Consider the following 245,575-nt stretch of genomic DNA (forward strand, 5'->3'; position numbering starts at 1 on the left):
GTTCCCTGTATCTTTGTATGTCTCATCTTTTTTGGCAAATGTAGACATTTTAAATAATGTATTGTCACAGGTCTGGTATCTTTAGTTGTTGTTTCCTTGATTTGTTTTTTTAGTTGTTGTTTTGTTTCTTTGATTTAGCAGTTTTCTTTGGCTAATTTTGTCCCGCCTGTTCTCTGTAGTTTGCAGCCTCTTAAGTTTTACAGTAGCTTTTTTTTTAAGTTCTTGTTTTTATTTTTTAGCTTGGTTTCCTGGGGGTTACTCATGGGTCATTGTAAATTGGTGATAAGTCAATGATTGCTTAGAAGATTTCTTTAAATGCCTTGCCTATATTTCTTCTACCCTTTGCAAAGGAAATCTATGTGAGAAAGCTGACCTTAAAACTTTAGGCAACTTATATTACAGTCTTAGCATGCACTTTATGATTTCACAGGACCTCAAAGTTAGGCAAATATGAATGATTGGGCTTTTTAAAAAATATATTTTTATTGATTTCTGAGAGGAAGGAAGAGGGAGAGAGAGGTAGAAACATCCATGATGAGAGAGAATCATGAATCGGCTGCCTCCTGCAAGTCCGCCACTGGGGATTGAGCCTATAACCAGGGCATGTGCCCTTGACTGGAATTGAACCTGGGACCTTTCAGTTCGCAGGCCAACGCTCTATCCACAGCCAAACCAGGTAGGGCTGGTTGGGCTTTTTATATTCCTAGGAACCTGTTGGACATTTTTAGAGTTTTCTGTGGTCACCTAGTTCTTAAGATTTCCTTCCAGATTCCCCTCTAGTTATTGGTTGCCCCAACTGAAATTAGAGCCTTAGTTAGCTCCTGTGTTGCCATTGCTTGCTATTGTTTTCAGTAATGCTGTAGGATAGAACTTCCCATCCCTCCACTCTCCCATCCTAGTTGAGCCCTGATTCAAATTAAATAGTAACAACAACTTGGGAATCTATTTTCCAGAGAGCTATAAGTTCTGAAAAAATATGGGATGGATTGTGGTGCTTTTAATGGGACTCCAGAAGAGATCAGACTTCTCCATTGGCTGCAAATCGGCTAGCAGCTGTGTCAGTGAGCTGGTGAAAGGGGAAATTGGAATAGCCCCACAATTTTAAATTAAAATATCAGATCCTAATTATCTCCCCAAGTTTGCTTATTTGTTTCTTTGCAGTCTTTTTATTGTTTTTGTAGGAAAAAGTAAGTTTACCAAGGTTCCCACTCTGAAATCAATCTCCTGTCTTCTGTTTTGCATTTAGAGTTATCTATTGGTCAACATTCAACAATTTCTTATTGCTTATACAACAGTGAAAAAAGTGAAAGGCCCCGTCTCATGGAGTTTATTGTACTTCTAGTGGGGAAAAATGGACAAAGTAGATACATATGTAATGTTATTTAAATAACAGTACATTTTGAAGAAAAAAAAATCTTACTTCATTTAAGTTAGAGAATGGTGAGAGGTGATTCTGTAATATTGGATTGTGTTGGGGATGGTCCTCTGAAGAAATAATATTGGAGCCAGGGGCGACCTGAAAGCAGGGAGAAAATGAGATGTCTGAAGATGCAGCAGGGAGGGAGGATCAAGGGAGAGAGAACAATAAGCACAAAAGCTCTGGAGAGAAAATGGGCTTCGTGAATGGAGTATCAGCAAGAAGCCAGTATATGAGTTAAGATATAGTTTTGTTGTGTGTTACAGACATCCAGATTACAGTAGTTTTGACCCATAAAATTTCATTTTACTCTTGTACCAGTTTGTAAGTTGAGGATTCAGAGCTATAGGAGCTCATTTCTACCCCACCTCAGGTTCTAGTAATGAAGATGTGGCCTTCATCTATCTAGTGCATGAGGGGTCATCACAAGATTCAACTATAAGATTGTTTTCCCCAATATTTAAAGTAACATCATCTTCTGACATCTGATGTCTGGAATATGGGGGTTCATGGTCTAATTTTTTTTTTTATTGTTTTTATTGTTTGAAAATCTTCATAATAATGCCAGGTAAATAGTTACATGGCATATGATGAAAGTGCACTATAAAAAATAGAGTAAGAGTGATGAGGGTTCTATTTTATAAAGAGTAATCTCATAAGTTGCCATTTGATTAGAGGTCAGAATGAAGTAATTGAATAAGTCATATTGATATCTTAGGGAAGATATTTCCAGGCAGAGATTCTGAAGCAGGGGTGTGTTTGGCAAGTTTGAAGAACATCTCATTGGTCAAGAGCAAGAGCAGAGTCAGCTAAAGGGAGGAGATAGGCAATGAGGTCAGAAAGAGGTAATGCAAAAATTCAGGGAAGACACTGTAGACCACATAAAAACTTTTATTTTTACTCTTCCTGAGGAAGAAATTCAGTGGAGGTTTTTGAGCAGAAGAATGATATAATTTATCTTAACAAGGATACGCTAGTTATTGTATTGGGCATGAAATATTAGGAAGGCAACAGTGAAAGTAGGGAGACCCATTATGATAGTACTAGAGGCCTGGTGCATGAAATTCATGCATTGCGGGGGGGGGGGGGCTCAGCGCAACTTGTACCCTCTCACAATCTGGGACCCATGGCTCCTAACAGCTCACTTGCCTGCCTGATCACCCCTAACCACCTCTGCCTGCCTGCCTGATCGCCCCTAACCACTCTGCCTGCCTGTCTGTTGCTCCTAACTGCTCACCTGCCTGCCTGATTGTCCCTAACTGTTTGCTTGCCTACCTGATCACCTCTAACCACTCACCTGCCTGCCTGATCGACCCTAACCTCCTCTGCCTGCCTGCCTGATTGCCCCTAACCGTCTCTGCCTTGGCCCCCGCCACCGCAGCTTCATCCAGAAGGACATCCGGAATGACATCTGGAAGGTTGTTCAGCTAGCCTGTCTAATTAGCATATTATACTTTTAATATTATAGATTTTAATCTTAGTATGGTTGGACAGGTGGTAAAGATACTGATAGAAGTAGTCATAATCTGGATATATTTTGAGGCTAGAAATGGGAGGACTTGCTGTTAGTTGTAATGTCCTACTCCTTTAGATTCTTGTTTAGTTGATCTTAGACGGTTCCTCGACATTGTATTTTACAAGTTCCTCAGCTGATTCAGCTTCTCACCAGAGGTGAAGAACCATTTTTTTAAATTAAAAAAATCTTTATTGTTGAAAGTATTACAGATGTCCCTTTTTTATCCCCATTGACACCCTCCACCCTACCCCCAGATCTACCACCTCCTATGTCCATGGGTTATGCATATAATTTCTTTGGTTAATCTGTATGTCCTCTTTGGAGAATATTTGACAGGAATGGAGTAAGGAATGGAGTAAAGACAGTCTCTTCAATAAATGTTTTGGGATAAATGGACAGGTACATGCAAAAAAAATGAAACTAGACCACCAACTTACACCATACACAAAAATAAACTAAAAATAGATAAAAGACTTAAATGTAAGTCTGAAACCATAAAAATCCTAGAGAAAACCATAGGTAGCAAAATTTCAGACATCTCTTATAGCAATACTAGAGGCCCAATGCACGAAATTCGTGCAAGGGGCTCGGCTCTTGCAGCCATGGCAGCTGCCCTCAGCCCATAGCCCTGGCTTCATCCAAAAGGTCATTTGGCTGTCCAGTCTAATTAGCATAGATGTTATTATTATAGATGTTTGCCAATACATTTCCTAGGGCAAGGGAAACAAAGGAAAATGTAAACAAATGGGACTACATCAAAATAAAAAGCTTCTGCACAGTAAAAAAAACCAATAACAAAATGAAAAGGGATCCCACTATATGGGTGAGCATATATATCAATGATACATCTGACAAGAGGTTAATTTCCAAAATATATAAAGAACTCATACAACTTAACAAAAGGAAGACAGGCAATTCAATTTAAAAAATGGGTGAAGGACCTAAATAGACACTTCTCCAAAGAACTACTACTTCTGTAAGTCCACCTCATTTTCTCTATTCTCATTTTCCCCTGCCCCTTGTTTTTTTTTTTTAATTGCAAAGCAATCTTAAGAGCTATTTATTTGCTATTTTTAGCTTGTAATTTCTACCTTAGAAAAGCTTTCCTTTTTCCTGCAATAAAAAATACCTCCTATTTTCTTGTTATCTTACAGATTGGGAGTCCAGAAGAGAAACCAAGAATTTGTCTCCAAAGGAGGGCAGTTATGAAATTAAATCGTTGCAACCAAAGATAACAAAAAGACCGATAAGTTCTAACCTAGTGTGCACTAGGGTCAAAGATAATAGTGAAATCAAATGCTACTTGGAGAAACAACAGGATGGACATTTCAGACCAGTGGTAATGACCTCTGAAGAAAGGTCTGCTTCTATTCAGTGTACAGTCAATAGACTTCCTCAGATAATTCATACTGGAGTGAAATGTGAATGCAAGAAATGTAAGGAAGCTTTCAATTACCAAGCATACCACCTCCAACATGAAAGCAGTCATAAGGAAAAAAGCTCTAAATGTGGAGACTATGGTAAAGCCTTTAATAGCAGATCAGACTTGATTAAACATCAAAGAATTCATGAAAGAAAGAAAAGTAATGAACATGAGAAATGTGCCTTTATTCATGACTCTGAAATTACTAAACCTCAGAGCATTAATACTGGTGAGAAAGCTCATAAATGTAAAGAATGTGGGAAAGCCTTTCATTCTAGCTCACAACTTACAAAACATCAAAGGATTCATATTGGTGAGAAACCCTATAAATGTAAGGAGTGTGAGAAGGCATTTCCATCTACCTCACAACTTAATTTACATCAGAGAATTCATACAGATGAGAAATACTATGAATGTAAGGAATGTGGAAAAGCCTTCACCCGTCCCTCACACCTTTTTCGACATCAGAGAATCCATACAGGTGAGAAACCCCATAAATGTAAGGAATGTGGCAAAGCTTTTCGTTATGATACACAGCTTAGTCTTCATCAAATAATTCATACTGGTGAAAGACGCTATGAATGTAAAGAATGTGGAAAGGCATATAGTTGTGCCTCACAACTGAATCTGCATCAAAGAATTCATACTGGTGAGAAACCTCATAAATGTAAGGAGTGTGGGAAAGCTTTTATCTCTGATTCACATCTTATTCGACATCAGAGTGTTCATACTGGTGAGAAACCATATAAATGTAAGGAATGTGGGAAGTCCTTTCGCCGTGGCTCAGAACTTACTCGACATCAGAGAGCTCACAGTGGTGAGAAACCCTATAAATGTAAGGAATGTGGAATGGCCTTTACTTGTAGCACAGAACTTATTCGACATAAAAAAATTCACACTGGTGAGAGACCCCATAAATGTAAGGAATGTGAGAAAGCTTTTATTAGAAGGTCAGAACTTATTCATCACCAGAGAAGTCATACTGGTGAAAAACCATATGAGTGTAAGGAATGTGGGAAGGCCTTTGGTCGCAGCTCAGAACTTAATCGACACCAGAAAATTCACACTGGTGAGAAACCTTATGAATGTAAGCAATGTGGAAAAGCCTTTATTCGTGGCTCACACCTTAGTCAACATCAAAAAATTCATGCAGCATAAAGGAATGAATGAAGACATGAGGGAAGGTTCAGAATTTAATTGTAATCTGAAGTTCATATTAGTAAAATAGAAACAAACAAAACCCCCTGTGATTATAAGGAAATGTGGGAAAGCATTTGAGGATAATAATTTAATAACAGAGTTTGTACTGTGGATATAAAGTCTTTATTTAAGGGCCAGAATTTATCGAGCATTTGTTACTGATGAGAAACCTTGTAAGTGTTAGGAATTGAAAGCGTTTATTTGTGTTTTAAAATCCATTTGATATCAGAGTTCAATTGGTGCAAGAGCAAAAACCTTCATGAAGGTAAGGAAAGTGTGAAGGCAGCAAATATGTTAGAGACATTAATCATTTAAATCTTTCTCAACATCAGGGTCATTAACCTTTAGGGAAATAAAAGATTTATAATCTAAATGGCATATATATGGGACACCAATTTGCTTTAGCTAACAAGTTATTTATCTCATAGTGACACTTAATGAAGGCTACATTAATATTAAAATTGTAGAAAATTAGTTTACCCTGCCCAAATCTTGTTCAGATTTGCAAACTCATTTTCTAAAATTAACTTGAACTGAATCAGAGTGGGAAAGGATTTAACCAATATTTAGTCTTTATTTGCCATCACCACTATATCTTATATTTTATAGAGCAAATTATTTAACTATGTCTAAGTTTTCTCATTTATAAATTGGTAATATTAGCACCATATTTTTAGTAGCATTGTGAAGATTAAATAATTACATTATATCCCATAGAACAGTGTCTGTATTGTATTGAGAGTCTGCTAGATAAGAGTTGCCTTTATTATTAATAAGCATTTTTATTTTCATAAGTGTGTATTACTGGAGATTATACAAGAGGAAAGCCTCTGGGGTTCAGTGACTATATGAACATCTTAATTCATGCCTTTATTGAAGAATGGTAAGTAATTCCTTCTGGAGAAAAATTTAAAAACAAACTTTTGTCATACCTTACATTGTTGTCCCATCAGAAGATTCATAATGTAAAGAACCCCAGTAGAATAAAAGTGGGTAGCTCTGAGGTCAGGGTGAAGTCCTGGATGATATATTAAGACATTAAAAAAAATTACATAGAGCACACCATATGGCTTCTGTTCTGGATAATTAGAAAATAACAAAGCCTTAGTCTAAATGCATTTTTTTCTATATGGAAATTTAAAAGATAACTAAATATTTTTATATTAAAAGGCAAATTATCATTAGTAATGAATGACAAAGAGAAGACTACATGTTGAAATTTGCAGGATACAGCAATGCAATACTTGAGGAAAATTTACTTCTTTCAATATGTATAGGAAACAGGAAAAATTAAGGCCAGGATTCTTTCCCACTTACCTATACTTGGTACACTGCCCATTCCCTATTCCTGGTAGGTTCCCAGTAAACATTGTTGATCAAAGGAATAAGAGAGTGAATGAATAAGCATTTGACCCTCATATGTTGAAAAGTTCTAACAAAGTAAGTATAGAGCCACAAAAGAAAGAAAAAAACTTGAAAACATTTTTTTAAATAAAAAACACTATCCTATAAAGAAAAAAACAATTCATGAATAAGAGAGGGTATATAATTACAAAAGTGGAGGATATTTAAAGGAATAAGACAATATTATTGTGGCTGATACTGTTGGTTGCCTATTCATTGGTATTAACTATTCTTCCTTTGCCAGGGTTACCTGCCACCCACTTAAGTCTAAATGCGAGATGCTTGCTCACCTTGCTTGCTTTGCATCTTGGCATATGTATACCAGTCCTGGCCATAGGAGAATTGAGCAAAAGTCTGCAAGTGAGCTTCAGTTAAGTTTTCTTTCCAGGAAATGGTCTTCTTTTATACAGAATGCATGTCTATATGTCTGTGTGATATCTGGAATTATGGCCATTTTGCAACCGGAGGGGTAAGAGACAGATTGGCATGGGATAGGTGGGAATTACCTTTGTCCTTAACATTGTTGAGCTGATGAAACAATTCAGAACTGCCCTATTCCTAGACTTGTGTGAAAAAGAAACTCCATCCTATCTGTTATAAGTTTATACTCAACTTTTTATAATATATCTGAGTCTCAGGAAAAAATATTTTTATAAATATATATACACACACATTTATTCAACTTTAGTAAGATGGGACATTGTTTATATTAATCTTTTTATAGTATAACAAATTGTGGGAAAGCATTACTTTCTTAAACATTAATACCTTGGACATATTTCAGGTATGATTTCAGAGCACTACAATATATTGAATATGGAATTAAAGTGAGTCATGATCCTTTTGCTTTTGGAGAGTCTTGCCTTCAATTTGTAAAAAAAAAAGGCAACATCTGTAACATGCAATAAAGCAAACCACAATATGCCTATATGTGTATATGCACATTCAATTATGTTTTTTTTTCTTTTCATTTTTTTATTAAGGTATTATATGTGTACATATCTTACCATTGCCCGCCCCCTCCACCCCACTCCCAAACATGCCCTCACCCCCCGGAGTTTTGTGTCCATTGATTATGCTTATATATATGCATACAAGTCCTTCGGTTGATCTCTTATCTCCCCCACCTCTCCCTAACCTTCCCGCTGTAATTTGACAGTCTGTTTGATGCTTTACTGTCTCTGTATCTATCTTTTTGTTCATCAGTTTATAGTGTTCTTTATTATCCATAAATGAGTGAGATCATGTGGTATTTTTCTTTCATTGACTGGCTTATTTCACTTAGCATAATGTTCTCCAATTCCATCCAGGTTGCTGTGAATGGTAAGAATTCCTTCTTTTTTTATGGCAGCATAGTATTCCATTGTGTAGATGTACCATAGTTTTCTGATCCAGTCATCTGCTGACGGGCACCTAGGCTGTTTCCAAATCTTAGCTATTGTAAATTGTGCTATGCACATTCAATTGTGATTTGGTAATTCATAGGAAATGTGTGTTTAGAGTATTTTGCAGTGTGCCTATCTATATTCAGCTTTTTACAGTTGTCTGAAATCCTAGAAAAGTACTATTTTCCTGAATAAAGTAAGAATCAAGAAAAAAAACTAAAGAACTACACCACGTTATTCCTCTATTACCAGAGAATCTTACACATAAAATCTTCTAAGTGTTCAGTATAACAAAGCCATAGTTACAAGGCTAGCATAACCCGTTGACCAAATTTGAGTAAGGAAAGTATCCAAATCCAAATCAGCTATAAAAAATAGTATATTGTATTCATCGTATATGAATATTCTAATTAGAATACCAAGTCAAATCTAGCAGTCTAATAGAAAAGCAATAGGATTTTTTTAATCCAGAATAAAGTGACCTGACCTGTCCAATTGTTTGAAAGTGTAATGTGTAAAGAGAACCAAGATAGTGGTGTAGGTGAGTGTCAGTACACACCACTCCTATAACCACATCAAAATTTCAACTAAAATATAGAACAACCATTACTTAGAACCACTGAAAGCGTCTTTACTTCTCTAGTTCTACAACTAGAAAAGTAAAGAAGTAAGCACATTGAGATTGTGCAGGAGGGTCACAGGCATGGAATGGGCTGGTCCAACACCCGTGTGCCCTTTTATTAACTGGGAGGGAGATGGTTGCTGAGGAGGCTGCCCGTCAGGAGCAAGGGGTCCCAGCCCAGGGTTCCAGAGCTGGGAAGAGAAGTCCCAAACCTACAGGCTATAAAAACCAATGGGGATTGGAGCTGCATGATATAGAGGTTGCTAGAGACTCAGGTGTTCCTTTTAAAGGGCCAGTGCACAAACTTACTCAGACTCAATCCCTCTGACCTCCAGTATTGGCAGGTTTAGGGGACCCAGACACATATTGGAACTGGATTATCTGGCATCAGGGCAGGAATTTAGGGCCAGTTTAATCCCAGATGCGGGTGCTTGCAGGGGTCATTGTTCCTGTGCTGGGACTTCCCCTGTTGCAGAGCTGAGTGGCAGGGTCCATATCTGTGTCTCCATCAGCCTGGCTTAAACTGTTTGCCCTGATGATTTCCTGAGATCCCATCCAATTTGCAGCCCCACCCAAGCTGTTTGCAGCTGTTTTTCAATATGAATGTCCTGTCCTGGTTCAAGCTTCAGACTTTGCTAAAATCTCTCAAAAAGCTGCAGATGTTACCAGCATGCTCCAAACCTATTAATAAAAGGACAAGACCTGGCACTAGCACCAGTCTGCTTTGCTTCACAGCTGGGCCTCACCTGGGCACTTCCAAGCCCAATACAAATAGCATCATTTGCAGATCTCATCCTGCTAAGTGGCCCAAGGCAGTGGCTGACTGACCCTCCCTGAAGGCCTTAGAGCCAGTGCACCTGGTGGACAGCTTCAGATCATACCAGAATACAACTCTACACATCCATAAGTGACACACTCAAGGAGCAGACACAGTGAGCACCAAAGCCCCCTGAAGCACGTCCTATGCTATAGAGGTGTTTTCTGCACGTCAGCTTTTTCATTTTAGTCACAGCTTGTCCTCACAGCCAACTGGCCTGGGGATCCGCCCCAGGCTTTAGGCTTGGGAAGGAGTTCCCCACCCGCACCTCTGATCGCAGGCTCGGCCCTTTCCCAAGCCTAAAGCCTCCGCCCCAGGCTTTAGGCTTGGGAAGGGGTTCCACACCCCCCACCCCCCACCCCGCACCTCTGATTGTAGGCTTGGCCCCTTCCTAAGCCTAAAGCCTCCGTCCCAGCTTTAGGCTTGGGAAGGGGTCTCCCATCCCCCAGAACCTCCGATCACAGGCTTAGCACCTCCCCAAGCTTAAAGCCTCCGCCCCAGGTTTAGGCTTGGGAAGGGGTTCCCCCCAGCTCTTCCCCAAGTCTAAAGCCTCCACCCCTGGCTTTAGGCTTGGGAAGGGGTTTCCCCCAGCACCTCTGATCATAGGCTTGGCCTCTTACCACGCCTAAAGCCTAAAGCACCAGACTGAAGCAACCCCCAGCTCTCTGCGATTGATTGCAGGTGGTCTGCTCCGGCACCAGGCCGAAAACCTCCACCAGAGGTCTGCTCAGGGCACCTATGTATGCAAGTTAACTTCCATCTTGGTTGGGTTAATTTGCATACTCTCCCTGATTGGCTACTGGGTGTGGCTTGGGCATAGCGAAGGTGCGGTCAATTTGCATATTATGCTTTTATTAGGTAGGATATTCATTTCTTCCTGAATAGAACTTTGGTGATATCTGACAAGTTTACATATTCGGGCATTTCATTAACAATAATTTCTAAGTAGTCTATAATTTTAGTTTTGATATTAAATATTTTTATTAAAACCTTAAAAAACAAACAGTAGAAATATTATTATGAACCCCCATAAATGAACCATTCCACTTCATTAATTATCAACATTTTGTCAATCTACTTTCCAGTTCTCTTTCATTCTTTTTCTATTGCTGGAGTATTTTAATGTAAATCTGGATATCTTATCCTATCTAATAAAGAGGGAATATGCTAATTGACCCTCACACTGTCACAAAGATGGCAGCACCAACAGCCAATAAGGAGGGAATATGCTAATTGACTGCCATGCTCTCAAAGATGGTGGTGCCCACTGACACAAGATAGTGGTGCCCAGTCCCCTCAGCCCCTCAGCTGCCCAGGGCCGGCCCAAGGCACAGGCAAGCCTCAGATGGCGGGTGCCCAGCCATCCAGGGCCACCTGAGGCTCAGGTAACCAGGGCCAGCCGAGGCTTGCGCTGCCGGCAGTGGCAACAGCAGAGGTGTGATGGGGCATCGTCTTCCTCTGATAGCCGGGTCACCTCCTGCCCCTGAGGGCTCCTGGACTGTGAGAGGGGGCAGGCCGGGCTGAGTGACCCCCCCCTCCAGTGCATGAATTTTCATGCACTGGGCCTCTAGTCATTTCATAAACATATAAGCATGTATCTCTAACACACAGGAGCACTTATATTTCTTAACCACATTGACATGATCATCCTTAACAAAATTATTTCTAAATATCATCTAATTAACTCGGTGCATGTCCACATTTCCCCCAGTCTCCAAAATCTTTTTACATTTTGTTCAAAATAAGTCCAAGTAATGCCCACACATTAAATTTAGTTGATATGTTTCTTGTGTCTTTTAATCTAACAGTTACCCTTCCTTTTTTTTTTTTTCATGCCACTCATTATTTGAAGAAAGTAGGTTATTTTGTAGAATTTTACACATTCTGGATCTGTTTGGCTGCTTGGTTGTGTTGCCACTTATTTTATTCATCTATTCCACTAATTCTTGGTTTAAAATAATTTGATGTAAAGATTTAATTCCTTCAGTTCATGATGTTGGAAATAAGGTTTTATAAGTAGTGGTGCATACTTCCTATTGCATTCTTTCAGGAGGTGAATAGTCTGATAGTCCCACTTTTATAGAGGCTAAAATTGATGAACAGATTCAGAGGTGGTCAGCTTGCCAAGTCTATTCTAGCATTCTCACTATAAAATATTTCACTTAATAGTTGTAATATTTACTGATTATCTTCTGGACCCATTATTCCATTAGAAAACTAGAGAGTAGTGATTTTTTCTAATCTTATGAATCACTGTATTTTCTAGATTTAAAAATTATTCTAATTTGATGAGCTTTCGTTGGTTATGAAACTTTTTCAAAAGGGAAAAACAAAATAAATTATTTAACCCTTGCCAATTTTCAGGATGAGTCGGTGCCTAGGCACCATCCATAGCTGACGAATTGTATAGCCATAACCAAGTAAACTAACTATTAAGGGGGTCATTTCAAAAGACCCAACTTCCACTGGTTGAAGATGGGACAATTTGAGCATCAAAAGTTATACTGACTGTAAAAAAAAAATGTTTTCTTTTATACAAGTGTTTTATGCACACAAACACATGCATGCATGTGCAGATACAATATTAAATTTCCAAATGATTTATTTCCTTTTTGCCATCTTTTTGATAGTTTCTAATTAATTTTGAATAGAGATAATAAATCTTCACTTTCAGGAATTTATTATGGGAAAATAATTTCATCTTTCTCTTTGAGTTTTCAATAGTTGTACTCTTAACAACATCATATTCATGAAATTCTTAAGGCTTTCTTTTCAGCATGAAATTTCTGATGCAGCTTAAATGATGAACTTTTCACATTCAATATAACATTCTAGGTTTTATCCAGAATAAATTAAATACATCCTGAGCAGAAATAGGAGGCATTTCTCAATTTTTTACTCCCATAGGAAATTCCTTTCACATGAATTTACTAATACTAATGATAACAATTACAGAAAATATATACAGTAAACATGCTATGTGGCTGCTATTTTTCCAAGTATTAACTACTTAATACTTATAATTCTATTACAGTGTACACAGGCTTTCTCTAAACTGGCCCCAGTGGTCCCTACCTCCTGGTCTTCACACTCATGGAATCCTCTTCCCTTGAGTGTAGGCAACCTAGAAACTTGCTTCTAGCCAGTAGAAGACACAAAGTGATGAAATATTCCTTCAGTGATTCGACTACACAAGATTATAAATTTTATGATTCTAGCAGACTATTTGTTGATGAAGCAGCCATGTTGAAGAGGCCTATGTGGCAAGGAACTGAGGTCAGCCTTTTGTCAACAGTCAGAAACTTAGGACCTCAGTGCAGTAGCCCTCAAGAAAATAAATTCAGCCAACAACCATATGAGGTTGGAAGTAGATCCCTTTCCCAGTTAAGCCTTCAGATCAGACCCAGCCTTAGCTAAAATCTTGATTTTAGCCTCCTGGGAAATTCTGAAGCAGAAGACCCAACTAAGTTACACCCAGACACCCAATCCATAGAAATTATAAAATAATATATATGTATTATTTTAACCTATTAATTAAGTTGTAATTTATTATACAGCAATAAATAATATACATATTATCACCTTTTTACAAGTGAACAAGATGAGGCACAGACGTTTAAGAACCTTGTCCAGTAACAAAGTTGTAATAAAGTAGTGAAATGGAGACAATGATAAAGAAAGCTAGCCGAAACCAGTTTGGCTCAGTGGATAGAGCGTCGGCCTGCGGACTGAAAGGTCCCAGGTTCGATTCCGGTCAAGGGCATGTACCTTGGTTGCGGGCACATCCCCAGTAGGGGGTGTGCAAGAGGCAGCTGATTGATGTTACTCTATCATGGATGTTTCTAACTCTCTATCCCTCTCTCTTCCTCTCTGTAATAAAATCAATAAAATAAAAAAAAAGAAAGCTAAAGCTTTTCTTATATTAATTGTATTATTCTCTGACATACATTTGCCAGAGGCGATATTTGAATGGTGAAGGAAGGCTTTTAAAGCAATTTTTTTTTCTGTAGCATGAAAACAATTCTCAAAAATGAATTTTGTGATATTCTGTAACATAATGTACATATCAAGGCTTTCTTGTATTAAATTCCATTATGAATTTTCTGATGTTGAGTAAGGTGTGAATGCTGTCTAAAGGCCTTCTTACATTCCTTACATTTGTAGGGTTTCTCCCCTGTATGAATTCTCTGATGTTGAGTAAGAAATGAATAAAGTCTAAAAGCCTTACCACACTCCTTACATTCATAAGGTTTCTCACCAGTATGAATACTCTGATGTTGAGTAAGTTGCGAGAGTAGTCTAAAGGGTTTCCTACACTCCTTACATTCATAGGGTTTCTCACCAGTATGAATACTCTGATGTTGAGTAAGTTGAGAAAGCAGTCTAAAGGCCTTCCCACATTCTTCACATTCATAAGGTTTCTCACCAATATGAATGCTCTGATGTGAAATAAGTTGTGAGTAACTACTAAAGGTCTTCCAGCATTCCATACATTCATAGGGTTTCTCATGAGTATGAATTCTCTGGTGACGAACAAGTTGTTGTCTTAATCTAAAGGTCTTCCCACACTCCTTACATTCATAGGGTTTCTCACCAGTGTGAATACTCTGATGGACAGTAAGTTGTTGGCATATTCTAAAAGTCTTTCCACATGCCTTACATTCATAGGGCTTCTCACCAAAATGAATTTTCTGATGTACTCGAAGGTCTGGGCTACACACGAAGGCTTTCCCACACTGCTTACATTCATAGAGCTTCTCAGCAATATGAAGTCTCTGGTGCCGAGAAAGGTGTGTACACTGTCTAAAGGTCTTCCCACACACCTTACATTCGTAGGGTTTCTCACCGGTGTGAATTCTCTGATGTCGAGCAAGTTGCTGATGTACCCTAAAGGCCTTCCCACATTCTTTACATTCATAGGGCTTTTCACCAGTGTGGAGTCTCTGATGTTGAGTGAGTTCTTGGAGCACTGTAAAGGCCTTCCCGCATTCCTTACATTGATAGGGTTTCTCACCGGTATGAAGTTTGTGATGTCGAATAAGGTGTGCACGCTGTCTAAAAGCTTGCCCACATTCCTTACATTTATAAGGTTTCTCACCAGTATGAATTCTCAGGTGCTGACTAAGTGTTGAGCGACGAATAAAGGTCTTCCTACATTCCTTGCATTCATATAACTTTTCCCTATTATGAACTCTCTGATATTCAGCAAGAAAATTATGCTTTTTGTAAGTGGTCATTTTTTCAGAAGTAATTTTCACTTGCCCCAAACATCCTTCTTGTGGTTCTATTTGCCCCTCAATCTTCCTTTTGCATTCCCAATCATTTCTAAAAATAGAGTTCTGAAGGCAATAGCTTTTAATTTTTTCCATTACTTCCAATTGGAATGAATATATTTCACAAATATCCTTTTCTGAAGATAAAGTATTAGTCCTGTATCTGGACTCCAAATCTGAAAGAAAAGAAGAAAGCAAACACATGCTGTTTTTCTGTTCCAGTAGGAAGAAAACTTTGACAGAGAAATAAAGGGAACCTAAAATAATGCCTATTACAAGTGAATGAATTAGACATCTCTAGAACATAGGCATTTGTGCTACAAAACTACATGTATACCTATAAAAACTAACTCCTGCAAAATTGCACACCAAAAACTAGAGTTTATGAAGAAAGTAGGGCTGGAGAAGAACACTCAGGTCTATGCAACTGTATTAGCAGAGCACTAACTACTAGTAATATAATAGGGACCTCAAGGGAACCCAAAAAGCAGCTCAGTATGGCTGAAGGCCATTTTGTGGGTATTAAAGTGCATAAAAATTGCCCCACTAGCATGGCTCAGTGGTTGAGCATTGACCTATGAACCAGGAGATCATAGTTCGGTTCCCAGTCAGGGCACATCCCTGGTTGTGGGCTCAATCCCCAGTAGGGAGCATGCAGGAAGCAGCCGATTAATGATTTTCTCTCATCGTTGATGTTTCTATATCCCTCTCCCTTCCCCTCTGAAATCAATAAAAAATTTAAAACGCAGAAAAATTAAGTGGAAATGCTGAACTTCAGGTGCTGAAATGTTGTACATAAAATAAAGCCCTGGGCCAGTGAGGCTAACATTAAGGTGGGAATCAGGAGAAGTGCAAGGTATTTAGCTAGAAGCTATGCAAGTGATTGTATATGTCTCTGAGGAGGGAGCCCTGGATGTAAGTATTTATTATTAATTTTCTTAATATAGGGGTGGAAGGGCTCATATCAACACATCAAACTGAAGTCTTTTGCCTTTCCTTCTGAATGTTATAAATATACTAATATTCTGGCTCCATTCAACTAAGAATATTGCCTGTGAACCAACTAACTTCAACATTATACTGATATCATTCCCTATTTCATAGCACTATTAAGCTAATTTGTATTATGGAGTATTAGTTATATTATGAAACAGACTGTATTCTCAAACATTAAAAAGGGGCCAAAGAAAAAAGAACAAGGAAAGTCCAGGAAAGGAAGGGAACCCCATGATTAAAGAAAGAAGTTAAATCAGTGAAGACCTGATTTAAGTGTAGATAAGAATCACCTGATTTGTTAAAATTATACAGGGTATTTATTTTCTGATTCAGGCACTTTAAAGATAATAGTATACTTATTACTTCAGATAAAATGATAGTATACATATGGGAAATCCCTTAAAATTCAATCATCTACTACTTTTGCATTGAATGTTAACCAAAAAAAAACCTCTAGACACCTGAAAGCCCCACTTCTAGGAATATATCTTAAGAAACTTGAAACACTAATCAGAAAGAATATATGCACCTCTGTGCTCATAGCAGCACAACTTACAATAGCTAAGATCTGGAAACCGCCCAAGTGCCCATCAGCAGATGAGTGGATAAAAAAATGGTAGCACATTTATATAATGGAATACTATGTTGCCATAAAAAAGAAAGAACCATTTGCAACAGCATGGATGGAGCTGGAGAGTATTATGCTAAGTGAAATAAGTCAGTCAGAGAAAGATAAGTATCACATGATCTAACTCATATGTGAAATCTAATGAACCAAATAAATTGATGAAAAATAGACCCAGCCATATCTGGTTTGGCTCAATGGATAGAGCATCGGCCTGCAGGGTCCCAGGTTTGATTCCAATCAAGGCAACATGCCTGGTTGTGGGCTCGATCCCCAATGTGGTGCATGCAGCAAGCAGCCGATCAATGATTCTCTCTCATTATTGATGTTTCTATCTCTCTCTACCTCTCTGGAATCAATAAAAATATATTTTAAAAAAATAGACCCAGAGACATAGAAGCATAAACAAGAGACTATTGGAATCTCAGAGGGAAGGCAGGGGAGGGTTGGTGGGAAGAGATCAACCAAAGAACTTGTATGCAAATCCATGGACACACACATTGGGGTGCTGAGGGCTGCCTTCTGCATGTCCCCCATTATGGATCGAGCCTGCAACCTGGGCATGTGCCCTACTGGGAATTGAACCGTGACCTCCTGGTTCATAGGCCGATGCTTAACCACTGAGCAACACTGGCAGGGTTAAACACCATATTTTAAGTACATTTGAATAGTTGGCTTTTTAAGTATGTGTTTTAAAAGTTTAGGAAGATATTTTTCTTTCAGGTTTTCCAGACACAAATATATACAGCTACCAATGATAAGATTTAGTAGCTGATACCCTAAATCTAGATCAGCTCTCATGAGACTTCCCAATCCCTATTTATTAGGGTAACACCAGTTGCCTCCATAATACAGAAGGTCTGGAGGACATCTCAGCAGGACAATCAAAGAGATTGCAGTTAAGGTTAAATAAAGTCATAAGAATAAAGTCCTAATCAGATAGGATTGGTGGCCTTAATAAGAGGAAGAGAGAATTACACTGATTAATTTTTTAATGTTAAACCAAGCTTGTATTCCTAGAAAACACCCTACTTGATCATCATCTTTATATCTGCTGAATTTGCTTTGCTTTTTTTGTGTGTAATATCTTTGTCAGGTCATAGTATAAGAGTTATATGGTCTCATAAAATGAATTGGAACATTTTCTACAGAAATGTGTGTAATTCTGCTTTAATTTCTTAAATATTTCATAGAATTAACCAGTGAAACCATCTGGGCCTGACATTTTTTGTGTGGAAATATTTCTGATAATTCAATTACTTTAATAGATATAAGATTATTCATATTTTCTTTTTATCTTCTGTCAGTTCTGGTAAGTTATATTATTCAAGGAATTTTCCAAATACATTTAAATTGTCAAATTGTCTAGCATAAAGTTATTCATGACATTCTCTTATTATTCTTTTAATGGCCATAAAATGTGAACTGAAAACCTCCCTTCCAATCCTGACAGTAATTTATGTTGCCTTTTCCTCTTCATTAGTCAAGTTTACTGTTTACCAACTTTGTTGATCTTTCCAAGAAATTAACTTTTGGCTCTATTAATTTTCTCTAGATTTTTCCTATTTTGTTAATTTCACCTTTTATATATATCTTTTTATTTTCTTCTGAGAACAGATCCTCTCTTTGAAATGCTAGAGAAATATGAGAGGTGTAACAAGGTCAATAGAAAGTTCCTTTGTTAGTCTAGGCTTAAAATATTTTAATTTGCTTCCCGGGTCTCAGGCCTTTCCTCCACCCTCCACAAGCCTTGGGCTTTTGAAGAGATAGCCTCAACAAAACCTAAAGTTTGTGCCTTTACCCTAACCAGCTTAGCTATTCCTGCAGTAATGACTTTCCCATGCCTGCTAAGCCTCACTCACCAGGGCAGTGTCTTCTTATCCTTTCCCTCATAAGCATCCAGGGCTCCTTCCCTTCATCCAATAATGTCATCACATCTGGTTTAGAAATGGAAGGTCCTGCTTAATAGAAAAATGTGACATGAAATAATAAGCCAAAAAGTCCTTAGATTCAGATTTGTTCAAATTTATAAAGAACTCTAGACCAAAATGTTATTTTATAAAGTCTAAGAGCAAAGAAATGCAAGGAGTTGAAGAACACTCATATTATGGTAACCTCAGGATCACAAGGAATAGACACCAGATAGTTAAGAATTGGCCTTAGCATAATTTAAACTCACACAAGGCCTGTTGAGAGGCAGTCTTGCGTAATGGTTAAGAAAAATAAATTCTGGATCCAGACTGCCTGCATTCAAATACTGCCTTTGTTGCTGTGTTTACCTCTTGTGCCAAAGTTTTCTCATTTGAAATGAGAAAAATAATATATTTCTCATAGAGTTGTTGTGAGGATTAACTAGTAATGTGCAATATTTAGACTAGTTATATACTAGTTATATATGGCCTGACCAGTGTGGTCAGTGGTTGAGCGTCGACCTATGAATCAGGAAGTCATGGTTTGATTCCCAGTAGGGCACATGTCTGGGTTGGGGGCATGCAGGGGGCAGGAAATCAATGATTCTCTCTCATCACTGATGTTTCAATCTCTCTCTTCCTCTCCCTTCCTCTATGAAATCAATAAAAATTTATTTTAAAAAAGAATAGTTATATATGTACATATACACATAATATATGTATACTAGTATTAACTTTTATTATAATTTTGCTTCCTGTGACATTCTCATATCCTTTCTAGAATATTCATTCAATGTTACAAGAAAAAGTCCTTAGAATTTTAAATTTCAACTACAAAGTAGGTAGAATTAATTATCTGTTATAGGAAACAGAATACATTTAAACATTTAACTGAGTTTTAACTTTTTTTTTTTATTGTTGTTATTCCTCACCTGAGGACATTTTTCCATTGATTTTTTTGAGAGAATAGAAGGAAGGGGGAGAGACAGAGAGAGAAACATTGATGTGAGAGGGACACATCAATTGGTTGCCTTCCGCACTTGCCTGGACAAGGACTGGGAATTGAGCCTGCAACTGAGGTACACACCATTGCTGGGATCAAAGCTGGGACCCTTCTGTCCGAGGCCGATGCTCTATCCACTGAGTCAAACTGGCTAGGGCCATTTAACTGAGTTTAAAATAAACTGTATGGATCCATCCCTTTTTATACAAGTTCTATAGGCTCTGATTTTTAGAGAGACTCAGAACTCCTGTATCTAGGTATTCTCCTTGCAGCTGGATTAGAAATGAATGTTAAGCATCTACATCAATTCTGAGCTCAAATACAATGTGAAATCTGGTTTCTTGGACAATGCTTCTGTTGTAAGCAACCCAGAATTCAAATACTGCCCCTTGGATATTAAGGGAGGTTCAGAGCCTGAAGAAAGTCTGAAGGACCTCACAGGATGGGAGTGACAACGTGTGAGATGGAGGGGCCTACTTCCAAACTAACAACACGTGACCAATTCCTTTGGAATAGAGAGGCAACATTTATCTAGTTTCTCAAAACAGAGTCATGAAATTGACAGTAGAGAAAGCCAATATAATTTGGAATAAGTAGCCTTACCCAGAGAGATGAAGTTTCTATAATTCTCCCACATCACATCCCTATATAAGTCCCTCTGAGCTGAGTCCAGGAATTGCCATTCTTCCGGAGAAAAGTCTATGGCCACATCCCTGAATGTCACTGAACCCTGAAAAACAAACCAGTAAATGAAATATTTTTTAAATGGAAAAAAGGTCAAAGACTGCACTGCCGAGAATGAGCCACATCGCAGCAGACAGCGTGGGGCTGGAAACATGTGGCATGCTTAAGGGACAGTAAGGAAGTTAGTAACCCTGAAGCAGGGTGCCGCACCTCTTGAATAGTCCTGTGGCTGCAGATAAGAGTAAATTTTACCCACACATATCTTGAAATGAATAAAATAACCCCCAAAAGTCCCAATAAAATGAAATAGTGCACACAGCCTTCTGTTAGCTGTATCTCCACCACAAATTCTTAAGAAATATAAGGTTCTCTACCTTCTTTTTCTTTGAATGATCATAAAAACATATTGATAACAATTTCTCTTTAATATACTATAAAATCTCTAAGAAAACAGACTCAAGTTCACCATAAAGTCAGATCCTATATAATAAAAGGCTAATGTGCAAATAGACCAACCAGCAGTACAAACGAACAACGGGTCGCTATGACGTGTGCTGACCACCAGGGGGCGTGCGCAGGACATGGTGGGCATTGGCAGAAGGTGGCAGAGCACGGAACATGGTGGGCATTGGCCATGGTGGGATAGTGGAGCAGGTGAGTGGGGGTGCCAGAACCAGGCGGGGCATCAGTCGCTGTAATCAGGACGAGACTCTGGTGGTTACTGAAAATTCTTTGCTTCTGCGCACCGCAGTCTCATCTGGTGCTTGTACCCGCTGCCAGTGCCTGGTGCCGGCCCCAATCGCTCAGCGCCGTCAGCAGGTGCAAGCAGGCAGGTGCAAGCAGTGGCGGCCGGCCCCGATCGCCCTTCAGGGCTTCACCACCTCCCCTTGCTCCTGAGGGGCAATGGGGCCAGCAGCCGCCTTTCGTACCTGCTGCTGGCGACGGCCCCGCTTGTACCCGCAGCCAGCGCTGAAGCCGCTGCTCGCAACTGCTGCCAGTGCCCGGCACCTGTCCCAATTGCTCTGTGCCATCAGCGGGTGCGAGTGGGGCCAGCACCATCAGCCATGGGTGTGGCAGAGGTGGGAGGGGCTGGGTAGGGGCACGGAGGATGGGCCAAGATCCACCCCTGTGCCCACCGCAGCCTCGCGGCCCACAGTTCCTTTCTAGGTGCACGAATTCATGCACTGGGCCCCTAGTTTTATTATAAACATTTCCCTTGTTATTACCAATATTTTAATAAATTTTCAAAACTTTGCTACATGGTAGTCTACATTTTAAATATGTGATATTCAATCTTTTTTTCTCTAGTTAGATGTTTTAATTCAAAAGTCTTCCTCAAATCTCACAGTCTGTATTATCTACTACTTATTTATGCATCTGGATGACCTTCTTACTCTTTATTATCCATTACCCATCACTGACCATCTTTCTGCATTCCTAAGTCAGAGGATACTGAATTGGGAAGATATCATTCTGAACCAGTGATTTTCAATTAGGAGTGACTTTACTCCTCAGAAGACAACTGTCTAGAGACAATTTTGATTATCACAAGTTGGAGGAGGAGGTGTGTTACAGGCATCTAACTGGTGGAAGTCAGGGATACCTTTAGACATCCTAAATGCAGAGGACAATCCCCCACAGTAAAAGATTTTGTGGCTCAAAATATGAGTAGTTCCAAGGTTGAGAAACCCTGCTCTAGACCAGCACATCCCATAAAACTACACAATGGATTGTTCCTGGCATTCTCTCAGGATTTCCCAGATGGCTGTTAATATTTCTATTTGCAGTCTTGTTCTGATCACCTCCTATTCATTCATTACATGGAGGATTCCCTCACCCTACATAGCATGAGAGGCTGAATACCTGACACTAGATAGCTGAGATTGCCAGTAGTTTATTGGTCATATACACTCACAGCCCAGCTAAGGAGGACTCCAAACGTCATGCAGGGCCACACAGGGGTTGCCCTCAGGAATAGAGTGAATAAGCAGGGTCTGTGAGAGGCAGGCTGGGTAGTAACAAGAGGGTGAGGTGTTCCCTGGTTCCCACAGGAGGATGTGACGGGGCTTGAGTAATTCTGCAGGCTGGCAGGGGAGTAAAAGCAATACATTAAGAATCAGAAGGGCTGCTGCTGTGGCTGATAGGGGAACTAACCACATGGGGAGTCTTTCCTGCTGGCTGACAAGCATATCTGATGAGAGCAGGAGAAATGGTTAAGCCTAAAATTTTATGTTCTGCTTTTAGGCCTTGTAACATAAGGCCCTAATCACATCCCTACCTAATCCACCCAACTGTAAAAGCCTTACATATAATAAGACCTCAACACACACAGAGACGGAGACCAGCCAATAATAATCTCATGTGGAGAAGTTTGGAATTTTCCCTATAGCAGTCAAATAGGATAAGATTTTCTCTCTCATCAAACTATAGATCTTCAAGGAAAGTTCAAAACTGGGGTCTCCCACTTATTATCAATAATCCATTCCCCCAAGTCAGGCATTCTGTCACTACATTATTGACTAATTTACCTATTTTCCCAACATTTTAAATCAAAGATTTATATTGCATTATACATCAATTTCAACCCCTCAACAGTTTCATATTCCTCCCCCGTATAGAATTATAGTACACAGGGGTTAGTGCAGATGTACTTTGGCTTTAGTATTTTCTTTCTTTTTTTTTTTTCTTATATATATTTTATTGATTTTTTACAGAGAGGAAGAGAGAGGGATAGAGAGCCAGAAACATCGATGAGAGAGAAACACCGATCAGCCGCCTCCTGCACACCCCCCACCGGGGACGCGCCTGCAACCAAGGCACATGCCCTTGACCGGAATCGAACCCGGGACCCCTGAGTCCGCAGGCCGACGCTCTATCTACTGAGCCAAACCGGTTTCGGCGGCTTTAGTATTTTCATTGTGTGTGTATGTTTTTTTTGTGTGTGTGTTTTTTGTTTTGTTTGTTTTTTTACTGAACTCTTATTTCTCACTTGAATTGTTTCTTTCTCCACAGTTTCTTCCAACTTTTTCCAACTTTTTAGGAACTCATTTTATACTAGGCACAAACAAAGGCTACATATGAAATATACTATGAAAATGCATTTCTAACAAAAACATAATGGCAGGAATGGCTCACATTCAGTATGATGGTCTAATGTCTCCTTTATAAATCAGCAGCACCAGATATACATATCCCCTTTAAGATTGCATGTATTTCAAAACATCTGCAGATGGTTCTGATGGTCTATCACTTGCATTTGGAATAAAATAAGACTCTTGCTGCACATTGTTTTTTGTTTTAAAATGTTGCATTGAACTATACGATTTCACTTACCAAGTTCTAAAAATAGGCAAAATTAATTTATGGTATATGGCAGTGGTCGGCAAACTGTGGCTCGCAAGCCACGGTTTGCCGCTCTGTTGACTAATGAGCTTGCCGACCACTGACCTAGACTCTCGATTCCAATAATTACAGGCTGTTGTTGTTCTTTGTGATTAAGCCCCTATGGCATCAGAATAGAGGTTACATTTGGACTGGGTGGGTAGGGAGTGGCTAAGAGGGGACATCTGAAGTGCTAGTGATATTCTTTCTTGACCTGAGGACTGGCGGCATACATGCATTCAATTTATAAAAACTCATTTAGCTGTATACTTAGGACTTGTGCACTTTTCTCTTATATACACTATATGTCAATTAAGAAGTTAAAAAAAAAAAAAAAAGAAGTTCAAAAAGCACCCTAGCTGGTTTGGCTCGGTGGACAGAGTCAGCCTGTGGACCGAAGGTTCCTGGGTTCAATTCCAGTCAAGGGCTTGTACCTCAGTTGCAAGCCCCTCCTCAACCTGGGCCCTGGTTGGGGTGTGTGCAGGAGGCAACCAATCGATGTTACTCTCACATCGATGTCTCTCTCTGTCTTTCCTTCTCTCTAAAAAAAAATCAATGGAAAATATCTTCGAGTGAGGATTAAAAAATAAAAATAAATAAAAGCAAACAAATAAATAGTTCAAAAACTTTTTTAAAGTGTCAAATTGTGTGTTGGGGATATAAATTTTTCCTTCATAAAACTAGACTAAAACTCATTGTACTCAGAGACCTATAGTCTCTCTGAAGTTTAGTATTAAAATCAAAAGCTTGTTCTGTTGGAAAAAGTGAATAGGTGGAATATTCTGCAGAGAATACTTGCTTTTTTATCAAGGTTTTATACCCTCATAGATCTTGACAGATTTTGTAGATAGGAGATAGTCCACATTAGTGGGGGGAGAAGAGGGAGAGAAAGAGTACATGAAGAGGATCCTGGACTATTTGTTCCCAGTTCTCATGGGAATGAGAAAAACTACAGCAGGTTCGTGAATGGGATTCTGTTAAACAGGAAATTTCAGGATAAGAAATGAGTATGTCTGCATGACCTAGAAATTGACAATATTCTAAAAACATCAACTTACAAAGGCCATGGTTTTGAACTGGTCAGTGCTTCTCAAGATTTCTGCTGGAAAACTGCAAAATCCATATAAACCAGATCTGGAAGAAGAAAAAGAAGCCAGGAAATCAGATGTGCCTCAGAGCTCCCAAAATTACTTATGTTAATATGAGCTTTTTTTTTTTTTCTTCCCCTCCTGTTTCCTATCTATTTTGCACCACTATACCCACACTGATCCCATACCCCCACAAACTGGAGGAGATTTTAGGGTGTCTGAAGAAATCCAAGCCCTGAAGAAACCCAGTGAACAATACTGGACTTGGTGTAGAAGAACAGATATTTCTGCAGGAATTCTGACTAGCTCACCATCTGACAATGTGGTCCTGACAGATTATTCAAACATGTCCTGAGCAATTCCTCCTGCTTCTAGGACAACTTTTCAGGGCCAAGAAAGGACCACACCAACGAAGATGCACAGATTCGTGTGCAGGGCTACTAGTGTTTTATAAATGTCAATTAAATTAATCTGATCCAGTGTGTCCTTTAGGGCCATTGTTTCCTTGTTAATATTTTGTCTGAAAGATGCATTCACAGAAGTCAGTGGGGTGTTAAAGTCTCCTGCTAAGTTTGTATTGTTGTTGATCTCTTGCTAGAAGCAAGTATCTAGGATTTATTTATCTTCTATAATTGAAAGTTTGTAGCCTTGAGCAGAGGCCAGGGCCGGCCAGCGGGCAGGAAGCTTGGCTTCTTCCATCACTGGGGGCAACCCAAGCCTCCTGCTCTCTCCAGCTCTGTGGCTGCTACCATTTTTGTTGGGATTTATTTATCTTCTATAATTGATACTTTGTAGCCTTGAGCGGAGGCCAGGGCTGGCCAGGAAGCTTGGCTTCCTCCATTGCAAGGGGCAACCCAAGCCTCCTGCTTGCTCCAGCTCCGTGGCCGGCCGCCATCTTGGTTAGGTTAATTTGCATACTCGCTCCTGAATGGCTGGTGGACATGGCTTGGCATAGCGGAGTGATGGTTAATTTGCATGTTTCTCTTTTATTAGTGTAAATGACTGGGTTACCAATGAGATCAAGAAAGAAATAAAAAACTTCCTGGAAAAAATGAAAATGAATAAACAACAACCCAAAATCTCTGGAACACAGCAAAAGCAGTCTTCAGAGTGAAGTCCAGAGCACTACAGACCTACCTCAAACAAACAAACAAAAAAAAACAACCCTATTTAAACCTACAACTCAAAGAATTAGACAGAAAACCCCAGCGAAAGGAGAAGGAAGGAAATAATAAGGATTAGAGCAGAAATAAATGACATAGAGACTAAAACAAAAGAATATAAAACATCAATGAAACCAAGAGCTGGTTCTTTAAAAAAATAAATATGATTGATGAACCTTTAGCCAAATTCACCAAGAAACAAAGAGAGAGAGGACCCCCAACTAAATAAAATCAGAAACGAAAGTGGAGAAGTAACAATTGGCACCACAGAAATACAAAGGACTGTAAGAAAATACTATGAACAACTATATGCCAACAAGCTGGACAATGAGGATGAAATGGACAAATTCCTTGAAAAACACAATCTCCCAAAACTGACAGAAAGAATCAACCTGAATAGGCCAATAACAATTGATGAAATAGAAGCAGTAATCACAAAACTCCCAGCACACAAAAGCACGGGTCCAGACAGTTTCACAAGGGAGTTTTACAAAACATTCAAAGAAGAACTAACACCTATACTCCTCAAACTATTCCTAAAAAAAAAAAAAAAAAAAAAAGAGGAAGAAACACTTCCAAGCTCTTTTTCTGAGGCCAACATTATCCTAATTCCAAGACCAGATAAAGACAATACAAAGAAAATGAATTACAGGCCAATATCTCTGATGAGCATAGATGCTAAAATCCTCAACAAAATATTAGCAAATTGGATCCACCAATATGTTAAAAAGATTATACACCATGACCAATAGATTATTCCAGGGATGCAAGGCTGGCACAATATTCGTAAATCAATAAGCATGATACATCAAAAATACAAATTGAAAGACAAAAATCACATGATCATATCAATAGATGCAGAAAAAGCATTCAACAAAATCCAGCATCCATTTTTGATAAAAACTCTCAGCAAAGTGGGAATAGAGGAAGCATATCTCAACATGATAAAGGCCATATATGAAAAACCTACAGTGAACATCACACTCAACAGGCAAAAACTAAAACCATTTCCCCAAAGAACAGGAATAAGACAGGGATGTCCACGTTCACCATTCTTATTCAAATAGTACTGAAAGTCCTAGCCACAGCAATCAGACAAGAAGAAATAAAAGGCATCCAAATTAGAAAGGAAAAAGTAAAACTCTCATTATTTGCAGATGACATGATATTGTACATAGATAACCCTTGAAGACTCCATAAAAAATACTATATTTAATAAATGAATTTGGCAACATAGCAGGATATAAATTCAACACAAAAATCTATGGCTTTTTTATATATCAATAATGAATCTCAGAATGAGACACTAAAAAAAAATCCCATTTACCATTGCAACAACAACAAAAAATTAAGATACTTAGGAATAAATTTAACCAAGGAGGTAAAAGTCTTGTCCTTGTTGAAAAAAGAGATAGAGGAAGTAATAAAAAAAAGTGGAGGAATATACCGTTTTCATGGATTAGTAGAATTAACATCATTAAAATGTCCATACTACTCAAGGCAATCTACAGATTCAATGCAATCCCTATTAAAATACCAATAGCATGTTTCATCCAGCACAAATACTCCAAAAATGTATATGTTACCCAAAAGAGACCACAAATAGCTGCAGCAATCTTGAGAAAGAAGAACAAAGTGGAGGAATCATAATACCAGATATCAAATTATACTACAAAGCCACTGTAATCAAAATAGCCAGTTACTGGCACAAGAATAGGCATATAGATCAATGGAACAGAACAGAGACCCCAGAAATAGACCCAAGCCATTATGCTCAATTAATATTTGACAAAGGAGACAAGAGCATACAATGGAGTAGAGACAGTCTCTTCAATAAACGGTGTTGGGAAAATTGGACAGATAGATTAAAAAAAGTGAAACTAGATCACCAACCTATACCTTACACAAGAATAAATTCAAAATGGATAAGACTTAAATGCAAATCTGGAAACCATAAAAATCCTAGAAGAAACCATAAGCATCAAAATCTCAGACATCTCTCATAGCAATATGTTTACTGATATGTCTCCTAAGGCAAAGAAAACTAAGGAAAAATAAACAAATGCAACTACATCAAAATAAAACACTTCTTCACAGCAAAAGAAACCATCAATAAAACGAAAAGGGAGCCCACTATATGGGAAAACATATTTGGCAATGATATATCTGATAAAGACTTAATATCCAACATATATAAGGAATTCATACCACTTAACAAAAGGAAATTAAAAAATGGGCAAAGGACCTAAATAGACACTTCTCCAAAGTGGACATACAGATGTCCAAGAGATATATAAAAAATGCTCAAAGTCACTGATCATCAGAGATGCAAATTAAAATGATCATGAGGTATCACCTCACACCAGTCAGAATGGCTACCATCAACAAATCCATAAACAACAAGAGCTGGCGAGGATGTGGAGAAAAGGAAACCCTAGTACACCACTGGGGGGTGGGGGTGGGGAAGGGGGATTCAGACTGGTGCAGCCATTGTGGAAAACAATATGGAGTTTCCTAAAACAATTAAATATGGAACTGCCATTTGTTCTAGTGATCCCACTTCTAGGAATACATCCTAAGAAACCTGAAATACTGGTCAGAAAGAATGTATGCTCTCTTATATGTTCATAGCAGCACAATTTACAATAACTAAGATCTGGAAACAGCCCAAATGCTCATCAGTAGATGAGTGAATAAAAAATCTCAGGCACATTTATACCATGGAATACTATGCAGCAGTAAAAAAAAAAGAAGAAGAAGGATCTCTTACCCTTTGAGACAGAAGGGTCCTGGAAAGTATTATGATAAGCAAAATAAGTCAGTCAGAGAAAGATAAGCATCACATGATCTCACTCATATGTGGAATTTAATGAACAAAATAAACGGATGAACAAAATGAATCCAGAGACATAGAAGCAAGGAAAAGACTTCAGAATTTCAGAGGGAAAGCATGGGTGGGAAGAGATCAACCAAAGAACTTGTTTGCATATATGCATGACCCATGGACACAGACAATAGGGTGGTGAAGGCCTTGGGCGGGGGTTGGGGTGAGCTAGAGGGGGCCAGTGGGGGGGAAAAGGTGACATATGTACTTCTTTCAACAATAAAAATATTAAAAAAAAGATATTTGCGGAGTTATGCTGACAGATAAGGCTTATAATGAATCCAAGCTGAAAATAATCTAATTGGAAAAATGGTTATATATTTGAAAACCATGCAAATATTAAAAAGTGATAATGTTGCCAGTTTTGATGTAATGGGTTAAGCTGCTGTGTTAAAAAAACAAACAAAACGTGTATGGTATTAAACTATTTTGACAGAAAAAAAAAAAAAATTACATGTATGCCTAGAAGGACCAGTTAAAATGTTTACAGTGACAGCCAGTGAGACTCATCACCATATTACAGTGTGAACTAAAGGATACAAATACTCCCAAGAAGTTCAACATTTTCTTCATATCTTCTGTTAAACTAAGAGCTTAGAACACTAAAAAAACAAACAAACAAACAAAAACCCTGTTATTTTTCCTGAGTGACTTTTAAATTTCAGTTTCTAATTCGTGAACCAACTCTATGATTTAATTTGCTCATGTATGTTGGAGCACAATCTAGAAAAGAATGGTACAAAGTCCCTGACTGATGTCTTCGAAGCACTGATTGAAGTCTCATGCTGCCTCCTTCACATCTTGCTGACAAATGAGTTTATTTTGCTTCTGAACCAACCCTTTGAAGCACTATAACAGATGCTGGACTTTGTTTTTTGAATCTCATTTTGCATAGAATATTACTAAAATGAAAATTGTTAGGCACAGATCTAACTGTAGGAAATACATTTCCCTTCACAGAGCCTCAGGAAAACCTGGACATTGCTTGCTGGCATCATATTAATATCACCTCCCTCCTTTATGATGGATTACTTAGGCAGGAAGAATTTTTAAGTATAATGATGAGACTTTGTATACTTTTGTAATTACTAATATAGGCTTTGCTGTCAGTTTTCTAGGATATAAATTTCAGCTCTGATAGTTATTACCCATATGATCTTGGACATGTTACTTAATTTTTCAGCCTTAGTTTCTTCCTATGTAAAATGGTGATAATTCCAGTTCTCAATCAAAGGGTTATTATGAGGATTAAAGAAGATACTACATATGAAGCACTTAAAAGAGCAAATAGAAATTTAATGAAACACAACTATAGATGAAAAATCCTATATGTTCTTCTTCCCATAATTATTAAAGAAAATTCTCCTTGAAAGATAAATATCACATGACCTCACTCATTTGTGGAATATAATGAACAACATAAACTGATGAACAAAAGCAGATCCAAAGACAGAGAAGCATCCATCAGATGCTCAAACCTCAGAGGGAAAGTAGGGGAGGGTGGGGTTAAGGGGGAAGAGATCAAACAAAGGACTTGTATGCATGCATGTAAGCATAACTAATGGACACAGACACCAGGGGGGGTGGGTGAGGGAATGAGTGGGAAGGGGAGGGGGGCAAATGGAGGGATAATGACACATATGCAATACCTTAATCAATAAAGAAAGAAATAAAAAAGAAAATTCCCTTTTTTCCATAAAAATGAGCTTCTCAGCCCTGCTCTTTCTTATAATACTATTAAGTTTCAAACCTTCCTGTTGACAAGCAATTCCTCCTGATTATCAACAATTTACAAAAGGGGGAGCTATGTGAATGGATGAAGTAAAAGTAGCAAAATCCTCACAATTGTTGGATTTGGGTAATAGGAAAAAACATGAAATTACAACATAATAATAACAACTAAATCTACTAAGCACTTATGTGTCCAAAGCATTATCTAAGAACTTTACATATATTTTTTCATCTATTGATAACAATCCTATATAGTAGGTTTTATCATATCCTCCCTTTACAAATGAAGGAACTGTGGCAAAAAGAGATGAAATAAATTGTCCCAAGTTCACCCAATTCTAAGTGATAGGTTTAGGATTAGAACCCTGGTAATTTAGTTCCAAAGCCCATACTGTTGCCACTATACTAAACTGCCTCCCTTAAAACCACATAAATATTTTGCCTGAAACAAACGCATGCTGACCAAAGCTTCAAACCTCTTCTCAAATTTCTACTAATGTCTTTGCTTCTCTTCTACTAAGAATCCCTGAAATATGGTAGCAACCATACTTAGGTAAAAACTGCTGTTTAAATTTTAACCCTGCTATTCTGGCGCCTGCACGCACTTACTTGCTTAAACAATAGGGTAGTTAACTCAGCCCCCAGATTGAGACCTGGAAGCTCACGTTAATCCATCCCACATCACAAAGGTCATTTCCTGTGCCCGTGGACCAGAACCACAGGAGATGGATTCCCACTGACTCAGTGGCTCCAGGAGTTGACTACCTTTAGAGATTATTAACCCTGCTCAGTCCTGCTTTTGTACAACCTGCTTTCACAAGATAAGTCCGCATTCCAATGTCTAGAATTTAGAATTTAGCATTCAGAACAAAGGGAAATTCTTGTGGTTTGGACCTTTAAAAGGACTGCCTACACCTGGGACGGCGCGGTCGTGAGGGTGGCCACCTGCGTGTGGTGCCCTGCGGCCGTCCTGGCCAGTTTCAATAAATCCTTGCCTGCTTTTTTAATCAACTAGCAGCCTCCGGTGGTCTTATTTTTGACTGCAGGGTTCGACCCCACAACAATCCCTTCTCTTGTTAACACAGATCTCCATGTTAAAGCCCTACCAAATTACCACTCCTTAAAAGCCTCAAAAGCAGATGACCTATCTTTCTCTGCTTTGACCTTAGGGCAGTGGAGAAAACCAAAGGCATCTAGTATGAGTCCAACTAAACTAGTCTCAACAAATCACAGCCTAAAATAAAGCTCTGCTGTTAGCTTTCCTTGCAAACCATGCAAGGATTTAGAAAGAAGCAGCTCATAGGAGAAATTAAATGACTGCCAAACGTTCATGTAATACCCAGTAAGGAGGGGCAGGATGCCTACCTACATCAGTGGTCGGCAAACTGCGGCCCGCGAGCCACATGCGCCTCTTGGGCCCCTGGAGTGTGGCTCTTCCACAAAATACCACGTGCGGGCACGCACGTACAGTGCGATTGAAACTTCGTGGCCCATGCGCAGAAGTCGGTTTTCGGCTCTCAAAAGAAATTTCAATCGTTGTACTGTTGATATTTGGCTCTGTTGACTAATGAGTTTGCCGACCACTGACCTACATCATCTCCATCATTCACTGAGAAGGAAGAACAAAGATCCAGATCAATAGGTAGTTTAGGTATTAAAGCCTTACTAGCTAAAGACTACATGAAACACACCTATAGAGTCAGATTTATTTACTCAAGACAGGGAGAAGTTCCACAGGAAGGGTTGGAATGTAATGGGTGAGAGAGAGAGAGAGAGAGACAGAGACAGAGAGAGACAGAGAGAGAGAGAGAGAGAAGCTCTTGTGTAAAGGTTTGAGTACCAACTAAAGGATGCAGAGGAAGGGGAGAACAATTCTGGAATGTTTGCTGTTTCTGAGGTGAGAACAGGAGGCAGGGATTAATTAGAGGTTGAGTACTACTATACAGTGAGAGCAGTTTAGCAATTGGGTATCCCCAGTAATAAAATAAAAATAGCAAAGTGGGTCTGGAGCACTTTCTTGGTAAGAAAGCTGTAATCTCTCAAAGAGAAAATCGTTATGGCCTTTTACAATTGCTGCATGACCTGAGTATGTGGTAGGCAGTTAGACACATGAGCAGAGGAAAACAACGGGCCAGGTGCAGAAGGTTAGCAAGGCAGAAGGCCCCAGGTGCCTAGCCACGGGCAAAACTGGGAAAACAAGAACCTCACTCACCCCCAGGGTAACCTTTCCTCCCCTAGCATGTAACTGGGTCATGAAGTTTAGACCCCCTGACCTTTCCTCCCCCCGGCATGTTGCTAGTCATGTGGATTAGAACCCCTTAGGGCAGCAGTCACCAACCGGTGGCCCGCAAGGTCCGAAAGGTTGGCTACCGCTGCCTTAGAGGGAAAACTCACAACGGGGCCCTTAAGCATGAAGCACACAGGAGAATGAGGCTCTGACCCACATCAGATACATCTAGGCTTCCGTTGTGTTTCAGCTCCAGGCCCAGAAAAGCAACAAAACCAGACAAGCAATGCCATGGCTGACCTCAGGACCACAACAATATTTGCATCGACAAATAACCCCGGTCCTGACAACAACCAATCCTAGAGACCATGACCCTGGAAAGACACACCTGTAAAACTGATCAATATTCTATTGGGACTTTCCCCTCAGGCCTCCAGATAAATACCCTCAAGCGGGAGGACCCAGTGTGGCTTTCTCTATTGAGCACACACTGGCCTTTCCCCACCCCTTCCCCCAGCAGCACTTTAGGGCCCTCTGATGCCTCTGTAACTTGCTTCCTGAGCCCATTTCTTCTACACTTCTCTTCTTCTACCTCGGGGACTTCCTAAATAAACTTTCTCTTATAGTTTTGAGTCGTAGCTCTGAATTCTTTCTTAGCCAGAACTCAGGTACTGAGGTTGCTGAACCAAGGTCAGGTCTGACTCCACGGGTCTAACATCTGGTGTTCTTTCTCCCAACAAGGAGAAACAATGTTTTCTAATTTTGCAGCTTGATCTGCCTCTTCTCTCCCAGCCTGATTAGTAACAGCACTGCTTTTTTCTCTTTTAAGTCCGAGCGGATTTTCCCTCTTTTACAGAAGCAAATATTCCCATGTCTGGAAAAATAAAAATAACATTTCATGGAACAAAGGGGAAACAGAAACGCATCTTATTATCTATTAACCTACACTAGTATAGGGTGTTCTCCAAAAATGTATACTCACACTTTGAATAATTATAAAAGCAGTGTTTATTAAATTATATTTCATTTTAAAAATTGAATTTATCAGCCGTTACAACTGTATACATTTTTTGGGACTCCCTGCATATCGATAGATTACATTACATATAAATTTATATGTATCTCCCTTTCTCCCTCCTTTCCTAAAGATCAGCAGGTTTGGAGGAGGAGACAGGAATCGTGGGACACTGAGCTGGCTAACGCAGGTCACAGCCTCATGCCCACACAGCACACACACACCAGAGGGAAATCTGGGAGCCTGGGGTAAACGCGCACCCCTTCCCGCTATCACACCGAAAGGCCAGCGTAGAACGACCAGGGCTGGAATGTGTCTCCAAGTTCACGTCACTTTCCTCCGGAGGGTGCAATGGTTCAGCTGTGGTTTTGTGATCCAGAGTTTTTCTCAGGGCTCCCTCTTTTTGTTGACGGCCTTCACTCTGGGGTTCATACATTGAACTCAGAGCCATTCTGGGCCGCCGGATCCGTGCGGCCCTGGAGCGGAAGGGCAGAGGGCACAGGGCACCCAGAGCCCAATTACCGTCCCCAACTCCATAGTCACAGCAACTGAGTTCACACTTAGGCCCGCGCCGCCCCCGCGCCGCCCCCGCGCCCGTCTCCTCAATGTCTGCAACCTACTCACCTCTGGAGGCGACACCAGCAAGGAAGCCCTGACAAAACTACGCGCAGAGGCCTGTGGGAAATGTAGTCTGCGGCAGGAAGGCCTGGTGTCCGCCCCAAAGGGTTGCCGGGAGTGCGCAAAGGCGGGGCGTGCCGCTGGGCTTGAGAAAGGGCTGGTTGGGGCGGGGTTTCAAGGCTGCCCCGGTCAGGATTGTGTGCATTGCAGAGGAATCTCTATCAGGGTTTAGAAAGAAGTGTTGGCTTCAGCAGGCAGCTGATAGATGATTTGTGTTAGGCACACAGACCTGAAACGTAAACCAAAACTAACTCAAAATGGATCATAGCCCTAAATATGTAACACAAAATTATAAAACTTCTGGAGAAAATCTGTGTGACCTTAGGTTTGTGAATAAGTTTTTATTTTATTATTATTTTTAATCCTCACCTGAGGATATGTTTTTATTGATTTGAGAGAGAAGAGAGAGAGAAAGAGAGAGAGAGAGATGTGCTTCCCCAAGAGGATGGAAGCTGCAATTTAGGTATGTGCCTTGACCGGAAGTGAACTGAAACTTTTTGGTGTATGGTGGTCACTCCAACCAACTGAGCCATCGTCCAGGGCTGTGAATGAGTTTTTAGATACAACACCAAAAGTATGATTTGGGGGGGGGGGGGGGGGGGGGGGAGTCAAATTTTATTAAAACTGAACTTTTGCTGTGTAAAAGACACTGCTAAGAGGAATGAAAAGACAAGCCATAGACTAGAAGAAAATATTTGCAAATACGTATCTATATAATGATTTGAATCCAGAATATATAAAGAACTCTTAAAATTCAAATAAGAAAATAAACCATTTGAAAAATGGGCTAAAGCTTTGAGCACACACCTCACCAAAGAAAATATACAGATGACAAATAAGTGTATGAAAATATGCTCAAAATAACTTGTCATTAGGGAATTGCAAATCAAAATGACATTGATATATCACTATCTTAGTTTGGGCTGCTATAACAAATTATCGTAAACTGCATAATGTAAACAACATTTATTTCTCACAGTTCTGGAGGCTTGTCAACAAATCAAGATCAAGACAATTGGCAGATTCAGTGTCTGGTGAAGGATTTCCTTCCTGGTTTTCAGGTGATCATCTTCTTGTTTCACCTTCATTGGTAAGAGCGGAGGGCAGAGGGAGCTGAAGCATTCTCTCCTGTTTCTTCTTATAAGGGCAATGATTCCATTCATGGCAGCTACTAATTAAGGTGATGTGTGTTAAAGCAACCAAAAAAAACAACAACACCACCTTTTTATAGTCACTGAATTAGGACTAAAAGACTATCACCAGTTTCAAAGGCTGAAATAACCCTTATGACCTAATTACTTCCCAAAGTCCCCTCCTCCTAATAGCATTACATTAGCTTTCAACATATGAATTTTGTGGGAAAATAAACATTCAGTTCATAACAAATCACCTAATAGAATTACTAAAATAAAAATATATATAATATTAATTGCTAGTAAGGATACAAAGCATCGGGAATGAATCTCATTTATTTCTAAAGGGAATGCAAAATAAGCACAGCTTCTTTGAAAGATAATTTAGTAATTTCTTATAGAGCTAAGCATAGTTGTACCATATGATCCAGCAATTAAATAGCAAGTCTTAAAGAAGTAATATGCACAAATGAATATTGCTAAGTGAAAGAATATAATTTGGAAAGTCTATATGATTCATTATATAAAATTCTGTAAAAGGCAAACAATAGAGAAATAAAATAGTTTACTGATTGCCAGAGGTTTAAGGATTTTGGAGAGTTGAAAATGGTGAAGCATAGGGGAATATTTTAGATTGATGAAACTATTCTGTATGTTACTATAGTAGTGGATATATGACACTATGCATTTGCCCAAATCCATAGACAATCACAGCAGAAATAGTGAATCTTAATGCATACACATTTTTAAAAAAATCAATTAGAAGGTTGATCCGAAAGATCCCAGGATGGAGGGAACACCTGAGTAACTTTGGAAATGAATAGAAACTGCAAGTCTAGAGACAAATGTATATCAACTCTGTACTCTAATAAAGTTGTTTAAAAGTTGTATGGGTAAATAATTCTGAAATCACTGTACATGTGTACTAGTATTGAACAAATAAATAAATGGATGGCAGACAGCAGAAGCCAGGTTTCTCTGTCTTGGAATAGGAGGTTCCAGAACAGTAAGGGGGGAAAACTAGAATGAACTATGTGTTAGAAGGGAGAGGGATAGAGAGTTAGAAACATCGATGAGAGAGAAACATCGATCAGCTGCCTCCTGCACCCCCCCCCCCACTGGGGATGTGCCCGCAGTCTGACTGGAGCTGCAGTTTATTTGGTTAAGCTGCCACAGGGCAGGCCATTTATATGCAAAAGCCGCTGTGTGGAGCCTGGGCGGGTTTGTAGAATGTACGGGGTGGGGTCTCAGGGCGGAGCGGGGTCTCAGGGTGTCACTAGGCTAGGGCGTGGCAAACAGGGATGGCTGCCAGCCAGACTTCTCTGCCTTTCCACGTTTCCAAGTCCCCGCGTCCCGCGCTCCAGTGCAGTAAACAATGATTGGTGGGCACACCTCTGCGAAAAAGTCACTCTCACTTTCCGACCCGATGGCCAAGAGTCCAGCTTCTCCCTGTAGGTGTCTGGGTCCCCTGCGTGTCCCCAGAAATTGGATTTCAGTGTGATCAGGAGCTTGTTTCCCTTCAGGTTGAAAAAAAGCCGCGCACCCAGTCGCCTGCCACCAGCACGATTTGCGTGCTCCATACCTCAGCTTTTCAGTGTTTGTGCTCCTTTCTCTTTTCTTCTAGCTGTAAAACTTCCACTCAGCCAGCTTTCCCATGATTCTGGGTGATAGACGTTTTGTCTTTTAGTTGTAATTTTGAAATTGTTGTGCGAGGCGGCAGTTTAGTTGTTTACCTTTGCCACCATCTTGGTTTCCTCTGTCTGAAGTTAAATTATTTACAGGGATTTTTTTCTATCTTAGCCTGAAGGAATATGGTCACATTGTCTTCACAAATTACCTCTGTTAGTTCTTTTTTTTTTCTCCTTTGGTGTGGAAAAAATTTTTGCTTTTGCTTATTCTCCAGTTTAAGGCCTCTCCCTTATTTGTTGACTTTTTAAATATGTATTACATTAACATGATCCCCAAAGTAAAAAGTAAACAAAAAGGTATAATCAGAAAAGTGTCACTTCTTTTATTCCTAGTACTAAAATTTCCTGTATATTTGGACTTTCTGCTCTCTTCCCCTAGTCTCTTCATGCACAAGTGCCACATCATTTTGATGAACAGATATTTTAGTATTTTAAAATATCTGGTAGGTCTAGTATCCCTATGTGCCTTTTCTTTTTTAGTGTTAGCCTGGCTATTCCTGTGTAAAACATATACTGTTGCCCTTCCAGTTTGGCTCAGTGGTTAGAGTGTCAGCTTGTGGACCAAAGGGTTGTGGGTTCAATTCCTGGTCAAGGGCACATACCTCAGTTGCAGGTTTGATTCCTGGTTCCAGTCAGGGTGTATATGGGAGGCAACCAATTGATGTGTCTCTCTCATGTTGGTCTCTCTCTCTTCCTCTCCTTCCTCCATTACACTGTCTGAAAAAAAAATTAATGGAAAAATATCCTCAGATGAAAATTTAAACCCACAAAAACCTGTACTCTTAACACTATTAATGAAACAGCTAAATTGTTCCCTTCCTGACATCTTTTCTCCTCATGGCTCTTATCAGTATCTGAAGTTTTCATAGTTAGGTACCCACTGGTTGTCTGATATACAGATGTTCCTGGAGATTGGGATCTTTAATGTTCAGTTGCATATTGTTGAAGGCTAGAGCTCTCTGTGACACACTGTAGCTATGCATTAAGCACCAGCCCTTTGTGTACATTTTTTTTTTCATTAATTATTCTGATGGGTGTTTAGTCATATCACATTGTGGTTTTAATTTTTCTATTTTTTATAATTAATGAACTTGTGCATCTTTTGACATATTTATTGGCCACTTGAATATCTTTTTTAAGTGGTTATTTGAGAACTTTCAAAATGGTGGCAGAGTAGGTGGATCTTATATTCACCTTCTCCCAGGACCAACTTGGAAATACAACTAAATAAAAAAAAATCACCCTAAGTAACTAACTAAACTGCTGGAAACTACCCATTGTCTACACTATCATGAAAGTGCAGCAGGGAACACAGAAGGCTGATGGACCTTGGGCTTTAGCAATGGCTAAAAGCTATGCACCAGTTGTTCTGTCAAGACAATAGTGGCTCAAGGCAACCCCCTAACCTGATAATCTTTTACTGTTTACCAAACTTTACTTTTGATATGCTCATTTGCTTTGCTAACGGGCAAATGTGTATTCTAGTAAATAAAAGCAAAGGGGATGGAAAATTCAGAGAGCTTCGCCACTAGAGTGAAGTCTCTGCCTGGCTCCCCCCATGCCTTCTAAATTCATATTTCTTGTCTAGTGTATTCATTTATGCACAGCCCCTTCTCCAGATCCTGAATCCTCACTGCAAAAGGTTTCTGCATTAAACACTGGCTGAAGAGGAGTCTTATAACCAAGGATTTACAGAAGCCACATCAAGACTGGTAAGGAGGGCAGAGACATGAAAAGGGCTGGTCCTGCTCCCAAGGTCAGTGGCTGGGGTTCCAAAGGGCTATCTCAGCTGTGGTGGTTTCCCCCTGAGAAGTGTGGAGCCTCAACCTCAGTTGGACCCCATAGCTCAGAACACCAGAGCTGGGAAGAGGTGCCCACATAACATCCAGCTACAAAAAGCAGAAGGGTTTCTGTCTTCCAAGGAGATGGAATCTGCTGGAGACAAAGGGTAAAAACTGAAATTTTTGTTCACATCCACTCACCCTGGGCTCTGGCATAGGGAGAGCAGCGTAGACTTGTCTTCTGAGGAGAGTCTGGGGTCTGAGGCACTGAGGAGAAGGCTGGGGAACAGCTGCCAGGATCTCTGAATTGAGTCATTTTCCAATACTGCAGTCACCATCCTTCTTGGACAAGGCAATCCCTTCTGAGAGGCATCAGCCACGGGGAATAAAATTACTCCAATTTCTATAATCCTTCTCATGCTACCCTGCATATTTTAAGCTCTATTGAGGAATCAGAGGCATAGGCCAGGGTGTAGAAGTCTAGACAGACTCAGGGGGTGTTAGTGACTGGCTTTGGGGTGGGACCATTTCCTCCACTTTCCTGTGAACTTGAATGGCAATTCCCCTTCATGGAAGACCCAATAGAACCACCCTCCTGGCTTCCAGCAGACCCACCCTCTGGGCTCCAGCGGCCCAACCCACCTTACTAGAGGCTCCACTCTACCGAGGTCAGACTAAAATCCAGGATAGACAGTCATGGGGCTCTGGGATGGGGAAAAACACCCACCATTTTCCCTGAAGGCTCACAAGAGATCCACTAGCCCCTCCCTCCCATTTTTCCCAGAGGCTCTTGTCAGTGATTGAGTCTAATAGAAAAGCAGGAAGTGGAGGAGGATCCCAGGGTGCCGTGGCACATTTACTGACCCACCCCCATGCCCAGTACTGGTAAAAGGCAGTCTTGGAGTACAGATTGGCTTTTCCCATGCACAGCTAAACCTAGCAGAGAAAGACATAAACTGTGGGTTACATGTAGCTTCAAACAAGTTGCAGAGGGGCAGGCACAGCCAGCACCTCACATTCGTCTGCACTAGAGTCCTTCCCAAAGGCTCAGAACCAAACACACAAAGTGGCCACCTTCAAATAACACCAAAGCAGGATCCAACAAACTTCAAAAACAGCATATACAAAGGGAGATTGCAGCAGCAACTATATTTTGGTAAGGCAAATTCAATTATTTTGTTATTTTTAATTAATTTATTTATTTTCTATTTATTTTTTCTTATTTTCTTTATTTTTCTTATTTATTTTTATTTTTTCTTCCCCTTTTCTCATCTCATTCTTTTTTCCATTTATTTCATTTTTTCATTTTCTTATTCTTTTTTTGTTTCTTATTTTTTTCCTCCTCCTTTTTTTTTCTGTCAGCACCTGTACAACAGCTTTCATGGTATGGTCGGGGTTTAGCCCCACAGTCAGCCAGCCTAAGGTTTCATCCCATGCACAAAGGAGCCAATAGCAATGAAGCCCCAATTACAACAGGAAAACCCACATAACACACACAAGGGACATTCCTAGAACATCCAGCTCAGGAGATAAAAGAGATTGACCACTGGGTCCCACAGGACATCTACTATATAATGCCACCCCACAAAGACTGTGATTCATAGATCAATCTAATACATAGAAACAAAAACAAAGATACAGCCAATATGGGGAAATAAAGAAATGACCCAAATGAGAAAATGGGAGTAATCTCCAGAAAAAGCTAAATGAAATGAAGGCAAGCAATTTATCAGATAAAGAGTTTAAAGTAATGGCTATAAGGATTTTCAAGGAACTTAGTATAAGCTACAACAGCATGAAAAAGAACATAAAAACCATGTAAAATAAACAGTCAGAAATTAAGAATACCATCTCTAACATCAACAATACACTGGAAAGAATAAAAAGTAGGTTGGATGTAGCAGAGGATCGAATCAGAGCAGCACAAAAAATAATTGAAATAATTAAATGTAATGTATACAGTCTAAGGGAACTTTGTGATAATATGAAGTGCAACAACATCTGCTTCATAGAACTACCAGAAAGAAAAGAGAGTGAGCAAAATATTGAGAACCTATTTTAAGGAATATTTATTGAAACTTTCCTAACCTACTGAAGGAAAGACATATAAGTCTAGAAAGTGCAGAGAGTCCCAAACAAGAAGAACCCAAAGAGGCCCACATCAAGGCAGATCATCATTGAAATGGTAATGACAAAGTGACAATATTTAAAGCAGCAAAAGAAAGCAGTTAATTACCTACAAAAGAACTTCCATAACACTGTTAGCTGATTTCTCAACAGAAACATTTCAGGCCAGAGGGGACTAACATAAAATATTCAAAGTGATGAAAAGCAACTACTACAACCAAGACTACTTTACCCAGCAAGGCTATCATATAAAATTGAGGGAGAAATAAAGAACTTCCCAGACAAGAAAAAGCTAAATGATTTGGCTATCACCAAACCAGTATTGCAAGAAATGTTAAATGGCCTGCTTAAATAAGAGGAGGAGGAGGAGGAGGAAGAGGAAGAAGAGGAGGAGTAGGAAAAGGCGGTGGAGGAGGAGGGACAAAAAAAGAACAGTTAAAAGAATAAAATGGCAATAACATGTACCCGCCAATGATCACTTTAAATGTAAATGGATTAAATGATCTGATCAAAAGACATAGGGTAGCTGAATGGATAAGAAAGCAAGACCCATGTATATCCTGTCTTACCAGAGACCCACCTCAGAACAAAAGATACACACACTAAAAGTAAAGGGATAGAAAAAGATATTTCATGCAGATGGAAAGGAAAAGTAAAGCTGAATAGCAAAGCTTATAAAGGACAAAATAGACTTTAAAACAAAGGCTAAAGAGCCAAAGGAGGACACTACATAATGATAAAAGGAGCAATCCAACAAGAGTATATAAATCTGTTAAACATTTTTACACCCAACATAGGAGCACCTAAATATGTAAAGCAAATCTTGATGGACATTAAAGGAAAGATAAACAGAAACACAGTGATAGTAGGGGATTTTAATACCCCATTGACACCAATGGGTAGATCACAAAATCAACAAGGAAATGGTAGCATTATATAAAAAACTAGATCAGATGGATTTGATTTCTTCAGAATATTTCACCCCAAATTAGCAGAATATACATTATTTTCAAGTGCACATGGAACATGGATAGACCACATGTTAGGAAACAAAAAGATTCTTAATAAATTTAAGAAGATTGAAATGACATCAAGCATTTTCTCTGACCATAATGGTATGAACCTAGCAAAATACACAAAGTCGTGGAGGCTGAATAACATGTTACCTTGAAACAAATGAAAATGAGACCACAACAACAAAAAATCTGTAGGAAATAGCAAAGCAGTTCTAAGAGGGAAATTCATAGCATTAAAGTCCTCCTTCAAGAAAGAAGAAAAAACTCAAATAAGCAATCAAACTTAAAATAAATGGTAAGGAAAAAAGCCCCAAAATGAATAGAAGGAAATAATAAAGATCAGAGTAGAAATAAATAAAATAGAGTAAAAAAAATACCAAAAATCAATAAAAGCAAGAGCTGGTTCTTTGAGAGGATAAACCTTAAACCACACTCATCAAGTGAAAAAGAAAGAAGACCCAAATAAATAAAATCAGAAATGAAAGAAATAACAACTGACACTGAATAAATACAAAGAATTATAAGAAAATACTATCAATAACTATATGCCAAAAAATTGCACAATCTTGAAGAAATGGATAAATTCTTAGAAACATACAATCTTCCAAAAGTGAATCAGGAAAAATCAGAAAATAGGAACAGACAAATACAACCAGTACAATTGAAGTACTTAAATAAAAAAGCCTCCTGACAAATAAAAGTCCTTAACTGGATGGCATCACAAGTGAATTTTATCAAACATTCAAAAAATAACTAACACCCATCCTTCTCAAACTATTCCAAAAAATTCAAGAGGGAAAACTCCAAGCTCATTTTACAAAGCCAACATTATCCAATTCCAAATCCAGATAAAGATACTACAAAGAAAAAAAATATAGGCCAATATTCCTGATGAACATAGATGCTAAAATCTTCAACAAAACATTTCATAAACCAGATCCAGCAATACACTAATGATATACCACCCAGCTGATGTTGCTCAGTAGTTGAGCACTGAGCTATGAACCAGGAGGTATGGATTGATTCTTGGTCAGGGCACATTCCCAGGTTGCTGGCTCAATCATTGATGTTTCTCTCTCTCTCTCGCTCTCCCTTCCTCTCTGAAATCAATAAAAAAAAATATTTTAAAAAAGATGACACACCATGATCAAGTGGGATTTATTCTGGGAATGTAAGGTTGGTACAACATCCACAAATCAATAAATATTATATATGACATAAGCAAAATAAAGGATAAAAACCACATGATATCAATAGATTCAAACATGTATTTGACATAATCTAGCACCCATTTATGATAAAAACTCTCAGGAATTTGAGAATAGAGGGAACATACCTCATTCATAATGAAGGCCATATATGACAAACCCACAGCCAACATCATACTCAATGGACAAAAACTAAAAATGTTTCCCTTAAGATCAGGAACAAGACAGGGATGTCCGCTTTCACCACTTTTATTCAAAATAATACTCTAAATCAGAGCCACAGCCATCAGACAAGAAGAGATAAAAGGCATCCAAACTGTAAAGAAGGAAGTAAAACTGTCATTCACAGATGACATAATATTGTATATAAAAAACCCTAAATATTTCACAAAAAAATGTTAGAGCTAATCAATGAATTCAGCAAAGTAGCAGGATACAAAATTAATATCCAGATATTGGTGACATTTCCATACACCAATAATGAGTTATCAGAAATAGAAACAAAGAAAAAAATACCAAGCCAACAACAAAAAAATTAAGTACCTAGGAATAAATTTAACCAAGATGATAAATGACCTGTATTTGAAAAATTAGAGGACACTGAAGAAAAAGAGGAAGATACAAATAAGTGGAAGCATATACCATGTTCATGGATTGGAAGAATTAGCATAATTAAAATGTCCATACCATCCAAAAAAATCTATAGATTCAATGCAATTTCCATTAAAATACCAATGGCATATTTCACAGATCTAGAACAAATATTTCAAAAATTTATATGGAACAAAAAAACACCCCAAGTAGGCTCAGCTATCTTGAGAAAGAAAAGTTGGAGGTATCATAATACCAGAAATCAAACTTTATTACAATGCCATCATGATCAAAACAACCTGGTACTAGCATAAGAGCAGGCAGATAGATCAATGGAATAGAACAGAGATCCCAGAAATCAACCCATGCCTACATGATCAATTAACATTTGACAAAGGAGGTAAGAATATACACTGGGATAAAGACAGTCTCATCAACGGTGTTGGAAAAATTGGACAGGTACATGCAAAAAAATGAAACAAGAATAAACTCAAAATGATAAAAGACTTAAATTTAAGTCACAAAACCATAAAAATCCTAGGAAAAAAACATAGGCAGTAAAATCTCAGAAATCTCTCAGAGCAATATCTTGGTCGACATGTCTCCTCAGACAAAGGAAATATAGGGGGAAAAAATAAATGGGACTACATCAAACTAAAAAGCTTATACATAGCAAAAGAAACAATCAACAGAATGAAAAGAGAACCCATTGTATGAGAAAACATATTTTCCAATGATATATGTGGCAAGACGTTAGTTAATCTCCACATTATATAAAGAATGTATACAACTCAACACCAGGAAGACAAACAATCCATTTTAAAAATGGGCAAAGGACCTGAATAGACACTTCTCCAATAGGGACATACAGATGGCCAATAGACATATGAAAAATTACTCAAGGTCACTAACCATCAGAGGGATGCAAATTAAAACCACAATGAGATATTACCTGACACCTGTCAGCATGGCTACAATCAATAAATAGCAAGTGCTAGCAAGTATGTGGAGAAAGGGAACCCTAGCACACAACCTGGGCATGTGCCCTGACCAGGAATCAAACCCTGACCTCCTAGTTCATAGGTCAATGCTCAACCATTGAGTCATGCCAACCGAGCTATTGTTTATCCCTTTTTTAAAACTAATGAAGATAAACAAGAATGAGAAACAATTTATGATAGCAGAACTGAGTCATGTCACTTTTTCCAATATTGTTACATTGCTCAGGTTAGAAAACCTAAATCTGGATACCTAATTAAATCACAACAGATCAAGTCCCTGGATATTTCTGGTAGATCATTTTATGTTTTATAATCATTTTAATAAACTACTAAGTTCAATTTACTAAAATCTATTTGAAATGCTTACAGATACCTTAATTGATACTGATCTAGATTTTACATTTTAGGGGCTATCCTCATCTATTAAAATAGTGCATTATAGAATGATCTGGCAAAACTTTGTTAAAGTTATTTATTATTTCTTGTTGACTGCAAAACTATTGATTCTGGTTTAAAAAAAACAAGATCATAATTAAATTTAAATGTTTTCCTTTTTTGATAGATCTGTACAGGTTTTTTTTTATAGTATCTTAAGTCAACTTTGATTATTTAGGCTTAAGCCAACAACCATTTTATTAATCTCATGATTTTGTGGGTCAGGAATTTGGGCAGGGGCTCAGTTGATCAATTTTTCTGTTCTATATAGCAATAACTGAGGTCACTCAATGCTGGTGGCTGATCTGAAGGATCCAAAACTATTTCACTCAACTGTCTGGTATCCTGGTGGGCACTTCTCTTTCTCAATGTATTCTCAGGACTTTTCCATGTGGTCTCTTCAACAGAAGTAGCCAAACTTTTTAACAGTTCAGGGTCTGAACTTGAGAGAGTATGCCAATATTAGTAAATAAAATAAAATGTACCAGTAAGTCTGGGTCCAGAAACTGGGACTTCCACTATATTCTTCTGGTCAAAGTCAAGGTCTGATAAGATTAAAGAGGAAAGGTTGTAAATTCCACCTCTTGAAGGGAGGAATATCAATGAATTTACAGTAATATTACTCTGCCACAGTATTATATTACCATAGAGTCCCAATGCACAAAATTCATGCAAGACTAGGCCATCCTTCCCCTGGCTGCCAGCACCAGCTTCCCTCTGGCACCCAGAACCTGGCAGGCACCTGGGACCCGGGCTTCCCTCATAGCCTCAGCTTAATTGGGGAGATCGTCTGGAAGAACATCCAGTGTAATTAGCGTATTATTCTTTTATTGTTATAGATTTTACAAATCTAAATTGTAACACAGAGCAGTTAACAGCATATTGTTCAATATAATACAAGTAGGTAAGTGATGGGATAGAGGTAAGTGTCTTTCCCACATTTTTTATATTAAGATCAGTTTTAAGAATGAAGGTGAAGTTTATCAGATTTGAGTAATGGTAGAATACATTAAATGACATTTTAAATAATGTTTTTCATTATTGATTAAGGTATTACATATGTGTCCTTATTGCCCCATTGGCGCCTCTCCCCCAAACACACACACTCATGCCCTCACTCCCCTATTGTCTGTGTCCATTGGTTAGAACTATTTGCTTGCATACAAGTCCTTTGGTTGACCTCTCCACCTTACCCCCACCCTCTCCTACCTTCCCTCTGAGGTTTGACGGACTGATTGATGCTTCTGTTTCTGGATCTGTTTTTGTTCATCAGTTTATGTTGTTCATTATATTCCATAAATGAGTGAGATCATGTGATATTTATCTTTCTCTGACAGGCTTATTTCACTTAGTATAATGCTCTCCAGTTCCATCCATGCTGTTGCAAATGGTAAGAATTCCTTCTTTTTTACTGCAGCATAGTATAGATGTGTATATGTACCACCGTTATTTAATCCACTCATCTGCTGATGGGCACTTACACTGTTTCCAAATCTTAGCTATGGTAAATTGTGCTGCCATGAACATAGGGGTGCATATATCCTTTCTGATCAGTTTCTTGTTTCTTTGGATATATTCCTAGAAGTGGGATCACTGGGTCAAATGGGAGTTCTATTTTTAATTTTTTGAGGAAACTCCATACTCCATACTGTCTTCCACAGTGGCTGCACCAGTCTGCATTCCTTTTTCTTCATGAGGGTTCCTTTTTCTACACATCCTCACAAGCACTTCTTGTTTGTTGATGATAGCCATTCTGACAAGTGTGAGATGGTACTGCATTGTTCTCTTGATTTGTCTCTCAAATGATTAGTGACTTTGAGCATGTTTTCATATGTCTCTTGGCCTTCCTATGTCTTCTTTCAAAAGTATTTAGGTCCATTGCCCATTTTTTGATTGGGTTATCTTTCTTTTGTTATATTGTATGAGTTCCCTGTAAATGTTGGGGAGATAAAACCAATATGTGTAATAATATTGGCAAACATATTATCCCATGCAATGGGCTTTCTGGTTTTCTTGATGGTTTCTTTTGCTGTACAAAAGATTTTGATTTTGATGTAGTCCCATTTGTTTATTTTCCCTCTATTTTCCATTGCCCTAGGAGCTGTAACAGTGAAGAAATTGCTTCGGCCTAAGTCTGAGATTTTGCTGCCTCTGTATTCCTCTAGTATTTTTATGGTTTCCCATCTTATGTTGAAGTTCTTTATCCATTTTGAGTTTATTTATGTTGAAGTTCTTTATCCATTTTGAGTTTATTTTTCTTTCCATTATCTTCCACTGGACTAAGTTTATTTCATTAATGTCATTTTTTGGTCTGTGATACTCATTTCCCCTTCAATTTTGAATGATAGCCTTGCTGGATATTCTTGGATTCAGTCCCTTGCTTTGCATCAATTTATAAATTTCCTTCTATTCTTTTCTGGCCTAATGTATTTCTGTTGGGAAATAATTTGATAATCTAATGCGAGATCCCTTGTACATAACTTTCTCTCTCTTGCAACCTTAAGATTCTCTTTGCCCTGAACATTTGCCATCGTAATTATGATGTGTCTTGGTGTGGGTATTTTTGGGTTCATCTTGTTTGGTACTCTCTGTGCTTACGTGACTTTTTTCTTCCCCACATCAGGGAACTTTTCTGATATTATTTATTCTAATAGATTTTCTAACCCATGTTTCTCTTTCTGTTGTTCAGGTACCCCTATTATTCATATGTTGCTTCATTTCATGTTGTCCCAAAGCTCCCTTAGGTTCTCCTCTTGTCTTTTAATTTTTTTCTTTCATTGTAGTTCAGTTTGGTTGTGTTTTGTTTCCCTGTTTTCTAATTCGCTAATTCAGTCCTCCACTGTTTTTTATTGCATGCCTCCATTTCACTTAGCTTCTTTTTTAGAGATTCCTCCTTTTCTTTCCTTTGGGGGTTTGTCTACTTGTTTTTGTTCTCACTGAAGCATCTAGGTGTCAAGTTGTGCAGGGGCTGCTCCTTGGGTGGCAGTCGCTCCTTGGGCAGCAGCTGCTTCTCAGGCAGTCACAGCAGCAGCTACTCCTCAGTTGGCAGTGGCTCCTCTGGTGGGCACTGTTCGCAGCAGTGGTAGTTCCTCTGGTTCGTGGGGGGGAGGCTGCTTGTGAAGGTGCTGCTCCTCGGACAGGGGTAGGCTGCTCATGAAGCTGCTGCTCCTCAGACTGGGGTGGGCTGTGAGCAGCTTCTGCTCCTCAGATGGGGGTGGGCTGCATGGCCACTGCTTTTTGGACAGGGGCAGGCTGCTCATGGGGCCAGAGCTCTTCGGACAAGGGCGGGCTGCATGTAACTGCTTCTCCTCAGATGGAGGCAGGCTGCTCATGCAGCTGCTGCTTCTGGACAGGGGCAGTCTTCTCACAAGCTGCTGCTCCTCGGATGGGGGTGGGCTGGTTGCAGGGACTGCCAGTCCTCGGATGGGTGAAGGCTGTGTGTAGCTGTTTCTCTCCAGACAGAGGCGGGCTGCATGCGGCTGCTTTGCCTTGGTCTGGGGTGGGCTACTCATGCAGCTGCTGCTCCTTGGACAGGGGCAGGCTGTTTGAGCAGCTACTGCTCCTCAGATGGGGGTGGTTTGCTCAAGCGGCTACTGCTCCTAGGATGGGTGTGGGCCGCTCACATGGCTGCTGCTCCTTGGACAGGTGAGGGTGGCTGCTTGCGTGGCTGCTGCTCCTTGGACCAGGGTGAACTGCTCGGGCGAGCTGCGGCTCCTTTAATGGGGGCGGGCTGCTCACATGGCTCCTGCTCTTCAGACTGGGGTGGGCCACTCATGCAGCTACTGCTCACATGGCTGCTACTCCTCGAATGGGGGCAGGCTTCTCACACAGCTCCTGCTCCTTGGACAGGGGCAGGCTGCTTGCACAGCTGCTTCTCCTCAGACAGGGTGGGCTACACTGGGCTGCCACTCCTCGGTCATGGGCAGGCTGCTCGTGCGGCTACTGCTCCTTGGGAAGGGGCAGGCTGCTCCTTGGATTGGGGTGGGCTGCTCACACAACTGTTGCTACTCGAACGGGGTGGGCTGCATACACGGCTGCTGCTCCTCAGACAGAGGAGTGGGCCACTCGCACAGCTGTTGCTACTTGGACGGGGCAGGCTGCATGAGGCTGACGCTCCTCGGCCTGGAGCGGGCTGCTTGTGGGGCTGCTGCTCATGTGGTTGCAGTGTCCTGGACTAAAGCATTGGGCCGGTCAGAGGGGAGCGTGCTTCAGAACTCACAGGAGCCTGTGCCCAGGGTGGCTGTAGTCTCGGTGACAGTGGGGCCACAGCCAAGGTAGCAGGTCCTTGGTGCAGGTGGCTGTAGAGTCCCGGGTGTTATCTGAGGGCACCCTGGGTGGAGGTGAGGCTGGACTCCCAGTCACAGCAGCTCTCCCCTTCAAAAAGGTGAGGAGGAAAAGCCAGCTGCTCCAGGACTGTTTGCAATGGTAGCAGAGGCTGCCTGGTTAGGCAAGCCCAGTTAGCCTGCCCCTGAAGGTCCTGCAGGCTCTAAATGTGACACACACACACCACTCCTCTTTTGCTCCTTCACTCACTAACTCTCTCTCCCTCACTGCCGCCTTCTTACTGCCTCTGTAGTTGGGTCTGGAGTATTATTGACCTGTTTGTGGATGGGGTCTCCTCTCCATGTGTCTGGTTATGTGGCTTGCTCTCTAGCACATTGGCCAAACAGGATAAAATAAACCTTGACAAGACACGACATAAAAGGAACAAAACATGAATGTACACACGACACCAATAACCCCAATATAAGTGACCACCAGAGAAAAGAGAATTAGGGGAGAAAAAAGAGAGCACAAATGATATTGAAGAGAGAAAAAATGGTATGAGGGATGAGAAAAAGAAGAAAAGGATTAAAAAGGAATACACACACACACACACACACACACACACACACACACACAGAGGTCTCGCAGTTCTCCCCAGCCCAGGTTTCTGATTTTACCATTCTCCAGGTGTCCTCTGCCCTTCACGGCTGTGAACTGTCTCACCAGCTGTGTCTACTTCGCCAATTTGGGGTGGATGTTATTTGATTTAGTTACTCATTCTATCTGCTCTGGGACAAGGCTCAGGACACATACATCTATTCTGCTGCCATTTTCAGAGATTTTTTTTCTAAATTACCATATTTTAAAAATTCTATAAAACTGCATATGCCACGATGATTGCATGTATGAAGCAAAAGGAATTACTACATTCATAAGGTTTCTACAACAGGGACTGAGACTTCCTTATAGTTTTACATTATGAATTTTCAGATGATGGGTTAGGTGTGAATGCTGTCTAAAGGCCTTCTTACATTCCTTGCACTCATAGGGTTTCTCCCCAGAATGAATTCTCAGATGTTGAATAAGTGATGAATTAAGTCTAAAGGCCTTTCTACATTCCTTACATTCAAAGGGTTTCTCCCCAGTATGAATGCTCTGATGTAAAGTGAGTTTTTGGCGCAATCTAAAGGACTTCCCGCACTCCTTACACTTATAGGGTTTCTCACCAATATGAATACTCTGATGTTGTGTAAGTTGTGAGAGTAGTCTAAAGGTCTTCCCACATTCCTTACAGTCATAGGGCTTAACACCAATATGAATGCTCTGATGTGAAATAAGTTGTGAATAACGACTAAACGCCTTCCAACATTCTTTACATTCATAAGGTTTCTCCCCCGTATGAATTCTGTGATGAAGAATAAGATGATAACCACGACTAAAGGTCTTTCCACATTCCTTACATTCATAGGGTTTCTCACCAGTATGAATTCTCTGGTGGAGTGTTAGTTGTTGTCGCACTCTAAAAGCCTTCCCACATTCCTTACATTCATAAGGTTTCTCACCAGTATGAAGTTTGTGATGTATTCTAAGGCCAGAGCCACACAAAAAGGCCTTCCCACATTCTTTACATTCATAGAGTTTGTCAGCAGTATTAAGCTTCTGATGTCGAGTAAGATGGGCATACTGTCTAAAGGCCTTTCCACATTCTGTACATACATAGGGTTTCTCACCAGTATGAATCCTCTGATGAAGAGTAAGTTGTCCACGCACTCTGAAAGCCTTCCCACATTCCTTACAATCATATGGCTTCTGACCAGTATGAATTTTCTGATGTACTCTAAGGTCTGGGCCAGACATGAAAGATTCTCCACATTCCTTACATTCATAGAGTTTTTCAACAGTATGAAGTCTCTGATGTCGATTAAGGTGGGCAGTCTGTCTAAAGGCCATCCCACATTCCTTACATTCATAGGGCTTTTCACCAGTGTGAATTCTGTGATGAAAAGTAAGTTGTTGGCGTACTCTAAAGGCCTTCCCACATTCTTTACATTCATAGGGTTTCTCAACAAAATGAATTCTCTGATATGGAGTAAGAGATGTATGTTTCTGGTAAGAGGACACTTTTTGAGATGTTATTTTCACTTCTCCAAAATATCCCTCTTGTCCTTTAAAATTTTTTTTTGACTCACAATTATATTTTAAAATTAGGTTCTTAAAGCCATGTGTGTTAATTCTTTCCATTATCTTCCACTGGACTAAGTTTATTTCATTAATGTCATTTTCTGAAAATAGCCTCTTGGTTTCATATCTGGTCTCCAAATCTGAAAGAAAACAAGAGAACAAACATGTAGTTCCTTTTTCTGAAAGTAGTAAAATTTCTACAGAAAAAAAAGATAACAAAGTAATGCCCAATGAAATTCTAAAACTATTATAAAATTTGAGGAGGAAAAAACATAAGGGAACACCAGAAAAAAATAAGAATTCATGTAAGATTGGGTATTAGTTATAGGCATGCCTCATTTTATTGTACATCACATTATTGTGCTTCACAGATACTATGTTCTTTACAAATTGGAGGCTTGTGGCAACCCTACATTAACCAAGTCTATCAGCACCATTGTCCCAAAAGCATTTGTTCACTTCATGTCTCTGTGTTCTATTCTGGTTATTAATTCTTGCAATATTTCAAACTTTTTTGTTATTATTATATTTGTTATGATGATCTATGATCAGTGATCTTTGATGTTACTCTCCACCAGCAAAAAGATTATGATATACTCAATGTTCAGATAATGGTTTACATGTTTTAGCAATAAATAATTTTAAATTAATTTATGCATATTGTTCTTTTAGACATAATGCTATTGCATGCTAGAGACTAGGAACAGTAGTTAGCATAATAAATACAGGAAGTCCATCAAAAGGTTAATGGACAGTTTCAGCAGAGCTGAAGACTTGCATTATTATTGCCTACTGCCAGACAGCTGAGGGCAGTTTCCCCAATCTGATGATCCTTTATTGTTTACCAGGTCTTACCTTTGATATGTATATCTGCTTTGCTTTAGGGCAATTTGTGTTAATAAAAACTAGGGGTCCAGAGATTCAGAGAACTTAGGTACTAAAACCAAGTTTCCATCTGGTTTGCCTTACAGTCACAGGGTAAGGTGCCTCCAATATGCCTTCTAAATTTATATTTCATGTCTTTATTCATTTATGCGCAGCCCCTTTTCCAGATTCCCTGAACCCTTCTAGATGCTGAGAAACATCCCAGCAATTGCACACTTAATAGACTGCAGTATGGTGTACACATAACTGAATAGTCTCTAGAAAACAACAAAAAAATTGTGTGAATTTCTTTAAGGTGAATATTTGCTTTATTGCAGTGGTCTGAAACCAAATCCACAATATCTCTGAGACATGCCTGTAAACATTTTAAGTCAGTGGTTCTCAAATTGAGATATAGATTAGAATCACTAGGGTACTTATTACAAATGTTCAGGTTTAGATACAACCTAAATCTCTTGCATAGGATTCTACAGAATATTTCAACATTCTCCATATGATTCGGGTGAAGATAAAAGAAAAATTCATACTTAACTTTTTTTCAACAAATTTTCCTTATTCTTAGACTAAAATCAAACCCACTGTGATTAAAATGCCTTTGCTTATAACACATTATCTCAGCACTGTCCTCTTCACTGCTACTTGTAGAGACCTATTGAGATCGTAGAGCATGTCCCAACTTACTTTTCATCTTTTAGGACTTTTCAGTTTGCTATATCTCCCACAATTCTTCTGATTTGGGCTTTTTGTATGATAGCTCCTTCTCATCCTGAGCTCTTAGATTAAAAGTCACTTACTTTAAGCCTAACTCTACTGACCGTAGTTAAATTGATGTTTTGGGTGGGTTGGGTTTTTGTTTGTTACATATCTGTCTTATTATATATGTATATATATTTTAAATCTCTATATTGAAATGATATAGTTATTAATTTTTCCAATTGTTATTCTGCTTATTTTCTTACCCTTAAACCTCTTTTTTTTTTTTTTACCCTTAAACCTCTTTAAGGGCAAAAAACACAATCTCTACTTTACTCTTCATTAAAAAATAAATTCAGCCCTAGCAATTTGGCTCAGTGGATAGAGCGTCAGCCTGTGGACTGAAGGGTCCTGAGTTCAATTCTGGTCAAGGGCACTTACCTCAGTGGCAGGCTCCTCCCTGGCCCTGGCCCTGGTCAGAGCTCATGGAGGAGGCAACCAATCGATGTGTCTCTCTCACATCAGTGTTTTTCTCTGTCTCTCCCTCTCCCTTCCACTCTCTCTAAAAATCAATGGAAAAAATATCCTTGGGTGAGGATTAAAAAGATAAAATAAAAATAAATTCATAGCACATAATAGGTTTCACTCATTTAATTCCCATATAGTTCTCTGTCTCTAATCTGGCTTTAGTATATTTACTATACTAGAGGCCCAGTGCATGAAATTAGTGCACTCGGGGGGTCCCCGAGCCCGGCCTGAGCTTGCTTGCAGTCCAAGAGCCTTCAGGGACTGTCAGTCAGACATCCTTAGCACTCACCAGCCATGAGCCCAGCTTCTGCTGAGCAGCACTCCCTCTGTGGGAGCGCAATGACCAGCAGGGGGCAGCTCCTGCATTGAGCGTCTACCCCTGGTGGTCAGTGCACGTCATAGCGACTGGTTGTTCCACCGTTCAGTCAATTTGCATATTAGCCTTTTATTACATAGGATATCTTACCATAATGATTAAGTATTTCTTTTATTCATTCAAACTAATCCAGTTAAACATATAAATGGAAAATGGTGATTGTATACTCTTATGCATACTATCACTGCATATATACCCTTAACTATGCAGTATTCTCTATAATGCTCATTCCTTCCTTCACATAACTATGAGTTACTTTTCTTTGTCTCCACATACAAAAACAGTACTGATGATTTATACTTATTTAATCTTCCTTTAGGCCTATTCTATTAATCATGCATTTTACAAAGGCTCAACTCATTTTATTCTTTTATCCCCAAGCTATGGGTTACTTTTTCTTTGTCTCCACATATTAAAAAGATTCTGAGGAGTTCTACTTATTTAATCTTCCCTTAAGCCTATTCTATTACTCATCCATTTTACAAATGCTCAACTGGTTCTGTTCCTTTATCCCCTTGCTCAGGTCTTCTGCCTTCCATTCCCTCAGAGGAAAGGCCATTCATGTATTTCCTAGAAATGTGTACCAATGATTTTTCATACAGAGGTAAATATTTATACCTTACTGAAGTTCTCATGAAATCCTTAGCAAAAGAAAAAAAAGAATAGATGTTGGGAACTCACTAATAGGGACAAAGGGTCCTGCTGTTTCTGGAGTGTAAAATACTTGCTAACAAAGGTCACATTAAATACAGACCAGTAAATGCCTAGCCAAGAGGAGAAAAAAACCATAGGAAAATTTAAGTACTGAATGAGTTGTGTATGAGAGAAAAAGGATGACTTTTTCAATTATGATAATACTAGAGCCCTGGTGCACAAAATTCGTGCACAGGACGGGGGTCCCTCAGCCTGGTCTGCACCTCTCACAATCCGGGACACCTCAGGGGATGTCAGACTGCTGGTTTAGGTCTGATCCTGCACCAGCAGTTGGACTTCCCTTTCTCAATCTGGGACCACTAGCTCCTAACTGCTCACCTGCCTGCCTGCCTGATTGCCCCTAACCACTCTTCCTGCCTGCCTGATCACTCCTAACCACTCACCTGCCTGCCTGATCACCCCTAACTGCCTCTGCTTCAGCCCACACATCGGGGATCCAGGCTTCCCTCCTCTGGCCAGCCACAGGCAACTGGGACCCAGGCTTCCCTCCCTCTGGCTGGCCACAGGCACTCGGAACCCAGGCTTCCTTCCCTCTGGCTGGCTGCAGGTACCTGGGAAGGACATCCAGAATGATGTCTAGAATGATATCTGAAAGACATCTGGTCTATCTGTTCTAATTAGCATATTACCCTTTTATTAGTATAGATGGTCTATATAAAAAAGTTGAAATCATATAGACTTTTTTACTAAAACTAGAAATAACAGAATTTTAAAAGTAAATCCACTTGAAATTTTAGAAGTCTATATTAAATAACTCTTAGATCAACACGAAAATAAAATCCAAAATAGTATTTTTATATTTAAAAAATAATAATAATTTTTAAAAACCTACAATAACTTTGTATCTATAATTTTAACTACAATGCATGTAAGGGAATTAAAACACACCAATAAAATTTTAAAAATAATTTAAAATCCTCAAAAAATTAGGAAAATAATAAATGAATGCAAAGCACAAAAGACATTAACTGTATAAAAGCAGAATTAGGTTAGAAAAAACTAATACATAAAGCAAAAAAAATATCAGAAAATAAGATAAACCATTAGTTCACATAATGAAAACAGAAAGAAAGCACAGACACTGAAATAAGAAATGGCAGTTAAAATAATCTTGAATATAGACAAAGAATACTTGAAAAGGGGTTATCTCACCAATAAATTTTAAAACATAGCTAAAATAATATTTCTTTTTTAATATATTTTATTGATTTTTTACAGAGAGGAAGGGAGAGGGATAGAGAGTTAGAAACATCGATGAGAGAGAAACATTGATCAGCTGCCTCCTGTACACGTCCTACTGGGAACGTGCCTGCAACCAAGGTACATGCCCTTGACCGAAATCGAACCTGGGACCCTTCAGTCCACAGGCTGACGCTCTATCCACTGAGCCAACCAGTTAGGGCTAAAATAATATTTCTAAAAATATATAATTTACCAAATTGAACACAGAAGAGATACAATGTTAAAACAGATTAATTTCCATAAAGCATGGAATGTGGTCAGACTTACCATGTCCTTTTCCTATGAAAACAGCATTAAAAAGGTTACTAAAGCCTCAAAAATAGGTCATCCAAATTCTACTTATGAGAATTAAAAAAGAAAAGGACTTCTAAACTATTTTCATGAAAGTGATACTACACTAAATAAAGACTATTCATGAAAAGGAAACTACATTCCAACTTTCTGAAAACTAATGTAAAAATTCTAAACATTTAATAAAAGAGCACACTGAAAGACCCAGTGCATTAAATTTAATGCACCGGGCCTCTAGTATGCTAATGATATACTAAGGCTGCTCAATCGCTTGCTATGACATGCACTGACCACCAGGGAGCAGTCAACTGGCCAGCCAGTCACTATGATGTGCACTGACCACCAGGGGGCAGACGCTCTGACCAGTAGGTTAGCTTGCTGCTGGGGTCCAGGCGATCAGGACTGAGCAAGACGGGCTAGACATGCCCTAAAGCCCTCCCACTGTCCCTCCCCAGCTGGCCAACCTCCCGTGTCCCTCCCCAGTCCTGATCGTGCACCAGTGGAGTTCCTCAGCCTGGCCTGCACCCTCTTGCAATCCGGGACCCCTCAGGGGATGTTGGAGAGCTGGTTTCAACCCGATTCCACAGGCCAGGCCGATGGACCCCAGTGGTGCACGAATTCATGCACCAGGCCTCTAGTGTACAAATAAAATAAAATAGAGTCTAAAAACCAAGTACTGGGGGTGTGGAGGGTGTAGTGATGGGGAGGGAGGAGCTTCTCTTGTCCACCTGGAACCTTGGATCCCTGACAGTTTTGCAGAACACTGATATCCATGGACTCTCACATGGACTTCATTTAATAAAAATACAAAGACCATCAATGGACAAAAACATGAGTCATTTTGTATTGTGGCATTCAAATCCTAGAACTTTGGGGAAGCAACAAATATAAGTTTTTGAAGACCCTGAGGCCTACCATCATTACTCTGCTTTCACAATTATGCTTTCTCTACTGCATGAATTTCCCCCACCTATAGAATCATTCCCACAAGCACACAAACATATTCTAAATTTCCTACCATAAATTACACAACTTATAACCCATATTTCCCAGCTTCCCTTCATAAATAATTCCTCCAGAGAGTTGTCCTATATTCATTCTTATCACTTCCTCAGTTATACTTCTTACATTAGTCATTCCAATCACATTTGTCACCCTGACTCCACTAAAATCACTCTTGATAAGGTCACCAGCATTCTCCATCTTGCCAGAACCTGCGGTCAATTCTCAGTCCTCATTTTCTATTTTTCAAATTTTGAAACATTTTCTTTTGTTTTTATTTTATATCAGGGGCTGTTCCTTTTTCATCTCCTTTGCTGCCCCTCTTTCAAAAATCTAAATGTTGGAGTGCTCCATGAATCAATCCTCAGGCCACTTCTTATCTGCTTTCTTCTATCAGCATGCATTCCTTAGGTTATCACATTCAGACCCATGAATTTAAAATCCAATAATAAAGTAAAAACACCCAGTTCAACTCTCCCTGAGCTCCAGGTATACATATTCAGTTGCCTACTCAACATCTCAAACTGGAAGAATAATAGACATTTCAAACTTAAAATATCCAAACAGAAACTCTTTTTTTAAAAAATATATATATTATTGATTTTTTACAGAGAGGAAGGAAGAGAGATAGAGAGTTAGAAACATCGATGAGAGAGAAACATCGATCAGCTGCCTCTTGCACACCCCCCCACTGGGGATGTACCCAACCAAGGTATATGCCCTTGACCAGAATCGAACCTGGGACCTTTCAGTCCGCAGGCTGACGCTCTATCCCCTGAGCCAAACCGGTTTCGGCCAAACAGAAACTCTTAATGTCTATCTTCCAATTTGCTTTTCCTATCTTCCCCACATAGTTATTTAAGTTAACACCCTTAGTTGCTCCTTTGATATCACTCCATTTATAATCCCGTTACTAAGTTCTTTTTTGGTGCCACCTTCATATGTATATTAGACTAACAGCTTTTTTTTTTTTATGTCATCTGCATATTGTATTGTGTGTTTACCACCCCATGTCAAGTCTCCTTTCATCACCATCTCTAATAGCTTCTTACTACTTCCTATCATTGCCTTTCTTTTCCTAACTACCATTACTTCTAGTCTAAACAGCTAAAATTGCCTCTACAATGGTCCTTCCAGTTTTGTACTCAACCAAAGGGATCATTTTATTTTATTTTTCATTTTTTATTAAGGTATTATATGTGTACATATCTTACCTTTGCCCCCCCACCACACTCCCATACATGCCCTCACCCCCCAGTGTTTTGCATCCATTGGTTATGCTTATATGCATGCACACAAATCCTTCCGTTGATCTCTTATCTCCCCCACCTCTCCCTAACCTTCCCACTGTAATTTGACAGTCTGTTTGATGCTTTACTGCCTCTGTATCTATCTTTTTGTTCAACAGTTTATAGTGTTCTTTATTATCCATAAATGAGTGAGATCATGTGGTATTTTTCTTTCATTGACTGGCTTATTTCACTTAGCATAATGTTTTCCAGTTTCATCCAGGTTGCTGCAAATGGTAAGAATTCCTTCTTTTTTATGGCAGCATAGTATTCCATTGTGTATATGTGCCATAGTATTCTGATCCAGTCATCTGTTGGTGGGCACCTAGGCTGTTTCCAAATCTTAGCTATTGTAAATTGTGCTGCTATGAACATAGGGGTGTATATATCCTTTCTGATTGGTGTTTCCAGTTTCTTAGGATATATTCCTAGGAGTGGGATTACTGGGTCAAATGGGAGTTCCGTTTTTAGTTTTTTTTGAGGAAACTCCATACTGTTTTCCACAGTGGCTGCACCAGTCTCCATTCCCACCAGCAGTGCACGAGGGTTCCTTTTTCTCCGCATCCTCGCCAACACTTGTCGTTTGTTGATTTGTTAATAGCCATTCTGACAGGTGTGAGATGGTACCGCATTGTCATTTTGATTTGCATCTCTCCGATTATTAGGGACTTTGAGCATGTTTTCATGTGTCTCTTAGCCTTCCTTCTGTCTTCTTTCGAAAATATTCTATTTAGGTCCATTGACCATTTTTTTTATTGGATCTTTTATCTTCCTTTTATTAAGTTGTATAAGTTGCCTGTAGATGTTGGAGTTTAAACCTTTATCAGTGATAACATTTGCAAATATGTTCTCCCATACAGTGGGCTTTCTTATTGTTTTGTTGATGGTTTCTTTTGCTGTGAGAAAGCTTTTTATTTTTATGTAGTCCCATTTGTTTATTTTCTCTTTAGCTTCCATTGCCCTAGGGACAGTGTCAGTGAAGAAGTTCTTTTGGCATATGTCTGAGATTTTGTTGCCTGTGGATTCCTCTAGTATTTTTATGGTTTCCCGTCTTATGTTTAAGTCCTGTATCCATTTTGAGTTTATTTTTGTGCATGGTGTAAGTTGGTGATCTAGTTTCATTTTTTGCATGTATCTGTCCAATTTTCCCAACACCATTTATTGAAGAGACTGTCTTGACTCCATTGTATGTTCATGCCTCCTTACTCAAATGTTAATTGAGCATAGTGGTTTGGGTCGATATCTGGATTCTCAATTTTATTCCATTGGTCTATATGTCTGTTCTTTTGCCAGTACCAGGCTGTTTTGAGAACAGTGGCTTTGTAATACAGCTTGAAATCTGGTATTGAGATCCCTCCTACTTTATTCTTCTTTCTCAGGATTGCTGTGGCTATTTGGGGGTCTTTTTTTTTATTCCAGATGAATTTTTGTAGAGTTCTTTCTAGGTCTGTGAAATATGCCATTGGTATTTTAATGGGGAGTGCATTGAATCTATAAATTGCTTTGGGTAGTATGGACATTTTAATGATGTTGATTCTACCAATCCATGAACATGGTATGTTCTTCCATCTGTTTACATCTTCCTCTATCTTTTTTCAGTGTCCTGTAGTTTTCCGCGTACAGGTCTTTTACCTCCTTAGTTAAGTTTATTCCTAGGTATCTTAATTTTTTTGGTGCAATGGTAAATGGGATTGCTTTTTTAGTCTCTCTTTCTGTAAGTTCACTATTGGTGTATAGAAATGCCATAGATTTCTTGGCATTAATTTTGTATCCAAAGGGATCATTTTAGAATACAAAGCACACTATAGCTTCCAATTTATCTTAATGATTATGTTATATGGCCCTTGCCTAACTCTGATCTCATCTCTTATTACTTTCCTTTCCTTTTCCACCTGTTTTAGCCAGAATAGCTTTCTTGTTAGTACTCAAACATGTAAAGCTAATTTCTTCCTTAGGCCTTCTCTATCTGCTTTGAATGTTCTCTTAGAGAGTCACATGGCTTCAGTCTTACTTCATGTCTATCTTTATATATTACCTCCTCAAAAAAGCCTTTCCCCATTTGTCCACCTTTCTGTATGCATTTCATATTTCAATAAAACTTACTTAAAGGAAGAAAGAAACAAAAGAAGAGAAAAAATTATCTTGTTTAAGATGTCTAACAATGAGTCAGCAATTGTTATTTTGGCTAAATGTTTCCTAACTAAACTGATATTATCTTATTCACTTGGAACCTCTGTGTTTTATTGTTTTTTTTTTAATAGTATTAATAGTTGTAAGTGTCATTTAATTACCTAAATATGAATAAGAAAACAAGTTGAAATTGGGGGGAAAAAACAAAACAAAACAAAACATGTTTTTCTTTCCTTTGGTAGAAAGTAAACCATAAGATATACTATTATAAATAGGGCACTTAAATGGCCCTATTGTTATAAAATATTAACTTTTAGCCTAAAATGAGTCTCCTCAGCTAGAGACCTGAATATATGAAGGGCAAAATACAAAATGATAACATATGTATGTCTTTATTTAAAGGAATTTAAGAATATTTTTTAAACAAGAGGTTCAAAGGAGATGAAAATAGAGGTAGAAGCTATACCATAGAATCATTCTCCCTATACAGTCTATCAAATTCATGTTTCTTCCTTATATGAAGGTATATAGGATGGCTATCAACAGAAAACAAAGAGAGCACCTCTCTATCCCTCATCCCCTTTTCAAAGGGGAGGAAAACTGGAGGGAAAAAAAGAATAGTAAATGAGATAAAGTAGTTCTATTAGTATCCCCAGCTAAGACCTTAATAAGGTCTCAGATCTTCTTTCTTCAGGCCATGAACTTTTAAAGAGGACTTTCTAAACATCAGAAGGGTGTGCCTCTTCCCTAAGTAGTTGAGCAGTTTTCTCTAGTAATGGGTTCTCCTACCCAATTGGTTCTTACTCACCTGAATGTAATATTCTTCCTTTCCTCACAACTTTCCAGGGCTCTTTTCCTTGCTCCAATAAGGAAATCACATCTGGTTTAGAAATGATGCTTCCTGGTTAGAAGAAAAAATATGTAAAGTGATACCATATAAGAAAAACAAATTCAAAATTACTTTGATTTACCCTCGATTAAATTTGTCTACAAGTCAAATGGCAAGTAATGAAGCCTATAAGACAAAGAATGGCAAGATGGTTTAAAAACATTTATATTGGGGGAATTCCAAGATGGCTGCTCAGTAGCCAGAGGCTGTCTGCTTGTTTGTAACATCAAATGGGACTTACAGCTAAACTGCAGAGCAATTGGCTTGAACAACCAGTTAAAGTGTAGCTGACCTGAAATATTGAGAGCAGGGTGCGCGAGGAGACACCGAGAGGGTGAGCCAACTCCCACTGCTCAGGAGGAATTTTGCAGCAGCAGAGCCCCTTTCCCTGGGAGCCTGGGATCTCAGCCCCACTCAGAGATCCCCAATCCAGAGCATCAGGCAGTGGGAATCAGTTAGGATTAGTCCAACGGGGAGACTCAGCCCCTACCATCCCAGGGAAAGAACAATTTCTTTGGTACAACACCAGCCTGGGAAGTTCACTCTGATCTTTATCTGCAGGAGGGGCCACACAGAAGCCCAGGGCTAGCGAAGGGGTCTGATCAGTACACCCAGAAATAACTCTGAGGGATCCTCTATGAAATGGAAGAACTTTGGGCAGAGAGCCAGATGGGGGCTGAACAGTGTGGCTTGGGAAAGAGGATTGGTCTTGCCCACCTTGAGTGCACAGGCAATGCCCCTCCCCACACCTGCAGAACTGCTGAGTCTGCCCTGTCCTGATGTGATCTAAAACAAAGGGGAGCAGCGCTAGGATAGAAGTCTGCACCTGTAATGCTCAGTCTGACCATGCGGAAGATTCAAACATTTGGTCCATTTGGAATCTGGGTGGAGGCCTCATCCCATGGAGGCTAGCCATGCAGAGAGACTGGAATGCCAAGAAAGGCTGCTTTTTAAAATTTATATTTTACCCCCTCCTACTTGGTGGGGCAGCAAGGTGGAGCCAGGGAATCAGGCAGAACGGAGGCATTAATATCGGGTCTCTGGGGTGGGCTTCTGTTCAAGAGATAAGCGGACATATGCTGGGCCCTTCGGCTGCATTACAGAGAACCAGAACCAAACTCCCCATTGAGGTCAGCCAGATCAACCTTGGGAAGGAGGTCGAACTCTCCCCTTCTCCCTTCTCCCCGCCCAAGTCACAGGCACTACCCCTAACACGAGTCTGTTAAACCAACCCAGCCAGGTCCTGAATAAACCCACTCACTGCAATTCCGAGGGGGAGGGAGAGCGGCTCAGAGCAGGAACATTCAAGGTACAAAACCAAGACAGAGGCCCTGCACACCAAACTTCTTGGGGCTCCACCCTATTGAGTTTCAGTCACATTGCCAAGGGCCAGGCAACAACAGTGACATTGGCAGCACCAGAAAACCTCCCGGGGGACCAGGACCAGCACAACAAGTGGCCAAATTTGGACAACATTGGAGCAAAATCCAGTGAGCTCCTCAAATAGCAGATCTAAAGGGTGATTACAGCAGGCACAAAAATCTAAGGAGGCAAACTCCATTATTTTTCTTTAACCTTTTCTACATTTTTTTTGTTATATTTCATTTATAATTCTTTTTCCTTTCTTCTTTCTTTCGTATCTCTTACTAGAGGCCCAGTGCACAAAATTTGTGCACGGGAGGTAGGGGAGAATCTCCCTCAGCCTGGCCTGCACCCTCTCCAATCTGGGATCCCTGTGGGATCAGGCCTAAACTGGCAGTCGAACATCCCTCTCACAATCTGGGACTACTGGCTCCTAACTGCTCCCCTGCCTGCCTGCCTGATTGTCCCTTAACCTCTCCCCTGTCGGCCAGATTGACGACTAACTGCTCCCCTGCCGGCCCGATCACCCACAACTGCCCTCTCCTGTAGGCCCAATTGCCCCCAACTTCCCTCCCCTGCCGGCCCAATCACCCCCAACTACCCTCCCATGCTGGCCAATCACCCCCAACTCCCCTCCCCTGCCATCCCGATTGCCCCTAACTGCCCTCTCCTGCTGGCCATCTTGTGGCAGCCATCTTGTGGTGGCCATCTTGTGACTACATGAGGATAGCCATCTTGTGATGACGTGAGGGCTTCACATGAGGGTGCAAGGACCACCTAGGCTTTTATTAGTATAAATTTCTCTCCTTCTTATTTTTTTCCATTTTTCTTTTCTATTCAATATTTTTATTCATTATTACCTTTTTAAATTTTATTATTTCATTTATTATTTGTTCATTTCTTATTTATTCTTATTCATTTTCTTTTCTCTTCCTTTTTTCTTTCATATACTCTTATTTTATTTATTTCTTCCTTCTCTAATCTTTTTATGTTTTTAAATTGATCTGAGAGAGAAAGGAGGGAGAAAAACATCAATGTGAGAAACATGGATCAGTTGCCTCCCATTCACATCCCAACTTGGAATCAAACCTGCAACGTAGGTATGTTTCCTTACTGGGAATCAAACCCTCTACCTTTTGGTGCACATGATGATGCTCCAAACAACTGAGAAGCCTGGCCAGGTCCTCTTCTCTAGTTTTCTGGTCTCTTGTATTTTAATATTATTTTTTCTTATATTATTTTTTGTTGTTTTGGTTGCTTTGTTTTTTTCCATGTTGTTTTCAGTTTGCTCTTGTTTTATCTTATTTTATTCTATCAGCATCTGTGTAACAGTTGGCATGAAGTGCTCAGCACTGAGCCTCAAATTCAGCCAGCCTGAGGGCTGAGCCCACCCGTGAAAGGGACAACAGCAATCAAGACTCAATTATAACATGTGATCCCACATAACCTGCACAAGGGACATTCCTAGAGCATTTAGCTCTGAAGATAAAGGAGAGTACACCATTGGGTACCACAAGACACCCACTACAGAAGCCCACTCCACCAACACTGGGAGTGATAGCAGCCCTATCCAATACATGGAAATACAAAGAAACAGCCAAATGAGAAGATAAAGGAACAGGTCCCAAATAAAAGACAGGAGGAATTGCCACAAAAAGAGCTAAATGAAATGGAGGCAAGCAATTTATCAAAAAGCAGAGTATAAAGTAATAATTTTAAGAATATTCAACATCATGAAAAAAAAAACATAAAAAAAAAACATGAAAAAACAACCAGTTGGAAAAGAAAGATGAAATCTGAAATAAAAAATACATTGGAAGGAATAAATAGTATATCAGAGTAAGCAAAGGATTAAGTCAGCAAATTAGAAGACAGATAGAAAATAATCACTCCATCAGAGCACCAAAAACAAAACAAAACAAAACAAAATCATATGGATAGTTTAAGGGAACTCAGGACAACATGAAACATAAAAACATCCACATCATAGGGGTAATAGAGGGAGAAGAATGTGAGCAAGGGATAGAGAACCAGTTTGAAGAAATAATGATAGAAAACTTTTCTAACCTGGTGAAGGATAAAATAATGCCAATTTAGGAAGCACAGAAAGTCCCAATAAAGATGAACCTAAAGACCCCCACAAAGACACATCACAATTAAAATGGCAAATGTTAAAAACAAAGAGAGAAACTTAAAAGCCTCAAGAGAAAGGCAGTCAGTTACATACAAGGGAGTTCCTATAAGGCTATCAGTGGATTTCTCAATAGAAACACTACAGGCCAGAAGGAAATGGTACAATTTATACAAAGTAATGAAAAGCAAGGATCTGAAACCAAGACTACTCTATCTAGCAAGGCTATCATTGAAAATTGAAGGTGAAGTAAACAGCTTCCCAGGCAAAAAAAGGCTAAAGGAGTTTATTACCACCAAACCACTATTGTTACGAAATGTTAAAGGGACTGCCTGGAAGAAAAAAAAGAGAGAGGAACAAAGGCATTAAAAAAGGCAATAAGTAAGTACCTATCAGTAATAACCTTAAATATAAATGGATTAAATATTCCAATCAAAAGAGGTAGGGTAGGCAAGTGAATAATAAAACAGGACCCATATATATATGCTATCTGTAAGAGACCCAGCTCAGAACAAAAGACTCACAGGATGGATTCTGAATCAGGAAGGAGCACTTCAGAACATGAAAATAAGGGCTTGCAGTGAGGAGCCATGGTGGACTGTGCCTGAAAATTACTACCTTCCATTGGTATTTGACATGAAAGAGGAGCAGGAAGAGCATATTCTAGGATATCTCGATGCAGACCTTCATTGCATAGAAGTGCACAGCCACACCTTGTCATTCAGTTGGAGAGGTGGTTTACAGCCATAGGCCAGACTCACGTCACTGTAGTCAGATCATCCCAGGCCAAGCAGTGACTGTACCTCAAAACTGGGAGCTTGGCGAGTGGGGACTCTGACTAGTAGGCACGAGACCTTGAGATACTGTAGCATGTCCTAAGCCAACCGCTGATAGAGGATGAATGGCAGCCATCTCTAGCAATCAGCTGCACCCCTCAGCCCTGACTTTGCCAGTCAGGATGACAAGCTCCAGGTCCAGAAAAGCAGCGAAACCACACCCATGACCCCAAGGCTGACCTTAGGACTAGCTATATTGCATAATGACCCCTTGCCCTGGTGGCAGCCAATCAATCAGTGGAGACCACAACTCTGAAAGAACACACCTGGAAAACTGCTGAATGTTCTACTGAGATCTTCTCCTGGGACCTTCTCTATAAACTCCACCCTTAAACCCTTAGGATGGAAAAGCCAGTGTGCTCTTCCTGCTGGAAGCACACCCGTGCCTTTCCCTTTCCCCTTCTCCTTTCCCTCTCCCTGCCCCAGGTAGGTTACCATTAGTTTCCTCACTCCCATACTCCTAGGGCCCCTAAACCTCTATAACTTGTTTCCTAAACCCATTTCTTCTAGGAATTATCCTATCTAATAAAGGGTAATATGCAAATTGATCATCACTCCAACACACAAGATGGCCACCCCATGTGATCAAAGATGGCTGCTCCCATATGGACACAAGATGGCCTGCAGGGGAGAGCAGTTGTGGGCAATCAGGCCAGCAGGAGAGGGCAGTTAGGGGTGACCACCTGCAGGGGAGGGCAGTTGTGGGTGATCAGGCCAGCAGAGGAGAGCAGTTAGGGGTGACCAGGCCTGCAAGGGAGGGCAGTTGTGGGTGATCAGGCCAGCAGGGGAGGTATCCTGCCTGCAGGGGAAGGCAATTAGGGGCAACCAGGCTGGCAAGGGAGGGCAGTTAGGTGTGACCAGGCTGGCAGGGGAGAGCAATTAGGGGTGACCAGGCCAGCAGGGGAGGGCAATTAGGGGCAATCAGGCCAGCAGGGGAGCAGTTAGGGGTTGATCAGGCTGGCAGGGGAGTGATTAGGGGGTGATCAGCCTGGCAGGCAGAAGCAGTTAGGGGCAAACAGGCAGGCAGGCAAGTGGTTGGGAGCCAGCAGTCCTGGATTGTGAGAGGGATGTTCCAGATTGGAGAGGGTGCAGGCTGGGCTGAGGGACACATACAACCGCCCCCCTCCTATGCAAGAATTTCATGCATCGGGCCTCTAGTTTTTTATTTTTTATTTTTTTAAAATATATTTTATTGATTTATTACAGAGAGGAAGGGAGAAGGAGAGAGAGTTAAACATCGATGAGAGAGAAACATCAATCAGCTGCCTCCCGCACACCCCCTCCTGGGGATGTGCCCGCAACCAAGGTACATGCCCTTGACCAGAATCGAACCCGGGACCCTTGAGTCCAAAGGCCGACGCTCTATCCACTGAGCCAAACCGGTCAGGGCGGCCTCTAGTTTTTTATAATAATTAATCTGTGATTAATCAAATAAATGTTCTCTTATTAAAAAGAAAAGACTCAGGATGAAAGTGAAGGGAGAGAGAAAAATATTCCATGCAAATGGAAACCAACAAACAAAAAAGCTGTCGTAGTAATACTAGTATATCTGAAAAAATAGACTCCAAAACAAAGACCATAGCAAGAGACATAATATTAAAGGGATCAATGCAACAAGCAGATGTAAACATATATACACCTAATATAGGAGTACTTAAAAAAAAATCTTGGAGGACTTTAAGGGAGAGATCGACAGCAATACAATAATAGTAGGGGACTTTAACACCCCATTGACATCACTGGATAGAACAAGGAAACAGTGACCTTAAATGACATACTAGATCAGATGGATTTAATTGATATTTACAGAACATTTCATGCCAATGCTGCAGAATATATATTATTCTCAAGAGCACATGGAACATTCTCAAACAAAGACCACATGTTAGGACACAAAAGAAGTCTTAAGAAGTTAAAGAAGACTGAAATCATATCAAACATCTTCTCATGTCACAATAGCATTAACTAGAAATCACCTACAATAAAAAAACCAAAAAACTCAACATTCAAATATATGGGAACTAAAAAGCATGTTATTAAATAGTGAATGGGTTACCAAAAAGATCAAGGAATAAGTGGAAAACTGTCTGAAAACAAATGAAAATGAACACATAGCAACCTAAAAGCAAAAGCAGTCCAGAGAGGAAAGTTCATTGCACTACAGACCTATCTCAAGAAACAAGAAAAATCTCAAATAAACAACTGAATTCTACAAGAAACAAAAACTAGAAAAAGAACAAGAAAAGCCTTAAGTAAGTAGAAGGAAATAAATAATAAAGATAACAGAAAAGGAAAAACCAAGATGGTGGCATAGGTAGACACCTAAACTGCTGCCTCGCACAATTTCAAAACTACAACTAAAAGACAAAACGGACACCATCCAGAACCACAGGAAAGCTGGCTGAGTGTAAATTCTACAACTAGAAGGAAAGAGAAAAGCACATTGAGACTCAGAGGAGCTGCAAAAGGCTGAGGTATGGAGACATGGGCGCACGGAGAGGACTGGCAGCTGAGTGCGTGGCTGGCTTTCTCAAGCAGGAGGGAGATGGAAGCTCCCAACTACGCTGAACTCCAGATCCAGGCGAGACTCTGGGAACCCAGACTCATTCGGGGGGAATCTGGACTGTCAGGAAAAGAGAAAAGCACACTGAGACTCAGGGGAGCTGTGGAAGGCAGAGGTCCGAAGGCACGCACGCGCAGAGAGGACTGACTGCAGAGTGCATGGCTGGCTTTCTCAAGAGGGAGGGAGACGGAAGCTCCCAACTGCGCTGAACTCCAGTTCCAGGCGAGACTCTAGGAACCCAGACTCATTCGGGGAGAAACTGGACTATCTGGCAGCAGGCAAAACTCGAAGGTGGCTTTTTCTCAGAGGTGCTTGCAGTGATCACCAAGGGACACTGAGACCCAGACGCCTCAAAGGGCAGGGCTGACAGGAAGCCAAGGCTGTCTGCTACGTCCTGAGATTCTGCCCCATCCAAGCTGAGCACAGAGGCTTTTGCAATTTTGCAAGTCTTGTCTCATAAAGGTGTCTCCAGCACAGAAGTTCTCACACATAGACACAGCTGATTCTCACAGCCAATTGGCCTGGAGGTTAATTCCTCCCAGTGATACCAACAACAATCAAGACTTAACTACAACAAGGCTTTGAACACAGTCCACAAAGGGGTGCACCAAGAGTGTCCACCTCAGGTAACTGGGGAGGCTGAGCCACTGGGCCCTATAGGACACCTAGCACACAAAGCTACTCTACCAACTCAGGGAAGCAGCGAAAATGCAGAGACAAAGAAACAGATCACAAATGAAAGAAATGGAGGAAAGCAAACAACTGGATATAGAGTTCAAAACCACGGTTATAAGGTTTTTCAAGAATTTCCTAGAAAAGTCTGATAAATTTAGTGAGACCCTCGAGGATATGAAAAAGGACCAACTAGAAATTAAACATACACTGACTGAAATAAAAAATATTATACAGAGACCTAACAGCAGACTAGAGGAACGCAAGAATCAAGTCAAAGATTTGAAATACAAAGAGGCAAAGGACACTCCTCCAGAGAAGCAAGAAGAGAAGAGAATCCAGAAAGTTGAAGATAGTGTAAGAAACCTCTGGGATAATTTCAAGCGTACCAACATCAGAATTATGGGGGTGCCAGAAGAAGAGAGCAAAACGCTGAAAACCTATTTGAAGAAATAATGACCGAAAACTTCTCCCACCTGGTGAAAGAAATAGACTTACAAGTCCAGGAAGCACACAGAACCCCAAACAAAAGGAATCCAAAGAGGACCACACCAAGACACATCATAATTAAAATGCCAAGAGCAAAAGACAAAGAGAGAATATTAAAAGCAGCAAGAGAAAAACAGTTGATTACCTACAAGGGAACACCCATAGGACTGTCAGCTGATTTCTCAACAGAAATGATGCAAGCCTGACAGGAGTGGCAAGAAATATTCAAAGTGATGAATAGCAAGAACCTACAACCAAGATTACTCTACCCAGCAAAGCTATCATTCAGAATGGAAGGTCAGATAAAGAGCTTCACAGATAAGAAAAAGCTAAAGGAGTTCATCACCACCAAACCAGTATTATATGAAAAGCTGAAAGGTATTCTTTAAGAAGAGGAAGAAGAAGAGAAAGGTAAAGATAAAAATTATGAACAACAAATACATATCTATCAACAAGTGAATCTAAAAATCAAGTGAATAAAAAAATCTGATGAACAGAATAAACTAGTGAATATAATAGAATCAGAGACATAGAAAGGGAGTGGACTGACAATTCTTGGGGGGAAAAGGGTGTGTGGTCTGGGAAGAGACTGGACAAAAATCATACACCTATATGAGGACAGTGTGGGGGGGTAAGGGCAGAGGATGTGGTGGGAACTGGGTGGAGGGGAGCTACAGGGAAAAAAAGAGGAACAATTGTAATAATCTGAACAATAAAGATTTATTAAATTAAAAATAAATAAAAATAACAGATAAAATAAATGACATAGATACCAAAAATCAATATGAAAGATCAATGGAACCAAGAGCTGTTTTTTTGGGAAAAAAAAACAAAAACAAAAAAACAAGATTAATTTGAACCTTTAGCCAGACTCAAGACACAAAGAGGACCAAATAAACAAAATCAGAAATGAAAGAGGCAAAGTAACAACTGATCCCACAGAAATACAAAGGATTATGAAAAAATACTATAAACAATTGTATTCCAACAGATATACTCAATTACTATTTGACAAAGGAGGCAAGAGCATACAATGGAGTCAAGACAGTCTCAGTCTCTTCAATAAGTGGTACTGGGAAATTTGGTCAGATACATGCAAAAAAAATGAAACTAGATCACCAACTTACACCATACACAAAAACTCAAATGGCTAATGGACTTAAATGTAAGATGGGAAACCATAAAATTCCTACAAGACTCCATAGCCAGCAAATAGCAGACATATGTTGTAGCAATAACTTTACCGACATAGCTCCTAGGGCAATGGAGACTAAGGAGGAAATAAACAAATGGGACTACATCAAAATAAAAAGCTTCTGCACAGCAAAAGAAACCATCAGCAAAACAACAAGAAAGCCCACTGCATGGGAGAACATATTTGCCAATGCTATTTTATATAAGGGTTTAATCTCCAAAATTTACAGAGAACTCATACAACTTAACAAAAGGACGATAAACAATCCAATAAAAAAAAAATGGGCAATGGACCTAAATACTTTTCAAAAGAGAACATACAGAAGGCCGAGAGACATGAAAACATGCTCAAAGTGACTAATTATTTGAAAGATGCAAATCAAAACAACAATGAGGTACCATCTCACACCTGTCAGAATGACAATCATCAACAAACAACAAGTGCTGGCGAGGATGTGGAGAAAAAGGAACTCTCCTGCACTGCTGGTGGGAATGCAGACTGGTGCAACCACTGTGCAAAACAATATGGAGTTTCCTCAAAAAAAGTTAAAAATGAAATTCCCATTTGACCCAGTAATCCCACATCTAGGAATATATCCTAAGAAATCAGAAACACCAATCAGAAAAGATATATGAACCCCTATGTTCATTGCAGCACAATTTACAAAAGCTAAGATTTATAAACAACCTAAATGCCCATCAGCAGATGAGTGGATTGAAAAACTGTGGTAGATCTACACAATGGAATGCTACGCTGCTATAAAAAAGAAGGAGCTTTTACCATTTGCAACAGCATGGATGGACCTGGAGAGCATTATGTTAAGTGAAATAAGCCAGTGCCTGGGTTGTGGGCTCGATCCCCAGTAGGGGTTGTGCAGGTGGCAACTAATCAATGATTCTCTCTCATCACTGATGTTTCTATCTCTCCTTCTCCCTTCCTCTCTGAAATCAATAAAAAAAAAAGATTCCACCAAAGAACTACTAGATTTAAGAAATTAATTAGGCAAAGTAGCAAGGTACAAAATTAATATCCAGAAATTGATGGTATTTTAAACACCAATAATGAACTCTGAGAAAGAGAAACTAAACTAACTAACTAAATAAATAAATAATCCTGTTTACCATTGCAACAATAACAAAAATAAAGTATGTAATCTACACAATGGAATACTATGCTGCGGTAAAAAAGAAGGAATTTTTACCATTTGCAACAGCATGAATGGAACTGGAGAGCATTATGCTAAGCAAAATACGCCTGCCAAAGAAAGATAAATATCACATGATCTCACTCATTTAGGGAATATAATGAACAACATAAACTGATGAACAAAAACAGATCCAGAGACAGAGAAGCATCAATCAGACTGTCAAACCTCAGAGGGAAGGGGGGGATAAGGGGAGAGACCAACCAAAGGCTTGTATGCATGCATAAAAGCCTAACCAAAGGACACAGACAACAGGGGGGTGAGGGAATGGGGGGGGGGGCAATGGGGCAATAAGGACACATATGTAATACCTTAATAAAGAAAAAAACTGTAAAGTAAATAAGTAAATAAAAGTTTAATATGTTTTTCACTAAATAAATAAAAAAATAAAGTACCTAGAAATAAACCAAGGAGGTAAAACACCTGTACTAGGAAAACTATAGGACACTGAAAAAATAAGCAGAAGTTACAAACAAGTGGAAGCATATACTGTGTTCATAGATTAGAAGAATTAACATCATTAAAATGTTCAAACAAATCAAAACAATCAATAGATTCAACACAATTCCTATTGAAATAGCAATGGTATATTTCACAGAAGTAGAACAAATAATCCAAAAATTTATACAGAATACAAAAAGACCACAAATAGCCTCAGCAGTCTTGACAAAGAAAAGTAGGAGGTATCACAACACAGGATATCAAACCATCCTATCTAATAAAAGAGTAATATGCAAATTGACCGTACCTCCACTATACCCACAGGCCACACCCACCAGCCAATCAGGAGCAAGTATGCACATTAACCCAACCAAGATGGCTATGGCCACAGAGAGAGCAGGAGGCTTGGGTTTCCCCAGGCAATGGAGGAACCCAAGCTTTCCGCCTGCCCTGGCTGGCTTAGGCCTCCACTCAAGGCTACAAAGTTTTAATTATAGAAGATAAATAAATCCCAACAAAAATGGCAGCAGCCACAGAGCTGGAGAGAGAAGGAGGCTTGAGTTGCCCCCAGCAATGGAAGAAGCCAAGTTTTGGTCTCCACTTAAGGCTACAAAGTTTCAATTATAGAAGATAAATAAATCCCAACAAAAATGGCTGTGGCCACGGAGCAAGCAGGAGGCACCACTGAAATCCTGAATGATGTACAGCTGATTAAGACTGGAGACAAAGTGGGAGACAGCGAAGCCACACTGCTGAACATGCTGAACATCTCCCCCTTCTCCTTTGGGCTGATCATCCAGCAGGTGTTTGACAATGGCAGCATGCATCTACAACCCGGAAGTGCTTGACATCACAGAGGAAACTCTGCATTCCCGCTTCCTAGAGGGTGTCCGCAATGTTGCCAGCGTATGCCTTCAGATTGGTTACCCAACTGTTGCATCAGTACCCCATTCTATCATCATTGGGTACAAGCGAGTTCTGACTTTGTCTGTGGAGTCTGATTACACCTTCCCACTTGCTGAAAAGGTCAAGGCCTTCTTGGCTGATCCATCTGCTTTTGTGGCTGCTGCCCCTGTGGCCACCACCACCACCGCTGCTGCTGCTGCTGCTACAGCCCCAGCCACGGTTGAAGCAAAGGAAGAGTCTGAGGAGTCGGACGAGGATATGGGATTTGGCATTTTTGATTAATTACCAAAAAGCAACCAGCTCAGCCAGCTCTATTTGAGAAACAAGGAAATAAAGGTTTACATCTCTTAAAAAAAAAAAAAAAAGAAAATGAGGGAAGAAGTGAGAAAGAAAAGGAAGGGCGAGCAACACAAAAGGAAGATTGGAAGGAACCTGTAAACCTACTGTCACTTAAATAGGGAATATAGTCAATAGGGTTGTAATGACGGTATGATGCCAGGTGGGTACTGGAAATATCAGGGAACACTTTGTAAAGTATATGATTGTCTAACCACTATTCTGTAACTAATATAAAACCTGAAACCAATAAAAAATAATATTGAATGTAAAGAAATGAAAATAGGAGTGAAATTTTTATAAATTTCAAAGGCTGTAAAGGAAGGAAGGGGGAGAATACAAACAGTGTTTTTCATTTTACCACCTTATTGTCTTTTCAGTACATGAAAAAGACAGTTGTCTTTATATGGTGTTTTTATACTTTTCTAAGTCATTACCTCATTTGATGTTCAGGGCAACTTAAAGACAAGATAATTATTCCCCCAACTATTCAAAGAAAGGGATAATAAAAGCCTTGGGGGCAATCAGGCCAGCAGGGGAAGGCAGTTGGGAGTGATCAGGCTGGCAGGGGAGCAGTTAGGCATCAATCAGACTGGCAGGGGAGCAGTTAGAGGGCGATCAGGCTGGCAGGCAGAAGTGGTTAGGGGCAATCAGGCAGGCAGGCAGGCGAGCAGTTAGGAGCCCGTGGTCCCGGATTTTGAGAGGGATGTCCGACTGTCAGACATCCCCCGAGGGGTCCAAGATTGGAGAGGGTGCAGGCCGGGCTGAGGGACACCCCCCCCCCCCCCCCGCCCGCCCCGTGCATGAACTTCATGCACTGGGCAACTAATACTAGTATAAAGCCAATATAATCAAAACAGCTGGTACAAGAACAGGCATATAGACCAATGGAACAGAAAAGAGACCCCAGAAATCAACCCACACCATTATGGTCAATTAATATTAGATAAAGGAGACAAGAGCATACAATGGAGTAAAGACAATCTCTTCAATAAATGGTGCTGGGAAAATTGAACAGGTACCTGCAAAAAATATTTTTTTTAAACTAGACCACAAACTTACACCAAAATCAAGAAAAAACTCAAAATGGATAAAAGATTTAAATGTAAGTCGAGAAACCATAAAATCCTAGAAGAAAACATAGGCAGTAATATCTCAGACATCTTTAGAAGCAATATTTTTGCCTAAACATCTGTTAGGGCAAGGAAAACATAGGGGAGAAAATAAAAAATTAGACTACATCGAATTAAAAAGCTACTGCACAGTGAAAGACACCATTACCAAAAAAAAAAAAAAAAAAGGAACTCACGGTATGGGGAGAACATATTCGCCAATAATACATCTGATAAGGTGTTAATATCCAAAACATATAAAGAACTTATACAACTCAACACCCGGAAGACACACAATCCAATTTTTAAAAAATGGGCAAAGGCATGTGTTGGGGGGCAGAAGTGGTCAGGGAGAGGTCAATGGGGGGAAAAGGAAACATACAGTATGTAATACTTTCAACAATAAAGAATATAACTTTTTTTTTTTTAAATATATTTTATTGATTTTTTACAGAGAGGAAGAGAGAGGGACAGAGAGCCAGAAACATTGATGAGAGAGAAACATCGACCAGCTGCCTCCTGCACACCCCCCACTGGGGATGTGCCCGCAACCAAGGTACATGCCCCTGACCGGAATCGAACCTGGGACCCTTGAGTCTGCAGGCCGACGCTCTATCCACTGAGCCAAACCGGTCTCGGCTATAACTTTTTTTAAAAGGGCAAAGGACCTGAATAGACACTTCTCCAATGGGGACATAGAGATGGCCAACAGACATAAAAAAAATTGCTCAAAGTCACTAATTATCAGAGAGATGCAAATTAAAATTACAATGAGGTATCACTACACACCTGCCAGAATGGCTACCAGCAATACATCCACAAACAAGTGCTGGATAGGAAGTGAAGAAAAGGGATTCCTCATACACTGCTGGTGGGAATGTAGACTGGTGTAGCCACTGTGGAAAACATTATGGAGTTCCTCAAAAAATTAAAAATAGAACAGCTGTTTGACTCAGCAATCCCACTCTGGAATGTATCCTAAGAGTCCCCAAACACCAATCAGAAAGAATATATGCACCCCTATGTTAATACCAGCCTTATTTACAATAGTAAAGATCTGGAAACAGCCCAATTGCCCATCAGTACATGAATGAATAAAAAAGATGTGGTAGCCCTCACTGGATTGGCTCAGTGGATAGAGTGCCAGCCTGTGGACTAAAGGATCCCAGGTTTGATTCCAGTCAAGGGCACATGCCCAGGTTGTGGGCTCGATCCCCAGTAGGGGGTATGCAGGAGGCAGCCAGTCAATGATTCTCTCTCTTCATTGATGTTTCTATCTCTCTCCCCCTCTCCCTTTCTCTCTGAAATCAACAACAAATATATATATATATATATATATATAGATGTGTAGTACATTTATACAATGGAATACTATGTGGCTGCAAAAAGGAAGGATCTCTTACCCTTTGCAACAGCATGGATGAACCTAAAGATTATGCTAAGTGAAAAAACCCAGATAGAGAAAGGCAAATATCATAGGATCTCACTTACATGTGGAATCCAATGAACGAAATAAACTGATGAACAAAATAGTTCCAGAGGCATGGATGCATGGAACAGACTGACAGATGGCAGAGGGGAGGGGAGTGGCAGGAACAGGAAGAAATCTACCAATGAACATATATGCATAACCCATGAACACAGACAATAATGTGTGAAGACCTGGGGTGGGGCAGGGGCTGGATGGAGGGGAGCAATGTGGAGGGAAATGGGAAACATATATAATACTGTCAACAATAAAAATAAATAAGTAAATAAATAAAAACATTCATATTAAATTACAAAATAAAATGAAAGGCCTTATTTTAATTTATATTTCATACAAGTACTTCTTCTTGAGAGTCTATAGTACTTGAGAGAATAGAATGCCTGGGTTCATATTCCGCCTTTGCCACATCCCATTTGTGTGGTCTTGGACAAGTACCCTGCTTTTTTTTCATCTATAAAATAAGGATAATAACAGTGTCTGTCTTACACAATTGTTGTGAAGGCTATTAATTTATATTTATAAATAAACTTTGCCTACAATATACGTACTAAGCACTACATATATTTCATTAGCTACTATTTATTGTTATTTTGTTGATAGAAAAACAAGAAGCTTCCTGAGACATTTATTGTTATTAGGATATTCATACAATATTAAGTGCAAAGTTCTTGGATATTTAACTTTCAGTCATAAAAGTAGGTAAAAATGAATATGTTTGTTTAATAACAAAAGGAATGCATTCTTCTGAATTGTAAATAACTGTAAATTGATCCAACTTACCACTACAAAAATTATGTATTCTTTTGATAGCCAGAGGAAAAAAAACAAGAATCAAAGTGTAGCTATTTTCCTGATAAGTATATCAACAAATAACAAAATACATATAGCAATTCTAAGTTCAAATACAAAGTAAAACCTGATTTCTTTTACACTGATAAGGCTCTAAGACACGCAGATTTCAAATCTAGTCCCCTCATCATTAAGGAAGACCTGAGGGCCACTTAAGTATGGGAAAGATGAATATACTTAATGAAGGTGCTACCTTCCAAACAAGTAAAACAAGCATGTCAAACTCAAAGGCTAAGACGGGCCAAATTAACAAGGTTTAAGTTTATGTGGGCCACAAAACAACAAAAATTTTAGGTCTATTTCGATAGAGACATGCTGAATACAAAGGGCTGAAATAAATGAGTAATCATTAACATTAAATAATAGAACATTTTAATAAAAAGTAATATTTTTTCTTGAACATTAACTTATCAGACACTGAATAGCTGCACAAATTAGTAAGTGTAATGCAAATAAACCTATTTTTCTTGTTCTCTGAAAGAAAATATTTCCTGTTGTGCACAACAAACAATTCAGTACAAGACTAAATGACATGGCAATCAGCTGCTAAAATATTCACTGCTACTATTAGTGGAGAGAAATGGTGCACCTACGTGTAAGGTGCATAAGGGAAATGAATGCAACATGATTATAGTAATCAGTCATTAGCGAACATTGTTGTTCGTTATTAATAATTATGTATAACAGGATACTGTAAAAATTAAGTTATGAAATTGTTATTAAAACATTTCTTACATACCATTATGTTGGCTGGGCCACAAAAATATTCATTGTGGGCCACATGCGGCCTGCAGGCCACGAGTTTGACATGCTTGAAGTAAAAGGTCAAACCATTCCCTTGACAACAGGGAACAGAAATTGAGATAATTTCTTGAAAGATATTGCTTAAATTTCCAAAAAAGAAAGCTGGCATTACAGAGAACAGAGTCTGTATTACTGGAGGCAGATAGCCTTACCCAATGAGACTAAATTGCTGTAGTTCTCCAACATCACATCTCTGTACAAGTCCCTCTGTTGCAAGTCCAGGTATTCCCACTCCTCCTGAGAGAAGACTATGGACACATCACTGAATATCACTGATCCCTGAAATGACAAACCATGTAAAATAATTAAAATTAAAGAAATTTTATTTAAAGATGGAAGGAGAAAAGATGGAAGATATACTGCAGGAAATGGACCAAGCAAACAAATAGGCGTGGCTGGAAGCCTGTGAGATAATGAGTCAGAAAATGATTGTGCCTGAAGCAGCATGGCTGTGTTCTTGAAGGATTCTGTTGCTACAGCTATAACTTCTTATATACTCTGGCATACCTTAATTATTGAGACGTGTCTGGGAAAGAAAAAACAAACAATCAGTTTTCCAATTAAATGAAAGATTGTATATAAGCCTACACCTGCTATGTGCATATCTTAATTATTCAAACATGTCTGGGAAAGAAAAAATCAGTTTTCCAATTAAATGAAATATTGTATATAAGCCTTCTGCCTGCTGTATGTCCCATTCATGAATTCTCAAGAAATGTGAGTCCTTCTACCTTTCCTCCTTAAGAGAAGACTTTTAAAAAAATGTTCCTCTATAATATCTGTTAGAAAAGATCTAAATACAATTAAAGAATTTCTTCCAAGTTCATTGTTTAACCCAATCATAAGTGTTTTGCTATTAATGACGATTCTTTAATAAACTTAAAATTGATTGTGCAATAGTTTATGCAATGGATATATGAGACTTAATCTTCTTCCATACTTAAATATCTACACAAAATAGTCAAGGTCCTCCTTAACACGATCTTCTTAGCTGCTATCATTTTTCCATCCCTCACTGTATGCATTCTTTGTTCCTGAGTTAGAAGATACCAGTTACTGATGTAGAATCTGGATACTGGTGATCCAGATTCACAAAGACGTGCTTTCTAGACAAGCACATCCTGTTCAAGTACAAATGGAATTCTGCTCCTTGTGTACAACTCTTAAGAGATTCCCAGAGAAGATTCGTTATCTCTGCATGCAAGACCCAACCACATTACTAGCCAGTCCTAAAAGCCTCACAAAGTATGAGATCTCATGATATACTGAGGCTGAGGCCAACCAATAGCAAATCTCATATACTTGGAAAACTGAAGTATGGAAAAGGCCAGTTTTCCCAAGAGTAGTCAAATGTGCCCATCCTCTCTTGTCATCTCACTGGAGATGGTCAAACATCTCCCTCAAAGGATTTCATTTCTGCTCCATAGCATCTCTTAGCAGGAGAATGAGCACATATAGGTGATGCTGAATGATTTGTTCAATGAATACATAAACAATAACTGGAAAAAAGAGGACTCATGGGATAGGCATTACACTATTTAGCCTTATCCCTCACTGATTTTAGAGGAAATGAAAGAAGGTTCTTAAGTAGGCAGTTTCTGGATAAATATATGTTCATAGGATCTTAATATGACAGTATTTCCAGAAAGAGAAAGAAAAAGAAACTTACATGAGCCATAGTTTAGAAATTCAAGAACTGGACAGTATTCCTTTGGGTTTACTTGCCTGGAGAACCAGAGTTCACAGAAACCAGAGCTAGGAGGAGGAAAAGGCGGCCATGAGATCAGATAAGTCTCAGAAATCCCCCTTTAACCTCCCCAACACAAACACACATACTGTACACACAGGGAGATTTGAGGGAGTCTGGACTAATCTAATCCCTAGTCATAAATTCCAGGGCTGATAATGGGCCACTTCCTCTAAAGCGGAATCTCTTTCAAAGCCTTACAGGCCTGCTTGGATTCATTTGGTACAAAGAGACATTCATAAGGACCAACCCTGGCAGGCATTACCACTATCAAACTGCTGTACTGGCAGCCTTGCCTGCCTGCTGCCAGAACTTCCAGAATCTTCTAGACTCCTCAATATTTTCAATCAGAAGCATCCACATTGCTTTCCTGAATGACTTCATCTCTTTCTTACAACAAAGGTAAAAAAGTTATGGATTCATGCTCCCAGCAGGTAGATAATAGCTATCTATTTATCAAGACTTTCGTGTGATTGGTTTTTTTTATATATATTAGCTATCCTCAGGATTACTATGCAATATAATAATTATCCTATCTATGCAGTGGATCAGAAAATTCACACTAGAAGAAGTAAAATCACTTGTAGAAATTCAGTTAGCAAAGTTTATTTTTCTAAGCACAAAATCAGTTCTCATTCAATGGTAGCTCTTGCCTCAGAACTGCTAGTTCCAATTAGAGAAAGATGAGCATGTATGACTCACTAAAAAGTAGGAATACATCAAATCACCAAAAGATATTAAATATCACTTTAAGAGAATTGATGCTCATATCAGCAAGTTTGTGGTGAAATGAACATTCTAACCGACAAGGATGTAAATTTAAAAGCATGTACAAGAAATATTTAAACCATGCAAACTCTCAGAAACTCTATTTTGAGGATTGAAGGAAATAATTATATAGGGTGTCCCCCAAAAATGTATATACACTTTGAGTAATTATAAAGGCAGTGTTCATTACAATACACTTTATTTTCAAAATTGAGCTATCAGCTGTTAAAGTGTGTATACATTTTTTGGGGACACCCTGTACATGTACACAAATATGCAAAACTGTTGACAAACATTATTCATAAAGCATCCATTAGGTGAAAAAACTTGCCACTTAAAAATGATGGTGTAGGTCTTTAATTGGAAAGATGAAAATGTTTACTACTTATTGCAGAGTGAAGAATGCTGGTAACAACAGTTGTAGGTAGTGTGATCCTGTATGGCAGAACACACACACACACACACATATCAAATTATCTCTGGTTAAAAATTCCCTTTCTAGACCATTTGAGCATCTCATTTTTTTAAAAACTAGAAAATGTCCAACAAATTTAGCTTGATATTTTCATTTTTCCTGATCTATTGGAGTGGATAGGGAACTGCCCCAAATGATGACATAACAACAAATGGCAGATGTTTCTTGTGTACTTATGAAATATCAGGCACTGTTCTAAGAGTTTTACAAAGAGTTATAAAAAGAAAATTAATGGCAATTATCTGCCAAATGAATATGTGCATATTATAGGCACTAGGGAGGGAGCAGAGGTATCAATTCAATGGACATTTAAAAAGGAAGTAAATATTCCCATGTCCTAACAAAAACACATTTTACAGAACAAGAGGAAATACCCAATAGCCTTGACCTTGAATTTTAAATTCCTCCTCTATCTCCTCAGAGCCCTTTTCTTAGAATTGATAGGACTGGGGAAGTAGGTAATCTTAAAACAGGCTTTTCTTGGATCCCAGCCCAGTCTGGCTAAGTCAGGGCAAGTCACCACCACACCGGTCCCCACCGTCCACACAAATTCAGAGGGAAGCAAGCGGGCGGGTACTGTTGACACTTAAGAGAAAGGCCAGGCCAGGGATGGAAACTGCACAGCAGTTTCCTGGAGGGAGCTCCGTGGTTCTCAAACCTGCAGGTGGGTGCTCCGAGCTGTAAGTGTGGGAGTGTGTGCACGCGCACGCGCGCTCCTGGGGATGAAGTGCGGTGGGATCGCGCCCAGGGTCAGCCTGAGGGGCACGTTCACGTCCAGCATCCCGATCCCAAGATCGGGTCTTTCTGCTGGAAATCTTTCCACGGCGCTCAGGGATCTGACTGGGGCACTGTCTCTGCACCTGGTCTCGGGCAGCTCGAGGGCAGGGATTCAGATCTGGCTTTAAGGACCTGCAGTCACACCGCCCACGGCCATCTCCGTCCGTCACACAAGAAACTTCACCCAATTCGGCCACGCAAACACCATCGCCCACTAGTGGCGGACTCACTACCGCACACCGTCCTGGTGCCACGCCTGGCCCCGCGCCCCCACCCACCCACAGTCACGCCGCCGCGGTTCTCACGCACACTCGGCCGAGCGTGCGGAGCTCCCAACGCTCTGCGGTGAGGTCACGCCTTTCCGACCCTCCTCCGCGGGCGGCAGCGCCTTCCCCACGGACGGCCAGAGCTGACGCTCCCGCCGGGACTGCTCACCTGGGCTCCGAACCGTTTTCCCTGGGATGCCCTCCAGACGCGAGGGCGGGACAGCCCCGAGGCACCACAGGCCGCGCGCAGGGGTTGCTGGGAACTTCTGCTCAGCACCAAATGCGCAGGCGTGACCAGCCCCAGGGGGTGGGTTAAGTGAGCGGAGATCCCTTCGCGCGGGCGGGGGCGGGGGTCCTGGCTCTTTGCTAAGTTGCCGCAGGCTCCTTCGAGGGCGGGGATAGCGCGTAGTGGGGGCAGCGGAGGAGTTCTGTGAGTGATGAGGCCGGCGCTGTGTGTGTCTCTGCGGTGGTTCTGGGTGCGGTTTTTTTTTTTATTTTCACAGATGTAGCTGGTATGTGTTTGAGAGGTTGCGATGGCGGGATCGGAATGTGGTTTGTGAAGATTTCATGTCTGAAATTGTGTGGGGGGCGGTGTAGAACCGAATGCTGGGGTGGGGGCAGGAGGGCCTCTGAGATAACGGGATTGAGCACAGGGGATTGTGTGTTGGTGAACGTGTGACTGACTCTGAACATTTATGTGGCGCCGTTTTGGTAGGTTTGTTTTCCTCCGCAGACCAAGGTGTGTGTGTGTGTGTGTGTGTGTGTGTGTGTGTGTGTGTGTGTGTGTGTGTCTGAGACACAGCCCACCTGATTGTGTGTGTGTGTGTGTGTGTGTGTGTGTGTGTGTGTGTCTGAGACACAGCCCACCTGATTGTGTGGCGAGTATGTGCGTTTCTGATGTAATCTTGCAGAACTGTGGCAGGATGGCTATCGGGATGGTGGATGTGACCCAGAGCCTCACTCTCCACAAATAGAGAAAAGAATGTTGCATCTAGAAGCATAAACTTCACTGATGGATTTAGTGTGTGTGTGTGGGGTGGGGGGGGGGGGGACCCCTGGTATTTCTGGATAATTATGTATTTGTTTTACATTTAATTATAGGTTCATCATGGGGAAGAATGTGAGTAAGCATAACTTTAAAAATAAGTTTTCAAAGGAAATTCCTGCTATGCAGTAGTTGATTTTCTTCTGCCCCAGATTCCCATGAGTGGGTGTTCCCTCTTTCTTAGTACTAAGGGGATTTTGTTGGGAAGATTTAAGAAGCCCTAAACTAAGTTTGTTTGTTTTTTAACACACACACACACACACACACACACACACACACACACACACTGAGTGGCCAGATTATTATGATCTCTGAACACACAATAATCTGGCCACTCAGTGTATATCCTATATAATAAAAGGCTAACATGCAAATTGTCCTCTGGACCAGTAGTTCGACCAGCAGGCAGGCCAGCCAACTGCCCATGTCCCCTCCCCCTGGCCAGGCTGGCCGGACCCTACCCATGCACGAATTCATGCACCGGGCTTCTAATATATATATTCACACACATATACACACTGAGTGGCCAGATTATTATGCGTTCCGAGATCATAATCTGGCCACTCAGTGTGTGTGTGTGCGTGTATGCCTAATATGCTAATTATCCATTCTACCCTTTGACCAGTTGCTGTGACATGCACTGACCACTAACTGCAGACGCTCCAACTGGTAGGGTCTGGCGGATCAGGACTGGGTGAGGATAACCAGACATGCCCTGGAACCCTCCCCGGGTTTTCTCCTGTTAGAAATGCTCTCAATGTCGCAGGAATGAGACAAACACTCAAAACTGGATCATCAAGGCACATTTACTTCTGCGCAGAAGGGTGCTCCTGTCAGCTGCAAATCATGGGCAAAAGCATACTGAATGGGAAGTCCATTTGGGTTTTATTTCCTGACGTGGGGTCTGCCCTGCCCCTCACTCTGAACTCTGACCTGATTGGTCAGGGTTCAGAGCTCGGATTCCCATTATTGTGCGATTGGCTAATTCAGAGGAAGGGGAAGGTAAGGCAGAGCCTAAAATGGCAGCCCCCTGAAAGCCTGATGGTCCTATCAAAATGGCGGGACCTAAGATGGCAGTGAACTCCTTTCTTTGACAGAAAAGATTGCTGGTTCATTCTCACACTCCCCAGCCCCCAGTGGGGTCCCTCTGCCTGGCCTGTGCCCTCTCGCAATCCGGGACCCTCAGGGAATGTTGGAGAGTCAGTTTCGGCCCGATCCCCATAGGCCAGGCCAAGGGACCCCACCAGTGCACGAATCTGTGCACTAGGCCTCTAGTATTTTATAAAGTTGTTGTGAACACTGAAGTAGTGAGCCATTGCACTTAGGGAAACAGTTTCCTGCAAGCATCTGGTCACAACATTTTCATCAATCAATACATAACCTGTTTTGTGTGTTTCTTTTACACACTCTTCTCATAGATTTTTTTATTTATTTAACATTGAACTCATGACCAACAGCACTATAACTCATGCCTGAATGAAGCTTACCTGACATATTTTCTCTGTAAGGCATATCACAGCCTTCTTGTGCTTAGGAGCATTAGACATCACTTTACCTCTATGCTTGGAGCATTTTAAACAGCAGAACTGCCCTAACCAGTTTGGCTCAGTGGATAGAGCAGCGGCCTGCGGACTGAAGGGTCCCAGGTTCGATTCTGGTCAAGGGCATGTATCTTGCTTGCAGGCACATCCCCAGTAGGGGGTGTGCAGGAGGCAGCTGATCGATGTTTCTCTCTCATCTATGTTTCTAACTCTCTATCCCTCTCTCTCCCTTCCTCTCTGTAAAAAAAAAATCAATAAAATATATTTAAAAATAAAAAATAAACAGCAGAATCACCAATAAAAGGCACAGAAGTGAGAAAATGTGGTACTAAATACACTGAAAAAAGACACTTGTTTATACTATAAGAGCCTAAATAAGGCAGAGGGTTGCTCGTTTGAGTTCAGCTGAGAAATGTGGGTCAGGGGACTCATTTTTCATCACTCCATGAATGACCACAAAAGTGCTGTGAGTATTGACTTTGAGATTACAAATAAATGTTAGCAAGTGGGTAAGTCTATAAATATGGAAATCCACAAATTATGAGGTTTGACTGTATTTATTATCTGGTCCTTCACAGAAAAAGTTTGCCAGTCCCTATTTTAGAGTAGATCCCTTCTAATTATACAATTAGAGTGTTTAAAAACTACTTGAAATAATTATTTTCCCTCATCAGTAATTTATGAAATTGATTAAAACCCATTAAATAAATAAAAATCCATAAATAAGAGAAAAGGGAATAAAAAAGGAAAGCTCTTTTTTCATGGAATGCCAGCTATTTAGTTTGATTTTACACAGCCTTGTGAACTCTGCTTCAAATACACTTAGTATTATATTTTATTTTGATGAGGATTTTGTACAGTATGGTGTTTTCCTTTAAGTTCAACGTCATTTCTATCATCTCCTCTCATGCCAGCTATCACCTGGAGTTCAGTAAGAGCGACATTGTTTGAATGGCTATATCTTCATGGCATGAAGGCTAGCGATGGTGCAATAAAATAACACAATTTATAAGGCAATACTGAGTTTTCTTTGAAGTCAGTCTCCATCTAATTTCTTCCAGTGTTTCATGTTTGACTTGCCTGCTAATGACCAGCTCTTCTGCTTCTTTCTAAATTCTTGACACTCACAGTGCCACTCTCATTGGTGGAAACAATGTGCCTGGGAAATAGCTTTTCCAAACCTGGTAAATAGCTGGGCAAATGAATTCTAATTATGGAAGCAGTGCTGGTAGCTTGTGTGCATCCTCAAGTGCATTACTACTGGAGTGCTGGCTTAAGTCTATGTGGTTGCTGATTCCCTGTTCAGGGAGGGAGGGTGCTGCTGCATTGGTCATTCCTTAGATATAGATTGCCTGAACTAAACCTCTATTTACTTATTAAAGGGTTCTGCACACAATTCCCATATTCTTTGGGGAGCAGGGTTTCTACACACCAACAAGCAATTCTCAGACACTAACTTGTTATCATACAATTCAATTCAATTCTAACACTATCTACCTGGAGATAGTGTCAAATCCCACAGGTTAAGGGATCAGTCCTATAAGAGTGCCCCCACCCAACACACACACTTCAACGTCACATGCCAGTTGCTGTGCTTTTGACAAACCAGCTGTAGATTGGAGGTTCCAACAAATCCCTCTCTGGTTTTGATTGATTTGCTAGAGCAGGTCACACAATTCACAGAAACATTTGTTAAAAAGAAACAACAGCCCTGGCCAGTGTGACTCCATGGGTTGGAGGGTCATCCCACACACTGAAGGGTTGTGGTTCAATTCCCGGTCAGGGCACATATGCAGGTTGTGGGTTTGATACCTGGGCGTGTACAGGAGGCAACCAATTGATGCTTCTTCTCTGTCCCTCTCCCTTCCTCGCCCTCTAACATCAATAAAATAATATTTTTTATTGACTTCAGAGAGGAAGGGAGAGGGAGAGAGAGAAACATCAATGATGAGAGAGAATCATTGATAGGCTGCTTCCTGCATGCCCCCTACTGGGGCTCTAGCCTGCAACCCAGGCATGTACCCCTGACCAGAATCAAACCTGGGACCCTTCAGTCTGCAGGCTGGGGCTCTATCCACTGAGCCAAACCAGTTAGGGAAATAAAATAAAATGTTTTTAAAAAGGTGACTTGTGGGCTTTAGAGAAACAAGAGTGAGGAAGGAAGGAAGGAAGGAAGCAAGGAAGGAAGAAAAGGAAGGAAGAAGGGAAGGAAAAGGAAGGAAGGAAAAAGAAAAGAAAAGAAAGTATTAGAGCATTGGACCATGCACCAGACCGTCAGCAGTTTGATGCCTGGCCAAAGGCATGTACTTGGTTGTAGATTTGATCTCTGGTCCGGTCGAGGCGTGTATGGGAGGCAAACAATCAATGAATTGATGTTTCTCTCTCTTGCTCCCTCTCCCCTCCTCCCATCTTCCCTCCCACTCTCTCTAAAAACCAATAGAAAAAGTATCCTCATGTGAAGATTAACAGCAACAACAAAAAGAAACAACAGGACCTTGGCTTAGTTGGTTGAGCCTCATCCCATGCATCAAAAGGTTGACAGTTTTGGCCCTCACCAATTTTCTCAGTGGTTAGAGTATCAGCCTGTGGACCCAAGGATCCCTGTACCATTCCTGGTAAAGAGCACGTACCTTGGTTGCAGGCTCCATCCCCAGCCCAGATCAGGATGTGTTTGGGAGGCAACATCAATATTTCTCTCTCTCTCTCTCTCTCTCTCTCTCTCTCTCTCTCTCTCTCTCTCTCTCTCTCTCTCTCTCTCTCTCTCCCGCTCCCTCCTTTACATTTTCTCTCTCTCTAAAAAAAAAAAAAAAAAAATCAATGTGAAAACATCCTCTGGTGAGGATCTAAAAAAAAGGTCTATGGTTTTTATTCCTGGTCAGGGCGCATATCCAAATACAGGCTCCGTGTTCTAAATTAAAATTACAGTGGCTGGAGAATGAGAGAACAGTTAGCCATGTTCTGTGGAACCCCAGAACCCTAGGAGCCCTGACTTCTTATTTACACACTAGAGGCCCACTTTGGGGGTGGGGGTGTTCCCCAGTCTGGCCTGTGCCCTCTCACAGTCTGGGAGCCCTGCAATCAATTGCCCCAAAGGGGTAGGTCCCACCCACCCACCACAGCACCGCAGCGGGGTAGCCTGGGTCTCCCTCTTTGGGGCAATTGTGGAGTCCCCCCAATTGATCACCCCACTGGGCAGTGGTCTAGGCCTCCCTCTGCAGGGCAATCATGCGATCGATTGCGCCCAACAGAGGGAGGCCCCGCCCACCACCGCAGCCTGCTGGTCGGTGGCCTGGGCTTCCCTCTTTAGGGCAATCATGGAGCCCCCCAATTGATCAATCGCCCCACTGGCCGGTGGCCTGGGCCTCCCTTTGCAGGGTGATGATGGGGCGATGGCCAGGCCCCGACCAATCACATCACACCCGCCTTGGCTGGCCTGGCACCAGTGGGTATCATAATGTGGTCATCTGAAAGGTCGTCTGGACGGTCATTCTATTGTTTAGTCATTTGGTCAATTTGCATATTACACTTTCATTATTATAGAGGTCCGGTGCATGAAAATTTGTACACTCGGGGGGGGGGGGGGGTCCCTCAGCCCGTCCTGCACCCTCTCACAATCCAGGACCCCTCAGATAAGGTCCCTAGGCCTAGCCTGAGATCAGGGCCTATTGGGACTTTCCTTCCCTGAGCTGCAGGCAACTGGGCCCACCCCTGCCACTGCCACTGCTTGCCATCTGTGCAGCGCTGTCCCCCCTCCCCCGCCACCTGTGGCCTTCCTCTGCAAGCGATAGGCTGGGGTACAATGGCTGGGCTGGCCTGGGCCTCCCTCTTTCTTTGATGGGGGTGGGGCCAGCCCTGCAAGGGGCCGTCTGCCTACCTGATTGCCCCTAACCACTCTGGCTGCCTGCCTGATTGCCCCTAACTGCTTCTGCCTGCCAGCCTGATCACCCCTAACCACTCCCCTGCCAGCCTGATTGATGCCTAACTGCTCCCCTGCCAGCCCAATTGCCCCAAACTGCCCTCCCCTGCTGGCCTGGTCACCCCTAACTGCCTTCCCCTGCAGGCCTGGTCCCCCCAACTGCCCTTCCTTATAGGCCTGGTCCCCCCGCAACTGACCTCCTCTGCTGTCCCAGTCACCCCTAACTGCCCTCCCCTGCAGGCCTGATCGCCCCCAACTGCCCTCCCTTGCAGGCCTGGTCCTTCCCAACTGCCCTCCCCTGCTGGCCTGATCACCCACAACTGCCCTCCCCTGCTGGCCATCTTGTGGAGGCCAACTTGTGTCCACATGGAGGCGGCCATCTTTGACCACATGGGGGCATCAAGAGTGATGGCCAATTTGCATATTAGGCTTTTATTATATAGCATATAACTTAGAAAGAGCCACATGGAAGAGATGCATAGGGAAAGGCATGAGGAAAGCTCCATGCCACTCTCTGTGAATCTCCACATATTCACCAACCCAGAAGCTCTCGGAGCCTTGTCCTTTTGGGTTTTTATGAAGGTTTCATTTCTTAGGCATGATTGGCCAAATCATTGGTCATTAGCAATTGAACCAACCTTCTACTCTTCTCTCCTCTTTGAAGGTCAGTCAGGTGGGACTGAAAGTGCCAACCTTCTAATCACATGGTTGATTTTCCTGGCAACCAGCCCCCATCCTTAAGTGTTCCAGTAGTCATCTCATTAAAATAGTATGAGAAACCATGATCACTCTCATTGTAGGAAAGTCCAAGGGTTTTAGAAACTCTGTGTCAGAAATAGTAGGGAAGACCAAACATAATCCTACCTAATGAAATAGTAATATGCAAATTGACCCTAATTCTGCTACACCACAAGCCATGCCCACAAGCCACACCCACCATCCAATCAGGAGCAGATATGCAAATAAACCCAACCAAGATGGCTACAGCCACAGAGAGCAAGGTTTCCAGGCAATGGAGGAAGCCAAGCTTTCCACCTGCCCTGGCTGGCCTAGGCCTCCACTCCAGGCTACAAAGTTTCAATTATAGAAGGTGAATTAACCCCAACGGAAATGGCTGCTGCCATGCAGCAAGCAGAAGTCTTGGCTCCGCTCCAGGCTACAAAGTTTCAATTGTAGAAGGTAAATAAACCCGATACCAGGGCCTCCACTTGGGTCGCCAGGGGGTGTGGCTGGCCTGCAAACCACCACAGGCCCCTTGCTCAGGCTGCCCCACGCTCCAAGGGAACCCTCATCCTGACCTGGGACACCCTTCAGGGCAAACCAGCTGGCCCCCACCCCTGCACCAGGCCTCTATCCTGACCACCACTCCAACACACAGTATGGCTGCCCCCATGTGGTCACAAGATGGCCAGCAGGGGAGGGCGGTTGGGAGGCACCAGGCCTATAAGGGAGGGCAGTTGAGAGAGACCAGGCCTGCAAGGGAGGGCAGTTGGAGGCGATCAACCCTGCAGGGGAGGGCAGTTAGGGGTGACCAGGACGGTAGAGGAGGGAAGTTGGGGGCAAACAGGCTGGCAGGGGAGCAGTTAGGCATCAATCAGGCTGGCAGTGGAGTGGTTAGGGGGTGATAAGGCTGGCAGGCAGAAGCGGTTAGGGGCAATCAGGAAGGCAGGCAGGCAAGCAGTTGGGAGCCAGCAGTCCTGGATTGTGAGAGGGATGTCCTACTGCCTGTTTAGGCCCGATCCCACCAGACATCCCTCGAGGGGTCCCAGATTGGAGATGGTACAGGCTGGGCTGAGGGACACCCCCTCCCCCCCGTGCACGAATTTCATGCACTGGGCCTCTAGTCCTATATAATAAAGAGCTAATATGCTAATTATATCAAACAGCAGAATGACCATTCGGAAGACCTTCTGGATGAAGCCGGGTTGTGAGGTCCACCCAAGGCTGCGAGGGCTGAGCACCATGCACGAATTTCGTGCATCAGACCTCTAGTTTTCATTATAAATCACAATGTCACCCTCTCCATCATTATTACTGCCATGAGTAGGCTTCTGAGTATGAAGTGCTCTTTAGGACTGCCAGGTCAAGGCATTCTCTTAGTTACTTCATAGACTATTGGAAAGTGCAACTATATTTATTTGTATCTTTACACAATGTATTCATATATTATTTAATGCAATGAAAGAAAGCAATACAAACCAGTTGAACATAGCAATGTTAAAAGGATATGAATAGGCAGTTAATAAAAGAAACATGTATTGCTAATAAACATACCAACTTAAATTAATGAGAAGAAATATCTCAAAGGTGTCAGTTAAAATAAATCCTTTTAAATTAGGCAGAGAAATTTTTAGAAGATGAATAACACCAGGGTAGGCATGTGTCAAATGTTCAAAAATAACAGAAGTCACTGAGGTATTAATTAGTAAAAGTTTATTGTGTACATACCTAAAAGACAGTTTGCAAACCAAAACATAGATTGAGGCTCAGTGGTATCTATATATATAAAAGCCTAAGTGATCGTTGCAACCAAAACAACCATATGGATGACCGAACAGGCTGTGTGGGGTGACCAGGTCGGCAGGAGGGTTAGTGAAGAGTGACCAAATGACTGAACAGAGTGCTGTGTGGGGCAATCAGGCCAGCAGGGGGAGCAGTTGATAGCGACCAGGCCGGGGGGGGGGGGCAGTGAGGGGTGACCAGGTCAGCAGAGGGGGTTAGTGAGGGACAACCAGGCTGGCAGAGGGGGCAGTAAGGGGCGACCATGCCAGTGTGGGGACAGTTAGCGGTGACCAGGCTGGTGGGGGGGGGTAATTGGGAGTGACTGGGACAGCAGGGGGGGGGCAGTTAGGGGTGATCAGGCAGGCAGGCAGGTGAGCAGTTAGGAGCCTGTTGTCCCGGATTGTGAGAGGGATGTCGAACTACCAGTTTAGGACCCATCCTGGGGATCGGGCCTAAACTGGCAGTCGGACATCTCCTGAGGGGCCCTGGATTGGAGAGGGTCCAGGCTGGGCAGGGGGACCTGTCCCCCCATGCATGAATTTCATGCACCAGGCCTCTAGTATTGTTATAAAGCAATTGAAATAGTGAGAAAGCAAGGAGAAGCCAAGATGGCAGCATAGGTAAACACCTGAACTGCTGCCTTATACAACAATTTCAAAACTACAACTAAAAGACAAAACAGACATCATCCAGAACCACAGGAAGGCTGGCTGAGTGGAAATTCTACAACTAGAAGGAAAGAGAAAAGCACACTGAGACTCACAGGAGCTGTGGAAATGCAGAGATATGGAGCCGCGCATGTGGAGAGGGCTGGCAACAGATTACGCAGCTGGCTTTCTCAATTGGGAGGGAGACAAAAGCTCCTGAATGCTCTGAATTCCAGTTCTGGGCAAGACTCTGGGGACCCAGACTCATACAGGGAGAAACTGGACTGTCTGGCAGCAGGCGAAACTCAAGGACGGCTTTCTCTCAGAGGTTCTTGCAGCGGTCACCACGGGACACTGAGACTCAGGGGCCTCTTAGGGCAGGGCTGACAGGAAGCCATTGCTGTTTTCTCTGCCCTGAGATCCTGCCCCACAAAGCCATTGCTGTTTGCTCCGCCCTGAGACTCTGCCACATACAAGCTGAGCACAGAGGCTTTTGTATATGAATGGCCTGGTCCTTTGAATTCTAAACATACCTAACAAACTGCAGCTGAGTCATTGAGATGCAGAACATCCAAAAGAAGGCTCAAGGCCCCACAGCAGCTTGCATTGCTTCACAGCTGGGCCTCATCTGTGCACCTCCAAAACCCAAACAAAGAAGAGGAATCTGCAGATCTCTCTGTAGCTCCTGCTAGGTGGCCTCAGGCAGAGACTAAATTAGCACCTCCTTGGAGATCCAAGAGCCAGTGTACCCAAGGGTCAGAATAGGACCATCCAGATTACAACTCCTCAGATCCATAAGGGACACACTCAGGGGGAAGACTCAGTGAGCACCAAAGCCCCACTGAAGCAAGTCTTGTCTCATAAGGGTGTCTCCAGCACAGAAGTTCTCCCATTGTAGATACAGCTGATCCTCACAGCCAACTGGCCTGGAGGTCAATTCCTCCCAGTGATACCAACAATAATCAAGGCTTAACTACAACAAGAGTGTACACACAGCCCACAAAGGGTGCACCAAGAGTGTCCACCTCAGGTAACTGGGGAGGCTGAGCCACTGGGCCCTATAGGACACCTAGCACACAAAGCTACTCTATCAACTCAGGGAAGCAGCCAAAATGCAGAGACAAACAAAGAGGTCACAAATGAAAGAAATGGAGGAAAGCAAATACTGGATATAGAGTTCAAAACCACTTTATAAGGTTTTTCAAGAATTTTCTAGAAAAGGCCAATAAATTTAGTGAGACCCTCAAGGATATGAAAAAGGACCAACTAGAAATTAAACATACACTGACTGAAATAAAAAATAATATACAGAGCTCCAATAGCAGACTAGAGGATTGCAAGAATCATGTCAAAGATTTGAAATACAAAGAAGCAAAAAACACCCAACCGGAAAAGCAAAAGGAAAAAAGAATCCAAAAATATGAAGATAGTGTAAGGAGCCTCTGGGACCACTTCAAGCGTACCAACATCCGAATTATGGGGGTGCAAGAAGAAGAGAGAGAGCAAGATACTGAAAACCTATTTGAAGAAATAATGACTGAAAACTTCCCCCACCTGGTGAAAAAAATAGACTTACAATTCCAGGAAGTGCAGAGAACTCCAAACAAGAGGAATCCAAAGAGGACCACACCAAGACACATCATCATTAAAATGCCAAGAGCAAAAGACAAAGAGAATATTAAAGGCAGCAAGAGAAAAACAGTTAGTTACCTATAAGGGAACACCCATACGACTATAGCTGATTTTTCAACAGAAACTATTCAGGCCAGACGGGAGTGGCAAGAAATATTCAAAGTGATGAATAGCAATAACCTACAACCAAGATTACTCTATCCAGCAAAGCTATCATTCAGAATGGAAGGTCAGATAAAGAGCTTCACAGATAAAAAAAAGCTAAAGGAGTTCATCACCGCCAAACCAGTATTATATGAAATGCTGAAAGGTATTCTTTAAGAAGAGGAAGAAGAAAAAGGTAAAGAAAAAAATTATGAACAACAAATACATATCTATCAACAAGTGAACCTAAAAATCAAGTGAATTAAAAATCTGAGGAACAGAATAAACTGGTGAATATAATAGAATCAGGGGCATAGAAAGGGATTGGACCTATAATCCTCGGGGGGAAAGGGGTGTGAGGGGTGCGGGAAGAGACTGGACAAAAATCATACACCTATGGATGAGGACAGTGGGGGGTGGGGTGGGAACCGGGTGGAGGGGAGCTATGGGGGGAAAAAAGAGGAACAACTGTAATAATCTGAATAATAAAGATTTTTTTAAAAAGGACAAAAAAACAAACAAAAATAAAATAAAATGAGTAGTAGTCAAAATATAATCCCAAGGAGTCTTTTATTGGAAATGGGTAAAATAATTTTTTTTTTTTTTTTTTAAATATATTTTATTGATTTTTTTACAGAGAGGAAGAGAGAGGGATAGAGAGTTAGAAACATCGATGAGAGAAACATTGATCAGCCGCCTCCTGCACACCCCCCACTGGGGACGTGCCCGCAACCAAGGTACATGCCCTTGACCGGAATCGAACCTGGGACCCTTGAGTCCGCAGGCCGACGCTCTATCCACTGAGCCAAACCGGTTTCGGCGGGTAAAATAATTTTAAAATTCTAATGAAGACACATTTGTTTTTATTTACAAATCTGTAAATTAATAACATAGCTCTTTATTTCCAAATAATGTTACTGAATATTGTAATTCAAAGATTGCTGGAAAAAAAGAGCATAGAACTAGGTCTGAAGATGAGCATTTAATATATGATAAATAATATTTTAACTCAGAAGATGAATAGCTTAATAATTGGTTCTGAGATAATTGGCTTTATTTATGAATATAAAGCTGTATATGTTCCTGTGTCAGACCATATACAATAATTAATTCCAGATGGATTAAAATGTTAAGTCTATATGTGTGTATACACACCCACCTAAGCACCCACATAAAACTACACATTTTTCCTTTATCCACTTGCCCTCTAAAACTTTCTATAAGCAAGGCCTTCCTAAGAAACAGAAAACTCTAGAAGTGGTTTGGGAGACTTATTTTATAAAAATAAAAAAGACAAAAATATAAGAACGTTTATTGCAGCACTACTTTTAAATTACAAACAGGAAGCAAACTGAAATATCATAATTGGGGAAAAGAATAGGTTCAAGCATACAGTGAAATATACTGTAATCATCAAGTCATCAATTGCCTTGAAGGAAAATCCAAAATACATAGGTGAATGTTAAAAAAGTAAATTATAGATAAATGTATAACATATCACTTTTTGCAAAAATATATTAAAGTAATTTGCTTGTTAATGTTTAAGTTCAAAGAAATATATGGGGGATATACACAAGGTTTAGACATTACTCAAAGGAAATGCACAGAGGGAAAGAGAGTGAAGAATGGAGAGGATGGAGATATTTATTTTTTAAATTGTATTGTCATTATTTCATTGGTTTGGGTGCAAATGCATTACCTCTGTAATTTTAGATGAGGAACTTAATAAATGACTTAAAATATACTAACAAAGAATATGAAATTTCATGTCAAAATTCTCATTTTGGTAGTAATGTAAAACTTTAGAAAAAGTAGTGTCTAATAATTCTCCCATTTGCAGATATATTTCTCCACTTTTCTCAAATTGATTATAAGATATGTCTGCAAATAAAGTAACTCAATATTAAAACAAATAAAACCCTTTAATATGGTATCTAAGGAAAGAGGTAGCAGGGAATGAAAGGACAGACTTATAACTTTGGGTATGTGGTTTTCCTTTCACAGAATGATATCCATACAATGTAGGAAACTGCTTGATGAGCATGAAAATTGAGGCGCAGGAAAGATAGGTCCAACTCAAAACACTAAGTTAAATCTAAACAAAACTAACATATGGGATATTTTTAATTTCAGTGGTTCACAACAGCTAAAATGTATACTATCTGGCCCTTTATGGAAAGTTTGCTGATCCTTGGTCTACAACACAATACATAATTCCAGTGACACATTTGTTGCTAGTGCAAAATTGTGATGGTCTGGCTATTTTTTATCTTGAGAGTTTATCTCTTTGTGTTTTTTTTTTCAGTTGTGTGTGTATACATATATAACTTAGAAAAGGTATATAAAACATAAAATAATGATGTTTCAGTCAACAACTGACTGTATATACAACAGTGGTATGCCATGTAGCCAGATGTGTGGTATGCAATACCATTCAGGTTTGTGTAAGTAGAACTTATGATATTTGCATAACAATAAAGTTATCTAACAATATATTTCTAAGAACACATCCCTGTCAGTTAAGTGGCACATGAGTGTATATTCTATGTAACTGACATAATGCTTAGAATAAAATTTTAAAATGTGGAAAATATTGAGGCTGATGCAGTTTTTTAAAAAGAATTTACACTCAGAGGTTAGCTACTTTATCTGTGTATTTTTAACCACTGTTCACATCTAAGAAATTCCAGGTAAATTATCTTAGTTGTACTCCCCCCTTATATTTCCTTGGTGGCAAGTCATTTAAAAGCTCCTCTTTCAAGCCTTTAGCACACTCACTGCTCTAGTGCCCAGAAAAGTAACCCATGGACCACTTGCAGAGTTTATACTGGTATATCTTTGTTGGTCCCATGGTTTATTTTATTTTAAATCTGAGCTGCCATTTAAAAATCAAGAGCCATCACACACTTAAAAATATGTAGATCTGGGTGCTCTTGAAGTCAGAAGAGCTGGCAAATGGGGCCTGATTTTCCTCACAGCATTTATTAGCTGGAACTGGTCACTGGGCATCCTTCTTAACTACTGCCCCAATCAGGTTCATTTGTTATTCTTTTGATACACAGTTTGCTAATTTCTTTAGAATGCATGCAACAACTTCATGGGTGATACTGGAAAATGAGGCTTCCTTTTTTGTATCCTTCTAATGCACTTCTAATATCAAGATTGTTAACGTTTTTATGACATGTCTACTTCTATATAAAAATTCCTTGACCACTTGGTAACGTTTTGCCTGGAAAAATAATTGGGTTTGGTGCTTTGTCAATTAATAGCTACTGTATTCAGATAAAATTTCCATTTTCCTGTGTTTGTAAGAGAGTCTTCCAAGAGTTCTGATTTTCTGAGTCAACACTGGTAATTTTTATTTTCCTACAAAATAATTTTGTTTAGGTTTTTCAAATGTATTAGAAAGCAGCATAGTATTCAGTACAGCATTTTAAATCAGTAACTCTAATGTGTCTCTACCTATATGCATATATAGTTAGTCCTTTTTTTCAAACTTAATGCTGTTTGTCTTTTCATACTTTTTCTTCAAAAGTGTTTTGTCTATATCCTATTGAAGCATGGTAGCAACCATGCTTGGGTAAAAATTGCTTTTTAATATTTCAACCCTGCTGATTTGGCTTCTGTAATTATTTGCTTGCTAAATTAATAGAAAAGTTATTTTGATTTTCTGAACTTATATGTTATCCCATTCAATTGAATACTCCATTGATTGTGGTTTGAATATCCCATTGATTGTGATCTTACTGGTCTTTCAAAACACATTCCTCTGCACCTGGAGTCCAGGACAGCACAATTAGTCTAAATTGCCTCAGTGGCTCCAGATAATGAATTTCTGTTGACTGAGTGGTTCCAAGACCCAAAACTAAAATTAATCTTTGTAAATAACTTGCTCAATTTAGCTTATGTAACTGCTTTTTGCAAACCAGGTTCCTCATTCCAAACCTCGAGATGTAATCAATACCTTTGTGATACTTGCCTATATAAGTCTGATGTTTTGGCCAAGGGAGCACTACGAGATTTGGAGAGTTTGCCCCCTCATAGTCGCCGGCTTATGAAATGTGGTTCCTTGATTCGACTTCTTGAGGCGTCCTTGTGTGATTCATGGGTACATTACAACACTATTTTAATATTAGATATTGTAAGTAGTTAAAAGGATACCTGTCTGAATAAGGTCCTCCCTGCACATTACACACACTACTTTCCCCACCAAATCCCAAGATTATTTTATGTTCCCTAAGAAGTAAATGATAGAAAATTTTCTTAATTCATTACTCTCAACTTCAATTACATATCTTGCCCGATGTTGAGTAAGGTCTTCAGAAATAGCTGCCTTTCAACAAATAATACTAATGACAACAATGAGCATAACAATGACTAACGTCAGTATTTATGACATGCATTCTTTTAAACACTTTGTCTTATTTGACCCTTACACAAAATTATGAGGTAGGTATTACAATTATCCCCATTTTATAATTTCTATGGAGATATACATGTATAAAATAGAAAAATTCTCAGGAAGGATAAATACTAAACAGATAACAACTATCCTTTGGGAAGGACAATGGGTATAAGGATAGTGGTGAAGGTTCTTATTTGTAATGTTTAAATCTTTATAAAAATATTTTTTATTGATTTCAGAGAGAGGGAGAGATAGAAACATCAATGATGAGAAGGAATCATTGATTGGTTACCTCCTGCACGCGCCCAACCAAGGATCGAGCCTAAAACTTGGGCATGTGCCCTTGTCCAGAATTGAACCTGAGACTCTTCAGTCCACAGGCTAATGCTCTATCTACTGGGCCAAATGAGCTAGGGCTAAATCTTTATAAGGAAAATATATTCATGCATTATTTCTGCAATTAAATAAAAGATATGATAAAAATATATACCAAGGGATAATGTCCATCAGGGCACTGTGTATGATGGCAAAAACTCTGGAAGAAATGATAATGTCTATTAATAGGGGCTTAATAAAATGGCATTAGAGCAACACAAGGAAACACCAGGAAGCCATTAAAGGATCTCTATTTACTAAATGCAAAATTGTTCGTGGATGTTTTTACAATAAGAAAGCCTTAATTTTGTAAAAAGCAAAATGTAAGTCATCTTCAAAAATAAAGAGGCCACTTCTCTGCTATTAAAGGTATTTTAAAAATAAAGGTATTTTACAAACCATGACATAAACAGACGGACTTTACAGTCATATAAATTTAAGATGAATTAAGATCAAGAATATAATAACTATAGACAAATTAGGGAGGAATATGAAAATCACAGGATTACATTTCAGCACAAATCTCTGATGTTTAAGGTTATAAAGGTGTCAAAAGCTCTGTCATTTTCAATACATGCTGGGTTGAATTATCTGATGTCAAGAGAAATACAAATTTTATTAAAGAGCTTCCAAAATCTACTCTACTTAGGGATGTTTTTCCTTCATTTTTCTTGGGATAAATAAGCTGTAGTCAACAAATAACATGTTTATACATTACCCTATTTAGAAGGACTATTATCAAGATTAATTCTCTGATGTTGAATAGTTTTGAGCTATAATTAAAAGCCTTCACACAATTCATATATTCTGTGGTTTTTCACCAGTACAAATTTTGATGTTGAATAAGTTGTGAGCCATAATTAAAGGTCTTTCCACATTCCCTGTATTCATAGGGTTTCTCACCAGTATGAATTCTCTGATGAATAATAAGTTGTGAACTCTGAGAATAGGCTTTCCCACATATCTTACATTCATAGGGTTTCTCACCAGTATGAATTCTCTGGTGTCGAGTAAGGTCTGAACCAGAACGAAAAGCCTTTTCACATTCCTTACATTCATAGGGTTTCTCACCTGTATGGATTCTCTGATGTTTAATAAGTTGTGAACTCTGACTAAAGGCATTGCCACATTCCTTACATTCATAGGGTTTCTCCCCTGTGTGAATTCTCTGATGTTGAGTAAAGTTTGAGCCACTACTAAAGGCCTTCCCACATTCTTTACATTCATAGGGCTTCTCACCAGTGTGAATTCTCTGATGTCTAGTGAAGTTCGAGCCACTACTAAAGGCCTTCCCACATTCTTTACATGCATAGGGCTTCTCACCAGTGTGAATTCTCTGATGTCGAGTAAGGTCTGAGCCATAAATAAAGGTTTTTCCACATTCTTGACATTCAAAGGGTTTCTTGCCAGTATAAATTTTCTGATGATGGCGGAGTCTTGAGGGATGTCTGAAGGCCTTTCCACATTCTTTACATTCATAGGGTTTCTCAATGGTATGAATAATCTGATGTGTAGTAAGCTGTGAGTCATGTCTAAAGGTTTTCCTATATTCTTTAGTGGCACAGTATTTCTCTTTATTATGAATGATTTGCTGTAATATAAAGGATGGATGCTGATTAAAAGTGGGCATGCTTTCATGGGTATATATTGGTTGATTAAAATTTCCCTCCTGAGAGCCATGTTGTTTCTCAAACTGGTCATTACATTCCCAATTATCTCTGAAACTAGAGCACTGAAGGTCATGTCTTGTAAGTCTTCCCATTATCTCCCACTGGGCTGATTCTATTTCATTAATTTCCTTCTTCAGAAATAATTTCTTGGTTTCACATCTTGATCCCAGGACTGAAAGAAAATATGAAAGCAATCACTCACAGTTTTCTTGTTTGGGAGAAATAAAACTTCAATTAAAATGGAAGAATTAAATCATATTTTTAAAAAATGGACTAGAAGAGTGAAAAGAGATCACATAGTAAGATGAAGGCAGAAAGTAGGCCATTGGTTTGCAAGCATTGCCATAGATAGGAATTACAAAGGGGAGCTTGCTAAATATACACATAACTTAGTCTTCTCTCCTTTGTTATAAGATGACTCTAATCACACACACACACACACACACACACACACACTCATACACATGTTCTGTATACATACAGTATAAGAGCATTACACAGCATAAAGTATAAAGTATGGGAAATATTCATACTTAAGTACAGTTGACAGGATTAAGTTAACATGTCAAAGGAAAAATTCTAAGGGGTAGGCGAACTATACCCGCAGCACTGCAACAATTCTTATAAGTAAAGTTTTATTGGAACATAGCCAGAGTTATTTATTTATATAATGTATATGGCTACTTTTTAAGCTACAATGGCAGAAGTGAGTAGTTGCAACAGAGACCACCTTGTCTACAACCCGAATACTTACAATCTGAACCTTTATTTTTTAAAATATGGTTTTATTGATTTCAGAGAGAGGAAGGGAGAAGGAGAAAGAGAAACATCAGTGATGATAGAGAATCACTGGCTGGCTGTCTCCTGCATGCCCCCTCTTGGGAATGGAGCCCACAACTCAGGTATGAGTCCTGAACGGGAATCAAACTGTGACCTACTCGTCAATCTGACCCATTAAGAAAAAGTTTGCTAGCCCTTGGTTAGATCTGTGTTGTCCATTACAGTACCCACTAACATCATCTGTTTAAATTAAACTTAATTAAAATTAAATAAAAATTCAAATTCAGTTGGCACTATTCACATTTCCAGTGTTCAATAGCTAACTGTGGCTAGTGGCTACCATGCTGAAAATCACAAATATAGAACATTTCCATCATTGCTTAAAGTTCTATTTGACAGCACTTTTCTAGATTCAGTAACTAGAGGCCCAGGGTCTCTTTAACAAGTGATAAAGAAATAGAGTGCATCAATTCAGATGAGAGAATAGCTTTAAAAAAGTCAAATGTTGAGTGAATCTAGCATGAGTGGTAGATAGGAAGGATTCTTTGGGGGTTAGATAATATGTTTGGGATTTGATAAAAATACTATTTGCCTTGGAATTCTCTGATGCTGATCTTAGAAGAAAGGAACTGAAACTTGCACAAGCACTATAGTGATGCTGACCAACTGACAGGAAGGGAATTTGTAGGTTCAAAGAGAAGAAAAGAGAATATAATGAAAGATAGTATATTGCTATTGAAAGATCAGAGTATAAGAATCAATTATATGAGTTCTTTATCTTAAACTGCATCCTACCTAATAAAATGGTAATATGTAAATTACCATCACTCTGCTACGCCCACGATTGGGCCAGCGGGAGGCGCAGGGGGCGGGACTCGGGGTGGCCGGGGTAGCCGATTGGGCCGGCAGGACGCTGAGCTCGCGTCGCCAGTGGCGGTGCGAGCTCAGCGTCTGCGCCATGGCTGTGCTGCGGAACAGAAGGGGCCTCTGGGGCTGTGAGCTCACGTCCCGCCGCGGACCATCAAAAGCGGGGGAGCTGGGTGCCTGTCTGCTCCGGCACCAGGCCTTTCAGAAGCCTCCGCAGAGCCGGAGGCTTCTGAAAGGCCTGGTGCACCAGCGGACAAGCACCCGGCTCCCCCGCGATCAAAAGCGAAAGCGTGTAGGGGACCCTACACGTGCATGATTCAATCATGCACTGGGCCTCTAGTTAATTATAAGCACTGTTGTTCTTCTTTTTTTTTTTTTAAATATATTTTATTGATTTTTCACAGAGAGGAAGGGAGAGGGATAGAGAGCTAGAAACATCGATGAGAGAGAGACATCGACCAGCTGCCTCCTGCACACCCCCCACCAGGGGATGTGCCTGCAACCAATGTACATGCCCTTGACCGGAATCGAACCTGGGACCCTCCAGTCCGCAGACCGACGCTCTATCCACTGAGCCAAACCGGTTTCGGCAAGCACTGTTGTTCTTGACAAATTAGTTCGTCTTTCTGAGCCTCCAACTCTCTGTCTATAACATAGGAATGATAGCTAATGCTTACAATCACTGTGAGGACTGGAAATAATATATGAAATGTATTTAGTATAAAATAACTGTTTTGTACTTGAGAGATAATATTATGAACAAATTTCTATACAAACATGGGAATATTCTGCAAGTGAAGTCTTTTCAAGAGCATACTATGGACCAGGAGGGAAACCTCAAGCCAAAGAGGTGAAAATCATTCTAGTACCATCATCTTCCTCTCCCTCTCATATAAGAATTCCGCAAATACTGTTCAATCTTGTCCCTAAATATAGCTAGAAACTTTTCCCTCTGTCTTTACTATCTAATATGAAATCTCTCTCCCTTGGACTACTAGAATACCTTCCTACCTAGTTTTCCCACTTGAGATTTATAATTTTGAATCAACATCACTACAATGGCATTGTTTGTCACTGCTCTGCTTAAAATCCTTCAGTAGATCCCCTGGATATTGCTTTTACAATAAAAACCAAGCTCCTGAACATGGTCTACAAAGCTCTGAAGGATCTGGTTCCTTCCTGTCATTTCAACCAAATCTTAGTGTGTGCTCCCTTTTGGTCTCTAAACTTCATCCACACTGGCCTTATTTTACAGTTCTTTGAATACTCCTAGCTCCTAGTCCCTTTTAAGGCCTTTTAAGGTACTGTTCCTTATGTCTAGAACATGTTTCCTTTCACTCTTAGCTTTGATCACTATTGCTCATTTTTCAAATCTTTACTTTTAAAGGTCATACTTTTCTTAGGTCTTCCCTGATCCCAATGCCAAATTATACCCTCCCTGTAATTACCATCTTATCACTTTGTTCTCTTCCTGAAAAGGATTTTCACAATTTGTAATTACATATTTCTTTAGGTTCCTCTTATATCTGTTTCCCTAAATAGGTCTTAAGTTTTGTAAGTCAAGCCGAAACCGGTTTGGCTCAGTGGATAGAGCGTCAGCCTGCGGACTCAAGGGTCCCAGGTTTGATTCCGGTCAAGGGCATGTACCTTGGTTGCGGGCACATCCCCAGTAGGGGGTGTGCAAGAGGCAGCTGATCGATGTTTCTCTCTCATCGATGTTTCTAACTCTCTATCCCTCTCTCTTCCTCTCTGTAAAAAATCAATAAAATATATTTAAAAAAAAGTTTTGTAAGTCAAGAAAAATGTCTAATGTCTTCATCAATGTGTATTCAATGTTGAGCACAGGATCTTGCACATATTGGAAGATCAACAAATATTTATTGACTGGCTTGATTAGCATATATACTCCTTATTAATAAAAACTCTAAAAATTCCTCTAGAAAAAAAAAAGCATTATCATTTCAAACATGGCACATTGAATACATGCATTGTATTACTACTCCTTCATGAAATACCACTAAGTGAGAGTAATGAGATTAAATGAAAGAAGAAAGCCCATTAGGACAAAGAGAATGGGAGAGGAAGGAGGAGCAAGAAGATTTTAGAAGTTAGAAAATAGATAGAATAGCAATAAATGATATAACAACCATAAAAAAAAAAAAAAAAACCTGACAGCAAGGTTGCAGACTGGACCTATTGTAGAATCCCAGATATTTTCAAGAACTGCAATTATTAGGTACCTTTGAAAAGTTGGGTGCATGAGGGGCTGCAAGCAGGAAAGGTACTTGAAAATCTAAACGAAACAGGCAGACCTCAAATTCTCAAACTAACCTCATACAGCAGGCTGATTCCCCAGCTTACTATATCTAGTAAACTGGAGGCCCGGTGCACGAAATTCGTGCACGGGGGGGGGGGGGGTAAATGTCAGGCCTAAACGGGCAGTCAGACATCCCTCTCACAATCCAGGGCTGTTGGCTCCCAACCTCTCACCTGCTTGCCTGCCTGATTGCCCCTAACTGCTTCTGCCTGCCAGCCTGATCATCCCCTAACCACTCCCCTGCCAGTCTGATCAACACTTAACTGCTTCCCTGCCAGTCTGATTGTGCTTAACTGCACTCCCCTGCTAGCCTGGTCACCCTAACTGTCCTCCCCTGCAGGCCTGGTCGCCCCCAACTGCCCTCCCTTGCTGGCCTGGTCACCCCTAACTGTCCTCCCCTGCAGGCCTGGTTGCCCCCAACTGCCCTCCCTTGCTGGCCTGGTCACCCCTGTCTGTCCTCCCCTGCAGTGGTATTACTCTCACTTAGTGGTATTTCATGAAGGAGTAGTAATACAATGCATGTATTCAATGTGCCATGTTTGAAATGATAGTGCTATTTTTTTCTAGAGGAATTTTTAGAGTTTTTATTAATAAGGAGTATATATGCTGGTCACCCCTAACTTCCCTCCCCTGCTGGCCTGGTCGCCCCTAACTGTCCTCCCCTGCAGGCCTGGTCACCCCTAACTGTCCTCCCCTGCAGGCCTGGTTGCCCCCACTGCCCTCCCCTGCTGGCCATCCTTGTGGCAGCCATCTTGTGGCAGCCATATTGTGTCTACATGGGGGCAGCCATCTTATGTGTTGCAGTGATGGTCACTTTGCATATTACTTCTTTATTATACAGGACTCCCAGAATCTAGCAGCCACGTTTATTTTATTACAGTAAACCCTTGATTTTTCAGACCTTGATTTAACCGACTTTGGATTTAATGGACAACATTTCTGGTCTGTATGTCATATGTGAAAATTAACACCCTGTTAATTTTAAAATGCTTTTAACCAAGATTTGCTTATAATTAAATTAACAGGTTATATATTTTTAATTAGTTCACTGTTATTTTTACCAAATTTTAGTGAATAGGCCACATATTGGAAAAAATTGTAGCAATTTTGCCAACTTAAATAAATATTACATATCTATAACTTAGGCTACATATTCACATCCAAGAGTCACCACTCATAAACAATGTTCAGCGAATGATTAGCATGCGATCACACTGTATCGTGAGCAGTAATTGTTAATTGGTTCTGTTGTTATGTGGTGTGACTTTCTGTAGCAGGTTTTTAAATATATATATATTTTTTATTGATTTCAGAGAGGAAGTGAGAGGGAGAGACAGAAACATCAATGAGAGAGACACATTGATTAGCTGCCTCCTGCACACCCCCTAGTGGGGATCGAGCCCAAAACCCGGGCATGTGCCCTGACCAGGAATCAAACCCAGGACCTCTTGGTCCATGGGATGATGCTCAATCCATTAGCCACACTAGATGGGTATCTGTAGCAGTTTTAATGCAAGCTGGTCGATGTTCTAATGTGTGCTAAGCCATGCCCTAGCCATGTAGGTTTGTTTATTCTCAGTGATTGGTGAATGTACTCATTTACTAGACCTATTCAGTATAAATTTAAAATCACAGTAATACACATAGAAAACTTTTCTGTGAAATTAAACTTTTCATGCATATTTAATTTTAATTACACAAACATGCCTATATAAGTAAAAACAGGTAAACTAACTAATTTGTCAATTTTTTTTAACATACACATTCAGAAAACCTACTTTATTATACAATGTATTTTTGGCTTAAACAGAAATGCCCTCTCCTGAATTAGTCTGTTATATTGAGGTTTTACTGTAATTCCCTGAAAGAAAGTAGAGGATTTCATTCTGGAGAAAGCCAGCCCAAGAGAAAAGACCTGATAAGTGGTCTAAACCAATAAATGACTCTAGGCAGGTCACTTCCAATAAATCTACACAACCTTAGACAACAACAAGCTCTAATCAGCTTAATGCCACAACGTTTTATATGCAGATAGCCTTGAGTCTACTAGCTATTTCAGAAACATCTTAAACATGAGAGATTAAAATAAATAAAGAGGAAAAAAGAACTCAGGAAAGAGAAACAACAGAGAATTTTTTTTTAATTCATAAGAAGAATGCTTCTAGGGGGGAAAAAATATAGTATAACAATCCTACAAGAAAAATATTCAAAAAAAGAAATATTCAAAGAAGAAAAATGTTTTTTATAAAAATTCAAGGATTAGAACTTAATAAAATCCCACAGAAAGTACAACATAAAAAGAGATATGGAAAAAAATTCCAGGGCTAAGATAAGAAATTTATGATTTGAATTATCAGTGTTCAAACATATAAAAATTTAATGAGCTCTTCCTATGTATCAGAAATGGTACCAGGCACTGGTTATACACTGAGTGTCCAGATTATTATGATCTCTGAATGCATAATAATCTGGCCACTCAGTGTATGCTATCTAATAAAAGAGTAATATGCAGATTGACCATCACTCCAACACACAATATGGCTGCCCCCATGTGGTCAAAGATCCTGCCCCCATGTGGACACAAGATTGGGGGGGACCAGGCCTGCAAGGGAGGGCAGTTGAGAGGGACCAGAAATGCAAGGGAAGGCAGTTGGAGGTGATCAACCCTGCAGGGGAGGGAAGTTAGGGGTGACCAGGTTGGCAGAGGAGGAAAGTTGGGGACAAACAGGCTGGCAGGGGAGCAGTTAGGCATCAATCAGGCTGGCAGCGGAATGGTTAGGGGTGATCAGGCTGGCAGGCAGAAGCAGTTAGGGGCAATCAGGAGGGCAGGCAGGCAAGCAGTTGGGAGCCAGCAGTCCTGGATTGGAGGGGGTGCAGGCTGGGCTGAGGGACACCCCCCTCCGTGCATGAATTTTGTGCACCGGGCCTCTAGTATCCTATATAAAAGGCTAATATGAACCAGGAGTTCAACCAGCAGGCAGGCCAGCCAACCGCCCATGTCTCCTCCCCCTGGCCAGGCTAAACGGACTCCACCCATGACAAATTCATGCACCGGGTCTCTAATATATATATGTACACACACACACACACACACACACACACACACACACACACACACTGAGTGGCCAGCATAATAATCTGGCCACTCAATGTAAAAAGTATCAAAGCTTGAAACAGAGAGAACCGAGAAAAGGATGGAACAACTGATCAAGAAAATGTCAATTATTTAACGTTTCTAGAGTCGGCCAGTGCTTGAGCGTCAATCTGTAGGCCAGGAGGTCATGGTTTGACTTCTAGTCAGGGCACATGCCTGGGTTATAGGCTTGATTCCCAGTGTGGGATGTGCAGGAGGCAATGATGATTCTCTCTCATCATTGATGTTCCTATCTCTTTCCCTCTCCCTTCCTCTCTAAAATCAATGAAAAATATATATTTTTAAAGTTTCTAGAATAAAATGTTTCCGTGTGTGCTAAGCCAAATGAAATCAACAGCATGATATCTCAACATGAAATATTAGAACATCATAAATAAAGAATAAATTCTCAAAGCTTCCACTCAAAGAGATTAAAGTCACATAAAAGGACTAAAAACTTAAGTAGGTTTTGGACTTCTCAAAAACACTAGATGTTAGAAAAGTTTAGAAATCCATGGAACAATGTCATATAAATTTTTATTATTTTTTGCCATCAAAATTTTGAAGGGCAAGTTTTTCAATGTAAAGTTATATCTCCAGTCAAAGTATCAATAAAAAAATGGGAGTGAAATGAAAACATTTTCAGACATGGAACGATTCACAAAATACATTTTCTATTTACTTCTCTTGCATACTTTCCTTGGTTGCTTTTGGAAGATGTGCTTTAATATAATGAGGGAATAAACCAAAAAAGAAGGTATGAGATCCAGCAGTCAAGATATATTAAAAAAATACAGAAGAGAGTCAAAAGGAATTCAAAGGAGAATGGTAAAGGGAATCAATAGGATGATGCTAAGGAAATTCATAGAATGATAATGAAGGGAAATTCTAAAATGACAGCTATGTAACATTCTTAACTGGGGCAGACAAACAGAGCATTCTAGGGATGTCTCAGTTTAAAAATACACCAGTTATCTAATGTGTCAGAAGAGTTAGGTTAATAACAGATGAGAAAGCTAAGGACTTCTCAATGAAGATAAGGATTAACAGCATGAAAATTAACAAAGTTGAGCAATGAAAACCATTTACCTAGTCATCAAGTGAACTATATAATGACTTAATTTTAAAACTGTGATAAAATTATATTTGAAAGATGAAGAAAGGTGTTAAGTAAGCTATTATCTTCAAATTCCATAATGAAAAGTCAATCACCACTAAAACTACAATTTTAAAAAAATCCTCAGAAAGGGTGACCAAAAAAAAAAAAAGAGTGACAGAGTCCTGAGGAAGGAAAATTATCCTACCTAATAAAATGGTAATATGCAAATTACCATCACTCTACTACGCCCACGATTGAGCCAGCGGGAGGCACAGGGGGCGGGACTCGGGGTAGCCGGGGTAGCTGATTGGGCCAGCAGGACGCTGAGCTTGCGTCGCCAGTGGCTGCGCGAGCTCAGCGTCTGCACCATGGCTGTGCTGCGGCACAGAAGGGGCCTCTGGGGCAGCGAGCTCACGTCCCGCCACGGACCATCAAAAGCTGGGGGGAGCTGGGTGCCTGTCCGCTGGTGCACCAAGCCTCCGCTGTGCCGGAGGCTTCTGAAAGGCCTGGTGCCGGAGCAGACAGGCACCCAGCTCCCCCGCAATCGAAAGCGGAAGCGTGTAGGGGACCCTACAGTGCATGATTGAATCCGTGCCTCTAGTATAGAAAATAAATGAAAATCTGAAGGAGAATACACAGAACCAAAAGTAAGAGATTTCCTGAGCTGAAGAAAACTCTTAGTAATTAGATGGTTCCCTTCTGTGTTGAGCAGAATTTATGAAGAAAGATTTTAACTATATATATCTTGGTAAAATTTCTGAGGTTCAAAGAAAACTCTATAGAACTTAAAACCTAGATTAATCAGGTTATATCCAATTCATGTTTGTGTTTAGCATTGCCCCAACATTTTCTAAAGGTTTGAATAGTTGCCAGCCTTGAGATACCAGGAGATTTAATAGAGAAATCTGGATTTCCTTAAAACATTGGATTATCTGGCATTACTGGGCCTGCATTCTTACATGACAGCTATCTCCTGAACTTAACAAGTGCTTACCCCTTTGAGAGAGGGTATATATAGACTCTCTCTCATTAGCCACTGTCCCTACTACCACATGAATCCTCAGGCCAGAGTCAGTTGCCATATACATCTGCAATATTGATTTCCTTGTTTTCACCTTCATTCTGAGAGTTTTTTCTGGATATAGACTTCAGAGTTGACAGTTTTTCTGCACAATAAAATATTATCCCACATTTTTTCTGGCCTACATGGTTGATGAAGCAAAATCTATTCATTCGAATCAGTTTCCCTACAAGTAATGAATTATTTTTCTATAGTTCTTTTAATATTTTTTTTGGGCATCCATTTTCAGTAATTTGATTATGATATGTCTGGGCATGGATTCTCTTGGATTAATAATGTTTGAGGTGGTTGAGTTTCTTGAATTGATGTATCTCTCACCAATTTTGGTAAACAATTTTTCAAGTAGTTTTTTTTTTCAATCCTGAACTTTCTCCTTTCCTTCTGGGACTTTAATAGCAAAGCTGTTAAACCTTTGTTATTGTCACACATGTCCCTGAAGTTGCTTTTTTTTTTTTAAATTCCCAATAGATTTTTCCTATTATTCACATTGGCTAATTCTGCCCTGCTCCTAGTTCACTAATTTCCCTCCATTATATCCATTATCCTGTACAGTCTATCTAGTGAGTGTTTTTTTTATTTTTTATTTTGGCCATTGTACTTTTCAGTTCTAAAGTTTCCATTTGTTTTCTTTTTCTTTTTCTTTTTTTTTTACTATCTCTAATATTTTATTTTTTTAATTTTTATTTATTATTTTATTTTTATTGTTTGAAGTATTACAAATAGTGGTACATATGTCTCCTTTTTTCCCCCATTGACCTCCCCCCAGCCTTCCCTACCCCCCAGTACATGCCCTCACCTGCCCTCCCTCCCCACAGTGTCTTGTATCCATTGGTTACGCTTATATGCATGCATACAAGTACTTCGGTTGATCTCTTACAGCCCTCCCACCCAACCTCCCCTGCCTTCCTGCTGTAGTTTGGCAGTCTGTTCAATGCTTCTTTGCCTCTGTATCTATTTTTTCCCTATTTCTTTCCTTTAAAAAATCTTGCCTCTGCAGACTAGAAATAAACATAATAACAAAAAATGTTTGATTTCTATGTCTTCTTTTAATTGTATTGTTTGGTTTTCTGCTATTAATTTATATGGGTTCTGTATATAGTTTTTTAGATATTACACCCTTATCAGATACTAGAGGCCCAGTGCATGAAATTCGTGCACTGAGCGGGGAGGGGGAGGGGGAAAGGAGGCCCTCAGCTTGGCCTGTGCCCTTTGCAGTCCGGGACCCCTTGGGAGATGTCCAACTGCCAGCTTAGGCCTAATCCCCCAGGGATCTAGGATCCCTCTCGCAGTCCGCAGTTCGGGATCCTTCTTGCAGTCCAGGACCCCTCACTCCTTACCGCCCGCCTGCTCACTGCTCCTTACTACTCGGCTCGCTGCTCCTTAGCGCTGCCAGCCATGAGCCTGGCCTCTGGCTGAGCAGCACTCTCCCTGTGGGAGCACAATGACCACCACAGGGCAGCTCCTACATTGAGTGTCTGGCCCCTGGTGGTCAGTGCACATCATAGTGACCAGTCATTCTGCCAGTTGTTCTGCTGTTTGGTCAATTTGAATATTAGGATTTTATTATATAGGATATGATTTGCAAACATTTTCTCCTATTCCATATGTTATCTTTTTATTTTCTTCCTTTGCTGTGCAGAAGCTTTTTAGTTTGCTTTTTAGTCCCACTTGTCCATTTTTGATTTAGTTGTCTTTGCTTTGATGTCAAATCCAAAAAATCCAAGGCTGTCAAGAGCCCACACCTATGTTTTCTTTTAGGAGTTTTATGGTTTCAGGTCTTTTGTTCAAGCATCTAATCCATTTTGAGTCCATTTTCTATGATGGAAGATAGTAGTCAAGTCATGTTAGTCAAGTTTTCCCAATACCACTTATTAAGGAAACTGTCCTTTCCCCATTTTATATTCTTGGCTCCTTTTAATCTGTGTGTGTTTTTATGCCATTACTATAGCTTTGTAATATACAGATGACTCCTGAACAACACAGGGGTTAGGGATGCTGACCACCAAAAAAGTTAAAAATCTGCCAAGTATTTAAGTCAACCTTTATCTACGTGAATTCCCAACCATGGTTCAGAAATACTGTTGAACCTTGAACAATGTGGGTTTGAACTGCATGGGTGCACTTAAATGTTTAAGTGGACCCACACAGTACAAACCCATTGTCAAAAGTCCACTCTAACTTAAAATCAGGAAGTAAGATACCCCCAGATGCCTCCTTCTTTCTCAACACTGCTTTGGCTAGTCAGGGTCTTTTGAGGTTCCATATAAATTTTAGGATTGTTTCTATTATTTTTGTTGTTGTTGTTAATCCTTAAGAATATTTTTCCATGGATTTTTAGAGAGTAGAAGGGAGGGGGAGAGACAGAAAGAGAGAAGCAGTGATGTGACACATGGATTGCCTCCCGCACATGCCCCCACCAGAGCTGGGGATCAAGCCTGCAAATGAGGTATGTGCCCTTGATTAGAATCAAACCTGCAACCCTTCAGTCCATGGGCTGATACTCTAACCACTGAGCAAACCAGTGAGGGCAGGATTGTTTCTATTTCTATCAAAGTTGCCATTGGAATTCTGATAGGGATTGCACTGAATCTGTAGATTGCTTTGGGTAGTATGGACATTTTAACAATACTAATTCTTCCAATCCATGAGCATGGGATCTTTCCATTTCTTTGTGTCTTCTTCTTCATTTCATCAGTGTCTTACAGTTTTCAGTAGTTATATTTATTCCTAGATTTTTTATTATTTTTGGTGCAATTGAAAATGAAATTGTTTTGAAATTTCTGAGTGTTCATTGTAAGTGTATAGAAACACAACTGATTTTTGAATATTGATTTTGTATCTTGCTATTTTGTTGAACTCATTTATTACTTTTAACAATTTGGTGTGTTTTGGCAGGGATCTTTAGGGTTTTCTATATACAATATCATGCCATCAGCAGCCAATAGAAACAGTTTTACTTCTTTCTTTTCAATGTGGATGTCTTTCATTTCTTTTTCTTGCCTAATTGCTCTGGCTAAGACTTCCAGTACTATGTTAAATAAAATTGGCAGAATATTTGTCTTGTTCTTGATCTTAGAGAAAAAGCTTTCAGCTTTTGCTATTGAGTATAATGTTAGCTGTTGGCTTGCCATATATGGCTTTTATTATGTTGAGGTATATTCCCTGTACCCCCCCTTTTTTGAGAAATTTTATCATGAGTGGATGTTTTAAAATTTCAACACTTTAAATGAAACTTTAATGTAATATGTAATTTTAAAGTATTAATAGAAGACCAGAAAGAAAAGTATAATACATACTTCTGAAGAAAAAGGTGGAGGGATCTATGCTACAGAGATCAGAATGTTTTATAAAAGCAAGAGTAGCCTGGCCAACGTGGTTCAGTGGTTGGGCATCAATCTGTGGGCCAGGAGGCCATGGTTTGATTCCTGGTTAGGGCACATGCCTGACTTGCAGGCTCGATCCCCAGTGTAGGGAGTGCAGGAGGCAGCCGATTAATGATTCTCTCTCTCATTAATGTTTCTATCTCCCTTTCCCTCTCCCTTCCTCTATGAAATAAATAAAAACATATTTAAAAAATTAAAAGCAAAAATAATTAGGATGGAAATAGATAAAAAGCCAATAGAATAAGAGAGAACTATGTAAACAAACTTTTAATATATGATAGAAGAAACATTGTGGATCAGTGGAAAACAGACTTTTATTGATTGAGGCATAATTTGCTTTCTATATGGGAAACAATTACAACTGATCTCTATTTCATACCTTTCATAAAAATCAATTCTAGTTACATTAACGGGACTTTAATACCCAAGCCAAAACAAAAAACAGGACAAAATTGGGCTAGGGAAAGGTTTCTTTTTCTTTCTTTCTTTTATTTTTTTTTAAGATTAACACTCAACCACTGAACCATGCTGGCTGGGCGGGAAAGGTTTCTTATGACCCCCAAAGATGTGATGCATACAAGAAAAAAGAATTTTTATTTATTTATTTATTTTTTTATTTTTTAAAAATATATTTTATTGATTTTTTTACAGAGAGGAAGGGAGAGGGATAGAAAGCTAGAAACATCGACCAGCTGCCTCCTGCACACCCCCTACCGGGGATGTGCCCGCAACCAAGGTACATGCCTTTGACCGGAATCGAACCTGGGACCTTTCAGTCCACAGACCGACGCTCTATCCACTGAGCCAAACCGGTTTTGGCAAAAAGTATAATTTTTAAATAAACTATATATAATTAAACTACTAAATATGTAATTTAAGCATACTAACACAGGGAATTACTATTAATCAAAAGATATAATAAAGAAAGTAAATAAAGAAGCTACAACTGGAAAATATATCTATAAAACATATTACTGACCAAAAATTAGTATCTACAAAATATATAAGAAATTCCTACAAATCATTTAACATAGTGAAATAAGATTTTATACTCATCAAATTGCTAAGAAAATGAAAAAAAAATCTTATAATATCAATTATAGGGAGTGAAAGTGATACAAACACTTGAAAAATAGCTTGGTTTTACCTAGTAAAGCTGAATAAGTATGTATGTCAAGAGCCAGAAATTATATCTAGAGATTTACATGTTATCTTATAATTTTATGTTAATTGTGTTATTATACCCCATTGTATATATAAGTACATTTTACAAATAACTATACTATTTTTTTAAGTAAAAAACTTAATGGGAAGGTTGAAGAGCCAAAAGCTCATAGCTAACAATTATACTAGTGAATCAACACAAATCAAGCCATTAAATTCTATGTTAAAACAGTATAAATATAAAAATAGATGAAGAGTTAAAAACATTATAGATGATCCAGATGTTCTAATGTCCATTTAACAAGAGCTTTAGAGAGAAAAGAGGAAACGGTAGCAAGGTAATATTTGAAGAGATGACAGCCAAGGACTTCCTATCACCAAAAAAAGATGAGTCCTTAGATTCAAAATACACCAGAAGTACTGCTGTACTTCTTCAGGTCTCCACATAAATGTCACCTTAATGGAAAATGTTTATTTTATCATGTCACATAAAATAGCACCCTCTATCCCCTTTCTCCACTTTTCTTTTTAGTACCTGATATATATTTATTTATTGTGTATCTATCCCTTCATTGGAGGGTAAGCTCTGAGAATAAAGTTTTTTCATGTTCTATTCACTACTGTAACATCAGAGTTAAGAATAGTTCTCGATAAACATATACTGATGATGTGCTGTCCTGTTTTCCTCCTTCATATCAAAACTCTTTATCTTTGCCAGCTCTAAGTTCTCAATGGAGGCACAAACCCTTTATTTGCAATATTCTATTTAAAGTCAATGACATGTATGCTTAAATCTCCTTCTATGGCCCAGCCAGTGTGGCTCAGTGGTTGAATATTGACCAAGAGGTCATGGGTTCATTTCCCAGTCAAGGGCACATGCCTAGGTTGCAGGCTTGATCCCTAGTAGGGGGCGTGCAGGAGGCAGGCAGCTGATGGATGATGTTTCTCTCTCATCAATGTTTCCATGTCTCAATCCCACTCCCTTACTCTCTCTCTCTAAAAAAAATCAAAGAAAAAAAATCAATAAAAACATTACAAAAAATATGGAAAAACTTTAAAAAAATACATCCTTCTATGACTTGTATGTGTATCAACTCTTCTACATTTTTAACCCTCACTTTCTGCTGAGCTCCCTTTTTAACCGCTCTTATGGTGGTTCTACTTTGTAGAAGTCACATGTAAACATGTTTTAGTACCCTTACTAAGTTATAAATTTTATAACTTCTTATTCCTTTTTTAATTATCTTCAGCACCTACAAGAGTAAATTAGAAAATCAATAAATGGTCACTAAAAGTATGACTGAATCAAAGAGTACAGGAACTACTATATCTAAAAAATTCTAAAGAAAATAAGTCTTTGGCAATGTAGAAAAGAATATATTTCAGGAAACAGTGATGCTTTTTTTAAGGCTAATAAATGAGGAGATGAGGAGATGATAAGAAACTAGATCCAAATATGGGTAGGAAGGAATATCATTAGAGAAGGTAGAAGAGGTCAACAGCTGGTTAAAATTAGGAGAGAAGTATAAGAGGAAAAGAACAGGCAATGTGTTAAGAAAGGGGAAAAGGTAAGGTCACTTAAAAGTCATACTGAAAAGGCTTACTTTTGCATAGCAGGCTTAAAGCTTTTATGGGAAACTTCCCAGAGAGCATCTCAAAGGTGTAGCCTCTCCATTGAATAACTGGGTCATTACTGTCATGCCTCACTTACCTGGATATTGGCTTCCTGTTATTTCTCTGTCAACCAACCAGGGTTCCTTCCCCTGCTCCAAGAAGGAGATCACATCTGGTTTAGAAATAGAATGTCCTGCTTATAAAAGAAGTAATGAGACATGTTTATAAGAATGTCCCAGAATTCAAATCCAGTTCCTTCATTAAGAAAGAGTTAAAGACCCTGGCCAGTGTGGCTCAGTGGTTGAGCACTGACCTTTGAACCAGGAGGTCATGGTTCAATTCCCAGTCCAGGCATATGCCCAGGTTGTGGGCTCGGTCCCCAGTGTGGGGCATGTGGGAGGCAGACAGTTAATGATTCTTTCTCATCATTGATGTTTCTCTCTCTCTTCCTCTCTGAAAGCAATGAAAACATATTTAAAATAAAAATAAAAACATTCCTCTAGGAACTGGATTAGAAATCTAACTGGTTACTTGAAAGGTAGGTAAATATTTCACCCTGGAGGAAGCAGACCTTCTGAGGGCAGAATCTGAATTAATATGGACAGAAGTCCTTACCCACTGAAATCAGGTTGTTGTAATTCTCCAACATCACATCTCTGTATAAATCTCTCTGATCATCATTCAGGCATTCCCACTCTTCCTGAGAGAAGTTTATGGACACATCACTGAACATCACTGACTCCTAGAACAACAATCATGCATATGACTTGATTAACTTAAAAAATGTTTTTGTGAAGGCAAGAGAAGAAAATAAATAAAGGTAGAAGTGAAAAATAGCAAGCATATAGAGAAGGGGTGAATGTCTGGGATGCAAGTAGAGGATTGTAAACAAATAAGCATGACTTAACCAATGAGTTTCCATGTCATTATGTTTCCTCCAGACAAAACTGCCCGAGTATACTGGGATACTTCCACTATCTACATAAGTCTGAGAAGGTACGGTCAACTAAGAGAAGTTTCCTGATTAAATGAATTGGTATGTACAAATGCCTAACACAATACTCGTCATACAATACAAATGTGCTTCTTTTTCTCTCCTCTTTTTTCAAATGCTGAAAGTAAAATTTCAGAAGAAGGGAGAAAGAGAAGACATTAAAAGCATCCAGAGAAGAGTAGATCATATAAAAGACATCAAGAATCAGAGAGGCAATGGGTTCTTTACAACACTATCTATATATATTTAAAAACCGAATATGCAAAGTGTCCTCTTGGGAGTTTGACCAGGAGACTGGGAGTTTGATCACTCGCAATGACATGCGCTGACCACAAGGGGGCAGAACAGAATGAAGGAAGGTCCTAGCCAGCAGCTGGAAGGAAGGCCCCAATCAGCCCTGATCACTGGCCAGGCCTAGGGACCTTACCCATGCACGAATTTCATGCACCGGGCCTCTGTTAAAAATAAAAAAAAAGTCTTCAATATTCTTATGGAAGAAAGAAATTCTGACCAATAATTCTATAATAGAACTATTCTAGTGTAAGGGCTGAAAAAACAACATTCCTAGACATAAAAGGACACAAGCACAATTTCTTAGGAAACTATCAGATGATGTGCTCCACCAAAATGGGGAAGTAAACCAAAAAAGAGGAAGACATAAGATTCAAGAAAATAGGTAAATTAGCACAGGAAAACATTGAAGGAAATCCCAGGAAACAGAAGAAAAAAGGGAAGTCTTGAGGAAACTGCAGCAGGCCTAGAGAGTAACCAGACTAGATAGGAGCAGGATTAAAAAGGAAATGGAGATGAAAGTCTCCACATTCAAAAGGAATGATGTGTTTGATCAAATGAAAAACATATTAATTAGCATGTGACAGTGATTCTGGAGACAGTGGATAAAAATACATTTATAGCCCTAGCTGTTTTGGCTCAGTGGATAGAATGTTGGCCTGCAGACTGAAGTGTCCATGGTTCGATTCTGGCCAAGGGCACATGCCCAGGTTGTGGGCTCAATCTCCAGTGGGGGATGTGCAGGGGGCAGCCAATCAATGATTCTCTTTCATCATTGATGTTTCTCTCTCCTCCTTTCCTCTCTGAAATCAACAAAAAAAAAAAATAAAAATTTAAATACATGGATAATTAAGCAAATGTGAGAAAAAAATTAACCTCAGGAAAAATAAAAAGTTGTAATAGAATAAAGCTGAGCTAGCTCAGCAGTGAGTGATATTTACAGACTAATATCCCATACACTATTGATGTAACCAAAAATTGTAATATAATTAATTACAGAATCAGAGGAAATTAAGGGAGCAATATGGGAATACAATGTCCCTTCCACTCTGCAGTAAGTCAAGAGATAATGAGTAAAATGGATTCATAAAAAAATAGCAATTCAACCATATTCAAGAGTTGAAGGGGAAAGGAAGTTGGGGGACTAAGTGAAAAAGATGAAGGGATTAAGAAGTACAAATTGGCAATTACAAAAGTCATGGTGATGTAAAATACAGTATAGAGAATATAGTCAATCCTATATAATAAAAAGGTAATACGCAAACTGACCATCACTCACACAACATGGCTGCCCCCAGGTGGTCACAAGATGGCTGCCATGGGAGGGTAGTGGGGGGGGGGGCAGGCCTGCAGGTGAGGGCAGTTGGGGGGGACCAGGCCTGCAGGGGAGGGCAGTTGGGGGCAATCGGGCCAGCAGGGGAGGGCAGTTGAGGGCGATCAGGCTGGAAGGGGAGCAGTTAGGCGTCGATCAGGCTGAGAGGGGAGTGGTTAGGGGGTGATCAGGCTGGCTGGCAGGCAGAAGCAGTTAGGGGCAAGCAGGCAGGCAGGCAGGCAGGCAGGAGAGTGGTTGGGAGCCAGCAGTCCCGAACTGTGAGAGGGATCAGGCCTAAACTGGCAGTCGGACACCCCCCAAGAGGTCCCAGATTGGAGAGGGTGCCGGTTGGGCTGAGGGACACCCCCTCCAGTGCACGAATTTCATGCACTGGGCCTCTAGTAATCTACACTAATAAAAGAGAAACATGCAAATTAACCATCACTCCACTACACCCACCAGCCAATCAGGAGTGAGTATTCAAATTAACCCAACAAACATGGTGACGGCCACGGAGCTCGAGCAAGCAGGAGGCTTGGGTTGACCCTGGCGAAGGAGGAAGCCAAACTTGCTGCCCGCCCTGGCCCCCACTCAAGGCTACAAAGATTCAATTATAAAAGATAAATAAATCTCAGATACCTGCTTCCAGCAGGCCCTGGCCTCCGCTCAAGGAGGCGCTGAAAGAAAAAAAAAAAGGAGGGGCTGGGAGCTTGGGTTGCCTGGGGGCATGGCCAGCCTGAAAACGGCCATCAGCCCCTCACCCAGGCTGGCCAGGCACCCCAGAGGGACCCTCCCCCCCAACCTGAAGGGGCTGTGGCCAGCCTGAAAACAGCCCTCAGCCCCTCACCCAGGCTGGCCATACTCCCATGGAGTGAGGGTAACAGCTGGGGGGCTTCACCAGCCTGCAAACAGCCATCAGCCCCTCACCCAGGCTGGCCATGCCCCCCGTGCAGGGACCCCCACCCTGAAGGGGATGTGGCCAGCCTGAAAATGTCCCTCAGCCCCTCGTCCAGGCTGGCCAGGCACCTCAGCGGGACCCCCATCCTGATCCAGGACACCCTTCAGGGCAAATCAGCCAGCCCCCACCCGTGCACCAGGCCTCTATCTATAATAATAAGAGGGTAATATGCTAATTAGACTGGGAGACCTTCCAGACATTCTTCTGGACAAAGCCATGGTGGTGGGGCCGAGGTAGAGGTGGTTAGAGGCCAAGAGGGGAGGGCAGTTGTGGGTGATCAGGCCAGGATGGGATGGCAGTTGTGGGTGATGAGGCTGGTGGGTGGTGGGGCCATTGGGGTTAAGCAGACCATCAGGGGGGCCAGTTGGGGGCAAGCAGGCCCTCAGTGGGGGTCAGTTAGAGGTGATCAGGACAGTGGGGGGCAGTTTGGAGTGAGCAGGCCAGCAGGGGACAGTTGTGGGCAAACAGGCCAGTGGGGAGGGGAGGTGGGGGTGAGCAGGCCAACAGGGGGGGTAGTTGGGGCGAGCACACTGGCACAGGGGGCAGTTGGGGGTGATCAGGCTGGTGGGGGGCAAGCAGGCTGGCGGCAGGGGTCAGTTGGGAGCAAGCAGGCCAGCAGGCAGAGTGGTTAGGGGCAATCAGGCAGGCAGGTGAGCAGTTAGGAGCCAGCAGTCCCGGATTGCAAGAGGGATGTCTGACTGCCAGTTTAGGCCAGATCCCTGCAAACCAGCAATAGAACATCCTTCGAGGGGTCCCAAATTGGAGAGGGTGCAGGCTGGGCTGAGGGACACACCCCCCGTGCATGAATTTCATGCACCGGGCCTATAGTTATATAATAAGAGCTATTCCTTGTTATAAAAAATTCTCTTCATAAGCATGTTTTTCACTGAATAATATTCTATTATCCTATCTAATAAAAGAATTATATGCAAATTGACCATCACTCCAACATACAAGATGGCTGCACCCATGTGGACACAAGATGGTCACCACAAGATGGCCAGAAGAGAGGGACCAGGTCTGCAAGGAAGGGCAGTTGTGGGCGATCAGGCCAGCAGGGGAGGACAATTGGGAGGGACCAGGCCTGCAAGGGAGGGCAGTTGGGGGCGATCAAGCCTGCAGGGGAGGGCAGTTAGGGGTGACCATACTGGCAGAGGAGCGAAGGTGGGGGCGACCGGGCCTGCAGGGAAAGGCAATTGGGGGAACCCAGGACTGCAGGGGAGAGCAGTTGCAGGGGGGACCAGGCCTGCAGGGGAGGGCAGTTAGGGGTGACCAGGCCTGCAGGGGAGGGGAAGGCAGTTAGGGGCAATCAGGCTGGCAGGGGAGCAGTTAGGCATCAATCAGGCTGGCAGGGGAGTAGTTAGGGACAATCAGCAAGGCAGACAGGTGAGCTGTTAGGAGCCAGCAGTCCTGGATTGTGAGAGGAATGTCAGAGTGCCCGTTTAGGCCCGATCCTACCAAGATCGGGCCTAAATGGGAAGTTGGACATCCCTGGAGGGGCCCCAGATTGGAGAGGGTGCATGCTGGGCTGAGGGACACTCCCTCTCCCCCCCCCGCCTCCCCCGTGCACGAATTTACGGGCCTCTAGTATGGATATAAATGATAACTTTTCTTTTGCTTTCAGATATTGAGGCTACAGGTGATCTTTAGAGATCTTCCCAACATTAGACCAATCTTACTTATAACCACACCCATTGTTCAACTGGAAATTCCCTTTATTCCTGAGCTACACAAAACAGATGGAGGAGAACATTCCATTATTAAGACTGAAATCAAAGAAACGCTTATTCCACATATTTCCTCATTGGAAAACCTAGGTCTGCGGAAATGTTCAGGACTTTCCCCTTTGAGGTGTCCTTAATTATTTCATCCTATCAAATCACTAAGAAAATTAGATTCATTAACAAATTAATCTAGATTTCTGGTATATGTCTAAGATAGAAGATACTGAAGTACTTACAAAATGAATCTGTAAACATTGTTTAAAACAAGGAAGGCCCTAGCTGGTTTGGCTCAATGAATAGAATGTTGACCTACAGACTATAGAAACCCTGGGTTCGATTCTAGACAAGGGCATGTGCCTGGGTTGCAGGCTTGATCCCCAGTGGGGGGCGTGCAGGAGGCAGCCAATCAATAATTCTCTATTATCAATGATGTTTCTTTCTATCTTTCCCTCTCCCTTCCTCTCTGAAATCAATAAAAATGTATTTTAAAAAATACAAATTAAAAAAATAAGGAAGAACTGGTTGTGTGTAGGTAGGGCCACTGGGCTGTTTAGGAGAAAATTGGCGTCAGTTTCCTGAAGAGGGACTATGTTAACCAGTGCAAAATTTTATTTTCCAAACTTGGTCTCAGTCAGACCATTTTTCATTTTGTAATTCACAATCTCTTTGTGCAAACAAATAATGCCTCTTAATGAATTCCTGGTAAGTTTTAGCCTGATTGACACCTCTTCAGAGAAACTTGTTATCCAACCACTTGACCCTCTAACAGTAATCTGCAAGCTACGAGTGTAAAGAAAGATCTTTAACCAGACATTCTTTTCTTTTTTCCAAAAATGACTATTGAAACACTTCTTTTTTCTATAACTATCTCCACAAACAGAAAAAATATTTGAATTGGCTTATTAGAGACCTTTTTCTTCAAAGTAAAGGTAAGAGAATTTGTAATTGCTTATAACTAAACTGTATGAAAGTTCTTTGGTTTTGTTTTTAAACCATCAGAAAACATCATGATGAGGAAAGCAAATGTTTACATATACTAGGGATAAAAATGGCTCCATTTGAGCAAACAAAACAAAACAAAAAAAACCCCACACAAACAAACAAACAAAAAACCCACATAGCATCTCACCTGAGCCATGGCTTTGATATTTGCAGAAAAGGACCAGTTGTCCTCTGAACTCCTCTTTTGGAAAAAGACACAGCTGGGGGAAGCAAAAGAAGCTACATAAGATCTTACTTGCCTTATAGCTCCAAAAATGATCATTGCCCCTCTGTTCACTCCACACAAACTCTTGAGGGGTTATTAATGAGAAGAACAGGAAAGTATTTCATTATCCCCAACTCTAGAAACCTCAGGCTTTTGACTAGACCAGGATAGATTTGAACAACCTGATATGGTTTGGAGAATATATGTATATCTACACCCAAAGATGTAATTTTTTTTACATAAATTGTAGCATATTGTACATACTGTTATACATATTTGCTATTTAATTTAGTGTATTTTGGATTGGATCCCAACTAGTACATACAGAGTTGCATCTTAGCTAAATTATACATCATTAAATGTATATATTTTACTTAACCAATCTGCTGCTGATGATAATTTGGGTTATTTCCAGTCTTTCATTATAACAATGTTATACATATCATTCATTGTACATATCATTTTACCATCATATAATTTTGAATGATTAATTCATCAAAGTTGATTACAATTATTTTGGTTTGGATATACATTGGTCAAACCAGGTTTCAATGATCCTGGATTATACAATCAGGTCCCAAATCTTGAGCAAGAAACGATTGATTGATAAATCAGATCCTCTAATTCTGCCTTAAGTCTTGCCTTAAGATAACTAAAAACCAGAAAAGCAAACAAAGCAATATTATTGAAACTTTAGCAAGATGTTAAAATTAGCATAGCAATAAGAAAGAATTACAAGTATAGAAATTATGTAGAAATTGACTATATAACTGATGCTTTAGAATAGCTTTTGACATTACATGAATGAAGTAATAATTTTTAAAATCACATATATTTTATGTACTTAACATGTTTAAAATGTCCAAAAGAATAGTTATACTAGCCAGATCAGTGTGGCACATTGGTTGAGTGTCGACACATAAACCAGGAGGTTACAGTTCCATTCCCAGTCAGGGCACCTGCTGGGGTTGCAGGCTCGATCCCCAGTGCAGGAGGCAACCAGTCAATGATTCTCTCTCATCATTTATGTTTCTATCCCCCTCTCTCCCTCTCTGAAATCAATCAAATATATTGTTAGAAAAGAATAGTTTTACAAATAGAAGGCTAAATTATTTAGGAAGAGTAACTTCTTTGTGTTTAAACTTTGAAGAAAAAAACTTTTTTGCTTATTAGATATAGGAAAATAAACTGAGCATTATAAAGCTACTAGTGGCCCGGTGCACACAATTTGTGCACATTAAACGAGGATTAATTAGAGGAAATATTTTAATATTGCTATTTGTCCTTTCTCTATAATAGAAATGTCAGAGATGAAAGAAAATTAGTAAAATGTGTATGAAAATCTTCCTCCTGTCAGAGTCTGGGGTGTACCATGGAACCCAGAGTCAAGTCCCCGCCCACCCACGTGCGCCTCAAAATCACACGAGACCCAGACCCGGCCGCCCCCGCCCCGCCCCCATTAGGCTAGATCCAGACCCGGCCGGTCTCACCCTTGTCAAGCCCTGCCAGGCAGGGGAGGGGGGCACAGCATCAGGTCCCCTGGCCCAGTGCTGGGGCGGGGGACATGGCCTGAGGTCCCCCAGCCCAGGCCAGGGCGGGGGGTGTGCCTTGAGGTCCCACGTCAACCCCCGCCAGGTGGGGGACGTGGCCTGAGATTCCCTGGCAAGCCCTGCCGAGTGGGGAGCATGGCCTGAGGTCCCCCACCAAGCCCTGCCGGGCCGATGGCACACCTTGTGGTTTCCCGTCAAGCCCCACTGGGCACAGGTTGCAGCCTCAGGTACCCTGTCAAGCCCCAATGGGAGGGGGGACACAGCCTCAGGTCCCCCGTCAAGCCCTGCTGGGCGGGGGGCATGGCCTGAGGTCCTCTGGCCCAGCCCTGGGGCGGGGGGGCCACCTTGAGGTCCCCGTGAAGCCCTGCTGGGTATGGGGTGTGACCTGAGGTCCCCAGCCTAGTGCCAAGGCAGGGGGCGTGGCCTGAGGCCCCCAAGCCTGGCGCCAGGGTGGGGGCATGGTCTGAGGTCCCCTGTCAAACCCCACAGGGGCGGGAGGGGTGCAGCCTCAAGTCCCTGCTGATTGCTCGATTAAGGCTCGTTATGGGAACTCAGCCTCTGCTGTGGACTCAGCCATCTTGTGTTATGGAAACCCCCGCCTCCACTGTGGGCGCTGCCATCTTTGTGGCGGTGTGATGGTCAATTTGCATATTCCCTCTATAGGATAAAGGGCAGAGAGCATTCCTTTCTGCACAAAGCTCCTTGATCATTAAACAATTCATCAACAATTTCAAGTAAAACTACACACCCAGGAAGTAGCAACATGTTATCAATTATTTAATGGCTACTCACTATATTCCCCCAGGTGCATATATATTCCAAGAAATTAAAACCAAAATGATTCATACATCTCTTCCTTAAAATGTGAAAGCACTCCTTTTAATATTACCCTATATAATAAAAGCCTAGGTGGCATCACACCCTCACACAACACCCTCGTGAGACATCAGGGGTATCCTCACACACCAAGTTCTTGCATCTGGGGGATGTGTCCCTCCTTTTTAAAGCCAAACATCTCTATGGCCAAGACTATATATAGTATGCTTGCAAAATAACCACACCTGGGGCATACAGCATTGCAAAAATATACCACTACAGAGAAGAAAGTCCTTTAAAATGGAGTAACTTACATTTTTTAGTATTTTACACTTTTATAAATAATAAACCTATTCTATATAATAAAAGGCTAATACGCAAATTGTTCCCTTGACTGGGAGTTCAACCAGGACTTCGACCAGGGGGCAGGGTCTGCCAGCTAACAGCCCACGTCCCTGATTATCCCCCATCACCCCGATCAGGGGCAGGGCCAGCCGGCCAACCTCCCGCATCCCCTCGCCCTGGCTGGCCTGGCCCAATAGGCCCTGCTTGGGGCTGGCCGGCCAGACCCCACCCATGCACGAATTCATGCACTGGGCCTCTCATTTTTTAATAAAAAAGATTATTATTTCACTTACAGTATGGTTTAAATTACTTCTACCATTATCCTGAAAATTTCCCATATAATAGGAATTATATCTGTCTGTTAGTAACAGAACCTGAAAAGCAGTTAAGTTTTTCTTTTATAATGAGAAAGTTAGAAGTAGATAGTGGCTGGCCTTGACACCCCACCCCCAGTTGTTTTAGATACAATATCTATCATACAATTAAAAATGCAAGATTAAAAACAGAAAATAGGAGCAGAACCACAGACAATTCAGACATTGGACCTGGCAAACAAACCATTTAAAATAGCTACAATTAAATGTTAAAGACAATCAAGGAAAAATGATAGGCAAATGTGTGAGAAGATGAAGAAAATAGAATTTAAATTTATAAAAAAGATTAAGATAGATGATTTAGATCAGCAAGTTAAGGAATTAAAAAGTCATTGCAGCCGAAACCGGTTTGGCTCAGTGGATAGAACGTCAGCCTTCGAACTGGGAGGTCCCGGGTTCGATTCCGGTCAAGGGCATGTACATTGGTTGCGGGCACATCCCCAGTGGGGAGTGTGCAGGAGGCAGCTGATCGATGTTTCTCTCTCATCGATGTTTCTAACTCTCTATCCCTCTCTCTTCCTCTCTGTAAAAATTCAATAAAATATTTTAAAAAAAGTCATTGCAGTGTTAACATGAAACCAGACATGTAAAAGATAGAATTACTGAACTAAAAAACAAGTAAAAAATATATTTACATAAAGTGCAGACAAGAAAGAAAAAGAACAAAAAGAACATAAGTTAATATAAAAGACACAAGACACAGTCAAAAGAGCTCCCACAAATGTAAATGGCATCTCAGAAGGAGAAAAGAGATTGGATAGGAATTAATAGTAAAAACATGAACTAATCAAAAGCTTCAACAAGAGTTTCAAGAAGCTCAGAAAATCTGAAGGAAGTAAAACAAAGACACAAAATAAAGAGCAAAACCACAACCAAATATAGCCAAATTGTTAAAAACCAAAGAGGAAACAAAAACATCTTGAAAGTAAACAAAGGAAGAAAAAAACATTACCAAGAGCACTGATTAAAAAAAAGAGGGTAACTATACAAATGAACAATATAAGGAACGAAAAGGTAACATCATTACAGGTTCCATAGACACTAAAAAGATAAAAAGAGAATACTAATAAGTTTATGTTCATAAGTGTGAAAGCTTAGATAAAATAGACAAATTCCTTAAAAAACATTCCCAAACTGACAAACAAAAACAATATAACATCTAACATCTAAAGAGTTAAATTGACTCCATAATTTAAAATCTTCCTATCAAGAAAATTTTAGGCCCAAATTGCTTCACCAGTAACTCAGTAACTTCTTCCAAATTTAAGAGACAACTTTATTCTTACTTGTTGTGAATAGCAAAACACGAAATTCTTCCCAACTCATTTTTGAGGCTAATAGAAGCCTGACACCAAAACTTAACAGACATTAGAATAAAATATGGGCTATTATTTCTCATGAGCATATAAAACAGAAATTCTACATTAGCAAATTTAACCCAATAAAATTATTTTCTTAAAGGGTTTATTAAGACCAAGCAGGGTTTACTTCAGGAAGGAAAGGTTGGTTTGACATTTGAAAATCAACATAATTTACCACAATGATATCCTATCTAATAAAAGAGTAATAATCTAATAAAAGAGTAATATGCAAATTAACCACCACTCCACTACACCAGCAAGCCACGCCCACAAAGCCAATCAGGAGTGAATATGCAAATAAACCCAACCAAGATGGCTTTGGCCACAGAGAGCAGGAGGGAGACTTGGGTTTCCCCAGCAATGGAGGAAGCCAAGCTTTCTGCACACCCTGGCTGGCCTAGGCCTCCACTCAAGCTACAAAGTTTCAATGGTAGAAGATACATAAATCCAAACAGAAATGGCAGCAGCCACAGAGCTGGAAAGAGCAGGAGACTAGGGATGCCCCCGGCAATGGAGGAAGCCAAGCTTTCCACACACCCTGGCCTGCCAGGCCTCCGCTTAAGGCTACAAAGTTTCAATTATAGAAGATACATAAATCCCAACAGAAATGGCTGCGGCTACGAAGCAAGCAGAAGGCTTGGCTCCACTCCAGGCTACAAAGTTTCAATTATAGAAGATAAATAAACTCCAGATACCAGGGCTTCCACTTGGGTCGCCAGGGGGCGTGGCCAGCCTGCAAACCACCACAGGCTCCTCGCCCAGGCTGCCCCATGCCCCAAGGGAACCCCTACCCTGATCCGGGACATCCTTCAGGGCAAACCAGCTGGCCTCCACCCATGTACCAGGCCTCTATCCTATCTAATAAAAGAGTAATATGCAGATTGACCATCACTCCAATACACAAGATGGCTGCCCCCATGAGGTCAAAGATCCTGCCCCCATGTGGACACAAGATGGCCACCACAAGATGGCCAGCAGGGGAGAGCAGTTGGGAGGGACCAGGCCTGCAAGGGAAGGCAGTTGTGGGGGATCAGGCCAACAGAGGAGGGCAGTTGGAAGGGATCAGGCCTGCAAGGTAGGGCAGTTGGGGGCAATCAAGCCTGCAGGGGAGGGCAGTTAGGGGTGACCAGGCTGGCAGAGGAGGGAAGTTGGGGGCAACTGGGCCTGCAGGGAAGGGCAGTTTGGGGGGACCCAGGCCTGCAGGGGAGAGCAGTTGGGGGGACTGGGTTGGCAGGGGAGGGCAGTTAGGGGTGACCAGGCCTAAAGGGGAGGGCAGTTAGGGGCAATCAGGCTGGCAGGGGAGCAGTTAGGCATCAATCAGGCTGGCAGGGGAGTGGTTAGGGGGTGATCAGGCTGGCAGGCAGAAGCGGTTAGGGGCAATCAGGCAGAGGCAGGTGAGCAGTTGGGAGCCAGCAGTCCTGGATTGTGAGAGTGATGTCCAACTGCCCGTTTAGGCCCGATCCAACTGGGATCAGGCCTAAACGGGCAGTCGGACATCCCTCAAGGGGTTCCAGATTGGAGAGGGTGCAGGCTGGGCTGAGGGACACCCCCCACCCCGTGCACGAATTTCATGCACTGGGCCTCTAGTAAATAAAAGAAAAATCATATGATCCTCTTGATAGACACAGAAAATGCATTTGTCTAAATGCACCCCTCATTAATGCAAAAAAGTCTTAACTAATGAAAAAGAGAATATTCTCAACTTCATAATTAGCATCTACAGTAGGTTTTTTTTGCAAATGCTAGCTATAAGGACAATATACAAAAAGCAACAATACTTCCAGCAATAAACAATTGTGACCATGTGCTGTAGAATGCGTGTGGGGGGACCTGTGAATACTGCCTGGTTTTATCTGTAGTTAGTGTGATTGTGCAACCACATACAGGTATGTGATGCTTGTGACTGTTTATTACAGTCTCAATAATAAACATCAAATACTTAGGTACAAAGCTAACAGATGTGCACTGAAAATTGCAAATTGTTCAGAGAAATTAGACCTTAACAAATATAAGTGCATATTACATTGGGTGTCCCCAAAAATGTTTACACACTTTGAATAATTAATAATTATTAATTCCAATGGGTTAAATATAAAAAGAAACATCAATTGAGCTATATTTATTTGTTGAAAGATTAAATATTGATAAAATGTCAGTTATTCCCTAATTAATATATAGATTCACAAACAAAATCCCAGCAATGACTTTTCTTTTTTTGTGAGCATTAGCAAGTTGATTCAAACATAGGAAATTGAAAGGGCATACAATAGCCAAGACAGTCTTGAAAAAGTAGGAAAAAAGTTGGAGAATACTGAAGATTTCAAAACAGTGGCACTGACAAAAAGAATAATAAAATAGAATACAGTTCAGAAAGAACCACATCCTATCTAATAAAGAGGGAATATGATAATTGACCATCACTTGGTCACAAAGAATGGCTGCACCCACAGCTGAAGCCAAATACCCACAAGGAGCCTTAGCTAGCAATCAGCAGGGACCTGAAGCTACGCCCTCCCCCGCCCCCATAGGGCTTTGACAGGAGACCTCAAGCCGCGGCTTCTGCCCTGGCATCAGGCTGGGGGACCTCAGGCCATGCCCCCTGCCCTGGCACCAGGCCAGGGGACCTGAGGTCATGCCCCCCACTGGGCGGGGCTTGATGGGGACCTCAAGGTGAGCTTCCCATCCTGGTGGTGGGCTAGGGGACCTCAGGCTGCTCCCCCCTGCCCCAGCGCCAGGCTGGGGGACCTCAGGCCATGCCCCCCACTAGGTGGGGCTTGACAGGGGACTTCAAGCTGCGACCCCCACCCCGGCACCAGGCCTGGGTACCTCAGGCCACACACCCCGCCCCAGCACCAGGCCAGGGGTCCTGAGGCTGCACCCCCTGCCTGGCGGGGCTTGACAGGGGACCTCAGGCCATGCTCCTCACCCAGCGGGGCTTGACAGGGGACCTCAAGGTGCACTCCCAGTGCTGGGTTGTGGGAACTCAGGCCTCGTCCCATGCCCAGGGGGGCTAGATGGGAGACCTGAGGTTGCACCTACCTGCTGGTGGGGCTTGACGGGGGACCTGAGGCTGTGCCCCCCTCCCGGTGCCGGGCCGAGGGACCTGAGGCTGCAACCCCCACATAACAAGGCTTGACGGGGACCTCAGGCCATGCCCCCCAACCAGCAGGGCTTGACAGGGGATCTCAGGCCATGTCCCCAACCTGGCGGGGATTGATGGGGGGAACCTCAAGGCATGCCCCCCATCCTGGTCTGGGCTGGGGGACCTCAGGCCACGCCCCCCATCCTGGCACCAGGCCCGGGGACCTGAAGCTATGTTCCCTGCCCGACCAGGCTTGATGAGGGTGGGACTGGCCAGGTCTGGATCTAGGCCAATGGGACAGGGGGCCAGCCGGGTCTGGGTCTCATGCAATTTTGAGGCACATGTGGGTGGGCGGGGACTTGACTCTGGGTCCCATGGTGCGCCCCAGACTCTGACAGGAGGAAGGTTTTCATACACATTTTACTAATTTTCTTTCATCTCTGACATTTCTATTTTATAGAGAAAGGGCAAATAGCAATATTAAATTATTTCCTTTAATTAATCCCCTTTTAATGTGCACGAATTTCATGCACCGGGCCACTTGTCTATAATAAAAGAGTGGTTGGAAGGAACCAAGATGGCGACATAGGTAAAAACACCTGAACGTGCTGTCTCGCATAACCACATCAAAACTACAACTAAAAGAAAAAACGGGTATCATCTAGAACCATGGGAAGGCTGGCTGAGAGGAAGTTCTACGGAAGAGTGAAGATATGGAGGCATGCGGAAACAGGCTGGCAACTGAGTACGCTGTGGTCTTTTTCAATCTGAAGGGAGATACAAACTCCCGACTGCTTTGAATTCCTGTACCAGGTGAGACTCTGGGGACCCAGGCTCATACAGGGAGAAACTGGACTGTCTGGCATCAGGCCGGAACACAAGGGTGGCTTTCTCTCAGAGGTGGTCTCAGCATTCATTGTTCCTGCACGGGGCTGCGGGACACAGAGAACCAAGGACCTATCCGAGGCAGAGCAGACTGGCAGCCATTGCAGTTTGCTCTGCCCAGTGATTCCCTGAGACCACGCCCAACCGAATTCCCTGAGACCACGCCCCACCCAAGCAGTACCCAGATGCATTTGCATATGAATGGCCTGGCCTTTTGCAACCTAACCTTATAAACTGCAGCAGGTTCAAAGAACCCCAGAGCTTCCAAAAGAAGACCTAAGGCTCATCAGCAGCCTGCATTGCTTCACAGCTGCACCTCACCTAGGCACCCCCAAACCCCAAACTAAGAGGAGGAAACTGCAGATCTCTCTGTAGCTTCTGCTGGGTGGCCTCAGGCAGGGGTTGACTTAGTACCTCCTTGGAGATCCAAGAGCCAGTGCACCCAGGGGTCAAAGTGAGACCACACCAGATTACAACTCTTCAGATACATAAGACACACTCAAGGGGCAGACTCAGTGAGTGCCAAAGCCCACTGAAGCAAGTCCTTCCCCATAAGGGTGTCTCCAACACAGCAGTTCTCCCATTGTAGACACAACTGGCCCTCACAGCTAATTGGTCTGGAGGTCAATTCCGCCCAGTAATACCAACAGCAATCAAGGCTTAACTACAAGACTGTACACACAACCCACAAAGAGGTGCACCAAGAGCGTCCGCCTCAGGTGACTGGGGAAGCTGAGCCACTGGGCCCTATAGGACACATAGCACACAAAGCCACCCTATCAACACAGGGAAGCAGCCAAAATGTAGAGACAATGAAACATGTCACAAATGAAAGAAGTGGAGGAAAGCAAACTACAGGATATAGAGTTCAAAACCACAGTTATAAGTTACTCAAGGATCTTCTAGAAACCTCCAAGAAATTTAGTGAAACCCTCAAGGATATGAAAAAGGACCTATTAGAAATTAAGCATACACTGACTGAAATAAAGAATAAGAGATCCAACAGCAGACTAGAGAATCCCAAGAATAAGTCAAACATTTGAAATACAAAGAAGCAAAAAGCCGAAACCGGTTTGGCTCAGTGGATAGAGCGTCGGCCTGCGGACTCAAGGGTCCCAGGTTCAATTCCGGTCAAGGGCATGTACCTTGGTTGCGGGCACATCCCCAGTAGGGGGTGTGCAAGAGGCAGCTGATTGATGTTTCTAACTCTCTATCCCTCTCTCTTCCTCTCTGTAAAAAATCAATAAATATATATATATATTAAATAAAAATAAGCAAAAAACACTCAACCGGAAAAACAAAAAGAAAAAAGAATACAAAAATTTGAAGATAGTGTAAGGAGCCTCTGGGACAACTTCAAGTGTACCAACATCCAAATTATGGGGGTGCCAGAAGAAGAGAGAGAGCAAGATATTAAAACCCTATTTGAAGAAATAGTGACAGAAAACTTACCCCACCTGGTGAAAGAAATAGACTTACAAGTCCAGGAAGCACAGAGAACCCCAAACAAGAGGAAACCAAAGAGGACCACACCAAGACACATCATAATTAAAATGCCAATGGCAAAAGACAAAGAGAGGGCCTCCTGGTGCTTACCACAGGCTGTGTGCTTACACTGTACAGAAATAGGAGGCATAGTAAACCTACCCCATATACACCTCAGCTCAGGCTCTTTGTCTGGTCTGAATTGTGAATGGGGAGACATTGAAAAATAAAAAACACAAAGAGAGAATATTAAAAGCATCAAGAGAAAAACAGTTACCTACAAGAAAATACCCATATGACTGTCAGCTGATTTCTCAACAGAAACTATGCAGGCCAGATGGGAGTGGCAAGAAATATTCAAAGTGATGAATAGCAAGAACCTACAACCAAGATTACTCTACCCAGCAAAGCTATCATTTAGAACTGAAGGTCTGATAAAGAGCTTCACAGACAAGAAAAAGCTAAAGGAGTTCATCACTGCCAAACCAGTATTATATGAAACTAGGGGCCCGGTGCACGAAATTCGTGCACTGGGGTTGGGGGTCCCTCAGCCCAACCTGCCCCCTCTCACATACTGGGTGCCCTCAGGGGATGTCCTACTGATGGCTTAGGCCCGCTCCCCACACTCCTTTGTGGGAGGCAACCGGGCTGATCAGGGGAAGGCACCAGCCCCATCACCCTGCTACTGCAGCCACTGCCAGTCACCACAGCCACCAAGGTGTCTTCATCAACACGGACTCCAGTCCCTTCACCAAGAAAAAATGGCAACTTTCTTTAGGCATTTTCAAGATGTGTCTTTCAGAGGATATGCATTTCTTTTTTTTTAATCCTCACCTGAGGGTATGTTCCCATTGATTTTTAGAGAGTGTGGAAGAGAGAGGGAGAGACAGAGAGAAACATAAATGTGAGAGGGACACTTTGATTGGTTGCCTCCTGTATGAGCCCTGACCATGGGCACCAGGCTGGGGGGCATGCAGGGACCCCTGGGCCGCACGCAGCGGTGGCCGCTGGGGGTCTCCACACACCCCAGAGGCCAGCAGCTAGCCCCCCATCATGTGCGCCAGGCTGGGGGCATGGACCCAAACTGCCTCTTGGTGCTGGAGCATTCCCAAGCGGCTGGGGGCACTATGGTGACACGGGATGTTCCCGCCCCGCCCCCAGCCCCTTGGTGCCTGCACCTATAGGCTCAAAGTGGCCAGGGGGCGTTCTGGGACCCCTGCCACTCAGGACCTAAGCAAGGGGTCTACAGGCTCGGACTGGCCTGGGTCCTGAGGATGTTTGCGGGACCCAGCCCCTTGGTGCCTGCACCCTTAGGCTCCAAGTGGCCAGGGGGCATTCTGGGCCCCTGCCGCTCAGGACCTAAGCTCGGGCCTACAGGCTCTGAGCAGCTTGGGTCTGGAGGATGTTTCCCAGACCCCAGACCTCTGCAAGTGTTTGGGGGTGGGAACATTCCGCGGGAATGCTCCCACCCCGCCAAGGCTCCCAGTGGCCAGGGGGCGTTCTGGGGCCCCTGCCGCTCAGGACCTAAACGCGGGCCTACAGGCTCTGAGCGGCCTGGGTCCAGAGGATGTTTCGGGACCCAGGCCGCTCAGCACCCGCATATGCAAATTAACCGCCATCTTGTTCGCTCTGATTGGCTGTGGGCGTAGCGGAGGTGCGGTCAATTTGCATGTTTGTCTATTATTAGGTTAGATGCTGAAAGGTATTCTTTAAGAAGAGGAAGAAGAAGAAAAAGGTAAAGATAAAAATTATGAACAACAAAGTGACAACAAATACATACCTATCAACAATCAAAGTGACAACAAATAAATACTTATTAACAATCAAGTGAATCTAAAGATCAAGTGAAAAAATATCTGATGAAGAGAATAAATTGGTGAATATAATAGAATCAGGGGCATAGAAAGGGAGTGGACTGATAATTCTTGCGGGGGAAGGGGGTGTGGGGAGAGACTGGACAAAAATCGTACACCTATGGTTGAGGACAATGGGGGAAGGAGGGGAAGGGCATTGGGGGTGTGGAAACCGGGTGTAGGCAAGCTATGGGGAAAAAAAAGGAACAACTGTAATAATCTGAACTATAAAGACTTATTTTTTTAAAAAGTGAAAAAAAATTAATTTTACAAAAAAAGAGTGGTTGAATAAACTATGATAAATCTATATACTGAAATATTTATTATGCAACTATATAAACAAAAGCTATGAATATCTCTTTGAATTGTGATGGAGTAATATCCAGTATACGGTATATCATTAAGTGAAATAAGCAATGTTCAAAACAGTATGCTATTTTTTCTATTTTATTTTTCTTTATTTTTATTGTTGACACTATTACAGATATCCCCATTCCCTCTTCTCTCCCCCCGCCCACCCCCCCCCCCCGCACCCAGCCCCTGCTCCTCCTTTCCTCTGGCCATCACTGTGGTCTGTGTCTATGGGTTACGCATGTACTATATGTTCTTTGGCTAATCCCTTCACCTTCTTTCATCCCTCCCTCTCCCCTCTGACAGCTATCAGTCTATTCCAGAGGTATCCATGCCTCTGTTTCTATTTTGTTCCTCAGTTTATTTTGTTCATTAGATTCCACATATAAGTGAGATCATATGGTATTTGTCTTTCTCTGAGTGGCTTATTTTACTTATCATAATAATCTTCAGGTCAATTGCAAAAAAGAGGTCATTTGAAAAAATACATGTTCCTATTCATTTGTGCAAAATAAAAAGCATAAGGACAAAGCAGAAACTAATGAGATTGATTATTTATAGGGAGTAGACAGGAACCCCATTTTTTCATACTCAAAATACTGTGACATGCAACAATCAACCAGGATGTGGGCGAACCCAAAGTGTACACACAAAAAGCTAAACATATAAAAAATGAGTTAAAAAAACTACACTGAAGAGGAAGGCAAAGAAAAGAATAAAATTGGAAACAGTTTTTGATCATATACTGTAAGGTTAAAGAAAAATTGCACAGAAATACTTTACTGTAGTTAGTAAATTTGTTGTTTTTTAAAAAATGTATTTTTTATTGATTTCACAGAAGAAGGGAGGGGAAGATAGAAACATCAATGATGAAAGAGAATTATTGATCGCCTGCTTCCTACATGCTCCCTACTTGGGGTTAATCCTACAACCAATTCTGCTCTAACCTGGAATAGAACCACGACTTCCTAGTTCATAGGTCGATGTCAACCACATAGCCACACAGGCCGGGGTAATTTTGTGGTTTTTCTAATATGAGTTAGCAATTCTGAAACTACTTTACACATATTCTAGAGTATGAGTAAAAAGAAAAAAATGACACTAGAATCAGGTTTCTCATTGTTGGAGAAAGGAGTTACAAATAAGGAAATGGTCAAACTTGATGAGAAACAATTCTTCTTGGGTGTTACATGTTTCTGCACATCTTGCCATTAGAAGTACTAGAGCTACTATGATGTACTATTTCTCCAAGATGTTTATGTAGTGAATAGCCTTGAAAGACAGAGATATTCACTCTTCAGAGCAAAGGGAAGGCATGCTTATTGCCTATTACATAAGATTCAGGGTCCCTAAATGCATGGGAGCACACAAATACCTGTGTATTTACATCACCCAATGGGTGCAAGCGAACCAATGCAAGGCAATGTTGACACTTTGCCTTTTGCTATAAGCAATAAACTGTCTTTCATTTCTGACCTTAAAGTCTCACATCTTCTACCAGCAACTGTGAAGCTGGGGCAAGCTAACTTGTTAACATACAGGTAGGGTAAAATCTCAGACACTTCGCAGTTCTTGACAGAATCCTGTGGTACTGGGTTGGAACTGAAAGTATAAATTAGTGGCTTTTTAATGTATACAAATTAATAGGTGGGTAGAGAGATATAGACGTGTATATTCTAGTTTTGTCCACTGACAAAAACTAGATCAATTACACCAAGGTAGCAATGAGTAATTCCATTGGTAGATAAACTCATGCACTTTTACATACCTTATATAAAAGAATGTTTGCACAGCATTGCTTATAAAGTAAAACAGACTAGAAATAACTCAAATCCATCAATACTAGAAAGGATGAGAAATAGCCCAGTTGGTGTGGCTCAGTGGTTGAGCATCAGCCTATGAACCTAGATATCACAGGTTCCTTGTCAGGCACATGCTGGGGTTTCAGGCTCAATTAGGGGGGAGAGGGGGGCGGAAAGGGAGGAAGGAGGCAGCCAATCAATGTTTTTTCTCTCTCATCGATGTTTCTATCTCTATCCCTCTCCCTTCCTCTCTAAAATCAATAAATACGTATTTTTAAAAGGAACCACTATTATATCTAATACGGAAAATTCTCAAAAACATAGCTGTACAAATAAGCAAAAATAAAAGATAAAGGAGAGCATTCATATAAAATTTAAAAACCAGGGAAAATTACAGTATAATGCTTAGAGAGGTATAAATAAATGAAAAAAAACAACAACACTCATACATTTATCCAGTCTCGCAAATCACATAACCACTATGGGAACATAAAGCTAGAAGTAACCCACAATCAAAGCAACAGGGCCGCACACCCAGGGCTTCAGGCGGTCACAAGCACCGTGTACCTGTACTTGGTCGCAGAGTCACAGTCACACTAAACACAGATAAAACCACAAAGTATTCACAGGGACCCTCACTTGCACTCTCCACAGCACGGGTCACACAATCACACACCCCGACGGGGACAAACGCACAGTCACACACCCCGACGGGGACAAACGCACAATCACACACCCCGACGGGGACAAACGCACAGTCACACACCCCGACGGGGACAAACGCACAGTCACACACCCCGACGGGGACAAACGCACAGTCACACACCCCGACGGGGACAAACGCTATCACATCCCCCGAGCCAAAAGCTCTCCACACCTGCACATACAAAGCTGCACGTGGCTCCAACCACGCGCGCACACACACACACACACACACACACGCACGCACGCACACACGCACACACACACACACGCACGCGCGCACACGCGCACGCACGGGGTACCGTCCCGTCACACCAGCAGTCGCAGGCTCCCCGACTGCGCTGCCCCCGGTTATAGCAAGTCACACCCACACGGTCAGTCTCCACACAGACGAAATCACACCCTATAAATCTGACCCCCCGGGTGCAAAGCCTAGGCTCCAGCCCGCCCTCTCCGGTGTCCTCACCTCAGGCCTTCGGAGCTCCGGAAGCAGCAGAGCCCCTCCGCAGAACTGCAGCGGCGGCTGGGGTAGACCCGAGGGTCCCGCCGGCGCGTGACTTAGAGGCTGAATTAACGCGAGAATCCCGTTATGCTGAGGAGTCCTCTGGGCAATGCAGTCAGAGACCCACCTGGGGCGGGCAAGATGGCTCCTGAACGTCAGGATTTCTGTCCGAGCCTAACTGCGTCCCGGCCGAAAGGACTGCGCCCCTCATCCCACGGCGCACCGGAGGCTTCCTTCGGGGAGCCCGGTGTCCTAACGGCCGTGGCTCCTGAAAAAGGCCACTCCGACGCGTTCCGTGGGCTTCGTTCCCTTCTCCGCCGTACCAGCCAGCAGCGGGAAAGGCTCGGGAAGAGAAACTAGTTTCCAAGGAAAGATAAGACGGCGCACCGCGGCCCTTCTGGGAAGTGGAGCTGGGGCTGGAAACGCGGTGGCTGCGCCGTTTGAAATTCACCCTGATTCTTCTCAGCCTGCTCCAGCTGCGCCCCGGACATTTCTGGGAGTGCCGCTGCGCCCCAGGAGTGCACAGGTTTCCTGAGCCGCTCTTTTGGCCTTTGTTCCGAAGTAACTTTGGCTTGGGGTTCTTCCCTCGAGAGGAGCTGTGGGACCTAAGTTTCTGAGTCCCAGAGCCCGACCGGGAGATGAAGGAGAGGCAGACTAGGAACCTGCAAAAGGACTGGGGAGGCTGGTGAGGAGGGATTGCTAAACGTGAACCGGGATGGGGAAGGCCAAAGAGGAGGAGTTTCCGAAATTGCGAAAGAGGCTGGCATTCTGAGCTGACTTGTATGAAATGTCTTGGCCTGAGGAGAATAGCCAGGGATGAGGCAAGCTTTGCTAGAAAAAAGAGAGAGAGAGAGAGAGAGAGAGAGAGAGAGAGAGAGAGAGAGAGAGAGAGTTGGGCGTCATAGAGAGGGAGAAACTGGATTCAGAATTTTGTGTGGGTGTGTGTAATTGAAAGTTTAAATAAGTATCACTGTATATATCACAGTGATTGTATTTTTTAATTTGATGGGAGAAAGGTTATATAATTGAGCTAATAAATTATTTAATATATTTTTATAGATTTTAGATAGAAATATAGAGACAGACTCATTGATTGGCTGCCCCCTGCACGCCCCCTACTGCGGATCCAAGCGCCACCTGGTCTTGTACCCTGAGAGGAATCCAGCCATGACCTCCTGGTTCATAGGTCTGTGCTCAACCACTGAGAATAGGGGGAGGAGGTGAGAATAAATGATTTAAAGCGTGTAAAACCTGAAGCATCTGTATAGAATAGAAATAAAAACTGTTGTTTTCTTTAAAAAGAAAGCCAGAGGCTGGGTGGAGGAGGCAAAGGAGAGGAAAATGGGAACATCTGCAGTCAACAATAAAAATAAAGACAAATCATGCCCTAACCAGTTTGGCTCAGTGGACAGAGTGTCAGCTTGCGGACTGAAAGGTCCCAGGTTCAATTCAGGTCAAAGGCATGTACCTTGGTTTCGGGCACATCCCCAGTAGGAGGTGTGCAGGAGGCAGCTGATCGATGTTTTTCATCGATGTTTCTAACTCTCTATCCCTCTCCCTTCCTCTCTGTAAAAAAGCAATAAAATACATTTAAAAAAATACTATATAATAAAAGAGTAATATGCAAATCAACTGTACCTCTGCTATACCCACAAGCCACACCCACCAGCCAATCAGGAACCAGTATGCAAATTAACCCAGCCAAGATGGCTGCAGCTACGGAGAGAGCAGGAGGCTTGGGTTGCCCCTGTCAATGGAGGAAGCCAAGCTTTTCTCCTGCCCTGGGGGGCCCAGGCATCCGCTCAAGGCTACAAAGTTTCAATTATAGAAGATAAGTAAATCCCAGATACCAGGGCCTCTGCTTGGGTCACCGGGGGGCATGGCCAGCCTGCAAACCACCACAGGCCCCTTGCCCAGGCCCCTCCACATCCCAAGGGAACCTCCACCCTGATCTGGGACACCCTTCAGGGCAAATCAGCCGGCTCCCACCCATGCACCAGGCCTCTATCCTATCTAATCCTATCTAATAAAAGGATAATATGCAAATTGACTGCCACTCCAACAAACAAGATGGCTGCCCCCATGTGGTCAAGTTGGCTGCCCCCATGTGGACACAAGATGGCCACCACAAGATGGTCAGCAGGGGAGGGCAGTTGGGAGGGACCAGGTCTACAAGGGAGGGCTGTTGTGGGCGATCAGGCCAGCAGGGGAGGACAATTGGGAGGGACCAGGCCTGCAAGGGAGGGCAGTTGGGGGTGATCAAGCCTGCAGGGGAGGGCAGTTAGGGGGTGATCAGACCAGCAGAAGAGGGAAGTTGGGAGTGACCGGGCCTGCAGGGAAGGGCAGTTAGGGGTGACCAGGCCTGCAGGGGAGGGCAGTTAGGGGTAACCAGGCCTGCAGGGGAAGGCAGTTAGGGGCAAACAGGCTGCAGGGGAGTGTTTAGGGGTGATCAGGCTGGCAGGCAGAAGCGGTTAGGGGCAATCAGGAAGGCAGACAGGTGAGCAGTTGGGAGCCAGCAGTCCTGGATTGTGAGAGGGATGTCCGACTGCCCGTTTAGGCTCGATCCTATCTGGATCGAGCCTAAACGGGCAGTTGGACATCACTCGAGGGGTCCCAGATTTGAGAGGGTGCAGGCTGGGCTGAGAAACACGCCCCCCCCCCAGCCCACCCCCGTGTACAAATTTCGTGCACCGGACCTCTAGTAAAATAATAAAACAGAAAGCCAATCCCAAGGAACTTGTTTATTAAATGGAGTGCTTGCTCTTGCTTAGACTTCAGACTGGAGACAGCTTTTCAATCTTATGGGTTCTTTTCAAGTCTTGTTGAAGAGGGTAAGTTTAAGTGATGTAAGCCTAGGGTCTAAGGGGACAAACAAATTTGTGAAGTCCTGGACTAAGAAACAACTTTAAAGTTTGAAGGATAGTGTCAACCACTGCATAGAAAAGAAGTAAATTAGGCAGTGTTATTCCCATTCTTAGAAGAAAAAAAACATGGCCTACAGAGATCAAGGAATGTAAGTTTGAGTTCCTCAAGGAGACTCTTCCAATTATCTCCAGGCCAGATGAATTTTGTTAGGTATAAAAATAACTTTTCTAACTGCAAAGATGCTGTCTCCAAATATTTTATTGAAGTTACTTTTAACCTATTCTTTAAATTGATTTTAGAGAGAGGAAGGGAGAAAGAGAAACGTTTTGTTGTTCTACTTATTTATGTACTCATTGGTTGATTCTTGTATGTGCCCTGACCGGAAGATTGAATGGGCAATTTTGGCATATGGAGAGGACTCTCTAACCAACTGAGCTATCCTGGCCAGGCCTCATTAGTTGATTCTTTTATGTGCCCTAAAGAGGGATGAACCCATAAACTGGGCCAACCAGAGAACACTCTTAAGAAACTGGGCCGATCCGGGTGAGGCCTCGTGCGCCTAGGCCCGGGTGAGACCACGTGCCCCTGGGTCTGGGGGAGGCCAGGCGTCCCTGGGTCCGGGTGAGACCGAGTGTCCCTGGATCCGGGTGAGGCCTCGTGCGCCTAGGCCCGGGTGAGGCCACGTGCCTCTGGGTCTGGGGGAGGCCAGGCGTCCCTGGGTCCGGGTGAGACCAGGCGTCCCTGGGTCCGGGTGAGACCATGTGTCCCTGGATCTGGGCGAGGCCTCGTGCACCTAGGCCCGGGTGAGGCCACGTGCCCCTGGGTCTGGGAGAGGCCACGCGCCCCTGGGTCCAGGCGAGACCATGTGTCCCTGGATCCGGGTGAGGCCTCGTGCACCTAGGCCCGGGTGAGGCCACGTGCCCCTGGGGCTGGGAGAGGCCAAGCGTCCCTGGGTCCGGGTGAGACCATGTGTCCCTGGATCCGGGTGAGGCCTCATGCACCTAGGCCCGGGTGAGGCCACATGCCCCTGGGTCTGGGAGAGGCCAAGCGACCCTGGGTCCGGGTGAGACCATGTGTCCCTGGATCTGGGTGAGGCCTCATGCACCTAGGCCCGGGTGAGGTCACGTGCCCCTGGGTCTGAAGGAGGCCAAGCGCGCCTGGGTCCGGGTGAGACCATGTGTCCCTGGATCCGGGTGAGGCCTCGTGCACCTAGGTCCGGGTGAGGCCACGTGCCCCTGGGTCTGGGGGAGGCCAAGCGCGCCTGGGTCCGGGTGAGACCATGTGTCCCTGGATCCGGGTGAGGCCTCGTGCACCTAGGTCCAGGTGAGGCCACGTGCCCCTGGGTCTGAGAGAGGCCACGCACCCCTGGGTCCGGGCGAGACCATGTGTCCCTGGATCCGGGTGAGACCTCGTGCACCTAGGCCCGGGTGAGGCCATGTGCCCCTGGGTCTGGGAGAGGCCAAGTGTCCCTGGGTCCGGGTGAGACCATGTGTCCCTGGATCCGGGTGAGGCCTCGTGCACCTAGGCCCGGGTGAGGCCACGTGCCCCTGGGTCTGGGAGAGGCCAAGCGTCCCTAGGTCCGGGTGAGACCATGTGTCCCTGGATCCGGGTGAGGCCTCGTGCACCGAGGCCCGGGTGAGGCCACGTGCCCCTGGGTCTGGGAGAGGCCAAGCGTCCCTGGGTCTGGGTGAGACCATGTGTCCCTAGATCCGGGTGAGGCCACGTGCCCCTTAGTCCGGGTGAAGCCGTGCCCCTGGGTCTGGCCGAGACCAAACCAGAGGGAGTCGGACCTCCGTTACCACCATTTGTCCACCATCCAGAGCTGAGGGGTCAGTGCTGACATGTACACATAAGGAACTGGTGGACATTGAAATTGGGTCTCAAAAGAACTGTTGGTCCAGAAAGAAACTCACTACAGACTGATTCATTTGCCTGTCAGCATAACTATTATTGCTTGTCTCACATTCAGTTCTCATAAGTATATATCTAGTGACATATGATCTCGCTCATCTAGGGGAAATGATGAACAACATAGACTGAGGAACAAGAACAGAACCAGAAGCAAGGAGGCATCGATCGGACTATCGGGCCTCAGAGGGAGGATAGGGGAGGGTGGGGGGAGGGGGAGAGTTCAACCAAAGGACTTGTATGCATGCATATGATCCTATCCAACGGTTAAGTTCAACAGGGAGTTGGGGCATGCGTGGGGAGGGGGGGATGGGAATGGGGGGATGAGGACAAATATGTGACACCTTAATCAATAAAGAAATTTAAAAAGAAAAAATAAATAAATAAAGTCACGGAAAAAAAAATAGTCTGCTGGAATTTTGGTAAGGATTGATTTGAATCTATAGAGCAACTTGGGGAGAATTGCCTTTTATCAAAAGTGTCTTCTGATTGATGAATATGGAATGTTTTTCCATTTATTACACCAGAAAATTGTTGAGAATATATCTGGAAAAGCTGAGCACGTTCTTTTGGGTGCATACATGGAAGGGGAAGAGCTGGATCATGTGCTAATTCTATTTTTAATATTGAGGAACTGTTAGACTGCCGCGACCCATTAGGAAAGGGTCCTAATGCCGCGACCCTTTAATACAGTTTCTCATGTTGTGGTGACCCCCAACCATATAATTATTTTTGTTGCTACTTCATAACTGTAATTTTGCTACTGTTATGGATCGTAATGTAAATATCTGTGTTTTCCGATGGTCTTAGGTGACCCCTATGAAAGAGTTGTTCGACCCCCAAAGGGGTCGCGACCTACAGGTTGAGAACTGCTGATTTTTTTAGTTTTTTAACTTCTTTCAACAATGTTGTGTAGTTTTCAGTGTACAGTCTCTTACTTTGTTAAATGTATTTCGATGTGTTTTGTTCTTTTTTATGCTACTGTAAATGGGATTCTAAAATTTATTGTTGTATTTTTCATTGCTAGTATAGAGAAATACAATTTGTTTTTATATATAGATCTGGTGATCTATAAACTTGCTGAACTCACCTTTTAGTAAGACAATGTTTTGTAGGTTCCTTATGGTTTTTTATATACAATGTTATTCCATCTGTGAATAGAAATGGTTTTATTTCTGGTTTTCAATCTGGATGACTTTTATTTCTTTTTCTTGACTAGTAGCCCTAGTTAGAACCTTCAGTAAAATGTTGAATAAACATGATGAGGGTGGAAAAAAAAAAAAAAAAAAGAAACTGGGCCAGGGCTAACATAATCTTCTGTAATAATAAAAGGGTAACATGCTAATTAGACCGGACATCTTCCAAACATCTTCCTGACGAAGCTGGGGCCAGAGGGAAGCCAGCCCGGGTCCCGGGTGCCTGCTGATGGCCAAAGGAGGGAAGCCCGGATCCCGGGTGCCAGATGGAAGCCAGTACTGGTGGCCAGGGGAAGGAAGGCCTACTCTTGCACAAATTTTCATACACTGGTTTTAAAGGGAGAAAGTAAGGTAGTGGGTATAAAATTTGTTTAAATAAACTTCATATATACAAATAAAACCTTGCAGTACAGTTAAATGCTTAAGAATAATCAGCAATAAACAAAAAAATAAGTTTAATACACAACTGAAAGGCACAGAAAAAACCTCAGTCAATGAAAGAAATTATACTATACTAGTGGCCCAGTGCATGAAAGTCATGCACCAGGTCTCTAGTGTTTAGATAAACAAATACCATTGTGTTACAATTGCCTACAGTATGCTGTACAGGTTTGTAGCCTAGGAGCAATAGGGTATATTACATAGCATAGGTGTTCAGTAAGCTGTATCATCTAGGTTTGTGTAAGTACAGGCATACCTCAGAGATACTGTGGGTTCTTTTACAGAACACCACAATAAAGCAAATATCACAATAAAGTGAGTCACAAGAATTTTTTGGTTTCCCAGAGCATATAAACATTATATTTGCACTATAGTCTATTAAGTTATATCTAAAAAATGTATATACCATAATTTTAAAATACTTAATATTGCTAAAAATGCTAATCATCATCTGATCCTATTGGAAAAATGACAGCAATAGACTTGTTCAACACAGGGTTGCTACAAACCTTAAACTTCAAATATTGACACTAGCCAGCAGTTAGAGCATTTGCCCTTTCTCTATAATAATAATGTCAGAGATGAAAGAAAATTAGTAAAATGTATATGAAAATCTTCCTCCTGTCAGAGTCTGGGGCACACCATAGGACCCAGAGTCAAGACCCTACCCACCCACATGCGCCTCAAAATTGCATGAGACGTAGACCCGGCCAGGCCCCTCCCCCCCATTGGGATAGATCCAGACCCAGCCGGTCCCACCCTTGTCAAGTCCTGCTGGGTGTGTGTGGGGGGGTGCAGTCTCAGGTCCCCTGGCCTGTTGCCAGGACAGGGGCGTGCCTTGAGGTCCCCCGTCAAGCCCTGCTGGGTGTGGGGCACATCCTCAGGTCCCCCGTCAGGTCCCAGTGGGAGGGGGCCTCAGCCTCAGGTTCCCCGTCAAGCCCCGCTGGGCAGGGGGCGCTGCCTCAGGTCCCTCGGCCTGGCACCGGGGCAGGGGTGTGTGGCCTGAGGTCCCCTGGCCCAGCACCAGGGTGTGGGGTGCACCTTGAGGTCCCCCATCAAGCCCTGCTGGGAAGGGGATGTGGCCTCAGGTCCCCTGGCCTGGCGCTAGGGTTGGGGGCATGGCCTGAGGCCCTGGTGCCAGAGCAGGGGGCGTGGCCTGAGGTTCCCTGTGAAGCCCCATGGGGGCGGGGGGGCCCAGCCTCAAGTTCCTGCTGATTGCTTGTTAAGCCTCGATATGGGAACTTGGCCTCTGCTATGGGTGCAGCCATCTTGTGTTACGGAAACCCCTGCCTCCACTGTGGGCGCCACCATCTTTGTGGTGTAGTAATGGTCAATTTGCATATTCCCTCTTTATTATATAGGATCCTTGAATAAAAGTCTGTAACACAAACATATCATTTTAAATAGTTTGTGAATTTAACATGATCCCATTTAAAATATATTTTTCTAAATAGGGATTTTTCTAAAGTTTAAGTGGGAAAAAAAGGTAAGAATAGACAGTACGTATACTTGGGCAGAAAATGCAGTATGGGGCAATTGGGGCTAATCTTACCAGATAACAAACCATACCCTTAAACTTCAAATATTGACACTAGCCAGCAGTTAGAGCATTGGCCCACAGACTGAAGGATCGTGGGTTTGATTCCGGTCAAGGGCACGTACCTCAGTTGCAGGCTCCATCACTGGCTCAGTTGGGGTGCATGTGGGAGGCAACCAATCAATGTGTCTCTCACATAAATGTTTCTCTCTCTGTCTCTCCCCTTACTTCCATTCTCTCTAAATGTAAATGGAAAAATATCCTAAGGTGAAGATTAACAAAATAATCCTATAGCTACACTAATAAAAGAGAAAGATGCAAATTGACCGTACCTTCACAACGCCCACCAGCCAATCAGGAGTGAGTATGCAAATTAACCCAACAAAGATGGCGAGTTATTTTGCATACACAGGCGCTGAGTGGCTGGGGCAGGACACCTGCATTGTCGCCATGGCAACAACACAGGTGTTCTGCACTGTCCCAGCCGCTTGGGTCTCTGGGCAGCGTGGGAAGGCAGGAAGGCAGAGCTTAGCCCTGGCCAGTGTGGCTCAGTGGGTTGAGTACCATCCCATGCACTGAAAGGTTGCCAGTTCGATTCCTAGTCAGGGCACATGCTCAGGTTGTGGGTTCAGACCCCAGTTGGGGTGCATACAGGAGGCAACCAATCAATATTTCTCTCTCACAATGATTGGTGTTTCTCTCTCTCTCTTTCTCTACCTTCTTCTTTATCTAAAATCAATAAAAATACTTAAAAAGAAACATAGCATTAAAGATAAAAAATGGTACACCTGAATACAGCACTTACCAATAATGGAGCTTACAGGTCAGGAAGTTGCTCTGGGTGAACTAAATTAGTGCTAACTTAATGTGAAGGTCTAGGATATTATCATATACAACTGTAGATTTCATAAACACTGCATACTTAGGCTACAAATTTTACACTTTTTCAATAATAAGCTAACATTAGCTTAATGTAACTTTTTACTTTAAAAACTTGAAAAGTTTTAACTTTTTAAATTTTTGTTTTAATCCTTACCCTAGGACCGTGGTCGGCAAACTGCGGCTCGCGAGCCACATGTGGCTCTTTGGCCCCTTGAGTGTGGCTCTTCCACAAAATACCATGGCCTGGGCGAGTCTATTTTGAAGAAGTGGCTTTAGAAGTTTAAGTTTAAAAAATTTGGCTCTCAAAAGAAATTTCAATCCTTGTACTGTTGATATTTGGCTCTGTTGACTAATGAGTTTGCCAACCACTGCCCTAGGATATTTTTCCACTGATTTTTTTTTTTTTTAGAGAGAGTGGAGGGGAGGGAGTTGGAAGGGGAGAGATAAACATCGATTACAGGGATTGATTGCCTCCCATGCACATCTCAACCAGGGCTGGGAATTGAGCCTGCAACCAAGGTGCGTGCCCTTGACTGTGAATTAAACCTGTGTCCTTTCAGGCCATGGGCTTTAACCACTAAGCCAAACCAGCCAGGGCACTTTTGATTCTTTTTTAATAATACTTAGCTTAAAATAGTTTATAGCTATAAAACAATATTTATCTTTATATCCTTATTGTAAAAGCTATTTTCTTTTAATTAAAATATTTAACTTTAAAAAGTATTTGTTAAAAATAAAGACATAAATACACACATTAGCTTAGGCCTACACAGGGTCAGGATCATCAATATCAGTGTCTTCCACCTCCACATCTTGTACTACTGAAAGGTCTTCTGGGTAATTCCATACATGGAGTTGTCATTTCCTATAACAATGTCTTCTGGAATATCTCATGAAGTACCTGCCTGAGGCTCTTGAAATGTCACTCTTTTAAAAAATATGTCCATGGTAGTTTTTTTTTTTTCCATCATAGACCATGAACATTCCTATTAAAGAAAACCTTTCGGTGTTGGGGTCCATGCTTTCAAACATTTTATGAAGCTTGTTGAGGTCTGCAAAACCCCCTAAACCCTCTACTATAAATTTTCTTCAGGTTCTCCTCCTCTAGTTTTATTTCTCTAGCCTCTTCTTCAGCTATGTACTCCACTCTGTTATGACTACAGTGTCACTAGGTTATAGGAATTTTTCAGCTTCATTATAATCTTACTAGAGGCCTGGTGCATGAAAATTCGTACACTCGGGGTGGGGGGGGGGGCCTTCAGCCTGGCCTGTGCCCTCTCGCAGTCCAGGACCCCTCGGGGGATGTCCACCTGCTGGTTTAGACCTGCTCCCCGAGGGATCAGGTGTAAGCTGGCAGTCAGACATCCCTCTGGCAGCCCAGGAACCCTCGGGGATGTCCGACTTCCCACAGGGCCTAAACCACAGTCAGACATCCTTAGCACTGCTGAGGAGGTGGGAGAGGTTCCTGCACCACCGCTGCACTCGCCAGCCATCAGCCCGGCCTGTGGCTGAGCAGAGCTCGCCCTGTGGGAGTGCACTGACCACAAGGCAGCTCCTGCATTGAGCATCTTCCCCCTGGTGGTCAGTGCATGTCATAGCGACTGGTTGTTCCACTGTTGGGGTCAATTTGCATATTACCCTTTTATTATAAAGGATGCACCACTGTCACATAATGTGGTCCACTGCTGACCAAATCATCGTTATGTGGATTATGACTGTATTGATATATCCAACTATTATTGTACAAGTATTTCTCCTTGCAGTCCTATCATATTGTTTCATATATCTTGAGGCTCTGATGTCTGGTATATATGTTTATTATTCATATATTTCTTGGTTGATATATCCCTTTCTCTTTTTTTTTTTATATTTTATTGACCCTTTACAGAGAGGAAGAGAGAGGGATAAAGAGTTAGAAACATCGATGAGAGAGAAACATCAATCAGCTGCCTCCTGCACACCCCCTACTGGGGATGTGCCCGCAACCTAGGTACATGCCCTTGACCGGAATCGAACCCGGGACCTTTCAGTCCGCAGGCCGACGCTCTATCCACTGAGCCAAACCGGTTTCGGCGTTATATCCCTTTCTCTTAATAGTTTTTTACTCAAGTGTCACTTTTTTTTTAGTAAAGCTATTCTGCTCCCTTTTGATTACTATTTGCATGGACTATCTTCTTCCATTCTTTTACCGTCAACCCGTTTGGGTCTTTAAGTCTAAAGTATCTTGTACATAGCATACTTGGGTCATTCTTTAAAAATCCATTTTGGCAATCTCTGTATTTTGATTGAAGAACTGAATCAATATACATTTAATTACTGAAAAGAACTGCTATTTTGCTGTTTTCTGTATGTCTTCACAGCATTCCCTCCTCATTTTCTTCATTATTGCCCTCATTTTTTATATTTGTGACGTATTTTGATTCTTTTCCAGTTTTCTTTTGTGTTTGTCCTATGGCTATATCTTTATTAGTTACTATGGGGATGACATATAACATCCTAATGTTATAACAATCTAAATACTAACTTACCTAGTCACATAAAAAATTCTACTATAACTCTGTTCTGTCACTAGTGTCAAAATGTTCCATCTTTATACAGTGTATGTCCAATAACGAAGATTTATAATTATTTTCACAAATGTATTGTCAATTCTATAGAAAATAAGTGGAATTACAAACTTAAATTACCCCCGATTCTCCTCCAGGCCAGAGATTATCTATTGTGTCTCCACTAATAATCTCTTGAGCCACTTATCTATGGGTTTGTAGTCCACTTTATAGCTTTTATGAGCAGTACCTACTCATTTCCCCCCACCTGCATTCTGATTAATGCAAAACAGGTGCCTTGTATCAGTCCTTCATGTACCAAGAAAGATTAGAAAAAATGTATACAATTTGTAAACACAATCTGCTTTGCTCCCTCCAGTTTGAGGGAGAAATGGGTTGCTGCCTGCTCAAGACCAAGATCACTGCCATGCTGGGGAGCAGTGGGACAAGAGTGAAAATGCTACAAAACTTTATTAACATTTGAAGATGGCTTTTTCTTTATTGGGCACTTGCTTGTTCCTATAAACCTGTGACTACTTTCCAGGGGTACTACAAAGTTAGTTCAAAAAGCTTCTGTTTTATTCAGTTTGTGGGGAAACAATAAACTGGAGCTTTTTCATTTAACATTTTGGTGATGTTGCTCCAAGAATGATATTTGTCACATATTTCCTGTTTCAATTATTCTTATTTTAAAATGAAGAAATTGGGGTTTACGGAAGTTTTATAAATTCCCCAAAACTATAGAGCTTGTTAATAAAGTTAGGATTACACTCTCCTAATGATAAAGTGTCTTTGTCTTACCGTATATTAGGAGCATATAACCTCATATCTGACTGGCATACAATTAAGCAGGAAATGATTGTCTTACCTTGGGTGTTCCAAAATCAAAGTGCTGGCAGATTTGGTTTCTGATGAAGATCTACTTTTTGGCTTGTAGACAACTGCCTTCTCTCATTTTATGTTCACATGGAGAATCTCTTTCTCCCTCTTATTAATATTCCCATCATGAGTGTCCTACCCTCATGATATAATCTAAACCAAATTACCTTCCTAAAGCCTCACCTCCAAATACCATCACACTAGCAATATGAACTCTTGTAGATGGAAACAGTCAGTCCATACAGGGACTTTTCTTATTCACCCATATATTAGACCTTTCTTGAATATAATGGTATTAAGCAGAGATGGGCTGCACATTACTTTGTTCAGAATCCTTCTGCTGAAGGACATGCATCACAATTTCAACAAATGGGAAGGCACTGTTTGGGGGCAGAAATGCAGTATCATAAATGTCACTTCTCCCCAAATAAATGTATAAATTTAATGCAATACAAATTAGGATACCAAAAAGTTTTTCTAATTTGAGAAAACTATCCTCATTTATGTAGAAATAAAATTAACTTAGAGTAGGCATTAACAGTGTGAAAAACAGCAAGAGGGATTTAACTCTTATTCTACAATATGTAAACACAATATGGCTAATGTTAAACTAATTAGCTGAGGTCCTGGAAGCTGTGGTATTAGTATAGGAACAGAAAAATAGATTAATGAAACAAGAAAATATAGAAATGTCTTGGTATTCTGGTAAATAAAAATATAAGATAGTTTCAGTTGAGTGAAGGAAAGATCATATGGGTAAATGATTACATAGCAAAGTTTCAATTCAATAGAAAAAGGATTAAGCACAGGTTTTTCCCACTGATCCATATCTGGAAAGATGACCTTAGATTTTACCTTTCTACCACAGCATCCTTGAAGAAAGTAACATTGTAAATCCCTCACCTGTAGCCTTTACCTGGATCGGGAGATCTGTGAATTGGCACATAGACATTGACAGCCTATGTGACTAAAGCATTTTAAGTCTTGAGGAAACCAAGGTAGTGGAGTGGCTTCCCTATGCTTAAGTAGATATCAGTCTTCCAACTGAGTGTGCCACCATCACATGGGGCATATATGTACTGGTGGATTATTATAAAATGCCCTGGATGAGAATGTTAATGTTTCCCAGTGCTGAGGTCCTGAAAGCTGTGCTTGCTTGGACAGTTGCAGGACTGTCTAATAAACATATTGTGAAGGTGTTTTCTTATCAGGATAAAGCTGCCAATAAAACTAATTCAGGGTTAAAGCCTATTCAGTTTATTTAATTGCTAGATCAAATCTGTGATTGTGCTGATGTCAGTGCTGTGTGATTGGCTGTTGAACATATTAAACTATTTTACTGAATTGTGCTTGTACAATGGAAACCCATCTGGAAGAAAATAACAATGAACCTCACTTTATATGACATTAAATTCTACATGCATTACATATTTACATACTGAGATAACCAAATTGCAAGGCAAACTAAGAAATAATATATGCATTCTAGATTAAAAATATGTATTTTGTTACGTTTTATTTTATTTCACTATTTATTCCCTCTATGCCCTCTTCCACTTCCAGCCTCCCCAAAGTATCTTCCTAATTCATAAACTTAGAAAAAATTAGTACATATTCAGTTACACAGAAATTTAATAATATTTTAATGGAAAAAATCACTTTTTTATAACAAAAATTAGACAAATTCCCAATAGCTAATATATGAAGAGGTCTTCAAAACTGTAAAAAAAAAAAACATAATCCTTTAGGAAAATGGGTTAACAATATCAAAATTTACAAAGAAGCAAATCCAGGAGCAGGTGAGGTTTATACTCATCAGACCAGCATGAATTTGAGCATGTTAATACCATCTATTGCAGAGCTACATGTCTTTTCATCTATTTTTAAATTAAATTTATCGGGGTGACATTGGTTAATGAAATTATATAGATTTCAAGTATACAATTTTTGATACATGAACTGTATATATTGCATTGTGTGCCCACCGCCCTAAGTCATATGTTCAGTTACATATATTTGACCCTCTTTGTGAATTGGCACATAGACACTGACAGCCTATGTGACTAAAGCATTATAAGTCTTGAGGAAACCTTCCCTCCAGTTACCACAATACTGTCTTATTTGTTCATTTGTTACTTTCAGTTTTATATCCTACATGAGTGAAATTGTGGTTCTTGACTTTTTATGTCTGACTTTCACTTAATAGATATTCTCAAAATCCATCCATCTTGTCACAAAGGCAGTATGTATTTCATCTTTTCCTATGGCTAAGCAGTATTCCATTCATTTATGTAGAGCGTTTCTTGTCTTTTTTAAATTGACTGACAGTATCTATTAAAATTTTAAAATAGCATATATCCTTTGATATGTCTAGCAACCTGTTGCCTATAATCTACCCTCCAGTAATAAAAATACCTACATGTAAGGGTATTTACTCAAGTTTGTTTGTGGTGACAATAATTAGCAACAAGATGAATCAATAAGGAGATGGCTGAATAAATTTACAGTGCACAATATCACAGAAACTGTGCAGCAATTACTCATCTTACTTTACCTGACAGTTATAATTATTCTTTTTGTTTTTCAATCCTTATCCAAGGATATTTTTTCCATTGGTTTTAGACAGAGTAGAGGGAAGGAGAAAAGGAGGAGAGAAACATTAATGTGAGACACATTGATTGGTTGCCTCCCACATGTGCCCCGACTGGAGCTGGGATCAAATCTGCAACCAAGGTACTTGCCCTTGACCAGGAATCGAATCCACAACCCTTTGGTCTGTGAGTTGACACTCTAACCACTGAGCCAAACAAGCCAGGGCTATAATTATTCTTGTTGCTGGGTCTTGGCACTGGCCACTTATAGGCAGCAAAAGGTAGTCTTCCTAGTTTGGCCTGACTGGAGTTCCTCGTTCTTCTGGTGACTTGAAAGGTGCACAAGCACAAGGGCAGAGCACGTAAGGAATATGAGAGAATGTTTAGTGAAGACTGAAATAGAAGAAAACTTAGATTCATGTAGATATCATGCATATTGTTTGGGTAGATTACCTCAGAAAATCAAGCACTGGTATTTATAATCTTACTTCAAGACTAACCTTCAAAGATGCTAATAACAAAAAGTGCAGTTCTCTAGTTATATTAGCATTTTATTATTTTGAGTTTAAAAGAAATTGATATATATAAAATTAACCTAAGGTTTAAAACTTACTCATTTTTATCACTATTAACAAAGAGCATTAACAGATTTCTACCTGTCAAATTGCTGTGAAAAGGGATCAAGCATCCATTTCAAAAATCCTAAAAAAGGATTTGCTGCAAAAAAAAAAAATACTGTTTAGGTCCATCTCTCTTTTCAGCACCCTTTTCTCTAAGGAAACAAACAAATGGGAATTGATTACGTCTGGCAGAAGAGAGAAAAATACTAGTGTGAGGTTAAAATTGAGGCTAAACCATAAGAGTGGATGTTTTACTCAGTGCCATATTAAAAAATGTAAGAGCAACATGGCTTCCTCATTTTAAAATGGTCTATTTTCCATTGTCAATACTGGTTATATGGGGTATTAAATTTTCTGATGTTTCAGTGAAAATGAATTCTTTCCCTCTACCAGGTCTGTGCATGTATTATTAAATATAATCCTTTCATGTATGTGATTCAACCAATCTGTTGCAAAATTATGCTATAACTTCTGAATAGAAACCACACACAGTTATGTGACATGTGAGAGTAAATTTAAATAATTGGATCTATTAAGCTGCCATCACAATTAAAATTTTTTTCATATTTAAAACATAGTTTCAGAAGTATTTTTAATAAAAATCTGATTGGGAATGTGAGTCCATTTTAATATGTACTTCATGTACAGGTTCCCTACTCTTATCTCTGTCATTTTTAATTTTCAGAAGTTTAAAAGAAATAGAACAAAAAAATAAACACATATATTGCCACAACCCAGAATTAACTAACATTTTATTATGGTTACCTGGAATTTTTATTTCTTTTTAAGGATAGATGTTTAGATACAAAACTGAAGTACTCTTTTAACTACCATGCTTGATCCCACTTCCCTTCCACTACCTTTCTTTCTGGGGGCAACCACTTTTGGGAACTGAGTGTGTATCCTTGCAATCCATTCTTCATAGTTTTTTATCAAAATATCCATCCATAACCAATGCTTACTACTGGTGTTGGTTAGTGGTGACTTAATTCAAATTTACACAGATATTTTTTTTCTTCACTCTACATACTTTTTCAGATGTTTCCTTGTTAAATATATTTAACTTGTACTTAACTACTAGAAAATATCCTACTGTGTGACTATATCATTTTATTCAACCATTTCACAAGAGACAGACATTTGTTTCCAATATTTTGCTAATATAATTCATGATCCAATGAATATTAAGGTACATGACTCCCTGGGTACATATTATGTTTCTTGGGTATACGTATATATACTCAAGAGAGAGTATTCTGGAATAAATTTTAGAAATTCTTTCCTACTCCAAGGTTTTAAAAACATTCTCCTATAAAACTCTTATATTACTGTTTCACATTTTGCATTCTAGTCTTCAACATTATTGGATTTCATAATAAGTAAATATTTTAATGTATGATGACAGCAAATATCTTAACCCTTTGTACTCGCTTGCTTTTTTCTCGATTCCTTTATTCTAATGCTAACCATGTCGAGTCACACTCGACATCCAAGTGCAAACGGTTAATACTTTTCCATATGAAGAGTCAATTACTGAGTCCACTTTTGACTCACGCATGATTTCCCTACCAACCTGTGATACACATCTGTCAATTACCAATTCCTTCATAAAGGCATGCATATATTTCAGGATACAATATTCTGTCATAATCTATTTTTTAATGATTGGAAAAGAGCAAGTAATTGATAATTATCCATACAGCAAAACATATAACATGACAATTATTCCTCTTAATGCATCATCAGGTAGGCCTTCCAGAACCACGCTGATTGGTGTCCATGACTGGATCTTTACTTCAACGAGAATGCTCCTAAGAAGTACAGCATTAACAATATTTATTGTGTTGGCTCTGGAGGTATAAGTTTTTATAACACTATACTTTTTATTTAAAATCTCAGTATTTTAAGTTTGAGTGCTGAAGGATTTTCCATGTTCATGTCACTTTATTGTAAGATGGATTTTCTGATATACTACAAATATGAATTCTGTTGAAGGTTTTCTAAGTTCAGGGCATTCACAGAATTTTAATGAGTATGAATTCTCTGGTGTCTAATATAGTGTGACTTCTGGCTAAAAGCTTTCCCACATTCACTACACTGATAAGGCTTTTCTCCAGTATGGATTCTCATATGTAGAGCAAGAGTTGAGAACTGAGAGAAGGCTTTTCCACATTCATTACAACCATAGGGCTTCTCACCTGTATGGCTTCTCATATGCACAGTAAGAGATGAGCTTTGACAGAAGGCTTTCCCACATACTTTACATTCATAAGGTTTATCGCCTGTGTGGATTCTCACATGTACAATAAGTGATGTAATTCGAGAGAAGGCTTTTCCACATTTATTACATTCATAGGGTTTCTCTCCTGTATGAATATTGTGATGTTTAATGAGGTATTGCTTCTGCCTAAAGATTGTTCCACATTCATTACATTTATAGGGTTTCTCTCCAATATGAATTTTCTCATGCTCAGTGAGATTTGATTTACCACTGAAGGCTTTCCCACATTCTTTACATACATAGGGTTTCTCTCCTGTATGACTTCTCTGGTGTCTAATGAGGCTTGATTTCTGGATGAAAGCTTTCCCACACCCTTTACATTCATAAGGTTTCTCTCCAGTATGTATTCTTTGATGGATAATGAGGTTTTCCTTCTGGCTAAAGGCTTTTCCACACTCATTACATTTAAAGGGTTTCTTTCCACTATGAATATTCTGATGTTTAATGAGGTATTGTTTCTGGCTAAAGGCCCTTCCACATTGATCACATATAAATGGTTTCTCCCCTGTATGAATTTTCTCATGCTCAATGAGATATGATTTGGCATTGAAGGCTTTCCCGCACTCCTTACATGCATGTGATTTGTTTTGAGAATGTCCTCTCTGGTGCTTAATAAGATCTGGCATCTGAATAGAAGCTCCTCCATTTTCATAAGGTTTCTCTTCAGTATGATGTTTCTGATGAGAAAGGAAGTTTCTCTTCTGGATAAAGGCCTTTTCACATTTACTGCATTTATATAGTTTCTTTCTTGTATGACTTCTCAAATGTAAAGTAAGGGATGAGACTTGAGAGAATACTTTACCACATTCATGACATTCATGCGATTTCTCTCTTGGGTGCATTTTCTTATGCTCTTTGAGGTTTTGCTTCAGGCTAAAGAATTTTCCACATTCATTACACTCACAAGGTTTCTCTCTAATGTGAATTTGATTATAGTGAAGGAGATCTGATTCAGTCTTAAGGGTCTTCAACATTGTTATCATGCAGATATTTTCTCCAATAAGACTTCTTTAGTATCTCTTGATGTGTCACATAGATGAAAGCTTTTCCACATTCACTAAATTCATATGTTTTCTCTCCAATATCAATTCTCAGATATCTAAGGAAGTTGAATTTATTATGGAAATCTTTTCACATTGATTATTCTGAGGTTAGGCAAAACAGGCATATCTTAAGAATCAATGTCTGTGACCAGAGGAAATGTTTTTCTGTTTCCTATGTTTTCTGAGTACTTCCTTAGCTGTATTTTCATGGAGAAGGATGAGACTTAACTCACAAGTCTTTCATGATGTGTCTTTATTTATAAATTTCCCAGGTCTCTTCTAAAAGGGGGTATAAAAAAATCATCATTGAAGAATTAATAACTATAAAATATTTAGTGCCTGGCATGTAGTTTACATCCAATAAAGCAGCTATTGCCATCATCAACATCAGTATCACTTGTCAATTTCTCCACATTAATAAAATTTAAAAATATGCTACTAGAAATAAACTCTATTTCAAACCTACCCTACATATAAATGAAAGCTCAAATACAAAGACAGTCATGGATGTATGTAGTTTAAACTGCTTTTAAATGTAACATTGCACACTTCATAAATTAGCAAAATAAGAGAAATATCTTTATGTGGCAGATGATAGGATGAAAGGACAAATATAAAATTGAAAGAACCTAGGGTGAAGAGATAAAAAAAATGAAATAGAAATATTATTAAAGAGGATGTATGGTTAAACAAGATACAGCTATGCCCTGTATAATGACATTTTGGTCAACGATGGACCGCATATATGACAGTGGTCCCATAGTTATATACAGTATATATAACCTAGGTGTATAATAGGCCATACCATGTAGGTTTGTGTAAATATAATCTATGATGTTTGCACAGTGATGAAACCGCCTGAAGCATTTCTCAGAATGTATATGTCCATCATTAAGTGGCGCATGACTGCATTTTTTTCCACACTTTCCCTCTACTCCACTAAAATGATAGTAAGGGGGTGAAAGGGAGCACATAATCATAAAAACTAAAAGGTTGAGGAGACATCAGGAGATGAAAAGTTTTAGGAAATTTTGAAAGGAAAAAAAATAAAGGACTGTAAATTAACTATAGAACTCAGTGGCTTAAGTGAAAAGCCAGCAGATGAGGATGACACTTAAAAGCAAGGTAATTTGTAATACAGCTGTCAACAGAAAGGCTTTATGGGTGAAGTGAAAGGTGAAGCTTAAATAAAATGATTATAAAAAGAGCAGTTGATGCACCCAACTCTCCTAGTTGGAAGAAAATGGGAATTTATTATCCAGACAAAGTATAATGGAGAGTCTCCAAATTTAGTAATGACAGGAAAAGTAGATGAGAGTACCATACACAAAAGAAGAGGATGAATAAAAGTTTATATACAGAAGAGGGTCCCAATCCCTTTCTACTACTGAACTCTAGAGGTGCTGATGGTTGCCAGGTGTCATATGACAAGAAGGTTCTTTGGTGAAAAAAAATGAGATCTTGGAGTCACATCAAGGAAACACATAGATATCTGACTTAATGCTGTACAGTGAAGCCCACCATCTCACAAGCTCACACTTGCACAGAGATTGCAATAATCTTTCTGGTCAGAATGTTCATCTTAATGTAGACCTGAAGATCACAAGAAATTTGATGAAAGCCATAGCATGAAAGGTAGATCAAAACAAAATCAAGGCAAGAAATAGAAGAGCGCACACATACAAATGATACAATACTATAACTAGTATCACAGAAACAAAGAGATTATATAGCAATATTAACAGAGTTCTATAAAGAAGTGCTTTTGGAAATAACATGCTGTTGATCTTAAAAGTTCAATAGATTCAGAAAAAAATTTCAGGAAATCTCCCGGAATTAAAAAAAAAAAAAGGAATAGCCTGGATGGCTCAGGGGTTGAGCATCAGCCTATGAATCAGGAGGTTGCTGAACAATTTCGGGTCACAGCAGATGCTGGGGTTGCAGGCTTGGTCCCCAGTGTGGGGTATGCAGGAGGCAGCCGATCAATGATTCTGTCTCATCATTAATGTTCCTCTCTCTCTCTCTCTCTCTCTCTCTCTCTCTCTCTCTCCCTCTCTCTTCCACTCTGAAATAAATAAAAAATATATATATATTTTTTAAAAAGCAAAGGAAGAATAGCAGGAAGGTGGGGAGAAATGAACAAAGAAAAGGAATAATGATTGAAAAATTAGTGTACTTACTTGTGGAGGAACCCAAGATTTTCAACATCTACTAAAGAAGTTCCAGAGGAAATATGAAGAAAAATAGATGCAGGAAATTTTATGAACCACATCTTTCATATTAACATGTTGGTAATATTTAAAATGAAATAAAATTAGGTAAAATAGTCATAGAAAATATGGAAATAAACACCAGTGAACACAGTTAAATTAGTGTGACTAACTCTGTAGTTTAGGAACTGTGGTTGAGGAAGGATGGAGCAAAATTAGCTATAATCTGCCCTAACCAGTTTGGCTCAGTGGATAGAGTGTCCGCCTGCGGACTCAAGGGTCCCAGGTTTGATTCCGGTCAAGGGCATGTACCTTGGTTGCAGGCACATCCCCAGTAGAGGGTGTGCAGGAGGCAGCTAATTGATGTTTCTCTCTCATCGATGTTTCTAACTCTATTCCTCTCCCTTCCTCTCTGTAAAAAATCAATAAAACATATATTTTTTAAAGTAGCTATAATCTTATTTGACCTTTAAAAATTTAAAAGCCATATTCATTATTCCTATAGAGATGGTCTTGAAGATTTGAGCCTTTCTAAAAAATTTTATTTATTGGTTTTAAAGAGAGAGAAAAGCAGAGAGAGAGAAAGAGAGAGGGAGAAAGAGAGAGAAACATCAACTCATTGCTCCACCCACTTATGCATTCATTGATTGATTCTTGTATGTGCTCCAACAAGGAATGAACCTGCACCTCTGCAAACAAGGATGACACTCCAAACAACTGAGCTACCCAGCCAGGGCTGACTTAAGCCTTTTAACTTAAACCAATCTATAATTGTAAAATAACTATAGACAGTGATCTTTATATCTAGTTGCAATAGAATTTCACTTGGGCTAAAAAGCAAAGTACACATATATTTAATACAAAAAAAGAAAATAGGCCAGAAAATAGCCCGTCTTTGCTTCCCTATCATGCTGTAGTGTTCTGATTATTGATGCTAGCATGTCTGGATACAGAAGCTGTCATTGCTATCAATTTCAGTTTTTACTTAGTTTTCTTCTCTGATTATGCCTGTTATCCAAGCACTTCTCTCTCTCTCTCTCTCTCTCTTTTTCCCTATGGGGAAGAAAGGGAGGAAGGGAGGTAGGCTAGCAAGATTGGGATGTGGAAGGTGTTACAGACTCCAAAGGTTTCCTTAAACCAGCGGTTGCCAACCTTTTGCACCTCACAGACCACCTGTTGGCGACCGCTGCTAGAGTATATTTGTCAGTAGTGGCTTTTTAGTTAAGGAAGGGAGTTGGGAAGGGCAGACTGCTAGAAACCTGGACTAAATAGTCAGAAGACAGATGTCTAAAGAACTTGCTATCAATGAACACAGGATAAGTACAGGCAAAGGGCCAGGTCCCAATGCTGTGTTCCTGCAGACTCTGAGCTACCCGATTCCTTTCCCTTTAAACAGAAAGGTTTCCTGAGCACCTGCACAAGCAGCAGGCGGTTCCATGTGTCCTTGCAGGGGTGGCACTACAAACAGGTACAGGGCACTTGCTGTAATAAATACAGTAGGTCCTCAACTTACTCGATAACAAAACTGATTTTACCATAGGCTAATTGATATAGGCAGGAGGTCAGTTCCTATACATCTCATCAACGTTATAACAAAGAGAAATGAAATTGAACAAATGTTAGTAGAGGACAAGCTAAGCCTTCCTCTACAGGTGTTGTGAGGATTATACTGGAGTTAACATGGTGCAAAGCACCTTCAAATGTGTCTGGCACAAAGTAAGTGCGATTTTAGGGCCAGTTATTATTTCATTCTTATTAACTAAAGGTTAGACTATAGCACCTCGCAGGCACAGTGCCGCCTGCGTGTGCTCACACTGAACGACTGATTAAAACCCCCGGATCTAGTGAGGGTGACAGGCCAAGAACTTTAGTGCAAAACACATTTTCCAACCGTGGGCCCCAAGGGAGGTTCGCGAAGGATCAAGTGCAAAGGAGGCTGAGGGCGGTCTGTTGCGGGAAGCAAAGGGGAGGACGGTGACCTCAGAGCTGTAGCCTGGCAGCTGAAGGCCTCGCAGGCCATTCCTCCCAGGATCCGGGCTGCAAAGGGGCAGACGCAAACCTGCAGGGAAAGCTCCCGAAGCCTGGACCGAAGCCTGGACCGGGTTTAGCAACGCCGCAGACCAATTGGGGGCGTCTGGCTTCCAGAACCGCCAGCCCCGCCCCCGCTGCTCATGGGAATCTCGGGAGAGCACCGGAGCCTGTGGAGGCCCATCCAGGCCCGGAGCGCGTCCAGCGCATATTCTCTTATAAAGAGCCCTTTTCATGTCCTCTCTCTAAATCCTTTCTCTTGTAATTGTTTTCCGTCCTCTAGCTTGAAAACATCAACTTTGTCCTGATCTATATCTCTCAAAATTGTATCCTCATTTTCTTATAAATCATTATAAGAAAAGACTCTGCTGTCTCTCATATCAATGCTATAATTTCCAAAACTATGAAAAAACACACAATATAAGTGTTAGAACTATTAAAATAAAAGAAAAGTGGTAAAATAGACTATCAAAATTAAAAACTAATGCCCTTTAAAAAACAAATCCGGCTGGCCGGTGTGGCTAGGTGGTTGAGCGTGGACCTATGAACCAGCAGGTCACGATTTGATTCCCAGTCAGGGCACATGCCTGGGTTACAGGCTCACTCCCCAGTAGGGGGCGTGCAGGAGGCAGCCAATCAATGATTCACTCTCATCATTCATATTTCTACCTCTCTCCCCCTCTCCTTCTCCCTTCCCCTCTGAAGTCAATAAAAATATATTTTAAACACACACACACACACACACACACACAGGGAATGCCACAGGCTGGGAGAAACTCATAAAGGGCTTGTATCCAAGATATATAGAATCCTTGAAACTCAATAATAAAAAGATAAACAATTTGTTTTTAAAATGGCAAAAGACTAGAATATACAGTCACAAAGATATATGAATGGCCAGTAAACACATTTAAAAAGTTTATCTTTACTGGTAATCAGAAAAAAAAAAGGATATTAAAACCCCAATGAGACACCATACACATCCTTTAAAATGCCTAAAGTTAAGAGAACTGCCAATCCAGGTGTGTTAGCGTGAAGTCACTGTAGCTTTCATACATTGTTGGTTGGAATGAAAAATGGTACAGCCACTTTGGAACACTATTTGGTAATATTTTATAAAGTTAAATATACATTTACTATTCTACCCAGCAATCCCACTCCTAGACCTTTATTCAAGAAAAATAAATATTACATATGTTCACAAAGACTAGTATGTGAATATTCATACTAGCATTATTCGTAATAATCAAAAATGAAAAAAATATCCAAATGCGTATCAACTGGTGAGTATATAAATTACGTCCATACTATGTAATGCTAATCAGTAATAAGAAGAAATGAAATATTAATATATAAAGCATGAATTAATCTCAAAATATAAGTCAAATATATTAAATGCAAAAGATTATACACTATATGACTATATTTATATTAAATGCTAGAAAAGGCAAAGCTATCCCATATAATAAAAGCCTAGGTGGCATCATGCCCTCGTGCAACATCGCCACAAGATGGCCACCACAAAATGGCTGCATGAACAGCGGTCAGGCCTGGGGGTCCTGCGGCTCTGCGTGGCGCAGAGGAGGCTGGTCCTGGTGTCTCCACCACCTCGCACAGAGGAGGCAGGTCCCAGCGGAGGAGGTGGGTCGTGGCAGGGAGGGCAGTTGTGGGCAATCAGGACGGCAAGGGAGGGCAGTTGTGGGCGATCAGGCCAGCAGGGGAAGGCAGTTGGGGGCCATCAGGCCAGCAGGGGAGGACAGTTGGGGGCCATGAGGCCCCAGCAGGGGAGGGCAGTTGGGGGTGATCAGGTCCCAGCAGGGGAGGGCAGTTGGGGGCGATCAGGCCCTGGCAGGGGAGGGCAGTTGGGGGGTCATCCAGGACAGTTGCAGGAGATCAGGCCAGCAGGGGAGGGCAGTTGTGGGCAATCAGGATGGCAGGGGAGGGCAGTTGTGGGCAATCAGGCCAGCAGGGGAGGACAGTTGGGGGTGATCAGGCCCCAGCAGGGGAGGGCAGTTGGAGGCGATCAGGCTGGCAGGGGAGGGCAGTTGTGGGTGATCAGGCCAGCAGGGGAGGGCAGCTGGGGGCAATCAGGCTGGCAGGGGAGCAGTTAGGTGTCAATCAGGCCAGCAGGGAAGCAGTTAGGGGGCGATCAGGCAGGCAGACAGGCGAGCGGTTAGGAGCCAACAGTCCCAGATTGGAGAGGGTGCAGGCTGGGTTGAGGGACAACCCCCGCCCAGTGCACGAATTTCATGCACTATTGTCCTCTAGTAGTGACATAAAGCTGATTAGTCTCACCAGGGATGGGGGAGGGGATGTCGTTCAACTGCCAAAGGGCACAAGAAATTGATGATAGAGCTGTTCTGTATCTTTTTTTTTTTTTAAATTGATTTCAGAGAGGAAGGTAGAGGGAGAGAGAGATAGAAACATTAATGATGAAAGAGAATCACTGATTGGCTGCCTCCTGCACAATCGGTGGACTGAGCCTGCAACCCAGGTATGTGCCCTGACTGGGAATTGAACCATGACCTCCTGTTTCATAGGTCCACACTCAACCACTGAGCCACGCTGGCCAAGCTCTTTTTTTTTTTTAATCCTCACCTGAAGATATGTTTACTGATTTGAGAGACAGAGACACAAAGTGAACAAGCGAGAGAAAAACACTGATGTGAGAGAAATATGGCTTAGTTGCCTTCTGTAAATGCCCCAACCAGGGATGGAACCTGCAAGCTAGGGATGTGCCCTGACTGGGAATTGAACCCACAACCTATTTGATGTATGGGACAATGCTCCAACCAACTGAGCCACCTGACTGTGGCTGGAACTGTTCTATATCTTGATTTTTGTGTGGGTTATATGATTCTATGATCATCCCTTGGTATTTCTATCCCCCACCCCATGGATACCAAAATCTATGGATAATAAGTAATATATAACTTACAGCTAATAATTTTTCCTTAAATAAAATGGCATAGTATTTGCATATAACATATGCATATCCTCCCATACACTTTAAATTGTCTCTAGATTATTATAATACCTAATACAATGTAAATAGTTGCTACACTGAATTGTTTAGGGAATAATGACAAGAAAAAAAGTCTGTACATGTTCATAGAGATGCAACCATTGTAAACCTAACCATAGACATACTTCAAACATGTTGCAGGTTCAGTTCCAGACCACCACAATAAAGTAAATATCACAACAAAGCTAGGCACACAAGTTGTTTCCCAGTGCATATAAAAGTTATACTTACACTATACTGTAGTCCAGCAATTTTCAACCTTTTTCATCTCATGGCACAAATAAACTAATTATGAAAATTCTGCAGCACACTAAAAATATATTTTGCATATATAATATATTTGACTAAAAAAATAAGTATAATTTTGACTCATTCACACCGGATGGCTTGGCTGTTGTGTTGGCTGTTGTCATATTTTTATTTGACAATCTAAGGGAAAAGACATCAGTGCCCCTGACTAAAGAGTCAGGTATAGCATGTTTTAAAAATTCTTGTGGTATACCAGTGTGCCTCTTATGGCATACCGGTTAAAAATTGCTGCTGTAAAAAATAAAAATAAAAATAAAAATTGCTGCTGTAGTCTATTAGATGTACTAAAGCATTATGTGTAAACAAAATGTACATAATTAAAAAATACTTTATTGCTAAAAAATGCTAACTATTATATGAGCCTGTTGGAAAAACGATTATGATAGATTTGCTCAATACAGAGTTGCCACAAACCTTTAATTTGTAGAAGTTGCATTATGTACAAAGTGCAATAAAGCAAAGCACAATAAACATATACTATGCATACCTCACACATATGCAACAATATATTTTTTACCAAATATTTTTGATTCAAGGTTGGTTGAATCCTTGGATGTAGAACCCAAATATGAAGAGCCAACTGTATACAATTATCAAAATTTATCATATAATATACTTAAAGAGGATGACTTTTATTTTATGTAAGTTTACCTCAATAAAGCTGAAAAATAAATATTTCTACTGAAGCTCTATAACAATTATAAATTATTTAATTATCTTGTTTGTTCTAAAGACTGCAGGCTAGAAAGATAAAATACTAGCTTTTCTGCTAATGAGCTTCAATGTATGTCTTAGACATCAATGTGAAAAATACAAATAAGAAAGTATTTACTTAGAATCCAAGTTGCTTGTAAACTACAGCATGGGATGGAAGTACAGATTTTGGAAGGCTGAGAGCGATAAGAGATATTTTAATAAAAATGAAGCTCAAGATAAACAATGGACAGAACTTTGATAGATGGATCACTGCAAAAAGGCAAAGATGCAAAGAATTGCATATATAGGGTATCCAAAAATATGTACACACAAACTTTGAATAATTATAAAGGCAGTGTTTATTAAAATACATTTCATTTTCAAAATTGAGCTATCAGCTGTTAAAGTGTGTATACATTTTTTGGGGGAATACTCTGTATAAAGTTTACATAGGTTTTGCTATATAAATGTTAAACTTTATCATGCCTCAAAAATACCTGGAGAGCTTGTTAACTACAGATTTATAAACACTGCCTTTATAATTATTCAAAGTGTGTGTACACATTTTTTGGGACACCCTATATACATATGTGAATATATTAAAAAATAGGAAAATAAGAATTTATACTAATATATAACTTACAGCTAATCAGTTTATTCTGTATCTTGAAAATAGATAGTACCAGTAAACCATCTTTTCAAATGCTTAAAGAACAAGTCTCAAAATTGGCCTATATAACAGTAATATAAAACTTTAAATATTCCAAAGGGACAAAAAAAATATTGACTAAAAACAACAAAAAAGTAACAACTAAAAAACACACCCTAAAGTAGGAAAACAAAAATCTTTCATTTGTAAATTTCAAAATTTACTGGTTTGAACAAACACTTTGGTCAAAGAGAAAATTTAAATAAACTGCAGAATATTCAGAAATATTAGTCAGAAAATTGTATATCAAAATCCACAGAACACATTTGAAAAATGCTTGTTGAAGTTTTAGTGCTTACATTATTTTTAAAAGACATAAAATAATAAAGTAAGCATTCAGGTTAAGGAATAATCAAAACAGACACGTTAGTAAAGAAAAATTATTGTATTATAAACAAACAAAACAGAAATAATAATAAAGTTGTGAGTTGATTATTAGGAAAAACTAAAAGGGAATTAAAGCACAACTACAAAAATAAAAAATGACTATTTGGAAATAGTCATAGATAGAAAATAAGGATTTTCTTATTTTAGTAATAAGAAAATAAAGTCGAGATTATTTTGCTCAACCCTATGCAAATAAATTTGAAAATCTAGCAAATACAACCTATGAAAACTGAAACCAGAAAAGACAAAACCTAAACAGAAAAATAAACACAAGGGGAAAAAGAGAGAGACTTGTTAAGATGTTTCATAATCGTAAAGCCCACAGATTTTTCAAAACTTTTAACAAATTACGGCAATACTATTTATTTAAAAATTTCCAACTCTGTAATTCATTAAATTTGCAAAAGCATGTCTGAGACTTAAGCTACTAAATTCCTAGTAAGCCAAAAGAAAAAAGAAATTATATCTCATTCATAATTAAAGCCCCTCATATTTTTATAGGACTTATGTCAACATCCTTCACACATACTTAACAAAATTGAATTTTTCATACTATAAAATGACAGTCCTGAACTGAACTAGTAAACAACCTCTGAATACCAGGCAACAAAACAGTCCTTTCATATATATATATATATATATATATATATATATATATATATCTTTATTGATTTCAGAAAGGAAGGGAGAGGGAGAGATAGAAACATCAATGATGAGAGAGAATCATTGATCAGCTGCCTCCTCCACACCACCTACTGGGCATCAAGCTCAAAGCCTGGGCATATGCTCTTGGCCGGAATCGAACCTGGGACCCTTCAGTCCGCAGGCCTACACTCTAGCCACTAAGCCAAACCGGCTAGGGCCAAAATGGTCCTTTCAACAAAATTTATCTGTGGTTTAAAAAATATTTTCAAAATATAAATCAAAATTCTCTAATGTCAAGCAAACTACTTTTGTGCTATAATCCCTGAGTTGAGTAGTTGAACAGAGATTCTACGATCTACCAAGTCTAAAATATTTACTACCTGGCTTTTTATAGAAAGTTTACTGACCCCCTGCCCTAGAGTGGTAATTCCTTCTTTTACCTGATTAGAATTAGGATGTATTGTTGCTCCAGCTCCAACCACAACTAAATAGCCAACTTGCAAGAAATATGGATCCTTGCCCAGCTAGTGTGGCTCAGTGGTTGAGTGTTGACCCATGAACCAAGAGGTCGCCGGTTTGATTCCTGGTCAGGCCACATGCCTGGGTTGCTGGCTCCAACCCTAGTGAGGGATGTACAGGAGGCAGTTGACTGATGTTTCTCTCTCATCAATGTTGCTCTCTCTCTCTCTCTATCCCTCTCCCTTGTTCTCTTTCTAAAAATCAATAAAAGCATATTTAAAAAAAAAAGAAAGAAATATGGATCCTTAAAGGACCACCACAAAGACCAAAGCTACCATGAAATTTACTACTCACCACATAACTGTTATGTGACCAAAAAAGGAACTGGAAGTTATTGTTGAGGATCAAAGCAGCATCCCAGATTTCAGGCTGAGTCTTTAGGACTGTCAGGTTTTAAAGGGTAAGAAAAGTGCAGCTCCTGGGGAATGCAAAAGAAAACTTGTTTATGAAAAAAGAACAAAGTGATGATGACCCTTTAGCTTAGAAGCTAGAGCATACACATACATATGAGCACATGGAAAAAAATATTTGTACTTTGCATCTCAGGCCAAACCCATCATACAATTTAAAGGCTGCACTTTCAGAAATGGGACACAGAAAGTAACTTATTTTCATAATTTAGTTTAAACAGAGAAACTCTAAGACTGAGTTCCCAGAGTTCTCCAGAATCACAACCCATACAGGTAGTTTTAAGTAGGTGTCACTTATGGCCTTGCTCCTTATTGAACAGCTACAGATTTGAATATAATTTTGAATATAACAACACTTTTTTCATAAATGTGAAGTCACGAACCTTGAGTGATATGAATAAAATACAAAGGAAGTTATTCTGGTATTGTTCATGGCTCAGAGTTCTTAAATTTTTAGAAGCCTAATATTTTACCTAGGTTATGCAATTCTAGAAGTTAAATATTGTAAGTGTCCTACAATTATATGGTCATTCATGGATTTAGCAAATACACGTTTTTATCATTTATTGTGATAAGTAGACCAGGGTCTCCAATTTTTAATAGGATGTGTCAGATAAAAGGGTCAAACTTACTCAGAAGCCCTTCCATTACTCAGAGGTAAGAGGCTTGGCATCTGGTTGGATAGTGCTGTGCACTGATGAAACAGGTAATACAGAAGGGATAATGGATAGAGGCACACTGTAGGAGGAAAGAAATATCAGTATGACATTTTGAACATAAAAGAATTTGAAGTTCCTGTGTAACCTTCAGGTGGGCTGTCCATTGAGCAGTTGGATATATAGATGAGGAGCTTAGGACAAACCTCAAATAAGAGTGGACACTTGCTATTCATTTGTCAGCTAAGGCCAAAAATGGAATGCTATTGCTCATAGAGTTCTTTGATGATCAAAGTCAGAAACTCAGTTATGCTAATAGTTAACGGATAAACAGAAACATAAATCACTAATGGATGCTGCATCTCCCTACCCAACAACTATTTTTATTTTCTGTGTAAACCTCCAAAGTTTCTTTATGCAACTACAAATATACATTCTTATCTCCATTTACTCAAAAAAAGTAGTATATTACACCAAACATTGTGTATTTTGCTTCACATAAGAGAATACATTGCAGACTTTTAAATCTATCTAAAATATGATATTTCCATTTGTTCAAATCTTCTTTTAGGTACTTCATTAACATTAAAAACAATCTAAATATAGGTTTTAAACAGTTCTTATTTATCCCTAGGTATTTTATCTAATTTGTTGCTTTTGTAAATGAAGTTCCATCTTTTCTATAACTATTTTTTGTATATATCAAAGCTATTATTTTGTATATGAATTTTTGAATGACCAATTAAAGCAATTGTATTACTTTATTTTTTCATTTTGTTGAAAAATATGTTGCATGATAAAATGCTGGAAGAAAGCGTCTTTGTAGATAGAAGAAAATTGTTTCACTACATTTACAAAGCCATTTGTCTGGAGCAGGGGTCCTCAAACTTTTTAAACAGGGGCCAGTTCACTGTCTCTCAGACCGTTGGAGGACCGGACTATAGTTTAAAGAAAAAACTATGAACAAATTCCTATGCACACTGCTAAGTCAGCTGCTAAGCAGGACAGGCAGTGGCGGCAAAAACACCCGGCGGGCCGGATAAATGTCCTCGGCGGGCCGCATGTGGCCCGTGGGCCGTAGTTTGAGGACCCCTGGTCTGGGGAAAACCTGGTCAAATAGTCAGATTGCCATGCTCATTCACAAAACAGACTTTTAACAGTTTACTTTGTGGACGAAAAGGGGCCACACGCTAACCTGACTAGCTCAGGGAAGGCCTGCATGGTGGGCTTGCAAACTCATCGAGATCTAAAGAACCACAAAGGATGGTCTGAAATTATAACTTCTTAAACTAAAAGTAGTTTATGGTGGGTAGTCATATCCTAGGCCGGTATCTTCCCTGACAAAGGTTAATCTTTACTTTAACTGAGCCCATTGTCTTTCTGCATTTATAATAATACTAGAGGCCTGCTGCACAAATTCGTGCACGGGTGGGGTCCCTCTGGGTGGTCTACAGGGATCAGGCCAAAACCTGCAGTCTAATGCTGCCTGTAGCTCCTACCTGCCACTCCCACTCATCCCGGCCCCACTGTGCCTGCCGTGGGCTTGCGCCCAATCAGTCCCGATAGGGAGAGGCTCACACTGCCACAGCAGCACTAACCAGCCATGAGCCCAGTGTCTGCAGGATCAGGCTGAAACCAGCTCTCTAACACCCCGAGGGGTCCCGGATTGTGAGAGGGCACAGGCCAGGCTGAGGGACCCCACCGGTGCATGACTGGGCCAGGGAGGGCTCCAGGGTGTGTCTGGCCCATCTCGCTCAGTCCTGATTGGCAGACCCCAGCATCAAGCTAACCTACCTGTTGGAGCATCTGCCCCCTGGTGCACATCATAGTGACTGGTCAATCGGTCAACTGTCTGCCCCCTGGTGGGCAGTGCATGTCATAGTGAGGAGTTGAGCAGCCTTAGCATATCATTAGCATATTACGCTTTGATCGGTTGTTCAGCTATTTGGTCTATTTGCATATTACCCTTTTATTATATAGGATCTCTTTAGAATGTTAAAGTAGTTTTCCTTTTTTCTAGACCCCTCAAAGCACAGACACTGCTCTGGGAAAACCACAAATCTCATTGTTACCGAGTTAATTGACTGTTAACTATCCACCCACCTCAGTAAAATAAGTATGTGTATCATTTTACTTTTTATCCAATCCCAGATGTTTCCCCACTTTGCTTTCTCCTGCCTCCCTAATCTATCACCAATGGATTTCACGTAACCCACTTACATCTCTTTTTTTTTTTTTAATTTCTTTATTGATTAAGGTGTCACATATTTGTCCTCATCCCCCCATTCCCATCCCCCCCCTCCCAACACATGCCCCAACCCCCCGCTGAACTTAACCGTTGGATAGGCTCATATGCATGCATACAAGTCCTTTGGTTGAGCTCTCCCCCTCCCCCCACCCTCCCCTATCCTCCCTCTGAGGCCCGATAGTCCGATCGATGCCGCCTTGCTTCTGGTTCTGTTCTTGTTCCTCAGTCTATGTTGTTCATCATTTCCCCTAGATGAGCGAGATCATATTACATCTCCTTTTTTGATTGTAATGTATAAAACAGGGTGCAAAACTGCCATTTTCAGGAGCATTATCTCAGTCCATTGAGATTCTGCTTCCCGACAACTGTCAATAGTTTGGCTCAAATAAACTCACAAAAATTCCTCACAGGTTTGAATGTTACTTATGTTAACAACCTGATTTCTGTGCACCAAAGACAGAACAACTTGCTTCCTAATTCTGAGCTGTCTGTACAAGTGTAAATGACCAATTAAAGCTATTCCTTAGTCCAGAGCTTCTCAAAGCACACTCACCAAAGCTCCTTCAAAGAATTAAGAAAAGTCAGTAAAAAGTTGTTCGGGAATCTTTCCTCTTAAAAGCAAATTAATGCTGATTTCGTTTCTACACCACAATGAGCTTGCTTTATGTAAAATTTCTTTAAAAATTACTTATCGCTCAATTGCTTAGCCTTTTTCTTATCTTTCAGAAAAACGGATGCTCCAGAAAGATGCATCCTTGCAGTCATTATTTTAGAAATGGGAAAAGTGAGGTTTAGAGGTTATTACCACACAAAACTCACATGCCATTCATCCTCACAAACTTGGAACTACACACTGTCTCACACAAGTTGTAACTACAACCCCCTCACACCCCTGTACACCTTTGGTCACCCACCCGCGAGTCCTCCCTTTTCCTCTAGTACCCCTATATCTCCAGATAAGCTTTGAACCCTACAGGTCACAGTATGCAATCCCGCCTCCTACCCCCCCCCCCCCCCCCCCCCCGCCCCGTCTCCCCAGTCCCGTCGCAGACACCGCGAATGTTCCCTTACAGCCTCCCAGCCGGATACTGAGCCCAGAAATTCAGGTCCCACAGCCAGATTTGCGTTTGACGGAACCAAAAGCAAACTCACCAGCAAACAAAGACTACGATGGCGAGCCGGAAAGTCTGCGCCTGCGCTTTCCTTGGGCTCCCAGAGGCCTCCCGGGCTCCGCGGAGCAGGGGCTCAGGATGGGATGGAAAACTGTAGATACTGGCCCGGCTTCCACTTTTCTGACTGTGGACTACATTTCCCAGAAGGTTCAGAGGCCGGAGACTCGGAACGCAACGCTGTGTTAACTGCACCTCTGGGAGAGGCGGTGTTGTGCCTGGTGAGCGCGGCTCCACGGTCCTAGCACGCAGGGCTGTCCCCCAGTCGGAGCCACAGTGCGAGGAGCCGGCGGGACGCGGGTCTGTGCTCCTGGCCCGACTTAAGCCGGGCGCCACCAAGTTTAGGGCGAGGGCTCCGCTGAACTAAATCTCCCCGAGCGCGCCCCGCCTGCCGCCCCGCCCGGCCGGCAGGTGGACTATTGGGGGGGAGCTGTCCTCAGTAGCCTCAGTGGTTGGGCCTTGTGGCTAATAGGATTCGGGAGGAGACAGGTGAAAAGTACAGAGTCAGGGACAGTGACTGAGTATTGTTTGCTCGGGCAGGACGGTCTGAGAAGGGTTAATTGTGAAATTTTGTGTGAGGCCGTGTGTCCCAATGATGTGTTTGTGATTTTATATGATTCTGTGTGTGCGGAGGCGAGGAACTTTGGTGTGGCTGTGAGTCCACACAGTATGATTGTTAAGGTTGGACGGTCTGTAACTGTGTGCGGGTGTGGGTTACCTGCGGCTGTGTCCCTGAGGTGGGTGTGTGACTGTGACTAGGTGACCATGTCTTCCTCTTTGTGTAGGTATCCAGAGCTTTGTGGCTGTTCTTTGGTGACGGATGCCCTGTGGGGATTGTGACTCGGCTGTACTATGTGGGGAGGGGAGAGAGGGTGTTTGTGACTGAAGGTGTTACTGTGTGTCTGATGGTGGGCGTGTGACTGTGCAGCAGTGTATGTGTGGATTTGGGAAGACTGTTCATTTGTGTTGTAGACTGTGTGTCACATAGTCATATGTGGGAGCACAGGAGGGCTCTGCCCCTGGCCAGTAAAGACTATGACACAGGAGTTGAATTCGAAGCCCTAGTCTCCTCTGATAGCACTCCCCTGGTCTGGGAAGGGAAAGCAGAGCATCTGGGTCTCAAAAAAGGTCTGTTGTCTCGCTCCCCATCTCTATCCTCCCAGTGAGTTCAGAGGAGGAGGAAATAATAGTTGTGACGACTAAAAGTTATACAGTATTTAAGCCCCACCCGTGTGGCTCAGTGATTGAGCCTCGACCTATTAACCAGGAGGCCAGCGTTGGATTTGAGCCAGATTCTGGCTGGATTCCCAGTAAGGGATGCAGGAAGCAGTGGATAAATGACTCTCTCATCACTGGTGTTTCTCTCCCTCTCCTTTCCTCTCTGAAATCAATAAAAACATATTTTAAAAACAGATATAACATTAAAAATAAGTCATATTCAAGATGCTTTGGAATTTTTTGTTTCCAAAGTACTTTATTTTTTTCAGCACATGATTTTCTTTATTGGCAAACGCCTAACAAAGACATCAAGTGACCTGGAACCTACTATATTTCTCTTTGGAAATAGCTTCCTTGCACTCCCTAATTTTCTCTTAGTAATCTAGCAAATTATTCAGATTATTTTATGGGCTGAGTATTTTGGTTTTACATGTATCCACAAATATAAAAATGTAGATACATATACACATTTCTGCATACATACATTTTTATTATATTTTCATTTAAGTGATATTGTAACATCCCACATAATTAAAAGATCTTTGTGAATACTTTTTAATCTTCAACTGAGGACATGTTTTTTATTGATTTGAGAGAAAGAGGGAGAGAGAGACATCAATGTGAGAGAGAAACATCAATCAGTTGCCTCTTGCATGCACCCCACACGGGGACCAAACCCACAACCTGAGCATGTGCCCTGACTGGGAATCAAACTTGCGACCTTCTGGTGTATTGAATGATACTCCAACTCAGCCACACCGGCCAGGATGAGGGTATTTTTACTATTAGATACTGTTAGTTGTTTTGTCTCTTTTTAAGGAGACTATTTATTTATTTTAATCCTCACCCAAGGATATTTTTCCATTGATTTTTAGAGAGAGTGGAAGAGAGAGAGAAAGATGGAAATATCAATGTGAGAGAAACATCAGTTGGTTGTCTCCTGCACACGCCCTGACCAGGGCCTGGCCCCGGGAGGAGCCTGCAACTGAAGTACATGCCCTTGACTGGAATCAGACCTAGGACCCTTTGGTCTGCAGGCCGATGCTCTATCCACTGAGCCAAACCAGCTAGGGCGTTTCTCTCCTTAAAAAAAACCACAAACTATTGGAGTGACAGTGGTTAATAAGTACATAGGTTTCAAGTGTACATTTCTATGATCTTTATATTGCACTGTGTGCCCACCACCCAGTCAAATCATTTTACATCACCATGTTTGATCCCTTTTCCCTTTACTACCCTTCCATCTCCCTTCCCTCTGGTAACCACCATACTATTGTCTGTGTCTATGAGTTTCTGTTTGTTTTCCTTGTTTATTTATTTGTTGCTTTCAGTTTTAGATCCCAAATATTAGTGAAATCATATGAGTCTTAATTTTTTTTTACTTATTTGGCTTAGCATGATTCTCAAGCTCCATCCATGTTGTTGCAAATGGCAGTATTTCATTTTATAGCTGAGTAGTGTTAACATAAAAACATTCAAACCTGTAAAGAATTTTTGTGAGTTTATTTGAGCCAAACTATCAACATATGCCAGGAAGCAGAACCTCAACAAATTGAGATAATGCTCCAGAGAATGGCAGGTTACATCTACACTGAGTGGCCAGATTATTATGATGAGTGGCCAGATTATTATGATCTCTGAACGCATAATAATCTGGCCACTCAGTGTATGTGTGTGTGTGTGTGTGTGTGTGTGTATCAAACACACACACACACACACACACATATATGAGGGGCCTGGTGCATGAATTCGTGCATGGGTAGAGTCCAGCCAGCCTGGCCAGGGGGAGGGGACATGGGCAGTTGGCCCGCCTGCCTGCTGGTAGATCTCCTGGTCAAGGGGACAATTTGCATATTAGCCTTTTATTATATAGGATATACACTGAGTGGCCATATTATTATGTGTTCAGAGATCATAATAATCTGGCCACTCAGTGTATATTTACACATTGCAATCAAAGGAAAGGACATAAAAATGCGGAGACAAAGAAACAGGTCACAAATGAAAGAAATGGAGGAAAGCAAATGACTGGATATAGAGTTCAAAACCACAGTTATAAGTTTTCAAGAATTTCCTAGAAAAGGCCAATAAATTTAGCGAGACCCTCAAGGATATGAAAAAGGACCAACTAGAAATTAAACATACACTGACTGAAATAAAAAATATTATACAGAGACCCAACAGCAGTCTAGAGGAATGCAATAATCAAGTCAAAGATTTAAAATACGAAGAAGCAAAGAATACTCAACCGGAAAAGAAAAAAGAATCCAAAAATTTGAAGCCTCTGAGTGTAAGAAGCCTCTGAGACAACTTCAAGTGTACCAACATCAGACTTATGGGGGTTCCAGAAGAAGAGAGAGAGCAAGATACTAAAAACCTATTTGAAGAAATAATGACTGAAAACTTCCCCCACCTGGTGAAAGAAATAGACTTACAAGTCCAAAAAGTGCACAGAACCCCAAACAAAAGGAATCCAAAGAGGACCACACCAAGACACATCATAATTAAAATGTCAAGAGCAAAAGACAAAGAGAGTATATTAAAAGCAGCAAGAGCAAAACGGTTAATTACCTACACGGGTGCACCCATATGACTGTCAGCTGATTTCTCAACAGAAACTATGCAGGCCAGACGGGAGTGGCAAGAAATATTCAAAGTGATGAATAGCAAGAACCTACAACCAAGATTACTCTACCCAGCAAAGTTATCATTCAGAATTGAAGGTCAGATAAAGAGCTTCACAGATAAGAAAAAGCTAAAGGAGTTCATTAACACCAAACCAGTATTATATGAAATGCTGAAAGGTATTCTTTAAGAAGAGGAAGCAGAAGAAAAAAGTAAAGATAAAAATTATGAACAACAAATACATATCTATCAAAAAGTGAATCAAGTGAATTAAAAATCTGAGGAACAGAATAAACTGGTAGAATATAATAGAATCAGGGGCATAGAAAGGGAGTGGACTGATAATTCTCAGGGAGAAAGGGGTGTGGGGAGTGCAGGAAGAGACTGGACAAAAATCGTATACCTATGGATGAGGATAGTGGGGGAGAGGTAAGGGCAGAGGGTGGGATGGGAACTGGGTGGAGGGGAGCTATGGGGGGGAGAAGGGGGAAGGAGAAACAATTGTAATAATCTGAACAATAAAGATTTATTAAATTTTAAAAAATAATAAATCTCTGGTAAAGATACCCAGGGTTGATAAATCTGAATTTTACATGTCATATTGTAAGCATCAAGTAACACCACAAACATTTTTTAAAAAGAAAGTTTATTGGTCTTTAAATGGCTCAAATTGCAAATAAAACAACTGGGTAGTGGCATAAAAAAAAAAGAGAACAATAATACACACTCTTAAGTTTTATCTTTTCATTTAAAGAGCAGTAGTCCTGCACATGAATCTGTCCACCAGTAGTTCACCAGTAGCTCGCTGCTATCCTCCGTAGCTCTCTGCCTGCTGTCCTGCCCTCCTGTAGCTCCCTCTGTCTCCCTGTCCCCACTCATAGCTTGATGCCCTGCCCCCTCCTGTAGCTCTCTGCTGCCTGCTTGTAGCTCCCTGACCCACCGTCCTACTGATCTGTGATCTGGTCATTACAAGGCCGGTTGTTATGCTTCACGGAGTAACGACCATTTGCATATTACATCTTTATTATATAGGATGTAATTCCTTTATCATTTTTGATGCCTGCCGCCTTTCCTTTTGTATGGGTATGGTGGTTTCTTTTTAAAAACTTTTTATTTAGACTCCCTGAGAATGCTACAGCATAACCAGAGGCTGAGGGCCCTTCCTCCCAGCCAGGGACCAGATTTACAGCTAAAATACTGTGCAATCAACGTGTAAAACCAGGTGAAGTACAGCTGATTGGACATATCCTATCTAAGGAGCACCAAAGAAAGCACATAGAGACTGGTGAAAGGGGGAGGGGTTTGAGGAGAGGGGAGGCCCCCTGGAGCAGGTGCAGCAGGACTCAGCCTTAGAGATATCAGATGCAAACTGCCCTTCCTTTGGGAGTATGGAGTCTCAGTTCCATGTAGGGATCCTAAACCCAGAGCAGCAGATATGGGGAAATCCCACATAGCATTAGGTAGAGGGAACAAGGGGAATTCTGTCTGACTGGGAGACTGGGACCATACCTTTCCAGGGCAGAAGGGCTCCTTTTTGTTAGCAGTGCCAGCTTGAGAAATTTGCAGGGACTCTGACTGCTGAAAAGGCTGCTCTGTGGTGTTTGGGTCCAGCAGAGTTGTCTGCAGGCTACATCCAGCAGTGACTTTGAGGGACCCTCTTCTTTCTTGAAAGGCATTAGGTAGAACCCCAGTCAGTGACCAACCTGTTTGGCGTGGGGAAGGGCAAAAGGACCCACCTCAAATGCTGGGTGAGGCTGCTCCCTTCTGCTGAATTGGCTGCAAAAGGTAGCAGCACAGTTGGGGGATTTTTGACCCACACTGAGGAGAGTTGAGAGCACCAATTGAGCTGAGAATTTTGGCTCTCACTTAGTGAACACCAGCTGTGTGGAGAGATCATAGTCCTGGGACAGCCTAACTTTCTAAACACTCTGGCTTGGACTGATGGTGTGAGGGCATTGGTTCCATGCAGTGCTTGGATTGTTGGGCTGTATCCCCCAGGAGGCTCCTATTGGGGATACAGCTGGAAGAATGCTGGGTTCTTTGACTGCATGGTGGGGAGGCTGATGTGAGTTCCCTGTGAGTTCCTACAGGCAGCCCCGGAAGGAGAAGTAGAGCCTGTCTCCCCTCCTGCAGGCCATAAACACCACTCTTAACAAAAGACTGGTTGTTTCAGCTCTGTGAAGTCCTGGATACCCATGCTAGGTGCAGCTCTGTGGGGAATGAGAGAGAAGCTCAGAGCAGGACATTGCAAATGTGAGACCCTCAGAGGCTATTTTCTTGGAACTGAAAAAAGTGCTTGGCCCCCTCCTCAGGGAGGGGCCTGCAACATCCTCAACCAGAGACTATTTTTCCCCCTCCTTTTGGGAAATGCGTAGGAAAGAGACTCTTTTTAAACACACACACACACACACACACACACATATTTTTTAATTGATTTTAGAGAGGAAGGGAGAAGGAGAGAGCGATAGAAACATCAATGATGAAAAAGAATCAAATGATTGGGGATGGCGACTAGCAAGAAGGTAGGGAGGGAGAGAGTGTGAGAAAGCGATAGAGGAGTGTGTGGACGTGTGTGGTGTGTGTGTGAGAGAGATAGGGACAGTCGGATCCTGCGGGTCTTCCAGGGGGTTGCCAAACCAGGCAGTCTTGGAAGGTGAAACCCCGCTGACACCACAAACAAGCAGGGAGGACACATCATAATTACAATGGCAAATGTTAACAACAAAGAAAGAATCTTAAAGGCTGCAAGAGAGAGACAGAGAGTTACTTACAAAGGCCCCCGATCAGATTATCCAATTATTTCTCAACAGAAACACATCAAGCTAGAAGGGAATGGAAGGAAGTATACAAAGTGACGCAAAGCAAAGGACTGAATCCAATAAGGCTTTATCCAGGAAGACTATCAATCAAAATTGAAGGGGAAATCAGGAGCTTCACAGACGAAAAAGGCTAAGGGAATTTATCACTACCAAGCCAGCAAAGCAAGAAATGCTAAAGGGAATGCTGTAAAAAGAAGAAATAGAAAGGGAGGAAGGAACACAGGCATAAAGTACAGAAATGGCTACAAACAAGTACCTATCTACACTAATAAAAGAGAAATATGCAAATTGACCATACCTCCGCGATGCCCACCAGTCAATCGGGAGTGAGTATGCAAATTAACCCAACAAATATGGTGGGTTAATTTGCATATGCAGATGCAGAGCGAAGATTGAAGCTTCCAGCCTGAGCAAAGACTGAAGACTGAAGAGGCTTGGCTTCTCCACTGCAGCTGGAGCAAAGGCCTGGGTCCCGGGTGCCAGAGGAAAACTGGTGCTGGCAGCCAGGGGAAGGAAGGCCTATTGCACGAATCTTTGTGCAACGGACCTCTAGTCAATAATAACATTAAACATAAATGGATTAGGTGCTCCAATCAAAAGACATCGAGTGACTGAATGGATAAGAAAACATGACCCATTTATATGCTGTCTACAGGAGAACCATCTCAAAACAAGGGACTCACACAGACTGAAAGTGAAGGGATGGAAAAATATCTACCAGGCAAATGGAAATGAAAAAAAAACAAACCACAAACTGGAGTAGCAATACTCATATCTGACAAAATAGACTTCAAAGTGAAGACCATAACAAAGAGACAAGAAAGGCCATTTCATAATTCTAAAAGGATTGATACAACAAGAGGATATAACTCTGGTAAACATTTATGCACCCAATGCAGGAGCACCTAAATACATAAAAAAAACTTCTGGATGCTATCAGGGGAGAGAATGACAGCAACACAATCATAGTAGGAGACTTTAATACCCCATAAACATCACTGGATAAATCCTCTAGACAAAAAAAAATAGCAAGAAACTTCCATCCTAAACGACTCACTAGATCTGATGGACTTAAAATACATCTTTAGAACATTCCATCCCAAAACTATGGAATATACATCCTTCTCAAGAGCAAATGGGACATTTTCAAAGATAGTCCATGTATAGGAACACAGGCAAAGTCTCTCCAAATTCAAGAAGACTGAAATCATATCAAGCATCTCCTCAGATCACAATGGCATAAAATTAGAAATCAACTACAGTAAAAACAATCACAAAAATTCAAACACTTGGAGGCTGAATAACATGCTATTAAACAATGACTGGGTTACCAAAGAGATCAAAGAAGAAATAAAAACATCCTGGAAACAAACGACAATGAAAACACAACAATCCAAAATCTCTGGGACATAGTGAAAGCAATCCTGAGAGGGAAGTTCATAACATTACAGGCCTACTTCAAAAAAAACAAACAAAAAAAAAAAACTGGTAATAAAACATCTAATAAAACTGCAAATTGAAGAATTAGAAAGAGAGCAACAAGAAAAGCCCAGAGTGAGCAGAAAGAAGGAAATAACAATGACCAGAGTGGAAATAAATGACATAGAGACCAAAAATAAAAAAAAAAACAAAAGATCAATTAAACCAAGAGCTGGTTCTTTGAAAGGATAAACAAGACTGATGAACCTCTAGCCAGGCTCACCAAGAAGCAAAGAGAGAAGACCCAAATAAACAAAATCAGAAATGAAAGAGGTGAAATAACAACAGACCCCACAGAAATACGAAGAATTGTTTTTTAAAAAAATAACTATGAGCAACTCTACTCCAACAAACTGGTCAACCTAGAAGAAATGGACATAATCCTAGAAAAATATGACCTTCCAAAACTCAACCAGGAGGAATAAAAAATCTGAATAGGCCTATAACTATGGAGGAAATTGAAGCAGTAATAAAAAAAACAAAAAACAAAAAAACTTCAAACAAACAAAAGCCCTGGACCAGACGCCTTCACAGGGGAGTTTTATCAAACATTTAAAGAAGAAATAAAACCTATCTTCCTCAAACTATTCCAAAAAATTCAAGAGGAAGGAGCAAGTCCCAGCTCCTTCTATGAAGCCAGCATTACCCTAATCCAAAACCAGATAAAGACAACACAATGAAAGAGAATTACAGGCCAGCATCCCTCATGAACATAAATGCCAAAATCCTCAACAAAATTCTAGCAAATCGAATCCAGCGTTACATTAGAAACATCATACACCATGACCAAGTGGGATTTATTCCGGGGAAGCAAGGATGGTACAACATTTGCACATCAATAAATGTGATACACCACATAAAAAAACAGAGATAAAAACCATATAATCATATCCATTGATGCAGAAAAAGCACTTAACAAAATCCAACACCCTTTCTTCATAAAAAATCTCAGCAAGGTGGGAATAGAAGGATCAAAACTCAACATAATAAAAGCCATATATGACAAACCCACAGCAACATCATACTCAATGGGCAAAAACTAAAACTATTTCCCCTAAGAATAGGAACAAGACATAGATGCCCACTCTCACCACTCCTGTTTGACATAGTACTGGAAGTACTAGCCATTGCAATCAGACAAGAAGAAGAAATAAAAGGCATCCAATTTGGAAAAGAAGAAGTAAAACTTTTTATTCACAGACATGATATTATACATAGAAAACCCCAAAGACTCCATCAAAAAACTACGAGACGTAATAAATGAATTTGGCAATGTAGCAGGATACAAAATTAACACCCAGAAGTCTATGGCTTTTCTGTACACCAATAATGAACTCAGAGAAAGAGAAATTTAAAAAGCAATCCCACTTACCATTGCAACAAAAAATTAAGATACCTAGGAATAAACTTAACCAAGGAGACAAAGGACCTGTATTCACAAAATTTCAGGATGCTGAAAAAAGAGATAGAGGAAGACATGAACAAATGGAAGAATATACCATGTTCATGGATTGGTAGAATCAACATCATTAAAATGTCCATACTACCCAAAGCAATCTATAAATTCAATGCTATCCCCAATAAAATACCAACGACATACTTCAAAGACCTAGAACAAATTCTCCAAAAATTCATCTGGAATTAAAAAAAAGACCCTGAATAGCTACAGCAATCTTGAGAAAGAAGAACAATGTTGGAGGGATCACAATACCAGATATCAAGCTATACTACAAAGCCACTGTTCTCAAAACTGTCTGGTAATGGCACAAGAACAGACATATAGACCAGTGGATCAGAACAGAGAACCCAGAAATCAACACAAGCCAGTAAGCTCAATTAATATTTGACGAAGAAGGCAAGAACATACAATGGAGACAAGACAGTCTCTTCAATAAATGGTGTTAGGAAAACTGGATAGATACTTGCAAAAAAAAAAAATGAAACTAGACCACCAACTTACACCATACATAAAAATACACTGAGTGGCCAGATTATTATGATCTCTGAACGCATAATAATTTGGCCACTCAGTGTACTTCTCTTGAGCACCTCATTTATTTGCTATCAAAGATACTATAAATCGTGCACCTGATCAGTTTTTCCCCTTTGCACTGGCTGATAGAAAGCTCAGGACAAATAGGTGGTTGATCTCCAGTAAAAGTCTAGAATACTTTTGGTACCCATTTGAGATACAAATACACTGAGTGACCAGATTATTATGCCTTCAGAGATCATAATAATCTGGCCACTCAGTGTAAACTCAAAATAGATAAAGGACTTAAACGTAAGATGGGAAACCATAAAAATCTTAGAAGCAGCCATAGGCAGCAAAATAGCAGACATTTTTCATAGCAATATCTTCACCGATACAACTCCTAGGGCAATGGAAATAAAGAGAAAATAAACAAATGGGACTACATCAAAATAAAAAGCTTGTGCACAGCAAAAGAAGCCATCAACAAAACAACAAGAAAGCCCACCGCATGGGAGAACATATTTGCCAATGTTGTCTCTGATAAGGGTTTAATCTCCAACATTTACAGGGAACTCATACAACTTAACAAAAGGAAGATAAACAATCCAATAAAAAATGGGCAAATGACTTAAATAGACAGTTTTCAAAAGAGGGCATACAGAGAGCTCAGAGACATAAGAAAACATGCTCAAAGTCACTAATCATTCGAGAGATGCGAATCAAAACAACAATGAGGTAGGTACCATCTCATACCTGTCAGAATGGCTATCATCAACAAATCAACAAACAACAAGTGCTGGAGAGGATGCGGAGAAAAAGGAACCCTCGTGCACTGCTGGTAGGAATGCAGAATGGTGCAGCCACTGTGGAGAACAGTATAGCGTTTCCTCAAAAAACTAAAAATGGAACTCCCATTTGACCCAGTGATCCCACTTTTAGGAATATATCCCAAGAAGCTAGAAACATCTATCAGAAAGAATATATGCAGCCCTGTGTCCATAGAAGCACAATTTACAATAGCTAAGATTTGGAAACAGCCTAAGTGCCCATCAGCAGATGAGTGGATTAAAAAACTGTTGTACATCTACACAATGGCATACTATGCCGCTATAAAAAAGAAGGAACTTTTACCATTTGCAACAGCATGGATGGAACTGGATAGCATTATGCTAAGCAAAATAAGCCAGTCAGAGAAAGATAAATATCACATGATCTCACTCATATGTGGAATATAATGATCAACATAATTCGATGAACAAGAATAGATCCAGAGACAAATGGTAGGGGATGGGGGGTTAGAGAGCAACCAATGGACTTGTATGCATGCATATTAGCATAGACACAGACACCGAGGTGGTGGGGGTCTGCCCAGGGTGGGAATGGCTGGGGGCGGGGGTGTCAAGTGGGAGAAAAGGAGACATATGTAAAACTTTTTAAAAATTTAAAAAAATGGAACTGCCATTTGACCCAGTAATCCCACTTCTAGGAATATATCCAAAGAAAACAGAAACACCAATCAGAAAGGATATATGCACCCCTATATTCATAGCAGCACAATTTACAATAGCTAAGATTTGGAAATAGCCTAAATGCCCATTAGCAGGTGAGAGGATTAGAAAATTGTGCTACATCTACATGATGGAATACTACACTGCTGTAAAAAAGAAGGAATTCTTACCATTTGCAACAGCATGGATGGAACTGGAGAGCATTATGCTGAGTGAAATAAGCCAGTCAGTGAAAGAAAAATACCATATGATCTCACTCATTTATGGATAATAAAGAACATTACAAACTGTTGAATAAAAATAGACAGAGGCAAAGAAGCATAGAACAGACTGTCAACTACAGCAGGCAGGAGGGGAGGGTTGAGGGGGTAAGAGATCACTAAAGGACTTGTATGCATGCATATAAGCATAACCAATAGACACAAGAAACTGGAAGGAGGGCAGGTGCTAGGGGGTAGGGGAGGCCCAAAGGAGGGCAATGTGGGGGGAGAGGCAGAAAAAAGGAAACATATGTACTACTATTTGTAATACCTTAAGCAATAAATAAATAAATAAATAAATAAATAAATAAATAAGACCTCGAATAGCTGCAGCAATCTTGAGAAAGAACAACAAAGTTGGAGAGATCATAATACCAGATACCAAGCTATATTACAAAGCCTCTGTTCTCAAAGCTGCCTAGTACTGGCATAAGAACAGACATATTGACCAATCGAACAGAACAGAGAACCCAGAAATTGACCCAAGCCACTATGCTCAATTAATATTTGACAAAGGAGGTAAGATCATACAATGGAGTCAAGACAGTCTCTTCAATAAATGGTGTTGGGAAAATTGGACAGATACATGCAAACAAAAACAAAACTAGATCAACTTACACCATACACAAAAATAAACTCAAAATGGATAAAGGACTTAAATGTAAGACAAGTAACCATAAAAATCTAAGAGGAATCCACAGGCAGCAAAATATCAGACATATGTCATAGCAATATCTTTACGATATAGCTCCTAGGGCAATGGAAAGTAAGGAAAAATAAACAAATGAGACTACATCAAACTAAAAAGCTTGTGCACAGCAAAAGAAACCATCAATAAAATGAAAATGGAGCTCACTATATGGGAGAACATATTTGCCAATGTTATCTCAGATAAGGGCCTAATCTCCAAAATTTACAGGGAACTCATACAACTTAACAAAAGGAAGATAAACAATCCAATAAAAAATGGGCAAAGGACTTAAATAGACACTTCTCAAAAGTGGACATACAGAAGACCAAGAGACATATGAAAACATGCTCAAAGTCACTAATCATCTGAGAGATGCAAATCAAAACAACAATGAGGTACCATCTCATACCTGTCAGAATGGCTATCATCAACAAATCAACAAACGACAAGTGCTGGAGAGGATTCGGAGAAAAAGGAACCCTCAAGCACTGCTGGTGGGAATGCAGACTGGTGCAGCCACTGTGGAAAACAGTATGGCATTACCTCATAAAATTAAAAATGTAACTTCCATTTGACCCAGTAATCCCACTTCTAGGAATATGTCCCAAGAAATCAGAAACACCAATCAGAAAGGACATATGCACCCCTATGTTCACAGCAGCACAATTTACAATAGCTAAGATTTGGAAACAGCCTAAGTGCCCATCAGCAGATGAGTGAATTAAAATACTATGGTACATCTACCCAATGGAATACTATGCTGCACTAAAAAAGAAGGAATTCCTACCATTTGCAACAACACGGATGGAGCTGGAGAGCATTATGCTAAGCGAAATAAGCCAGCGGAGAAAGATAAATACCACATGATCTCACTCATTTGTGGAATATAATGAACAACATAAACTGATGAAGAAAAATAGATCCAGAGACAGAGAAGCATCCAACAGACTGTCAAACCTCAGCAGGAAAGCGGAGAGGGGGTGGTGGTTAGAGATCAACCAACGGACTTGTATGCATGCTTGTAAGCATAACCAATAGACACAGACACTAGTGGGGTGAAGGCGTGTGCTGGGGATTGGAGGTGGCCGGGGAGAGGTCAATGGGAGGGAAAAAGGAGACATATGTAATACTATATGTAATACTTTAAACAATAAAGAATTTTTTAAAATGAAGCTCTACTCTCCTAAAAGTAATGAAAGCTAGATTACGACAATTTTTTTTAAAAAAAAAATCAGTTCCTGGATTTTCTTTATACAAGTTTTTTTTTTTAATATTTTATTGATTTTTTACAGAGAGGAAGGGAGAGGGATAGAGAGTTAGAAACATCGATCAGCTGCCTCCTGCACGCCCCCTACTGGGGATGTGCCCGCAACCAAGGTACATGCCCTTGACCGGAATCGAACCTGGGACCCTTGAGTCCGCAGGCCGACGCTCTATCCACTGACCCAAACCGGTTTCGGCTAGATTACGACAATTTTGATTGGTCTCCAGTCACAGCATCACTTGGTCACAGTATAACGCACCTCACAGTCACAGCCAATCCTGGTTGGAGGGTCCACCCCACCCCACTCACGGTCCCAGGAGCCTAATCAGGGCAGATCAAGGCTTCCCTACCACGCGGACATCCCGGGCATGGCACGCACAGGCACGCACAACACACACGCTCTCTCTTACACACACAGACATGCACCCTCAAAGTTACATCCCAAGCTGACGCAGCCACATAATCATGCACCCTCCCCATCCCCCGCCGCCCCATCACCTTCCTCAGCAGGTGGTTCACAGAGGCCGAAGCCAGCTGCCTCCACCCGCACCCGCAAACCTCCAGGCCTCCTGCGTCCTTCCGCAACCCCGACCGCGCATTCCCTCCACTCACCACACAGACCATGGTGACCGCAGGGCTGGCGTGAAGTGAACCAGAGGTCCAAGTCCATTAGCTCCCCCCAGGGGCCTGTGAGAAACGTAGCCCAAACCGGAAAAGCGCGGACCCGAGACCCAAGCCGACCTGCGCTGCCGCAGCTGGGATCTCGGGTTCCAGACCGGACGCCCCGGGGGCTCCTGGGAGCCCCGACGCACGCGGGAGTGCGCAGGCGCAGACCACCAACCCTGGGCCGGGGTGAGGCGTTTGGGTCCTAGGCGTGTGAGTCCTGGGGGCTCTGGAGAAGGAGAGACCGGGGAGCTCGGGGCCAGGAGGTCACACTGGGAAAGCGGGGCCCAGCGGAGAGGCCAAGGAGGAAACCGGGGTCAAAGCCGTTCCTGGTCATTCAGAAAAGGGAGCTGGAACTGGGCCCGTGGTAACTAGACACTCCGATCTGTGAGGAGGGCGGAGGGGTTGGGGGGCGCCTCGGGCGTGGTCCGTGGGCGTGACCGTGAGGGTGACAGTCGCGTGTGACCTGGAACGACCTCCGAGAGGGGGGATTGTGTCTGTTTGACTCTGAGGAAGCGCGTGGCAGCGAAGAAGCCGCACGGGAGGGGTGGGGGGGTGGCGTGTGTGTGTGTGTGTGTGTGTGTGTGTGTGTGTGTGTGTGTCCTCCTGCCCAGACCGCTGCATTTTGGGTGTGTGCTAGTTTGCGAGAAGTTAGGGAAGATTGTGTGAAAAGTGGACGGCGTAATGTTTCTACCTGGGATTTCTCCTGCCTTTGTCTACTTAGAGATCTGGTGTGAGTCGTGTTTGAGGCTGTAGGTGATGATGGAGAAGTGAAAAGTGATTTGCAATGTGATTTTGAGACTTTGCCTGGAATTATGTAATGAATGTGCTGTCCGGGGTTGTGATAGATGGGGGGCTATGGGATGCTGGTTTGCTGAGGTAAGTTTGATCGACTGTAAACTATGCATGTGTTTGTAAACCACTGTTATTTTTTGTGATGGAGAAACTCTGCATGACCGCTGTCTAGTTGGGTATGTAAGATGCGATTATCTGAGTAGCATTCATTAAGTCTGCCTCCAAAATTGTAACTCAATAGCTATTTAGCAAATAAAATAGAGATAAATATTGGAAAGGAAGAGGTAACCGTTTTTATAATTTCTAGATGGTAAGATTCATTGCAGGGAAACACCGTATGAACTAAAAGTAATGTGTTAAAATGAATAGTGTTCCATAATTAGTGCTTTCAACACGGATATCTGTGAGATTTCCTGCTTCTGCGTGAAAGTGATGACAAGGTTAATAGCTTCTTTGGGCATTCTAAGATAATAAAGAGTATTTGGTACACTTTTAATCACAAGGCCTATCTTATTTTAGTAATTAAAATAGTTATTTTGTGAATTAAGATATTCACTGTATCAGTCTATACTTCTGACTTTACTTAGCAAAATACTATGCTTTCTGACTAGAAGCCTATAAAGTAGAGAGGTACATTTCTTTTCTATTTCCATACCTATACTACTAAAAAGTGTTGCTTACTATTGACATTTAAATTAGCTATTAGGAAATTAATAAATAGTTATTATTAATAACTGTGCTTATTACATAGTGTAAAAGAGATGAATCAATAAAGAGATGAAGTAGAGAAATATAAAGTCCAGATATTCTCAAGCAGATAGGGATATGGAATATATGATAGAGATGGCATTTCACATAACTTGAGAAAATATGGATTATATGTTTTGTAGTATTGCTAAACAACAAAACACTGGATAAAATCTTCACAAAGCAAAAACACTTTAATAGTTATATGAATAGCTAAGAAAATGTATTTGCAACTTTAAGTAGGTAAAGGGTTAATTTACTAAATTTAAAAAGATAATATCAACAAATTAGGAAGTAAAAACCCATGGGAAAAAAGAGACATATTATAAGAAGATGCCATCACATAAAATAAATAAAAGCTCCTTTAAACTTTTTTTAAATTTTTATTTATTGATTTTAGAGAGAAGGGAATGGGGAGGGAAAAAGAGAGAGAAACATTGATTTGTTGTTCTACTTATTTTGGTTGATTCTTTTATGAGCCCTGACTGGGAATCAAGCCCTCAACCTTGGTGTATCAGGACAACGCTCTAACCAACTGAGCTACCCAGCCAGGGTCTTCTTTAAACTTATTAAAAGGAGCTTATTCTCACTCATAATAAGGAATATGTATAATAGAATTATAATATTGATAGTAGAGATTGAAAAATTATTGTCAGCTAGCTGCATTCATCAAGGTATGAGAAGGTATTCTTATGCACTACTGGTGGTGGTATAAATTGGTAGAAAGTTCATGAAAAAAAACCCTGGAAATATATAATAAACCCATCCTCTATGGAAGATGAAAGTAGATCTGTAGAGGGAATGTTCCCCCTCTCCAAGCCACAACAGATTCCCCAGAATTTATTCTATTCTACCAAAAGATTAGGTTTCTGGTGTTGGTGAGGCAGCAGGATTTATATGGGATACAGAGTGGACAAGTGCTGAAATAGTGAACATTGATGTAGATTTAATTGAGTTATTCTGGGAAATCTAAGTCAAATATGGTTTCATATGGTTTCTTGTATTATCTTCCCATCTCTGCCTTCTCAGGACTCTTCCCTTTCCAAAAGAAGAGCTCAGAAGAGAAGGTTCATTTCTTGCAAATCTCACAGCTATGCCTCAGGTGAGATGATGTTTCCTCTCTTTCTGAAAAACTTGTTTTCAGATTATATGAACATTTATTTCCCTATTCTTAAATTTCCTGGATATGGGGGTTGGCTTCCGTGAAACTAATCTCTAGTAGGGCCTAGATTGGGTAGCCTAGGTACAAAATTGAAGGAGTACTCTCAGAGCTGTGCATCCCTAAATTTTACATCATAGCTACCTTGCCTGCCTCATCCTAGTTACAGCCCTGTTCCGAGTTTCTCTTATTCCAACCAGATAAATTTAAGCCTTCCCCAAGTGCACTTTCTAGTTGAAGCCAATGTTCACATATACATTGAGTATATCATCATCATTTCTGTCTTCTCACAAAAGTTACTGCTGAAACAGAAATGTATTATCTTGATCTAAATGGGGATATATTACTTGAATGAATCTAGTCTAGACACAGATTTGAGATCTAAGTTGTGAGGAGTAAAGGTGTAGACATGGAAAAACCTTGATCATACCCATTGACCTAGGTTTTGCAGTTATGGATAGCATTATGAGTTTGTGGTAAGATGTCCTGTTTTGTGAAGTTTTCAGGATATAGATTTACTTGCAAGCTTATCAGAAAACTGAGCTTTTGCATTTCTCCTCCTTGATCCCCCTATTTTATCCATGTCTGCCAGCAATTTGTACAAACTCTGGCCTCTCAGTGAAAACCTTTCCATTATGTCAATGCTGTTATAGATGCCTATATAATAAAGAGGTAATATGTAAATTGACCATCACTCCAGGACACAAGATGGCCGTCACAAGATGACCAGCAGGGGAGGGCAGTTGTGGGCTATCAGTCCAGCAGGGGAAGGCAGTTGGGAGGGACCAGGCCTGCAAGGGAGGGCAGTTGGGGGCAATCAGGCCTGCAGGGGAGGGCAGTTGGAGGGGACCAGGCCAGCAGGGGAGGGCAGATAGGGGTGACCAGGCCTGCGGGAAGGGCAGTTGGAGGCAACCAGGCTAGAATGCAAGGGCAGTTAGGGGCAATCAGGCCGGCAGGGGAGGGCAGTTAGGTGCAATTGGGCCAGCAGGGGAGCAGTTAGGTGTCGATCAGGCTGGCAGGGGTGTGGTTAGGGTGTGATCAGGCTGGCAGGCAGAAGCAGTTAGGGGCAATCAGGCAGGCAGGCAGGCGAGCGGTTAGAAGCCAGCAGTCCTGGATTGTGAGAGTGATGTCCGAGATTGGGGAGGGTGCAGGCTGAGCTGAGGGACACAAACCCTCCCCCCCCCCCGTGCACGAATTTCATGCACCAAGCCTCTAGTTTATTATAGTTTCTATTCTAATTTTTATATGTAGGTACAAGAGAAGGAAATGACTATGTTAGCCCACTGTTAAAATATTCTACTTTTAAATCAAAGGTGATAAAATGTCCTGTGTTCATATTGTTCTTTCAAAAGATTTATCTTCATCAACCAGTCTTTAAAAAATTGGTTTTCCAAAAATGCTAATTGGTTCTCTTCTCTTCACTGACTCTTTTTCTATATTCACAATCAAATTCACTGTAAAGGTTATACCGATCTGATTCTAGTGATTCTCAAATACCTCTCTATCCAGAGTGTCAGAACTATACTAGTATATCCAACCTCTAACAGCTATTACCACCTGTATGTTCCATAGTCACTTCAAGTACATTTTCAAGACTGACCTCATTACCTTCTTTGGTCCAGCTTATACTTTCTTCTGTTTCCCATTTCCATTTTTTAGTCCTAGCAGCTACCCATTTGCTTATGCAGGTAACTGAAGAGCTATGCCTATCTTTTTCACTCTACAACCAATTTATGACCAATTCTGTTGCAACTCATCATAGCAACCAGTAGTCCCATGCTAGACCACTAATAACACCTTAATCTAAGAGACACCTCTAACAATGGTTACTTTATTGTTTTTCTCACCTAACACATCTCAAGCCATCTCTAGTCTTCAAGAGTATTGCCTCTAAAGTACAAAAGTTATTACATTTGTGTTGACTTAATATTTCTTCATTTTCTTTATACTCCATAAAACAGTAGACCCAAAGTGAAGTTTTAATTATAATGGAATGTTCAGGACAGTATATTGAAAGGAAGGAAAATACTACAGTTTGCATTCATGAGCAGTAGTCATTAACAATGTGGATTGCCATTAATGCCTACTGGTAATTTATAAATACTCATCTGTTGTGAGTGTTCTCAGTACATTTTTTAAGACTACTGCTCTATGGGGAAAATAATGTAATATTATTCCATAAATATAAACACTGCCAATCTCCATGTACCTTTTCCTTCTTAGAGCTCAAATACTCTTTCTTAAAAACTGTCTTTTATATTTCCTGAATTTACTGTTTATTTTCTACCAATGAATTTTAAAAGCTGATGCCCTGTATTTCTACTACAAAACAAATGCATTGTGAATTTAAAAATTTTATGTCCTCAATGAAGCCTTGGAATACATAATGAAATTTTCCTTCACTTTGTAGCACTTTCCCTTGTTCACATTCCTGTTATTGCATATATAATATCTATTGAGTGTGTAATGCAGTGCCTCTCTCTTACCCTGCAACTTCTCATTATTGCGGTCAGAGTTTTTTTAATATTGGTCCACCAGGTAACCAATCACATTCAAAGCAAATAGTATGTTCTCATATATTTTTAGCATGAGCTAATAAGTAAATACAGATGAATCTATTTTCAGAGAAAATGTTATGCAGTATAAAACAAAATAAGAAAACTAGTCTGACCACTATACATGGTCAAAGCTAGTCCTCCAATATCTAGTTTTCACTAGTTGCAATCACTTTAGGATGAACTAGAGTATGCCCTTACAGGGATCAGTGTCATTCAAGGATGTGACTGTGGACTTCACCCAGGAGGAGTGGGAGCAACTGGACACTGATCAGAAGGCCCTCTACAGGGATGTCATGTTGGAAAACTATTACCACCTTATCTCTGTGGGTAAGGAGAACTCCTTGAATCTTTCAGTATCATGCATCTCCTTTCAAGAGTTTCTGAAACTTAATGGAACTTTTAATTTCAGGGAACATAGTTGGTGAATCCCTTTCTGTTAGCAGAAAGTCTGGTATGTTCTCACTTGCCTGGTGCAAGGTGTTAACTTGGGTAAGATGTTAATGTATATCTTGTCTGCTGCCTTGAAGCTATATCTTTCTCTTCTTTTAATTATTTTGAAGCCCAAGGACATTAAGTTAAGTCTCATTTTTAAAAAAGTTATGGAATTTATTGGAGTGACATTGGTTAATACAATTATATAGGTTTTAGGTGTACAATTCTATAGTACATCATCTGTATCTTATATTGTTGTTCACCATCCCAAGTTAAGTTTCCTTCCATCACGATTTAATCTCCCCTTTACCTTCTTCTGCCTCCTCCCATCCCACTTTCCCTCTTGTAATCATCATACTGTTATCTGTGTCTTTGAGTGTTTTCCTTTGCTTAATCCCTTCACCTTTTTCACCCAGCCTCAACCCCCTTTCCCTCTGACAGTTGTCAGTGTGTTCTCCATATCTGTGAGTCTGTTTCTATTTTGTTAGTTTATTTTGTTTGTTAGAGTCCATATACACTGAGTGGACAGATTATTATGATCACCCGATGTTTGTAGGCAAATTAGCTCTAATTTCGCGCTGAAGTTGCTAGAGGGCCAGACCATTATAAATAGGGAAGCAGGTTGTTTACCAAGACAGTAGAAGTGATTTTTTTTTTTTCTGAAGATATGGGTAAACAACACGATTTAACAGCCTTTGAACGTGGGATGATTGTTGGCGCTCGGAGCCATTGAGCAAGTATCAGCAAAACAGCTGAATTCATTAAATGTTCAAGAGCAGCTATTGTTAAAGTGTTTAAAGACGAGACTATCAGCCGAAAATCTGGGTCTGAATGTGCGAATTGTGGCCATCAGCTAAGGGCAGATCGGAGAGTGGCAAGACAGATACAAGACAACATAAGGGCAACAGTGCATCAAATTACTGTAGATTTTAATCAGGGACCCTCTCAAATGATCTCTGAACACACACACACACACACACACACTCTGAGTGGCCAGATTATGATCTCTGAATGCATAAATAATCTGGCCACTCATTGTATAAGTGAAATCATATGGTACTTGTCTTTTTCTGACTGGCTTATTTCACTTAGTATAATACTCTTCAGGTCCATCCATGCTGTTGCAAAAAGGTAAGATTTCCTTCTTTTTTACAGCTGAGTAGTAGTCCATTGTGTAGATGTACCACAGCTTTTTTATCCACTCATCTACTGATGAGCACTTGGGCTGCTTTCACATCTTGACTATCCTATATAATAAAAAGGCTAATATGCAAATAGACCAAATGGTGGAATGACCTGTTACTTTGACACGCACTGACCACCAGGGGGCAGACGCTCAATGCAGGAGCTGCCCCCTTGTGGTCAGTGTGCTCCTACAGGGGGAGCTCCACTCAGCCAGAGCCTCTCCCACCTCTGCAGCAGCACTAAGGATGTCGGATTGACAACATCCCCGAGGGCTTCCAGACTGCAAGAGGGTGCAGGCCAGGCTAAGGGACCCTCCCCAAGTGCACAAATTTCATGCGCTTGGCCTCTGGTTGTAAATAATACTGCTATGAACATAGGGGTGCATATATTCTTTTGAATTAGTGTTTCAGATTTCTTTGGATATATTCCCAGAAATGGAATTGCTGGATCAGAAGGCAGGAATCATGCTAACTGATATCAAACTATGCTACAAAGATATAGTAATCAAAACAGCTTGGTACTGGCATAAAAACAGACATATAGATTAATGGAACAGAATAAAGAGCCTGGAAATAAGTCTCATTTTTTATTATCAGGGTTTCACATGACTAAACCTGATATGATCTGCAAGTTGGAAGAAGGAAAAGAACTATGGACAACAGAGAGAATTTTTTCAAGTCAGAGTTATTTAGGTGAGTCTGTACAGATAAAGACCAATGAACTCAGGTATTGACACCTTTGAATGTTTTTAGGGATATGTATGTTTTTTAATTGTGGTAAAATACGTAAAGTTTTCCATCTTAACTATTTTTAAGCATAGAGTTCAGTGGCATTAGTGCAATTATTACTATCATCTATCTCCAGAAATATTTTCATCTTGCAGAACGGAAACTCTGTACTCATTAAACAATAACTCCTATTTCTCCCTCCCTTTTGGCCTTGACAACCACCATTTTACTTTCTATCTCTGTGGATCTGACTACTTGTAGGTATTTCATGTAAGAGGAATCATATGATATTTGTCCTTTTTTGTGGCTGACTTATTTAACACTAGAGGCTTGGTGCATGAAATTTGTGCATGGGGGTGGGGGAGGTGTCCCTCAGCCTGGCCTGCACCCTCTCTAATCCGGGACCCCTCGGGGGATGTCCGACTGCCGGTTTAGGTCCAATTAAGATTGGACCTAAACCGGCAGTAAGACATCCCTCTCGCAATCCAGGACCACTGGCTCCTAACCACTCACCTGCCTGCCTGCCTAATGCCCTCAACTGCCCTCCCCTGCCAGCCTGGTTGCACCCAATGGCCCTCCCCTGCTGGCCTGGTTGCCCACAACTGACCTTCCCTGCTGGCCTGGTCATCCCTAAACCCCTGCCAGCCTGATCTTGCCCCTAACTGCTCTCCCCTGCCAGCCTCATGGCCCCTAACTACTTCTGCCTTGGCCCACACCACCATGGCTTTATCTGGAAGGAAGTCAGATGTCCAGAGATGGCTGGTCAACCTGGTCTAATTAGCATATTACCCTTTTTATTAGTATAGATAATTATTAGTATAGATAATGTCCTCAAGGTTCACCCATGTTGTAGTATGTATGTCCTTCCTTTGGAAGGCTAAATAATATTCCTTTGTATGTACATACCACAATTTGTTTATCCATTCATCTGTCAGTGCTCACTTGGATGGCTTCCACCTTTTGGCTTCTGTGAATAATACTGCTACAAACATGGGTGTACACATATCTATTTGAGTCACTGTTTTCAGTTCTCTTGGATATATAACCAGAAGTAGAATTGCTGGATTATACAGTAATTCTGTTTAATTTTTTGAGGAACTGCTATGCTGTTTTCCATAGTGGCTGCACAACTAAACATTCCCACCAGCAATGTATAAGGGTTCCAGTTTCTCCACATCTTCACCAACATCTATTATTTTCTGGTGTTTTTGATAGTAGCCATCTTACTAAAGGCTTGATCTTTGAAGAGCCTATACATGATTAACTTCCATAGCTCTATAGTCTAAATTTAGCTTGAATATCACCCCCCATGTAAGTGCTTTCTTTGTGGCCTTAGTGCATAGAGATATTAGTTGCCATTACCTTACCAAGAATTCATGTTTTGTAGATATAAAGTACATAGAGATCTACATAGAGATCTTAAGTGTAAAGCTCTTTGAGTTCTGACAGAAATAAAAGCTATGTAGCCCTAACCGGTTTGGCTCAGTGGATAGAGCATCAGCCTGCGGACTCAAGGGTTCCAGGTTCGATTCCGGTCAAGAGCATGTACCTTGGTTGCGGACACATCCCCAATGGGGAGTGTGCAGGATGCTGATCGATGTTTCTCTCTCATCGATGTTTCTAACTCTCTATCCCTCTCCCTTCCTCTCTGTACAAAGTCAATAATATATATATATTTTTTTAAAAGAAATAAAAGCTATGTATCTCATGCCCCAGTCAAAATAAAGGACACTTCCATTAACCTATTAAGTTCCATCAAGCCTCTTCCAAGTTAGTCCCTTCCACTAGGACAATCACAGTTGTGATTTCTACCAACATAAGTTAGTTTTGTCTATTTTAGACCTTTTTCATGTATACTTTCTTTTACTCTGCTTAATGTGAGAGATTTATACATGTTTTTGCATATATAAGTAGTTTATTTTAATAGTAAAATAGCATTCAATTATATGAATTCACCAGTTTATTTATGCCTTTCCTAATAATAGACATTTGAAATGTTCCAGTTTGGGGCTATTGTGAATAAACTACTATGAACATATTCTAATGCACTTTTATGGACATGTATGTGCTTCTCAGTAGAAACCTTGCAGTTGATATTGCTCATTCAAAAGGCAGTATAAATTTCACTTTTTTAAGAAACAGTCAGTTTTTAAAAGTTACTATACCATTTTAAACTTTTACCAGCAATATATGAGAATTTTGATTGTTATTAGTATTTTCATTTTGGTCATTCTGAAAGGTATGGAAGTATATTTTTACAGTTTTTATATTGAAACCTTTTCAAGTACTTTTTGTATTTTCTTTAGAGGTACCTATTTAAATGTTTTACCCACTTCTTATTGGTTAATATATTTTTCCCTTGAGTAAGAGGAATTTTTTATGTAGTCTGGATAGAAGTCTTTTGTTTGTTATAGGTGCTGCAAAAATTCCCCTAGTCTGAGGCTTGCCTATTCATTTTAATGGTGTCTTTCAATGAGCATAAGTTTTTAACTTTGAAGAAGTCCAGTTTATTATTCTTTCATTTATAATTATTTCTTTGACCTATCAAACAGATATTTGCCTTCTCCAGGGTTGTGAAGATAGTTCTCTGTATTTTCTTCTAGAAATGTTAGTTCTGTGGCCCACCTCATGTTATAATGTAAAGAAAAGGTAGATAGTCTGTTTTCTTTCATATGGATATCAATTTGTCTCATTACTTGTTGAATGAAATTACTCTGTTGAACTTACCATAAACTAGTGGCCTGGTGCATGAAATTCGTGCACATTAAAAGGGGATTAATTAGAGGAAGTATTTTAATACTAGGGGCCTAATGCACAAATTCATGCACCTTGAAAGGAACTATGGGCCACGAGGCTGTGGTAGGCACAGAGGCAGGTCTTGACCCATCCACCACACCCCTGCCCAGCCCCTCCTGCTACAGCTCTGGTTCCCTGTCTGCCAGCAACCCCGCTTCCACTGCTTCCTCTCCCATATGCTGACAGCACTGGCCCCATTCGCACCTGCTGACAGAGTGGAGCGATTGGGGCTGGCACCAGCAGTGGATACAAGCGGGGCTGGTGCAGTCAGCGGGTGCAAGCAATGGCTGCTACCCTGTTTGCCCCTTGGGAGCAGGGGGAGGTGGAGAAGCCCTCAGAGGCGATCGGGGCCGGCAGCTGCTGCTCGCACCCGCTGATGGCGCTGAGTGATCGGGACCAGCTGCAGGTGCGAGTGGGGCTGGCGCCAGCCGCAGGTGCGAGCGCCAGGTGGGATCACGGCATGTGGGAGCAAAGAAATTTCAATAATCACCAGAGGCTCGCCCCATGACAGTGACCAGTGCCCCACCTTGGTCTGGCACCCCTACTCACCTGCTTCACCATCCTGCTGCAGCCAGTGCCCACCATGTGCCTTCCACACATGCCCCTTGGTGGTCAGCACACATCATAGCGACCAGTTGTTCGGTTGTTCTGGTTGTTTAACTGTTCGGTCTATTTGCATATTAGCCTTTTATTATATAGGATTGCTGTTTGCCCTTTCTCTATAATAGAAGTGTCAGAGATAAAAGAAAATTAGTAAAATGTATATGAAAATCTTCCTCCTGTCAGTCTGGGGCGCACCACGGGACCTAGAGTCAAGTCCCTGCCAACCCACATGTGCCTCAAAATCGCACAAGACCCAGACCCGGCTGGTCCCACCCTTGTCAAGCCCCGCCAGGAAGGGGATGCAGCCTCAGGTCCCCTGGCCCAGTGCCAGGGCGGAGGGTGCTGCATGAAGTCCCCCAGCCCAAGCTGGGGCGGAGGCTGCGCCATGAGGTTCCCCCATCAAGCCCTGCCGGGTGCGGGATGTGGCCTGAGATCTCCTGTTAAGCCCCTCCGAGTGGGGGGCATGGCCTGAAGTCCCCCATCAAGCCCCGCCAGGAGGGGGCGCAGCCTCAGGTCCCCTGTCAAGCCTCACTGGGTAGGGGCGCGGCCTGAGGTCCCCTGGCCCAGGGCAAGAGGAGCATCCTGAGGTCCCCCGGCCAGCACTGGGATGGAGGGTGCACCTTGTGGTCCCCCGTCAAGCCCCATGGGCGGGGAGCATGGCCTCAGGCCCCAGGCCTGGTGCCTGGAGTGGGGTGCAGCCTCAGGTCTCCCATTAAGCCCCACCAAGAGGGGGGTGCAGGTTCAGGTCCCCCATCAAGCCCCGTTGGGTGGGAGGCGCGGCCTGAGGTCCCCTGGCCCAGCACTGAGGCGGGGGGCACACCTTGAGGTCCCCTGTCAAGCACCGCCGGGGCAGGGAGCGTGGCCTCTGATCCCCTGGCCCAGTGCCAGGGCGCGGGCCACACCATGAGGTCCCCCGTCAAGCCCCACCAGGCAGGGTCATGGCCTGAGGTCCCCCATCAAGCCCTGCCAGGAGGGTGGCGCAGTCCCCTGTCAAGCCCTGCTGGGCGGGGGCGTGTCCTGAGGTTATCCCGCCGGACAGCAACTGAAGTCCCAGAGAGACTGTGTGTGTGTGAAGGGGGTGCCCCTGAGAACTCTGAGATCTAATCCCTAAGCTGGGCTCCCCAGCAGAGAGCACCAAACTGAGGAGGGTATCTACATAACATCAAGCTGTGAAAAGCAGCAGGGTGTTGTCTGCCAGCGAGTGGCAGCTAAAGTTCGGGCACCCTCTTGAAGGGCCAGTGCATAAAAATTCCCTGTGGAGCCACCCACCTTGTGCTCTGGCGGAGGGAGGATGAAGTGGCCTGGGGCTGTGAGATCAGAATCCAGGACTGGGGACTTGGGAGGATAAAGCTCAGCATGCAGACACCCCAAGTTTCCTGGGCTGAATCATCCCCTCATGCAGTGGAGGACATCTTTCCCAGATAGATATTTGCCTTGCCTGGGGGGAAGACCGTCAACACAAGCTACTGGAAAACACCTTGCCCTGAGTCCACTGAAGAGATTAAAAGTAACAATTAGCTTCTAGGCAGAAGCAACTGCCCCACCCTGTTGAAAAACTCGTGCCACTCCTGATGACGATGATTGCCTGAGGGCAATTCAAGTAGAATGCTATTGGTTTGTAGATAGAGGTGGTCTCTGGAGGCTTTGAGTCTTTGCCGGATCCAATTCGTAAGAAATGGCCTTTTAGCACTGTCCTGCACTAGTGAGTAAGAGGTATAAAAGATCTACCTACAACATAGTCACAAACCCAGACAGACAACCAAAATGAGGAGACAAAGAAACAACCCTCTAATGAAAGAACTAGCAAATTCTCCAGAAGAAGAGATAAATGAAGCAGAGATAAAGAATTTATCTGAAACAGAGTTCAGAGGAATGATAGTAAAAATGCTCAACATTTTGAAAAAAGATATAGTAACTATGAAAAAAGAACAGTCTCAGAAAAAATAATGACATAAAAATAATACATTGGAAAAAAAATAATACATTGGAAGGAATACACAGCAGATTAGGGGAAGCTGAGGATCAACTCAGTGAATTAGAAGACAGAGTTGAAAATATCACTCAAAGAACCAAAAAGAAAAATCAAGTAAAAACCAGGAGGGCAGCTTAAGAAAGCTGTTGGACAATGTGAAATGTAACAATATTAGAATAGCAGGTGTGCCAGAAGAGACAGAAAGGAAGAAAGAAATAGAGAAGGTATTTGAATAAATAATGGAAAAAAAACTTTCCTAACCTGGTAAAGGAAAAAGTCACACATGTTCAGGAGGCACAGAGAACCCCAGACAAGAAGAACCCAAACAGACCCATGCCCAGACATATCATAATTAAAATGCCAAAAATTAAAGACAGAGAGAATCTTAAAGGCAGCAAGAGAAAAAACAACACCCTGTTACCTACAAAGGAGGTTCTAACAGAGCTTCAAATTACACCAGGAGTTCCCAAAAGGCAGACACCTGATTTCTCATCAGAAACTCTACAGGCCAGAAGGGAATGGCATGAAGTACTCAAGGTAATGGAAAGCAAGAATCTGAGACCAACATTACTATCATTCAGAATAGATGGTCAAATAAAGAGCTTCCCAGACCAAAAAAAAAAAAAAAAAAAAAAGCTAAAGGAGTTCATCACCACCAAGCCACCATTACAAGAAATGCTAAAGGGATTGCTGAGGAGAAGAAGCAGAGAAAGAAACCTAGCCATACAGAATTAAGATGCCTATAAATAAATACCTATCAATAATAACCCTAAATGTAAATGGATAAATGGATTAAATGCTCCAATCAAAAGGTGTAGGGTAGCTGAATGGATACAAAAACATGACCCAACTATATGTTGTCTACAAGAGAGCCACCTGAAAATAAAAGACACACACAGGATGAAAATGAAGGGATGGAAAAAAGTTCCGTGCAAATGGAAAAGAAAAAAAAAAAGCTGGAGTATTAATACTCATATCTGACAAAATAGACTTTAAAATGAAGGCCATCACAAGAGACAATAAAGGTCATTACATAATACTAAAGGGATGGATCTAACAAGAGGATATAACCCTGGTAAACATACACTGAGTGTTGACTGTCTTCCCTCCAGGCAAGGCAAATTAGCCATACACTGCATCGTATGGGATATGGAAGCCAAAGGCCTGTTCGAACACCTTTGCTGTCTGCAGTTACCAAGATAAAATGTCTCCAATTTGCACAGGAACACAAGGATTGGACCCTCGAGCATTGGAAAAAAGTCATGTGGTCCAATGAATCACATTTCCAGTTGCATCATGCAGATGGCAGAGTGAGAATTTGGCGGAAACAGCATGAAAGCATGCACCCCACATACATGAGTACAACCCTTCAAGCTGGTGGGGGCAGTGTTATGGTTTGGGGCATGTTTACATGGCATGATTTGTGCCCTTTAATTCGTGTGGAACAATGTCTGAATAGCACAACCATTTTGTGGCTGTGGGTGCTGCCATCTTTGAGGGTGTGGCAGTCAATTAGCATATTCCCTCTTTATTAGGTAGGATAGCATGGAACATTCAGCAAGATAAACCCTATATGCTGGACCACAAAAACAGTGTCAACAAATTAAAAAGACCTGATATCAAAGAGCATGGTCTCTGCCCACAATAGAATTAATTTAAAAATTAAAAAGATACTTCTTAAGTCCCCCAAATATTTGGACATTAATCACCAAAATTCCAAAATAACTCATGAATTAAGGAAGAAATGTAAAACTAAATTTTGATCTGAGTGACAAAACATACCAAAATTTTATGGATGCAAATAAACAGCATTTAAAAAATTATTTTATCAAATCATGGATTTAAACTCTCAGCCTAAGCAGCTAGGAAAAGAAAGGTAAATTAAACTCAAAGGGTAGGAAAAGAAAAATAATAAAAGACTAAAGCAGAAATCATGAAATACACAACAGAATAATAGAGAAAATGTGTGAATCCAAAAGCTGATTTATTTTTAATAAAATCAGTAAAGCACAGGAAAAACAGAAAGAAGACATATTACCAATATCAAAAATTAAAGTGGCTACATCACTACAAATCCTACAGACATTAAGAGGATATTTAGGGAATATACAAACAATTTTATGCCAACAAATAGAGTAGGAGTGGATACTTCCCAACTTACTTTTATTTTTCATTGTTTACACCATTATAGATGACCCCCATTTTCCCTCATTTTGACCACCTCTGCCCAGTCCCCACCACCCGCTCCCCCTTGCCTTCACCATACTATTGTCTGTGTACATGGGCTATGCATATATGTTCTTTGGCTTATCTCTTCACCTTCTTTCATCCAGTTCTCCCCACCCTATCTCCCCTCTGACAGTTGTCAGTTTGTTCCATGAATCCATGCCTCTAGTTCTATTTGTTTGTCTGTTTATTATATTCATTATATTCTACATATAAGTGAGATCATATGGTATTTGTCTTTCTCTGACTGACTTGTTTCACTCAGCATAATAATCTCCAAGTCCATTCATGCTGTTGCAAAAGGTACAGACTCCTGTTTTATAGTTAACTCGTTTTATAAGGCCAGCATTATCCTCAACCAAAGGCACAAATAGAAAACTATACACCAACATCTCTCATGAAACTAGATATAAAATCCTTAACAAACTATTTTAAAACTAAATCTAGCAATATTTAAAAAGGATAATACCTTGCCTGGCCAGTGTGTCTTAGTGGTTGAGTGTTGACCTATGAGCCAGCAGGCCACAGTTTGATTCCCGGTCAGGGCGCATGCAGGAGGCAGCCAGTCAATGATTCTCACTGATATTTTTCTCTCTCTCTCTCCCTCTCCTTTCCTCTCTGAAATCAATTAAAAATAAAAAGTATAATACCTCATGACCAAAAAGTATTTATCCCAGGAAAACAATTTGATTTGGTATTCAAAAAGCAAACTGTATCATTCACCTTATAAGGGTGAAAAGAGTTCTAAAAGTAATTAGAGTCCTAGCTGGTTTGGCTCAGTGGATAGAGTGTCGGCCTGCTGGGAAAGGCAATGCCCTCATCATACCTCTGTTGCTGCGGACTAAGGATCCCTGGTTCGATTCCGGTCAAGGGCACATACCTCAGTTTCAGGCTCCTGGCCCTGGTCTGAGGCATGCTGGAGGCAACCAATCAATGTGTCTCTCTCACATCAGTGTTTCTCTCTGTGTCTCTCCCTCTCCCTTCCACTCTCTAAAAATCAATGGAAAAAATATCCTCAGGTAAGGATTTTTTTTAAAAAGTAACTAGAAATAAATAAAGGAGAAAGCCATGTAATCATTTCAGTAGATGCAGGAAAATAATTAAATTCCATTCCTACCCTAATATATAAGAACCCTGGGTTGTAACGACCAGTAACAACTGAGGCTTGACCAACCAGAAGTCAGTCCTGCTTCCACTGCAGACATGGTGTCCCAGCACTGACTGCTGGGGGGCTGCGAATCAAGGCCAGAGAGAGGTCTGATGAGAGAAGCAGGGACTGATCCATTGCCTTTGTGGCAGCTTTTGATCAGCACTTGCCTCTCTCTCTCTCTCTCTCTCTCTCTCTCTCTCTCTTTCTCTCTCTCTCCCAGTCTGACCAGCAGTCACGCCTCCACTTCTCTCCAGGCCTCCATTGGGGCTGCTGATGAGCCCGCCTTTCTGATCAGGCCCCATTGATAGACCCAGAGATGCTGACTGGCATAAAAGCCGACCAATCAGAACCAAATGTGGGTTGCTGTGAAGAACCAATGGATGCCTAGGAGGCGGAGCTTCTGACACTGACTGGCATAGACACCAACCAATCAGAACCAAATGTGGGTGCTGTGGGGAGCCAATGGCTGCCTAGGAGACGGAGCTTTTGATGCTGACTGGCATAAGCTGACCAATCAGAACCAAATTGGCCAGCAGAGGAGGGCAGTTGGGGGTGAGATCAGGCCTGCAGGGGAGGGCAGTTATGGGCAAGATCAGGCTGGCAGGGGAGAGCCATTGGGGGCGAGATCAGGCTGGCAGGGGAAGGCAGTTGAGGGCAACTAGGCTGGCAGGGGAGGGCAGTTAGGGGTGACCAGGCTAGCAGGCAAAGGCAGTTAGCGGCGATCTGGCAGGCAGGCAGGTGAGTAGTTAGGAGCCAGCGATCCCAGATTGTGAGAGGGATGTCCAACTGCTGGTTTGATTGGGCCTAAACCAGCAGTCGGACATCCCCCAAGAAGTCCCCAATTGAAGAGGGTGCAGGCTGGGCTGAGGGAACCCCCCCTTTGTGCACAAATTTCGTGCACGGGGCCTCTAGTTTATTATAAAAATTTAGAGCAGATTAGCAATCTCATAAAAGATATTTTTGGAAAACTTGTAGCTACCAATACACTCAGCAGTGAAGCCTGAATGCTCCTCTATGATCAAAAACAAAGGAAGAATGCCCACTATCACCCCTTCTATTAAACACTGAATTGGATACAAATCACTGCAATAAGGTTAGAAAACCAAGTTAAAAGGCAATAGATTAGAAAGTGAACTATCTTCATTTATAGATGACATGATTGTGTACATAGTAAATCTCTCCCAAGGAATCTAAAAGAAAAGAACAATTAAAACTAATACGTCTCTTTCTTGGTTATCTTTTAAATTATGTAATCCTATTCTCTAGTTCATTAAGGATTTTTAAAAATATTTTTAATTGATTTTTTTGAGAGAGAAAAAGAGAGAGAGAAACATTGATGTGATAGTGAAAAACACTGGTCGGCTGCCACCCCCTCCAGGGATCAAGCTGCAACCCGGTCATGTGCCCTGACATGAAATCGAACCGGCAACCTTTAGGTGCCAACCAACTGAGCCACACTGGCCAGGGTGAGGATTTTTTTAATTCTTTTATTTATTTTTTAATCCTTACCCAAAGATATGTTTATTGATTTTTAGAAAGAAAGAAATATTGCCTTCAGTACATGCCCTGACTGGGAATCAAACCTGCAACCTTTTTGGTGCATAGGACGATGCCTCAACCAATTGAGCAACCCAGCCTGGGCTATTCTTTTAGTTTTGGTAATTCCTGCTAACCAGGTTTCCAATTTTCTAATTCTCTTGTGTTCATTAGCTGTTAAACCCATCCAGTGAATTTTGTATTTCAGATATTGTTGGGTTTTTTTAGTTAGCATTTTCTTATCTCTTCTGAAAAATCTCTTTACCAATATTGCTTTTTTTTATTGTAGATTTATAGTTATCACAGTTACTTTAAATTCCTTATTTTCCAATTTTAACATAGGGGACATCTATCAGTTCTGTTGACTTTTTTTTTTAAATATATTTTTATTGATTTTTTACAGAGAGGAAGGGAAAGGGATAGAGAGCTAGAAACATCGATGAGAGAGAAACATTGACCAGCTGCCTCCTGCACACCCCCCACCGGGGATGTGCCCGCAACCAATGTACATGCCCCCGACCGGAATCGAACCTGGGACCCTTCAGTCCGCAGGCCGACGCTCTATCCACTGAGCCAAACCGGTTTCGGCTCTGTTGACTTTTTTTTATCTTTTCTGCTGGCCACAATTTTCTGTTCTCAGAAAAACCTTGTAGATAATATATTGTGAAGATGCTGGATCCTTTTTCTTCCTCTGAAGATTGCTGAGTTTTTAATCTGGTATGGGGTTAAATTACTGGAAGTTCATGTTGATTACTTTGTCAAATTGCTTTTAAGTTTGTTTAGATGATTTCTATTTCAGTTTCAGGTTTTCCTTTGGTTTTATGATGTTCTCTGAGTCCTGGAATGTAGCCTTCACTCCTAATACATTACTATTCTGGGGTTTCAACAGAAAGATCAAAGGTTTAACCAGGTTTCTCTAACTTGGCACAGGACTGGAATTAAATACTCTGTTTTTCCAGAGTCAAGTAACTGCTAAAATTTTTGCTTAATTCTTTCAGAGCTCCAGCTTTCTTTTCCCTTTTATGCTCCTTATAGTCTTACCCTGCAGAAAAGCAATTAACCAAGGTTTTGAGGAGGGGGGTATGCTAACTTTTGTGCTCTCCTTCTATTACTTCTCCATTCTAAGATTTTGTTCTCAATTTACAGCCACTCTCATAGCCCAGAACTATAATCTCTGATTTTTCTGCACATGTGACTCCTGCTTTCTCCTTGAGATGAATTACCAGGCACACAGTGGAAAACCTGATATAAATCTTATGCGGTGCGTTTTCTTTCTTTCAAAGATTGTATCCACTCCAGTTTATGCCTGCTTTTGATCACTCTTTATCAAACAAATTGTTGTTTTTTCTAGTTTGCCCAGAGTTTATAACTTCATCAACTGGAAGGTTGCTTTGATACAAATTTCTTTTACATTGCCAGAATCTGGATGTCCAGATCAACTTTTTAGTCTTGAAACTTGCTTATATTCTTAAAATTATTAAAGATTAAAAGAACTCCCTGTATGTGCACTCATGTGTGTGTGTGTGTGTGTTCCCTATTAGAAATCAAACATTTTAAATATTCATTTATCGATTCATTTTAAAACAATATAATAATAATAAACTCATTATATGATAACAAGAAAATCCTATTTTTACAAAAAAATAAATGTTCCTCAAAAGGGAAAAAATGATGAGAAAAGTGGCATTTTTACATAATTGAAATTTATAGTGTCATCCTTAATAAAAAACCGCTAATTTTCAAAAAATGATTCTGTAAGCAATCTGTTTCAATTGTTGTTTTAATTGAAATATATGAAGAAAAAATCTTCATGCTTATTAATAGTTTGAAAAATAAGTGTTTTTAAAAGCCTTTTAAGATTGTTGTGGATATTTTTCATTAATACTACAGTCAAGCTTAATTTATATTTCCTAAACAGTGCAATATAGAATCTGAAATTATAATACTGATTTTTTGTCCACTATTACATAAAATCCAGTGGTCCACTAAAATAGATTTTTTTTACCCAGGCATTTTTTTGGTAATATTATGCATTGGTCATCTTCCAAATTTTGCCACATTTCCATATAAAACATTTTTTTTAAAACAAAACCCTTATTTGTTAATATCATCTGAAATCTCATCAGAAATGTCTTTTAAACAATATGAAGCTGACACAATAGCGAATATGAGCTTTCCAATATAATGACCTTTGAAACTTGAATTTTATCATCGGTAACAAATGTTGGCAGATCTTTTCTTTGAATTGATAGGCTCACATTATTCAAGAAATACCTACTCTGAGTATTCTATTGTACTTTCAAGTAAAAAAGTTGTTCCGCAAAAAGTTATTCAGTTCTCCACTCAGCAATTACACCAGCCCTCTTCCTCACAAAAAATATTATACTCTGGTATACAACAGAAGTGCTTTATGCATACTTCTTTAATTATCAAACTGAATATTGAAAATATAATAACAGTGAAGATATAATCCTATCTAATAAAAGAGTAATATGCAAATTGACCATCACACCAAGACACAAGATGGCCACCCCCATGTGGACACAAGATGGCCGCCACTAGATGGCCTGAGGGGAGGGCAGTTATGGGAAGTTAGGGGTGACCAGGCCAGCAGAGAAGGGCAGTTGTGGGGGGACCCAGGCCTGCAAGGGAGGGCAGTTGGGAGGGACCCAGGCCTGAAGGGGAGGGCAGTTGGGGGGACCAGGCCTGCAGGTGAGGGCAGTTGTGGACGATCAGGCAAGCAGGGAGGGCAGTTAGGGGTGACCAGGCCGGCAGAGGAGGGCAGTTGGGGGGGCAGGCCTGCAGGGGAGAATAGTAGTTGGGGGACCAGGCCTAAAGGGGAGGGCAGTTGGGGGGACCTATCCTCCACTGCAGGGGGGGGCAGTTGAGGGGACCAGGCCTGCAAGGGAGGGCAGTTGTGGGGGGACCCAGGGCTGCAGGGGAGGGCATTTGGGGGGACCCAGGCCTGCAGGGGAGGGTTGTTGGGAGGGACCAGGCCTGCAGGGGAGGGAAGTTTGGAGCCAGCAGTCCTGGATTGTGAGACAGATGTCCAACTGCCCGTTTAGGCCCGATCCCATTGGGGCCTAAATGGGCAGTCGGACATCCCTCAAGGGGTCCCAGATTGGAGAGGGTGCAGGCTGGGCTGAGGGACACCCCCCCAATGCACAAATTTTGTGCACTGGGCCTCTAGTAAAAATAATATATTTCTGCTCTGTCAACAGTCTTAAGTTTTTTCTTATATGTGCCAGTTAGAAATGGAGTGATTACTGTTATTGTTTGATGCCAGTGCTTTGGTTTATGCTAATGTGTTAACATTTTACCCACTGTATTAATCATGTTTTTTATTTTCTATATTTTATAACGTTTTGACATCTTTGGGGGGCCTTGATGGTTGGGAGAGACTGCCCCTTCCCAGAGCTAATTCCTAGAGACAGTAGGCAACTTATTGGTGAGCCCACCTTTTATATACAAACCAATGAATCTCAAGTCCATACCCTCAACTACCTTCTTTATCTAACTCTCACACACCAAGCCAATATATCCCCTGTCCTAAATTATCCAAGATCAGGTACTAGTCAACTAGAGACCAATCCTATGGTCCATAGCCTGCCAACAGTGTTCAAACTAGCCTATCTGAAGTTGCCTTTTTTGTAGAAGCAAGACCCAATAATGACTTTGGCCTAGACTTTCCCCTCACTGCTGTCTGTCTTCTGACCTCATGTGGCCCTGCAGGAAATGAAAATAATAACAATTTTCCTTTAATGACATTAGCCTCTCTTTGTCATCATTTATTCACCTCCATATGTTAAAATTCCATGAGTACAAATAAGACATTCACTATTGCTTTTGCTCCATTAGTGCAAATTAGATCACAGTTAAAAAGACAATTGTTATTGTTATTACAATTAATATAAAAAAGTATTGTTATTATTAGCAAAAATAGTTTTGACTTTGTGGATCTCCCATAAGGGTCTCAGGTAGTATAAAGTTCATGAATCACACTTTGGTGTTTTAGGCCTTTCTTATCATCTGTTTCTTTAACATTTCAGTATTATTTCTTCTTTTGTTATAATCTCCTGTTTATAGGCATTCTTAAATATATCCAAAAGATAAAGATAAAAGGAAATAATTATCTAATATTTATTTTCCTCTTAGTTTTCATTTTTCCTTCCTTTCCCTATACAATACCTTATTCTTGCTTCCTTTACTCAACCCCACATCTTGTTCTCACCATGACCTGCCATCAGATTTCATAGGCCACTTTTTTTCCATGTGTCATATCATAATGGTCAGATTCCTAATATCTACCCACCTTGTGTGAATAATACTAATTCATTATCATTCTGTTTTCTTAAATGCCCATTCACATCTTGGTTGCTTTTCTTCCCTTTATTTGCATTGCCAGGGAAAATGAATATTTGTTGAATAAATGGATTTTATTTCCATAGGCTCTCATTGGTGTGAAGTGTTTTTCTTCATCTTCATTTCTTGTTAGTATAAAGATCCCATAAGCTATAATAATTTTATCCATCTCAAGTTGTGATTCCCTTGTTTTATGTGAATGTCTTTCAGATAGACATTTTGTAGCCCATTTCTCCCACCTGAACTCTAGTGGTATATTTTAATCTGCCTACAACAATACAATAATCAGTTGTCTCATCCTTTTGTTTATTGATATATCAGAAATAATAGTCATTCTTTACCTTACTCTGATTTTTTTCTATATCCTTTTGTTCCTATAATCAGCCCCTTATAGTAGCAGGTTGATTCCATCATCTCTATTATATTTTTCTTAATGATCTCTCCACAATTTGTGTTATGTTATTTTACTCTATGAAATACCTTTACAGATTCATATTCTCATTTGCCACTGACATCTTCCAAAATGAAAGCTATTTTATTCCAGGTATGGACCGCTATAGTTAATATTTGGATTTGCCATCATTTCCTCCCAGTTCTTTCAGCATATACTAAAATGATATCACATAAAAAATTTTAAATCTCGCCCTGACCGGTTTGGCTCAGTGGATAGAGCGTCAGCCTGCGGACTGAAGGGTCCCAGGTTCGATTCTGGTCAAGGGCATGTACCTTGGTTGCGGGCACATCCCCAGTGGGGGGCGTGCAGGAGGCGGCTGATCGATGTTTCTCTCTCATCGATGTTTCTACCTCTCTCTCCCTCTCCCTTCCTCTCTGTAAAAAATCAATAAAATATATTAAAAAAAAATTTTAAATCTCTATTATTCAAGGGCTGACAGAATAATATCCCATCTGGTCATTCCAGGTGTATTTCTCTCTGTGACTGATATGCTCCATGCAATTGATTTTATTCTTTACAACTGGGTCTTTCATTATGTGACAGCTTTTCTGTGCCCATATGGATACTTGCAGTTAGCCAACTACAGAATTAGAGGATACTACAGTACACATAAGACCACCCTCATTTCTGACACCAATTGCAAGTTCACAAGTCCCCAGAACTACTTTAGTATCAGTAATTTGCTAGAAGGACTCACAGAACTTCCTGAAAGCTGTAACATTCAGTTATAGTTTGTTACAGAGGAAGCCTAAAGATTAAAATCAAGCCAAGCACCTGGGGCAGAATTTGAGAAAGTACCAACATGGACCATTTAGTAGCCCTCTCTCTGTGGACTTATGGACAGCATTACAGAATATCACCAACCAGGGAGGCTTCACCCAAGCCTCGAATCCAGTGTTTATATTGGGGCTCCATCGCATAGGCTTGACTGATTATTCATATGGCTGATCTCAGTTTTCAGCCCCTTGAGCGGTCAAGCTGATACTGTGTGACCCAAAACCCCCATCCTAAATCACACTGTTGGTGTGGCTCAAAGACCCCACCCTAAATCACAATGTTACTATCTGGCTAGCCAACAGGCTCCCAAGCAAACTAATACTTCTGTCAAGCATGACATTCCATAGGCTTAGAGATTACCTTCCAGAAGCCAAAGGCAAGTGTCAAGGCTCTCATTGGGCAAGGTTATATTTTTTACCACACAATGCTGCATATCCTTTAGTTAAAAGATCAGGTTTCACTTCCTGCATGAAATGTTCCTTGACTACTCCATACCATGCCAGTACCTTTTTTTCTGCACTCAACATTCATTCTACTGATTATATGTAACATACAAATAGACATATCCTCTGATATGGTCTAATGTGATACATTATTCAACACTAGAGGCCCGTTGCACAAAATTCGTGCACGGGGGTGGGGAGTGTCCCTCAGCCCAGCCTGCACCCTCTCCAATCTGGGACCCCTTGGGGGATGTCCGACTGCCTGTTTAGGCCCGATCTGGGCCTAAATGGGCAGTCGGACATCCCCCTCACAATCCAGGACTGCTGGCTCCCAACTGCTCGCCTGCCTGCCTTCCTGATTGCCCCTAACCACTTCTGCCTGACAGCCTGATCACCCCCTAACCACTCCCCAGCCAGCCTGATTGATGCCTAACTGCTCCCCTGCCAGCCTGTTTGCCCCTAACTTCCCTTCCCTGCAGGCCTGGTCACCCCTAACTGCCTACCCCTGGTGGCTTGGTCCCCTCCAACTGCTCTCCCCTGCAGACCTGGGTCCCCCCAAACTGCCCTTCCCTGCAGGCCTGGTTTCCCTCAACTTCCCTCCCTTGCAGGCCTGGTCCCTCCCAACTACTCTCCCCAGCTGGCCTGATTGCCCACAACTGCCCTCCCTTGCAGGCCTGGTCCCTCCCAACTGCCTTCTGCTGCTGACCTGATCGCCCCAACTGCCCTCCCTTGCTGGCCATCTTGTGGTGGCCATCTTGTGTCCACATGGGGGCAGGATCTTTGACCGCATGGGGGCAGCCATCTTGTGTGTTGGAGTGATGGTCAATCTGCATATTACTCTTTTATTAGGGTAGAGGCCTGGTGCATGGGTGGGGGGCAGCTGGTTTGCCAAGAAGGGTGTCCCGGATCAGGGTGGGGGTTCCCTTGGGGCGTGGGGCAGCCTGGGCGAGGGGCCTGTAGTGGTTTGCAGGCTGGCCACGCCCCTGGCAACCCAAGTGGAGGCCCTGGTATCTGGGATTTATTTATCTTCTATAATTGAAACTTTGTAGCCTGGAGTGGAGCCAAGCCTCCTGCTTGCTCTGTGGCCACAGCCATTTCTGTTGGGGTTTATTTACCTTCTATAATTGAAACTTTGTAGCCTTAAGCAGAGGCCTGGGCTGGCAAGGGCAGGTGGAAAGTTTGGCTTCCTCCATCACCGGGGAAACCCAAGCCTCCCTCCTGCTCTCCAGGGCCTCAGCCATCTTGGTTGGGTTTATTTGCATATTCGCTCCTGATTGTCTGGTGGGTGTGGCTTGTGGGTGTAGCAGAGGTGTGGTCAATTTGCATATTACTCTTTTATTAGTATGTTTTATCTGAGGCTTCTTTCTCCCATCTGATTAACAAGTCCCTCAAAATAAGGTCCTCCCTTTTGCTTTTCCTTACTGTAGCTTGTAACAAAGACTAGACATTCAGAGTTACCTGATTGATTATTTATGGTACCATGCAAGGAAAACATCTTTCTCATCCATTCAGATATCATTTAATGGTAAGTTCTTTTTAGACATTCATGCCAAGATATCATCCCTTTGCTTCACTTAACAAGTGTGTTAATGTATACTCAGAGGTTTCAAAGAGGATAATAAAATAATGACTTTTGAGAGCATAGGTTACAGTTGGGAAGACAATATTTTCAAGTTAAGCATTTTACATAGAATGTTCATGTTGAAATAGCAGATTGTTGAAATATTTCTTTTTTTTCAAATGAAAATATTTGCTTTATTAAATTATAGAATCATTAGTGAAATAATATAATTTTTGGAAAGAGATAACTATATAATAAGTGGAATTGAACCAATCAGGAGACCTGGAGCTCATGAATCCAATAAAATGAATCCAATCAACTCTAACCCTGATAATTCTAACTTGAAATATAGTCTTTTTTTTTTCAAGAAAAACTATTTTAAATAGGATAATGTTACATGCAATAAACTCGAATTATTCAAGAAAAATGATCTTACATATAATAATATTACATGCAATAAACATTAATATTTCAAGAATAAGAGGGTTTTAAGTATAATAATATTACCCAAACTGTACTAATGTAGTATGATATCACAAAAGTTGTAGGAAATATTAAAAATCTGCAAATAACAGGATTACTTCTATTATCTTCTAGTATATTTTCCCCCCTCTGGCTTTGCTTTTGTTCATCAATTTATGTTGTTCATTATATTCCACAAATGAGTGAGATCATATGATATTTATCTTTCTCCAACTGGGTTATTTCTTTTAGCATGATGCTTTTAAAGTCTATTTTGTCCAATGGACACAGACAACAGGGCAGGTGAGGGGATGAGTCAGGGAGATTAGGGGATAATGGTGCAATAAGGACACATGTAACACCTTAATCAATAAATTTTTTAAAAAGTCTATTTTGTTGGATATGAGTATTGCTACTCCAGCTTTATATTTCTTTTCCATTTGCATGGAAAATTTTTTTCCTTCCCTTCACTTTCATCCTGCGTGTGACTTTTGTTTTGTGGTGAGTCTCTTGTAGACAGCATATTGTTGGGTCATGTTTTTGTATCCATTCAGCTACGCTACACCTTTTGATTGGAGCATTTAATCCATATACATTTAGGGTTATTATTGAGAGGTACTTATTTATAGTCATCTTAATTCTGTATGGCTAGGTTTTTCTCTCTGTTTCTTCTCAGCAATCCCTTACAGCAATCCCTTTAGCACAGTGATGGGCAACCTTTTGAGCTTGGTGTGTCAAACTTCGCCAAAAAACTGAGCATAACTCGGGTAGTGTGTCACTTTGAGAAAAAAACATTATTTCGCAAATGTTTCATCCTCAGGAGCAGCAAATGTTTCATCCTCGGCATGTGGCCACCTCAGCAGCCACGTGTCATCAGAAATGGCTACGCGTGTCAGTGCTGACACGCGTGTCATAGGTTCGCCATCACTGCTTTAGCATTTCTTGTAATGCTCGCTTGGTGGTGATTAACTCCTTTAGCCTTTTTTTTGTCTGGGAAGCTCTTTATTTGACCATCTGTTTTGAATGATAGCCTTGATGGATATAGTAATGTTGGTCTCAGATTCTTGCTTTCCATTACCTTGAGTATTTCATGCCATTCCCTTCTGGCCTGTAGAGTTTCTGATGAGAAATCAGGTGTCAGCGTTATGGGAATTCCTTTGTAGGTAACAGGATGTTGTTTTTTCTCTTGCTGCCTTTAAGATTCTTTTTGTCCTTAATTTTTGGCATTTTAATTATGATGTGACTGGACATGGGTCTGTGTGGGTTCTTCTTGTTTGGGATTCTCTGTGCCTCCTGAACTTGTGTGACTTTTTCCTTTACCAGGTTAGGGAAGTTTTCTACCATTATTTCTTCAAACACCTTCTCTATTCCTTTCTCCCTTTCTGCCTCTTCTGGGACACCAACTATTCTAATATTGTTACATTTCACATTGTCCCCCAACTCCATTAAAACTGTCCTCCTGTTTTTTACTTTTTTCTTCTTTTTGGTTCTCTGATTGAGTGATATTTTCTTTTCTTTTTTTAAAAAAATATATTTTATTGACTTTTTACAGAGAGGAAGGGAGAGGGATAGAGAGTTAGAAACATTGATGAGAGAGAAACATCGATCAGCTGCCTCCTGCACACCCTCTACTCGGGATGTGCCCACAAGCAAGGTACATGCCCCTGACCGGAATCGAACCTGGGACCCTTCAGTCCACAGGCCGACGCTTTATCCACTGAGCCACACCGGTTAGGGCTGATTGAGTGATATTTTCAACTCTGTCTTCTAATTCACTGATTTGATCCTCAGCTTCCCCTTATCTGCTGTGTATTCCTTCCAATGTGTTTTTTTTTTTTAATTTGTGTTATGTCATTATCTCAGACTGTTCTTTTTTCATAGTTCCTATATCTTTTTTCATGCTGATGTGCATTTTTACCATCATTACTCTGAACTCTGTTTCAGATAGATTTCTTATCTCTGCTTCTGGAGATTTCGCTAGTTATTTCATTTGGGGGTTGTTCCTTTGTTCCCCTATTTTGGTTGTCTGTTTGAGTTTGTGACTATGTTTTAGGTAGATCCTCTATACCTCTCAATCACTAGTGCAGGACAGTGTTAAAGTCTGTTTCTTACAAATTGGATCCGGCAAAGACTCAAAGCCTCCAGAGACCACCTCTATCTACAAACCAATAGCATTCTGACTTGAATTGCCCCCAGGCAATCATCGTTGTCAGGTGTGGCAAGAGTTTTTCAACAGGGTGGGGCAGTTGCTTCTGCCTAGAGGCTAATTGTTACTTTTAATCTCTTAAGTGGATTCAGGGCAAGGTGTTTTCCAGTAGCTTGTGTTGACTGTCTTCCCCCAAGGCAAGGCAAATGTCTATCTGGGAAAGATATCCTCCACTGTGTGAGGGGATCACTCAGCCCAGGAAACTTGGGGTGTCTGCATGCTGAGCTTTATCCCCCCAAGTCCCCAGACCTGTGTTCTGCTCTCAAAGCCCCAGTCCACTTCATCCTCCCTCTGCTAGAGCACAGGGGATTTTTGTGCATTGTCCCTTTAAGAAGGTGCCATAATTTTCAGCTGCCATTCCCTGGAAGACAGCACCCCACTGCTTTTCACAGCTAAATGGTATGTTGGTACCCTCCTCAGTTTGGTGCTCTCTGCTGGGGATCCCAGCTTAGGGATTAGATCCAAGAGTTCTCAGTGGAATCCCCTACCCCCACAGCTGAGATATCTCTCTGGGACTTCAGTTGCCATCTGTGGGTGCCTGGCCAGCCCTTTCACACCTCTGTGCCTCCTACTAGTCTCTATGCAATCTCCACCTTCAGTCCTTGGGTATGATGGTTCTCTTCTGTGAGTTTTCCATTGATTTTTCAGGCAGCCTTTCCATATTTCAGCTGTAATTCCAGCTTGTTCCTGGGAGCATGTCCGTGCAGCATCCTCCTACTCTACTGCCATTTTTAATCCTCGAAATATACTAGTAGTCCTTTATATTTTACTTAAATTCTTTATTGTTCAAAGTGTTTAAGATGTCTCCTTTTTCCCTCATTGAGACAGTTGAAATGTTTCTTGAAATGGGTAGTCCAGACTCTAATTGTATTCTAATTTCAGACAAATTAGACATTGAAGGATAGAAAGAATATGTGAAGACTTGGATAAGTTGAGTAGTAGCATGTTCCTGAAGGGGATTAAGGTTATTAGGAAGGCAATGTAACTCCTGTTACCAATACATATTAGTTTTGCATGTTCTAGGATTACACATAAGTGGAATTGTGCAATATTTATTCTTTTGCATAAAGCTTTCACTCTGAAAAATGTTTTAGCTTCATCCCTTTTGTCATCAGTAGGTTTTCTCCCCACCCCCCTTTTTTTTATTGCTGAGTAGCATTAACTTATATAATTATAGGACACAATATTGCCTATTTACCTTTTCGTAGATAATTGGGCTGTTTTCAGTTTAAGGCTATTGCAAATAAGGTAGAAAATTATGGGTAAGATAAACCCATCTTTAAAATTGCTCCACCAGATGTGGGTTGTAGTAAGATAACAGTAGTAAAATTTGCCAAGAATTTATAAAAAAAACTAGAGGTCTGATATACAAAATTTGTGCAAGAGTAGGCCCTCGCAGCCCTGCTGCCTCACAGCCCTGCAGCCTGCCCCATCCACTGGTCGTTCTGGAAGGTCGTTCCACTGTCTGGTCTAATTAGCATATTAGCTCTTCATTATCTACATTAATAAAAGAGAAACATGCAAATTGACTGTCACTCCGCTACACCCACCAGCCAATCAAGAGTGAGTATGCAAAGTAACCCAACAAAGATGGCAGTGGCCATGGAGCTGGAGCGAGCAGGAGGCTTGGGTTGCCCCCGGCGATGGAGGAAGACAAGCTTCCCGCCCACCCTGGCCACTGCTAAAGGAGTGGCTAGGAGCCTGGGTCACCAGGGAGCGTGGCCAGCCTGAAAACAGCCCTCAGCCTCTTACCCAGGCTGGCCACACCCCCATGGGGTGAGGGCCCACACTGGGGGGTCTTGGCCAGCCTGCAAACAGCCATCAGCCCCTCACCCAGGCTGGCCAGGCACCCCAGCAGGACCCCCCATCCTGAAGGGGGTGTTGCCAGCCTGAAAATGGCCCTCAGCCCCTTACCCAGGCTGGCCATGCCCCCATGGAGTAAGAGTCTCTGCTGGGAGGCGTGGCCAGCCTGCAAACAGCCATCAGCCCCTCACTCAAGCTGGCCAGGCACCCCAGTAGGAACCCCAACCCTGAAGGGGGTGTGGCCAGTTGAAAACAGTCCTCATCTCTCACCCAGGCTGGCCACCCCCCCCCCCAAGCAGGGACCCTCACCCTATGGGGGCATGGCTGGCCTGCAAACCACCACAGGCCCCTCGCCCAGGCTGCCCCATATCCCAAGGGAACCCCCACCCTGATCTGGAACACCCTTCAGGGCAAACCAGCCGGCCTCCACCCATGAACCAGGCCTCTATCTATACTAATAAAAGAGTAATATGCTAATTCAACTGGAAGACCTTCCAGGAGACCTTCCAGACATTCTTCTGGACAAAGCCATGGTGGCAGGGCTAAGGTAAGAGGTGGTTAGAGGCCAAGAGGGGAGGGCACTTGTGGGTGATCAGGCCAGGATGGGACGGCAGTTGTGGGTGATCAGGCCAGTGGGGGGCGAGCAGGCTGACAGTGGGGGTCAGATGGTGTGATCAGGACAGCAGTGGGGCATTTTGGAGTGAGCAGGCCAGCAGGGGTGCAGTTAGGGGCAAGCAGGCCAGCAGGGGGGCAGTTGGGGGTAATCAGGCTGGCGGGAAGGGGGCGGAATTTGGGGGCGAGCAAGCCAATGGTGGGGGGAAGTTGGGGGTGAGCAGGCAGGCAGAGTGGTTAGGCACAATCAGGCAGGCAGCAGGTGAGCGGTTAGGAGCCAGCAGTCCTGGATTGCGAGAGGGATGTCCGACTGCCGGTTTAGGCCTGATCCCTGTAATCCGGCAGTAGGACATCCTTCAAGGGTCCCAGATAGGAGAGAGTGCAGGCCATGCTGAGGGACATCCCCCAGTGCACGAATTTCATGCACCAGGCCACTAGTCTATAATTTAAAAGCCAGTGTCTGTGACGACCATGACAACCAAACGACCGGTCACTATGAGGTGCATCCCATCATTGGATGTCCAACGGGGAACCACAGGAACTGGGCTGAGTGACAGCAGAGCGGGACTGGGGACTGTTGAGTGGTGGCAGGCTATGGATGGCAAGTGGTGGTGAGTGTCCAGCAGTGAGCAGTGATAAGCATCGCGGGGCCGCAGCGGCAAGCATTGCGGGGTGTCATGGAGCATCGAGGACCGTTGCGGGGCGGGGAGCTTCATGGAGCGTCCTGGGGCAGTAGAGGCGAGCAAAGCGAGCATCGCAGGGCGGCAGCGGCGAGCATTGTGGGGTGCCATGGGGTGTTGCAGGGCATCGGACATGGCCCTGATTGCAGACTAGGACTAGGAACCTGACTCACACACGATTTCGTGCACTGGACCTCTAGTATAGGATAATAGGTAAGGTCAATGAGTGCTATACACATATACTGAAGAATCCAGTCTTTCACAGTCCAAATAGGGAATAGCAGAGTTTAAGGCATGTTACTGCATTGGGAGGAAAACTTGAACCCATCTTTTTCTAACACTGAAAAAGTAATTCAGCAAATTAAAAGGAGGGACAATTAGAATTGATGGTCAGGAGAATTTAGTTATTGACCATCCCCCCACTGATATAGCAGCAATCAGTGATTATGTTCATTTGAAAGTATGCTTTGTCCTCTGTTTTATTTTATAATTCCTAATTAAAATGTTTTTCTAATTCTTCCCTTTCAAGAGAAAATAAATCAGTTGTATGGAGAGCTAGGGCCTAGATATAGATTAGTGTTTCTTTCAAAATAATGAAATGAGTGCTTGATAAAGTTTATTTGCTATAGATAGCAAATGACACCTTTATAACACCTTTTTATGCATGAGGAAATAAGTATATACACTTTCATCTCCACCTGAACAGTGTTCCTTGTTTACTGGTTAGTACTCTTGAAATGCTCACTCCATCATCTCTAAACCTGCACATTCCAAGAATAATGCCACTTTTCACCATCTTTTGCTTACTTGTCCTTATATTAATTAGACCTACTTGATGTAACTTATATTTACCATATGTCAAAGATATGAGTGTTCTTTGCTTATGCCAATTATTCCTCATTTTAACAGTATAGTAGGATTTGTGTTTAAGTTTCATGCATTTTGTCTACCAAGAGGTAATTTATTTGGGCCTTTCTGTAGATCACAATAGTGAGAAAGATAGTGCCACAATAGATTGTTTGTATATACATCTGATTCGTAACATTTATATCAAGATTTATGGTGTTGTTTATTTTATTCTTTTCTAGAAGAAGATGGGAAAGCTGAAGATGTTTTAATGAAGTTTAAACAATACCAAGATAGGCATTTTAGATCAGTTGTATTCAGCAACCATGAAAGACCAATTAAGGAAAGAAATAATATTTTGGGGAAGACACTTGCTGTAGGCAAGAACTATATTATTTCAAAAACAACACTACATGAATATAAACCTGATGGAAAGGTTTTGAAAAATATTTCAGAATCAGTCATTAGAAATATAAGCCCTGTAAGAGAGAAGTTTGGTGAGAGTAATGGATGGGAGAAATCACTTCTCAGTACAAAGCATGAGAAAACTCATACTGCAGAAAATCTCTATAAACGAACAGAAAGGAGTCTGAATAATAAACAAGAGCTTATTAAACATCAGAAGGTTCAAACTCCAGAGCAATCATTTGAACATAATGAATGTGAAAATTCCTTCCTTATGAAAGAAATGTTATTTACATATACTGGAACTCATAGAAAAGAAAGACTCTTTAAATACAATAAAGATGGAATGCCTTTCATTGAAAAGTCAAATCCCAGTGTCCATCCACAAAATCTTATGGAGAAGAAGGCCCATGCATATAGCAAATATGGGAATTTCCTCTGCAGGAAGTCCATTTTTATTATACATCAGAGATCTGAAACAGAAGAGAAACCCTTTCATTGTTCTTATTGTGGGAATAGCTTTAGAAGGAAGTCATATCTCATTGAGCATCAGCGAATTCACACAGGTGAGAAACCTTATGTTTGCAGTCAATGCGGAAAAGCCTTCCGTCAAAAGACAGCTCTCACTCTTCATGAGAAAACACATGTAGAGGGGAAACCCTACATTTGTATGGATTGTGGGAAATCCTTCCGCCAGAAGGCAACCCTCACCAGGCATCACAAAATACATACAGGGGAGAAAGCCTATGATTGTACTCAGTGTGGAAGTGCTTTTAGAAAGAAGTCATACCTCATTGATCATCAGAGAACTCACACAGGAGAGAAACCATATCAATGTAATGAATGTGGGAAGGCATTTATCCAGAAGACAACCCTCACTGTACACCAAAGAACTCACACAGGAGAGAAACCCTATATTTGTAATGAATGTGGAAAGTCCTTCTGCCAAAAGACAACCCTCACTCTCCATCAAAGAATTCATACAGGGGAGAAACCCTATAGTTGTAGTGAATGTGGGAAGTCCTTTCGCCAGAAGGCAATCCTCACTGTTCATCAGAGAATACATACAGGAGAGAAATCCAATCAATGTCCTCAGTGTGGGAAAGCCTTTAGTAGGAAATCAAACCTCATTCGCCATCAGAAAACTCACATAGGAGAGAAACTGTATGAATGTAAAGAATGTGGTAAGTTCTTCAGTTGTAAGTCAAACCTCATTGTCCATCAGAAAACTCACAAGGTAGAAACCATTGAAATATAGTAAAGGATGTGACTCTTTTGTTAGTAAAAAACTTTTAAAGTCATAGTAAACCCAGTATATGATGTTGCTTGCAAGTGTAATAATAGTCAACAGTTTAAGGTACTATATCACATATTTACTTACTGCTTGCTAGCCTATAAAACATACACACAAAATAATTACTAGACAATTAAATGACAAAAGTCATTGAAAATACAATCCCCAGTTTTCTATTGTTAGATTCATCAGATATAAAATTTCTCTGTCAAGTTGCTACACATATTTAAAGTTGCTTATTTTTTATTTTAATACCTACCTTGTGAACCAGTAATATACAGTTCGTATGTGAACCACACTATGAACAAACAACTTTTAAAAAGAAAGGAGGTGTGAATTGTATTTCCCATTGCAAATATTGAATAAACATTGTTACCTCCTCAGAGTTAACCAACGTTCTAATTTCTAACATTATAATTTTTACTTATTGTTAACTTTTATATAAATTGGATTATATATCATGTATTTTTTCATATTTGACTTCGTGTAGCCACCCTGGTCATTCATTATTATGTCTCTAAAATTCATCATTAGTGCATGTGGCAGAAATTCATGTATTTTTATTCTGTATAGAATTTCATTATTCATTATATAAGTATATCACAACACATCCAATCTGTTGGTGGACTTTTTCTTTGTTTACAGCTTAGGATCATAATAAGTAATGCTTTTGTGAATATATTCGTCTTTAGATGTACATATATATATTTCCCTCGTGTATATACATAGGAGTGAAATTTCTGGGTCCTGAGGCATTTCTATATTTGGTGGCTTTGGTAGATACTACCAAACAACTCATCACTTTCACAGTATGAGATAATTTGTTCTGAAGAGAAAAAACTGAATATTATCAGTATGGTAATGGTTCAAATTAGAGAATTCATAGTAGAGGGACACTCTATGAATGTTGTGAAAACTGAATTTGAATATAATGCATGTACAAAGTCTTTAACCACAGCTTAGGCTTAATATAACACCAGGAAAATATAATAAATGTGAGATTACCTTTAGCCAAAATAATGCCTTATATGAAATCGGAAAGTTATATTAGAAAAAGGGAGGCACCTAGCATCTTCTTTGCTCAACATTAGAGAATTCTAACTGGATAAAAAAATGATGAATAAAATGAAGGGTGTAGGGCATAACCTTTACCTATGGCCTATCTTACTGGTCATATAAAAATGATGAATGTGGAAGTTAGCCATAGTTCAAATCTTACACAACACCAGAAAGTTCACATTAGATGAGAACTTTTCAAATGAAATTATTGTAAGAATAACTTTAGCTATATCTTATTCCTTATACAACATTAAACAATTCATACTAAAGAGGAAATTTAAAAGGGGACCAGATGAGTATTTTAACTCTAACTCTGGGAAATGGAGTTTCCATCCAAGAAGGCCACCCATACTGAGAGCATAATGCTAGAGTCTTTGTGTAGTCACCCTGGTCATTAGCCCCAGCTAAGTTCCAAATGACCACCCAACTCTTCAGATGACTAGAGCCCACTGGCACCCAACTGGAACCACATGACAGACCCCAATCAATAACTCCTTAGCCAAGGCTTTTTCAAATTCCTGACCTACAAAATGGTTACATCTTTTGAATTAAATTTCATATGTATAAAAGCATTATAAATAAATCAAAATGGGACTCTAAAAATGTTTGATCAACTTACAAGAAGGCAAGGAAAAAGAAAGAAGAAAAAGAAACAGAGGGAAGCAGCCAGCAAAGAACAAATAAAATGACGCTAACATAGCAATAATTACTTTATTTTTTTTTAATATATTTTATTGATTTTTACAGAGAGGAAGGGAGAGGGATAGAGAGCCAGAAACATCTATGAGAGAGAAACATCGATCGGCCGCCTCCTGCACACCCCCATTGGGTATGTACCCGCAACCAAGGTACATGCCCTTGACCGGAATCGAACCCGGGACCCCTCAGTCCGCAGGGTGACGCTCTATCCACTGAGCCAAACCGGTTTCGGCTCAATCATTACTTTAAATGTAAATGGTCTAAACCAGTGGTCAGCAAACTCATTAGTCAACAGAGCCAAATATCAATAGTACAACGATTGAAATTTCTTTTGAGAGCCAAATTTTTTAAACTTAAACTTCTTCTAATGCCACTTCTTCAAAATAGACTCGCCCAGGCCGTGGTATTTTGTGGAAGAGCCACACTCAAGGGGCCAAAGAGCCACATGTGGCTCGCGAGCCGCAGTTTGCCAACCACGGTCTAAACCACCAGGTGAGAAGCAGAGATTGGTACAATCAATAAATAACATGACCCCAATTACATAGTGACTATAAAAATGTCATGTCAAACATAATGATATAGGTATGTTGAAAGCAAAAAATATATAAATAGTAAATATAAATAGTAAAATATATAAATAGTAAATGTAAATAGTAAAAGAAAATAGAAATGGCTATAATAATATCAAATCAGACTTCGGAGTAAAGAAAATTAGTACCACCAACAGAACTTCAAAATACAGGAAGCAAAACCTGGTTATAAGTTTAAAGGAGAAATATACAAATCAGAATTATATCTGGGAACTCAAATACTTTACTCCCAGCAACTGATGGAATTATTTGACTGACAAACAGCAAGGATATTGAAGAACTGAATGGGACCATCCACCAAATAGGATTACTAACATTTATGGAGCATGCCACCCAAAAACAGTGGAATACATGTTTTCAGGCACACATTGAACATTTCTCAAATAGACCATATTCTAGGTCATGAAGCAAATTTTAAATTTAAAACAAACATATAGAGTATGTTCTTGTGATATATAGTAAAGAACTTAATCTTAACCAAAGAGAGCTCTGGCTTTTGTATTCATCTCCAGGGAGGTGATCTCTACAGAATATTTGTTACCTGGAGACCACAGCCACCAGAGAGTCTAACAGTGGAATTTATGATGTTTTGAGACATGTGGCATCAGTTCTCCTCTAAAGAAACTAGAGACTAGGGTATCAGTTCTACCTCCTGGGAGGTTGGGCACTAAAAGTCAGCTGGCAACCAGGAGACACAATAAAAGTTCTTGACATCAGGTCTCAGGTGAGCTTCCCTATTTGGCAATACTCCATGCATATTGTTATGCATGTTGATAGGAAGAGTTAACAATGTTTATGATTCTGCTGTTAAAGGACAACTGGAAGTTCTGTGTTTAGAACCTTCCTGAGCTCTGCCCTATGTACTTCTTCCCTTGGCTGATTTTAATGTGTATCTTTTTGCTGTATTAAACTGTGAATATGATAGCTTTCAGTGAGGTCTATGAGTCATTCTAGTGAATTATCAAACCTAATGGTGGTCTTGGAAACCCCTGAAATTGCAATTGGTGTCAGAAATAAGGGAAGACTTTTGTGGATTGTGCCCTCACATGAGACAATAAAGGAATCAAACTATAAATCAATAAAAGAAAAGCAACAGGAAAATCTCCAAACACTTCCAGATAACATACTTGTAAATAATCCATGAATGAAAGAGAAAGTCTAAAATATTTTTAAAAAGATTACAAGGATATGCATATATATTACATATATATATATATATATATATATATATATATATCTCCTTCATATACATGGATATATAATCCAGTTGCCCTTTGAACATGGGGTTAGGGGCGCCAACCCCTGCACAGTTGTAAATCTGTACAACATTTGACTCCCCCCAAAAATTAACTATAGTCATCCCTTGGTTTCCACAGGGAAATGATTCCAGGACCCCCATTGATAACAAAATCCATAGATGCTCAAGTCCCTTATATAAAACTAGAGGCCCTGTGCATGAAATTCATGCCCAGGAGGGGGGAGTCCCTCAGCCCAGCCTGCACCTTCTCCAATCTGGGACTTCCCTCTCACAATCCAGGACTGCTGGCTCCCAACTGCTCGCCTGCCTGCCTTCCTGATTGCCCCTAACTGCTTCTGCCTGCTAGCCTGATCACTCCCTAACCACTCCCCTGCCAGCCTGATTAATGCCTAACTGCTCCCCTGCCAGCCAGTTTGCCCCGAACTTCCCTTCCCTGCAGGCCTGGTCACCCCTAACTGCCCTCCCCTGCAGGCCTGGTCACCCCTAACTGCCTTCACCTACAGGCTTGATTGCCCCAACTGCCCTCCCTTGCAGGCCTGGTCCCTCCAATTGCCCTCCCCTGCTGGCCATCTTGTGTCCACATGCGGACAACCATCTTTGACCACATGGGGGCAGCCATCTTATGTGTTGGAGTGATGGTCAATTTGCATATTACTCTTTTATTAGATAGGATAGAGGCCTTGTGCATGGGTGGGGGCCAGCTGGTTTGCCCAGAAGGGTGTCCCAGATCAGGGTGGGGGTTCCCTCGGGGCTTGGGGCGGCCTGGGTGAGGATCCTGTGGTGGTTTGCAGGCTGGCCACGTCCCCTGGCAACCCAAGCGGAGGCCCTGGTATCTGGGATTTATTTATCTTCTGAGGTCCATTGAGAGACTGAGAATAACAATTAGACTTCAGGCAGAAGCACTGTCCCACCCTGTTGGAAAACCTCTCACTCCACTGGTGGATAATTGCCTTAAGACACTCCAGACTGAAGCCAGTTAGTCTGAAGGCAGAGGAGGTTCTCTAGAGGCGTTCAGTCTTTTCCTGATCTAATTAGTCAGAAACAGCAGTTTGGGTCCCTGCCACAGACACTATGCCAGACTGCTCAGCAAGGCAAAAGCCAGCAGGACCCCAAGCACCTGCAGCTAACATCTGTAGGACCAACTCCATGGGAGAAGGAAGTATAGCCCAGAACAGGATCAATGAAAGTGTGAGACGCAAGGCACACACAGCCTCTGACCTAAGGAGTCCCTGACCACTGGACAGCTGGCACAAAGACATTGGGGTTGAACCTCACTGGCACCAAGTAGGAGGAGAGACACCCCCCCCCCCGGAGACACACACACACACACACACACACAAATGAGACATCAACAATGAAATCCCAATTACAACAGGAGAGCCCAAACAATGCACACAAGGGGAATTCCTAGAGTATCCAGCTCAGTTGAGCAAAGAGAGTATACCACTGGATCCCCCAAGGCACCTTCTACATAAGGCCATCACACAAATTCTAACACATAGAAGTAAATTTAAGAGACAGCTAAAATGGGGAGACAAATAGCCCCCAAATGAAGGAAAAGAAGGAAACTCCAGAAAAATAACTAAATGAGATGGAGGCAAGCAACCTATCAGACATAGAGTCCAAAGCAATGGTTGTAAAGATGCTTAAGGAACTTAGTGCAAATTACAACACCATGAGAAGGGAAATAGAGGGAATTAAGTGGAACTAGAAAGAAATGAAGAATGATATACCTGACAATGAAGAACACACTGGAAGGGATTAAAAGTAGATTGGATGAAGCAGAGGATTAAATCACAATTTAGAAGACAACATAGAAATAAATACCCAGTTAGAGCAGAAAATAGAAAAAAGAATTAAAAAGCAGAAAGATAGCTTAAGAGAGCTCTGCATTACAGGAATACCAGAAGAGGCAGAGGATGAGCAAGGAACAGAGAACCTATTTAAAGAAATAATGATGGGCCGGGGGGGGGGGGGGGACCAAGATGGCAGCATAGGTAAACACCTAAACTGCTGCCTCGCATAACAATTTCAAAACTACAACTAAAAGACAAAATGTCTATCACCCAAACCATGGGAAAGCTGGCTGAGTGGAAGTTCTACAACTAGAAGGAAAGAGAAAAGAGCATTGAGACGTGCACAAGCGCTGAAAAACTGAGGTACGGAGGTGCGCGAATCGGGCTGGCGGCGAGCGAATGGGTGCGCTGCTTTTTTCAACCAGAAGGGAGACAAGCTCCTGATTACTCTGAACTCCAGTTTCTGGGGAGACGCTGGGGACCCAAACTCCTATGGGGAGAAGCTGGACCGTCTGCCATCGGGTTGGAAAGTGAGGGTGGCTTTCTTGCAGAGGTGCATGTAGCAATCATTGTTTACTACACTGGGGTGCAAGACGCAGGGACAGGGAAACTCAGAGAGGCAGAGACGGCTGACTGGCAGCCATCACTGTTTGCCACGCCCTAGCCTAGTGATTCCCTGAGACCCCGCCCCACACAATTTACAAACCCACCCAAGCTCCACGCAGCGGCTTTTGCATATAAATGGCCTGCCCTATTGCAGCTTAACCTAACAAACTGCAGCTCTGGTCAGACAGCTCCAAAACCTCCAATCTCCAAGCAAAGAAAAGAAAACTGTAGTTCTCATTGTAGCTCCTGCTGGGTGGCCTCAATCAGTAGCTGACCTGCACGGCATTGGAGATCCAGAAGCCACTGTACCTAGTGGTCAGTGTGAGACAACAGCAGATTTCAACTATTCACATCCATAAGTGACACATTCAAGAGGCAGACTCAGTAAGTACCAAAGCCCCACTGAAACAAGTTCTGCCCCATAAGCGTGTCTCCAGCACAGCAGTTCTTCCATTATAGACACAGCGGGTCCTCACAGCCAATTGGCCTGGAGGTCAATTCCTCCCAGTGATACCAACAGCAATCAAGGCTTAAATACACTAAGACTTTGCACTCAGCCCACAAAGGGGTGCACCAAGAGTGTCCACCTCAGGTAATATGGGAGGCTGAACCATTGGGCCCTATACATCACCCAGCACAGAAAACCACTCCATCAACACAGGGAAGCAGCAAAATATGGAGACAAAGAAACATGTCACGAATGAAAGAAATGGAGGAAAGCAAACTACTGGACATAGAGTTCAAAACCACATTTATAAGGTTACTCAAGAATCTTCTAAAAACCGCCAAGAAACTTGATAAGACCTCTGAGCTTAGTGAGACCTTCAAGGACCTTAATGAGAATGCAAAAATAATGGAAAAGGACGAGTCAGAAATTAAGCATACACTGTCTGAAATAAATAATATACAGAAATTCAACGGCAGATCAAAGGAACCCAAGAATCAAACCAAAGATCTGAAATATGAGGAAACAAAAAACACCCAACCAGAAAAACAAAAAGAAAAAAGAATCCAAAAATATGAAGATAGTGTAAGGAGCCTCTGGGACAACTTTAAGTGTACCAACATCCGAATTTTTGGGGTGCCAGAAGAAGAGAGAGAGCAAAATATTGAAAACCTATTAGAAGAAATAATGACAGAAAACTTTCCCTACCTGGTGAAAGAAATAGACTTACAAGTCCAGGAAGCGCACAGAACCCAAAAAAACAGGAATCCAAAGAGGACCACACCAAGACACATCATCATTAAAATGCCAAGGGCAAAAGACAAAGAGAGAATCTTACAAGCAGCAAGAGAAAAACAGTTAGTTACCTACAAGGGAGCACCCATACGACTGTCAGCTGATTTCTCAACAGAAACTATGCAGGCCAGACGGGAATGACAAGAAATATTCAAAGTGATGAACAGCAAGAACCTACAACCAAGATTACTCTACCCAGCAAAGCTATCATTCAGAATTGAAGGTCAGACGAAGAGCTTCACAGACAAGAAAAAGCTAAAGGAGTTCATCACCACCAAACCAGTATTATATGAAATGCTGAAGGGTATTCTTTAAGAAGAGGTAGAATAAGAAAAAGGTAAAGATAAAAATTATGAACAACAAAATGACAAAAAATACATACCTACCAACAAGTGAATCTAAAAATCAAGTGAATAAAAAATCTGATGAGGTTCGCCTGCGACGCTCCCGGAGCTGTGGAAGCACCGAGCTCCCTGCTGCCGGCTCGCTGCCCGCCGCCGCCATGCCCTTCTCCAACAGCCACAATGCGCTGAAGCTGCGCATCCCCGCGGAGGACGAGTACCCCGACCTCAGCGCCCACAACAACCACATGGCCAAGGTGCTGACCCCCAAGCTGTACAACGAACTGCACGCCAAGAGCATGCCGAGCGGCTTCACGTTGGACGACGTCATCCAGACCGGAGTGGACAACCCGGGCCTCACCCAGATTGAAACACTCTTCAAGTCGAAGAACTATGAGTTCATGTGGAACCTGCACCTGGGCTACATCCTCACCTGCCCTTCCAACCTGGGCACGGGGCTGCGGGCGGGTGTGCACATCAAGCTGCCCCACCCGTGCCAGCACGAGAAGTTCGCGGAGGTGCTCGAGTGGCTGAGGCTTCAGAAGCGAGGCACAGATGGTGTGGACACGGCCGCGGTGGGCATGGTCTTTGACATCTCCAACGCCAACCACCTGGGCTTCTCAGAGGTGGAGCTGGTGCAGATGGTGGTGGACGGCGTGAAGCTGCTCATTGAGATGGAGCAGCAGGTGGAGTAGGGCCAGGCCATTGATGACCTCATTCCCACCCAGAAGTGAAGCTCCAGCACCTGCCACCGCCACCACCCTGCCGTTTCCTAATGTATTGCCTGGGCAGTGCCCACACGCACCCTACACTCGCCGCCGCGGCTGAGCCCTTAGCCTCGCTGTAGACAGATTCCCGTTGCCCCAGGTAGAGTTTATTTTTGTGATGGCTAAGATGTTGCTGATGCTGAAATAAACTAGGGTTTTGGCCTGCCCTGAAAAAAAAATCTGATGAACAGAATGGACTGATGAATATAATAGAATCAGGGACATAGAAAGGGAGTGGACTGACAATTCTCAGGGGGAAGGGGGTGTGAGGGTTGCAGGAAGAAAAAATCTTACACCTATGAATGAAGACAGTGGCGGCGGGTAAGGGCATGGGGTGGGGTGGAGAATCAGTTGGAGGGGAGCTACGGGGGGAAAAAAAAGAGGAACACCTGTAATAATCTGAACAATAAAGATTTATTTTAAAAAATAAGAAATAATGACAGGAGATGTGTATAGATACCAAGTTGACAAGGGGTGGACTTATGATGGCTAATTTTATGAGTCAACTTGGCTGGACCACAATGCTCAAATATTTGGTTAAATATCATTGTGGAAAAAACATGAAGATGGGCTTTTTATTTTTATGAGATTAACATTTAAATCAGTGGACTCTGAGTAGAGTCAATCACCCACCTCAGTCTGGGTAGGCCTCATCCAATTAGTTGAAGGCCTTAATAGAACAAAGATTGACCTCTCCCAGGGCAAGAAGGAACCCCACCAGCAGACAGCTTTTGGACTCAAACTGCAACTGTTCTGTGAGTTTTCAATCTGCTGGCCTGCCCTGCAAATTATGGATTTTTTAAGACCCCACAAACTCATGAGCCAATTCCTTAAAATCTCTCTCTCTCTCTCTCTCTCTCTCTCTCTCTCTCTCTCTCTCACACACACACACACACACACACACACACACACACACACACACACACACAGTTTGGTCTGTTTTTCTGGAGAACCTTGACTAATACACTATTCTAAATATTTTATACTAGAGGCCCAGTGCATGATTGAATCATGCACGTGTAGGGTCCCCTACATGCTTTCCCTTTCGATCACGGGAGCTGGGTGCCTGTCTGCTGGTGCACCAGACGCCGGAGGCTTCTGAAAGGCCTGGTGCCTGAGTGGACAGGCACCCAGCTCCCATGCTTTCGCTTTCGATCGCTGGTGCACCAGGCCTTTCAGAAGCCTCCGGCGTGGCGGAGGCTTCTGAAAGGCCTGCTGCCTGAGTGGACAGGCACCCAGCTCCCACGCTTTTGCTTTTGATTGCGGGGAGCTGGGTGCCTGTCCGCTGGTGCACCAGGCCTTTCAAAAGCCTCCAGCGCCGCGGAGGCTTCTGAAAGACCTGGTGCCTGAGTGGACAGGCACCCAGCTCCCACACTTTCCTTTCGATCGCTGGTGCACCAGGCCTTTCAGAAGCCTGAGCGGACAGGCACTCAGCTCCCCCGCTTTAGATGGTCCACGCGGTGGGACATCAGCTCGCTGCCCCAGAGGCCCCTTCTGTGCCGCAGCACAGCCATGGTGCAGACGCTGAGCTCGTGCCGCTGCTGGCGACACAGCTCAGCGTCCCGCTGGCCCAATCAGCTACCCCGGCCACCCTGAGTCCCGCCCCCCCACGCCTCCTGGCCAATCATGGGCATAGCGAAGGTATGGTCAATTTGCATATTTGTCTATTATTAGGTAGGATGTATTGTCTCATTAGTCCTCATGATAACCCTGTGAGGGAGGTGTCATCACCCAGTAAACTGATTAGGCAAGTGAGGCACAGAGAGCTGAAATAACTAGTGAAGTGTCGCAGAGTACCTGAGATGGAATCAGAATCTGAATTCCAAGACCCTCATTCTTTAACTAGATTCTATTTTTTAACTTTCCAACTCTATGCCTTCTGCTCCATATCCTGTCTGTTTCACTAAGCCACTCCTGATGAGTATCTCTTTGATAATTAATTTGGAAACAAAATAATAATTATAAGGTAGTTTGTCATATTTTATTTAATACATTATTATAGAACATTTTTATGCTTATTATCTGGAATTCTTCAATGTACATCCTTGTAATAATTTTTTGCTCATTTTTATTTCTTCCTAAGACAAAGTGTCCTAGAAGTGGGATTTCTGTATAAGACATTGGGCGTGCCTGCAATATACAAGAATTTATGCATGTGTACTTGGAAGAAACAGATTAATAAGTATAATTGCTACCTTTCTGTAGTTGTTCTTATTCAACAGGAGAAATAAAAATAGGTCAAATCCAGAGCATGACAAAGACTTCCAGAGAAGTACAGATGATAAACTGTGGGAATTGATAAAGAACTCTAACTATAGCAAATGTCCCAATTATTGTGAATTCACAAGAACTCTTGGTATGAATGAATTTTCTCTAGACAACTTTATGCTCTATAATTTTGATTCTGTTGATATTAGGCCCAAAGGGAAACTAATGGGGCAAGGTGATTTTCTCACTGGTTGCAGGGTATTATGGCTAATGTTTCAGAAATGAAATACTTGTTGTCAAGAAGATATAAAACAAAGCAGCAAAACCAAGGTTTGAATCTCTTAGCTCTTCTTCTGTAGACATAACACTTACAGACATGCTTGGAAACCAATAGTTTGTTAGAAGACATTATAAAAGAAGTCACTTATAGCCAACTGTATTTAGAACATGCTGAGCTGTTAAATTACAGCAAATTTTTTTTACCTATTTTTTAAAAGAACTTCTCTTTAATAAAATACCTTAAAAAATATATTCTACTAGAGGCCCGGTGCACGAAATCCGTGCACCAGAGGCGTGGAGTGTGTCCCTCAGCCCAGCCTGCACCCTCTCCAATCTGGGACCAATTAATAATATTTTACCTCATTATTGATAATCTTCCTGCTGAAAGTATTTTCCTTTATTATGAATCTCTCAAGAGACTTTGAAGAACTGATTGGACATTTGTATAACTGGAAACAAAGAACTGCATTTTGTTATTACTGTGAACCCTGAGGTAGGTAAAAAGGACCTACTAAGAAGGGATGGTGACTAACTTGGCTCTATATATATGCTTTTTATTGATTTTTTAGAAAGGAGGAAGGGGGGAGAGAAACATCAATGTGAGTGAGAAATATCAATGGTTGCCTCCTATACGCACCCCAACTAGACTGAACCCACAACCTAGGTACGTGCCCTGACTGGGAATCGAAACCACAACCTTTTTGGTGTACAGGATGATGCTCCAACCAACTGAACCAAACCACAACCTTTTTGGTATACAGGATGACACTCCAACCAACTGAGCCACCTGGCCAGACCTTGGCTCAAATTTTTAAAAACAGAGCCTAGCAGCCATTTCTGCACAGGGCCTCTCATGCAAACTGCACTTCATAGAGAAACCTCTGCACTAAACTGCCTACACCTGCTGTTGGACTGTCTGCTTGCAATGTTTCTGCCATCTGAGCTAGCCTTTAGAAAGGAGTTCCTCTTTTCTTTCCAACTTGCCGGCACGATGGCTCCCACAAAGAAGGGTGGCGAGAAGAAGGGCCGCTCCACCATCAACGAGGTGGTGACCAGGGAGTACACCATCAACATCCACAAGCACATCCACGGCGTGGGTTTCAAGAAGCATGCCCCTCAAGCACTCAAGGAGATCCAGAAATTTTCCATGAAGGAGATGGGGACTCCAGATGTGCACATTGACACCAAGCTCAACAAAGCTGTCTGGGCCAAAGGAATAAGGAATGTCCCATATCGTATCCGGGTACGTTTGTCTAGAAAACGTAATGAGGATGAAGATTCACCAAACAAGCTGTATACATTGGTCACCTATGTGCCTGTCACCACTTTCAAAAATCTACAGACCGTTAATGTGGACGAGAACTAATGCTGATGGTGGAATAAAGTTATACAACTGCCTTGGAAAAAAAAGAAAGTTCAACCAATAGGACTGAGGGGTTTCCATATCCAATCAAGTTGCGCTGCTCCTACCAATTAGAGCGGTTCTATTCTGACCAATCAGGACAGTGCCTTTGGACCAATCGAACTGTGAAATTTGTAGTCCTCAGTTGCATGAGGACAGACCAATCAGGGACTTCTGCCCAGCCAGCTCCCCTCTGAATGAATGAAGACTGAATTCCCCTGGCTGAGCTGAGTCACCAAAGATGTCTCACCAGAACAAAGTGGAGCAGAGTGAAGCAGACCATCGTAAATGGAGCAGACCAGCATAGCACAAAGCAGATTGTCATGGAGCAGAGCTGAGCAGACCATGGAGGAGCAGTGCTAAGCTGTCTAGCTGGAGAGGGACCTGGCCCCAGAGCTGTTCTACAGCTGTGCTGTTTGCACAGCCATACTGTATCACAATTAAGCTGTTTTGCACTGAATAAAGTTTCCTTCTTTGTCACACCCCTTGTTGACTTTGAATTGGTGCCAATGACTATCTTTTGACATTACCGAGGCTTCTTTTGCTTGACACCTAAGGTGACCTGGTCTTCCTCTGGCCCTTTTATTCCTCTTCCCCGATAGACATCATCATAGCAAAGCCCAGTCCCACTTTTTTTTGCTGACCCTTTTGGGTGAGGGAGGCAATCCAAGGTCCTTTTGCCAAGAACCGTTCATGCTAAAAATAGAAAGAGACCGAGTTCAATAAAGCAGAGCAAAAACTTCTTTCTTTGATTAAGGAATGGAGCAGAATGAGCTCATGTTGGAAAGGTACCTTCTCTATGGTAAGGGTGGGGGCGGGTAGTTAAAGAAACTGGTTGGGTAGGCAGTACCAGGAGAGCTGGGCTATGTGTAGTGCTTATGGCTCCCTTATGCAGGGTACTAATTGTGCCTAGCAATGTCCATTTCTTCCCCCTGGGTGTGATTTTTAATATGCATATGAGGACAAGTTCACTGGAGGTCAGTGGAGGTTGTGGGGGTAGCAGGTTCTGAACACCATCTTCATTGATCTGGATCCGGCTGGCTCTGGCACTGAGCTGTTTGTAGGTGCTGTGGTTAACTGTCAGCAGTTCACCTGTAAGCAAGCACAGCTTACGATATAGTTTCAATATTCGGGAAGAGCAGGGTTTTCTAAACGTTAGCCTGGTGACAATTTCTTCTATGTACAGGAGTTTATATCTCTAAGTCATGTGTGATTTCCTCATTGCAGGAAAGGAGACAGCTCTGAATAGTGGCAAGAGCAATGACTAAACAAGCTCCAAGAAGAGAAAAGCCATTGCAATTCAGCTGGTGTGGAGAGTCAAAAGTTTAAGATGTTTGAGCAGCTTTCTTCTCAGAGGCTAGAGGAGAGTACTGAGATCCCTTGAGCCTGAATTCCCAAAGACTGGTCTCCATTCTGAACAGAATCATCTGAAAATGGAATCAGCGGTGTCAAGGGGCTCTAAATTGGACTCAGGACATCATTAGGAAAGTCAGGTTCAGGCACATCCACACCCAGATGAGGTTTGGACTTTTGTGCCTGCCATAGAAGCTCATCCTGGAACGCCTATCATGCAGAGGCTTACCTCAGAGTATCACACAGGGACCTGATCAATCCTTTTTGAACTAGTCCTCATATCCAGCTAAATAGCCAATAGGAAAAATTGGTTTTTGCCTTTATAAACTCAGGCTTTCTCTTTTCCAGGTCTTCCCCTGAAACTGGGTGGTTTAAAACCATAGACATTTATTCTCTCTTACAGTTCTGGGGCCAGCAGTACAAAATCAAGGTGTCAACAGGGCCTCATTCCCTTGAGAGACTCCAGGGGAGAATCTCTTCCAGCTCCTCGTATTCCTTGACCTGTGGCCCCATAATTCCAATATTTTTAAATCATGTTTTAGCATAGAAGTTAACCTTTTTTTAAAAAAATTGAGGCTTAGAGAGAGGAAGAGAGAGAGACACAAAGACATCAACTTGTTGTTCCATCCTCTCATGCATACATTGTATGTGCCCTGACCAAGGATCGAAACCACAACCTTAGTGAAACAGGACAATGCTCTAACCCAGTGGTCAGCAAACTGCGGCTCGTGAGCCACATGCGGCTCACGAGCCGCCGTTTGCCGCTCTGTTGACTAATGAGTTTGCCGACCACTGACCTAGACTCTCGATTCCAATAATTACAGGCTGTTGTTCCTTGTGATTAAGCCCCTATCCCAGTGGTCGGCAAACTCATTAGTCAACAGAGCGGCAAACCATGGCTCGCGAGCCACAGTTTGCCAACCACTGCTCTAACCAACTGAACTACCTGGCCAGGGCCCATGACTCTAATTTCAGCCTCAATGATCACTTGCCTCCTTTTGTCAAATCTCTCTCTGCCTCACTCTTACAAGGACACCTGTCATTGGATTTAGGTCCACCCAGTCAATCCAGGTTGAATTCCTCACCTCAGGATCCTTAAGTACATCTATAAAGACCATTTTCCCAAATAAAGTACCATTCACAAGTTCCAGCGATTAGGATGTGGACATACCTTTTTTGAAGTTGCCGTTCTACCCATTACACCGTCTTACCAACAATATTTTAATTTTTAATTAATTTTAATGTTCAACTTTTTAATTTTTGACATTAAAAAGTATAAACAGTTTCAGGATCATATTAATATACATTTCTCTTTTCATACATTTTAAGGGCCACTTTTACATATTTTTTTGTGAATTGTCTTTTATCCATTTTTTTCTGTCAAGATTTTTGTTTGTTTTTTGGTCTTTCCATCAATTTTAAGAGGATTTTTTATTTTAATTGAGGTATAATTGACATGACATTATATTAGTTTCAGATGTATGACATAATGATTCAATATTTGTATATATGGTAAAATGAAGAGGTTCTTTCGATATTAGAAATTCTATGGACTGAATTATGTCCCCCACTTTCCCAAGTTCATATGTTGAGGCTCTAATCCTCAGTACCTTAGAATGACTATATCTGGAGATAGGGCCTTTTAAGAGGTAATGAAGTTAAACTGAGGCTGTTAGGGTGAGCCTTTTCCAATCTAAGTACTGTCTTTCTAAGAGGAGATTAGGACATACAGGGAGAGATACACCAGGGATTCCTTTTAATAATAAAAAGCCATATGAGCACACAGAAAGCAGCTATTTGCAAGCAAAGGAGATGAGACCTCAGGAGAAACCAAACCTGTCGATGCCTTCATCTTGGACTTCCAGCCTCTGAGAATTGAGAAAATTAATTTCTGTTGTTTAAACCTCCTAGTCTATGGTATTTTTGTTATGGCAGCCCTAGGAAACTAATACAGAAATATTAGCCCTTTATCTATGATACATTTAACAAATATTTTCTCCCAGTATGTAACTTATCTTTTGACTTTACTTTTCCAATGTAGTCAAACTTTTGAATATTTCAGATTTTTCAATATTTTCTTTTATGATGTCCATTTTCTGGGTCATAGTTAGAGAGTTCTTTCTAACACTGAAGTTAAAACAGGAATTCACCCATGATTTCCTATATGGTTTCATTTTTTTATGTTTATATCCCTGATCTATTTGAAGTTTATTCTTTGTAGTGTGATGTGAGTTCTGGATATAATTTTATATTTTTCCAAATGCCAAACCACTTTTTCCATCTATATGCTTATATTTTAACTTTTTATTTTGAGATCATTGTAAATCTATATGCCGTTGAAAGAAATAATATAGAGCCCTGGCCAGCTTGCTCAGTGGATAGAGCATCGGCTCGTGGACCAAAGGTTGCAGGTTCGATTCCCGGTCAAGGGTACATACTTTGTTTGCAGGTTTGACCCCTGGCATGCAGGAGGCAACCAATCAATGTTTCTCTCTCTCTTTCTTGCGCGCATGCTCTCGCTCTCCCCTTCCTTCCTCCCTTCCCTTCTATTCACACTAAAAATCAATGGAAAAATTATCCTTGGTTGAGGATTTTTTTAAATGAATAAGAAAGGAATAGGAAAAACCAAGATGGCGGCATAGGTTAAACACCTAACCTGCAGCCGGGCACAACAATTTCAAAAATACAACTAGAGGTCAGAACGGACATCGTCCAGAACTACAGGAAAGTTGGTGGACTGAAATGCCCACAGTTGGGGGGAAGGAGAAGGCCACGGGGACAGTCGGGGAAGCCGTAAAAGCCTGAGGTATGGAGAAACGGGTGGAGACACGAGCACACGCGCCTGCGGGGAGGATGGAACCGGAGAGGAGGGGGCGGCTGATGACCTGGCCGGAGTTCACTGGCAGGAAGGAGATAAAGGCTCCGGAGTGCGCTGAGCACCGGCTCCGATTGCACTGAACCCCATTCCGGGCGAAACCCTGGGAAACTCACTCACTTTCGCAACTCCGCCGCCCCCACAGGCCGCCCGGCCCGGGACGCTGGGGACGCCGCCGCAGCGGCGGCGCCCTGAGCCCGGCGGCCTCCCAGCACCCGTCCCCGCCGCGCAGCCCCCCGCGCGCCTGGTGCCGCGGGCCGCACGCCCCGCACACCGGACGGAGGCCCGGGCGCCCTCTCCGTGCACCTCCCGGCGGCGCTAGACTTCAGTAGAGTTGACTGAATTCAAGGGATTAAGAAGTATAAATTGGGGGGACGCCGCGGCGGCGACGTCCGGAACGCGGCGATGGCGGTGCCTGGAGCTCGGCGGCCGCCCAGCGCCCGTCCCAGCCGCGCGGCCCTCGCGCGCCTGGTTCCGCGGGACGCGCGCACCGCGCACCGGACGGAGGCCCGGGCGCCCTTTCCGTGCACCTCCCGGCGGCGCTAGACTTCAGTAGAGTTGACTGAAATGAAGGGATTAAGAAGTACAAATTGAGAAGTTTGAAAAAGATAGCGGCGGAGGTTAAAGGCTGTTCTGTTGCCTCGCACCCAGCGAAATCGGAGGGGATGAGGTGTGGAGGTGCGTGGGTCTGGCTGGTGGCGGGGGAAAGGGGCTTTTGTTCCAAACCTAAGGGAGATTAGCTCTCCATCACCCTGAAACCCATCTTCTGGCGAACCCCGGGAGACCCAGATGCCTGCGGGGAGAGGCGGGACTCTTGCGGAGGTGCGCCCAGCAATCAGTGTTTGCTGCGCTGGAGTGCGGAACGAGGGGACTTAGATACGTGGAAGGCAGAAGGACCAGACTCACAGCCATCGCGGCTCGCCGCACCATGGCCTGTTGGCGCCCTGAGACCCCGCCCCGCCCTGGGACCCGCCCCGCACGTTTTGAAGACCTGCCCCGCAAGTCTTGCAGGCACACCTGCGCCCCAAGCAACGGCTTATACATGTGGGTGGCCTGCCCTCTGGCAGCGGACCAGATGATCTGCTGTTCTAGTCAGACTGCTCCAGGGCCACTCAGACAGGAGGAAGAAACTACAGTTTTTGCTGTAATCCTTGCTGAGTGCCTAAGGCAGTAGCTGATCTACACCCCATTGGAGACCCAGAAACGAGGGCATCTAGTGGTCTGTGGGAGATGACACCAGATTTCAACCACGTGCATAAGGGACACATTCAACGGGAATATTCAGTGAGCGCCAAAGCTTTGCTGCACCAAGACTCGGCCCATAAACGTGTCTCCTGCACAGCAACTCTTCCTTTATAGACAAAGAGAGCCCCCCCCAGTGACACCAACAACAATCAAGACTTAACTATACAAAGGAGGACCAAGATGGAGGCATAGGGCGGAAGCCTGATTGTTGCCTACCACAACAACTTTGAGACTACGACAAGACAGCAGAGCAGACACCATCCAAGACCACCATAGGGCTGGCTGAGTAGATGCTATACAACTAGAATAAAAGAGGGGTATGTGGGATGATGCTGATGCCGGTGACCCAAAGACCACACTTTAAGAACTACGGCTCAGGCGACACAAAAGAACTATGGCTCAGGCGATACAACAGCGGCCTGGAACGTGCTCGGCACAGTTCCCCCGGCGGTCTCCGGCTGAGGGGACGGCTCCACTGGCAGCCAAGCACGGACAGACGAGCCCCTATGAGACATGGGGTGGGAGACTCCGCGCTTGCTGACCTCTGAGTCCGTCAAGAATCTCAACGCCCCGGAAGTGGCCAGGTGCGCATGCTCGGCGACCGGCCACCGATGCAGACCCAAGGGCCGACGCAGCGACGCCAGACTGGCCCACCGCCATGCACCGGGTGCACCGGAGCTTCGCTGAGCCGCCGCCCGACGAGTTCTGCAGCAGCCATACTGGAGCTCTGGAAGGATGGCAAGGGGAATTGCTGAGGGGGGATTGACCGGCAGGAATTGGGATCGGGAAGACGGGGCCCCGCTGAGGCCCGGGTACGGGCGGGGTTGCGCGCCTCTGGGCTCGGGTGTGGTCACACGCCTCTGGGTATAAGTGAGGCCTCACGTCCCTGGGTCTAGGTGAGGCCACATGCCCCTGGGTCTAGGTGAGGCCGGACTCCGGGTCCGGGTGAGGCCAAGTGCACCTGGACCCGGATGACGCTGGATCCCGTGCCCGGGCGAAGCCAAGCGCCCCTGGGTCTGGGAGAGCCCACACACCCCTGGGTCCAGGCGAGACCATGTGTCCCTGGATCCGGGTGAGGCCGCGTGCACCTAGGCCCGGGTGAGGCCACGTGCCCCTGGGTCTGGGAGAGGCCAAGCGTCCCTGGGTCCGGGCGAGACCATGCGTCCCTGGATCCGGATGAGGCCTCGTGCACCTAGGCCCGGGTGAGCCCAAGTGGCCCTGGGTCTGGGAGAGGCCAAGCGTCCCTGGGTCCGGGTGAGACCATGTGTCCCTGGATCCGGGTGAGGCCTCGTGCACCTAGGCCCGGGTGAGCCCAAGTGGCCCTGGGTCTTGGAGAGGCCAAGCGTCCCTGGGTCCGGGTGAGACCATGCGTCCCTGGATCCGGATGAGGCCTCGTGCACCTAGGCCCGGGTGAGCCCAAGTGGCCCTGGGTCTGGGAGAGGCCAAGCGTCCCTGGGTCCGGGTGAGACCATGTGTCCCTGGATCTGGGTGAGGCCTCGTGCACCTAGGCCCGGGTGAGCCCAAGTGGCCCTGGGTCTGGGAGTGGCCAATCGTTCCTGGGTCTGGGTGAGACCATGTGTCCCTGGATCCGGGTGAGGCCTCGTGCACCTAGGCCCGGGTGAGCCCAAGTGGCCCTGGGTCTGGGAGAGGCCAAGCGTCCCTGGGTCCAGGTGAGACCAAGTGTCCCTGGATCCGGATGAGGCCTCGTGCACCTAGGCCCGGGTGAGCCCAAGTGGCCCTGGGTCTGGGAGAGGCCAAGCGTCCCTGGGTCCAGGTGAGACCATGCGTCCCTGGATCCGGATGAGGCCTCGTGCACCTAGGCCCGGGTGAGCCCAAGTGGCCCTGGGTCTGGGAGAGGCCAAGCGTCCCTGGGTCCGGGTGAGACCATGTGTCCCTGGATCTGGGTGAGGCCTCATGCACCTAGGCCCGGGTGAGCCCAAGTGGCCCTGGGTCGGGAAGAGGCCAAGCGTCCCTGGGTCCGGGTGAGACCATGTGTCCCTGGATCCGGGTGAGGCCTCGTGCACCTAGGCCCGGGTGAGCCCAAGTGGCCCTGGGTCTGGGAGAGGCCAAGCATCCCTGGGGCCGGGTGAGACCATGTGTCCCAGGATCCGGGTGAGGCCTCGTGCACCTAGGCCCGGGTGAGCTCAAGTGGCCCTGGGTCTGGGAGAGGCCAAGCATCCCTGGGTCCGGGGGAGACCATGTGTCCCAGGATCCGGGTGAGGCGTCGTGCACCTAGGCCTGGGTGAGCCCAAGTGGCCCTGGGTCTGGGAGAGGCCAAGCGTCCCTGGGTCCGGGTGAGACCATGCATCCCTGGATCTGGATGAGGCCTCGTGCACCTAGGCCCGGGTGAGCCCAAGTGGCCCTGGGTCTGGGAGAGGCCAAGCGTCCCTGGGTCCGGGTGAGACCATGTGTCCCTGGATCCGGATGAGGCCTCGTGCACCTAGGCCCGGGTGAGGCCACGTGCCCCTGGGTCTGGGAGAGGCTAAGCGTCCCTGGGTCCGGGTGAGACCATGTGTCCCTGGATCTGGGTGAGGCCTCGTGCACCTAGGCCCGGGTGAGCCCAAGTGGCCCTGGGTCTGGGAGTGGCCAAACGTTCCTGGGTCTGGGTGAGACCATGTGTCCCTGGATCCGGGTGAGGCCTCGTGAACCTAGGCCCGGGTGAGCCCAAGTGGCCCTTGGTCTGGGAGAGGCCAAGCGTCCCTGGGTCCGGGTGAGACCATGTGTCCCTGGATCTGGGTGAGGCCTCGTGCACCTAGGCCCGGGTGAGCCCAAGTGGCCCTGGGTCTGGGAGAGGCCAAGCTTCCCTGGGTCCGGGAGAGACCATGTGTCCCTGGATCCAGGTGAGGCCTTGTGCAACTAAGCCCGGGTGAGGCCACGTGCCCCTGGGTCTGGGAGAGGCCAAGCGTCCGTGGGTACGGGTGAAGCCAGATTCTGGGTCCGGGTGAGGCCGTGCGCCCCTGGATCCATCCGGGTGAGGCTGGGTCCCAGGCCCGGGTGAGACCACGCGCCCCTTGGGTATGGGTGAGGCCACGTGCCCCTTAGTCCGGGTGACGCCGTGCCCCTGGGTTCGGCCGAGACCAAACCAGAGGGAGTCGGACCTCCATTACCACCATTTGTCCACCATCCAGAGCTGAGGGGTCAGTGCTGACATGTACACATAAGGAACTACTGGACATCGAAATTGGGTCTCAAAAGAACTGTTGGTCCAGGGGGAAGCTCGCTACAGATTGATTCATTTGCCTGTCAGCATAAATATTATTGCTCGTCTCACATTCAGTTCTTATTAGTATATATCTAGTGACATATGATCTCGTTCATCTAGAGGAAATGATGAACAACATAGACTGAGGAACAAGAACAGAACCAGAAGCAAGGAGGCATCGATCGGACTATCGGGCCGCAGAGGGAGGATAGGGGAGGGGAGGGGGAGGGTGGGGGGAGGGGGAGAGTTCAACCAAAGGACCTGTATGCATGCATATAAGCCTATCCAATGGTTAAGTTCAACAGGGGATTGGGGCATGCGTGGGGAGAGGGGTGGGATGGGAATGGGGGGATGAGGACAAATATGTGACACCTTAATCAATAAAGAAATTTAAAAAAATAAAAAAATAAAAAAAATAAAATAAATAAAAAAAGATAGCCAGTAAAGTAAATCTCAAAAAAAAAAAAAAAAAAAAGAAAGGAATAATATAGAGATTCCCACATCACCTTCATCCACTCTCCTTCACGGGTAATTTCTTGTAAAACTACAGTACAATGTCATAACCCAAGACATTGATATTGATACAATCTACAGACCTTATTCACATTTTCCCAGTTTTACATGCACCCATTTGTGTATGTCTGTGTATATTTAGTTTTATGCAGTTTTATCACACGTGTAGAATCACATGACCACCTCCATCACTTCAGAACATGATTCACAGGGATCCCTTGTGCTACCCTTTTATAGTCACACCATCTCCTCTTCATTCCCGTTCTCCATCTCTGTATTTTTGTCATATTAAGAACATTATATAAATGGAATCATGCAGCTTGTAATTTTATGGGATTTGCTTTCTTACTCAGCATAATTCACTTGATATCCATTTAAGTTGTGGTTCAATGGCTCACCCCTTTTTACTGATGAGTGTTTTTCCATGGTATAAATATGCCCTACTTCATTTAACCAGTTACCTATTAAAGGATATTTGGGTTGTTTCCAGTTTTTTGGTTATTATAAATAAAGCTGCTATGAACACTCATCTATAGGCATTTGTGTAAACACAAGTTTTCACTTCTCTGGGATAAACTGCCAAGACTGCACTTGCTGGGTTACATGTAAAATGTCACTTATTTCCGTTTTGTTCATTCCAGCTCTGTGGCTAAAAGAATTATTCCATTGTCCATAGGAAGTGATGTTTGCAGCATCATTGGTCATGAGGGGAATGCAAAATAAATGTAAGTGTACCACTATGCACCCACTAGAATGGTTAAAATTCAAAAGACTGATAATAATAATGCCGATTATGTGGAACAACTGGAATTCTCATACATTGGAATTCCTGGTGTATCTCTCCCTGTATGTCCCACATTGTAGGTGGGAGTGTAAAATGGAACAATCACCTTCAAATATTAAAGCTAAATATATGTGTACTCTCCACCCACAAATTCTGATTTCATATGTACACCAAAAGACTGGTATAAGAATGCTCATAGCAGCTTTCCTCACAATGGCCAAAAACTGAAAACACCCAAATATCCCATCAACAGGAGAACGGATATAGTTTATTCAGACAAAGATATACTATATAACAATGTCAAACTACAAACTTCTGCTAAGTACAACAATATGGATGACTCAGGTGGGACTTAGGACTGATGTGGATATGCAGAAATTCAGACCATTCCCTTGATCGCAGGCAGAAAAGGAAGTTGAAAAAGTAATATGAAGGATTGGGATGGTGACATCCTATATACCGTATTTTCCAGTGTATAAGACGACTTTTTAATCCAGGAAAATCTTCTCTACACCCAGTCGTCTTCTACGCCAGAAAATACTGTAATGAAAGGGTAATATGCAAATTGACCCTAATGGCACAACAACCAGAATGACCGCTCGACCAGTCACTATGAGGCACACTGACTACCTCTTAGTTCCTTTCCCTGGGCTGGCAGGCTCTCATCGCCTGATGGTGAACAGGGAGCCAGGGGAGGGTGGCAGGGGACGTGGGCGGTGCCAGGCCAAGGCCCCTGCTGTGGGTCACCCTCTGTGTGTGGGACCAGTGAGCGGGTGGGAACGGCTGATCTCTTGGTTCCTCCCCTCGGCCAGCAGGCTCCGATTGCCCAATAGTGAATGGGGAACTAGAGGTGGGTGGCAGTGGGTGGCAGGGCCGGCTGCCAGCAGCCAGGGAAGATGGTCCTGATCGCAGGCCGGGCCTAGGGACGATACCCATGCACGAATTTCGTGCACCATGCCTCTAGTTTAGAAATAACACAGCAGAGATGCTCATTTCCACCTCTATGAATTTTAAGCCAATCCTTCAGAAAGTTACCTAAGCACTCTAAAGAGTTGCATTCCCCAATGAGTCACGGTAAAGAAAGTAAGATGGCTCCAGAATGCAGATTTTGAATTGGAAAAGGGAAAAATTATTATAATCAGGGAGACCCAATTGATCAGTTAAATAAATGTGCATAGGTCCTATATCACACGTCATTGAACAAATTCCTTTGAGTGGGGTAAGTCATCTAATACTCCACTCAGCAGAAGTCAATGCCACACTCTGAAGTCTACAAACCCCTATAATGACAGGAACCCATCACACATACACACACACACCCCGTAAGGTCTGGAAGGAAATGTAAAGTTTGGTGAAGACATTGGAGTTGGACAGCAAAGAGAAAGAGTTGCCCAGGAAAGTTATTGGTTAAATACATTACAAAATAACTTTGTAATATGCAAATGCAAAGTTGTAGAAAATAATGCAGGACATTGAATATTTTAAAGATACACTATCAGCAAAAAAAGTCACTTTACAAAACAGGTGGACCAATATAATTATGTCAATATAAGGTAATAAAAAAAAGACCAGAGTTAAACACTTATTTCAGTTACCTATTGATGTGTAACCACCCCAAAAGTTTGTGGATGCAAATAAAAAGACATTGATTACCTCATTATTCTGGGAGAAGTGGGAGAAAAGGAAGCAGCAGGAAACCCGGAAATACAGATCCTAACAAAGGAGAGAAGCTAAAATTGGCCCCTGGTAGGGACACTCCATTCATTCTCTCTCTCTCTCTCTCTCTCTCTCTCTCTCTCTCTCTCTCTCTCTCTTCACACACACACACACACACACACACACAGAGCCTCCACGTTTTCAGGGGCAGATATAGTCTCAGAGAGATCTTCAGCAGAACTTCTCAGTCCCAACTGTTAAAGCCAGAACTGCAGAAACGGAGCTCCATCCCAGTGACACAAGCGAAATGAACGGATCCCAGTCAAAAGCCTCTCGCAGGGCGCGAGGTAAGGGCAGCACTGTCTTCTGATAGGTGGTCTCAAACCCCACCCTGCCACATACTCCACGGGACAGCCAACTGCGGCCATTCCAAAAGTCCCGCATGGGGGGCGGGGGGGGGGGGAGGCAGACACAAAGACACACACCAATCCCGCACCCTTCCCGACCCCCGTCCCGCGCGCCCACACCGTGAGCGCCCGGCGGGCCCAGATTCCTAGGTTACCACCAGGAGAAGGAGGTATTTGAGGACTCCTGGAGGGACACCAGTAACAAACCGAGATCAAAGTTCTTTTCCAAAGCATCCAGCGGGGCCGGTGGGAAATGTAGTTCAAAGCTGGAAAGGCCCGACGTGCAGGAGGCGCGCTGAGGCGTGAGCGGCGGAGCGGCGGCGTCTGCTGGGCTGTAGGGGCGCGGAGTGCGCAGGCGCAGACGGCTGGCTCGAGGTCGCAGGTGAGGCAGCGGCGCGTGCGGGCCGGGAGGCGGCGGGCGGGCGGCGGGCGGCGGGCGGCTGGCCCGGGGAACGCTGAGGAGCGGGGTGGGAACCTGGGCTGGGGAAAGCGTGAAAGGAAGCGGGAACCTAGGCTGAGAAGGCCCGGAAGGAAAGCGCGAGCCCTGGCCCTAGAGAGAGCGAGAATGGAAGCGAGAACCTAGGCAGAGGAAGGAACCGGGAGCCGAGGCCGGGAACGCCCAGGAGGGAGCCGGGAGCCCTCCGGCCGCGGTCCAGGCCGGAGAGGGAACGGGAAGCGCCAGGCGGGTCTGAGCTCAGCGTGGGCGGGAACGGTGTGTGTCCGCCACCCCCAGCCCCCAGCCCCCACCCCCTTCTGAGGAAACCCCAGTTCTCGGAGCGCGGCCTGGCCCACGCGGGCGTTCCGTGTGTGAGTTTTTTGTGCCCGTCCGTGTGTGTATTTGGGCACGTGTTACTTCGGTGTGACGTTGTGACACCGATTGGTTGTGAAAGTGAGAGGGTCTCTGTCCGATTTTTAAAATAGGTGCGAGTCGATTTGTGCTTCAGACTGTGCGATTTTGGAGAGACGACAGTAAAGGGTTTGTGAGTGAGGTTTTGCTGCTTTGTGAAGAAGTAATGGGATGAGCTCCCTGAGAGGATGCGTGACGTGTCTGTGACATTGTAGTGGGTGCTATAACTGTACGTATGTCTACTTTTTGAAGTGTTCTGTGTGCACAGATCGCGGCTACTATGAATGTGGCTCACTGTGTAACTAGACGGAACGCTTGAGAATGGGGTGCATGATTAGTTAAATATGTATTGTTTAGATTATCCGAATATTGGTTATTTTATATGCCTGTAGAATTTGACTCTGTGGAATTTAAACAAGTGGGGAAAAAATTAGAGATTTTTTAAATGGAGAGATGAGATAAAATTAAAATAATTTTCAGATGGCTTAAAATAATTTTCAGATGGCAGGATAGTATATTGGGAAACCCCGTATTGACTAATGACAAATATGTTGAAACTAGAGACCGGTTGCACCAATTAGTGCACGGGTGGGGTCCCTCTGCCTGGCCTGCGCCCTCTCACAATCTGGGATCCCCCACCTCCCCATCATCTGGGGGGTAGGGACCATGGGAGGGCTCCAGGGATTGGCCTAGTCCCAATCCACAGGACCCCAGCAGCAAGCTAACCTACCCTTCCCAGCCTCTGCCCCCTAGTGGTCAGTGTGCACCATAGCTACCCATGGAGCTGTAGATTGGTGGCTTAGGCTTTTATATATAGACTAGAGGTCCAGTGCACAAAATTTGTGCACTTGGAGGGGAGTCCCTCAGCCTGGCCTGCTCCCTCTCACAGTCCTGGAGCCCTCAGGGGATGTCCGACTGATGGCTTAGGCCCACTCCTCACCACCACTGCTGGGCTCGCCAGCCATGAGCCTGGCTTCTGGCTGAGTGGAGCTCCCTGTGGGAGCGCACTGACCACCAGGGAGCATCTCCTGCATTGAGTGTCTGCCCCCTGGTGGTCAGTGCATGTCATAGCGACCGGTCAATTTGCCATTCGGTCAATTTGCATATTAGCCTTT

At 41.9% G+C, this 245,575-nt stretch overlaps 6 protein-coding genes, 1 non-coding gene and 1 pseudogene across 10 annotated transcripts; 5 read left to right on the forward strand and 3 right to left on the reverse strand.

The window, feature by feature from the left end:
• The first annotated feature begins 3,271 nt into the window (after nucleotides 1-3,271).
• LOC103284792 (zinc finger protein 568-like) lies at nucleotides 3,272-5,514 on the forward strand. The gene is made up of 2 exons (XM_054711099.1): nucleotides 3,272-3,276; nucleotides 4,473-5,514. Exons 1-2 carry the CDS (start codon nucleotides 3,272-3,274, stop codon nucleotides 5,512-5,514), a joined length of 1,047 nt encoding a protein of 348 aa, XP_054567074.1.
• An 8,260-nt stretch (nucleotides 5,515-13,774) lies between these two features.
• Nucleotides 13,775-34,409, reverse strand: LOC103284791 (zinc finger protein 14 homolog). Of its 2 annotated transcripts, XM_054710661.1 has the most exons (6): nucleotides 34,389-34,409; nucleotides 34,043-34,240; nucleotides 24,715-24,790; nucleotides 20,195-20,321; nucleotides 18,541-18,636; nucleotides 13,775-15,233 (listed from the first exon to the last, which is right to left on the reverse strand). In XM_054710661.1, exons 2-6 carry the CDS (start codon nucleotides 34,213-34,215, stop codon nucleotides 13,867-13,869), a joined length of 1,839 nt encoding a protein of 612 aa, XP_054566636.1. In that variant the 5' UTR covers nucleotides 34,216-34,240; nucleotides 34,389-34,409; the 3' UTR covers nucleotides 13,775-13,866. The 2 variants fall into 2 exon arrangements, with proteins under 2 accessions (XP_054566636.1, XP_027999271.2); XM_028143470.2 differs by lacking the exon at nucleotides 34,043-34,240 and having other exon boundaries at nucleotides 34,389-34,401.
• Nucleotides 34,410-50,651: 16,242 nt separating this feature from the next.
• LOC103284536 (zinc finger protein 82 homolog) lies at nucleotides 50,652-82,551 on the reverse strand. 2 transcript variants are annotated; one of them, XM_008139851.3, is made up of 5 exons: nucleotides 82,500-82,551; nucleotides 79,967-80,052; nucleotides 78,450-78,576; nucleotides 61,828-61,920; nucleotides 50,652-52,009 (listed from the first exon to the last, which is right to left on the reverse strand). In XM_008139851.3, the coding sequence occupies exons 2-5, from the start codon at nucleotides 79,973-79,975 to the stop codon at nucleotides 50,652-50,654; spliced, it is 1,587 nt and encodes a 528-aa protein (XP_008138073.2). In that variant the 5' UTR covers nucleotides 79,976-80,052; nucleotides 82,500-82,551. The 2 variants fall into 2 exon arrangements, with proteins under 2 accessions (XP_008138073.2, XP_027999273.2); XM_028143472.2 differs by lacking the exon at nucleotides 82,500-82,551 and adding an exon at nucleotides 81,946-82,138.
• Nucleotides 68,783-73,989, forward strand: LOC129147733 (60S acidic ribosomal protein P0-like; annotated as a pseudogene).
• A 15,577-nt stretch (nucleotides 82,552-98,128) lies between the features above and the next one.
• Nucleotides 98,129-185,742, reverse strand: ZNF566 (zinc finger protein 566). Its single transcript, XM_054711260.1, has 7 exons — nucleotides 185,620-185,742; nucleotides 167,599-167,704; nucleotides 166,851-166,974; nucleotides 122,054-122,126; nucleotides 116,261-116,387; nucleotides 115,743-115,838; nucleotides 98,129-100,379 (listed from the first exon to the last, which is right to left on the reverse strand). Exons 3-7 carry the CDS (start codon nucleotides 166,853-166,855, stop codon nucleotides 99,355-99,357), a joined length of 1,326 nt encoding a protein of 441 aa, XP_054567235.1. The 5' UTR covers nucleotides 166,856-166,974; nucleotides 167,599-167,704; nucleotides 185,620-185,742; the 3' UTR covers nucleotides 98,129-99,354.
• On the forward strand, nucleotides 132,124-132,251 carry LOC114230991 (small nucleolar RNA SNORA51). The gene has a single exon (XR_008555051.1). It is a non-coding gene; the product is annotated as a small nucleolar RNA SNORA51 (small nucleolar RNA).
• Nucleotides 185,743-185,858: 116 nt separating the features above from the next.
• ZNF382 (zinc finger protein 382) lies at nucleotides 185,859-219,718 on the forward strand. 2 transcript variants are annotated; one of them, XM_008140109.3, is made up of 5 exons: nucleotides 185,859-185,908; nucleotides 188,113-188,185; nucleotides 191,001-191,127; nucleotides 193,014-193,109; nucleotides 217,877-219,718. In XM_008140109.3, exons 2-5 carry the CDS (start codon nucleotides 188,177-188,179, stop codon nucleotides 219,295-219,297), a joined length of 1,653 nt encoding a protein of 550 aa, XP_008138331.2. In that variant the 5' UTR covers nucleotides 185,859-185,908; nucleotides 188,113-188,176; the 3' UTR covers nucleotides 219,298-219,718. The 2 variants fall into 2 exon arrangements, with proteins under 2 accessions (XP_008138331.2, XP_054567222.1); XM_054711247.1 differs by lacking the exons at nucleotides 185,859-185,908; nucleotides 188,113-188,185 and having other exon boundaries at nucleotides 190,989-191,127.
• An 11,449-nt stretch (nucleotides 219,719-231,167) lies between these two features.
• On the forward strand, nucleotides 231,168-231,568 carry LOC129147808 (60S ribosomal protein L31-like). The gene has a single exon (XM_054711297.1). It carries the CDS (start codon nucleotides 231,168-231,170, stop codon nucleotides 231,540-231,542), a length of 375 nt encoding a protein of 124 aa, XP_054567272.1. The 3' UTR covers nucleotides 231,543-231,568.
• Nucleotides 231,569-245,575: the final 14,007 nt, after the last annotated feature.

Source organism: Eptesicus fuscus, chromosome 21, assembly GCF_027574615.1.
Source record: "Eptesicus fuscus isolate TK198812 chromosome 21, DD_ASM_mEF_20220401, whole genome shotgun sequence".
In the NCBI taxonomy this organism is placed as follows: domain Eukaryota; kingdom Metazoa; phylum Chordata; class Mammalia; order Chiroptera; family Vespertilionidae; genus Eptesicus; species Eptesicus fuscus.

Excerpts from the sequence above, each read along its gene's own strand:
- ZNF566 (XM_054711260.1), bottom strand. Across the intron at positions 116,388-122,053 it reads ATATCAAAGCCATGGCTCAG|GAGTCAGTGATGTTCAGTGA; the intron begins GTGAGATGCTAT and ends TTGTTGTTCTAG. Across the intron at positions 115,839-116,260 it reads CAACAACCTGATTTCAGTGG|GACATTCTATTTCTAAACCA; the intron begins GTAAGGACTTCT and ends TTTTATAAGCAG.
- LOC103284536 (XM_008139851.3), bottom strand. Across the intron at positions 61,921-78,449 it reads CAGCAATTTAGTCTCATTGG|GAAGCATCATTTCTAAACCA; the intron begins GTAAGGCTATCT and ends TCTTCTAACCAG. Across the intron at positions 52,010-61,827 it reads AGGAAGAATATTACATTCAG|ATTTGGAGACCAGATATGAA; the intron begins GTGAGTAAGAAC and ends GTTTTCTTTCAG.
- LOC103284791 (XM_054710661.1), bottom strand. The coding sequence starts at position 34,215 with ATGGCTCTGAGTTCAATGTATGAACCCCAGAGTGAAGGCCGTCAACAA. Across the intron at positions 24,791-34,042 it reads CGTTCTACGCTGGCCTTTCG|ATCTGGTTTATATGGATTTT; the intron begins GTGTGATAGCGG and ends TTCTTCTTCCAG. Across the intron at positions 18,637-20,194 it reads TAGAAACTTCATCTCTCTGG|GACCTTCCATTTCTAAACCA; the intron begins GTAAGGCTACTT and ends TCTATTAAGCAG.
- LOC129147808 (XM_054711297.1), top strand. The coding sequence starts at position 231,168 with ATGGCTCCCACAAAGAAGGGTGGCGAGAAGAAGGGCCGCTCCACCATC.
- ZNF382 (XM_054711247.1), top strand. The coding sequence starts at position 190,989 with ATGCCCTTACAGGGATCAGTGTCATTCAAGGATGTGACTGTGGACTTC. Across the intron at positions 191,128-193,013 it reads TTACCACCTTATCTCTGTGG|GGTTTCACATGACTAAACCT; the intron begins GTAAGGAGAACT and ends TTTTATTATCAG. Across the intron at positions 193,110-217,876 it reads TTCAAGTCAGAGTTATTTAG|AAGAAGATGGGAAAGCTGAA; the intron begins GTGAGTCTGTAC and ends ATTCTTTTCTAG.